This window comes from Bidens hawaiensis, unplaced genomic scaffold (genome assembly GCF_021521415.1).
Source record: "Bidens hawaiensis isolate Kalapana, Puna unplaced genomic scaffold, B.hawaiensis_p1.1 tig00001511_1, whole genome shotgun sequence".
Taxonomy (NCBI): domain Eukaryota; kingdom Viridiplantae; phylum Streptophyta; class Magnoliopsida; order Asterales; family Asteraceae; genus Bidens; species Bidens hawaiensis.
Window position 1 is genome coordinate 817,987 of NW_027491085.1, and position 288,358 is coordinate 1,106,344.

At 38.7% G+C, this 288,358-nt stretch overlaps 16 protein-coding genes and 3 pseudogenes across 22 annotated transcripts; 9 read left to right on the plus strand and 10 right to left on the minus strand.

Annotated features, from left to right (window-relative positions):
* Positions 1-7,549: 7,549 nt before the first annotated feature.
* LOC143582469 (uncharacterized) lies at positions 7,550-9,998 on the plus strand. The gene has a single exon (XM_077065026.1). The coding sequence runs from the start codon at positions 7,557-7,559 to the stop codon at positions 9,885-9,887; it is 2,331 nt and encodes a 776-aa protein (XP_076921141.1). The 5' UTR covers positions 7,550-7,556; the 3' UTR covers positions 9,888-9,998.
* A 2,414-nt stretch (positions 9,999-12,412) lies between these two features.
* On the plus strand, positions 12,413-13,704 carry LOC143580602 (uncharacterized). The gene is made up of 3 exons (XM_077063581.1): positions 12,413-12,698; positions 12,817-12,858; positions 13,136-13,704. The coding sequence occupies exons 1-3, from the start codon at positions 12,594-12,596 to the stop codon at positions 13,523-13,525; spliced, it is 537 nt and encodes a 178-aa protein (XP_076919696.1). The 5' UTR covers positions 12,413-12,593; the 3' UTR covers positions 13,526-13,704.
* Positions 13,705-15,335: 1,631 nt separating this feature from the next.
* Positions 15,336-15,851, minus strand: LOC143580613 (17.1 kDa class II heat shock protein-like; annotated as a pseudogene).
* Positions 15,852-17,372: 1,521 nt separating this feature from the next.
* On the plus strand, positions 17,373-18,003 carry LOC143580623 (17.1 kDa class II heat shock protein-like). The gene has a single exon (XM_077063596.1). The coding sequence runs from the start codon at positions 17,382-17,384 to the stop codon at positions 17,862-17,864; it is 483 nt and encodes a 160-aa protein (XP_076919711.1). The 5' UTR covers positions 17,373-17,381; the 3' UTR covers positions 17,865-18,003.
* A 20,398-nt stretch (positions 18,004-38,401) lies between these two features.
* Positions 38,402-40,516, plus strand: LOC143582479 (elongation factor 1-alpha-like). The gene is made up of 2 exons (XM_077065033.1): positions 38,402-38,863; positions 39,495-40,516. Exons 1-2 carry the CDS (start codon positions 38,402-38,404, stop codon positions 40,380-40,382), a joined length of 1,350 nt encoding a protein of 449 aa, XP_076921148.1. The 3' UTR covers positions 40,383-40,516.
* A 1,355-nt stretch (positions 40,517-41,871) lies between these two features.
* On the minus strand, positions 41,872-44,756 carry LOC143582486 (uncharacterized). The gene is made up of 2 exons (XM_077065036.1): positions 44,646-44,756; positions 41,872-42,732 (listed from the first exon to the last, which is right to left on the minus strand). The coding sequence occupies exons 1-2, from the start codon at positions 44,719-44,721 to the stop codon at positions 42,074-42,076; spliced, it is 735 nt and encodes a 244-aa protein (XP_076921151.1). The 5' UTR covers positions 44,722-44,756; the 3' UTR covers positions 41,872-42,073.
* A 21,428-nt stretch (positions 44,757-66,184) lies between these two features.
* On the plus strand, positions 66,185-69,766 carry LOC143582496 (uncharacterized). The gene is made up of 4 exons (XM_077065044.1): positions 66,185-66,398; positions 67,809-67,962; positions 68,066-68,350; positions 68,981-69,766. The coding sequence occupies exons 2-4, from the start codon at positions 67,828-67,830 to the stop codon at positions 69,611-69,613; spliced, it is 1,053 nt and encodes a 350-aa protein (XP_076921159.1). The 5' UTR covers positions 66,185-66,398; positions 67,809-67,827; the 3' UTR covers positions 69,614-69,766.
* Positions 69,767-71,817: 2,051 nt separating this feature from the next.
* LOC143580633 (uncharacterized) lies at positions 71,818-78,362 on the plus strand. Of its 4 annotated transcripts, none has more exons than XR_013143694.1 (8): positions 71,818-71,977; positions 72,374-72,577; positions 72,691-72,759; positions 73,035-73,110; positions 73,188-73,252; positions 73,343-73,430; positions 77,373-77,647; positions 77,678-78,362. XR_013143694.1 is itself a non-coding variant. In XM_077063606.1 (7 exons), the coding sequence occupies exons 2-6, from the start codon at positions 72,407-72,409 to the stop codon at positions 73,421-73,423; spliced, it is 462 nt and encodes a 153-aa protein (XP_076919721.1). In that variant the 5' UTR covers positions 71,824-71,997; positions 72,374-72,406; the 3' UTR covers positions 73,424-73,430; positions 77,373-77,660. The 4 variants fall into 4 exon arrangements, 1 of the variants encoding a protein (XP_076919721.1); XR_013143692.1 differs by having other exon boundaries at positions 71,824-71,997; XR_013143693.1 differs by having other exon boundaries at positions 71,824-71,997; positions 77,376-77,647.
* A 31,466-nt stretch (positions 78,363-109,828) lies between these two features.
* Positions 109,829-114,609, plus strand: LOC143582505 (MLO-like protein 12). The gene is made up of 15 exons (XM_077065053.1): positions 109,829-110,293; positions 110,459-110,516; positions 110,627-110,778; positions 110,911-111,027; positions 111,125-111,185; positions 111,289-111,377; positions 112,092-112,166; positions 112,262-112,356; positions 112,447-112,496; positions 112,623-112,663; positions 112,752-112,925; positions 113,008-113,043; positions 113,139-113,206; positions 113,860-113,920; positions 114,017-114,609. Exons 1-15 carry the CDS (start codon positions 110,159-110,161, stop codon positions 114,464-114,466), a joined length of 1,662 nt encoding a protein of 553 aa, XP_076921168.1. The 5' UTR covers positions 109,829-110,158; the 3' UTR covers positions 114,467-114,609.
* A 1,974-nt stretch (positions 114,610-116,583) lies between these two features.
* LOC143580651 (rhomboid-like protein 19) lies at positions 116,584-120,769 on the minus strand. Its single transcript, XM_077063621.1, has 8 exons — positions 120,598-120,769; positions 120,399-120,523; positions 118,824-118,884; positions 118,560-118,726; positions 118,363-118,468; positions 117,193-117,395; positions 116,973-117,110; positions 116,584-116,901 (listed from the first exon to the last, which is right to left on the minus strand). The coding sequence occupies exons 1-8, from the start codon at positions 120,610-120,612 to the stop codon at positions 116,790-116,792; spliced, it is 927 nt and encodes a 308-aa protein (XP_076919736.1). The 5' UTR covers positions 120,613-120,769; the 3' UTR covers positions 116,584-116,789.
* Positions 120,770-126,700: 5,931 nt separating this feature from the next.
* LOC143580661 (F-box/kelch-repeat protein At3g06240-like) lies at positions 126,701-127,950 on the plus strand. Its single transcript, XM_077063629.1, has one exon. The coding sequence runs from the start codon at positions 126,770-126,772 to the stop codon at positions 127,856-127,858; it is 1,089 nt and encodes a 362-aa protein (XP_076919744.1). The 5' UTR covers positions 126,701-126,769; the 3' UTR covers positions 127,859-127,950.
* Positions 127,951-129,916: 1,966 nt separating this feature from the next.
* Positions 129,917-138,547, minus strand: LOC143582515 (uncharacterized). Its single transcript, XM_077065057.1, has 16 exons — positions 138,136-138,547; positions 137,083-137,258; positions 136,753-136,918; positions 136,552-136,604; positions 136,260-136,403; positions 135,248-135,352; positions 135,029-135,154; positions 133,717-133,917; positions 133,531-133,637; positions 133,111-133,273; positions 132,010-132,075; positions 131,777-131,870; positions 131,579-131,691; positions 131,411-131,481; positions 130,573-130,711; positions 129,917-130,472 (listed from the first exon to the last, which is right to left on the minus strand). Exons 1-16 carry the CDS (start codon positions 138,458-138,460, stop codon positions 130,071-130,073), a joined length of 2,451 nt encoding a protein of 816 aa, XP_076921172.1. The 5' UTR covers positions 138,461-138,547; the 3' UTR covers positions 129,917-130,070.
* A 1,868-nt stretch (positions 138,548-140,415) lies between these two features.
* Positions 140,416-155,274, minus strand: LOC143581541 (uncharacterized; annotated as a pseudogene). The gene is made up of 16 exons (XR_013143849.1): positions 153,978-155,274; positions 153,672-153,818; positions 153,153-153,295; positions 152,322-152,532; positions 151,929-152,166; positions 151,489-151,639; positions 151,013-151,315; positions 146,844-148,137; positions 146,367-146,486; positions 145,868-146,016; positions 145,566-145,638; positions 144,641-144,799; positions 144,125-144,140; positions 141,448-141,672; positions 141,141-141,291; positions 140,416-140,694 (listed from the first exon to the last, which is right to left on the minus strand). The product of XR_013143849.1 is annotated as an uncharacterized LOC143581541 (transcript).
* A 924-nt stretch (positions 155,275-156,198) lies between these two features.
* Positions 156,199-162,318, minus strand: LOC143580674 (G-type lectin S-receptor-like serine/threonine-protein kinase At4g27290; annotated as a pseudogene). Its single transcript, XR_013143698.1, has 7 exons — positions 161,040-162,318; positions 158,857-159,002; positions 158,320-158,462; positions 157,965-158,175; positions 157,206-157,443; positions 156,790-156,940; positions 156,199-156,674 (listed from the first exon to the last, which is right to left on the minus strand). The product of XR_013143698.1 is annotated as a G-type lectin S-receptor-like serine/threonine-protein kinase At4g27290 (transcript).
* Positions 162,319-165,142: 2,824 nt separating this feature from the next.
* Positions 165,143-166,009, minus strand: LOC143581548 (uncharacterized). Its single transcript, XM_077064314.1, has one exon. It carries the CDS (start codon positions 166,007-166,009, stop codon positions 165,143-165,145), a length of 867 nt encoding a protein of 288 aa, XP_076920429.1.
* Positions 166,010-168,710: 2,701 nt separating this feature from the next.
* LOC143581577 (G-type lectin S-receptor-like serine/threonine-protein kinase At4g27290) lies at positions 168,711-172,723 on the minus strand. Its single transcript, XM_077064339.1, has 6 exons — positions 171,442-172,723; positions 170,550-170,611; positions 170,207-170,417; positions 169,421-169,658; positions 168,974-169,168; positions 168,711-168,933 (listed from the first exon to the last, which is right to left on the minus strand). Exons 1-6 carry the CDS (start codon positions 172,721-172,723, stop codon positions 168,711-168,713), a joined length of 2,211 nt encoding a protein of 736 aa, XP_076920454.1.
* Positions 172,724-247,374: 74,651 nt separating this feature from the next.
* LOC143582524 (chorismate synthase 1, chloroplastic-like) lies at positions 247,375-251,812 on the plus strand. The gene is made up of 12 exons (XM_077065065.1): positions 247,375-247,702; positions 248,379-248,529; positions 248,629-248,705; positions 248,824-248,882; positions 248,971-249,054; positions 249,139-249,231; positions 249,387-249,599; positions 249,696-249,798; positions 250,447-250,541; positions 250,652-250,717; positions 250,874-250,958; positions 251,411-251,812. The coding sequence occupies exons 1-12, from the start codon at positions 247,558-247,560 to the stop codon at positions 251,557-251,559; spliced, it is 1,320 nt and encodes a 439-aa protein (XP_076921180.1). The 5' UTR covers positions 247,375-247,557; the 3' UTR covers positions 251,560-251,812.
* An 11,706-nt stretch (positions 251,813-263,518) lies between these two features.
* On the minus strand, positions 263,519-267,348 carry LOC143582534 (patatin-like protein 6). Its single transcript, XM_077065072.1, has 3 exons — positions 266,776-267,348; positions 265,358-266,563; positions 263,519-264,288 (listed from the first exon to the last, which is right to left on the minus strand). Exons 2-3 carry the CDS (start codon positions 266,453-266,455, stop codon positions 264,022-264,024), a joined length of 1,365 nt encoding a protein of 454 aa, XP_076921187.1. The 5' UTR covers positions 266,456-266,563; positions 266,776-267,348; the 3' UTR covers positions 263,519-264,021.
* A 4,627-nt stretch (positions 267,349-271,975) lies between these two features.
* Positions 271,976-274,572, minus strand: LOC143582543 (V-type proton ATPase subunit G 1-like). 2 transcript variants are annotated; one of them, XM_077065077.1, is made up of 4 exons: positions 274,459-274,572; positions 273,406-273,495; positions 273,155-273,255; positions 271,976-272,255 (listed from the first exon to the last, which is right to left on the minus strand). In XM_077065077.1, exons 2-4 carry the CDS (start codon positions 273,491-273,493, stop codon positions 272,112-272,114), a joined length of 333 nt encoding a protein of 110 aa, XP_076921192.1. In that variant the 5' UTR covers positions 273,494-273,495; positions 274,459-274,572; the 3' UTR covers positions 271,976-272,111. The 2 variants fall into 2 exon arrangements, with proteins under 2 accessions (XP_076921192.1, XP_076921198.1); XM_077065083.1 differs by having other exon boundaries at positions 274,455-274,478.
* Between the last annotated feature and the right edge of the window lie 13,786 nt (positions 274,573-288,358).

Below are 288,358 nucleotides of genomic sequence, written 5' to 3' on the forward strand. Positions count from 1 at the left end.
GATGACTAGAGGACTGCTGATAGACGGGCCTCCTCTGATTCTTGGAAAAATTACTTGTTGCTCGCACCAATCCCCTTGGATTTGCGCGCTTCTCTTCCTCGATCCTTGCCCTTGCCTTCTTCCTTCAGCTACATAGATTCTTTTGAATTTTTTACTGGCTGAGGCTCCGTCTGGTTGTTCGTTCTCTGGTCTTGGATTTTTTACCAGGTGAGCCAACTTGCCTGATTTCACATCTTTTTCGATCGCATCCTTCAAATGATGGCATGCATCGGTGTTGTGCCCTGTGGATTTGTGAAACTCACAATATTTGCCACTGTTCGGTGGTCCCTTATGGAGTAATGGCCTGGGATTTTTAAACTGGACATTCTCTGTGCTTAACACTTGCGAAGGCGTTTTGGTGAGGGGAGTCCATATTCTTGGTAGAGGTCTGTTAGGCTCTCTGCCGCCTTCCTTCTTGTCACCTTCTCCGCGATTAAGAATGTCTTTTTGGGGTTGGGGTGAACTTTGTTGCGCTTGCTTTTCTGCAGGAGAATAATTGGTTTGTTGCAACGTGGACCATACGGAGTTTTGTTTGCCCCTCCTTTCCTTGTTGCGTGGTGCTTCTGTTTGATGCCCTTTTATCTCTTGCTCTGTCTTGGGCAATTTGTTTTTCATTTCGCGCGAAGACTCGCGATGCTTCCATAAGCTTAGCCCAAGTGGTTGGCATGCCTTCTCTGCTCACGAGAGCTCTGCGGAGTTGATCACTGCGCGCACCTTGTATAAAGGCCACGCGCGAGAGTTGTTCAGTGATGCCTCCAATTGCAAGAGATTCCTGATTGAAACGAGTTATGTAGTCTTCAATGGTTTCATCATTCCTGCGTACGCAGTGCATGATGTCATCGGGTCGCGCGTGTGTCTGCGCTGCTGTACAAAGTGAGCCTGGAACTTTTCCAATAGCTCTTCGAACCCATCGATTTGTCCTGTCGGCAAGCTTTCGAACCAGACACGCGCTGCACCCGTGAGGCAGCGAGCAAACATGTGACACCATGTTGGCATCGTCCAGCTTTCTAAGTTTCCAGTGTTATAAAAACCTTGTAAGAAATCATCTGGATCTATTGTACCATCGTACTTGCCTAAACCACTTGGCATCTTGGTTTTGTGTTGAATGGGAGCCTTCGCAATGCGCTCAGCGAATTTTGAATGTTTTACCAAGATGGCTGGCCTATATGGTGTGGTTACGTCCACTTGCCCTTTCGCTTGTGGGTTGTATGGTGTGTATAAATCCATATCAGCTTTGGCTCCAGGTGCTATGTGCATGTGTGCGCGAAGCTGTGAACCTCCTGCATGAGTATCTCGCGTCTTCTTCATGCTGTGCACCTCTTCCTCATCACTAATATCAGCTTGTTCGGTGTGAACAGAATGACCGTCTTCCAGCGCGCGCGTCTTTTTTGTTGTTCCCTGAATGGTTTGTTTATCAAATGCGAGCCTTTGTGTTAAATTGGCTAACTTTTTGTGTTTTACCAACTCATTGTAATTGTCCATTAAACGCCGTTGTTCGTTTATGAGCCATTCTTTATGGTCATTGGTTTCAACTTCCGGGCCCATTGGTCCTTTTTGTTTTGTACCAGTCAGATTTTGGAACGTGAGATCGTGTGGGGGAGTTTCAGTTTGACTATGAGGTGTTGTGTTGAAGGGTTGGTTACTGGTGGTGCGCGCAGTGTCACGCGGCGCCCTCAGAACCTGATGTCCCTCATTAACATCCTCAAGCTCATTATCCTCCAGAACCTGATCGTTGTTTCGAACACCGGAAACCATGGTGAAGATTTTCAGAGAGAAAATTGATGAAATAGTGGTTTTGTTGCCGTTGTAACAGGTGATGGCGCCAATGAAGAAGCGTGTATCGACTTACTTGTATACGATCAACGTTCCTCGGGTACGAGTGTGCTATATCACCGATGGTTTTCCGAGACACGAGTTCTTCCACCTACAAAACGAACAGCACCGTGAGCTTACCCCTCAGAAAGGGACAGAGGGGTCCTCTTTGGGGTAACCCTCCTGTGTGAGAATCAGATATTGTAGGAGAGGATAATCAGGATGTGAAAATGAGTAAAGGACTTAGAATATATTTTCTTGCCTGCCTCCAACTGTGGAGGTGGTGTGGTATTTATAGTATTAGGGTTTCCAATGATTTGGCTCAGACCCAATTAGGGCCTTTTTGGCCTCCTCGTATTGCTTCGCGCCACGTGTACTTAAGACACCTGGTGCTTTTTCATTGATTATTCTCTGACCAAGGTATTTCACCTGACCCATGTGCCATCACGCGGTGGCACATGGGCTTTGCTGAGTTGTCCACCCTTCATTGGTAGCTATCAACATCAGCACATTTTTTATTCCTTAAAAGATACCTTCTGGAAGGTTGTCTGATGAGTACAATCATGGTTGTCCTTATCCTGATTTGGATTAGACTATTGTCTCATTTGTTGTGTGTCGCTTACGCGCGGCCTTTATGCGCCTATCCCGGGGATGCGCAAGGTCTTCTCTTTATTCTCACACTAAATGTGTGTGTTGTGTGCATATGTGATATGCGCCACGCGCAGATGTTTCATGCGCTTGCGCATAGGTTTTGGCTTTGTGTCTTCATGACATCCTGATTTCAAGCCTCTTGTCTATATCTTGTGGGTTGACCCTCCCCGCTCGATGACAAGGCGGGTGCATACCCCTTCAGGCATCAAATACACATCTAGTCAAACAGGTTAAAAGACAGTTATGTTTTGTTTCTAACTGATCAAACAGGCTGAAAGACGGTCAAAGTGTCTTTTACTGCATCAAATACAAATCTAATCAAACGGGCTAAAAGGTACTGTATTTATGCTTAATTTAAAATCAGCAAACGGGCTAAAAAGGCTCAATGTGTCTTTTAATGCATCAAACACACATCTAGTCAAACTAGTTGAAAAATAGTTATGTTTTGTTTCAAATTGGTCAAACGAGCTGAAAGATGGTTAAAGTATCTTTAAACGCATACCTGTATAAGTGTGTGGTCGGTTATCCACGTTTTTGTCTTGCCATTTGTTCCTTGTAGATTCAGGCTCTGGCCCTTTAAACCTCTCACTGATCTCACCTACATTTTAATAAACATGATTCAATTTTTAACTTTATAACAAAAAGACTGAAACACCAAGAAGTAAACAATGTCACACCTTATTTTGAGAGCAGATATTCATCATTTTCTTGCATGCTGAAAAAAAGCAAGCACACTTTTAATCTAAGTTTTATTAACAATATGTTTATTAAAACCATAAATGTAGGCTACTTACAAAATGCAGTTGATTGACTGCATGCTGTACCACCATTGTTGGTTGCAGCTTTTGAACTTTTACCATCTTTTTGTGGTGTAACTAATGACTCATTTGATTCAACTTTCCTGAAGCCTCTATTTATCAAAAACAGCTCTTCATGATTCAACACACCTACATATGTAACAATAAACATCTATTATAATCTATCACAATTCTCATAAACAACAATTTGTTGAAAACAAACACTGATAATCACCTGCACTGGTGAAGAAAGCATTATCCCAAGCTAAGCTTTTACGCAAGAAACTTTGTCTTCTTGGCTCGGACTGAACCTGATTAGTCCGCTCATTTACATTATCAAATGATACTGCAAAACAATTTGCATCATAAACATAAATAATCATTACACTTAAGATAATTACTTCTGATAAATATTATATTAGCCTGATGGTTTATCATTTTTAATTCCAAATTCAATCAATCCTACAAAGTATAGTGATTTGATGAATAAAGTAAAAACTTGATAAATTGAAATAAAACTTTTTGTCGCATCTTTTTACCTGAATCTTTAGCCAAAACAGTACTATGATTTATCAAAGCATAAAATACATAATGAACCGTTCAATCCATAACCGGTTTTAAGCAGAATTATGATTTATTAATGATTAATCACCAAAAAGTTAATCCACTAAAACTTGTGGCCATATCTTTAATTCAAACAAAATTATGATTTACTTATGCAAACACTGAAAAACACATATAAAACCGTTCAATACAGAACCAGTTTTAAATAAAGAACTACGAAAACCGCATAAACACATGTACCTACTGCTTTATATACAGTACTTTAAGCAGTTACATAACAGAATAACATCTCTTCATCATGTAACTGATTGAAACAATATAATAACAGAAAGAGCTAATAACCGATTCCGAGAACACGAAGGCACCTGAAAGGCGAAGATTTTCGAGAGAATCGCGAAAGGGAAAGGCGATCAAGTAATCGTCTTCTTCTTTAAAATCTATGAGTTGCAGCAGATTATTATCTCCTTCGAAACTCTTGGTTTCTAACGTCATTGCTGCCGTAATTCAGTGAAATTTGATTCGATGTGCAGATTATTATCTTGATGAAATTCAAATTTGATTGTGTTTAAGAGGCGATTATAATAGAATCTTTAATGATTTTGATCGAATCGGAATTGATTTGAATTTATGACCAAAAATACAATTTATTGACGCGGATTTGGACAAATTTGATAGCTATGGGTTTGGATGAGACGCTCCTGATAAAAATAAAAAAAATAATTATTATATAAAGATGACGCCTTTGTAACAGGCGGGAAAAGTTTAATTACTTTTTCATATTTAGAAATATATTTAATTTGGTATTATTGAAGTTATTTTTTTCCTTTTTAAATGACCAACGAATAAAGTACAGCTATCCCGGGTAACTCAATGGTAAAATGCAACTTCATATGTTTGTGAATAGTGATCACAGTCATCTTGGGCAGCCTAAGATCACTTATCTCATGTTCTGGAAAAAACCAGCTGTCCGAAGACCTACTGTGGTAGTGATAATTGGTAAAACCGATTTTAATATGATTCGAATTTGAGACATTTTTTGGCTTTCAACGTAAATTTTTTATTTCCTCTCTAATGCCAAGTTGAGCTAAATCTCAATGACCATTTAAGTTAATTTATTCGTCAATATTACCTGGAATAAAAAATCTATACCAAAAATAGTAATTATATTATTATTAATTAGTTATTATTAGAAAAACATTAAATATGATATCATGGTTGATTGACCATAAATTATCATATTCAAAATTTAATATTTACAACTGTATAAAATTACCAATTTGCTTATTAATTCATTGACTTTGAATAATTAAAATTTACAAGACATTCATTAACTTATTTAGCTTTAAAGACCAAAACACGTCGGTTTTTTTTTAACGGTAAATTTTACCAACAAGAGACTATCAAGTAGCTAGTCGTCGAGGAACACCAAAAGATCACCCTATGCTATAATACATCTGAACATTGTATTTTACGATACATTTATTAAACTTTTTTATTTAATATGTAGTGTTGTTTTTAACGTATTATCAAAGTTAGTTTTCTACATAAATAGACAACTATTTTGGTTTTTTGGTTTCCCGGTTCTTTGTTATGTTATTAATGAATTCATTAAATCAAAAAAATAACTCGAAATCAACGATAATCATTTAAACAATGATAAAACAATCAAATGTTTGTCTCACTTATAAGGGGTTCTTGCCTTGGAGGTTTCAAGTTCGTTTCCCGACTCATGTGTAAAGCTCTGAAATATGGGAGCACCATTGTAAGAGGGGATTCGCTTGAGTAAAATGAGTAGTATGCAGGTGTTAAACCTTTCGAAGCCTTCCGGTAGCCAAACTTGGCCGTCAAAAAAAGAGGTTTTGATTTCATTGTTATACACACATGATTTAATGAAGCGTTATATTCTAAAAGTACAGGATTAAGGTATCAGCTATCAACAGGTAGCTAAAGAAATCTTAAAAGTAGTAAGTTGATACATATTTTATTTATAGTCAACACACACATTTGACATGCTTTCATAGTTCCATTACAATACCATTTTATTTATACTTGTTTTGGTCAGTGATAAAATATAATTCGAATTTACTCATTAAAGACTGACTATGTATGGTTGTTATGTTGAGACAAAAATTAAGCTCTATTACGGGATGTAATGTTTTTCATGTGATGTGTGATCTCGACTTTACAACAAATGTTGTAGTGACTAGATCAATTTATGAATCAATAAGACTTGTAGTCTAGCAATATTAAGGTGTGTAGTAAATATGTTTCTCTAGAACGTTGTGTTCCAGAGTTCACTTAACGTAGGTAAGGAAAGGATAACATTTCCATTCCTTTCCTTTTCTTTCGTTCATTGTCCTTTCATCTAATTCCTTCCAAAATAGAAAGAAAGAATTTGCACTACAAAACACCCACTTTTCTTTCATTTCTTTCCTTAAATGAAACTCGAGAACACACTTTTTATCCATTCATTTCATTTCCTTTCTTTAATGAAACTCGGGAACACAAGCTTCATCTTCTTTCTCTCTCTTTCCTTTTCTAAATAGAAGTTAGGAGCAGAGCGTAAATGTTTAGTGATTCAAGTTTCATGTAAGAGTAAGTCGCTCTAAAAAATATTAATTTAAAAGAAAATAAATCATTTTCAAGTTGGGAAAACAAGCCAACTAAGCTTATAACTATAAGATATAGTTTAAATTATGTTAACAATGCTATTTATAACATCTTTACTATATTATAAATACATGTTTTCTTATGACACATGTCATTCTCCTACGCATTCTTATTCATTTTTCCAGCCTCTCTCTCCTATTAATTATACATACTTTTTAAAGTTCTTTTTATATATTTTTTGTTTAATGATTTCTTTAATTGCTTTTACAAAACGTATTTTATATTTTTAAAAAACAGGTTTATTTATAAAACATTTTTATAAACTGAACATTTTTATTATTCAACGGGTTCATTGTTAAAAACACGTGGATTTTTAATTGAACCCGACCCGCCTTCTTTTCACATGTAACCGTAACATCTTTCTTTTTATCCATATTTTGTCCTATCCATATTTTGTCGATCAAAACCTTATTGATTCTCCTTTACTGTACATTCTTCAACTAATCAAACGTTTTCTTCTATTGATGGTTGGTTCTTATTATTTCGAATGTACCATTTATGTTCTCATAATAATATTTTACTTTAGTTGCTACCATATTTTTAGTGTATTATCTAATGTTGTATCAAAAGAAGTATTTGGGGATTTATGATTTATTTTTAAATTTGTGAATAATAGTTATAATTTAACTTCATACTTAATGTATTACTCAACTTTATTTATAAAAAAATATCACTTACAAAATATAAGTTGTCCAACCTTTGTAAGAAACAGGTACATATTTTTAAGTTTGTGAATGGTAGTTGTAATTTAACTTCGTACTTACTTAATGTATTACCCAACTTAATTTATCAAAAGTTATTACTTACAAAATTTATGTTGTCTAACCCGTGTAAGATACGGGTACATAACCTAGTTTGATTATCAATGTAAGAAATTGATTTAGATCTTGAGAAATTGTGATACAATAATCAATAGTTATTTTAATTTATACTTTTGTGGTGAAATTATTAACTTTAAAACTTCAAAAACCACAAAGTTTTAATTATACCATCTAAACCCTGCAACAAATAAACACAATAACAATGAACACCACTTCATCATCATCTCTCCCAACACCACCACCTGCAACTCCTAATTCCCAAATCACTGAAACCCTAACCCTAATCCTCTCCAAAACACCCAATTCCACCTCCATTTCATCATCAATCTCTCAATTCCTCCCACACTTAACCCCCACAATCATATTCTCAATCATATCCTCCAAACCCCTAAAATCAAACCCACAAACCCTAATCAATTTCTTCAAATTCACCCAAACCCACTTACCCAATTTCAAAACCGGGTCACCCACCACACTCCCATCATTCTTTTCCATACTCCAAACCCTTTTCGCCCACAACAAATGGTCCCATGCGAAAACACTACTCGTCGAATTCATTTCGTCCGATACCCGCCACTGCCTTATCCGCAGCATCCTCCGCCCCGCCCGCGATACGCCCCGTTTGTCGAAAGCGCTTTACGATACTGCCATCGGGGCGTATGTCCAAACGGGTAACCCGCATTTTGCCATGATTGTGTTTAGACGAATGAAAAGACTCCGAATTCGCCCGAAATTGATCACGTGTAACACGCTGCTGAATTCGCTGGTAAAGCATTCGTCTTTGAATTCGATTGTTTATTCTCGTGAAGTGGTTAATGATGCTGTTAAGTTAGGAGTTGTGCCTAATGTGAATATGTTTAATATTATGATTAATGGTTATTGTTTAGAGAATAAGTTTAGTGAAGCTCGGGCTTTGATGAATGAAATGAGGGAGTTTAATTGTTTACCGGATAATGTAACGTATAACACGTTGTTGAATGCTTTGTGTAAGAAGGGTAGGTTGAGTGAAGTTAGGGAGATGTTGTTGGATATGAAGAGTCACGGGTTGTTTCCGAATCGGAACACGTATAACACTTTGATTCACGGATATTGTTTACGAAAAGGTTGTTTGGCGGAAGCTACACAGGTTCTTGACTTAATGACGCAAAATGATTTATTGCCCGATGTGTGGACTTACAACACTTTGATTAGCGGGCTTTGTGACGAGGGGAATATTGAAGAAGCGGTTAATGTTGTTAGTAAGATGGAGAAGTTGAAGTTGTTGCCTGATGTGGTGACTTACAATACGTTGATAGACGGTTGTTTTAAGGCGAAGAACAGTAGTGAGGCGGTTAAGTTTCTTGATTTGATGAGTGAAAGAGGGGTTAATAGAAATGAGGTTACTTATAATATATTGATTAAGTGGTATTGTAAAGAGGGTGATATGGATAAAGCTAGTGAAACGCTCGAGCATATGGAAACGAACGGGTTCATTCCCAATAGTGTAACGTATAATACTTTGATAAACGGTTATTCAAAAGCGGGTAATTTAAAAGACGCGTTAAAGATTATGGAAGAAATGATTGGAAAACGTTTAAAGATGGATACTTTTACGGTTAATACCGTTCTACACACGTTATGTGTACAGAAGAAGCTAGAAGAAGCATATAAGTTAATTCAAGACTGTAAAAACCGAGGTTATATCATTGATGAAGTAAGCTATGGAACGTTAATGGTCGCGAATTTTAAGAACGATGACGCTGATGTGGCGTTAAAGCTTTGGGATGAAATGAAAGATAAAGGAATTGTTCCGAGTATTATTACGTATAACTCGATTATTGGCGGGCTATGTAAAGCAGGAAAAACTGAACAAGCGATTATGAAGTTAAACGAGCTTCTTGAAAACGGGTTATCACCCGATGAAACGACATACAATACGGTTATTCTCGGGTATTGTTGGGAGGGGGATGTTGAAAAAGCGTTTCAGTTTCATAATGACATGGTTAAGAATGGTTTTAAACCCGATGTTTACACATGTAATATACTTCTTCACGGCCTTTGTAGTAAAGGGTTGGTGGAGAAAGCGTTTACTTTGTTTAACACGTGGGTTTCAAACGGGAAAACCGTTGATGCGGTTACATACAACACGTTAGTCTCGTGTTTGTGTAAAGTTGGGAGATTTGAAGATGCAATGGATCTTGTTACCGAAATGAAGAATAATAATCTGGGGCCTGATAAATATACGTATAATGCAGTTCTTGATACGCTTACGGATGGTGGGAAGCATCAAGAGGCAGAGGACTTGATGGCAAAGATGATTGAATGGGGGGATGTGTTTGATGATGAAAGCGCAGGGGTTAAAGAGGAGTTAGATGAAAGTTCGAAGGCTTATTCGGAAAATATCGATAAGCTTTGTAGTGAAGGTAAGTACAGAGATGCAATGAGGGTTTTTGGTGAGGTGTTGGAGATGGGTATGAGTGTGAAGAAGTCTACTTGTATCAGTTTGATGTGTGCACTTGTTAAGAGAGAAATAAGGATGTCGAATGCGGTTTGACTGCAAAAAGTCAACGGGTGTACTATCATAAAAAGAAAACATTTTTGGTTCATAAGATTCATGTTTTTTATTAGTTGAGCAGTTATAGGTATACTGTGTTTGATTTATAGGTTGTTAAGCTTAACATTTCACTCGTTATACTGTGTCGGATTGTGTTTATTATTTTCATTTTCATTTTTTTTTTCTTTATGCGGTTTTTTGTCGATGGCTTTTTAATAAGTGAAATTGAGTTTATCTTCAGTTCTATTTTTTACAAAGGTGGCACTGATTTTGTAGTCATTAGACAAAATTTCGGATTCAGAATTTGTTCCTTGTTGGATTTCGAATTCGGAAAGAAACTTTGACCTCATAAGTCAAAATGAACTTGATTTGTGTTTTGTTTTCAAATTTTGGAAAGAGTTGCTTTTCTACAATTGATCAAATAAACAATTTTTATATTGACCGTTTCCCAACCCAAAGTAACCATTTTTAGTACTCGTCATCTGCAATCTTTGATTATAATTTTTCAGCAAGTTCCATAGAAAAATTCATGCTCAAAACCCCCCTCACGATGACCACGGCCCTTATAATGACCCGACCTTGCCCCCTTCAGTCAAAAGCTTAAACCGTGAAACCAAACCGTTGTTGGTAACGGTCCGGTTTGGGTCGGTTTTATATATCAACGGTTTGGTTTGGGTTTCTAATTATTAAAATGTTTACTTTTTATAAATGTCTATCTGGGAAATCTTAAGCCTTAAACAAAAAAAGGGGGAAAACAATTCTCTTTCTTTGTGTATTTACTGAATTTTTACGTTATGTGATTATATAGAAATACAATTTATAATTATGCATATTTTTCTTTATTATATGAGCCCAAAGGCTACTAGAGATAGATTATCGGTCACAGTTGAGGCATTAGCTAGGCGCACTTGAGACACCGATCTTTAGAACATACAACTCTATCTAAAATAAGTTTTGGGTTAAAATGAGGTGATGTCGAAATGAGTCGTTTTACATAAGGTGGTATGACAAATTCGAAATGATATGATGCATCATACAAGATTAAAAATACAAAAAAACACTATCGATACTGATACGGTCTGGGAATGATATGATGCCACAAACATTTTATTTATCTCAAAAGATAAAGGTTGACATAAGATAACAACTAGTTTCTCAAAACGGCTTCTTCGACCGGTTTATGGTAAGCTGGTTTCAATGTCTATAATCTCAAACCAGCATAAGCAGGTGGTTTGGATCGAATTCGAGACCGATTCATATCAATCTTTAAACCGGTTTCGGGTCCCATACTGGTTTTATAGTACACCTCTAATAATATTATATTAAAACGCTTTGGAGGTGAATTCACTCTCCACTACTACTACTGCTGCTGCTGAGGTATCTCTTCTTACTGCTGCTGCTGCATCCAATTGTCACGTAATCGATACATATACTAGCTTACATATTATTCCTTCGTGTTTGATTATCAATTTCAATTAACTGCACTGCTCTGCTCCGATTAAACTAGTTGTTTTAGGTCTCCTGTGCCCTAACTTAATTGTTTTCAATTTCAGTTTCATAGATTCTGTTGTGTTCAACGAATACGTCTGCTGTATACGTTTCAGATCTATAATTAAATACACAACTATTTCTGCCTCAATTACATCATATCATATGATTCCACCGTTTTAAGCCTCTAGTGTATTGTGATCGTTTATAATAATAATAATAATAATAATAGTATAATTACTCACATATGATATCTATCTTCTGTGATATGTACGTACGTGAATATAAATGTCATGTTCAAGGTCTGCCAGCCTCTTCTATTGCTGGATCTTAAAGTGATTTAATTAAGGCAGAAATACTTGTGTATTTAATTATTTATTTATAGATCTGAAACGTGAGAAGTGTACAAATAACTAGAGAAATTATTATTACATTATAACTTTTGAACTAGAGTAATTATTATTACACTATATTATTTTTTATAACATAATTACTCTAGTTCAAAGTTGTAATTACTCTAGTTATTTGTATGTTTAGTATGTTAATTTTATTTGTACCGGATCCCACCCCTATATATATATATATAAAACCTTTTGATGTTTTCTGAACTGAAACAAGCAATACATTAAGAATGACAGAGTTCATTCAGTTCACTCAACCGTTTTCATCAATATTATATTATGATTTTGAAAGTTTCCTCACATTTAAATCTAATCTAATATCTTCTGTTACATGTATTAACATGGATTTGATGTTAAAAATTGGCTTCTTCTTTGATGACGGTCATTTGTGTATATATATATATATAAATCAGTGGTTCTTATATGATGCTATAATCTTTGTTATTATTAGTAAAGAACAGATTTTATAGTTTGTAACTGACAATTTATTATTAAGCATCAAAGAGATCAAGTGTTAGCTTCTCAACAGTCAACAACAACCTGATTGTGAACTTTGACTACTTAAAACAAATTTTACAGTTTACAGCACTTTGCTTTCAGGACCCTCTATTAGTTCTGTGTTTTAACATATATTCGTTTTTATTACAAATAGAACCTTACTTTCAACATGTTGTATGTTATTTATCGACAATTAAATATTATTGAAATTGGAAGACTAATAGATACTATGAGAGTATGAAACAGCAAATCGTATGTGGTCTTAAAACTTAAATCAGTAGCGACCTATTTAAGTGATTTTGTACAATTAACAGTAATTATGCCACAAGGAGCATCGGGAAGACCATTGATGGGAAAGTTGACACTTGAAAATTACCTCAATTTGGAGCATATGGACACCATCTCTCCTCCTATTCTTCGAAAGGTGAGGGTCTTAATCATTGTTTATAAACCTTGAATATTTCCAGATAGTTTTAATACATTTAGTTTATTGATGATTTGTATTTTATCAAAATTATGAACACCTTTTGATTACTTTACAGATACTTATGATACATGGAATCAAAAGCTGCAATGTTCCAAAGGTTATGTGATCTTAAGTGGCCGTTTTTACCATTTACTTAGAAATAACAGGTCAAAGCAACGAAACGGGCCAAAAGTGATTCGGGTATTTTTAAATGTTTGCAACCTCAATCTTAAAAAGTAATTTATTTAATCATATGCTTAATTGTTTATAAAATAATTTATGTCAGGTCAACGCAACACAATCAGACCCGTTTTACCTTGTCTTTACTCAACTTCTAGTAATTTGTATTATTCGGTATCACTGAATCAAAATAAATAATAAATGTGTATTTTCAGGGTGATTTGTTAGGTGCAGTGAGGTCAATTAAGCTGATGGATGCGCACCGCTCGACTCTGCAAGCTGATGTCTCTTCAAACGTGTTCCTGAGTGTAAATGATGTAATCAGAGACATCTCACTTCTGCATTGGCAAGAATGCTGCATCACTGATATTGAAACCATCAATTCAGTCACTGATTTTGGAGAAGAGTCGCCACCTAAACGCTTCAAACCCGACTGCAGCACTGTTGTGAATGGGCCTGGGCCTCTAGCATTGGGCTCACAAAAGCAGATTATGGACCAGAACAGTAAAATGGGCAACACGGAAACTAAGAGGAGTGATCTGGTCAAGAAAGCTCCAATCAAATGGAAGGATTTTGTGATTGAAGCCAAGTCAGCACCTCACTAACGGTTTTGGCAGAAACGCATGTTATAGGAAAGGAAAGTGAGTGTGAAGATTATGCTTATTGTTAGAATATTGGTGTACCTAATTCAAAACAGGAAAAACTAAGTACAAGGTGTCATAAATGTGAATTACAGCAATTGACTAAACAAAATATTTCTGAAATATTATATCGAAAATTAGGATGTTACAGTGTTTCTCCTGTGTTTTTATATTATTATGTGTTCATAAATGACTGGATTAAATAACTTTTATGAGCCAAAAGTAAAAGTCTGGTGAAAATGGGTCTTGTAAAAACAATTATACTTAATAAATGATATTGTAAAACTATTAATACTTGCAATGAATTTGGCAACATTTTTTGATTAAACTCAAATGTGTATAGATGATAAACATGAGTGGTTAAACTCTTGCGTCTTATCTTAAATGTTAAAATGAAATTTTATTTTAAGTATTTATGTGTTGGCATACAACTTGTTATGTTTATAGTGTTCATTTACAATATCTTGCCTTGTTACTTTTCTTAATTAAAAAACCATAAGATATGTCGGGCGCCTTGTTCAAAGTTGTTTTTTAAGCCACATTATTGCTTAATGTTTGCGGTTATTCTCGCCCTCTTTCTCTCGTGTTACGTTGAAATTTGCTATACTTATTATTTTTTCAATACATACACAAATGAATGATGATTTAACATTTCTTGTTATTGTAGTATTAGAAGCAAGATTGGGAAACTCGGCAAACAAAGTAGTCACCGATGTTGAAAATGTGGCTAGATCCGTACACTTTGTCCAAGATTCAGTGACACATGCTTGTAAGAATACGTCTGACTGTGCTGATTACTGTTGCACCAATTCGTTTCTTAAATTGTGTGATGGGATTTTGCTCATGCAATTAGATGAAGAAGACATTAATCATAAGATTTATAACTTCAGTGTTTGAATGCATTTTTGTTTTAGTTATTATGTGTTTGCAACATATGAAGAACAAATTATGATCATAACATTGCAATATAATTGATTGAAAGCATTTTTTTTATAATTATTATATGATTGTATCCAACAGTATTTCTACCAACCAAACCATTACTAGAAAGTAGAAACTCAAAACCTTTATACTTGATTATATGACACGTAAGTGACATCACAAACTTTTCTCAAACAACTCATTTACTTTCATATTTGTTTTTAACATATATTATTATATTAATATCTAATTTAGTTTTTAAGATCATATCGATAATAGGGATATAACTAAGAATAAAAACTATGTTTAATATACAAATAGGTGCTCTAAACCTTCACGTTACAGTTGTAACTCGGTTGTTTAGTTCGATTTGCTAAGTAACAAACGATGTGTATAACTTGTAACACCCAGACTATTTCAAGCCTAATCCATTAATTTATATGTCATTAATTATAAAATACTATGTATACTAAAATAATGCTATTATAGTTAAAAAAAAACTTAAAATACTTTTATTGTGTTAAAAGATGTAAGTTTTGTCACAAAACAAACACCGCGCGAAACGAGTTGCGACGACCTGGGTAAAGGGAAAGTCCAAAAATATACAACTAGGTGCTCTAAACCTTTTTTAAAATAAACATGTTTATAAAATGTCAGAAACTTGTATTTAGAAGTTCCGTTTTTTAAACCATTATCTGTAGCTAGAAAACAGGGGGAATTGCAAGTTGGAAACTAGAACATGAAAGATGAAGAAATTAGTCAACACATTCAACAAGGATTACATTGATTATTACAATTACAAAACATAAGATCAACTTAAACCACATTACTCATAACATTACCTTATTATAAAAGAACCATAATATTACCACATGCTCATTTCATTTGATTCAAGCAACCTGAACCTGGATAGTTTTCGGCTTCTTGGGTTCTGGCGGAGGCAGTTTCTCGACGGTGACCGTAAGCACCCCATCCTGAGAAACCGCATTATCTTATCCGTATTCGCGTTCTCGGGCAAGACAAACTTCCTCATAAACTTACCATTTCTCCTCTCCATCCTCACATACTTGACTCCTTCTTTCTCTTTCTCTTCTTCTTCTTCTTCTCTTTTTCTCTCTCCGCTTATCACTAACACGTTGTTGTCTTCCACCTGCACCTTTATCTCTCCGGATTTCAAACCCGGCATGTCGATGATAAAGACGTAGGAGTTGGGGTACTCCTTCACGTCAGCCGGTGTTGCAGCCATTGCTCTGGCGTCACGAACGTAAGCGTTGGTGGTTGACTTGTTTCTGGTGGTGGGCTCGTCGTTTAGGATGTGGTGGAGGTCACGGAAGAATGGAGAGTCAAAACCCATTAAGCTGATGTCCATTTTCAGAGTAATTGTGTTACGAACCTCTCTGGCCCAACAGCAGCTGCTCAAGCCCAAGACGAACCAGATGGATACAATCGGCCCAAGCGTCACACAAGGAAGCCTAACAAATTTGTGGATTGAAGTGCAAGCTAAATGATCACATGATTCCCTGATTTTTCTCATTATTTACTAAGTCCTAGGAACATTGGTAGAGTTAGTTGTGCATGTTTCCCTTAGAATAAGGAACGTGGGAGATGATCCCTGTTTCGTTGCATGTTTAAATTCCAGTTTTGCATTATGAAAAATATCATAAAATTGCTCCAATTGTTGTTTCCTTTGGGAGTGTAGCCTACTAAAACAAGGCCTACCAAATTGCAGAATACGATTAAGAACTGAGACCTGTTTTGAGTTACAGCTTGGTGATGATGATGATTTGAATGGTGGATTTATATTATAGAGTTGAAGCATGAACTGGTAGTTTCTGGAAGGATCAGAATATGAGAGAAAGGAGTTTCTGGAATATACATGAAACTTCTTACTTCTTATTATTCCAAAATCAAAATACCCAACGCCTTTTTGTAAATATTGTCACGTGTAAGCCTTAGAATAGGGAAATGACAAAAATCATAGCATTTTTTTCTTAGTTTTAATTTTATATTTTTATTATTCAAACTTTAATGTTTGAACCCGTACTCCGCGTAGGCAATGTTTCACCTATGGTAGGAAGGTTGAACATCGAATGGTTGAAAATAATTGTGTCAAAACATAATGACGGATTCTGAAAATTTTATTTACGAAAGGTGGAAAATTCTAGAAGTCTTTTGTCTATTGTCATATGATAATTTTTCGGTTCAATTTGTGTTGGATCAGGTCAGGTAATATAAAAAAAAAGATTATCAAAGTAACAAATTTTATTTAGTCTATTTTATTGTTTTTGACTTTTTTTTTCTTCTAATTCTCATGAAAGCAAAGATACAAGATGCTCATTAGCGAACTAACGTAACTGAAATTTTTTAACCTAGATGTCGTGATATAACAACTTTTACATTTGGATCATGGTTGTATAATTATATATTTTCATTTTCAAAAAGAAATTGAAGTATTAAAGAAATTAGTATATCTTTAATTAAAGTATCAACAGGTGATACACTACTTTTCGCCTTCTTTTTTATTTTAATTTTAATTTAAAAAGTTTAGTTTTGTTATAAAAATCTAGTTGTTAATTGTTTACATTACATGTACGTGATTTTCATTTTCTACGGAAATCATAAGAAAGAAATACCTAGGAGAAAAGAAAAAAGCAAAATAAAATTAAACATCAAGAAGAATATTATTGACCATCTGTAACATCATTAAAAGTAACCTTCCAGAAACTACTCTCCCCTCCCTCATTCATCCATGTTCTTTCCAGAAACTTCTCCTTCCTATAAATCCATCATTTAACTTCCCATTCTGAATGTATCACAACAAATTATCAATATCTAATTTCTATTATTATTATTATTATTATTCAAATTCAGCTATTTCACTCCGATTTCAAAACAAAACATGGACATCAGTTTCATGGGTTTCGACTCTCCCTTATTCCGCGACCTCCACCACATCCTAAACGACGAACCCACCACCGGAAACAAGTCAACCACCAACGCTTACGTCCGCGACGCCAGAGCAATGGCTGCCACACCAGCTGACGTGAAGGAGTACCCCAACTCCTACGTCTTTATCATCGACATGCCGGGTTTGAAATCCGGAGAGATAAAGGTGCAGGTGGAAGACAACAACGTGTTAGTGATAAGCGGAGAGAGAAAAAGAGAAGAAGAAGAAGAAGAAGAGAAAGAGAAAGAAGGAGTCAAGTATGTGAGGATGGAGAGGAGAAATGGTAAGTTTATGAGGAAGTTTGTCTTGCCCGAGAACGCGAATACGGATAAGATAAATGCGGTTTCTCAGGATGGGGTGCTTACGGTCACCGTCGAGAAACTGCCACCACCCGAACCCAAGAAGCCGAAAACGATCCAGGTTCAGGTTGCTTGAATCAAATGAAATGAGCATGTGGTATTATTATGTTTTGAATAATGGGTAGGATGGTTGTTGAATGTGATGAGTTATAATGTGGAGTGTTGAGTGAGAAATCGATCTTATGTTTGCAAATAATGGATTGTATTGACTAAAATGTGTAATGTGATTTTCATTTTCTTGGTTTCCCATTTATGATTCTCCTGTTTTTTAAATCTTAAAAACTTAGGGCGTAACCAAATACGAATTTTACATCATGCTCGACCCAATCCGAGCTTATGTTGCTAATTTGAGAAAAGAACTTAAACCAGTCAAAGTTTAGCTTGAATTTGTGTGTAGTACCTTAAACGAGCAAAAACTTGTCTTAAGCTTAGTTGAATAATAACTACGAGAGTTACATATAGAAGTTGCTACTCTCTCCGTCCCATTTTAAATGTTCATTTTTTCATTTTTAGTTGTCCCAATTTAAATATCATTTTTATAAATATAAATTCAATTTCCAATTGTGCCCTTACTATTACATATATTAGATGTTTCATTTCCAATTTAGCCATAATAACTTAAAGGACATTATTGTTATTTTACAGCTAATAAAATAAAATGATCAAACCCATGACATTTAAAATGGAATGGAGAGAGTATAACTTAAAAATACATCAGACTTACTTTTTTATACAAGGCTAGAGCTCAATCTCAACAACTAAATGAACTTTAATTGAGGCTAGGGCTGTTCACGAGCCGAGCCGAGCGAAGGGTTGCTCGTTGCTTGGCTCGTTTACAACCGAACCGAACCGAACGGCTGAAATTCGAACTGAGCGAAAACCGAAACGAGCCAAAATCGAATCGAGCATTTTTCGATCGAACATCGAGCGATTTCGAGCATTATTTATTTATTTTTCAATTTAAAATTTTCAATAAGAAACAAATTTGAAGGTTGTAAATAATATATTTTATAAATAAATTAGTAGTTTTTAGACAAACATGTAATATATTGTAAATTTCTATTAAAAGTAAGTTTATAGTGAGACATAATGATCATGTAAACAAACTTTTAAGTATTCTAAAAACTTGAATCGAATAAATAAAATTATAAAATTGACGGAATATGAAAAATTTTAAGGGGTAAAAATAATTGTAAGTTTCTATTTATGTGTTTTGTCTATATATTTATATATTTGTTCATATATAATTATATATAAAATAAATTAAAAATATTCGAGCCGAACCGAACCGAGCAGACCCTTGCTCGTTGCTTGGATCGTTTACAAACCGAACCGAGCAGAGCGGCTCATTTTCAATCGAGCGAAAAAACGAGCGAGCATTTTTCGAGCAATTTTCGAGCGAGTTTGAGCGACGAGCGGTTTGGACGGCCCTAATTGAGGCATTGACTCGATAATGTTTGGCTTGGGCTTTTTTATTCTCAATCGAATGGCTTGTCTTGCTTGCACCCTTAAGAGTAAGACATAAATGTGGGGTTAAAATGGTCAATTTTTTATTCACATGGCACTTATATTTTAGTTCTAAACCAATTTTGTTAGAACTAATTAAAATCAAAATTCTCTTATATTTTAAATTGTGTTTTGATTTTGCACCACGCTATCTTCATGTTATAAATGTTATAAAATAGAAATGAAAGTATTAATGCGAAAATAATAAGGGTAAAAACAGGAGACTATTCAAAGTTGTTGAATTTGTAATGTAAATATGTTGTAATGTAATAGTAAACAGTCAAAACCAGTATTCAGTCCTAATGCATCTCCTCGCCAAAGACGTAGTCACGTGCGATTTTCCCGTCTGTAACACGTGCGCAACGATTCTTCTCATAATTTAAATTTTCTACCCTTCCAGTATTAGTAACATATCTTAGTGATCCCTTGACTCCTTGACCCTACCATTATACACTCTATATGATATAATCCATGGGAGGAATTAGAGATGGTTCGTGTCCGACTGTCCGTTAACATCGCCGTGTTCTTTTAATCTGAACTCTCTTAATTATCATTGATTAAGTAGTCGAACGGAATTTAAAAGAAATTATTTTCTACCGGTACTGATAGATACCATTGTACTCCCTTTTCTTTGAACGCCGAACAGTTGTACGATTCTTTTGAAACTCAAAATACCATATTAAGAAAGAAATTTTCACCAACAAAAAAAGCACAATGATCTAGTTAACTTCTACAAGTAAAAGGGGTTGTGTTAACTTCTATAAGAGTCCAAAAGAGAAAGCTAGCAAAAGTAAAAGGGCTCAAGTGCCTTAAACCTCATAGTTTAGGGGGGTAAATTGCGATTTCCAAATGATCTTGGCTTAGTTAACTCTACACTACCATTATATAAACTCACTTCTTCTACTCATTGTAACGAATTGCTCTCACTGCAACTAACGTCGACTCAACAAAAGGTTAGATTTTGTAGGTTCCCAGCCGGATCTACACGAGATATCGCGTTCTACGTAGGTGCGGAATCCCTACGTAAGACGTTACGAGTATAGAAAACGATACGAGCTAACACACGATACGATAATCAAACACACGTTGTATTTCAACCGTAAACACGTGATACTATGATCACTGAATACAAACTCTCTGACTCGAATACACGAATAACAAAAACTGAATTTCTTCTCAGCCGTAACCTAGCTGAATATATAGGCGACAACTTCGCCTGGTAAGTTCAGGCGAAGTTGTTCCTAACTTCGCTTGTTCCACAAGTTCGCCTATAACTAGCGAACTTGTGATAACTTCGCTTACATACAAAACTCAAATCTAACTAACACGATTACAGACACTCGACACTGAACTACTGACATCATGCACCAACAGACTCCCCCTTGGCAGTAGCTTCATCTCTTTAGCTTCAAACACGTGTCTTGTAATATTCAACAATCCTGCATCTTCATCTTTAAGCATGAACTCCTTCGCGTACACAAACTGATACAATTCTTTGATATTTCTTCGCTTCGTCTTTCCAAGCAGGAATATAAAATATTTTCTTCTCATGCAACACCTGCAAATCAGCTTGTGACAAGTTCACTAGATGCATCGGATCGTACACTCTTAGCAGCTCTTGTTCATCTTCGTCTTCCATCACTGCTTCAGCTGTTTCACAATCAACATACCACCACTTTAGATCTTTGAGCACATCCTTGGGCATCTGTTTCATCAAGGCACCGGATCGGCTTATACTTCATAATCATCCAAGGTTTTCCATCTGCTCTCAAACCTCTATCCTTGTCTTCAACAAGTTTTCCCTTTTGTGGTTTCAACAGCTCAAATTTCTTCTCTTTTATACTCTCTTTCCACACAATTTTCCCAATAACTCTAGCCATATTATCATCACTTCGGTTAATCAACCCCAATCTGGCTAAGTCTTTCACTTCACATTCTGGCAGTGTATTCAACGATCTTAACAGTCTTTTAAAATACTGAACACCGTCATATCTCTTAATCACGAAGAGCCTCAACTGCTCATCATATATCCAGCAAATAATCCCTTTCTTCGCTTCAGCATAACCTTTAATGTTGTAACTCTTCTTAAACATTGTAGGAACCGCTGGTTTCTTCGTTTTGACGAACCACTGAGCATAGCCTTCTTTCCATCTAGGCTGCTCTTCCCATTCAGATTCATCACTTGCCATCTCTTTACTCATATCTGCTTTCTCAACATCTGGAATGTCATGCTCAATATTTTCCTCAACTATCTCTCCCTCTTCTATCTCTGTATCAATCACAATCTCTTCACCAATTTTCTCTATCTCTTCACTCGGTAATACATCATCATCACCAACCAACTCATCATCCATCTCCTCAACTTCCACTACCACCACATCATCACCACCAGCTGCAGTTGTCGACTCCCCCTGAGTTGTGGAAGTTCCAAGAGCTTGATCAGTTCTTGGCAACTCACCACCTGCACCTTTTGATGCATTGGGATCATCGTCTCTATCATTTCGTCTCTTGGTCCTCAATTCATCGCCTTTACAGCTCGTCTCCCCCTGCGATGCCAAGAACGCCTTGAAAGCATCTATGATTTTTCCATGTCCTACCAGCAGGGACGACTGCATCTGATTCTCTGCAACTAGGCGTTGAATAGCCTGGGTCTGGATAAGATTAATCCTTGACTGCTCTGCCACGACCCGTTCAAGTGCTGCTATTCGTTCAGAGTTTGATAGGGTTGCATAGAAATCGAACCTCATATGTGATATATCTTGAGTGTACTGAGGAGGGATTTCCGATGTCACCAGGACCTCAGAAGTAGAAATAGACGTAACCGCAGGTGGTATCATCACCGATAACCCTGCAGTGGCCACAACAGTCGACTCGATAAATTGTGCCACGACCTCCGTTGGAATAACAGTCGGAGGCGGCAACGAAACGATCTCAGGAGCCGAAAGTTGGAAAGTAGTGGGTGGGAGGCCAAATGATGAGGAGGTAGCCACCACGGGAACATCCGTAGCGCTTGGCCTCGTAACCTGTAATGATGAGGGAACCATTGTCATACCGGATAGTGCTGGTGGAGTGAAACGTACCACCCTAGAGCTCTCACCGGCTCCCGATCCTGCACCTATCGGTTCCCTTCTTGACCTCCGGATCAACTGTTGTACCTCTTCCTCATAGTCTGACTCGCTGTCATCATCAGTTCTCTTTCTTTTCCCATGAGTCCGTTCATGTGTAACCAAAATCCTTCTTGCCTCATCAGAACCAGCCACCGTAGCAGCTGTCCTAGTAACATTCACAGTCGAAGCACGTTCAACCGGGACCTGTACATTCTCCTCTGGATCAACCCTTTCCATGTCAAAAAATCCCTGACCGCCAAACGCTGCGTCAAGGTCAACGTTCTCCTCAGATGACACAACAGGAGCAGCAGGTATAGCTTGAGGTGCTCCTGCCTGTTGTGGTGCCGGGTCCCTAAACTCGTCCCCACGAGCAGGCACATACCCCGGGTTGATCAAGTACCCAAAAAGTGGAGTATGCCGAGGACGGAGCTCAGGTTTGCTCCTCGCACTCGAAGATCTGCATTGGGCGAAGATTCTTTTGTTCACACTCTCTACATATCTGATTGGACGGCGCTGAGGTAGCGTAGGAGCAACATGATTCAAGATCATTTGTAGGAATCTTGGATACATGATGAATCTCTCACGCGCCATCGCCCTTCTCTGACGATCTATCTCATAGAAGACCATCTGACTAAAGCTGTATCGCTTGTTGTAAGTCAGAGCAGTCATCGCCGACTGCATGGTCGCACCCATGCCATCAGTGCCCGCCTTTCTCCCTGACATGCATACAATCATGACATGCATGAGAAAGCGCCACTGGTCAAGCAAAAACCCTTTCCTTCTCTGCGTATCCCCCAAGGGACCAGAGTATCCCATCCTCAAAAACGCTCCATCACGGAAAGGAGCTACAAACTCTGTCGGGTCATCCCTTGTCTCATTTCCAAACCGTAAAGCCGCCCGGATTTGTTCAGAAGAGAACTGAACAATCTGATTGTTGACTGTTGCGCGCATCACCGGGGGTTCGACTCTACAGTCATATTCCACGGTCTGCCAAAAATCCTCAATGTTGGGCAAGGATATCGGCAGAGTTGTTGTAATCGCGTGGAATATCCGCGAGCGTAAAAGAAATGTGATGATTTCGCGGAAATCATCAACTCCGCTCGCCTCCGGGTCTAATGTTATGTACATGTTATGACCCGGGAAGAACTGTCTCTGGTTATCACCTCCGTCATCACCGCCTGCACCACCTGCTCCAGCAACAGCAGCCATATCTGCAACAAACAGGTTAAGTTAGATAAACGTCAAAGCAAGTCACAAGTTCGCCTGTTACCATGAGCGAAGTTGTGATCTATTCTGTATAGGCGAAGTTAAAGGTGGGGCGAAGTTGGGAACAACTTCGCCTCAACTTGAACTTCGTCTGATAACTGTTAAGTAAAAAGGTCCAGGCGAAGTTAATGATAACTTCGCCTAACCACAACATCACCTCATAAACTGTTTCAAAAACTATTATCAGGCGAAGTTAAACCTCAGGCGAAGTTACGGATAACTTCGCCTAAACTGTAACTTCGCCGAATTCGAATCGGCAACAGTTAGGTTTATCGAACGACGTGTAGATGATGAAATTGGAGATCGAGAACTCCGTAACACATGATTTTATGAAGTTTTAGACGTTCAAGTAAATTACTATCACATAAATACAAGTTTGAAATCGGGTGTTTAAGGTTCGAAAGAACGAGGTCGAGAATCGAGTCGAAACAACCGATGATTAACCTCAAAAGACATTGATTATACGATGAAAGAACCCTACACACCTTGAAATCGGATCACTGCAGTGTCTTGACACGTTATCTTCACGGGAATCAGAACACTCACGGGCTCGTGTATGACTGGGTAATCGCTTTTCTGCCTATCATTCGGAAAGATATGTATGAAGACATGCACAACTCTTAAGGAGTTTTCACATAAAATCGAGTAGATTTAGTTAGTATCACTTCTACTTTTACGCACCATAAAAAGCTACCATGACATACAATGACTGTTCTAAAGTCTTTTAGGCCTAATAACTTCACTAGTTAAGCACACAGAATCAGTATATCTATCACTTTCCAAGGTTGGATCAATTTTCTGTTAACATAGTAAAGAAACTTCTTACGAAGTAGTAGACTTGAAAAATAATTTCATCTCCCTTAAAGAAAAAAAATTTAACTTCAATCGCCCCGACCAAATCAAAGTTTTCAGGTAAACGGCTATCCCGAAGATCCAATGGATCAGCTGGACCGACCACATACTAGTATGTGTCCTTCTAACTAAGTATGATCGACTAATTTTCAGCGAAAGAATGAAAACACATCATAAACAGCCCCGGTCAGTTTCAGTCATCTGGTTAATGGCTATCCTCATATTCTACAAGTAGAAATGAGGACCAAACATATCCGAAGACATGTCCTTCAAACTGAGGCAACCGACATAATTCTAAGCGATAGTGACGTTTTTTTTTTTTTTTTAATTCAAACACAAACACACGACATGGTTACTCGGGATTGATCATCCCATTCAGCTCAACAAGGTTTTGAAATCTAGTTTTGTCAAACGCTTTCGTGAACAAGTCAGCGAAATTATCTAACGTGTCAACCTTTTCGAGCACAATCAGTTTCTTCTCAGCACAATCTCGTATAAAATGATGACGAATGTCAATATGTTTAGTATTACTGTGCTTTACGGGATTGTTAGTTACTGAGATAGCAGCAGTGTTATCAATGCAAATAGGAGTAAGTGAGAAATTCAGACCATAATCGCGCAACTGTTGTTGAATCCAAAGAACCTGGGAGCAGCAGTTGGATGCTGCCATGTATTCTGCTTCACAGGTTGAAATGGCGACTGAGGTCTGCTTCTTGCATTGCCATGACACTAATCTGCCACCAAGAAACTGACATCCACCTGTCGTTGACTTCCGACTCTGATTGCACCCTCCATAATCAGAATCTGTGTACGCGACTAGCTCCAATCTCCTCCTCTCGAGTACCACAACCCCAGCTTCGGCTTGCCTTTGAGATACCGCAGTATCCTCTTCGCACCCTTCAAATGAGATTCTTTTGGGTTTGCCTGAAAGCGTGCACAAAGACAAACAGCGAACATTATATCAGGCCTAGAAGCAGTTAAGTACATTAAAGAACCTATAATTGCCCGATATTGGGTTGGGTCCACGTCTGCATCGTTGTCTGAATCAGCACCCAATTTGTGATTGACGCAGACTGGAGTATCATATGGAGTGCTGTCCTCCATCTTGAAACGTTTGAGAACATCATGGACATACTTCGTCTGATGAATGAACATCCCATCTTTCTTCTGATCAACCTGCAATCCTAAAAAGAAGGTTAGTTCACCCATAGCACTCATTTCAAATCTCTTCTTCATGACGGCCTCAAACTCCTGACACATGGCGACCTTTGATGCAGCAAAGATAATGTCGTCCACGTAGACTTGCACCAGTAGAAAGTCGCTCCCTTTTCTCTTGAAGAACAATGTGCTATCAATCTTACCTCTTTCAAACTCATTCTCAAGCAAGTAATCGGATAACGTTGAGTACCAGGCACGAGGTGCCTGATGTAGTCCATACAGCGCTTTACTTAGCTTGTACACGTGATCGGGAAAGTCAGGGTCAAGAAAACCCGGAGGTTGCTCAACGTACACAACCTCATCGACTTTACCATTTAGGAACGCACTCTTCACATCCAACTGAAAGACCTTCATCTCCTTTTGAGCAGCAAATGCCAAAAACAGCCGAATGGCTTCCAATCTTGCCACAGGAGCAAACACCTCATTGTAATCAATCCCCTCTTGCTGATTAAAGCCTTTAACAACCAGCCTCGCCTTGTTCCTGATAACAATCCCTTTCTCATCTCTCTTACATTTGAAGACCCATTTCGTGCCTATCGCATGCACATTCTTCGGTTTTTCAACCAAATTCCATACTTCCATTTTCTTAAACTGAGCTAACTCTTCTTGCATGGCTTTGACCCACGAGCTGTCCTTAAGAGCCATTTGATAGTTCTTTGGTTCAATCTGGCTGATGAAGCAGGTGTACAAGCATTCGTTGATAATGCCCGTGTCTTTAATGCATGTGTAAAACACAGGTGTGCTCATTCAAGCTTTTTCTTGTTTGTACACCGGCGGACAGATCACCTATCACGTTCTCCAAAGGATGATCTTTGTGAATTCTCGTAGTCGGAACCGAACTGACATTCAGATTATCTTCCAAGTTCGAAGATAGCTCATCAATGGGTGATTGATGTTGAGAGTGAAACGGATTGATGAATTCCTCTTTAGTAGAGGCAGCAGGGGTATTGACAGCATTTGACGAGGAAGGCTGACATTCATCAAACTGTGGTCGTTGCACCAAAGTGTCTTCCTCATCGCATATCATCTTCGTTGTAATTCTTTCCTCAACTTCTGCAAAATCCAAATAAGGCATGTTAAAAGATTTAAAAAGTCTATCATAGTCGAAAACCCCAGCGGGTCCCGTGCTTGGTTTTGGTGATTTGTAACTTGTGATATCAGTGTTACACACCACCTCAACCTTGCTGGTCGATGTATTAAAGACCCGTCTGTTGGGTGTCCCAACAACGTATCCGACTAAGATTCCTTCGTCGGCTACTTCACCAAATTTAGAATTGGTCTTTAATATCGAACACGGGGACCCGAATGGTTCAAGACCACTCAAGTTGGGCTTTCTCCCATGCATAAGTTCATAACAGGTTTTATTTAATCTTTTAACAGTTAACACTCTATTAAGGATATAACAGGCTGTTGCAACAGCTTCAGCCCAAAACACCACAGGAAGTTTCGAATCAGCCAGCATGGTTCTGGCTCCTTCAATTAAAGTTCTGTTCTTCCTCTCAGCCACTCCATTTTGTTGCGGTGTATACGGTGCGCTGTATTGGTGTTCTATCCCCTTCTGTAAGCAGAAGATCTCCATCTCATAGTTCTTGAACTCAGTTCCATTGTCACTCCTGATGAATTTAACCCATTTCCCCATGATATTCTCAACCTTGGTAATCAAATTCTTTACCATCTGCACTGTTTCATCCTTTGACTTCAGGAAATATACCCAGGAATATCGAGAGAAATCATCAGTGATCACCAAGCAGTAAGATGTTCCTCCTAGACTTTTTACATTCACGGGACCGAAGAGATCCATGTGAAGTAATTCTAGGGTACTGACAATTGAATTGACCTTCTAGGTGTGATGGGATTTCTTGTGTTGCTTTCCCTTTTTGCATGATAAGCATTTGTCTTCAAAGTTGAAATTCTTCAAGGGAACACCCAGCACAAGCCCATTTTTGACAAGGTAGTTCATTTTCCGAAGATGAATATGCCCTATTCTCCTATGCCACAACTCGGACTCCGATTCAGTTGCTTTTGACAGAAGACACGATTCTTCTGTGGCCATCTCAGTCGACCTCATATCCATGATATACGTATTCTTCACTCTTGGAGCCTTCATAACAATCCAATTCTCTGGTATCTTGAAACCAGGATATAGCACGATCGCCTCATTCTTTGTAAAATGTACGGTGTACTCTTTGTCACAGATCTGCGAAACACTCAGCAGATTGTGCTTCAGTTCTTCAACAAAATTTACTTTCTCCAAAGTCATCTTTCCATTCGACACCGTCCCTATTCCTGTAATCCTTCCACCGCTCTCTCCTGCGAAACTCACTCTTCCTCCTTGAACAGGTTTCCAGTCGCGTAACAATTTCTTGTTACCTGTCATGTGCCGGGAACAGCCGCTATCCACAACCCATTGATTGTTGGCAGCCCTGTTCAACTGTTCCTGCACGATTAAAGCAGATGATTAAAATCTGGGGACCCAAGACCGATTGGTCTTGGGTCGATACATCTCGTACCTTGGCTGTCCAAAGTTAGTATCATAATAATTTCTGTGAGTCCTAACAGGATACCTTCTTGTGGATTGTCTATGAGGCCATTCAAACCTTCGTGAATTAAAAGAATTATTACTTATGTTTTGGTTGTTAGCAGTGAAAAACTGAGATCTTTTTCTTTGAAAACCTGAATTAGACCAATTTCTGAATTTTGATGGGTTTTCAGTTTTAACATTTTCGTTAGTTCTATTCTCAGTTCTCGAAGGCCTCACATCTCTGAATCTCTGCTTCAGAGGGCAATCAGCAACTAGGTGTCCTAATTGATTACATCTGAAACAACTCCTGTGTTCAACTTTCTTATCAAAAGTTGTCTTAGATGTTGAGGCTGTATTACTGCCCGTTTGTCTCACATATGGTGGGACATACGGGTTTAGTGGAGACTTCTTTTCAGGTGTTTTATTTTTCTCTCCACTTTTTGGTAACACTTCCTCCTGTTTTGTCTCACTCGACTCAGATGACTTGTCCGAGTTTGATGAGACAGGACTCGGAGCAGAAATCTTAACACTAGTAACAGGCTTACTTGTTTCGCCTTTACTAACTTCTGGTTCTTTAATCGTTACTTTAACCGGAACTGTCTGACCATAGTCAACATCGACAGATTTCTGATTACTAGGGTCATAAGTGTAATTATGATTGAAAGGTGGTGGAACTTCATGATAACCAATTCCTCCCCTTTTTGGGGAACCTTGATCACTAACTAGGTGATCAAGTATAGCGGAGGAATTTCTGAATTGCTCAAGTTTCCTGTTAAGTTCCACCACTTTCACCTGGTGATCAGCTATCTGTTTATCCCTTTCAGCTATTAATTTGGTTTTCTCTTCTAGTACTTCATAGCTAAGATCAATCACTTGAATTTTTTCAGCAAGCTTTGCTTTAAGACTTTTAATATCTTTCTCACTAGCTTTAATTTTTACTTTGTAACTATTTTCTCTAGCTTTAGTGAAATGATGATCTTCTTTTAATGTTTTAAATTGCGCATCCAAACTAACAAACTGATCAGTTATAGTTGTCAGTTGTTCAGACAGATGTTCACACTTAGTACAAGGGAGTTCGGTACTTACCTCGGAGAGCTGGTCTGCCACATCTGCCATGTAAGCTTCATTTTCGCCAGTTCCCTTCTCACTATCTGCAGTTTCGATGTTTGCCAAATTGGCCTGTTCAAATACTTCTTCAACATGCAGATTCCAGTTGTACTCCTCGTTCTGTCTGGAAATCATGGCTCTATAGTCATTACCACTACCACTCTACTGTGTAGATCTGTTTTGACTGCGTTCTACACGTTCATTTTTGCACTCTTTTGCAAAGTGGCCATTCTGCTGACAGTTGTAACAGCGAACCTTCGACTTATCAAACCCTGGCCTCTCACCGACAAATTTCCTGCCAGTCTTCTTCATGAACCTCTTAACCCTTCTCACAATCATAGCCATCTGCCACTGCAGATCCATCTCCTCCAGATCATCAGCATCGATCTGATCATAGTCTTCATCCAAAATTGCAGGATCAACAATCTTACCCTGAATGTAATTCTCATACGAAGCAATAAAAGATGCATAGAGAGCAAACTGCTGTTCAGCAGATTTAACACTCATGGGCATCTTCGAGTAGTTATTGTTTGAAACACTTGGGGAAAAACTACTCTTGGTCGCTTGAGGTTGAGAAGCATTTGATCCTCCATCTACAAAGCACACATCACCGTTCATGTTGAGAGATACATGTCCTTCATGTGTTGAGCTAGCGCCTGACTCTCCCTTAGAGTAATAAGCAGATGATTCAGTTTTCGAACTTGATCCTGAGTTAACCTTTGCACCATACATACCCGGATCTTGAACCTGATCGGTAGGTGTCTCCTTTCGTACCATGTTCAGTTCAAACGTTCTTAGCTTGTTAACTGCTGTCTCCAGGTCATAGTCAGCAAAGTCTTTGTCTTCTCTCATCAACACAGTATACATCTCCCATTTCGGTGGGAGAGTATCAAGAAGCTTTTCAACAATCTCATCTTCTTTGTAAACAATTGAATAGTTGCTGAGTTCAGTCATCAGATGATAATATCTAGTGATGATATCATCAAGTGATTCATTCTTCAGATACTTGAAGACCGAGAATTGGGTTTTTAGAAGTTTAATCTTCGATGCACGAATTCCCACATTGCCCTCAAACCGGTTTTCAAGCGCTTCCCAAAGCTCTCTGGCAGTTTTATACTTTCTGAAAGTGTGCAGAATCTCTTGTGGAAGAGCCATTGTAATTGCTGCATGAGCTTTGCTTTCTGCCTCATACATTTTCTTCTCTTCTTCTTCCATCTCTTTGTATTTCTTGATCTGATCACGACCCTCATACTCAGCAGTAGGTGGAATGTAACCATCTTGTATGCACACCCACATCTTAGCATCTTGGTACTTGACATATTGTTCAAAACGATCTTTCCACGCTACATAATCGGTTTTCTTAAGCATCTTCGGTGCCTTTGTAGCCGAACCCGCTTCCACCTCCATCTTAACTAGTTCCGTAATGTTTATTGAATACATCTTTCACGAAACCCAAAGAAACTCGAAAAATAAAAATTTTTATTTTAAACAGTACTGTAGGCGAAGTTGTGGATAACTTCGCTTAAGTCTGAACTTCGCTGATTCTGAACTTCGCTTCCTTTTTAAATTCGCCTGGTTCGGCGAAGTTGTGAATAACTTCGCTTGAGGTAAGCGAACTTGAGAGGTATGCGAAGTTATGGGTAACTTCGCTTGAGATAAGCGAACTTGATAAGGTAGGCGAAGTTGTGGATAACTTCGCTTAACCATATATCTTCGCTGAAACCCTACGAACAGTGACGGCAACTTCGCCTGATGAACACGATGAATATGCAGGTATGATTTCTGGATTTTACGAGGTTTGTGAAGGTGTTATGGGTTGTTTATGATTGTAGGAGATGAGTATGACACAAAAACTCAGAAAACTCGTCCCGCGAATAGTCGAACGGAACGATTTCTACACCCGCGTGATAATCCCGAACCACACAATCGAGCAAAAGCTCTGATACCAATTGTAGGTTCCCAGCCGGATCTACACGAGATATCGCGTTCTACGTAGGTGCGGAATCCCTACGTAAGACGTTACGAGTATAGAAAACGATACGAGCTAACACACGATACGATAATCAAACACACGTTGTATTTCAACCGTAAACACGTGATACTATGATCACTGAATACAAACTCTCTGACTCGAATACACGAATAACAAAAACTGAATTTCTTCTCAGCCGTAACCTAGCTGAATATATAGGCGACAACTTCGCCTGGTAAGTTCAGGCGAAGTTGTTCCTAACTTCGCTTGTTCCACAAGTTCGCCTATAACTAGCGAACTTGTGATAACTTCGCTTACATACAAAACTCAAATCTAACTAACACGATTACAGACACTCGACACTGAACTACTGACATCATGCACCACCAGATTTATTATATGCAGTAACTAATCATATGCATTCATGTGTAGTTTTCTAATTCTCTGATCTTAAATATGTGTTATTATTTGTTTTGATTCATATCATTTCATGCTTAAATGATCAAATCATGTAATTTATTTGATCTATATTTTCGTAATCATATGGCGTTCTTAATCATGTTCTAATTTGTACTTTTATGATATTGGGCGAAGTATAGTTAGGACCAGGGGCCTTTTTTTCCCTAAGGTGAAATTTTTTGCGTTTTCGTCTAAAAATATAGTATTGTAAATTTACCCGTTTACGTCTGAAAATTTTGAGGTCAACCCCGGTTTTTTTTTTCAATTGTGAATATACGCATATTCGTCTAAAAGTTTTAAACGCGGTTTTTATACATAGTGTAAATTATTTTACCCGTTTTCATCTGAAAAATTTGAGGCCGGCCTCCGTTTATGAAAACTTTTATACGCACCGAGTCCTGAAATTACATGATCAATTTGTTTGCACTCTACGTGCAGTTTTAAATTGTGTAATTCTGCTGTTAGTTTCATACACTATTCGGTTGAATTTCGAGAACTTTTAACTAATTTGTTTGCACTCTAAATGCAGTTTTAACATTTCATCATGGGTGAAGAAACATGAAATGAATCCGACCTGATCCAAGACGATGTTCCTCGGTGTTCGAGATAAACGAACCACGACTTCATCTTCTTCTCCGGTAGTTCGAGATCTGCCATAGAAATATGGGGGGTGTGGAGGTGACTGCTAAGAAATCTCGAGGATCTCTTGTTTACAGACACAAAAATGGTTATGGTGGTGGCTCTTATTGAGAACAACAACCCTTAATAAGGAGGTGGAGACCTCCTTATATAGGGTGCCTCATGGCCACCATCATGGTACCCTAATGGGCCTAGCCCAGTTAGGGTTACCTCCACAAAACCCCCTCAGCCCAATAATATTGTATTAGTCCATATAATAAAATAAGCCAGACATAATAAATTAAGGTCGTAAGCCGGGTTTAGTACCATACCCCTACAAGCCCCTCAAGTCCAGTGTTGCTCCTAGGCGTGCAAGAGTTTAGGTGGAGCGCTGGACTTCATAAGGTGTGTTAGGATATGAGGCGGTTTTTCCCCTTTCTTCGGCCTTGTCTTTATTGTCTTTGAGTTTTGAGAGGTTTTCTCCATGATGGTGACATGTTGTGATCCATATGATAATAATGGTGCACTGGCATGAATAAGTTATAGCACGCATCATAACAATAGTGGCGCGGGGCCTGATAAAAGATAGAGTGCGCATCTCGATAATAATGTAATGCAACTTGCGCGCGAGGCAGCTTACGAGCTATAAAAATAATGAAGCTTGCGCGCGAGGCAGCTTACGAGCTATAAAAATAATGAAGCTTGCACGCGAGGCGACTTACGAGCTATAAAATAATGAAGCATGCGCGAGTTGCGGCTTATGAGCTATAATATGATGATAATGACTGGCCCGCAAGGGCCTCTTCTACGCAGGATGACTATCCCGGCTTGTCTTCAAAATAATAATGGAGGCACAAACGGCCAGATGATAATAATAATGTCATAGGTGCTTGTGCGACTCGTAGCCGAATCTGCAAAAACATATCAACTAAAAGTGGATGTATTACAAGGTTCCCATCCTCGGGCAAATTATGAGGTGTGCCCAACCTACGTTGGCGCGTGGCCGTTTAGGATATTATTAGGCTCCCAACCTTTATGTTTGGCGCGTGGCCATGTGGGATATTATTAGGCTCCCGACCTTTATGTTTGGCGCGTGGCCATATGGGTTTATAAGGATTCCCAACCTTTAAGTGTGGCGCGTAGCCGTTTGGGATATTATTAGGCTCCCGACCTTTATGTTTGGCGTGTGGCCGCAGATGCTGGAGCTTTCATGAGGTTGCAGAGGCGACTTACGTTGTTTTGATCCACTGACTTGCATTAGTGACCTGCGAATGTTCATAGGTGACCCGCGGCGTTCATAATGATCCGCGGTGATCGGTGTTCGTCTAACGGAGTGTTGATCTGAGGTGCGCGCATGCATGGAGGCGGAGTGGTGATCCAAGGTCGCGTATGCATGGCGGCGGAGTGGTGATCCGCGGGCGCGCATGCATAGCGGCTGAAAGTTGAGCGCGCATGCATGGCGGAGAGTTGAGCGCGCATGCATGGCGAAGGGTTGCGTGCGCATGCATGGCGTTGGAATCTTTCATAGGTGGTGGAATGTGATACGCGACTGCGCGCAAGCATCATGGCGGTGCGCATGTAGAGTGGCGGAAGGGTTGATCTGCGACTGCGGTGGCAGAATGTTGATCCGCGGTGGCGGGTGTTAATCCGCTGTGCCTGTTTTTGTCCCCCTACGCGCATGAGAAAGCGGTTGACACGCCGTGAACGGAATACAAATAACAAGCATGGTGGTCTTCGTGATGGCGGCCTTCATGTCTTCCCGCTTGAACAGTGATGCGGATGCAAGAGACCAAATTTTTGGAGGCGCCCATCCATAATGACGCGGTGTTGTTCCGCGACGGCGCCCACGCATGTGGCGCAGTGTTCTTTTGTGACGTGATTGCGTAGTGTTGATCCGCAAGTATGATGGCGGTGTGTTGTTTAGCGATGCGCATGCACGGTGACGAGGTGTTGGATCGCGGTGGTGCGGTGCTCGGCGCCAGCGCGCATGCGTGATGGCGCGCTGCTGCTTCATAGCGGTGGAACTCATGCATGGTGGCATGCACCATGGCGGCCAGATGGTTATCCGCGGTGGCGTGTACGCGTGGTGGCGCAATGACATTACCCGGTGGCGAGGTTCACTTGTCGTGGTGCGCATGAATGTTAGCATTGTATTGAACCACGGCGAGCGCATGCGCGGTGGCGGAGAGTTGTGCCACGGTGATCATCACAACTTGCGGCTTGCTTGCCGGAGCAGGAGGCGGCGTGGACTCTAATTGCCCGCCATGTTTTTGTTTTTTCCGGTGATAGGTTTTTCAATGAAATTCTTGGATGATGATAAGAAAATTGGAAACTGGACCCACCGGGTATTTAGGATCCTACCTCCACTAGTCCCCCTAGTCCAGTGCTGCTCCTGGGCGTGCAAGCGGTTAGTTGGAGTTCTGGACTTATTAGGAGTGCTTGTACGGTTTTTTGGACCCGGTGCTTCCCAAATGTACCTTTTCGCATGTATACTTTGCTTCGGGTTATAAGAGGTTTAATCATGATGGCGTGTTGAGCGGAGCGGAGCCGCGTTCGGTCTTGTATTCGGCGCGAAGCCGTATGGGTTTATGAGGATTCGCAACCTTTAAGTTTGGCGCGCGGCCGATGGCCGTATGGGTTTATGAGGATTCCCAACCTTTAAATTTGGCGTGTAGCCGTATGGGTTTATGAGGATTCCCAACCTTTAAGTTTGGCGCGTATGTTACCCGCGGTGATCGTGTCAGAGCTTTAACTTGGCCTGCGGGAGCCGTACCTGACCGGCCATTTCTTTGCTCAGAGCGTACATGTGATCCGCAAAAGCCGGGCTTGACCCGCGGAAGCTTTCTTGTGACCCGCAGAGGTTGTACTTAAGCTGCTAGAGTTTCTCGCCATGACCCGCGAAGGTCAGATTTGATCCGCGGTTGCGCGTTAGCGACCCGAGGTATGAGGTTGGTCCCTTCCAACATTTAAGTTGCCCGCTAGAGTTATTCATTGATCCGCGGGAGTTCACAATGTGATCCGCCAATTATTATTTAGCGCGTGCGGCATGCTATGGCGGAGTTGAATCGCCGGAGCACGCATGCGGCTTGTTTGTTTCGCAAACGGCGTGTAGGTTGATGTTGATTGCGGAAGCTAAAGTTGACCCTTGAGGCTTTGATTGTGCCTTTGTTTCGCGGGAACTTTGCTTGCGGAAGCAGAAGTTGATTGCGGAAGCTAAAGTTGACCCTTAAGGCTTTGATAACGCCACGCGGGAACTTTGCTTGCGGAAGCAGAAGTTGACCCTTGAGGCTTTGATAACGCCACGCGGGAACTTTGCTTGCGGAAGCAGAAGTTGACCCTTGAGGCTTTGATTGTGCCTTGCGGGAACTTTGCTTGCGGAAGTAGAAGTTGATTGCGGAAGCTAAAGTTGACCCTTAGCGTTCATAAAGCTTCATTCGCAACGTGGAAGCAAAAAATGACCCGCATGAGATTATAGTTGATCCGCGGGGAGCGATTTTGATCCGCGGTTGATTGAAGTTGACATGCGGGGGCTATGGCGGAGAGTAATCGCCGGGAGCGCGCATGCAACCCGCTGTGGCGGAGAGTAATCACCGGAAGCGCGCATGCAACCCGCTATGGCGGAGAGTAATCGCCGGGAGCGCGCATGCAACCCGCTGTGGCGGAGAGTAATCGCCGGGAGCGCGCATGCAACCCGCTGTGGCGGAGAGTAATCGCCGGGAGCGCGCATGCAACCCGCTGTGGCGGAGAGTAATCGCCGGGAGCGCGCATGCAACCCGCTATGGCGGGGAGTTGAGCGCGCATGCATGGCGGGAGTTGAGCGCGCGTGCATGGCGAAGAGTTGAGCGCGCATGCATGGCGAAGAGTTGAGCGCGCATTCATGGCGAATGGTTGAGCGCGCATGTGCTTTGCCTTAGTTGTGCTTAGGTATTTTTATGGTCCAGCTACGCAATACGTAGGATGGATGCTATGAGTAATTTGAGCTAAGGCTCATATTATTGGGCTAAGGCCCTAACGTTTTAGAGTTAAAACTCGTTAACGCGTCTGAGCTTGAAGCTCGCGCATGTATGTTTTACTTCGTTTTATTTTTAGTTTGATGTCAATTCAATGTTGTCATATTGCTCAAAATTAATAAAAGGAAGTGTGAAACATGTATGCAAAAGGTAATAGAACGCATGTTAAGAAAAAATAGAGCGTATCATTATTCATAATGGCTTAAAAAGCCTTGATTACGAACTTGACAACTTTTACATGAGACATTTTCTAAGTTGTGCTGTGTTCCATGTGCGCGGGATCTTCCATAGGTGGTGGAATGCTGATCCGTGGCTGTGCGCATGCATAGCGGCGGAGTGGTGACTCGCGGGCGCGCATGCATCGCGGCGAAGTGGTGACTCGCGGCAGTGTGCATGCATGGAAGCAAAGACTTGATCCTTGGCAGTGCACATGCATGGCGGCGGAGTCGTGACTCGCGAGCGCGCATGCATGGCTGCAAAGTCTTGATCTTCTGCACTGCGCATGCATGGAAGCGGAGACTTGATCTCCGGTGGCACGCATGCATGGTAAAAGAATCTTGATCCTCCGCAGTGCCCTTGCATGGCTGCGGAGTGGTGACTCGCGGGCGCGCATGCATGGCGGCGAAGTCTTCTGCGCAAAGCCAAAGGCACGACCCACATGGCGGTTTCCGCGGGCGCTCATGCATGGCGGCAGAGTCTTCTACACAAAACCAAAGGCATGGAGTCGTCCTCCAACCCACATGTTGTCTTCTGGAAGGTTGTCTGATGAGTACAATCATGGTTGTCCTTATCCTGATTTGGATTAGACTATTGTCTCATTTGTTGTGTCGCTTACGCGCGGCCTTTATGCGCCTATCCCGGGGATGCGCAAGGTCTTCTCTTTATTCTCACACTAAATGTGTGTTGTGTGCATATGTGGTATGCGCCACGCGCAGATGTTTCATGCGCTTGCGCATAGGTTTTGGCTTTGTGTCTTCATGACATCCTGATTTCAAGCCTCTTGTCTATATCTTGTGGGTTGACCCGCCCCGCTCGATGTTAAGGCGGGTGCATACCCCTTCAAGCCCCCCCAGTCTAATGTGTGTCTTGTCTCGCGCGAGCGAGGTAAGATAGATATTAGACTTAATAGTTTGCTTTTTTTTTCTTGTTTATAAAGCAGACAAATCTGAAAGATTTTTGGATCTACAAATTGAAAGTTAGATCTGTAATTTTCAGTTTTTGGATCGTGTAAAAATTCCTCCTCGAAAATAGATCTGAAGCTCGGAGTGGAGAGAATTTAAAACCATCACAGATCCGGAGGCTTGACCGTCCGAATCAGGTAGTTTCTTTTTTGGATCTACAAATCTTTTTCAGCTTCATTTTTGCACAGATCTGGAAGCATCTTTTAGATCTATGGATCTTTTTGAGCTTTAATAGAACAAATCTTGAAGCATCTTTCTGTAAACTTCCAGATCTGGATTTTTCTTAGGAGAAAAAAGAATCACAGATCTGAAATAATGGATGAACAGATCTGAGAACCGAGACGAAAATCGAAGGGTAGCTCGTTGTCGCTCCCACGGATGGCGCCAATGAAGAAACATGAAATGAATCCGACCTGATCCAAGACGATGTTCCTCGGTGTTCGAGATAAACGAACCACGACTTCATCTTCTTCTCCGGTAGTTCGAGATCTGCCAAAGAAATATGGGGGGTGTGGAGGTGACTGCTAAGAAATCTCGAGGATCTCTTGTTTACAGACACAAAAATGGTTATGGTGGTGGCTCTTATTGAGAACAACAACCCTTAATAAGGAGGTGGAGACCTCCTTATATATGGAGCCTCATGGCCACCATCATGGTACCCTAATGGGCCTAGCCCAGTTAGGGTTACCTCCACAAAACCCCCTCAGCCCAATAATGTTGTATTAGTCCATATAATAAAATAAGCCAGACATAATAAATTAAGGGCGTAAGCCGGGTTTAGTACCATACCCCTACAATGGGAAAGGAAAAAATCCACGTCAACATTGTGGTGATCGGCCACGTGGACTCCGGCAAATCAACCACCACCGGGCATCTAATATACAAGCTCGGAGGAATAGACAAAAGAGTGATAGAAAAGTTCGAAAAAGAAGCTGCTGAGATGAACAAGCGTTCATTCAAATATGCGTGGGTGCTAGACAAGCTCAAGGCCGAGCGTGAGCGTGGTATCACAATCGACATTGCGTTGTGGAAGTTTGAGACTTCCAAGTATTATTGCACTGTCATTGATGCCCCTGGTCACCGTGATTTTATTAAGAATATGATTACGGGCACTTCACAGGCTGACTGTGCTGTGTTGATTATTGATTCAACTACTGGAGGGTTTGAAGCGGGTATTTCTAAAGATGGGCAGACGCGTGAGCATGCGCTTCTTGCTTTTACACTTGGAGTTAAACAAATGATCTGCTGCTGCAATAAGGTAAGTTCTTGGAATCATATGACTCTGTAAATTAACCGGATGTTCTGTAGACCGTTCGACTTTGTTTATGTTCGGTCATTTAATAAATGATAAATGAACCAAAAATTATGTTTGATTAATTAAATGAACGAATATGAACATGGTTTACGTTTCAATTGTGTGAGTACGTTCGGAATTTGTTCGATAGTTCATGTTCGTTAATATTCGTTATTCATTGTTGTTTGTTTATGTTTGGTCAATGTCATTAAAGGTTTTTCACATTTTATATTTTTCAACTTTTAGTTTGTTATCTCAAGTGTTCTCATATGATTATGTCAAGTAATCAACTGCATATATATTTTGGGTGATTATCTCTAATGATTGAGCTTAAGAATGTTAACTTTTATTTTTCAAATTAATGTATGCTCATTTCTGTTCGATCTGTGTTTGTTTATGAAGTAAATGAACACGAACGAGTCTTGTTTAGTTATGCGTTACTGTTTGTCCAATATATGCTTAACGAACGAACATGACAAAGTCTAGTTTGGACCGGTTACGTTCATTTACAACCCTATACATGAGTCATATTACTATTTTACTAGTTTAATTTTGAAGATTATGTTTTAATTGTTCTTTCTCTCATTTGTTCTAGATGGATGCCACAACTCCTAAGTACTCCAAGAACAGATATGATGAAATCATTAAGGAAGTGTCATCTTATCTAAAGAAAGTTGGGTACAATCCCGACAAGATCCCGTTTGTCCCGATATCGGGTTTCGAAGGCGATAACATGATCGAACGGTCCACAAATCTCGACTGGTACAAGGGCCCGACTCTTCTTGAGGCTCTTGATGCAATCAACGAGCCTAAACGACCCTCGGACAAGCCCCTCCGCCTTCCCCTCCAGGATGTGTACAAGATTGGAGGAATCGGAACCGTCCCAGTAGGTCGGGTTGAAACCGGAGTCATCAAACCGGGCATGGTCGTAACCTTCGGTCCATCTGGTTTGACAACTGAAGTCAAGTCAGTTGAAATGCACCATGAGGCGTTACAAGAAGCAGTCCCAGGAGATAATGTCGGGTTCAACGTTAAAAACGTTGCTGTTAAAGATTTGAAACGTGGGTACGTCGCGTCTAACTCGAAAGATGATCCGGCTAAGGGTGCAGCTAGCTTTACCTCACAGGTTATTATTATGAATCACCCGGGCCAGATTGGTAACGGGTATGCTCCGGTTCTAGATTGTCATACCTCACACATTGCAGTTAAGTTTGCTGAGCTGTTGACCAAGATTGATCGGCGGTCAGGTAAAGAGCTTGAAAAGGAACCCAAGTTTTTGAAGAACGGTGATGCAGGTATGATTAAGATGATTCCAACTAAACCGATGGTGGTGGAGACGTTTGCTGAGTATCCGCCATTGGGTCGGTTTGCTGTTCGGGACATGAGGCAGACGGTGGCAGTGGGTGTGATCAAGAGTGTGGATAAGAAGGAGGCGACTGGAGCCAAGATAACTAATGCAGCGGTTAAGAAGACTGGGAAATGAACCGTGCGGGTTTGGTTGGTTGGGGTTTGTGTTTGGTGGTTGAATGGTTTTTATTTGTTTTGTTTGGTTTTGTTGTCGTTGGTTAATACTTGGTCGGAGAACTGGGTGTTGGATAGGCGGTGGCGAGCCTAAATGTGTGCTGCATTAAGGTAGTTTGGGTCCAATAAGCAGCTAGATGTTTTGAGTTTTTTGGTATAATGAATTTTAGTATTTAGGGGTTTAACATGCTGTGTTGCTGTTGGTTATCAAAATTGTTCTTTGTATTGATTGTGATGGTTCAGTCGCACAAAACTGGGTTTTGGACCCAAACCGGTTTGGCTTTAGTCAAAGAAAGTCAAAATCGATTTTTGCCCAAACCGGTTTTTTAGTAGGAAATGGATTGACTCGGTTTGAAACTCGAATTCAATGGAGGAATACACAAACCAATCACAAACCGTCTTCTTTCATAAACTAAAAAAAGAACGACTTATAACGGAAAATGCTTACAAAATCGAAAACCGAAAAACCAAGTTAGAAAGTTATAAAAACATGAACTACGTAGGAGAAAGGTTTCAAACTGTCTTCTCCAAAGGTAGTTTTGCTAACTTGATGATGTTAAGGGCGATTATGTACGTACACCACCATCTGTAAAGGGGTACCCGACTACCCGCTGCATTACACCCCTCCATTGTCACATCAGCCGTTTAATACTTTTTAGCGGGCGCTTAGATTTTGACAGGGGCATGTAAATTGGTGTTTAGCCTGGGTGATTACTTCCGAATGGGCATTCATAGTAAAACGGGCATTTAGTGTGTAAAAACATATGCACACGCCCGTATAAGCGTCATGAAAGTCACATCAGTAGGGGGTTGGTAATCATAGGCATCAGTTTAATTATCTTTCAGTCAATTCCTTAATTTGCTCACTAGCCAAACACATAAATCTAGCTCGATCAAACATTTGACATGTCCATAAGTCCATTGTTGTGGCAGCAATGGTCTTGCTGCGGTGCTTCTCGTTTGAAAGAAATACCTTCTGGCCTAAATAAATAAAAAGATCGCATCATTGACCTATCAGCTAGAGACGAATGCACCAGATGAGCCTGCAAATCTCGTTCCTTTGACACGTGACAATAACCTTGACCTATTAGTTATATTTCAACTATATAACTGTTTTACAACCTGTGAAATGTGATTATAATCTTAACCTATTAGTTGATCATTTCACTATTTTACAACCTGTGAAATGTGACTATAAGCTTATCCTATCAGTTGATAATTCCCCTACATTACAACCTCATCCAAAACATATTCTAGTAATGGTAATTAAGGATTATCCAAAACTAGAATGATTCAAACTTGAAACCGATCTTAAGTACAAAAGGTCGTAATACATTTGAACTTGGTCTATATTTTGTAATGCATCGTACTTTCTTGTGTTAATAATCCTAACCCTTATTATCAAATTACACCAGTTCGAAATCAGAAAATGCAATCAATGAAAATACACATATCCAAAATTTGACTTTATAACATAACAATGTAAACAACAAAAGAAACAAAACCAGGCTTCCAAAAAGTCAAATTCTCAACACAATATTGCATCATTTGTATCCAAATTTATTTCTAAAGGTTCAATATATGAAAAGCATCATATCAATTTCACTCTAAAAAGGTCCCAAAATGAAATTAAACCATACCAGGACCATGACATCACAAATTCTTGAGAGCCGAATCTGGTGTCGCCTTTGTTGTCGGTGTTAATCTTGCTAAAAGCGCCTTATTATGACAATGATCCGCGTCAACAAAATAAAACTCGCCATTAGCCTTAAACGTCACAAACGGTCGATTTGTTTCCGGTAACCTAATATCAGAAAACTTAATAGTTTTAGTCACAAATGTTGCTAGCCACGTCATCATATCCGCCTCAAACGAATCTGAACCGGGCTGCCACCTCAGCTTATGGATGTAAGGGCTCACAAACCAATGAAGAGCCAAAGTAGTTGAAGCACTCAAGAATATAACCGATGATGCAACCGCACCTTTCAAGATCACATTCATGTCGGGTGCGGTCATAAAGGTGATAACGGGTCCTAATGATACTGAAAGACAGCAGGTGGAGAGTGAAAGAAGTTTGACTTTTTTTATGGTGTTTGATATCGGCCCGTGATAAACGACTCCTGAATCTTTATCGTCTTTTTCTGAATCTAGACCTCTTGGAGGTCCAATGGTGATCTTGTTATCTTCATTAAGGGCAGATTGAGATGCATAAGTTCTCTGCATAACTGAAAGATATTTTGCAGGGTTGAAGTTGTGAGTGGTGGTTTGACTTTTCTGAGTCAAACATCTTCCGGGCGCGCGTGGATAGAAACCTGAAGAAATTGATAAGATTATCAATGAAAGATGAACAAACCTATATTTCAGATTACAAAATCCAAATAATTCGTCAAAGACTCAAATCTAGCAAGGCTTTGATTAGCTAGGCTGTAAATGAACCGAACAAACACGCCGACGTATGCTCATGTTCGTTTGCATAACTTTAACCAAACAAACGAACAAATATGGACAATTTAACGAACGATTTTTTCTCGTTCGTGTTGGTTAAAAAAATGAGCGTGTTTGTGTTCACAGATAGAAGGTTAAACATGTGTTCGTGTTCGTTAAAAATGTTCATTCATTAACAGTATAAACGAATGGTTCACGGACTTACATGAATGAACATAATTGAATACAGATGAACGAGAATAACTTAGTGAAAACCAACCAAACGTATACGCGAACAACAATCTATCTAAAATGTTGATAAAACTTAGAGGTGGCAAATGGGTTGGGTTGGGTCGAACGAGTTATGGGTTGAAATGAGTCATGGGTCAAAACGAGTATGAGTTAAAATGAGTTTGGGTCAAAACGAGTCAATTAAAAAAAGGGTTGTTTTGGTTTGGGTCAAAATAGGTTAGGGTCAAACCGGGTTTTGAGGCTTTTTTTGTGTGTGTGTGTGTGTGTGTGAACGAGAATAACGGCGGAAACATTTTAGTTTTTTTTAGATTTTTCGTTTTATACTTATATTTTAAGTTATGATTTTTTTAATTATTTTTTTTTGAATTTTTTTTTGAGGGGTTTTCTATTAAGATCAAAAACCTTCAAAAAAATATTCAAAAATAATAATAAAAAAAAAATATAACTCAAAATATAAATCATAAACAAAAAGGTAAAAACACTAAAATGTTTCATACGTTGTCCTCGTTCCATTAAACAAAAAAACCATCTAGAATCGAACCGAAACCGAAAGAATCGACGAAAATGAAACAAAGAAACAAAAAGCCAAAACTGGACCACATCAATCGAAATCGAAAAAATCAATCAAAACGAAACTAAAAGAATTCAAACCGAACAAAAACAAAACTGAAAAAACGAACAAAAAAGTCCAGAATCGACCAGAAAGAAACAAAAGAAACCAAAATCTAACACGTCACGGGTGAAAACTCGTGTTGACTTGAAACCTGAACCGAACCCGTTCCGATCTGAAACCCATTTCGTGCCGAAACCTGTCTTGTACGAAAACCCGTTCCGATCCGAAACTGTCACATTTCCTTAGGACACTAACCCACATCGGCCCATTTCTTTGAACTTGTCGACCCATTTTGACCCGAAAATAAAAGGATGGAATTTCAAATGACTCATTTTGACCCATTTATTTAAAAGCTTTTACCCAAACCAACTCATTTAACTTTTAAAACAACTCAAATTGACTCATTTGAAAGGGTTTAGGTCAAGATTGCCACCCCTAATAAAACTAGACTAAATTGTCATAGGTGATATTTTAACTTCACAAAACTATACTAACTTGTAATGGATCTAAAAATTTCGAATAAATACAAATGAAAGTAAACAAACAAGAAAACGTAAACATATGAACATAAAAAAACGTAACCGAACGAACGATCACGAACACATGTGTTCATGTTCGTTCGTTTACTAAATTAACAAACAAAAACGAACTTGTTGACGAATGGTTCACGACCAGTTCACTAAACATTTACAGGCCAGTTCGATCGCATTAAACAGCCTGAATTTGACCAATAATCCTTCCCTTATATTTTCTGTCTAAACCTTTGAACACATTTAGAGTCTACCAGAAGTTACATAATTCTACAAAGCCGATTACTTATTATGCCATATATGAATATGAATATGAAAACAACAAGTTGCAACTAAAATGAACTATAATATAACTAATTATACATATCAAGAATTGAAAATGAAATTGGAAAGAGTTGAAATGAACCTGTAAGGAACATAGACGAGGTCCGATGGTAGGTAGTTTGTGATCGAACCAGCTGAAGAAGAATCGATCTCGCCATTATTATTATTATTATTTTGATAAATTGTGAATCAATCAATCAATCAATCAATCAATCTCACCGTTGAACACACACAGCGAGAGAGATCTTGCTTCCTGAACGAATAAACGCTTATCTAGGGTTTTGTGGAAGGGTTTTCAGCTAGCTAAACAATTTTAGTTTCTATTCTTGAAAATGATTATAGTCATCAAGTTGGGCATTTGGTCTGGTGGTATGATTCTCGCTTAGGGTGCGAGAGGTTCCGAGTTCAATTCTCGGAAAGCCCCTGTTTACGTTTTTTATGCTACATTATGTGTCATTTCATGAAATTGACTTTTTTTTTCATATATTTTGTTGGTATTGCATTTCAAATAAATTAAAAAAAAAAAACCTTCATAAGAAAGGGAGATGAGAAAAAAAAATTATGAGAGGAGTTAAAAAAATCACGTTACACAATCATTCTTAATTATATAGTATTAAATAAAATAAATGGTCGTTAATAATAATATATTAAAAAATAAATGTTCACTATACGTTTGTAGTAAAAGCATTAAATAAATATTAATTAAATAAATATTAATGAAAATCCATTATTTTTAAAACAAGATAACTCTTGACCTACTATAAATTCTTTGTAGGTGAGTATCGTGATTTCACAACACAAACCATCTTAAGCAAACAATTAGAAGATATGTCAGGCGTCTTGTTCAAAGTTGTTTTCTTATCAACATTATTGCTCAATGTTTGCGGTTATTTCTCACTCTCTTCTCTATCGTGTTACATTGAGATTTGCTATACTTATTTTTTTCAATACATATAAAATACGAAAGATGTTTTAGCTTTTCTTGTTATTGTAGTATTAGAAGCGAGATTGGGAAACTCAGCAAGCAAAGTAGTCACCGATGTTGAAAATTGTAACATCCTACCTTTGGTTATAATAATAAAATAAATTTCGTTTATTTATAGTTGGTCGTTATCGGTTTAGATAACTATAATATGAGTTGGGCTAGTGTTGGGTTAAATGGATATGGGTTATGGACTTGGGTATGAAAGAAAGATGGAAAGACCATGGGCTAAGCCCATAATCCATAAATATATAAACCATAATCACCATTAATTCCCTCATTTTACACATATTCCATACACCACCAAAACACACACTTAAGCTCTCTCTCTCTCTCTAGTCTCTCTCTAGCCGAAATATAAAAGAAGAAACGGATCCTGACCCAAGGTATGATAGTATTTTGTTGTATGAGTTTAAATCCATTAGTTATGGTCATGAAACGACGAGCCGACACCGTTAAACCATTTAAGTAACGAGATCCGGGTGGAATCGGGTATAAACCGAACCTATGATGAGCTTAGGGGTCACCCTAGCTCAGATCTGGATCGAACGGGACGAAAAACAGTGAAAAACGAGTTAAAACTCATTTTTCCGACGTATTCGTGGTTTTCCGGCGGCTTTCCGGCAAAGGCGGCGCCGGAATAGTAGTACGAGGATAAGGAATGTCAGGGAATGTTCTGACATTCCCTGACCTAACCCTAGTTCGCTATGGGGACTTAACGAACTGAAGGTGATTCGTTAGGTGATTCGCATAAGGGGGAACAACGAATTAGCTCTAGTTCGCCTATGATTTGTCTCTGATTAGTTAAGGGAAAAGGGTAACGAATTACCCTTGATTCGTTATGATTAGTTCGTTAAAAGAAAATAATGAATTAGAAGGTCTGATTCGCTAATTGGACTGGTTCGCTATATGGATTGATTCGTTAAGGGTTCAATTCGTTATAGGAACCAGTTCGCTAGGATAATCCAATTCGCTATGAACCCTGGACTTAGAAAAGAATGATTTAATTACAAATAAGTCCTTGAACTTTTAAGTAGCAAATTATTCTATGATTCAAAATGCTAATGGAAAATGTGTTAAGACAGTTAATGAAAATAAAATTTTTCCAATCTGACCTGGCAGCTTAACCCCAGCCATGGGCTCTGCCCCTTGGACCCCGCTAGGAGCTGCCGCCCCTAGAACCCCGCTGCCAGGGGCGCTGCCCCCGGACCCCCGTTCGTTGTGGGTTATATAAAGATAGATGTACGATATGAGTAGCAATAGTTAAATGATGCATGCAAATTATTATACAGTTAGCCGTGCCCAACTAAAGAAAGGAATAACTATTAACGGTGAATGTAACCGACTTCAGGTGAGTTTCTAGCCCCACTTCCTTGTTATGTTTTCGGGGCCGTATGCATACTCAATGTGATAGTTAATACACTTACCTTTAAGTGGTAAGTGTATGCCTTGTATGATTTATATATGATGATTGCCTGACGGTGCGTGAACGATCTTCGGATATTGCATGTACCGTCAGGTGGTAGCTAAAGATGTGATTGCCATGTACGATGTAATATAAGATGCATGTATGAATATATATGATGTATGCATAATGTACGTACGATATGTTAATGGTACGTGAACGCTCTTCGGAGATTGCACATATTGTCAGGAAAAGTATTTGTCACACCCCCAATCTAGGCCTAGGAGTATGAACCATAGTTGGTACCATATTTGTAAATAAATCAGAGTTATGGTTATTAGCGGAAGACTTTAAAATATAAGGATCGATATTATAAATATTTACAATACAAAAGACGAGACAAAAGTCTCGTTTGGTTTTACTTGTTTATATGTTTTACAAAACCACCAAGTTTTAATATTTACATAAAACTATCCGAGCCATTGGATACTTGAGCTTCTTCGTTCTCTCAAGCTCTAATCTTGATTACCTGCACAATGTTAAAAAAAATACGTCAGCAACGCATACTGGTGAATATGCTGACGCAAAAATATTTTCTTTACTTAATTACCCCTCGAGATCACGTAAGCCTCGGCCCATCTTGGCTTAGGAATAATCAAGTTAAAACAACAATCATTATAAGCTCGAGTCTCTGCACTAGGTCACCTCAGCGAAACACCGCAGCGTTTATGACATAACTTAGGTACCATAAATATACACATGCCCGTTCCCCACTCGGACGTAACTTAGGTCCGGCCCATCGTGGCTGAAGGTCGTGACCAAGCGTGGTGCGATGTGCCCACCGCGTTTCACATATGAAAGGATCCAGACAAACGTATACCATAGCCTGAGGGCTGGCTTATACTCTTATTTACAATGTTTTTAGAGACACGTAGCCTCATGTAAAGTTTTACACATACCACATTTGTTTGTTTGAAATCAAGTTTGTAAAAGAAGGGCGTATTCACCTTTCAATGGGATCAACTTCCAACACCGTCCGTTAGTTCTTCCTTCGCTATCTCGCACCTATAGTAAGAGTATAACATTCATTAGTCGGATACACGATCCGGCTTAAGACCTTTAGTCTTATCATCTCGATGAACCTTTAGTTCATTCTTTTATTTACTTTAAAACCTTTAGTTTTAATAGTAATTTATAAACCTTTAGTTTATATTGAAAACCCGACATTTCTTCTTCTTTAAGAAACGTATTTCTTTTATTATTTAAGTATATTCATAATACTTAAATAATATATTTCTATAACAAAGAATAATCTTATCTTTATATATATTCATATATATATATATATTATCTTTCTTTTCTTTATTTTCTTTGTTAAATATTTCTTTCGTTTATCGAGAATAATATTGACTTAAGGTATTAAACCCTTTCAATATTTTATTATTATTTTGGTCGGGCATTATGCCTACCTTGCTTGGCTTGGCAACACCCTAGACACTTGGGCAGCACTTCGACGCCGCTTGTTTATCAACTTTTACTTGATCAGCACCTTCTTACACTTGGCACGCCTTTCGAGACGTCAACACCTTTGGCACGTACTTCGAGAAACCGGGTCGTCGGGCAGTACTTCCTTCTTGTTCGGGATGTCGGGGAGTGGCACGTATATCGAGGTAACGGGCACGGAAAACGAGGCTCGGGGCACGTTTATCGAGACAGATCAAGGGCACGCTATACGAGGTAGTGTGAGAGTCTAGAGAATATGTGTGATTTTTGAGGTGAGAATGGCATGAACCCGTAACCCCAATTTATAGGGCTGATCTTGGACCCCATTTCGGTACGCGATGGGTCTCTGGGCTGGCCCGTCGTGTACCGCGACGTAGGCCTGGCGATTCAGACCCCTAGACCTGCCACGTGTCAACACGTGGTGACACTTGGCAGCAGATGGTGCCACCGTGTGCCACGTGGCACACGTGTCAATCCGTGTCAGACACCCCATCGCGGTACGCGATGGGTGTCTTTCTTGACCCTGTCGCGTAGCGCGATGGGTTCAGAAAACAGAATTTACTTTTTAGTCCCTGAAGTTTGGAAATTGACAGAATTGGTCCATTGACTTTGAAAACTTGACATTTTTGGCCCGAAATTTACGTGATGTTACACACAATATTTTCAAAAATATGATCCCCTAAGTTCAAATTTTTAAAGTAAGTGTCTTGAAAGACAAAGTTAAATGACACATTTTTCTATGAGTTTAAAATATATAGGGTCGAGATAAGAAACTTATATAACTCGTCTGGCAAGACAACTTTTAATATAAAGATTTTGTGAAGAATATGAATGGGTACCACAATATTTTTAAAAATATGATCCCTTTCGTTCAAATTTTACAAGTAAGTGTCTTGAAAGACAAAGTTGAATGACACATTTTTCTATGAGTTTAAAATATACAGGGTTGAGGTAAGAAACTTATATAACCCGTCTGGCCAGAACGCTTTTGAATATAAGTTCAAAAATATGGAGGGATCCCTCAATATTTATAAATTTATGATCTTATTGGTACAAATTCACCCTAAATGCGTCTTGAAAGACTAAATTTAACGGCACATTTTCCTATGTTTGTGGAAGTTGTGGGGACACGTTAGGAAACATTAAAAGATCGTCTGGCAAGACTATTTAATTTCAAGAACTTTTAATAGGAAATATGGATTTGTCCCCCAATATTTTTAAAAATCTTGTCGGATTTTGACACCTGTCTTAATTTTATTGGCCGGAGGATTTTTTCAGATCTTGTCTACTCAGCCCAAATTAGATGGGCTATTTTGGGAATATCTTGAAATTTAGGGCTATTTTACACTTTCTCTCTAAGAAAAGGCTATTTTGAGAATTTTCCCTTTTTTTAATCCTTGTCATTTATGAAACTTGAATCTAAAATTCACTTTTTTAAACCCGGGGTTTAAAGGCTTTGCCTTGTTTAATAGACAACCAACCCATTGTTTTAGGACTAATTGTCACACATTGTCTTTTTTGCCTTTCTGGTTTTTTTAATTTAATTTATTTTTTAACTCATTGTTGCACTTAATGATTTATGTTTCACTGTTTATCTCCATGTTTAAACATCATTTCCTAACGTGTCAAGTGCTTAAACCTTAATAATAAAAATACATACTTGTCTTCACTTGATCTTTCAAGTCACAATCCATACCTCATTTAGTGAAGAAATAGTATATGAAGATAATATGGTTTTATACTTTTACGCGAGAGGTTGGTGTGATTAATCATTGTAAGCATCTATTAAAAGCCTGGTATATGTAAGTAGTGCATAATATATATATATATATATATATATATATATAATACACGGGGGATGAATATTTTGAGAACTTAATGAGTTGTAAGAACTTTAAGAACTCAATTTTAGACCACACATTTAATTAAATGAGTTAGAATATGTAGCTAAAGATTAAATTTGATTAAAAAATGAATCATGAGAGAGAATAAAGATTTTTGTTAATTACACAAGTTTAAACTTTAGTTACACATATGTAAAAAGTCGATTCGGTGTGTAAAAAATTACGGTAATTTTTTTGTACATTAATTACACTTATGTGTTACACACGTGTAAAATTTTTTTTTTTTAAAAAAGTTGTTACGTTGAGTTCTTTCGAGTTCTTAAAACTCAAAGCGGTTCTCAAAAGAAATCAATCATATATATATATATATATATATATATATATATATATATATATATATATGTGGGAGGGTTATTTGAGAACCATGATGAGGTGTAAGAACTTTAAGAACTCAATATAAACTACACATATAATTAAATGAGTATGGAATATATGGTTGAGAATAAATCTGATTAAAAAATGAATCAGAAGAGAGAATAAGTATTTTTGATTATTACACAAGTTTAACCGTTAGTTACACATTTGTAATAAGTCGATTCGGTGTATAAAAAAGTACTGTAATTTTTTTTACGTTAGTTACACTTACGTATTACATGTGTGTAAAAAAAATTCGAAAAAAAAATTTGTTACGTTGAGTTCTTTCGAGTTCTTAAAACTCAAAGTGGTTCTCAAAAGAAATCATATATATATATATATATATGTATGTATGTATGTATGTATGTATGTATGTATTAGATCATTTCATAAGTTTTTTTACAGCGAGAAATGCGAGAAGTGAAGGTGTAACTCCATTAATCCCTAATTTCACTCCCTTTCTTATGTGTAGGTGCGTTGTGTAGGTGCGTTGTGTAGGTGCATATGTATGTGTGTAGATACATATGTTTGTATATGTGTAGGTACATAAGTTTGAATGTGACTCAGTCCATTTATATGTTTGTAGGTTGGTTTGAATGTGTAATTAATGCATAAATACAACCAACCTACATATATGTATGTAACATCATATTAAAGAGAGTGAAATTATGAATTAATGAAGTTATACATTCACTTCTCGCTGTAATATCACTTCTCGCAACATTCATCCCCTATATATATATATATTGTTAACATTAGCCACCTCCCCCAGCCATTTGTGTTCTCTATGAAGTTTTCAAATTCATGTAGACTTGTCTACTAACCAATATAACGTAGTTTTAAAATTATTAAAAGGGCGATAAAACTCGACCCCTTGCAACGAGTAACCAACTAGGCCATACAAAAAAGAGAGGTGTACTTAATAAGATAGGGAAGAAAATTGATGAAAGGAGATAAGACAATCACATTACATAAATCATTCTCAATTATATAGTATTAAAAAAAACAAATGGTCGTTAATAAAAAATATTTAAAAAGTAAATGTTCACTTTACATTTGTAATAAAAGCATTAAATAAATATTAAGTGAAAATCCATTTTTTATAACAAGATAACTCTTGACCTACTATAAATTTTTTGTAGGTGAGTATCGTGATTTCACAACACAAACCATCTTAAGCAAACAACTAGAAGATATGTCAGGCGTCTTGTTCAAAGTTATTATTTTAGCCACATTATTGCTCAATGTTTGCGGTTATTTTCGCCCTCTTTTCTCTCGTGTTACGTTGAGATTTGTTGTACTTGTTATTTTTTTTCAATACATGTTAAATATGAATGATGATTTAACTTTCTCTTGTTATTGTAGTATTAGAAGCAAAAATGGGAAACTACGCAAACAAAGTAGTCACCGATGTTGAAAATGTGGCTAAATCCATACCACTTGTCCAAGATTCTGTGACACATGCTTGTAAAAACACGTCTGACTGTGCTGATTACTTTTGCGCCGAAGGGTTTCTTAAATTATGTGTGATGGGATTTTGCTCATGCAATTAGATGAAGAAGACATTATAATCATAAGATTTACAACTTCAATGTTAGAATGCATTTTTATTTAAATTATTATGTGTTATAGTTACATGAGGAACAAATTATAATCATAACATTACAATCCTATTTTATTGTGTTAAAAAATGTAAGTTTTGTCGTGTATCGAACATCGCGTGAAACAAACGCTAGCAAACGACCCAAGTAAAGTTAAAAGTCCAAAATTGTTTCTAAACATCAGGAATTACCCAAAATAATATGTTGTTAATGAAAACATTAATAAAATATCGTAAACTTATTTTCAGGAATGACCCCTATGGTGAGCATTTTTTTGCAATTGGGTCTATTGTTAACTAATGTCATTTAAAAACTGTCACAATTACCTTTTTACCCATGTTCGTCAATCAACCCAAACCCTCAAAACCCTACATCTGTAAATGCTCTACATTTAAATAACACCAAAATTATCCTTTCCGATCGTACCATGAAAACACCTAAAAATCATCAAGAAAAATCGAAGAACTAGCAACTACTTTATCGTGATTGTTAGATTTGTGCTCCGGACGTCCCTAAATACTTTATCATTCATAATCCCCAAAGAATTAAAAACTTAAAATCTGAATTTGATCCACGAATTTGCCTCCCATGACGTTAGAAAACCCGGGTTGGTTCGGGATTCGAACTAAAGCATTAACGGACGATTAATTTTTTGTTTTTTTAACAACCAGATTTTCGGTTTCGATTCAGTTATCCACTTTTAAAAAACCAAAAAAAAAAACCAAACCAAACTGATTGATAGTGATTAAGATTATGATGATGATGAAGATTGAGACTTGAAGAAACGTGGATCTACTCGCTGGTAGTAGATCTACTTTCCTCGGGTTTGATTGTACTATTTCACCGATGGTTCTTCTGAATCCGTGTTCTTCCACCTACAAAATGAACAACGCCGTTAACTTACCCCTCAGAAAGGGACAGAGGGGTCCTCTTTGGGGTAACCCTCCGGCGTGAGAATAAGTATATGGTGGAGAAGATAATAATGTGTGAGTAAGGGAATCTCAAGAGTATTGCTTAATAGCTGAATACTGTATGATTGTGTGACTGTGTGTTTGTATGTAACTGACTGTGAGTGAATGTAATTCAATATGATTGAATGTGATATCACTGCCTGTAACTGTCAATGATTGAGTATGAATGTGTCCATCAAAGTGGAGTTGATGCTGTATTTATAGTGCTAGGGTTTCCACTGGTTGGGCTCAACCTCGTTGGCCTCCTCCAATCGCACTGCGCCACGTGTCCTCTGGGACACCTGGCGCTTTCTCGTTGGTTGTAATCATGTGGTAACACATGTGTCATGCTGAGTTGTCGACCTTTCATTTGGCAGCTGTCAACATCAGCATATTCTTACTCCTTAAAAAGATGCCTTCTGGAAGGTTGTCTGACGTGCACAATCAAGGTTGCCCTAATCCTGATTTGGATGAGGACGAGGTCGATTATGTGCATGTGTGATATGCGCCAATCCTGAGGATGCGCGAGGTCTTCTCTTTATTCTCACGCGCAGATATTTCATGCGCAGATGTGATATGCACGAGCATGTGATATGCGCCGCGCGCTGATGCGTCGCGCGCATATGTGATGCGCGAGCATATGTGTGCCTGGGCAGATGTGATATGCACGAGCATGTGATATGCGCCGCGCGCTGATGCGCCGCGCGCATATGTGATGCGCGAGCATATGTATGCCTGGGCATATGATGCCTGAGCATGTTTTGTATGCGCCATGCGCATAGGTTTTGGCTTTGTGCCTTCATAATGTCTTTATCTTGTGGGTTGACCCGCCTTGCTCGGTGTTGAGGCGGGTACATACCTCTTCAAGCCCCCCCAGTCTAATGTGTATCTTATCTCGCGCTAGCGCGGTAAGATAGATATTAGACTTACTGATTTGGTCTTTTTAATGTGGTGTTGTCGTTTTCTTTGTTGTTTCCATCGTTGCGCGAAGTTCTATTCATTTGGTTGAAATGAAGGGTCCAAACACGTGGTTGGTTGGTGGTGACGTGCGCCGTAAACGTGTCAGGCGTTTCGTGTGCTCGAGGTGCTACAGTTGCCTTTCATGTCCCCTCGCACAGCTGTCTGGAACACGTGTCGCTCTCGCATTGGTTTGCACCTACTAGTGGGGGCGCGTCTCTGCTCCGTGGCAGGTCGGTTACATTTTTATGTCCCCTCAACAGTGTTAGGGACACGTGCCGCGCCCTCGTTGGCTTGCACCTGCGAGTGGGGGCGCGTGAAATCCGATCAGTTGCCACATTTCTCTCTCCTGGGCCTATAAAAGTAGGCCCTTAGGAAATTTTTTATCTTCATCTTCATTGTTGCTAATTTTCGAATTTCTGCCTTTCATATTCTGATTTGAGTGTATTCATCGTTTCGAATCTTCGATTATCTGCTGCTGCAGTTGTATGTCTGATAGTTCAGACTCCTCTAACCCCTCAATCACCTCTATTGCTTCTCGAAGACGCCGTGTGAAATCTGTGGTGATGTCGACATTGAAGCAAAAGGGCAAGGGGAAGAGGGTTGTTGAGACCACATCGGAGGAAGTAGGGAGGACCAAGGCCACGAAAAGGTGGAATGAAATCCCCTGCAAATTGAGGCAGGTCGATCTCGACAGCCTCATCTCGTCACAGGGTTTCCCCCCTGTGTTTGGCTGCATGTTGCCTGTGGCCGGGCAAACGGCGGCGGACCCGCCTCCCGGCTATATTTCACTGTACACCCATTTTTTCACCCACTGCAACCTTCGTCTTCCGATGACAAGGTTTGTAGGCGCGGTGTTACGGTTTTTCGGGATTCATATATCCCAAGTCCATCCGTTTGGACTTGTGCGCATGACTCATTTCGAGTTCATGTGCAAATCACAGCGCGATGAGCCCACCCCTCGGCGCTTTCAATTTTTTTACAAGCCCAAGATCCAAGATTCTTGGATCTCCTTTATTCCTCGCAGTCAGAAGGTTAAATGCAGCACCGTATCATTCAAGAGCCTTCATGACTGGTCTGAGAGGTTCTTCTACATCAGGGCTGGTGTAATCCCCATCCGCATGACGATGCGCGCGATCGATTCTGCGCCCGCGGATGCGGATGTTATTAAGAACCCAACCGGCGCCTGGGTTAAGAAACTGACCGCCGAACCATCCCCCGCCAAGAAAATTCGCGAGGAGGCGCTGGTGGGGGTCGGCATGAGTAGGCTGTGGGCCGACAGCGCGCTTGAGCCCGTTATCCAAGTCGACGGGTTGTGTAAGTTTATTTCATTGCTTTATTTCTTTTTCTGCGCGAACATAATTCTTTTGCTGATATCACTTGACTTGTTTTTGCGCAGTCACCAAGGATTATATCCACGCCGCTTATGATGATCAAGTGGAGGGTGGCTCCGTCGCGCTTGGCGCTGGAGAGGTTGGTTTCCCAGATCGCTTCGATGACATGTTCATCCCAGTGGATCTGGAATTTGACTTCGATAGTGACGCGCCTGGTAAGCCTTCGCACTTATGCTTATTCCTTTAGAATACCAAAGTTTATTAACAGTTCTGTTGCTTGTATTTGCAGATGCGCTCGAAAACTACGAGCTGGAGCTCGCGGAAGAGGAGGAGGAGGAAGAGGAGGCGCCCCTACTAAAGCGCAAAGCTAAGGGGAAATCTGGCGCAGGGGGCAGTAAGAAACAGAAGAAAGATGACACCCCTGTCGCTCATCCCCATGCTCAAACGAAGGGACCTAAGGAAACCCAAGTGTTTACCACCAAGGTTTCTTTAGCTTCCCTGCCTGTGAAAGTGGGCAGACCTCCTGTCCACTTGAGGTATGGTGGCGTCACCTCCTCCGTTCGCGCGGCTGAAGAGAGAAGCAGTGCCGCGCCTGCGATAGGTATACTTTGCTTATCTTCATCTGATTGAATTATTATTAAACCTTTGCTCCTTTGAATGTTTGCAGGACCGGCGACGGTCGCAGATCAGCCGCAGGCGCCACAAGGTGCTGAGGCTGCGCCGGGGGCTGCTTCGAAGTCCCCTGTTCTACCCTCTGAAAAGGGTAGAATGAACTTTATGGCGATGTTCGCCGCGCGAACAGAATTGCGCCAAGGTATGTTTTGCACATTTGTCTTCTGACTTTTTTCTTTTGGATCCAGTCATAAACCAATTTTCCTTGTTGATTTGTTCATAGGAGTTGTAGCTGGCGTACAAGTTGCTGGTGACACTCCTGGCGCCGTTGCCGGCGCCGCTGGTTCTGCTCCTGCTCCTGCTAGTGCTGAGTCTCCCCTTATTGGGATTACAAAGGAGCAGGAAGCCGTATTGCGCGCCGAAATGGCGACGCCAAGACCTCCCTCGCCTCCTCCTACACGCAGCCCTCCCCGCGAAACTGGTTTGGAGCCCTCCAGGTCGCAGGAGAAAAGGCCTATTGAAGAAGATGAGGAGGATGAGGGGGCTCAAGCTGAGGACTCCTTGGGAGACCGCGCCAGCCCTGCGATGCCACAAGACTTCGCAGCGCAGACTTCAGGTGGGGCTGGCGCTGACTTTTCTGCTTCATCCCCGCAGGTATGTTTTAATTTGTTGCTCCGCTGCGCATACCTCCATATAAGTATGTTTTATGACTTAGAACATTTCTTGTGTTTTGCAGGGAGGTGACCACGTTTACCGCCCGAGATGGAATATTAATGAAGACAGTTCCTTCCAATCCATGGGCGTATGCGAGGACTTCTGGGCTCATGCCGTGCCTCCTACTGAAAGGAGGTATCAGGAGGAGCGCACCCGCGCGGACTTGCTGAATGACCATATTTTCGCTGGGTCGACTTTCTTTGCTGCCTCCCAGGAGCTTCGTCGTGATTATATTAAAGTACGCGATGCTCTTGTGGAAGCCCAGCGAGAGGCTAAGGTGGCCGCCTGGAACCTTTCTGATGCTCGCGCACGAGCTGAGAAACTCCAGGCGGAGCTCAGCGAAAACCGAGCAAGTGCCAACACCGCCTTTATTAAGCGCGGGCATGAGCTCCAAGCTGCGCGGGAGAAGCAGCAGGTGGCGGAGGCCGAAGTTGCCAAGTACGCGCGGAGAGTGCGTGTCTTGGAACAGCAGGCGGAGGCGCGTGACCAAACTATCGTCCAGAGTATCACTGAGAAATCATCACTGGAGAGCGAGGTTGCGCGCCTGAAGAATGAGTTGGCAGCCGCGCAGGCCGATAGAGATGAGGCCTTGGCGACGGCAGCGTCCAGCCAGGAAGCACTTGATGCTGCGCAGGCGGAGAAAGAAAAAATTTTGGCGGCAGCAGCGTCTGATAAAGAGGAGCTAAAAAAGACCAAGGAAACTGTTGAGTTATTAAACTCCCAGGTTCCTGCCCTCGAGACGTCTGTTGCTGGCCTCGCGCAGGATCGCCAATGGCTGGTGTCACAGGGCATGACTCGTTGCGCTTTGGCGATGAAATATTCCGCCGAGTTTCAGGCCCTTGTGATGGACTGCAATGCTGCCGCGGGCTTGGTGGGTCGAGCTGAAGGGTTTACGGATGGGTATGAATATGGCATGTTGAAGAAGAACCCATCCGAGTACCCTTACAAGAGCGACGCGGCCTGCGCGGACATGGCCGCGGTGGGGGAGAAGTATATGAATACTCCCATCCCCATCCTTATGCAGGTACCTCGACCTTAATGAGTTTTTCTTGATTAATTTTCCAAATGTTTTGTACTCAATACTTTTCTAATGATTTGCAGATAGCTGCGCTTGCTGACCAGCCCGACCTCGGCGCGCTAAAGAAGTTGCTCGATGAATGCGAGAGGGCTGGTGGCGATGATGGTGGCGCGGGGGATGTTGCCCTTGCCAGCGGCTCTGGCGCGGCGAAAGAATCTGCTCCTGACACCGTCGTGATAGAAGACTCCATTGAGGAGGATGAACTTGACTATGGTCAGTTCGGAGATGAGGAGCGGGCCGCGCCAGATGCTGAGGGAGATGATGAGGGTGATGAAGCGGCTGACGTCGACGTGAAGACTTGAGAAGCCCTTCATCAAATTTTATATATTTTTTTTTATACTTGTAATTTGTAACTCATCATACTTGTAAATTTCAATTGTATGGAATGAAACTTGTTTTCTCTTTTTCACATCTTGCGCATTTCCATTCATCTCTTCATGTTTGCTTGTATAGATATAAGATATGCTTGCACGTTAAAATAAGAACAAGGTTGTAAGGAAATTATTCACTTAACCATAGTCCTATTTTGTAAGTGGTTTCGCAGTATCTTGTTTATGCTGACATGCGCGATATCTTTTCTCAATTCCTTTTTTGCGCGTCGTTGTCGCTCGGTTTTTATATGGAAGTATGAGTTTTAGCCATTACATGTCAGCATGTGTTACTCAGATATCCACTATGATTCCGCGCGCGACCTCGACCTGAGACCTTAACAACTATGATATGGCATGTACTTTGCCTTAGTTGTGTTTAAGGATTTTTATGATCAGGCTGCGCGGGATGTAAGATGGATGTTTGTGAGTGTTTCTAGCTAAGGCTCTTTGTTTTGGGCTAAGGCCCTGACGTTTTTAGAGTTAAAACTCATTAACGTGTTTGAGCTAAGGCTCGTAGGTTTGGGCTAAGGCCCTGACGTTTTAGAGTTAAGACTCGTTAACGCGTTTGAGCTAAGGCTCGCGCATGTATGTTTTACTTCGTTTTATTTTGTTTTGAAGTCAATATAGTGTTGTCATATTGCTCCAAATTAATAAAGGAAGTGTGAAACATGTATGCAAAGGTAATAGAACAAATATTGAAAGATAGCGCGCATCATCATTCATGATGACTTAAAAGCCTTGATTACATATTTGAACTTTTACATGAAGCATTTTCTAAGCTGTGCCGCGTTCCACGCGCGCGGTATCTTTTATCCATTCAAATCTTTTAAAGTGTACGCGCCTTTCCCCAAATCTTCTGAAATTTGATAAGGTCCCTCCCAATTGGGGGACATTTTTCCTGGGGGTATCACGCGGCTAGCTTCATTGTTTCGAAGGACAAAATCATTTTTCTTGAAGTGGCATTCTTTAACGCGCTGATTATAATATTTTTCCAGCTTTTTCTTGTATTTGGCTTCATTGATGATAGCCGCTTCTCTGCGTCCTTCAAGCAAGTTGAGGTCCAATCTTCTTTCGCGCTCGTTATCAGTCTTGCTCATCATGAGTACCCTATGGGATGGGCATCCAATTTCTGCTGGGATCATAGCCTCTGTCCCATAGGTTAGGCTGAACGGGGATTCGCCATTGCTAGTTTTGCTTAATGTCCTGTGCGCCCACAGGACATTAGGTAACTCTTCGACCCAAGAATGGGATTCTCCCTCCAACCTTTTCTTCAGCCCATTTAACAAACTTTGATTCGAGCGCTCCACTTGGCCATTCCCTTGAGGGTGGTAGACCGAAGTGAAGATTTGGTTGATGTGCAATTCTTTGAGCCAGCTGGATATCTTCCTGTCAGTGAATTGTTTGCCATTGTCGCTCACAATTTCCATAGGAATGCCAAAACGGCAAATGATGTGGCTCCAGATAAATTGCTTCATCGCCTCAGCTGTGATTTTTGCTAGTGGCTTGGCCTCAACCCATTTTGTGAAATAGTCTATCGCCACTACCAAAAATTTCACTCGCCCTTGCGCTTGCGGCAGGGGCCCCACAATATCAATGGCCCATTTGTGGAAAGGCCATGCAGAGGTCACCGGAATCAAGTTGTTCTTTGGCCGCATGGTGTTTGGCGCGTAGCTCTGACATGCCTTGCATTTTTGGATTTCTTTTAGCGCATCCAAGTACATGCCTGGCCAATAGTAGCCTGAACTCATTGCCTTGGCAACCACCATGCGCGGGCCAGCGTGTATTCCGCAGATTCCTTCGTGAATCTCCCTAATCACATAGCTTGCTTCTTCAGCATCCAGGCATTTCATGAGCGGTCCAAGGTAAGAGCGTCGATATAATGTACCATCAAGTAGTTCATAGTTCTGCGCCTTGTGTCTTATCTTTCTCGCCTGTGCGCGATCGTCCGGTAACTTCCCCTCCTTCAGGAATTCCATTATTGGAGTTATCCAGGATGAAGGGGTTGTATGAATTACAAGGACAGATTGCGTTTGCACTGACGTGTTGCTCATCACTTCCACCCTGACATCTTTGCCAAAGTGATCAAAATTAGTTGAAGCCATCTTACTCAACGCGTCAGCAGACTTATTTTCGCTGCGCGAGATGTGTATGATTCTGAAGAAGTCAAACTGCTCAACGAGCTTTTTTGCCTGCTCTAGATATAGAGGCATTGTGTTCTCCTTGGCGTCATAAAGGCCGTTGACTTGAGCAGCTACCAAGTAAGAATCAACATGGGCCTCTAGCCTTTTAACTCCAAACTTGCGCGCAATGCGCAGACCAGCCAGCAGGGCTTCATACTCAGCCCATTGTTGGTACTCTTGAAGTCCAATCTAATAGCATAAGTATATTCATGATTATCAGGGTCCACCAGTTTGAGGCCTGCGCCGGACCCTTCGCTGTTGGAGGCTCCATCAGTGAATAGCCTCCAAACATCTTCTTCATTATTTGCTCGCGGAGGGTCTACCTCGCGCTGAGCTTCTTCAATCTTTCCCTCTGGGATTTCCGTGATGAAATCCGCTAAAACTTGACCCTTTATTGCTGGACGGGGCTTATAGGTGATCGTGTGTTCACCTAATTCCAGCGCCCACTTTGTCAGCCTTCCGGAGAGCGCGGGGCGTCGCAAGACTTGCTGGATGTTGTAACCAGTCAGAACTTCAATAGGATGACCATTGAAGTATCTATGGAGCTTGCGCGACGCGTGTGTTAGTGACAAAACTAAATTTTCCATGATGGAATAGCGCGTCTCAGGGTCTGTCAGCACCCGACTCACATAGTATATTGGCGTTTGGATCCCCTTGCGATCCACCAATAATACTGCGCCGATGGCGCGGTCTCCAGCTGACAGGTACAATGTAAGGGTTTCGCCAGGAAGTGGAGCTGTTAGCGCGGGCAGCTTTATGAGACATTCTTTTATCTCACTGAAAGCTTGTTCAGCCTCAGGCGTCCACTTGAATTGGCTCTTCTTCAAGCAGTTCCTCAAAGTGTTAACGAATGGAGTAGATTTGCTGGCGTGGTTCGCTAGGAACCTGTTGATTGACACCAATCTACCATTCAGCTTCTGAACCTCTTTCATGGTGGATGGTGAAGGCATGTCAAGGATGGCTTCCACCTTTTCAGGGTTCACCTTGAAACCATCCTTAGTGACCATTACACCAAGAAATTTCCCTTCTTCCGCGCCGAAAGTACATTTGCTCGGGTTGAGCTTCATGTTAACTTCCGTTAGGCGCTGAAGAGTTTTCTCGATGTCTTTGAGCATTTGTCTCTCCTCCCTGTTCTTGATCACCAAATCATCAACGTAGACTTCTAGATTTCTTCCGATTTGTTCACTGAAAACCGAATCCATAAGTCTCTGATAGGTGGCGCCCGCATTCTTTAAACCAAAGGGCATTTTTGTGTAACAAAAAACACCCTTGTCGGTTCTGAAGGCAGTCTTGTCTTCGTCCTGTGGTGCCATTTGAATCTGGTGATAGCCTTTGTAGGCATCCAGGAAACATTTGAGCTTGAATGGCGCCACGGAGTCCACCTTTGCGTCGATGTTTGGGAGGGGGTAACAGTCTTTCGGACATGCTTTGTTGAGGTCCTTGAAGTCAATACACATCCTCCATGACCCGTTGCTTTTCTTTACCATCACAGGATTGGCTACCCACGTCTGGTATCGGATCGGGCGGATGATGTTTGCGCGCAACAGGTCCTCCACTTGCTCATTCATGGCCTTCGCCTTTTCATCCCCCATGATTCTCTTTTTCTGAGCAATTGGCTCCACCGACTTGAACGTGTTAAGAGAATGTTGCGCCAAGTCTCGCGGGACCCCCGTCATATCGGAGTGTTGCCACGCGAAAACCGACGTGTATTTTGTGAGCAACCTTTTCATTCTCAATCTCGTTTCGTCTGAAATGGTAGCGCCAATTGTGACCGTTTGCTCTGGGAATTTTGGATTTAAAATCCACTTCTCTGGCGCATTGTCCGCCATTGGAAGTTTCATTCTCCCTTCCCGCGGCGTACTTGTCACTGTGCACAAATGATCGCGGTAAACAAATGTTACGCCTGTTGGTGTAGGGAACCCCAATGCGCCGTGCGCTGGCGACGGTACAGCATTAAATTGGGCAATCGTTCCCCTACCCAGGATCATATTGTGGCATGACGTGGTGGGCAAGACCAAGAAGTTGACAACTTCGGCTCGCTTGTGCTCATCATCCCCCATAGTTAGTTCAAACTGAATCTGGCCTAGGGGATGGATGATTTCATTTGAAACACCACAGATTGGTGCGTTCACAATTTCGAGCCGCGCTTGGTCTGCCGGGTCTAACTTTCTGAAACATTGCTCATACATAATGTCAGATTCGCTTCCAGTGTCCACCAGGACCTTTGACACTTCGTAATGAGCAATGTGTGTGGTGATGACGAGAGGACTGCTTATTGAAGGGCCTCCCCTGATTCTTGGGAAGATGACTTGCTGCTCGCGCCAATCTCCGTGGATTTGCGCGCTTCTCTTTTTTGACGTCTGCCCTTGTCGTCCCCCCTCAGCCACACAGATTCTTTTGTATTTCTTGCTGGCAGAGGCTCCTTCCGGTTGCTCATCTTCTATTCTTTGGTTTTTCACCAAGTGAGCCAGCCTGCCTGATTTTACATCCTTCTCGATCGCATCCTTTAAATGATGGCATGCGTCGGTGTTGTGGCCCGGGGACCTGTGAAATTCACAATATTTGCCACTGTTTTGCGGTCCCTTGTAGTGTAGTTGCTTGGGGGGCTTGAATTGAACATTCTCAGTACTTAACACCTGTGAAGGTGTTTTAGTGAGGGGAGTCCATATTCTTGGCAGAGGTCTGCTGGGATCTCTGCCGCCCTCCCTCTTGTCACCCTCCCCGCGATTACGAACATCTTTTTGGGGCTGGGGTGAGCTTGGTTGCGCTTGCTTTTCTGCGGAAGAAAAACTTGTTGGCTGCAACCTGGACCATACAGAGTTCTGTTTGGCCCTCTTCTCTTTGCTGCGCGGTGATTCAGCCTGATGCGCTCTTTCTCTTGCCCTATCTTGGGCAATCTGTTTTTCATTTCTCGCGAAAACTCGCGATGCCTCCATTAACTTGGCCCACGTGGTGGGCATGCCATCTTTGCTTACGAGAGCTCGTCGTAATTGATCACTGCGCGCGCCTTGTATAAAGGCCACGCGCAGGAGTTGCTCGGTTATACCTCCGATTGCCAGAGACTCCTGATTGAACCGAGTGATGTAATCTTCAATCGTTTCATCATTCTTGCGTACGCAGTGCATGATGTCATCAGGATCGCGCGTGTGCCTGCGCTGCTGTACGAAGTGGGCTTGGAACTTTTCTAATAGTTCCTCGAACCCATCAATTTGCCCAGTCGGCAAGCTCTCGAACCATACCCGCGCCGCGCCCGTTAGGCAGCGAGCAAACATATGACACCATGTTGGCATCGTCCAGCTCTCTAGGTTTCCCGTGTTGTAAAAACCTTGCAAGAAATCGTCTGGATCTGTCGTGCCGTCATACTTACCCAAACCACTTGGCATCTTGGTCTTGTGCTGGATGGGAGCCTGCGCGATGCGCGCAGTGAACTTTGAGTGTTTCACCAAGATGGCTGGTCTGTAGGGTGTGGTTACGTCCACTTGCCCTCTGACTGGTGGGCTGTACGGCATGTGCAGATCCAGATCGGCTCTGGCTCCAGGCGCCATGTTCACAGGCGCGCGGAGCTGTGAGCCTCCTGCATGAGTATCCCGCGCCTTCCTCATGCTATGCACTTCTTCATCACTGAACTCAGTGTGTGCAGTGTGAACCGAATGTCCTTCTTCCGGCGCGCGCGGCCTTTTTGTAGTCTGCTTATCAAACGCTTGCCTTTGTGTTTGGTCGGCTAGCTTCTTCTGTTTGACCATTTCATTGTACTTTTCCATCAGACGCCGCTGCTCGTTTATGAGCCATTCATTCGGATCATTTGTTTCTTCTTCTGGACCCATTGGTCCTTTCAGTTTCGCGCCGGCCATATTTTGTAACGTGAGATCGTTTGGAGGAGTTTCAGTCTGGCCGTGAGGGGTTGTGACGAAGGGACGGTTGCTGGTGGTACGCGTAGAATCACGCGGAACCCTCAGAACCTGCTGTCCGTCGTTAACACCCTCACGTTCAATATCCTCCAGAGCTTGATCAACGTTGCGAACGCCAGAAACCATGGTGATTGATTTTTTTTTTATGTAGATCTGATGAGATCTGATTGCCGATGTAACAGTGGATGGCGCCAATGAAGAAACGTGGATCTCATCGCTGGTAGCAGATCTACTTTCCTCGGGTTTGATTGTTCTATTTCACCGATGGTTCTTCTGAATCCGTGTTCTTCCACCTACAAAATGAACAACGCCGTTAACTTACCCCTCAGAAAGGGACAGAGGGGTCCTCTTTGGGGTAACCCTCCGGCGTGAGAATAAGTATATGGTGGAGAAGATAATAATGTGTGAGTAAGGGAATCTCAAGAGTATTGCTTAATAGCTGAATACTGTATGATTGTGTGACTGTGTGTTTGTATGTAACTGACTGTGAGTGAATGTAATTCAATATGATTGAATGTGATATCACTGCCTGTAACTGTCAATGATTGAGTATGAATGTGTCCATCAAAGTGGAGTTGATGCTGTATTTATAGTGCTAGGGTTTCCACTGGTTGGGCTCAACCTCGTTGGCCTCCTCCAATCGCACTGCGCCACGTGTCCTCTGGGACACCTGGCGCTTTCTCGTTGGTTGTAATCATGTGGTAACACATGTGTCATGCTGAGTTGTCGACCTTTCATTTGGCAGCTGTCAACATCAGCATATTCTTACTCCTTAAAAAGATGCCTTCTGGAAGGTTGTCTGACGTGCACAATCAAGGTTGCCCTAATCCTGATTTGGATGAGGACGAGGTCGATTATGTGCATGTGTGATATGCGCCAATCCTGAGGATGCGCGAGGTCTTCTCTTTATTCTCACGCGCAGATATTTCATGCGCAGATGTGATATGCACGAGCATGTGATATGCGCCGCGCGCTGATGCGCCGCGCGCATATGTGATGCGCGAGCATATGTGTGCCTGGGCAGATGTGATATGCACGAGCATGTGATATGCGCCGCGCGCTGATGCGCCGCGCGCATATGTGATGCCCGAGCATATGTGTGCCTGGGCATATGATGCCTGAGCATGTTTTGTATGCGCCATGCGCATAGGTTTTGGCTTTGTGCCTTCATAATGTCTTTATCTTGTGGGTTGACCCGCCTTGCTCGGTGTTGAGGCGGGTACATACCTCTTCAAGACTAAACTTTGAAGATGAATAAGATGATGAATGAAGACCGAGAGTATACTTTTAGTGATTTTGATTAAGAACTTTATTGAATTTAAACTCTAGAGTTTACTAGCAACTTTGTATTCGTTTGGTTCAACATAACACATGTCTAATTTTGTTTTTTTAAATTCAATATATTTGTGGTGCTTTAATACGTTCTTACAAGCCTAAAATCATCACTTTCATTATTCTTCTTTGCAATATCTACTCAGAATTGAAAAAAAGCCCGACTATGACCGAGCTGAAACTCAAAAATCAAAAACCGATAGGTTTGTAAATTGAAAAAAACAGATGACTTTAGTTTTTTTTCCACCTAATAACCGAACCGAACTATGCTTCTCTTAACCATAATCTACAAAAATAACCAAAATAGAGATCGAAGAACTTAGTTCTCTCCACTATATAAACCAAGTTTGCTAAATTATTTATTCTAGAAAGTAAGATTTTTATGTCCACAAATATTTGACATTAATGAATCGTGGCAGCCACCCACTCCCAACCAATTAATCAGGACAAAGTCACAATTGTCAAACAAGGCTTGTGGCCAACACGACGTCGTTTCACTCATTTCTCATTAATTAGGAGTGTGGAAAGCATATTCCCTCTTTGTTTGTTGTTTCATTTCACCTACTCTTCAATTCAATTCTCTGTTATCATCATCATCATCTAATAATAATCAATTAGATCTCAAATTCTTCCTACCCACGTGTTGTAAGGTATATGATTCGATCCGTTCATGTGATTAATTTGGTGGGTTTTTTTGTTTGATCAAATTGGGAACTGGGTTTGGTAAACGAGGCTTTGTTGATGAAATTGGTTATGTGGGTGATGATATTTGATGAGTAATTTGGTTTTTGGAGGTGGGTTTTGTGTGAATTGGTGATTTTGATTGAATTTAGGAATATGTTGTGTTGGATGCTATGGTTTATGAAGAGTTGATTCAATTAAAATTAGATTTTTAGGGTTTTTTTATAGAATTTGTGAAGGGTTATATCTTTTTTGTGTGAATTTGTGATTTTGATGGCGTTGACTTTGACTTTTGTATAAGATTGTTGATGAGTTTTGATGGAGTTGAGATTTGGATTTGATTAGATGAGGTTTTGTTGCTGAAATTGATTATATTATATATAGTTATATACAATGATATTCGGTAATTATTGTTTATTTTGACATGCATGTTTGCTGAATTTGATGCTTGATTTAGTGAAAGTCATACTTCATATATATGATGATATTCGACGATTAATGTTCATATCAGCATGCAATTTTGTGTGAATAGGTGATTTTGATTAAATTTATGGCTAAAATCGTGTTGGATGAGGATTTGATGGTAAAGTTCATGATGACTTGATTCAGTAAAAGATAACTTTTAGGTTTTTTTCATAGTTTATGAAGGAATCTTATATTTTTGTGCGTGTGTGAATTTGGAACTTGATGGCGTTGAGTCGTTGACTTTGACTTTTGGATGAGATTGTTAATGAGTTTTGACTTTTGATTTGGAGATTATTATTACTTCTGTTTGTTAAGTTTTTGCTAGATATATGATAGAATTGAACTATGGACTTTGTATATGTGAATTTGGAACTAGCTGGTGTTTTAACAGTTAACCTAGAGTTTTGGATTGGACTTTGTTATTGTTCGTCAAGTTTGATGAAATTGAAAACTAGATCGATTATATGATATATAATGCTAAAGTTCATGATTTTGATTTTTGATTTAGGAAAGAGGCTTTTTACTCATGCAATAATTGATAATCTGTCAATGTTGACTTTGAGTTTTATATTAAGTCACAGTCTGGATTTGAGGAGATGGAGTATTGTTATGATCTTATGACTTCCTGATGCTAGATTTAGAAGATTTGATTTTTTAATGTTTGTAAGACGGTCTGCTTGTTTTTCTCAACTGACAGCCGTTTAGATATCAATCTGTAGATTTTCTGTTATCATATAACGTAGATGCAATTTGTGTTTGCGTAAATTAATATTCAACAGGTGTGTTTGTGTCTTATATGTAATACATAAAAGTACATAAATCATATAGTTCAAAAAGTTAGATTCTTAGATTACAATTGAAGTAAAACTACTTTGTAATTATATTGACTAATTTACATTTTCTTATATGTGCAGGCCATCCTGCTGCCACAAAATGAATTTTTTCTGTAGGAACATGGCTGACGAATCATCACCGTCGCAACACGATATCGTTCGATGCCCATTTTTGCGCAACATTAATGAACCGACTAACTTCTCGTTTTCTTCATCCATGGCTTTCCCAATGCCCGTAAGTTCCTTATTCCCCTTATCAATTCCACTTTTGGTACGGGTCCAAACATGTGGGTTGGTTTGGAGTGTCACAGGCTCAACTTCATCATTGTTCTTTGCAGGCTCGTGGAACCAAAGGTCCAATATTCGAGGACGGGCCCAATTTTGATATGGCATTTAGGCTTTTTCATGGGCAAAATGGGGTGGTCCCACTTTCCGAGGGGAGAGTGCAATTGCCCCAAAAAATGAAGCCCGAACAAGTGTCGCAGCAGTTTAACCCGTTGGCAGCAAAGGCTGCTACCATTAGTCTTTCGGGTTTTGGTGGGTCGTTTGGGTTTGATGCGTTTAATGACATGTTTAAGAATCAACACAAGAAGAACAAGTCTTCCAAGAATAACTCTTCTCAGGTATGGCAGGATCATGACAGAACTCTGGTATTTGCTAGGGGTGTAACCAAGTCGAGCCGAGCTAGGTTCGTTTCGAGCTATGTGTCTAAAGCTTGAGTTCGACTAGAAGTGGTTTTTTAAACTTAAGCCCGGCTCGGCTCGGCTAAATTATAAATATTTTTGTATACATTTTGAAATATCATTTATATATACTATGGTGTATATTATTTAGTTAATTTTGTCATAATTTTATATATAATTATATTAACTATTATGTAAATATATTCTTAATATATTAATAAAAATTGTATAAATAATAGGCTCGTTATTCGTGAGCCTACTCGAGCTCAATAAGTGAAGCTCAAGTTTATTGTCGTTAAGTAAACGAGGTTATTTTTTTAGCTCAAGCTTGGCTCGGCGCAGCTCGTTTATTATTTATTAATTGTTTTATTATAACTTATAAACTTGGCTCGGTTCGAGCTTTTAGCGAGCCGATCTCAAATAGCTAACGAGTGGCGTGGCTTGTTTACAATCCTAGTAGTTGCTGATTGATATTCATTATTTAATCACGTGATCACTATCAAATACCACGAGTCTACAAAACTTACCGAATGTGGATCTTTGTTTAACTTTAAAAAGTTGTTTTTACAGAAAGGAGACCCGAAACACGAGGCAATGGGTGAGGAGTGGCTACAAAGCGGGAACTGTCCGATTGCCAAGTCATACAGGGCAGTGAGCAACGTTCTCCCGCTAGTAGCCAATGCATTCAAACCGCCATCAGGCATCAAATACCAGTGCCCGCCAGCAATCGTGGCGGCCCGGGCGGCAATTGCCCGAACCGCCTTTGCAAAGAATCTCAGACCGCAACCCCTGCCCGAAAAGATACTCGCAATTGGGGCACTGGGCATGGCGGTTAATGTCCCGTTAGGTGTATGGCGGGAACACACTGTGAAATTTTCACCATCTTGGTTCATAGCGGTTCATGCTGCGGTCCCGTTTATAGGCATGCTTAGAAAGTCGGTTTTGATGCCGAAACATGCGATGGCGTTTACAATTGCAGCTTCTATTTTAGGGCAGGTTATTGGGTCTAGAGCTGAGCGGTACCGCTTAAAGGCTGTCGCCGCCAGGCCTCCGGTTTTGATGGAAACTTTTGTTGGAGACGTTGACCCGGAAGTGGTCAATGTAGGTGGGTCCGGGTCCCGTGCGGGAGTTATGGGCAAGCATTGTGGTGAGGCGGTTGAGTGGAAGTCTTCCCATCTGCAGGTTGCAGGGCCGTCTGCTTAATATGTGTATTGTTGTTTGGTTGGGTTAATTGTTGGCCCTTTGTCGAGTATGAGTTGGGAATAATAAACGATACCGGATTTTATTATTATAAAGCGTTGTCGAGCGAATGTAAGGACTCGAAGTGTAATATAATATCAGTAATATCGTGTGTTATCTATCCGGTGATGGTGGTGGTGTTTTGTTGCTAAAATGCTTTAAGATGTGTAATTTGGTATTGGGTGGTGTTTGTCTTGTGTCAATGTTGGTTAGTCATGCCATTGGTTAAAATGCTTAAGATGTGTAATAAGTGGTGATCCATGTTTCTTCTATCAACAATATACAAAAACAACACTCTTCCACACTCTTGAATCAAGGTATGAACTCGCACTTCCTCGGCTTTTATTTGAGACGAAAATCACAAGAAGCGGATTACATGAAAATCACCTAAGCCGCCATTCCGAATAGCGAATTACACAAGATATATATATATATATATATATATATATACACACACACCTAAGCCACTATTTTGAATAGCGGATTACACTTGCACAATTTTTTTTTATTACCTAAGCCGCTATTGTTAATGACGGCTTAGGAACAAATTTCTTTTATTAATTGTCATCGTCTTCTTCATCATGTGATGTTGAACCAGTTGATTGAATCACACAGACCACAAAATACCAACCATTAACCCTCTCAAATTCATTGATTCGAACAAATATGCAGGATTGATATGATTGATCATGCAGAAGAAATAAAAGCCTACCATGTGATAATAATCAAAGCATGCACACATGCAAAAAATAGAAGCCTACCATGTGATAATAAACAAAGTCTGTACACATGCAGCATTGGTTTGGCACCATGTATAAATACAAAGTAAAAGGGGAATCCGGTTAATTGTTGCAATAAGGTATCTATATACAGATATGAGCCTAAGGCGAAATAAGATCGCTACAATATTTTTTCTTTTCGTAACATCAATTACGAATTAACGCGAAATATGTGACACATCATCTCTCAACGTTATGAGGGGACATTTACATGAGATTCCATGTCTCTCATTTTTTGTTTTCGTATCAATTATAAGCTAGACTAAGACGTGGAGACCATAACCATCAAATAAGGTGAATCAATGAGATAAGAAGTGGTGATCCATGTTTCTTTTATTAACAATATATACAAAAAGTACACACCCACACTCATGTTGTATTATGAACTCGCAATCATAAAATACACGCGGTTTAACTATGAGTTACCACATTTTATTTTGAGCTTCTATAAGATGTATTTATCTTTATGTATGTGTAATGGTTTGCAAGTAATAACAAGTATAGATATGTAATTTAGGGGGTAAACACGTGCCAATTCGGATCATGCAAGGCTTGGACAAAAGGCTAAGGAGTAGAGGATAGAGTGACATGAAGATTATACTTGATAGAAACAGATTATTTGGATCTAGACTTTTGTAGTTTTTCCATACCTTATTTTGTAAAACCCAACTTATCCACAAATTCTAAAAACTTTGTATCAAACCTAACAATTCACCAATAGTCAGTGTTGTAAAAATCGCTAGCCACACGGTAGAGTGAGGAATAACGATAATCGAGATTAATCGGAATTAACCAAAAGTAATCTATAATTATTGGGATTAACCAATGATTAATCGTCGTCTAATCGGAATTTTTAAAACATTACCGATAGCGATAGAGGGGCAAATATCGGTTAACTTTTTATGGGCTTTCGGTTTCGGTAATTAACCAAATTACCAAACCGATTTTTGGTCAAAGTAATGTTTTAAAAACCGGTATTTTACTTATACCGGATTTGGCTAAAAAATTGTACAACCGGTTCAACCGGGTTATACCAGAAGGTTCAACTGGTTGAATAAATTACCTTATAATTTCCTATAAATATAACTTCAATAAAAAAATAACCCAAAAGTAAATGATTTCAAAATAAAAAATAATCCAAAAGTTAATTCGTATTAAAAAAATAATGGAAAAGCGTTTGAATGTTAATTGTTGGGTCAAAAGTAATTTTGAAAAAAATGGGCCGCAATTTCTCAAGCAGAAAACCGGGTTTGCTAGTAAAAACCGGTATTTTAGGCAAAAACCGCCGGTACGATGTTCTAGCAAACCGGTCAAAATTACTGGACTCAAAATACCGGTCGCCTGTGCGAAATCCGGTTCAACCGGCCGGTTTGAACCAGTTTTTAAAACACTATTCGTACAAACACTCGGATCTTGAGATCCGGGTAAGTCGACCCGGACCTTCGTTTTCTCAAACTTGTCTCTGAAGCTTGCCTCATACCACCGAACTCCGTTTAAAGGAAATCTGGTGACCTCGCCGCCGGAACAAATCACCACCTCTTACGACTCCGTTTGACTTCAAATACAACGGTAACGACTTCTCAATTTTGATTCTGCTTCCTGAAAATATTGATTAATGTCTCATTTAGTTAGTTATTTGATGCTAACCTGAATATGTACTTGACTGATTCGTTCAATTGATCTCTAATTTTCACTAATCTGAATGCCTTTTGCTTCGAATTTAGTTTTATCTTATTTTACAGCTTTACATCGCAGAATTTAGGTTTACACACTCTAATATAGAATATTATTAGTTAATTTATTTGTATAAAGTATCTGTTTAATCTCTTGTTAATATTAGACATGTTTATGCTTGATTATTTTAGTCGCTTGTGATAATCGTCTAATTTTTAATCTAGATGAGTTTATTTGTAACAAAATGTTTTTTCTCTGTTGAATTTTATAGATACAAAACCCTAGCTATACTAAAATCTCAACTATGGATGTTGACTCGCATACTTCGACCATAAAATCAAGTTCCGCTGATAATATTGTTCATGAAGTCGAGAATTTGGGGATTAAAGAAGAAGATAGTATTAAGATTACATGTTTCTCTGACAGCTTTAACGACATTCCAGTCCATTTTCAAATTATCTGTTTCTCCAAACAGGTTTGTTTTCAGTAATGTTACTGGTTTTTGTATGTAAATTGATTAAGGCAGCTTGTTGCCTTTTATAATACAGTGTTCTTGAGGAGTTCTGCTAATACTAATTTTGATTGTAGATATATGCGTGGATCGGTTGTCAAACTGCTAGATTTGGATCTCTATATGCTGCTGCATCCACAAGACCAGTGAGTTTTACCCTTGAGTTTTTATGTTTTATCTTTTGCTGTTCAAGTAAGGTTGTATAAATGTTAACACCGTCCATGTGACGGATGTACGTACTTTACTTGAAATCTGAAAGATGGCTGCTATTTTGAACAATAATGACGTAAAACTATGAACAAATATCCAAATATTGTTTCCAAGCTGTCACAAAGATCTTTTGTATTTATATTTTTTTAATGATTATTTTTTTAGTTCCGCCCAGATAAAAAAGGTATTTGACTTGGTTGGTTATTTTCAGAATAACATTGTGAGCGTGACTTCCTTGCTTGGTGGAACCTCTGATAATACAGGATCTGGTATTGCTCGTCGAATAGGTACACTTTATATTCTAATAAAGTTATATTACATTTTGTGCTCATTGTTTACGTGCTAACATGGACACTTTTTGTAGTTTTGAAGACCGGTGTCCTTGTAACGTTAGCATGTAATATTCCAAAAGATAGCCCCATGCTCGAGGTCTCTCTATCTCTTTCATTTGGATCTTTTTATGCTTTAATGTATTTTTAGTTTGTTTAATTAACCTAGACGTCTTGTTTGGCATTTTAGGCACATGCTGAAAAGAAGCTGATACAAAAGCTAATCTCTCTTGGGTACACAAAGTCAAAACCTCAAGCAGTAACTTCATAGGGAAGAGGTTAGATACATTCACTATCAAGTTCATATATGTAGTCATTGCTCTATGATATAACTTCTGAAACATGGTACCTAATTAGTTTTTCAAATACTATTAATTTTGCCTTTTATAATTCATGCAACTCTCTTTCAACATCTTTTAAATACCATTTTAATGTCATTTCTATTTTCAATTACACGTGATGCTATTTCTAGTCTATTCAAGTATACACTTCGTTTTTCTTTTCCATAGTGTTGATGTTGTAGCGAGTTCACTTGGTCACTCTTTTGGCTTAATATTTTGAGACAGATTGTATAGATTAAGGTTTTTGTAAATATTCCATTTATTTCCATGTCACGGATTGAAGTCCTTTGGTACCTTTGAGTTTGTTCTTGGCCATTTTTTTGACATTCATCTGCTCGTTTTTGCTTCATGCTCTTAGCTTCCATCTTCAACATGGCAATATTATAAGCATTTTCTACTTTCTTCAAGTTCTTGATCAAATCTTTCATTCGTATTTTGTAAACAAGATATTGTAGCAAATGCGTTCGTGTGGTGTAGCCCGTAATCAATCTTGTACACAAATCAATGACTCAACGATTTTCTAAGTAAAAAAGCTTTTATATTTATTGCTCACCCTGGTACTAAACACGGACTTGTATGCAACAACTAAGATTGAAATTCCCAAAGCTTTTTTTTAGTCTTCTCCAACCTAAGACATCAAATACATTATCCCTTTTTTTAATTGTTTTTTTTAGCTCCCATCACACAATTTATCAACCAAGTCTATTATCAAACATTTGTCATCAATCAAATTAGTGTTTGAAGTATACACTATACTCTTCTTCTTCTTCTCGTTTTTTTTTGGCTTTATCTATTCTCATAATAATCAAACCACTCCATGCTTCATTTCACTTGATCCTTGATTTACTTAGTTTTTCCTTTTTGAAAATTTTACCTTAGATCATGGCTTACACAATAACTGAAGTAATACAATTAGATACTAAAAATGGCATTACTGCCACATACAACTTGAAATTTCGTTATAGTTGCATTGTGCAAAGCTCACTGCACAGCAAATTTGAGGTCACGTGCATACATACTTAAATACTGAGATATTCTTAGTCGCATAAAAAAACCAACAATACTTCCTAAATAATCTATTTAAACAAACGAATAAAATAAAACATATAGTTATTAAACTCAAAATATAAATCTAGAATAAAGTAAAAGACCACACATTCTCCTAATCCGCTTCACATGTGTCCATAACTCTAATCATTCTTTTTGTTTCTTGTACCGCCCTGGTCATGCTCAAATTTACTATGAAAGTAGGATTTATGATTGGAATTCACAACAAGAAGTCTATAAATGATAAAACATATGATCATGAAACAAAACATTGCATACTAGAAAAATACCTATCATGAAAACTTAAACGTCTTTTCTAACATTAAGAACACTAAATTCCATTTGGATTTGACAACAAGATCTGGTTTCTCAATTCCTTTTGAAATTTATATGCTCTTCCTTAATACCATTTTTTTTAATTTTTGGAAATCTTTTGGAATCAACTTTTTTTTTAAACCATCTTTAACAATATGATTTATAATATGAGCATTACATCTTAAATGAAAATACTTACGATCCAAAACAAAATATGAATCTTTAAGCATTTTCTTAAAATGTCATTGATGAAGAAATATCTACATTTGTTGTGGGAACTCTAGTAATACCTCATTAATAAACTAACTTTCATTATTATTCGTTGTTATGATTTAAAATTTGGCGAAAGTTTACAATTTTTTTTTCTCAAAACCAATCATCGGTCAACAGGATTTGTTGTAAGACATATAATTAAAATTTTGAATAGACAACCATGTGTTGGTAGTAGGTGTACATTATGATCTTTTAAAAGATTTTATTAATTTTTTTCCTCTTCGTATATTGACCAACAATCCCTTGCAATTGTTTGATCTAGACAATATTAAACACTGGATATAACTCCCATATGAATTCTCTAAGTCCCTCATCTTTAACTACACTAAATGGTCAACTGTCTTTTATGCACATCAAAGCAAGGAGATTTCACTTCTCTTGGCTAAATGTGTGAGTAGCCAAACTACCTTAACCGTCCTTCGAACTTCTAGGCTTAAAACTTAATATAAATACGTATATCAAGTTTTATGCCTAAAAGTCTGAAGCTCGGTTGTGGTGGCTTGGTTTCTCAAAAGTTTAGCCTAGAAAAGTGTAGAAATTTTCTTTGTCTAGACACGCACAAAAGATAATCAACCTTTCGTGTGTTTGAAAATCAGGGGCTTAGAGAATTCCATGAAGAAGAGAAAAAACAATTAATGAAATATTTTCAAAAGATCATGATGTATCTCTTAGATGAACACATGAATGTCTGTTCGGAATTATATTATATATATGTGTCTTCTAGTAAATTGAACTTTTATAAAACTTTAAATCATAATAGCGATATGATAAACAAAATTAGTTTATCGATGCTTACAAGGATGTGGCATTAATAGAATTTTTACAATAATCGTAGATGACGCTTCATCAATTTACGGAGCAATTCATTTCAAACAAATTCTTAAGGGTTCCATTTTGTCTCTAGTGCTCATATTATAGATCTTGTTGCCAACGATGGTTTTGAAGAACAAGTTGAGTCCAGTAGTAGAATTTGAAACATTGTAACGTATTACAGACCATCTTCTGGGCCTCAAAAAGTATTGAGAAAAAAGATATACTTTGCAAATTGAAACCATATCTTGATATCCACCCCATGATTCGATGAATGTTACTCAGTTACTCTTGATGTTGGAAAGATTGTTTTAAAGGTATTCTTTGTTTTAAGTATGCTATGTTTTGTTTCATATATGTACTTTTGATATAAAGCTAATATCATAACATGTTATTTGTTTTTCTTATTGATGTACTTTTCTGATGTGGCCTTCAGTTACAGATCCTACTTTCATAGTGAAATAGTGTTGAGTATGACAATAAAGTTGATTATGAGAACACATTAGTGTTTTTTAGTTTTTTTGTTTCATCATCATCATCATCATCGTACTCAGTATATCCCACCAATAGCAATGCTATGGTAGGGTCTGAGGAGGGTAAGATGTAGACAGTCTTACCTCTATCCCATAGGGATAGAGAGGCTGCTTCCGGTGAGACCCCCGGCTCGATAGTAGTTTTGCATCAAGCCTTGGACATAAGGCACATAGCACTCAATCATCAGGGACACCGGCTGATTGGTGCATGTGCCCTTGTCTTTCGGCTATCAACGCCACCACATGATGCCTGATTAACCTTCCGCCACTTTTAACGTTATTTTCACGAGATTAGTAAAATAACGTCAAAATTAGTGCACTTTTACTTTTGCCCACCCGAGGGTTCACACATATATACATTATATGCGCGCACCGCAAGCAGGGCGTTTTTAGTTTTTTTTTTTTTTTTTTTTTTAGTTTTTTTTGTTTAATAACGATATTCTTTTATTATTATTACGGTGGATATTTTTATCGTGACTAAGAAAACTTCAGGGTTTAAGTATGTGGTCTCTAATTTGATGTTTAGTGAACAAAATTTGTTATTTAGTAAGATCTGCACAATACATGGCCACTATAACAAAAATGTTAGATGAGCCAGAGAATAAGTAGGTGAGTCTATGCAAACAGTATTTGATGAATGTTGAAATAGTTTAACCAATAAGTATGCCCTTTTTTATGTGGCGTTAATTTTAGATCATCAAAATAAAGTACTTTAGATAATTATGGAAATCAAAGATTGAGTGAAAATTCTGGAGTTTTTAATCTTTACAAGATAGAAATAAATAAAGCAAATGCAAGTGTGTATATTGATTTCTTCTGAAGTTTGGGTAACTCAATATCAACTGTTGAACTGTTCGTGTTTACTTTGAAGACAAGACAATAAAGTTATTAATTTATGCAGTAGACTTGCAAGAATATCGTTAATGGTTTTCAACTAGAAGATTTGGTTAAGAGGTTGAAGAAAATAAAGGTGGTAATGATATTCTCAGTTTCGACTATTATATGGTTAGTTTCATAGAGTTTTTATTATCGAAAAGAAAACACTTAAGACTATTCCCATTGAGGACGGAGATTGAGATTAAACATGAATATTGCAGAGATCTGTTTTGTTGGATTTACTCATTTTGAACATATCATTTTCAATATTTTATATTTTTGGTTAAATATCTGTATTCAGTCAACTTTTGTTTAAATGTTCGGAGGGAGTAACTACTTTGTTTGAATGTTTGATATTCAATTACATCGCATTATAGCCTTATGCCATTAGCAATGGCCTATTTTTGACCTCCGGCCTACCTGTAGCCATGTACTACTAAAGAAAAAGGGGGCCATGGAGGGCAGTTTTTCATTTGGAGCTCATTTTTGAGCATTTGTTTTTGCGGAATAATAAGAAAAAACCGAGTTTGGTAGCCCCGCTAGTACTTTTAATAATTACAATGACGGTGATGATTTGACGATGTTTATTTGGTGTTTTTAGGTTTTTCTTATTAGGTGAGTTTTTGGTCTATAATGAGCGTTTTGATGTGCCAACTGACTAGACATGTTTTTAGATATTTTTGGGCCTCATAATTGTTGGTCTTAGGCTTGTATTACAGTATTACCATGAATCATTCTCTAGGTAAATATCCGTCTTAGGAAGAGTAGACTAGCCCCATATATGGTTATCACTATGAGATCAAACCTGTTTTTAATAACATCTTTTAAATAGTTATGCCCGCCAAACAAGTATTTTACTAGCTCGTGCATTTTATAATGTCGAACATGTTCTTTAAGATGCTTTCTGTTTTCTCACTTTGTCAAAAGTTCCATCATCCATGAAACCCTACAAACAAGACTTGATTGTGTGTAGTAGTGGTATTCGAAATGATTTAAATTTGCATGCATTTATGGTGGCGATGTATATTTCTAACAAATTTCATTTTTCATTGACAATTTAGCATGTCTTTTGACATTTTAACGATTAAATGCCAGATATTATTTTTCTTTCGAACGGCTTATATTTGATGAAACATGTTGCATCTTTCATATTGTGTGATTTGAATGGAATAATAAGTTCCTGAAATAACCATAATATCAGCAAACCTACATTAAATTGATGGTAATCCTTACTAGATGGAAAATTTTATATTATCGCGTCATTTATATTAAAGAATATAAATGAGATTTTATTTTCATAATTATGAACAAGTTTCGCTGACAGGTAATTAACGTGTTGAACGTATCAGTTCACAGGTTGTGAACCTAAAGGTATCCATGACAGAATGTGCATTAAGGTGTTTTTAGTAGAATTTATTGATAGAAACATGTTACAATTGCGTTAGAACTATCGTACATGATACCTATTCCTCTTGTTTAACTTATGAGAATAACTAAACAGCCAATTCAAAGGCACTAATGTAATCTGCAATTCATAAAAGTTAACAGACCAACCATAAACCAACCAAGCTTGACTCCAACTCATTTACCTAAATGTTTATATGGGTTTGACAAAATTTGGCATAAATCTGTTTATGCTTGGTAAAAACCTTTTAAGTTATTTTATACCACATAGACATAGAGTAAACTTTGACTTTGATTTGGTGTGAATTGTTAATAAAACAAAAAAAGATCCATAATTGCATTGGCCTCAAATTTATCTGTATAATAAGTTTATTTTCTTTTTAGAAATCAAAGGTTGTGTCATGTGTGTATGTTTCATATATATGGATCTCAATTATGTTCTTTGAAAGTTCACCAAATCTTTATTTAATGGCGAGTGTGGAGTGTGTACTAAAATTAGAGAACCTCAAGCAAGTAGGTAGAGGCCAAGATTAACAACAAAACCGAAAACAGGAGCTACAAAGGGAAGTTTACAAACTAAATCTATACCATGTATATATATTATTGTCCCAATCAAGTTAATATCATGTATATTTATCTATCTATTTTTGTCATATATAGAGTTTTTTTTTTTGAACGGCCAACTAAGTAACGCCGGGTACCCCGTACGCGGCCCCCATTGGCTAAAGGTAGCCCGAGCCGGCCACTAGTCCGGACGGACGGAGCCCCTAGCGGTCCACATGTTGAGGGATTCACCGGATAAAACCCGACCCCCACGCCCGCCAAACGGCACGACAGCGAGGAGCCAGTAAAACCGGGTGAGATCAGGACTCGTTAGGATCACGGATTAAATATTAGTATCGTATATTCTACTCTTTGTTTATACGATTTATTTCTTTTGTACTGGTTATGAATATTCTTGGTGCATGCACTATTATTTAAAAAAGTGATAGGCTTGTCGTTCTCTTTTTAATTTTCCTGATAACTAGGTTGTTTTTTCTGCCGTCTTATTAAGTTACCAAATTAAGACCGTCGTTAAAGTCTTAACGTGATTATAACGTAAAAGACATTTGCATTATTCTAACAATGAAAATGTTTATTAATTTCTCCTTCTTAGACTAACCAGTGGTATACATCATTGAGCCTCGCGGGGTGGCATACGTGGAGATAGTAAGCCTATTTGAGATGGTTAATCTCCCAATAGATAGACTATACGAGCCGGTTAGACTCCAAGAAAAATAAAATTTTGCTAATTTTCTTCTTAATTTATAATTCTAAACTTGCAATACCTTTTGTAGGCTTACATTCGAAGGTAACTAACCGGAAACAACGTAACCACTGATCTAAAGACTTAGTAAATAATTAATAACAAACTATGAAAGGTTATTGTTACTTCGTGCCCCTCCACCTTGTCACGCGTGACAGGGTGCAAATGAGGGGGTTTACGCGAATCATTGACCCCTTCTTACAATTAGATTTTTCGTTTTCCTTTTCTTTTTATTACTTTTTGTTATTAAATAGTGGAGAATGGTGTATAATATTGGTCAAATGACGAGATTGAATGATAAAGGAAAAGCTAAGATTGCACTGACGTGATGAATAATGAAAAATTGGGAGAATGTTGTATAACACATAGCCTTAGTGTTACTTCTAATCAATGTTACTCGTGGTTTATATGTAGCGTAACAATTTATAATCTTTAATCCAAACCTACAAAGTTTTATCAATTTTCATTATCACATTAATCCTCCAAATTTAAACCAATTAAACCCTAAAATCACTAATTACTATTTTTTTAATTATTATTATTATTCGACCGGCTAAATGTTGAACTCCACATAGATTGAAACCTTGACCTCCTATTATATACCCCTAACCGCTTTACCACCCCACCAAAATAAACTAAAATAACTAAAAAATTAAACTTATTTAGACACTATTATACAACATTTGTCATTTAGCAATGTATGATAAGTTTAATGTTTTTTATATTTGGTTTAATTATTAAATATTATTTTTTTATCAATTATTTGTATAATACACGTGTCTTAAGCTAGTATTAAATATATGAGGTTAATTAGTAGATATATATTTATTGGTTATTGCATATATAAAAGAGAAAATTATGTAGTTTTACTTTTGAAAAAACAAATATTTATGATATTAAATAATAATGATATTTGTCAAAATAGTTTTAAAAACTCAATCTGTTGAATAAACTTTATAATTTTATTATTTACTTAATTGAAAATTGTCGAAATTGAAAAAATAAATGCCATTTATTAATCTCCTATCAAGTATTTCTTTTTGAACAACAAATAATTTACTGTTAAATTCACATGGCATGTCTACCACATGAACAAATGAACACTCAACCACCAAAGGAGGAAGTATCTATCATACAACCATATATCATTGAGCCAAATGTCCGTCGGTAATCTCTATCAATTATAAAGCTCTAAAAATAGTACTAGTAGAACAAATAGTATGAAAACCTTAAGGATCAAACATTTTCATATGTATGTATCTGAAGAAACACTAATCGGACCCCGGGCAGATTACGGGTAACCTGGGGGTTGAATAGATGTTTCCCACGAGGGGTTAGACCCGGCAAAGATGGTTCTTCTGATAACCTGCAAAACAGACACCGTGAGCTCGTCACTGAGAAGGGGGGGGGGGGGGGGTTCCTCCTTGTGACCACCCTCCGGCGTGAGAATCAGACTAGATTGCTCTTGAATATAAATGTATATTAAGAGATTGCTAGAGCAGATATCAGGTATAATATGTAATACGAGATAGTATATGATGATAAGATGATAAGATCATACCATTTGGGGTATTTATAGCCGAAGGTAGGTTTCCAAGAAGGTGTAGCCGGCTGAATAGTATTCCTGTTCTACCAACTGTGGCCTACGCACGTGCCATGCTGGTAGTTGGTGGGTAGGCAGCGGCTGACAGTGACCAGGCCTGCTGTGTACTATTCCTTTTCCACCAACTGCCGGCTATGCACGTGGTATGACAGGAGTTGGTGAGTAGGCAGCGGCTAATAGTGACATACAGTACAAGAGCATGCTGCTCGCCATACTGCTGTCAATAAGCTGTCGTATCTTTAGTCAGATCTTTTGCCCATACCTCGTCAGGTACAGTACCGAAGATCTTCCCGTATCGTACGGACTGGCTTATTTGGGCGGGAGTATTCCCCCTCCCGCCTTTGTGCGGGATTGTTCCCGGCTTTGCTCATTCCTTCAGGTGACAACTGAATTATTGAGAGCTAAGTGCCTTGTGCGTGTAGCCTTGCTGTGCGGGTGGCCTTCCCTGATGGCTTGTATCCGCAGCTGCGGGAACAGGCAGAGTACTTCACCATTGGGAGGCATTTCCTGCGGGAACAGCTTGCGTACTGCGCGTAAGGACGTCACGTCTCTGAGCATGGTGGGTCCTGCGGATCCAGTTGGTTTCTGCGCAGACGTCTCTCTTCAAGGTGAGTCTTGCGGGTCCAACTGGGCTCTGCTGGGACCTACCTCTTCAAGTCCCCCCAGTCCAATGTTCTTCTCATGAATGTTTAATAAAGTGAGGTGAACTTTTGGACTTAAGCAAAGGGTTTTGAAAAGGGTTTAGTTTTAAGGTTTTCCATGGGGATTCTTCCCGCGGAAGTCCTTATGTCACTTGCAGAAATTCCCGACTTTCCTGCTTGATCTTTGGGTATGATGCGGGTAGGTCTGTAACCTCCTCGCAAGTCAGGAGCGTTGAGTCCCACTTGTGTGGATTCTCCATGAGGTTTTGGTAGTTTTGAACATAGTGATCAATTATGTTAAAACCACCAATTCCATCCTGGAGCTTCAAACAATGTAGTTCTCGACGTTCCCGCTATGCGGGGATGTTATTTCCGTTTCCGCAAGCATTGCCCAGAAGATCCTTCTTGGTTTCAATTCCCTGCGGAGCGCTAGGTATGTGAAGGGTTTTGCCTTGACACTGTACCCGCGCTCGTCTTACGGTTACTTTACTTCCAAGGTATTCCTGGCGTCAATTCCCTGCGGGTGCTAGGTATGTGAAGGGTTTTGCCTTCACACTGTACCCGCACCCGTCTTATGGTTACTTGGTTGCCAAGGTATTCCTGGCGTCAATTCCCTGCGGGTGCTAGGTATGTGAAGGGTTTTGCCTTAACACTGTACCCGCACCCGTCTTATAGTTACTTGGTTGCCGAGGTATTTGTTGGTACATGTTTGTCAGTAGTTCATAGTCTAGTATTTGTTATCGAGTCTGTAATATAGTTAATGGTTTGTTTATGGTTTGTTTTGTAAACTAGCGAAGTTATCAGCAAGTTCGCTATGGCGAACTTGCTGATCTAGCGAGGTTACTGACAACTTCGCCAGTGGCGAAGTTGTCGTGTTTAAATAGAACGTTTCAGCAGAGAACGTGAGTTAGGGTTTTGGTGTTACGTTTTGTTTCGTTTTGTTCTCTGTAACAGTGACCTACTGTCACGGGTTTGGTTATTCAATATAACGTGTTTACCTTATAGCTCGTGTTCATTGTTCGTGTATTCAATCTATACAATATCTACGCTCGTATCTATATACGCAGGGATTCCGCACCTGCGTTGTTAGAGATTTCCCGTATACGATCCACGGCCAGGAACCTACAATTGGTATCAGAGCCATCGGCTCGATTGTGAGGTTCGGGATTTCACGCGGGTGTAGATTTCGTCTCATTTCGGGTGTTACCGGGACGAGTTTTTGGTGTGTTTAATCATTCAAGCTACCTACCAGTGTGTTTAAGCCTTTAAACCTTCAAAATTCTCGTTAAAATCCGAGTTTCAGATCTGAACTGTTCTTCGTGTTCATCGGGCGAAGTTACCGTTCATCGGGCGAAGTTGCTGAATTCAGGCGAAGTTGCCGTCACTGGAGATTAGGGTTTCGGCGAAGATATAAGGATTAGCGAAGTTAACCACAACTTCGCTTACCTCATAAGTTCGCCTTAGCGAAGTTACGAACAGGCGAAGTTGACTTTGGGCGAAGTTGACTTCTCGGCGAAGTTATAAAAAAAAAAAAAAAAAAAAAAAAAAAAAAAAAAAGAGTCTGGAACGCCCGCTTACACGAAAATTTGCCCAAGCCATTTTTATCAGTCGGGAAGTCCTCAGAAAAAGTTTGGCAAAAATAAATTTTTTTTTCGACAAAATTTCCCGGAAATTTAAAAAAAAAAAAAAAAAAAAAAAAAAAAAAAAAAAAAAAAAAAAAATAGTCTTCAAGAAGGATGTCATCAATCAACATCTCAGACTTAGTCAAAATGGAAGTCGAAGCGGGATCTGCTACTAAGGCCCCAAGATTGCTGAAAGTAACCGATTTTGTGGCGTGGAAGGATAGGTTCATTCAGTATATTAAATACCAGGATGCAAAGATGTGGGTGTGCATCCAGGATGGATATATTCCACCGTCAATGGAACACGAAGGTCGGGATGTGGTAAAGAAGTACAGCCAGATGGAGGAACAAGAGAAAAAAATGTATGAGGCCGAGAGCAAGGCCCATGCTGCGATTACTATGGCTCTTCCTCAAGAGATTCTCCATACATTCAGGAAGTACACTTCTGCACGAGAGCTTTGGGATGCTCTTGAGAATAGATTCGAAGGGAACGCGGGTATTCGTGCCTCGAAGATTAAGCTGTTAAAGACCCAGTTCTCTGTCTTCAAGCATTTGAAGAACGAATCGCTCGATGATATTATCACCCGATACTATCATCTAATGACAGAGCTGAACAATTATTCGATTGCTTACCGAGAAGAAGAGATCGTTGAAAAGCTTCTCGATGCTCTCCCACCGAAGTGGGAAATGTACACCGTTCTTATGAGGGAAGACAGAGACTTTCCTAATTATGATTTGGAAACGGCAGTAAACAAGCTCAGAACTTATGAGCTTAATATGGTTCGAAAAGAGACACCAACGGATCAGGTTCAAGACCCTGGTATGTATGGTGCCAAAGTTAACTCAGGCTCAAGTTCGAAGTCTGAATCTGCTGCTTACTACTCCAAAGGAGAGTCAGGAAATGTGTCAGTAAACATGAACGGTGATGTTTGCTTTGTTGCTGGAGGATCAAGTACTTCAAAGCCTCAAGCATCCACGAGTGGTTTCTCTGAAAATTCCTCAAGCAATAATTATTCCAAGATGCCTATGAGTGTCAAATCTGCTGAAGAGCAGTTTGCAGTCTATGCATCATTTATTGCTTCCTATGAAAACTACATCCAAGGGAAGATTATGGACCCTGCTGTTCTGGATGAGGATTATGACCAGATCGATGCTGATGATCTGGAGGAGATGGATTTGCAATGGCAAATGGCAATGATTGTGAGGCGAATTAAACGTTTTATGAAGAAAACTGGGAGAAAGTTTGTTGGTGGTAGGCCTGGATTCGACAAATCCAAGGTAAGGTGCTATAATTGTCAACAGTACGGGCACTTTGCCAAGGAATGCAGAAATGAGAGGGTTGAACGAGGACAAGGTCGGCCTACTCAACACTCTGGAATTAAAAGAGAGATTAACGCCATGTTGACCAGAGAAGCAGGTGAGTACAACTGGAACCTGCATTCAAATGAATCTGGTGAGCAAGCAAACATGGCTGAGGCTGAGGTTGAAGAAGGTCAGAAGGTTGGAGAATGTAAGAAGGTTGATAGAAATGAGAAAGCCACTGAAGAAGAAACAGCTTTCATGGCAGATGACAAGGATAATCGCTCCGAGGTAAGTTCTAAATCTTTCTGTACTAAATGTGAGAACTTGTCAGAACAACTTGCTACAATTACTGATCAGTATGTTAAGTTGGATGCCGAATTTAAAACCTTGAAAGAAGATCATCACTTCACAAAGACAAGAGAAAATAATTATAGAATAAAAATTAAAGCTTGTGAAAAAGACGTTCAAAGTTTAAAAACAAAATTAGCTGAAAAAATTGTTGTGATCGATCTAAGCTACGAGGTTTTAGAAGAGAAAACCAAGTTAATCGCTGAGAAAGAAAAACAGATTGCTGATCACCAGGTAAAAGTGGTGGCACTAAATAGGAAACTGGAGCAATTCCGGAACTCCACTGCCATCCTTGATCACCTTGTGAGTGATCAAGGTACCTCTGCAAAGAGGGGAGGAATTGGTTATAACGAGGTGCCACCACCGTATAATCACAACTACACTTTCAATCCTAGTGTTCATGAATCTGTTAATTTCGTAGCTGATCAGACAAGTACTGCTAAGGAAACTGGTAAAGTACCGGAAGTTAGTAAAGGCGAAACAAGTTCGCCTGTCTCAAAAATTAAAATTTCAAGTCCTGTCTCATCTGATTCGGATAAGTCATCCGAGTCGGGTAAGACAAAAGAGAAGGAAGTATTACCCACAAGTGGAGAAAATGCTAAATCAACTAATAAGAGTACTCCACTCAACCCATATGTCCCACCTTATGTGAGACGTATGGTTAGTAATACTGCCTCCACATCTAAAACAACTGCTGACAGGAAAGCTGATTATAGATGTTGTTTTAGATGTAATCAAACAGGGCACCTTGTTGCTGATTGCCCTCTGAAGCAGCGTTTCAGAGAGGTGAGGCCCTCGAAAACTGAGACCAAGGTTTTTAGTAATCGTTTACATGTTAAAAAAGAAAACCATTCAAATTTGAGATATAATACCGGTTTTCAAAGAAACACATCTCGTTTTCACACTACTAATAACCAAACCAACTGCTATAATTCTTTTAATTCTCTTAATGTTCGTCGGTTTGGTAGGCCTCACTATCAGTCTCCAAGGAGGTATCCTGTTAGGACTCGTGGAAATTTTTATAATGCTAACTTTGGTCAGCCAAGGTGTGTGAGTTCGGTTGAGAAGGTTAATCGACCCAAGACCAAGAGGTCTTGGGTCCCCAAATTTTAATCATCTCTTTTATTTGTGCAGGAACAGTTGAACAGGGCTTCCAATAATCTTTGGGTTGTGGATAGCGGCTGTTCCCGGCACGTGACTGGTAACAAAAATTTGTTACAAGATTTAAAACCTGTTCAAGGAGCGAGAGTCAGTTTTGCCGGTGAGAGTGGAGGCAAAATATCAGGAAAGGATACGGTAACTAACGGGAAGATGACGTTAGAAAATGTGAACTTTATTGAGCTAAACGGGATGATCAATCCCGAGTAACCATGTTTTTCTTCTGAGTAAAAAAAAAAAAAAAAAAAAAAAAAAAAAAAAAAAAAAAAAAAATCGTCACTAATCGCTTAAAATTATGTCGGTTATCTCAGTTGGAAGGACATGTCTTAGGATATGTTTTGGTCCTCATTTTCTACTTGTAGATTTTGAGGATAGCCATTAACCTGATGACTGAAAGTGACCGGGGCGATTTATGATGTGTTTTCTTTCTATCGCTGAAAATTAGTCGTTCATACTTAGTTAGAAGGACACATACTTGTATGTGGTCGGTCCAGTTGATCCATTGGATCTTCAGGATTGCCGTTTACCTGAAAAACTTTGACGTGATCGGGGCGAATTGAAGTCAAAATTTTTTTGGGAAATGAAATTACTTTTCAAGTCTATTACTTCGTTTTGAAGTAAATGTGCTATGTTTAACAGAAAATTGATCCAACCTTGGAAAATGATATATATACTGATTGTGTGTGCTTAACTAGTGAAGTTATTAGGCTTAAAAGGCTTTAGAACAGTCATTGTATGTCATGGTAATTTTAATGGTGCGTAAAAGTGTATGTGATACTAACTTAAATTTACTCGAATTTATGTGGAAACTCCTTAAGAGTTTTGTATGTCTTCATACATATCTTTTCGAAGGATAGGCAGAAAAGCGACTACCCAGTCATACACGAGCCCGTGAGTGTTCTGATTCCCGTGAAGAAAGCATTTCAAGACACTGCAGTGATCCAGATTCGGGACTTGCAGTGGTTTCATACTCCGAAGTCGATAAAAATGTTTATAAAAAAAAAAAAAAAAAAAAAAAAAAAAAAAAAAAAAAAAAAAAAAAAAAACGTGTATATTTTTAAGTACTTTCGAGACATAGTAACAATCAAGACTTCTCAAGTCTGGAGTTAGAAGAAAACGGGAAGCAGACATCGTGTATCTACAAGATAATCAGACACTATGGGTCGAAGTCAATTCGGGGTGACTTGGGTATAGCCAAATACGCTTTGAGAATAGATAGAAGACATCATTATCTCTGAGATGTTGCCATCTTAAATTTTTGAGCTTAACTGAACCTTAATCCGTATCACAGAAACGATGAAAACCATTTAAGTTATTTACATGCTTACAACCTGTCTCTTTATGTCATAATACAGCTAAACACGGATCCAAGTGACAGTCACATAATTAGTATGATTCCTGTTAGGATCTTTTCTAAAAACGTAGTGGTCCCTGACTAGACTGAAATTTGATCCCTTATACTTTAAATGTTTTAAGTTTTTGTACTTAGATAGTTTTATGTTTTTCTAAACTGGTTACTTGGACTTGATCGTTTCATTTAAATTCTTAAAGGGAAGTTTTATAACTTAATTGAAAAATATTCAAGCCTAGTGGAAGCAATTCAACTACATGCAACCCTCCTGGTTGAGCATAGGAACGTAATAGATACCTTGAAGGAGTTCTTGGCATCTCAGGGGGAGATAAGCTATAGAGGCGATGAACTGAGGACTAAAAGAAGAAATGATCAAGACGATGATCCCAATGCACCGGAAGGTGCAGGTGGTGAGTTGCCAAGAACTACTATAGCTCTTGGGACTTCCACAGCTGAGGGGGAGTCTGCAGCTGGTGATGATGTGGTTGCTGTTGGTGATGATGTGGATGTGTTTGAAAATGTTGAGAGTGTTGATGATGTGATAGATCCACTGAAAGAGATAGACGATGTGCTGTTTGATTAAGATGTGCTGCCAAATGATATTATTGAAAGGAACTCGACGTGATTGATATGTGTTTGATCAAGATGTATTGAAGAGTCTGAAATGGTGGTATGTAGACTGCCAGACTGCTGAAGCTGTGCTGGAAGACGAAGACGAACAAGAAAGTGCTGAGGGTTTGTGATCCGATGCATCTTGTTAACTTATCGAAAGCTGATCTGAAAGTACTCAACGAGAAGAAGATCTTCTACATTCCTGCTTGGAAGGATCAAGCTAGGAAATATCAACGGGTAGTGTCGGTTTGTGTGAGAGAAGGGGCGCACGCGTGAAAGTGCAAGATTACAAGACTCAGAGATCAAGATATGAAGCTACTGCCAAGGGGGAGTCTGTTGGTACATGTTTGTCAGTAGTTCATAGTCTAGTATTTGTTATCGAGTCTGTAATATAGTTAATGGTTTGTTTATGGTTTGTTTTGTAAACTAGCGAAGTTATCAGCAAGTTCGCTATGGCGAACTTGCTGATCTAGCGAGGTTACTGACAACTTCGCCAGTGGCGAAGTTGTCGTGTTTAAATAGAACGTTTCAGCAGAGAACGTGAGTTAGGGTTTTGGTTTTACGTTTTGTTTCGTTTTGTTCTCTGTAACAGTGACCTACTGTCACGTGTGTGGTTATTCAATATAACGTGTTTACCTTATAGCTCGTGTTCATTGTTCGTGTATTCAATCTATACAATATCTACGCTCGTATCTATATACGCAGGGATTCCGCACCTGCGTTGTTAGAGATTTCCCGTATACGATCCACGTCCAGGAACCTACAGTATTCTTGGCTTCAATTCCCTGCAGGTGCTAAGTATGTGAAGGGTTTTGCCTTAACACTGTACCCGCACACGTCTTATGGTTACTTGGTTGCCAAGGTAAGGGGTATTTTCCCGCTTACTTTTGAATCTTTTTGAAATTTTTTGAAATTCGAAGAGTTGGTGAAAGGATAAGAACAGTCCAAACCTCAGAAACGTCGTGCGACGGTTTCTTCTGACTGTGTCAGGACGTGCAGGAAGTTATGGTGACGTGACAGTACCTGGTCATTCCAGACGCTTTTTCAGGCGCGTGGGCGCGATTTTTCGGGCGCGTGGCCGCGAAATTAATGGCACGCGTCCTTTCAACAGCTGTTGCCAGCTTGCTTTTTGCCACGTGTCATAGTTTCATTGCACCTTCGATTTCTCTCTCTTCCGCATTAAATTCATCGCATTAATTGCGATTAGTATATAAAGGGGGAGAGGGTTCTTTGTAATCCACACATTCACTTTTCTCTTCATCTTCAAAACGATTTCCGGCGAATACTCAACTTTTCAGTCGAGCATTCTCTCGAAATCGTTTTCTTCTTTCATCTGCAAGATGTCTTCTGCTTACGATCTTGAGGGTACAGCCCAGGAGGCTGGGGTGCACGCCGATGACAAGAGTACTGCTGGCGAGTGCCAGTGTGCTCTGCCTGTCGATCTATATCAGTACATCGTCAGGAAGTTCATGCTCGAGTCTCTCGAGCCTGAGTTTCCTGAACCCCATCAGACGGTGTATGATGCCCCCAGAGGCAAGATCGGGGTATATGCTGCATTCTTTGTCTATGGGAATCTTAGGTTCCCGTTGACAAAGTTTGTGTACCGTGTCCTCGAGAGGCACGGTGTACACCTGACCGAGGTGCACCCGATGGCGATCGCGAAGATTCGCCACTTCGAGTGGGTGTGCCGGATTCTGGGCATTGAGCCCTATGTCGACCGCCTGATGACCTTCTACTCTTGGAGGTGCATCCAGGGGTGGTATACGCTGATAACCCGGGTCAAGGGTTTGAAGATTTGCGCAACCGAGCGCAATCTTCGTTCGTGGAAGCGGGAGTTCTTCTACATCTCCGCTCGGGCCATCCCCCTTGCCATGAAATTCAAGAATGGGCAAGCACTTCCCAGCCTTCACGCCTCCAACTACCAGGAGGCGGAATGGTTCTCGAAGATATCCCGAGTCCAATCTCCGGTTTACCGGTTTGCGGAGTCCGGGATGGTGATGCTCGGGATAAGCCGGGTGTGGAAGGATGCGGATGCGCAAAAGATCCCAATCGTCCTTGAATACGGTTCGAACTCTGTTCCTTACGGTATGCTCTGTTTCTTTTTGTTGATTTAGAATCTCTTCTAACTTCTTTCCTGTTTATTTCAGAAGGGAACGACTTGCAGTCGCTCCTGTATCCGCGGGAGGCTGACAGTCCCGCTCGGATGGGTACTCGTGCTCTAGATGAGAACGAGTTGCCCATCCTAGAACAAACGGCGGATCGGTTCGTGGAGGTCTACCCGCTAGGCCACGAGATCCTGAGCGCCAGGCGGCCAGGTAAGGCGCTATTCAACCCTCGACCCCTCAATGTTGAAACCTCTGCTGGAATTCCTCTAATCTTATGTTCTGATGAGGAATCCGCAGATGGTCCTCCGTTGGTGCGGAAGAAGAAGGCTGCCGGCGGGAAGGGGAAGGAGAAGGTGGCCTCCACTGCCGATCCGGTGCCTCGGTCTGACTCAGAGGCCGAGAGCGAGGAGATGGCGGGGAACCCCGGTGGTGATAAGACCACCGCTCCGGAGGCTGCGACGACTGTCACCTCCGGAGAGCCCAGGATGACAATGGTGAGCGGCGTGAAGAGGCCGGCTCCATCGGGTTCATCCCCGCCTGTCCGCACTTTTAGGCTCAAGAAAACCCGTAAGTACAAACTTTATTTTTAACTTCATAGTTTTCCATCATTAATACTTATCTTCTTTGTGCAGGCGTGGATGTTGACGCATTCCAGGGTGGAGCTGGGAGGAGTACCTCCCCGCCCATGACGGTAGGCTTGGTCAGCCTACCTGAGGCGACGACCCAGGCGGCTGCGCCTGCTTCCGCTGGTTCAGTTGCTCATTCCATTGAGCCAACTGTTCCAGCTGTGAAGACATCACCGCCGGCTGTCAGTGCCATTTTTAGCGCATCTTTCACTGAGCCGGCGGTTACTTTTGCTGCGGATTCCGCAGCGGCGACCGCGGCGGCCGCGGCGGCCTTCACCATGCCTCCTCCGTCATCGACAACGACGGCCGATCCTTCAGGTATGCATGGGGCTTCTCGCCAACCTCTGCCTCCTTCCTATGTACCTGACCTCTTGGACGGATTTCCCTTGGGTTCAGGTGATGGGTTTGGCGGCTATCGGCCTGTTATTGACCCTACAGGTGCGTAGGGTTCTTTTGGCCTATATATATATATATATATATATATATATATATATATATATATATTTTTATCATCTTTTCCTAACTGCTTTTTGTTTCTTGCAGTGTCGGATTCCAATGAAGTGTATGTTCCACGATGGAACATCCGCCGAGGAACAACCCTTCGCACACCTGTGGAGTGCGTGGAGTGGGCTCGTCACGCAGCTCCCAGTGGTGCGTTGGAGGAAGCCATGGCTAGCTACCAGGAGGGTAGGCTAACCAATGAGCTTTGGGTTCTCCTGGCCCGGATGCAGCCGCTCGTCGAGCTGCTTTGTCGTGAAAACGACAAGTTAAAAGCAGCTCGCATTCAAGAAGTAGCTCAGGCGCGGGCTGTCCGGGAGGAGAATAGGAGGCTCTCCGCCGCGGCTGCGGAGAAGGAGAAGGCGTTCAAGGCCCTTGAAGTTGAGGTTCAGGCCCGTCTCGAGGCCCGTTCCAAGGCTGCCCAAGCTGTTAATGAACAGCTTCGGCTAGCTAAGAAAACTGCTAGGAACGCAACTGAAAGGGCCACCAAGGCTGAAGCTGTTGCTGAGCCTCTACGCGTGGAGAATGAAGAGCTTAAAGCCAAATTAGAGGCTCTCCAGCAGGCTCATGATGCCTTGGCGATGGAAGATGCCAAAAAGCTCCAAGAGATCTTGGACCAGAGGGGGGTGCTTGACCACACTGAGCGGAAGCTAAAGGGCGTCGAAGAGGCTGCGGCTAAAGAAGTGTTGCTTGCCAACCTCAACAAAAGTGAAGCCGAACGCGCCCGTAACGAAGCTCAAGCTGCCCTCCAGGAGGCTCTGGTTGCCAAGGAATGGCTTCTTCGAGAAGCGTTGTCTCAGGTATGTTTAGCTTCATGTCTTCACGCTTTTCTTTGTAAATAGAAAAGGTTTTGATACTTGTAGAAGTAATGAGCAACCCGTCGGTGGGGGCGAAGTCTGTCCTTGTAACTCATACAACCCCTTCATCATGGATAACTCCAATAATGGAATTCTTGAAGGAGGGAAGAGTACCAGACGATCGCGCACAGGCGAGAAGATAAGACACAAGTCGCAAAACTATGAACTGCTTGATGGTACACTTTATCGACGCTCTTATCTTGGGCTGCTCATGAAATGCCTAGATGCTGAGGAAGCAAGCTATGTGATCAGAGAGATACACGAAGGAATCTGTGGAATACATGCTAGCCCGCGCATGGTGGTTGCCAAGGCAATGAACGCAGGTTACTATTGGCCAGGCATGTACTTGGACGCTCTAAAGGAGATCCAAAAATGCAAAGCATGTCAGAGCTATGCGCCAAACACCATGCGGCCAAAGAACAACTTGATTCCAGTAACCTCAGCATGGCCTTTCCACAAATGGGCAATCGACATTGTGGGTCCCCTACTGCAAGCGCCTGGGCGAGTAAAATTTTTGGTAGTGGCAGTAGATTATTTTACAAAATGGGTTGAAGCCAAGCCACTAGCAAAAATAACAGCCGAAGCGATGAAGCAGTTTATCTGGAGCCACATCATATGCCGTTTTGGCTTGCCCATGGAAATTGTGAGCGATAATGGCAAGCAATTCACTGACAAGAAGATATCCAGCTGGCTCAAGGAATTGCGCATCAGCCAAATTTTCACTTCAGTTTATCACCCTCAGGGGAATGGACAAGTGGAACGCGCGAACCAAAGCTTGTTAAATGGGCTGAAGAAAAGGTTGGAGGGAGAATCCCATTCTTGGGTCGAAGAGCTACCTAATGTCCTGTGGGCACACAGGACATTAAGCAAAACCAGCAATGGCGAATCCCCGTTCAGCCTAACCTATGGAACAGAGGCAATGATTCCAGCAGAAGTTGGATGCCCATCCCATAGAGTGCTCATGATGAGCAAGATTGATAACGAGCGCGAAAGAAGGTTGTATCTCAACTTACTTGAAGGGCGCAGAGAGGCGGCTATCATCAGTGAAGCCAAATACAAGAAAAAACTGGAAAAATATTACAACCAGCGCGTGAAAGAATGCCACTTCAAGAAAAATGATTTTGTCCTTCGAAACAATGAAGCAAGCCGCGCGATACCCCCGGGAAAAATGTCCCCCAATTGGGAGGGACCTTATCAAGTCTCGGAAGAATTGGGAAAATGCGCATACGCCTTAAAAGATTTGAATGGAAAGAAGATCCCGCGCGCATGGAACGCGGCACAGCTCAGAAAATGTTTCATGTAAAAATTGTCAAGTTTGTAATCAAGGCTTTTTAAGCCATTATGAATAATGATACGCGCTATCTTCTCTTAATGTGGATTCTATTACCTTTGGCATACATGTTTCACACTTCCCTTTATTAATTTTGAGCAATATGACAACATTGTATTGACATCAAAACGAAATAAAAACGAAGTAAAACATACATGCGCGAGCTTCAAGCTCAAACGCGTTAACGAGTCTTAACTCTAAAACGTAAGGGCCTTAGCCCAATTCTATTACCTTTTGCATACATGTTTCACACTTCCCTTTATTAATTTTGAGCAATATGATAACATTGTATTGACATCAAAACGAAATAAAACGAAGTAAAACATACATGCGCGAGCTTCAAGCTCAAACGCGTTAATGAGTCTTAACTCTAAAACGTCAGGGCCTTAGCCCAATAATATGAGCCTTAGCTCAGGGCCTTAGCCCAATAATGTGAGCCTTAGCTCAAATCACTCACAACATCCATCCTACATGCTGCGCAGACTGACCATAAAAATACCTAAGCACAACTAAGGCAAAGCGAATGCCAAAACATAGTTGTTAAGGTCTCAGGTCGAGGTCGCGCATGAAATTGTAATGGATATCTGAGTAACACATATTGACACGTAAAGGCTAAAAAACTCATAATTCCATGCGCGATAACGTCGCGCAAAAGAGGAATAATGAAAACGCCAACACACGTGTCAACATAATCAAGATATGGCAAAATCACTTACAATATGACAAGGGTTAAGTATAATAAATTCCTTACAACCTTGTTCTTATTCCAACGTGCAAGCATATCTTACATTCAACAAGCAAACATGCGATTTAAAGAGATGAATGGGAATGCGCAAGATGCGAAGAAGGGAAAAACAAAATTTCATTCCAAAGCATTGAAATTTACAAGTTTATAAGATGAGATACAAACTACAAATAAAAATAAAAAACATGAAGGGCTTCTCAAGTCTCCACGTTGACATCAGCCTCTTCATCATCCTCATCATCGCCCTCAGCATCTGGCGCAGCCTGCTCCTCATCATCTCCAAACTGACCATAGTCAAGTTGTTCATCTTGAATGGAGTCTTCTAGCACAACAGTGTCAGGAGCGGATCCTTTGGCCACGCCAGAGCCGCTAGCAGGAGCAGTATTCCCCGCGCCATCATCGCCGCCGCCAGCCCCTTCGCACTCGTCAAGTAAATTATTTAGCGCGCCAAGATCGGGCTGGTCAGCAAGCGCGGATATCTGCAAATCATAAGGAAAAATATGAGAAAAAATACTTGGAAAATAAATCAAAGTAATCTCATTAAAGTTAAAATACCTGCCCAAGGATGGGAATGGGAGTATTCAAATACTTCTCCCCCATCGCGGCCATGTCCGCGCAGGCAACGTCGCTCTGATAAGGGTATTCGGATGGGTTCTTCTTCAGCATCCCATATTCATAGCCATCCTTAAACCCTTCAGCTCGACCCACCAAGCGCGCGGCAGCGTTGCAATCCATCACAAGGGCCTGAAACTCGTCTGAATATTTCATCGCATAAGCGCAACGAGTCATGCCCTGTGAGACTAGCCATTGGCGATCCTGCGCGAGAGAAGAAACAGTCGTCTCGAGGGCAGGAACCTGAGAGTTTAACAACTCAACAGTTTCCTTAGTCTTTTTTAGCTCCTCTTTGTCGGACGCTGCTGCCGCCAAGGCTTCTTCCTTTTCCGCCCGCGCAGAATCAAGTGCTTCCTGGCTAGACGCTGCCATCGCTAGGGCTTCATCCTTCTCGGCCTGCTCGGACGCCAGTTCCTTCTTCAGGCGCGCAACCTCACTCTCCAGTGATGATTTTTCAGTGATAGACTGGACAAGAGCTTGGTCACGCGCCTCCGCCTCCAGCTCCAAGTCGCGCGCTCTGCGCGCGTACTTGGCCGCGTCCGCGTCCGCCGCCTGCAGCTTCTCCCGCGCAGCCTGAAGCTCATGACCGCGCTTCACGAAGGCGCTGTTGGCACTTGCTCTGTTCTCACTGAGCTCTGCTTCGAGCTTCTCAGCTCTCTCGCGAGCATCAGAAAGATGCCAAGCAGACACCTTAGCCTCTTGCTTGGCTTCCGCAAGAGCATCACGTACTTTTACGTAATCATAGCGAAGCTCTTGGGAGGCAGCAAAGAAGGCCGACCCAGCAAACATATGATCGTTGAGCAAGTCGTCGCGAGCGCGGTCCTCCTGGAACCTCCTTTCAGATGGAGGCACAGCATGAGCCCAGAATTCCGCACACACACCCATGGACTGAAATGTGCTGTCTTCAGTAATATTCCATCTCGGGAGTTAAATGTGATCGGCTTCCTGCAAAAACAAAGTAATTATCTAAGTCATCAAAACATTAGGATGGAAGTCCGCGTAGCGGAGCAAAAAATAACATATACCTGCGGGGATGAAGCAGAAAAGTCAGCGCCAGCCCCACGAGAAGGCTCAGCCGCGAAGCCTCGTGGCGCTGCAGGACTGGCGCGACCGCGGTCGGAGTCTTCAACTTCAAACTCCTCTTCCTCCTCGGAAACAGGCCTTTTCTCCTGCGACCTAGAGCCAAAATCGGTCTCGCGAGGAGGGCTGTGCGCAGGAGGAGGTGAGGGAGGTCTCGACGCCGCCAGGTCGGCGCGCAAAACAGCCTCCTGCTCCTTAGTAATCCCAATGAGGGGAGATTCATCGCTTGCAGGAGCAGGAGCAGAGCCAACGGCGCTGGCACCGGCGCCAGGAGTGCCGCCAGCAGCTTGTACGCCAGCTACGGCTTCTATGAAAAAATCAACAACAAGAAATGGTTCATGACTTGATCTAAAAGAAAGTCAGAAAAAAAAGAGCGCAATACGTACCTTGGCGCAACTCCGTTCGCGAAGCAAACATCGCCATGAAGTCCATTCTACCCTTCTTTGAGGGTAAAACAGGGGACTTCGAAGCGACCTCCGGCGCAGCCTCGGCATCTTGTTGCGCTGTCGCCGGCTCTACAAACATTTGAGTGAGCAAAGATTCATTAGTAATTCTATCAGAATCGCGCTCATAGAACCATAAAAGATAAGCAAAGGATAAGCAAAGTATACCTGTCGAAGGCGCAACACCGCTTCCCTTTTCCGCCGGGCGAAGGGAGGAGGTAGTGGCACCATACCTCAGGTGGACAGGAGGTCTGCCCACTTTTTGAGGCAGGGAAGACAAGGAAACCTTGGTGGTAAACTCCTGGGTTTTCCCAAATCCCCCCGCCTGAGTAGGAGGATCCTGAACAACAGGGGCAACATCTTTCTTCTGTTTCTTACTGGCCCCCGCGCCAGTTTTCCCCTTAGCTTTACGCTTTAGTTGGGGCGCCTCCTCCTCCTCCTCCTCCTCTTCCGCGAGCTCCAGCTCGTAGTTTTCGAGCGCATCTACAATACACGCAACAGAAGTGTTAGCAAAATTTGGTATTATAAAGGAAAATGCATAAGTACAAAGGCTTACCAGGCGCATCGCTGTCGAAGACAAATCCCAGATCAACAGGGATGAACATGTCATCGAAGCGATCGGGGAAACCAACCTCCCCAGCGCCGAGCGCGACGGAGCCACCCTCCATATGCTCATCATATGCGGCGTGGATATACTCCTTGGTGATTGCACAAAACAAGTCAAATGATATCAGCAAAAAGAATTATATTCGCGCAGAAGTAAAGCAATGAGATAAACTTACACAAGCCGTCGACTTGGATAACGGGCTCAGTCGCGCTGTCCGCCCACCTCCTGCTCATACCAACCCCCACCAGCGCCTCCTCACAAATGTTCTTGGCGGGGGATGGTTCAGCGGTCAACTTATTAACCTAGGCGCCGGTTGGGTTCTTGAGGACACCCACATCCGCAGGCGCAGAAGATATCGCGCGCATGGTCATACGGATGGGGATCACACCAACCCTGATGTAAAAAAACCTCTCAGACCAGTCATGAAGGCTCTTGAATGAAACAGATGAGCACTTGACCTTCTGACTGCGAGGAATAAAGGAGAACCAAGAATCTTGGATCTTGGGCTTATAAAAAAACTGAAAGCGCCGAGGGGTGGGCTCCTCGCGCTGGGATTTGCACATGAACTCAAAGTGAGTCATGCGCACAAGTCCAAACGGATGGACTTGGGATATATGAATCCCATAAAACTTGAGCAGTGCACCCACAAACCTTGTCATCGGGAGACGAAGGTTGCAGTGGGTGAAAAAATGGCTATAAAGGGATATATAGCCGGTGGGCGGGTCCGCCGCCGTTTGCCCGGCCCCAGGCAACATGCAGCCAAACACAGGGAGAAAACCCTGAGAGGCGATAAGGCTGTCAAGATCAGCCTGCCTCAGTTTGCAGGGGATTTCATTCCACCTCTTCACGGCCTTGGTCCTCCCTACCTCCTCCGATGAGCCCTCAGCAGCCTTCTTCCCCTTGCCGGTCTTCTTCAATGTAGACATTACTAACGATTTTCTACGGCAATGGATGGGGGAGATTGTGTTGTCTGAGCTATCAGACATACAACTGTGACAACGAACAAAGGATGATCTGAAGAACAGAGACCTGGAAGCAGAACAAAGGTAATCAGAAGACAAGGAAAGAAAGAAAAGAGCTCTGAATAATAAACAAGAAGATGAAGGATAAAAAACTCAAAGGGCTGGCTTTTATAGGCCCAGGAGAGAGAAGAATTGGTGCTGATCGGACTTCACGCGCCCCCACTCGCAGGTGTAAGCCAACGGGAGCGCGACACGTGTACATGACACTGTGTGAGGGGACACGAAAAGAAACTGTACAGCTGCTGCCAGAGTTCACGCGCCACCACTCGCACCAAAAGACCAACGCGAGCGCGACACGTGTCCCTGACACTATTTGAGGGGACACGAAAGGCAACTGTAGCACCTCGAGCTCACGAAAGGTCTGACACGTCTCCATCACTGACGCATGTCAGCAACAACCAACCACGTACAGGGACGATTCGTTTTCAACTAAAAGGATAGAATTTCGCGCAACGATGAATAATAAGAAGAAAAAGACAAAACCCCTACTAAAAGAGCAAACTATTTAGTCTAACATCTATCTTACCTCGCTCGCGCGAGACAAGACACACATTAGACTGGGGGGGGCTTGAAGAGGTATGTACCCGCCTCAACACCGAGCGAGGCGGGTCAACCCACAAGATATAGACAAGAGGCTTGAAATCAAGACTTTATGAAGGCACAAAGCCAAAACCTATGCGCATGGCGCATGCATCACATGCTCAGGCATCACATATGCTCACGCATCACATATGCTCACGCATACCACATCTGCGCGTGGCGCATCCGCGCGTGGCGCATATCACATGCTTGTGCATATCACATCTGCGCATGAAACATCTGCGCGTGAGAATAAAGAGAAGACCTCGCGCATCCTCAGGATAGGCGCATATCATACATGCACATAATCAACCTCGCCCTTATCCAAATCAGGATTAGGGCAACCTTGATTGTGCACGTCAGACAACCTTCCAGAAGGTATCTTTTTAAGGAATAAGAATATGCTGATGTTGACAGTTGCCAAATGAAAGGTGGACAACTCAGCATAACCCATGTGCTACCACGTGATTATAACCAATGAGAAAGCACCAGGTGTCCCAGAGGACACGTGGCGCAGAGCAATTGGAGGAGGCCAACAAGGCTGAGCCCAATCAGTGTAAACCCTAGCACTATAAATACAGCATCAACTCCACAAGGAGAGACATTCAATCATATTCAATTACATTCAATCAGACAGTTACATCCAGTAACACAATCACACAGAGTATTCAGCTATTAAGCAATACTCCCCAGATTTCCTTACTCTGATATTATTATCTTCTCCCACAAATACTTATTCTCACACCGGAGGGTTACCCCAAAGAGGACCCCTCTGTCCCTTTCTGAGGGGTAAGTTGACGGTGCTGTTCATTTTGTAGGTGGAAGAACCCAGATCCAACAAAACCATCGGTGAAATAGTATAATCACACCCGAGGAAAGTAGATCGTCTACCAGTGAGTCGATCCACGTTTCTTCAAGTTGGTCCTTGCGCAGACGTCCCTCTTCAAGGTGAGTCTTGCGGGTCCAACTGGGCTCTGCTGGGACCTACCTCTTCAATATTGTTGGTTGAGAAAGACGTGACACATTCCAAATTGCTCCCCCAATCATCACCTTTAACAGTTTTGTCCTTGGAATCTCTACGAAGTGTGGATGTGACTGGATTAAGTCTCCCACTCAACATTTAGTTTAATTTTTGCATGTTTCTCAGACATTCACTCCCCACAACTTTGTTGAAGACCAGTCAAATTTGCAACCCTCATATGCAACTTATAGCATATGTAATGGGTTCATGTCCCGTTCCACCTCAGCACATCGATCATGACCGCAACACCAAAATCTGAGGCGTTTTGAACGAGTTTTTGGCCATGACATGGAGAGTGAAACGGGTGGGGCGAAGGAATGTGATCAAAATAACCGTTGCACATTAAGAATTTTTTTTTTAAGTCCAACACATAATCAGTGATGGATTCATGAATTTTTTTTAGGTTATGCACTACTTTTAGATGTTTCAATTTCATAGAGTTGAGTATAAAAATTTCCGGGTCGGTTTGAGGTTCGGGTTGGTTTGGGCAAAGTTCATTACATAATAAAAATATGATTAAATAATAATAGAGACACCGTCATTAGAAATTAAAAAACACATAATATAAATACAATAGTCTTTACGAATTAAAAAAATACTTATATTTGTTCCCTACGAGTCTTCATCTTTTGAAATCGTTGCATTACTTCTTCTACCGAAACTTGAAGGAATTCCCTTTCAAAATATAACTGATAGGCTGAGTTAGTAAAAAAAATCGTTCAAAAAAGTTAATTTGAGTTAGTAAAAAAAGAAGTTCAAAATATACGGTTGGAACCCGGAGTCAAACCTGTGGCCTTCGGGTTACAAAACCACCAAATTACAAGCTAAACCAACGCTTGTAAATTTGTAATGCGCAAGAACCAAAACACATCCGATTTCATTCTCGAAACTCAACTGAACAATTAACTGTTCCTGAATGAAACTCAACAAGAAAAAAAAGAAAAAGAAAAAAAAAGTCCCAGTATCGAACCGAATATTTCGATACCGGTACCAAGAATTTGTGATTTTCTGGATCAGTATTTTCGGTATCGGTACCGGTACTTTACCGAGCTCATTCCTATACCATTGAGACATGGTTATTCTTATTTATGAGCCGCTCAAAACTTTACTCAAACCCGAGCCATGTCAAATTAATATCGAAATGTTCAATAAAATTCGACTCCACATGATTTTCAATAAAGTTTATGCCTCGTGTAGATAAAAAAATATGTTTCAACGATCTATTCGAAATTATATAAAACTTTATGTATTAAAAGTTATAAAAGAAAAACAAAATATAAGTAAAATTAGTTATAATAATATTTAAAAAAACAAACAAGAGGTTAAACACGTTTTTGACAACATGTTTTAAACACGTCGTCAAAGTCGTGCTAGACTTCCTAATACATAGTCAAAAATGTGTTTGAAGGGGACATTTTTGAAATCCTAAAGTTTAAAGTACAAAAATATAATTTTTTTTATAAAATAGGTCCATTTTAACAATTTTTCCTATTTTATATTAGTTAGTATCGGTAATACTTATTTGAATTCTTATTTACCTTTTTTACATGTTATAGGGAATAATCAAACATGGTAACTATTTTGAAATCGGGCTCGTGAAAATAAATTGCTACAAATTAATGGGCCGGGGTGAATATTGTAACCCTGACATGATATCGGTCAAACGGAGGGACATGTATGTCTTAAAGTTGGAAAGTTTAACATACACATTCAACCATATAATAACCGATGTGGCGGTTTAAGTAACCATGATACACATTAAATTTATAAAGTGGCAATGGGTGTGGCAATCGGTCCCCCGGGGGTGTGGGAATATCTCATAAAACAGTAACCAACTTTCAAAAGTGTTTCAATTAGGTCACTCATGCATATTTTTCTCAAATCGGGTCACTAAATCTTCAAATCGAGTCTCACTGATTTTTTTGGGTGTTAAGAAAGAAATGGAGGATAAGATGTGGGGGTCGGAATTTGCAATATATGTAGTTATATTTTAAAAAAATTAAAAAACGTTAATTATATTAAAATTCAAAAATAAAATCCATGTCGCCACTCAACGTCTACATCAAAAAAAAGATACAAATATCTCCTATGTGAAACAAAAAAGAAAAACGTTAAAAAACATGTTAAAACCTTTAATTTAATAAAATATGAAAGTTGAGTGACCTAATTGGAACACTTTTTAAAGTTGAGTGACCTAATTGGAACAATTTTAAAACTTGGTTACTATTCTATGAAATTGCCCCGGTAAAAAACCATCGAACATTATTTAGGAAAAGTATGAGATGAGTCAATGACGATTGGGACTTCGTCTAAATGGATGCGTGTTATGATTATAGTTCATCTCAAGCTAGCTAGCTACTTCTGATGTGTGTTCCCACATTAAATTAAACAACACGAATGACGAGTATTAAACCCCGGAGGAATCGGTTTGCCCGGTCCAGATGAACATGTCCTTGGTAATAAATAAAAGTAAACAAGTGACATCTTCAAGCGATGTTGATTACCTAAATAAAAGGCATGGAAATGTTAGTTCACCATTGAGAGTATGGTTTTTCACTCAAAACATGTAATTGTTAGCCTTGTCATAGTAGGGCTTATTTGTAAGTAGACTTTAGCGTGAGATTAAGTATTGGTAAGTAGAGAGCATTGAACACTATTGAGAATGAGTAATTGAAGAAATTGACTCCCCCCCTATCTACTCGAGTTAATTATAAACCCTTTAAAAAGTTGAACTTAGTGCGTTTAATTCTCTCTAGCATGGAGTTTCTTAGCCTTCGGAACAAACTTTGCTCTACTGCTTGGCGAGATCCACACAAGCAAGGTAATCGATCGTCCATATCCAACCATAATGCTTGAAGTCGTGGCATCCTATGATCTTTGGATTTGGATTGTGTTCTTTGGTGTTTCCAAGTTCAACAGTGATATTACCTATTTTCAATGACATCATAGATATCGTTGCACACGGGCAAACTCTTTATGTCGGTGATGAATACTAAAAGTGTGTGTATCATCATTTCAATAGTGTTTATCTAGAGTACGCCCTTATCGTGAAATTGTTTAATTCCCTTTTGAGCATAAAAGTATATCATTAAAAAAAATGCAAGAAACGACAAGAAAATATATTCAACAAGAATCAGGAGTACTTTTGAAACAAAAAGTGGTATTATCGCCGATCCAACACTAATGTGGTCGGAAAAAAAAAAGATAACGAATGTACCCTGTTTGATCTTACATGTTATGATCTTTGAGGACAAAGGGAAAACGATTTGTCAAAACTATAAAGGTGACGTCTAACTAGCTTATGTCGTGATCCGCATTAAAGAAAACACGTTAATCATTATGCAAGACACAATATCGAAGCACATAACAATCTTCGTGTGGATTTGGTTTATCGTATTTGGAGGCATTGCTCACGTAACTATACTTTTAGTAATTATTTAAGAGAGATTGGTTTTTAATACTCCCAACTTTACCTTATTGGCAGATAACACTCCCAACTTTTGATTTGTCACCCACCACTCCCAACTTTCACCATATTTTCTTGTACCACTCCCCGTCTAAATGAATAATAACCTCGTTAATGTTTTGGACTAAAAATGTCATTTAAATTATTTGAAGGGGTAAAACATAAATTTTATTTTTAACACACAACCTCCATTTCCGGTGACCTCATTTTTCCGGCGACCTCATTTTTTCCGGAGAATTTGAGTTTTCCGGCTATCTCGTCTTTCAGATGACCATATCCATCATTTCACCGAGCTTCACATATGAATTTGAGTTTTCCGGCGAGTTGCAGGTTTCCGGCGAACACCATATCCATCATTTCACCGCCCACGGCCCCAAAACCGCAACCCCCGCCCCCCGCCACCACCAGTGTCTCACCCAACACCTTCCGGGAACGCCTGCGTGCCGGAAAATCGAGTTGCAGGTTTCCGGCGAGCACCATCTTCATCATATCTACACCGGTGCACAATCTTCATGATCTCCATCACCTTTTTACACCTCTGAACCATCTCCATTTTCTGAAAGACGAGATAGTCGGAAAACTCAAATTCACTGAAAAAAAGAGGTCGCCGGAAAAACGAGGTCACCGGAAATGGAGGTTGTGTGTTAAAAATAAAATTTCTGATTTACCCCCTCGACTAATTTGAATGAAATTTTTAGTCCAAAACATTAACGAGATTAGTGTTCATTTAGACGCGGAGTGGTAAAGGAAAATATGGTGAAAGTTGGGAGTGGTGGATGGCAAATCGAAAATTAGGAGTGTTATCTATTAATGAGGGAAAGTTGGGAGTATTAAAAACCAATATCCCATTATTTAAGTTTCTAGTAATTTTTTAATGTATTATATTTTTTTGTTACATTTTTAATATTATATATATATAGTATATAACTACAAATTAAAATATTAAATAAACATAATATAATTAATGACGTTAATTGTCTAGTGAATAAAATCGCTCACATTTAACATCTTTCATAACATATATATCTCATAACTCATACCTACTGGTGTAAAATGTAAAAGTGTCACTGTTTACGTGATAACACTTTTTAATATAACTTATTAATATAACGGTGTTTTTTTCTACATTACACGCCTCCACAAGCCTAATATCATCAAAGATCTTGTTGGTAAACACTAATTTTTGTTCTCAAAGTCATCTTAAAAGTAAAAACCGTTAGGATTAATCATCAAAGTTGACTTAATCGTTGTATCAAAATAGAGAGAGAAAGAGAAAGCCTAGCTAGTTCCTAAGAATTATTCAACTTTATGACCAAGTCATATGATAATGACAGGCTTATGCAACTAGCTTTGCTAATGGTTGTTTGTATAACTTATATTCTTTCATGTATTGCTAAAGCGAAGTCAAGTCAATGAAATTTGTCATGAACACCAACTTGTGGATAAGCAAGTTTATGCAACTAGCTTTGCTAATGGTTGTTTGTATACCTTATATTCTTTCATGTATTGCTAAAGCGAAGTCAAGTCAATGAAATTTGTCATGAACACTGAAGAAACACTAAGTGAACCCACAGGCAGATTATAGATAATCTGGGGGTTAAGTAATGTTTCCCACGAATGAGGTCCAGTAGAGAAGGTTGTTCTTCAGGGGACCTGCAAAACAGACACCGTAAGCTCGTCACTGAGAAGGGGGGGGGGTTCCTCCTTGTGACCACCCTCCGGCGTGAGAATCAGACTAGATTGCTCTGAATATAAGTGTATATTAAGAGATTGCTAGATAAGATTGAGATAACAGATGATGTCCTTACCATTCAAGGTGTTGGAGTATTTATAGCCGAAGGTAGGTTTCCAAGCAGGTACAGCCGGCTGAATAGTATTCCTGTTCTACCAACAGTGGATTACGCACAGGCCATGTTGGTTGGTGGATAGGTTACGGCCAATAGTAATAAGGTCGGCTGTATACTGTTCCTTTTACTGCCGGCTACGCACTGTTCCACCAACTGTAGGCTGCGTACGTCCCATCGTAAGGGTTGGTGAGTAGGCAGCGGCTAATAGTGACAAACAGTACTAGAGGGTGCTCCTCCTCGTATTGTTGTCGGTGAGCTGTCACCCTGTGATTAGTTCATGGGCTGCTCTGGTCAAACTGTCTGTTCCGCCCATACCTTAATAGGTATAGTACGAAAGACCTTCCAGAAGCATACGGACTGGCTCATTTAGGCGGGAGTGTTCCCGCCTTGCTCATTCCTTCATGTGACTACTGAAGTAACGAATGCCTTGTGCGTGTAACCTTGCTGTTAGTGCGGGTAGCCTTCCCTGATGGCTTGTATCCGCAGCTGCGGGAACAGGCGAGGTACTTAACCATTGGGAGGCTTTCCCTGCGGGTACAGCTGGCGTACTGCGCGTAAGGTTCTTTGAGCATGGTGTGTCCTGCTGGAGCAGTTGGTCATTGCGCAGACGTCCCTGTTCAAGGTGAGTCTTGCGGGTCCAACTGGGCTCTGCTGGGACCTACCTCTTCAAGTCCCCCCAGTCCAATGTTCTTCTCATGAATGTTTAATAAAGTGAGGTGAACTTTTGGACTTAGCAAGGGGTTTTGAAAAGGGTATAGTTTTTCGGTTTTCCGTGGTGATTCATCCCGCGGTTTTCCTGAAGTCACGCAGAAATTCCCGACTTTTCTGCTTGATCTTTGGGTGTGAAGCGGGTAGGTTTGTAACCTCCTCGCGCGTCAGGAGCGTTGAGTCCCAATTGTGTGGATTCTCCATGGGGTTTTGGTGGTTTTCGACATAGTGATCATTTATGCTGAAACCACCAATTCCATCTTGGAGTTTCAAACAATATAGTTCTCGACGTTCCCGTCGTGCGGGAATGTTATTCACGTTTCCGCAAGCATGGCCCAGAAGATCCTTCTTGGTTTGAATTCCCTACAGAGTGCTAAGTACGTGAAGGGTTTTGCCTTGACACTGTACCCGCACTCGTCTTACGGTTACTTTACTTCCAATGTATTCTTGGCTTCAATTCCCTGCGGGTGCTCGGTATGTGAAGGGTTTTGCCTTGACACTGTACCCGCATCCGTCTGACGGTTACTTGGTTGCCAAGTTATTCTTAGCTTCAATTCCCTGCGGGTGCTAGGTATGTGAAGGGTTTTGCCTTAACACTGTACCCGCGTCCGTCTTACGGTTACTTGGTTGCCAAGGTAAGGGGTATTTTCCCGCTCACTTGAATCTTTTTGAATTTTGAATTTTGAAATTCGAAGAGTTGGTGGAAAGATAGGAACAGTCCAAACATCTGAAACGTCGTGCGACGGTTTCTTCTGACTGTGTCAGGACGTGCAGGAAGTTATGGTGTCGTGACAGTACATGGTCATTCCAGACGCTTTTTCAGGCGCGTGGGCGCGATTTTTCGGGCGCGTGGCCGCGAAATTAATGGTATGCGTCCTGTCAACAGCTGTTGCCAGCTTGCTTTTTGCCACGTGTCGTGGTTTCATTGCACCTTCGTTTTCTCTCTCTTCCGCATTAATTTCATCGCATTAATTGCGATTAGTATATAAAGGGGGAGAGGGTTATTTGTAATCCACACTTTCACTCTTTTCTTCATCTTCTTTGCGATTTCCGGCGAATACTTATCCTTTTCAGGCAAGCATTCTCCCGAAATCGTTTTCTTCTTTTACAAGATGTCTCGTGATATCGATTCTACAGCTGACGACAGGAGTACTGCTGGCGAGTGCCAGTGTGCTCTGCCTGGCGATCTGTACCGGTATGTTGTCAGGAAGTTCATGCTCGAGTCTCTCGAGCCTGAGTTTCCTGAACCCCATCAGACCGTGTACGATGCCCCCCGAGGCAAGATCGGGGTTTATGCAGCATTCTTTGTCTATGGGAATCTTAGGTTCCCATTGACAAAGTTTGTTTACCGTGTCCTTGAGAGGCATGGTGTTCATTTGACCGAGTTGCACCCCATGGCGATCGCCAAGATTCGCCATTTTGAGTGGGTGTGCCGGATACTGGGCGTTGATCCCTATGTTGACCGCCTGATGACCTTCTACACTTGGAGGTGCATCCAGGGGTGGTACACGTTGACAACCCGGATTAAGGGTTTAAAGATCTGTGCGACCGAGCGCAGTCTTCGCGCGTGGAAGAGCGAGTTATTCTTCATATCCGCCCGCGCCATCCCCATTGCCATGAAATTCAAGAACGGGCAGGCACTTCCCAGCCTTCACGCCTCCAGCTACCAGGAGGCGGAATGGTTTGCCAAGATATCTCGGGTCCAATCTCCGGTTTACCGGTTTGCGGAGTCCGGGATGGTGATGCTGGGGATGAGCCGGGTGTGGAAGGAGGCTGATGCGCGCAAGATTCCGATCGTCCTCGAATACGGTTCGAACTCTGTTCCTTACGGTATGCCTCTTTCCCTTTTGTTGATTTTGAATTTCGTCTAACTTTTTCTTGTTTATTTCAGAGGGGAACGACTTGCAGTCGCTCCTGAACCCGCGGGAGGCTGATGGTCCCGCACGGATGGGTACTCGCGCTCTAGATGAGAACGAGTTGCCCATCCTAGATCAAACGGCGGATCGGTTCGTGGAGGTCTATCCGCTAGGCCATGAGATCCTTAGCGCCCGTCGGCCAGGTAAGGCGCTCTTCGCCCCTCGACCCCTCAATGCTGAAACCTCTGCTGGAATTCCTCTAATCGTATGTTCTGATGAGGAATCCGCAGATGGTCCTCCGTTGGTGCGGAAGAAGAAGGCTGCCGGAGGGAAGGGGAAGGAGAAGGCCTCCACTGCCGATCCAGCGCCTCGGTCTGAGTCGGAGACCGAGAGCGAAGAGGTGGCGGGGAATCCCGGTGGTGGTAAGACCACAGCTCCGGAGGTTGCGACTGTCACCTCCGGAGAGCCAAAGAAGACGACGGTGACCGGAGCAAAGAGGCCGGCTCCATCGGGTCCGTCCCCGCCTCTCCGTACCTTTAGGCTCAAGAAAACCCGTAAGTACAACTTTCCTTTAGCTTTTATCTTCATAGCTTAATCCTTAGTCTTTTAACACTTTTCTTCTTTACGCAGGCGTGGATGTTGGCGCATTCCAGGGTGAAGGGCCGAGTAGTACCTCTCCGCCAATGACGGTAGGCTTGGTCAGCCTACCTGAGGCGTCGACCCAGGCGCCTGCGCCTGCTTCCGCTGGATCAGTTGCTCACTCCTTTGAGCCGACTGTTCCAGCCGAGATGACGTCACCGCCGGCTGTGAGTGCGATTTTTACAGCATCATTCACCGAGCCGGCGGTTACCATTGCTGCGGATTCCGCGGCAGCGACCACGGCGGCTGCTACCATGCCCCCGCCATCGGCAACGACGGCCGGTCCCTCAGGTACGCATGGGGCTTTCCGCCAATCTTTGCCACCTTCCCATCTGCCTGACCTCTTGGATGGATTTCCTTTGGGTTCAGGTGATGGGTTCGGCGGCTATCGGCCTGTTATTGACCCTACAGGTGCGTAGGGTTCTTCTGGCCCATTTTATACATATATATTTTATCATCTTTTCCTAACTGCTTTGTGTTTTTTGCAGTGTCGGATTCCAATGAAGTGTATGTTCCACGATGGAACATTCGCCGAGGAACAACCCTTCGCACCCCTGTGGAGTGCGTGGAATGGGCTCGTCACGCTGCTCCCAGTGGTGCGTTGGGGGAAGCCATGGCTAGCTACCAGGAGGGTAGACTAACCAATGAGCTTCGGGTTCTCCTGGCCCGGATGCAGCCGCGCGTCGAGCTGCTTTGTCGTGAAAACGACAAGTTAAAAGCAGCTCGCCTCAAGGAAGTAGCTCAGGCGCGGGCTGTCCGGGAGGAGAACCAAAAACTTGCCGCAGTGGCTGCGGAGAAGGAGAAGGCCTTCAAGGCCCTCGAGGTTGAAGTTCAGGCTCGACTCGAGGCCCGTTCCAAGGCTGCCCAAGCTGTTAATGAACAGCTTCGGGTGGCTAAGGAAACTGCGAGGAACGCAACCGAGAGGGCCACCAACTTGTGGATAAGCAAGTTTATGCAACTAGCTTTGCTAATGGTTGTTTGTATACCTTATATTCTTTCATGTATTGCTAAAGCGAAGTCAAGTCAATGAAATTTGTCATGAACACCAACTTGTGGATAAGCAAGTTTATGCAACTAGCTTTGCTAATGGTTGTTTGTATAACTTATATTCTTTCATGTATTGCTAAAGCGAAGTCAAGTCAATGAAATTTGTCATGAACACCAACTTGTGGATAAGCAAGTTTATATGCAACCCCAACCTCTTTCCATTTCTTCACATCAAAGCATACACATCTACATATCTTTCCTTCAAGTGTTCTACCTTCTAACTCAAAACTCTTCTTACGAGTGAATTAAAAGAGAGAGATAGGACCGAGCGAGTGAGATATATAGACATTCGTGGAGAAATACGTAGTGTGCAAATACAAATAGATTGCAAACAAAGAGAGTTGGTGCATATAGATAGATATACAAGGAAAGAGAGATGGATAGTGGGGATTATGTAAGGAAAAAAGAGAGATCATTAGAGGTAACACCATCATGGGCAGTAGCAGTGGTGGTGTTTGTGATACTTGCCATTTCAATTGCTCTTGAATACATCCTTCATTACATTGGCCATGTATGTCTCCTGTCTTTGTCTCTTAATTTAATTCTCCTACAAAATGTTCTTAAAAAGGCATCCCCACAAAATCATTTTACAATTTTTATATCATTTAATTTGTTCATTCAAACAATTAAAAATTAAAAGTAATGTTTACTTTTTTTTTTCTTTTAAATTCCACAGTGGTTACAACACAAACACAAGAAATCACTCCATGAAGCCCTTGAAAAGATTAAAGCAGGTAAAATATTAATCTTTTAACTTGATAATAATAATATACCTTCTCTTTTTATAGTGTTGAAGTGGTTCAAATGTTTAAATCATGTTGTTTTCTTGACATCTACTTTTCAGAGTTGATGCTTTTGGGGTTCATTTCATTACTACTAACAGTGGGTCAAGGACCAATTTCTGATATATGTATTCCAAGTAGAGTTGCAAGAACATGGCACCCTTGTAACAAACCATATCCTGATGATAAATACTATGATCCTTGTCTTAAAAAGGTACGCCGTATGCTATCATTTCATCAATTTTTATCTATGTTCCGTTTACACGTAATGTATAACAAATGATATGATGGATGTGCATGAAAGCAATATACAGTCAATATTAACATTTTGTCTAAATTTGTTTAGGGAAAGGTGCAATTGGTGTCAAACTATGGGATACATCAACTCCATATATTTATCTTTGTGTTGGCTGTGGTTCATGTCATCTATTGTATTCTTACTTTGATCTTGGGTAGACTCAAGGTACATTCTTTAAAAGACTTTCTATGTAGACATATGTGTACGCGATTTTTTTAATCGTGTGATCTTAGAACTAACTGTATGATGATAATTTATATAGATGAGGAAGTGGAAGGCTTGGGAAGACGAAACAAAGACGGTTGAATACCAGTACCATCACGGTAAGTGTGTTATATTCAATTTTGAAGATTTTTGTTTATAAATTTGTTTCTAAGTCAATCAAGTTCATGGAAGTCAACTAACATAAATGCTTGTTTATTTCAGATCCAGAAAGATTTAGATTCGCAAGAGAGACAACATTTGGACGTCGGCATATGAGATTTTGGAGCGACTCGCCAATTCTCCTATGGATCGTAAGCAGTCATTAAGCAATTTTATAAAAACCAAATCCTTACCCGAACTCAGTATAAAGAAAACAATATTATTGTTATCATTTACATTATTGGCTTTAAAGATAATATTTATTAAATTCCCAAATTAATTAAATATATAGTTTTTTATTAAATTTCAAGCATATAAGCAAAACATATTGATAAATCAAGAAAATCTCCAACATGTGTACAACTGTACCAGTTAACATTTTTATTATTATAGCATACCGTCGGATGTGGCCATTCTGAGACTCAAACACCCCCACAAACAAGGGCCACTTGCATTTCTTATTAAATATTAATTTGACTACATTAAATAAAAAGTTGACAAAAAAATTATATTGAAATTGTATAAAAAAATATAGGTATATGTGTGTATATATATCATATATGTACACGTTTCTAGTATGGTTTTATTTATTATTTGGTATATGTCACTTATAATTATATATGTGATTAATATTAACTTTGACTGTTTCGTTATATTTAATTTTTGTAAGAAATTAGTTTTTTCATCCCAAAAAGTATTATGTTTGACTAGTTAAACTATTTATAAAGAATTTTATAAATAGTTAATAATAAACTATCTATAACATAAATAAATAAACAAAGTATAAAAGGTGTTTGATTAAATACATTTTTGTTTTATGAAAAATCTTTATACTAACTAATTTATTATTTGAAAAAAAAATGTAGGGATGTTTTTTCAGACAGTTCTGGACATCAGTAGCAAAGGTTGATTACCTTACCCTTAGACATGGGTTCATCAATGTAAGTACCTAAAAAATACCTTCCAATTAAGATTAAAATCTCTAAAATGTTTATGAAATTCTTAACCGTTTTGAATCAACTTTGTGTATTCACAGACACATTTAACCCCGGAAAGTCAAAATCAGTTTGACTTCCACAAATATATCAGTAGATCACTTGAAGAAGATTTCAAAGTTGTGGTTGGAATAAGGTAAAAGGTTTTTTTGTTTCAAGAATTATTTATTTTACTTTAAAGTAATTTATATTAAAATTTTAATTTATTGTATGTTTGTATATGCAGTCCTGTTGTTTGGTTCTTTGCTGTTTTGCTTCTTCTCACCAACACCAATGGTAAGCAAATAAGCAATAACAAACCTTTTAAATTATAAATTTAAAAGTAATAAATAAACTTATGCTTGTAATTTACCTAAATACAAAAAAACTTTATATAAATTTTATTTGTTTTTATCTTGACAGATTGGAATTCATACCTATGGTTACCCTTCATCCCACTAGTTGTAAGTCCTAGTTATTATTGTTAACATTTAATAAAACACTTGCATTAAAATATGTAATGATAACCAATGATATATGTTAACAATGCAGATAATACTATTGGTTGGAGCCAAGTTACAAGTGATCATTACAAAAATGGGTAGAAGGACTCATGAAATGGCAGATGTTGTGAAGGGCACACCCATGGTTCAACCCGGAGATGATCTCTTCTGGTTTGGTCGACCTCGGCTCGTCCTCCTCTTGATCAACTTTGTCCTCTTTCAGGTTCACAAATTTACAAATTATTATTCAATTTCCCTCATGGGTTTGCCATTTGTGTTCTAATATTTCATTGTTGATTTTACAGAACGCGTTTCAACTTGCATTCTTCTTGTGGAGTTGGGTAAGTACTTTTCACCTCGAATAGGGATGAAGTTTGCGGTTAATTTCTTGAATGAATATGACGTTAATGTGTGTTTTAATTGATCTTTCTTGCAGTTGACGTTTGGGTTCAAGTCTTGTTTCTACCATCGTAACGAAGATATTATTATAAGGATCACAATGGCGTAAGTAACCATTATTTTAGTTTTTCCTATGATGTTAAACATGAAAAAACGAGTGGTTTGGGTAACGTACAGGTCAAAACTGACACGTTTTAAAAATTATCAATTTGATCTAGTTTAAGTTAATAGGTTTGATAATAGTGACTTATTTGACCGTTAATATAACTAAAGTAGATCAAACGAAGCCATAAGTAAATATTTTTTTACGCAAATAATCTTATTTTCTTAAAAAATAAAAAAGTGTCATGATTGATAGACATATAAAGTGTTAATCAGGGTAAGTTATAGTTTTCATCCTTTTTATACGAGGTAATTTGTCAGTGTCCTTAAACCTCAATAAGTAGAAAAAATATCCTTGAAGTTCATATGTTGTCAGTAGTAATATTTTTCGTCTTTGACTCTTTACCACTAACTTGTGTCGAACTTTGCTTGTTACTTTTCTTTTAAAAATGACTTTTTTGTCAATACAACTGAAGGACAAAAAATGTGACAACATATGAACTTCAGTGACATTTTTTGTACTTACTGAAATTTAAAGACACAATATGCGAAGACGAGAACTTTGATATACCCTAATGTTTAAGTGTTTAACAACTTCTGTGCCATCGGACTATTTTGTAACATAAATATAACATTAGCTTATTGCATATTTTCAGGGTCTTGATACAGTTTATATGCAGTTACGTGACACTACCATTATACGCGCTAGTAACACAGGTAAAGTATCCACCTTCTAACTCAAAACAACAATGCACGACAAGCAAAACCACGATCGGGTTTTTAACTTTTTCGGTAGTGTTTGATTTTCAACAGATGGGTTCAAGGATGAGAACAACAATATTCAGTGAGAATGTAGCAAAAGGCTTAAAAACATGGCACCACACAGCCAAAAAAAACATCAAACATGGTACCCATTCAAGCCCAAACTCACCATTCTCAAGCAGACCAGGGACCCCACTTCATGAAAGCACATCACCAATGCATCTTTTGCATAGATACACTGATAATAGTCTTGACAGCCTTTCAAACTCGCCAAGACGGTCGGGTTTCGAGCATGAAGGTTGGGCTAACGAGTCGACTTCAAACTCTCATTACAAGTATCGGGAACCTGATAACTTTATCAGAGACGATGGGCCTGATCTTGAAGAAGGGGAGATTCAAGAACCGAGCTCGGGTGCAAACCGGCTGCAGTTAGAACCGAGACCGGTTAGGACTCAACATGAGGTTGATGTGACCGATTTTTCATTCGGGCAGGGTAAATAATGTGTTTCGTGTAATACTTTTGAAAGTAGTTTTATTTGATGAATTTACCAATTTCTACATGCCTTAATGTATACTTTATTGTTTTTGATTTAATGAAGATGTAATTTTGTACTCAATCAATGGTGAATGAGTGAAAGAATTTATTTTAACATAGAATTCGTTCAAGTGAGTGTAATGCAGTGTCTGATTTGGTTGGTTTTGACAACCTTTGGGCCTAATTGCTAATAGAGGTGCACAAATTGGTTTTTGAGCCCAGCCCGGTTCAGTTTCGGTTAAAGAAAGTCAAAATCGTTTTCTCCAACCGGTTCGATTTGAAACCACGTTAAAAGGGGAAAAATGGTTTTGTTTGTAACTGGTTCTTATCCGGTTTGGTTCGGGTCTAACTGATTTCAATTAATGAATTCTCAAACCAAATTATAATCTTGTGGTTTATTTGGAAACTCTCAAAACAGGTTTCCGGTGCAGCTTGGTTTAGGTTCATGAACCGGTATTTTTCCACCTTTAGCCACAACCAACGGGTTGTGAAAACAACAAACCAAACTGGCGGGTTTAGAAGTTTTAACAGTTCCGTTTTTAGCAATTTGATGACTTAAAACAGAACCAAAAGTTAAAATATAAAGGCAGAACCAAGTTCCAAACCTTCAGCAACACCACAAAACAGTATTAATCAAACCTTGGACCGAGCCGCTTAATTCCTAATCCAGTAGACTTGCTTCGATTTTGTCAAATGCAACGGTTTATAACCCCCCCCCCCCAGTTCCATGTATTGACACACATTTTCTTGTTACTCATTCAGCCGATCACCCCAATATATAATTAAAAACAGTGACAGGACACCTAAGCATAGATTAGACCATGCAAGCGATCTTTAAACATAAAAAAATAATATTCATAAAAGTATGCAAGCTGGAGGTGGACAACAAAACCGGTTCGTTGAACCGAACATAAAAAAATAATATTCATAAAAGTATGCAAGCTAGAGGTGGACAACAAAACCGGTTCGTGGAACCGGTTCGGTGGAACCGAACCGGAACCGAACCGGTTCCTACCCGTTTTTCGTAGGAACCGGTTCGGTTCCGTTTCAACCCGACGATCCGGGACCGGTTTGACATTTTTGGAGGTGGACCGGGTAGGAACCGGAACCGAACCGGAACCGGTTCAACCGGAACCGGTTCGGAACCGGTTCTAGCCGTTGGAGTAGTTCTAGCCGTTGGGAAACGGTTTTATGGCCGTTTTTTGACCGTTGGGGTCAAAAATGGCCGTTTTTTGGCTCCCCAAACACCCCACTACTAGTATAAATAGGTATTTGGTGTAATGGGTTCATCACAACACTCAAAACGCAAACCCGAACGCAAAAAAATACAAAAAAACGCTATTACAACGTTCTGAGTTCTCTAATCTCTTGTTTTCTCTTCTTCTATATTCATATTTGTTGTTATGGCTGCCTCACAATCATCGGTTGGTCAAGGTTCCACCGCCTGACCAAGTTTCGTTCGTATTGTACCTCATAATCGTAATCAAGAGATTTGGCGCAATTGGGATTTGGTTGAATTGAGTGACCATTCATTGAAGGCTCGGTGCAAGTTTTGTGGGATTTATTTAAACCCACTTTCGAATTCACATTTGAAGAAACACATCGAAAGACCGTATTGCAGGGCGTTGAAACAGAACGTTGAGTCGCAACAAATGTAACACGATACAGATTTAAGTTCACCATTACACGATACACGATACAGACTAATCAATTCAAACACGCTGACACTCATAGCATTAAGTTCAATATGTTGTTTACCATTGCTCTATGGGTGAACAACAAAAGTAGCATGAGCCTCTTCAGAAATCAGAAGAACACAAATCATCACCTACACAAGCAGCGGAAACGAAAAACGAAAAAAAAAATAATATTTTACACTGTAACCGGTTGGAGTGTAAGAACCGGTTTAGGAACCGGTCAGAACCGGTTCCACCGGTTCCGGGTCCGAGGGTTGGGGAACCGGTTCGGTTCCCTAACCGGTTCGACCATGGAACCGGTTTAAACAGTGATGTTGACTAATGGAACCGGTTCTGAACCGGTTCCGGTTCCTTTGACCAACCCGATTTGATCACCTATAATGCAAGCGATCACGGTCGGGAATTACTAAAGCCTATAAGTCACTAGATTGCAAACCATCCAAATAAGAAGATTAAGAATTTCTCTTGCTATACGGGCCCATACCCAAAGTTCGCAAACTAAAAATATAACTGTTGTGATCCAAAAAGGTCTAAAGCCGAAAGAAACAGATTGATAGTTACACATACACAAGTCCCGGGTTTCAAAACATAACTAAACATTGTCAGTCTCATCTCTTTCAGGTTCATCGGTCTTACTCTTTCCTACAGCACCAGTCAACCTCTCGGTTGCCAATCTTTCCTCTAACGCACGGGCCCCCCTTTCCCTGCAGGTTTTATTAACATTGGTATTATCAGCCCATCTTAGTAAGAGTATCATTATTATTATTACTATTACCTTCTCCTAGTTGCCTCAATGGGATCAGAACCAGGCAATGGAGCACTGCCAACTGTGTAGCCCCGAGCATCATTGAATGATTCAGATCTTCCACAAAGCATTCGGTCAAAGATTGAAGCCACTGGATCAATCACGGGTCTACAACCAGCAATTTAATATAATTTTTAGCTCAAATGGAAACGAACCAAATGAGTCACATTGGTGAAAGTTCTAAACTTACCTTATGAACTCTGGGAAGAAAGTAGAGAATGCAAATTCATCACTAGGGTCACCTTTAAATCCGGTTTCTTGTTTTCTTTGAAAGTATCTGAGGTAAATCCAACCAATGTATGTGCCAAATATCAAGATCGGAAGGTATGCTGCAGGCTCAAGTGTGAAGAAGCTTGCAATAATAGCTAATAATAACATGATCGATGGCAACCACTGCACAACACAAAAACAATTTATGATCTCAGACAGTCAAACGCTGCATTCTGTCTATTTTTTATTAGTATGTTATAAGTACAGAAATTATATTATTTCAATAACAATCTACTTTTTTTGAATAAAGTGAGTTAGATATCTTTATGAACTAAAAGTACACTTTGGGTGACTTTCAATTACTAGGGCTCGTTAAAGATAAAACATAAGCTGAATTGGCTCGTTCACAAGGAAATGAGGTGAAACTATCACCTACATTTCATATACTTTGGATTGCCTGTAAACAAACCGGATGAACACGAACGGAGTATGTTTAATGATCGAACACGAACAATTGAATGAACCATTCGTTAAGAAAAAAAAAATGTGTCGTCGTCCATGTTCATTGGTTAACAGTTTAAGCAAACGAATTCGCTAACATAAACGAAGGACAATATCTGAACAGAGATAAACTGACATAGATGAGCGAAAACCAACTAGAGGTAAATGTCAACAATAATGTGTTGGGCCTAAAAGGCGATTAAAACTAGACTAAGGGGGTGTCTGGGATTGCTTATTTTCACCAACTTATAACTTATAAACTTTTTGAAAAGTAATAAGGTGTTTGGGATTGCTTATATTGTGAGAGGAAAAGTTTCATAAGTTACAATGTTGTAACTTATTAACTTAATGAAAAGTTATAAGGAGGTAAAATAAGGAATCCCAAACACCCCCTAAATTGTAAATGGCCTAAAAAACTTAAAATGAATATATTAAGAAACTTATACCAATAAACATAAACTAACGAATATAAATGGTCGTAAACGAACGAACATAAATGAACGTAAACAAACGATGAGACGTGTTCATATTCGTTCGTTTAACTAAATGAACAAAATTTCTTGTTCATGTTCGTTCGTTTATTAAATAAACGAACATAAATGAACGGTTCACTGAAAGTTTAATTCATTTACAGGCCTAACTTTGGTACCTTTGCTTTAATTTTTAATGGAGAAATTTCTTGATCGGGAATGATTTGCTTAACACCAACTAACAGCCCCGAAAGTACCCCACTGAATCCAGAAAGAGGCATATAACTACCAAAAAAGAACAAATAATCATCAAAACTGTGTTGACCAAATGGGTTGACTTCTAAAAAGAATAAAAAAAGAACACAAATGAACTTACAGATAGTTTTCCTGCATTGTTACATAGTACAATGAGATGGCTGTAATGAACACGCACACAGAAGTCAAGAAATTGACTATGAAAATGAACTTCAAGAATTCCCTAGAACCCCAGATGGGTTCTAGAAGCTTCCCAATGAAAAGGAGACCAATGGTGCTGCTAAGAACCTGTTTAACAAATGTCATGGAGCACACAAAAGTCAAGAAATTTCCCTACTGTGTTATTATACTGTTTTAAAAATAAAAATGGTTCATAGTTTCATACCCCAAGTACTGTTTGTTCTATATAACCAGCTGTTATGAGATTCCAGCCAAAAGGAATTGTCCTGTGTTTTATAAAAAAAAAGTAGGAAATGGGAAATAAGTGATAGAACTTAGGATGTAAATGGAAATTAATGAGCTTAAGACTATCATGTTTGTGCAAGTTATGACAAACAAGTATGATACAGTTGAAAGTGTGTTCAAACTTCAAAGTGTTCTATATAACATTATGTTTCATATATGCATGCGAATTTATTAGTAAGACTGTTGAACTATGGAAATGATTATGAATTAAAAATTACAGAGTCCATTACCAAGTCATGTATGCATTATGCAAGTTGCACCCAAAGAAAAAAGAGATTCATGGACCTTGAAAGAAAATCCTCAAGGCCTAGGTAGGAGACCAAAAATTCAAACCTAGATGCACGAGTCGTAAAACACTAAAAGTCAAACACACCCTGAAGGCTAGTAGTAGTTAGTAGTTACCCTTGTAGGCTTCACATTGTCACAGACACGTATACAGAATTTGTTTATACTCTATAATATAGACCTTAAATATTATCCAACTTCACAAATATGAATATATCCAATTATATCCAAAAGAAAGGCTATGCTGATCTGGATATCACTCCGAAACCTAAATGCATTCATGTTCATACTGTTACATAATCAAAAGACAGAACCAAACAATTTTGAGCAATATCAATCCCAGAAAGAAGACCTGATCCTTGGTGCCATCATATCTAGATAAATTACTAGATCTGATATCCTCATTGCAACCTTATCATCTAAACCATAGTTATAAAAGAAAACCCTCGCTTCTTGCGCCTAAGCTCATTTTCCAGGTGAGGCCCAATATATGTGCTACTAGTTCCTAGGCCCTTGCTTCTTGAAGTTGAGGACACCTTTGTTGGTATTGATGACGGGTCAAGAACAATGATCATATGAACCTTTACTAGTTATACGTTTTGAACTTTTGGTTTTCATGTTTTGAATATTTTTGTACCTTACTTTGAACATTTGTTATTCAAGTTTTGGAATTACATTTGAATCTTGACTCTTTTAGAACTTTTGGTACTATTAGATGATACTAATTGTTATACAATAGCTTTTGTTTATTGTTCATGAAGAAAAGTATTATTTTCCTAGGACATAATATAATATAACTTTTATCTTTTATTTAAGTGCGCCTTTTTTTCTTATGCCCTCATTTTTTATTATTTTTTTGTGCCTAGCACCTCTGATAACTATGATCCAAAAGAAAGGCAGGCTATGGCGATGTGGATATCACTCAAAAACCTAAATGCATCCATGTCCATATTGTTATGTATATGCAACTATGCAAGGGAGAACCAAACAATTTGAGCTATGATGCTATCGTAGCTAGATAAATTACTAGATCTAATTTCATCTTTGCATCTTCATCATATAAATATTCAAAACAGTCAAAAAACTATATCATACATATCCTTATGTATCACTTTCTCAACACCTAATATTAACTATCTATCTAATCAATAGCTAACCTAATTTCAAATTAATCAATCAAATCAAACAATAATAATAATAATAATAATACCTAGCAGGAATCAATGCCACGTAAGTAATGACAGAGGGAAAGATCTGCACAGCAATGTATCCAGTCAACAGCACCACCACTAATCCTTTACACAGCCTCGTGAATCCCGTAAACATATTCGCACTCTACAATTTACTTAAACAATTAGGTCAAATGCCATAACAAAACTGTACAAATCGATTAAATAATTTATACTTACTGCCGGAGAACTCATGGTCACCGGAGGGTGTAGTAGTTACTGTAATTAGGTTTTGACGTGATCCGATTACGAAGTTATTGAGACAGATCGGCGAGTTTCCGGTGACCGGTGAATTGTGTAGATCTTAGAGTAATGAAATGTCACGTTGAATGTTAATGAGGGGTTTTAGTTTTAGAAATAGAAAGGTAAATAATAATATGATGCTTCAAGGTTAAGTTAATGAAATTTTTACATGTCTATAAGTGGATAATAATTTGTTGTAACAAGTTGTATTATTGGAAATTAATATTTTGGTTTTTTGTTATGTTTGTGATGAATAATTATAAAGTGTAGAATGTGTATTTTTAGGAATTAAGTTTTGAATTATTATTTTCTTTAACAATGATAGCAATTCGTGTTCAACAGTCCATCGTGAATTTGACACTTGAGGATGGCGCCAGTCTGTTGCAGAACAAAACTTACAACTCGTAAACCCCTCTGACTTGTCTATGCCTGGAAGCTATTCGGGTCATTATTAATGACAACAACATTTTTTATGTTGAAAGTGAGATTCGAACTTGTGATCATAAGGATCATAGAGTTTTATCAACCTTAGCTGATGCAAGTGAACAATTGGTAACCGGCCTTTGATTATTTATTTGATATTAGTTATTTTAGGTTTTATTGTTTTAGCCATTTTGTTTCTTGTTTTTTTCAAGATACAAAATTCCTACAAATTATATGTAAAATGTGTTTTGAGTAGGAATTTTTTTCATAATCGACACTTTGATTCTCTACACGAACTTTTCTGCTATAGGTTTCGTTAAGTGGCTACACAAGGAGTATTTCAACGAGCATCAAAGAATTGATTTATTGTACTCACAACAACTAAGATATATCTTTTTTATATATAAAATATTTGACAACAGATTATAAATATGAAACAATTGAACTTTAATGATGGGTTTAAAAAGAAAAATATAAGCTTGAAGCTGAAGTTAAGTGGTTGGGTACTTGGGGTTGGGTTGAGTTGCTTATAAACTTTTAAGATGCCTAAATGTAGATAATATGCTACAAGTATAACTAATTCATATATTGGGAAGAATGTTTTGAATTTTTTCCTTATATTGTAACAGGTAATTATAAACTTTTAAACCGCCGTTCAAAAGAAAAAAAATAAACATTAATAATTAAACTTTAAACTATGTACTACACTAGTTATTGTAACATTTAATAAAAAGAAAAATGAGTTTCATTGGCATTAATTTCTTATCAAACAATTTCAACCACATTTACAACCACCCCCCCCCCCCCTTCTCATGTTGATATTTATTTTGAATATATGACGGTAACGATGATACCAACATAGAGTTTTTTTGTTTTTCATGTTTTTTTAAGGTATACTTATCATACTTTACACTTCTTCAAACTAATATACCTTATGTCTATGTAAGGCCCCGTTACTGGTAACCCTACTTTAGTGTTGGATTTACTCATAAACGCAGTTCTAAATATCAGAGTTTATTAAAACTTTACGCAGAATATAAAACTTCAACCATAATATCTTACATAACCTTCAAATCTTGTCTTATAAAACATTCAAAGTCATTTAAAACAAAACATAGTCTTTTAAAACATCACAACATTTCTTCGAGATGCCAGTATCTTCGATTCCATGCCATGTGTCTTCCATCACGCGAGCTGCCTCAACCTATTTGCCTGCGTGCATACTAAAAGTCAGCTACGCTGAGTGAGCTCTAGTTAATCACATGACTTACTTTACATACACATATACGTGCTCGATGGTACGCATTTCATACTTAACATGTCCATCAGTCCTTCATATACATTCATAACTAACCGCACATTATAAAGAGCATTAGCTCTACATACCTCGGATATTATTAGGGTCCGGTACCCTCCATCCTCGGATATTATTATGGTCCGGTCACCCTTTATCCTCGGATATTATTAGGGTCCGGTACCCTCCATCCTCGGATATTCTTAGGGTCCGGTCACCCTCCATTTCGTACTACTATAACATACCGGTCCTTTACGTACTTTCCATGACAATACGTGCAATATCCGAAGAGCGTTCACGTACCAGCAACATATCATACTTACATCATACTTAATCATTGATACATCATTTATACATCATATATATTCATACATCATATATATCAATCATATCGTTAACTACTACCTGACGGTCCATGCAATATCCGAAGATCGTTCATGCACCGTCGAGCAATCATCATACATATTTCGTATAGGGCATACGCCTACCACTTAAGGTATGTGTATTAACTATCACTTTGAGTATGCGCACAGCCCCGAAAACATAACAAGGAAATGGGGCTAGAAACTCACCTGAAGTCGGTTACGTTCACCGTTAATAGTTATTCCTTTCTTCAGTTGGGCACGGCTAACTGTATAATAATTACATGCATCAATTAACTATCACTACTCATAATGTGTTTCTAGGTTGATTATTGCCCTCAACGAACGGGGGTCCGGGGGCAGCGCCTCTGGCAGCGGGGTTCTAGGGGCGGTAGCCCCTAGCGGGGTCCAAGGGGCAGAGCCCCTGGCTAGGGTTAAGCTGACAGGTCAGCTTGAAAAAAATTTATTTTCATTAACTGCCTTAACACATTTTCCATTAACATTTTGAATTATTTTATAAGTTGGGCTTGTTATTTATCTTAAGATATTGGGCTTGTTTGTTTCAAACAGAACATGGGCTTAAGTTGCGGACTGAGCTAAGTCAGGCTCAACTGCCCATTACAGCATCTGGGTTCAGCTGGGTTCAGGCCCAAACTGGGTGGCCGAGAACCCAAGACAGAGAACCTTTAAGTTGACCGAGAACTCGCATATTTGGCCGAGATCCATACTTAACCGAGAACCCGTGTTTTTGTCGAGAACTTGACCGAGAACACGTGTTCAAAGAGAACACTGACCGAGAACTCTTGGTGACTGAATGTTTGACCGAGAACCACATGGTTTGACCAAGGATTCTCAAAATTGGTCGAGAACATCCAGTTCAGCTCATTGTTCCATTTCCAGGTTTCTGCCTTGCCCAGTTTGCTCGTTCTAAGGTTCAAATCATGAACTCTTGATCCTTTATCATCATCATTCATACCCGTTTCCCCCCATTCCTATCACGACTTCAAGATCTATCCCGTTTTAGGCATAAAGCTGAGACCTTTATTGGTTTAAAACGTTCTAGGCTAGATCTAGGGTTCATCTTTTAGCCGTATACCATCATAAGGCCATTTGGTTCATTTTAATTATCAAGTTTGTATTTTTATGAGACATCTAGGTCCAATCTACTCTAGGGTTAAGTTTCATGGCAAATGGTTCATAAAAATATAACCTTTAATCATAGGAAACATACCTTTTGATGTTTCTAGGTTACGGTTTAGCTCGATGTTCAATGATGATCTTGTATCTAGCTTGAGAAATCACTATCTAGCAATAATCGGCTTGGTCTTGGCCTTGGATCTTCCTTTTCCTCTCACGGCCGCAAATGAAAAGTTTGTGTGTGTTTTATGGAGGTGTAGGGAATATTATGGATAAGATGGATGGAAATGGAAAGATTTAGGGTTTAAGGGGGGTATTTATACTCCCTTAAGCCCATGAACCTAAGACCCATCTTTCCTTTTTTAGTCCATGATTAATCCATCTAATTAGCCTACTTCTCTTTCCATCTTTTATTATTTTATTTATTAATCCAAGTAAACTTTTCCATTACGAATAATATATAAAATATTATTATTTGAGATTCGGGATGTTACGGTCTAGATTTGAATCGAGATCTCCTATCTAAAAGACAATTGTCAAGTCAAGTGTGAAATCATGTTAACAGAGTTCTTGTTTTTTACATAATCAATTGTTGAATCAGGTGTAATGTGTACATCATTTTCATCGTCACATATGAGCTATGTTCAAAAAGTTGTTTATAACATGCAAATTGCATTTTTTTACAATCCATACTTGGGTTTTACACTTGATCTTGTCTCCAGTTTTTGTTTCTTGCTTTTCAAAGTTAAACTACCTCCAACCAAGAAGAAAAATCTTGATGCTTGCACATTACTAAAAAGATAGCTATGGTAGAACAACATTGAATCTGTATATGCTTTTTATCCATGTCAAATTATTAACCTCTCTATTCAACCTAAACAAATTCCAGAATAATAACACAAAGAACAATACGAATCCGAAACAAAAAGAGTCAGATGCTAACAATCTACTGACAAAAAAAACCTCAAACTAGACTAGACGTGCACCAATGTGACGGATCTAATACACACTCACATACTCAATTTAGAATGACATATACTCTATGGATTCAATGAAGAACAAACCCTAGGGGACTAATCGAGATAAACACACTCAAAGTGTAAAAGACCGTAATCTCCGTTTTAAAAAACCGACCATCTTTATCACTAAGTTTCGTTTAATCTCGCAAATCGCATTCGTCATCTTCATCTGCATCTCTATCTACTTCTTTTCATCTTTTCTTTCATACTTGAGCTATAAAGAGGTTTTTGGGATTGCTTATTTAGGGCTCCTTATTACTTATTAACTTTTTGAAATAGTTAATAAGTTAATAAGGTATTTGGTAAACCTATAACTCCTTTTGTTTTCAACTCATCAAGAAGCGTAAATAAGGAGTTTTTTATAAGTCAAGGAGTTGTAACTTATTAACTTTTGTGTTTGGTAATTACAGTTACACCTCTCAAACTCTCAAAACTCAACTACTTCTTAAAAACTAATGTCTTTTTTGGTAAATGCCTATTTCCCAACAACATAAGCTAATCTAAACACTTTTTTAAAAACTAATTTCAGAAAACTCGTAAGTTAACAAGTCATTTTTACAAAATGTTCTTTTAAACTTAAATAAGCAATCCCAAACACACCCTAACCCGAAATGCTTGAGATATACAATTTTAAATAAAAAGATGTGAATAGTAAATCTTTATTTAAATGACATAATCTTTATAAATTTAAGATATAGACAGAGACGGAGATTTCGATAAAATACAAAAATAAAAAAAAAACTCTAGAATTTGAAGACAGATAAAGCGATAAGTCTACAGATACACATTTAATTTGCCTGCACCGCACAAAACAAACTGGTCGGCACCAATTTAATATATGAGGTTTTGGGATCGGTACGTATTAAGCATTTTTGAAACCAATACCCGCACCGCACAAACTGGTTGGCATCAATTTAATATATGAGGTATTGGACCAACACTTATTAAGTATTTTCGAAACCAATACCCGCACCGCACAAACCAGTTACCAATTTAATGCATGAGGTTTGGGATCAGCACGTTTCGATATCAATACCTATCTTTAAAGATTTTCAATACCGGTACTGTGCTTATCCATAAATGTTTTATCTATTTCAATCGTTTAACGCTCATTGATCGAAACGAGTCTTGCATGATTCCATTACCAATTCTGTTTCAGTCATTCCTGGTATGCTTTCTATTATCATTTCGTTACTTCTCATCCTCTATATAAACCCAAATTTATTAACTCAAATTCATTATACTTCTTAATAATTCGTTCTTTAACTCAAATTTATTAAATAATTATGCACACGGATCCCATTTCTGCCCTTATTAATCAATCTATGTTAATTTTAGGAAACCCTTTTCATGGATTTTGTTAATGTTAGGTTTTATTGTTTAAACATCATTGTTTTATACTTTTATGCATATTTGTATTTATTGGTTGTAAATTTGTAATTATGAATAGATGTGGGCAAATAAACCGGTTAACTCGAAAATTGAACCGAAACTGAACTGGTTTGAAACCAATTACGTAGAAACTGGTTTGGAACCGATTGAAACCGTAAGTTTGGAACCGGTTTTTAATCTTCTCCACCGAAACCGGTTAACCGAACCGAAACCAGCCAAAATCGGGCATAAACCGGTCAAAACCCGAACCGAAATCGATTGTAACTTGGTCAAGAAACCGGCTTCAACCCGAAACGAAACCGATCATAATGGTTTTGACTTTTGTTGACCAAACCGAACCGGTTTTGAGTTTTAAACCAGTTTGTGCACCTCTAATTTTGAGTATACTATGTGAATAAAAAAAGGTAAAGTAAATTACTTTTCAAATTAAACGGGTTGTGTTTCGGGTTGATGTGTCGGTTTGGACGCAATAACCTGCAAACATGACCCATTTAGCACCGCTAAATTTAATTATAACGAACCTTTTTGCAGGGTCTTCCAAAATGTCGGAATGTAACATACAAAATGATGATCTTCCGGATGAGATTGTAAGGGACATTCTTTCCCGACTCCCGGTTAAATCCTTGTTACGGTTCATGCTTGTATCAAAGCAGTTTAAACGTATAATATCCGACAACCATTTCATCAAATCACACCTTAAGAAAAGTGAATCGTTATCAGCATGTTATCGAATCCTTATTCCGACTTTCCCCCTTCTTTCATTAAACTATAACTCACCACCAAAAGACACCAATGCGTTGATAGAGCTCGACTGCCCGTTTCAAAACCCGAGAAATCTGATCAAGATTTTGGGTTCGTGCAACGGGTTGGTATGTTTAATTGACCGGTCAAACGATTTGACCATATACAACCCGTCAACTAGAAGATATTTCAAGCCAGTTCAATCATCACAACATATTGAATACGTGTACGGGTTCGGTTACGGGTCAAACCCGAGTGATCTAAGAGTGGTTAGATTTCCAATGTTTGCTCGTGACAATACTAGATTTGGTACGTATGATTTCATTGATACGGCATGTGTGTTTTTAAACGGGTCAGTTCACTGGTTGGCGCGTTATAGCAACATTGAGGGTCAAAAACGAGTGATAGCTTCGTTTGATGTGTTAAAAGAGACGTTTAAAGACATTTCTTTGCCACCTCAAAAACCGTACGTACCGTATTACATGTTGGGTGTGTTGAAAGGATGTCTTTATGTGCTTTGTGATGATGTGCATGATATAGAAGTTGAGGTGTGGGTGATGAAGGAATATGGGGTGGTCAACTCTTGGTCAATGTTTGTTAAGATGCCGCTTGATGTGTGGACTGGTGACCTTTCGTATTTGAGGCCTTTGCGGTTGCTAAATGATGATGAAATTGTTGTGGAGATTGAGTTGCAGTGGTTTGCGGTTTATAATATTAAGAAGAAGACGTTTAGGCACGTTAAAGGGGTGGGTGATTTGAAGTGGTTCGGGGAGGCTACAGTTTATGTTGAAAGCTTGGTTTCACCTGAAGTTTCATGTCTGTTGTACTGATGTTAATTTCATGAATTAGGTCACTTGTTTTAGTTGTGTGTGTGTGTGTGTGTTTTTTTCTTTTTCTGTTGAACTCATGTTGGTTGAGTTGCATATTTTATCAGTAATAAGTGTTATACTACCAACATCCAAACATGGTTGCTGCATTTACATGTTGTGGTTGAGGTTGCCTGATTGGACCACATTTGCTTCTTTAGCTGGAATCAGATTTTGGTTGCGTATTTATGTAACGGCTTAGCTAGAGAAACATCACTGACATACTATTTAGACGCCATTGTAGTGTCATACGAACAGTATGATGTCATGTGGGTATGTGGCAGGTGAGAAATGGTCATATCGGCCATGGGGGCTTGTTTTGGGTGGTGATCGTCAAATCATACGGCTTGCATTGTGTGTGTGGCTGGCATAAAAAATGATTGATGTGATATGCAAAGTCATAAGACCCGTACGGCCATTTTACACCATATTGAACGACCCATATCATAATATGCCCATATGGCTCTTATGATGCGACGCTGATGTAGGCATTTGAGTCGCCCTAATGTAATATGCAAGCCATATGGGTAGCATATGATGATATGAGTGATGTTAAAGACACCACTCCCTAATCTCTACGTCAGTTTGTGTCACATCATACGAGCCATATGGGCATATGATGATATGGATTGTTCAATATGGTGGAAAATGGTCGTACGGGTCTTATAACTTTGCATGTCACATTCATGTAGAATTGTCTCGTTTATGGAGTTCATTATTTGTGAGAGACATAGATAAGTCTCCAATTGTATGAAAGTTGTTTAACAACTCTTCGTTTATTAATTTTGTCTTTGTGAAAGACATGGATAGGTCTTCAATTGTATGAAAGTTGTTCAACAACTCTTTGTTTATTAATTTTTTGTAAGACATGTGTATATGTCTTCAAATTTAAAAAGTTGTCCAACCATTTCATGTAAGACATATGTATATGTCTCTAAATTGCTTAACGGCATAAAAGACAATTATAAATTGCTTAAATTGCTTATAACTTTGCATGTCGCATTAGTTGTTTTTTATGTCAGTCAAACACACAATGCAAGTTGTAATAATAATTATAATAGATAAATGAATTGATTTTAAAAAAAATGGATAAACTTTTAAGCATAGATTTATGATTTAGGGGGTGTTCGGCCTAGCTTTTTTAACAAAACTTATAACTTTTTTTAGCTTTTTTTTACAAAATAAGCTTAGTTTAGTGTTTGGTTTAACTTTTTAAGCTTATGCTTATGAGCTTATATAAGCTCATTTAGAGAAGCTTATTTTTTAAATGGATTTTTAGTTTATTTGAATAAACTTTTTTGTTTAAGGTTGTATGTTACTCATTGTTCCTCAAATGGTGATGGATTAGTAATTATTGAAGCAACTAATTACACTAACAAATTAAAGAATGGTGGATTTAACAACCTATTAAGACACATAGTTAACTTGTAGAATAGCTAATCCAAACACTTAAAAATAGCTTATCAAATAATAGAAAATAAGCTATAAGCTACTTTAAAATATAAGCATAAGCCAAAATAAAAAAGCTAGGCCAAACACCCCCTTAATAATCAAAAAAATTACTTTGTAAAATGAAAACATGTTTGAGTTTTGTTTTTCTTTATAATTTTTAACAAAATACATAATAAAATATTTAATGATAACATTTGAAATTATATATATATTTTTTTCAATATTTAACAAACATGGTTTGTTTTTAATTTTTAGATGTCACCAAATATTTTGGAATATATAGTAGAATAACATGTTAATATTTATTTTTATAAAAATGTATAAATATTATATAAATAAAATGTGAAAGTAAAGTGACTATGAACATGTATTAGGGTCAATTAAAATCTTAGCTTTTGGAGGGAAAAAAGTGGTGAGGTTTAATCATAAACTAACACGTGTCACAATTATTTTATTTTATTAGAATAATGTAAATATATTTTACTTATTTATTTATTTATAAATAACCTACGAGTTAAATATCATCACAAAAATAATTTTTTTTGAAAGAAAATTATACCTGCGATATAATTAATTAAAGATGCTTTTCATATATTAATTGCAGAATTATTCATTCTTTACAACTATACGTTAATCTCAAAGGTAAGATTCTCCAGCCAGAAGACAATGCAACAAGCCATCTTCATCCTTCATGTATTCATATACTAGAAGAATAATATTCAACTTAGCTATTACTCACTGCAAGTTTCTTAGAACCAAATGAAAACCGACCCAAATAAGCCTCCGATAAAGAAACAACCAAGCGGTGACAAGCAATGGCTGATGCTGCAACAAGGGTCACAAAGCTAACCCAACATAACCGAGCCATCAAAACTGGGTTTTTTCTTCCAGATTCCAAGACTTTGAGGAGAATGACTTTGAGTCTCCGGTTTTTCACTAGGGACTCGTAGTTAATGGCGGGTGTTGAAGATGATGTGTAAATAGCACCATATTTGGCCACTACGAAGGTTTTGCCTAAGGCTGTACATATAGATTGGTATATCATATCGGCAATGATTTTGCTGACTTGAAGACGGAAAGATCTCGCTTCTTTGGAAACAATGCCTCGGATTAGTGATGTCCCATCCTGTTTAGCAACAAAATAAGTATGCGTGTGTATGTGTGCGTGTGTGCATGCGTGTATGCATATATACATATACATATTTATATGTATGTAGGTTACTCACAGCAGTCATCACAAGCCGTCTCACAACCGCACCGTCTTTTGAGAGCAGAAGTTTAAGGGCTAAGTTTACTGTATCTGATACCCTATTGGAGGGCTCCTCGGAAGATGTTCCACTTTTTGATGTCAGTTGCAATCCTTTGCTGAAAGAAGTCACAGTAAAAATGAACCAAACGTTCAGTGAACCGTCTTAAACCGTTTGGCGGGAAGTTCGTTTATGTTTGTTTATTGAGTAAGCAAATGAACAAAAACATTTTTTTTTATTTAGTTAGACGAATGAGCATGAACAAATGTCTTATTCATTTATTTATGTTCATGAACGTTTGTTCAGGTTCATTTATGTTTGTTAAATTTACGTTTATTTAAGTTCGTTTCTTTATATGTTCATTAGAAGTTTTTAGGTTCATTACAATTCAGTCTAGTTTTATTAAATTTCCTAGGCACAGCAGATTGATGTTCACGTTTACTCTGAATAGGTGTACCCTTGGTTATGTCCGTTTATGTTCAATAATCTATGTTCAGTTATGTATATTTGTGCTCATTCATCTATGTTCAGTTATGGTCGTTCGTTTATGTTCATTTACATTTATGAATCGTTCGTTTATACCGTTAATGAACTAACATAAATGGACACAAACAAGAAAATCCCGTTTGTTTAATTGTTTGCGTGTGATCTTTGTTCAGTTGAAGTTAAACGAATGAATACGAACATGCTCTGTTCGTGTTCGTTTACAGGCCTAGACACCATAAGAAATCTCAAGTATCTAAACAGAATCCAGGTAAACAAAAAGAATCATACAGGTCGGTTTGGACCGAACTAAACGACACCACAAGTGACATACCTCGTTGCCCCAACTCTCAAGAAAAAAGCGACCTTCTTCCATTGAAGTTCTTTTCTTTTGTTTAGAACAACCTAAAGAAAAAAAGTATGAAATCAAATACATTCAGATAATAAGTGTCAAACATTAAAGTTAATGAAAAATAGTAGCAAAAACAGTTGAGCTGAGTACCGCGTGCAGAATCTTCCTTGTATCAAGTGAGTTATCAGTGAGAAGCTTACGAACGACATATGGGTATGAATCTTCAAACGTATTAAAATTGGGATCTCCAGCCATTGCCAACCCTATAAGTTACAAACAATTAAAGTTGAATACAAGTGTATACATGATTGGATAATGAGAAAATAACTAGGTGAATGACAAATGTACCCTCAAAGGAAGCGAGAGATCGTAGCAGAAGAGTATAATATGGTGGCATACGAAAATGATACTTAAGGGCTATCGAAAACACTTTACCCAGCACCTACATAATAAGATTGAAAAAGTTAAGTAATTTTTAAAAATTCTGACACAGTTGCAATTAAAATGATCATATATTACTAATTATTAATCTTGGAGAGAAAAATAACAATTAAAAGGTAAGTATATTTACAGTTTCTCACCTTGCTGAATCTGACATCAGGGATTCCATCATTGAATTCCACCTCATCCATGGCATTCTCTAGTTCCTAAACCATCAATTTCATAAGACCGTTACAAAGGTGGACCTTATGAAAATTATGGTCCATTTAGAAATGGGTTGATTTGGGTTAATTTAATATCTATCAAAGCCAGATGAACAAAAAGGAGCTAACAGCATACGGCCCAAACTATTTTATTCAACATACATGATTATTATTGAAACAACTATTTATTTACAAAAGGCTTGGGCCAAAAGTATTTCACGTCAACCCAAAAACTGACCATTTTGACCAGATTATCAATCCGACCATTTTACCTAGCCGTGTGCATATAAAAAACGAACTTAAACAAAAAATCAACGGTTTGGTTCTATGTTTTCGTAAATACCGGACTTTCGGTATAGTTTCGGTTTTGCATGTTTTTAAAACCGAAAGAACTGAAGCAAACCGAATTTATGAATTTTCATTTTTAATTTTGAATCTTAAGTGATCAGGAAGAACTTAATAAATAGTTTTACTCAAATAGTTTAGCCCAAGTGTATAATATCAATTAATTAATAGAAAGATTTAGGCAAATTTATTATTTTGAGTCAACAAACTTTCGGCCCAAAAATTTCAAGCCCAATTGTAAAGCTAAAAAAACCAGAAACAGAAATCCAAAAAAATAAAAAAATAAAAACCGAAAAAACTGAAACTGAACGCTTTTGAAAATCTCAAAAACTGAATTTTTGGTTTTTGGTTAGGTGTGAGCCCGAAACTGACCTGCGCACCCTAATTAATTAATAGAAAGATTTAGGCAAATTTATTATTTTGAGTCAACAAACTTTCGGCCCAAAAATTTCAATCCCAATTGTAAAGCTAAAAAAACCAGAAACAGAAATCCAAAAAAATAAAAAATAAAAACCGAAAAAACTGAAACTGAACGCTTTTGAAAATCTCAAAAACTGAATTTTTGGTTTTTGGTTAGGTGTGAGCCCGAAACTGACCTGCGCACCCTAATTTTGTTATCTTTAAAATAATAATAATCAAGAAAGGAAAAACTGTTTTATCATAATAAAAATTAATCAATAAAGGAAGTGTTACCATGGTAACTCGTGAGAGATTAGTTCCAGGCCTGACAACATCCATTTCAACAAGGGAACCGACAAGGGATTTCCAGTCACCATTTACTATGTGAATAATAGATCCCAGCATGGCAAACTTATGTTTCTTTTCCATCCGACAAATTAATCCAAAATCAAGAAATCTAACACGAAATCACCAAGAAAGTTAAAATATAACTGTTAATTACAATTAGCACTGATTAATTATTAAAATTTAGTTGCCATTAGCCCAAGGGTGCATTATAGGTTTGTCTAGGGTTTCTTTCCTATATATTGAGGGTTCCCCCTCCATTGCAATTACAGTATTCAGATATATCACTATAGTCACTTTTACAATAACTATAGATTTTAACAACCTAAAGTAACAAATAGTCAAATATGATGATAAGAAATTAAATACCCTATTTGTCCAGATGGCAAATAGAGCATATTTCCAGGATGTGGATCTGCATGCAATAAGCCAGTTTCAATAAGCTGAACTAGACATGCCTCAACTCCTTTGTTAACCTACATCATCCAAAGAGTGATTATACCGAATAATTATATTATTTGGATCTAAAATATTTTAGAAGTGTTAAATACAAACCAGATCAAGAAGATGCCTTTTGGCCTCGGTTCTCTGCTTCTCTGAATATTGAGATTCATTTTCAAGATTGTTGCTATTGCATATGAAGAGCAACTCTTTCGGATTCTCACCAGTCATCCACTCCATTGTTAGGACTCGCTTTTGAGTCAAGTTTAGGAATACTTTTGGAACACGGATAGAAGGAAAGGCGGAATGAGCTTCCTGCAAAAATTGACCAATTTGCATTGAAAATCCACTCTATAATTAAATTACCGGTTATCACACTAGAAGCAACAAAAATGAGCTTTTTCTGTAATGATAGATCAAGGTTAATTTAACATTATTATTATGCCATGCCATGCCATGCCATGTAACACTAGGCTTGTAAACAAACCGAACGAACACGAACGGGGCATGTTTGTGTTTGTTCATTTAACTGTAACCAAATATGATCATGGTCTTCTTGTTTGTGTTCGTTTGAAAAGAAAATGAGCGTTCAGACGTTCATTCGTTAATGGTATAAATGAACGGTTTACGAACATAGACGAGTGACTATAAACGAGCATAACTAAGCAACCACAAAATAAAAGTAAAAAATCAATTTGTTAAGCTTAAAAAATTAACAAACTTGACTAAATTGTAATGTATGATACTTTAATTTCATCAAACTAAACTAATATGTAATGAGCCTAAAAACATAAATGAAAATATACATGAACGAACTTAAACGTAAAATAACGAACATAAATAACGTAAATGAATAAACATAAAAGGACTAAATGAATGGACTTAAACGAACGTTAGGAACATAAATGAATGAAAGAAACGTGTGCTGTTCGTCCGTTTAACTAAATGAACAAAAAGATTTGTTCAAGTTCGTTCGTTTATTAAATAAACGGACATAAACGAACGTAAATGAATGAACATGAACGGATGTAAACGAACTAACATTAACGAACTAAAATGAACGAACGTAAACAAACGTTCACAAACATAAATAAACGAACAAAACACATGTTCATATTCATTTGTTTAACTAAATGAACAAAAGGACTTCCTCATGTTCACTCGTTTATTATATAAACGAACTTGCCACTGAACGATTTACTGAGCGTTCGGTTCGTTTATAGGCCCATATGTAACACTGCTTTTAATAAGTTAGATATTTAGTCTATAAAATGCATTCTCCTACTTTCTAGAGATCTGAAAGCATATGCATGAAGTACAACAAAAAATGGTGCAACATCAAGATCATATCTTTTTACCATTTCCTGCAATAAGAAAGTTAACATACAGTTAAGAGTAAAATTGTAAACTGCGAATAATAACATACCATAAATTCTACAGCATTTGCAGCCTCCAAAGTATAATCCAACTCCCCCACCAACCCTTTTCCGAGTTCATCAGCATAGAGGCGTAGATCATTTTTCCTTTTAAGCACTTGTTGCAAAATGTCCAGCTGTACGTGTTCATGGATTATAAGTTTTTTGGATTAAAGATTAAAGATTTAAATAAATGTACTGAGTTGAACAGAGTAAACAATTTTACAGACCCCAAGTCGCATGATATAAATATCCCGAAACACAACGTGTCGCAGATTAGGCCGTTGAACTTTCACAGCAACATCTTGACCGTCTACTGTTTTTGCCTTGTAGACCTATGCACAATAAATATAATTATGAAGAAAGATCGATAAAGGCATACTTGTTACATGTAATAATTCTGACCCATTTACATACATAAGGATTATGTTTATCTTTAAAGGGTCAAATGGATTAATCATAATTTCAGCTAAAAGGAAAGTCGCACAAACTGTGCTTCAGTGTATAAAACCTTCTAAATGGTTCGATTTAAAAAGTTAGATTATTATCGTAGTAGTATATCTTTTGTAATATTATCACAAAAGAGAGCCGGTACTTGCTACTAAACAGATCACACTAGGCATGTATATGAACCAAACGAACGTGAACGGGGCGAGCATGTTCATTTAACTTTAAGCAAACAAATGATCGAACACAAACATTTAAACGGACATGGTTTTCTTGTTCGTGCTCGTTCATTAAGAAAATAAGTGTGTTTGTGTTCGTCTATGTCCATTCATCAATAATATAAACGAACGGATACGAACGATTATAATTGAACGCAGATGAACAAACACAAGCAAACATAAATGGACAAACACCAATAAAAATGAACATGAACATAAATCTGTTGGGCCTAAAAGTTTATTAAAACTTGACTAATTGTAATGGGTTATTTTAATCATAAAACTAGACCAACATGTAACGGGCATAGAAAACTTGAACGCATATGTAAATGAACGAACTTAAACAAACGTAACCTAGCGAACATAAACGAACTCAAATGAATAATAATAAATGAACGAACATAAACAACAGTTCATGAACAAGACATGTGTTCATGTTCGTTCATTTAACTAAATGACCAGAAAAATCCATTCAGGTTCGTTCGTTTATAAATCAATTAACATAAACAAACTTCTAGCCGAACGGTTCACAAACAGTTCATTCAACATTTGGTTTGTTCACAGGCCTAGATCGCACCTGACCAAATGATGCTGCAGCTACTGCTTCCTCAGAAATGTAGCTGTAGAACGTTTCCACAGGGGAATCTAACTCTTCCTCTATGATTTTCATGGCTAAAGTCCTTGGAAAAGGGGGAATTTGATCATGAAGCTCACTTAAAGCCTGCAATCAAAAGCAGTTAAGAAGTATACATAATGTCTGAACATTAGGGGGGTGTAATCCAATTTTATCAATTAATTTTCACTTTCTTATAGGAAAATAACAGAGTTATGATAACTGACACAGACAAATAATTTCACTTCCTTCTAACCTTAGATATTTGAAAACCAATAATATCTGGCCTTGTAGAAAGTGACTGGCCAACTGCATCAGCAACCAAAAGCATGTCACAATGAATATTGAAGACCTAACAAGAGCATAAAGAAATCCAAAAGTCTAACAAACAGGATACTAGAAATAAGCTACAAATATAATAATCATGATTAAATCCATCTGCAGCTGACAGCTGTACCTTTGATAAATGTAGGACCCAGGTTTAACATTGTTTCTTTTAACACCATCCCAAATTGATACTGGGAATTATAGTCATCAACCTCTGAATTTCCACTTAAGTTTTTTGACCTTTTTATCCCTGCTATTCTGATTCTGATGGCAGCTGCAGCAAACGATCCCAAAACCTTCCCAGACACAACATTGTCGAATTAAAAAAAATAGGAAATGTAAAAGATTACTTTCTAAACAATCCAAATAATGGATTTATATGTGCCTACTAGAAAGGAATCAAACTGTGTACTATATCTGTGTAGATCACAATTATGTGAAATCAAGGGTAATAATCTACCTCAATGAGTCGAAGGGCCACTATATGAGGCCGGCATTTGAAGTAAATATCAGCTTCTTGTGCATTGTAAACTTCTGGAAGTGGCTTAGTCCACATTTTCGACAAACAATAGTAATAGAGTATATATGCCTCCAAGGCTTTAAGATCAGCCATAATCAGATCTGTGCCAGAGAGCTCTGTAAAAAGAAGATAATATAATGTCAACAGAATCAACATAAATCCTGAACAATAATGCACTTGTATGTCCTAGTTTTCACATAACATTTTGCATCAATTAAATGAGAAGACAACCAAACTTATCTTGCATGGTTTGATTCAAAATAAAACAGTTACAATTTAGAACACACGAACTGGTAATTGCTCTTTACACATCAGCATTCTCACATACCCAAGACACTAATTTAAACTTGATAACAAAGAAGAAATATGTGAATTAAACTTCAAACATAAACCTTATGTTACCAATATAGTTACACTTAGACATTAAGAAGAAAACCAAATGGTTAACCTTGCAAGTTATAAATGATAAATTGGTAACAAGTTCCATATTAGATTATTAGTTGGTGTACTTGATTTGTAGGTTTTTCATTGAAAAGCCAAATGCATCGCTTTCAAGACAAGTGAGTGACATTTTATACATTGTTGCAAAAAATCGCGATTACGCGCCGATTAATCAAAAATCATAGGTCTACCAATTCGATATCACCTAATTGGCCCCTAAAATCTGTCAAAATCTTTGAAGTATTTGAAAAAAAAATTATATATAAATTCCAATCTGATAAATCCTTAGTCGGTACCCCACGCCAAACTAACACCTAGCGAGTTCTACAACACTGATTTTAAATTGAGCCAATAGAAACAAGCCCTAACAACATTATCTAAATCACACTCTCCTCTAGCATCTATCAATCAACATATTAATTAATAGCTTCACTTCACAAAACAGTTTAGTAATATATAAACCTGTTGTCAATTTTAAAACACCTAATTCCTATACTAATAGCTACCATAGCACAATTATGTAAAACTATCAAAACCACAAGCAAGTAAAACCTGGATAATACGGCTCCGGCCACACCGGAGGCCGATACTCATCAACATACTCCGGATCCTCAACGTTCCGTAACCACACAACTTCATCTACCTTCTTCGCAATCTCGGGAAAACCGATAGCCTTACTCGTCCAATTCACACCTGCAGTAATATTCCTCTTAATAAAATCCACATCCTTCTTCACAACCTGAACAAAATGCCCTAGGTTTCCAGCTACAGCACGGCAATTACTTCGCGAGGGTTTAATTGAGCTCGATTGAGTTCGTGAGCGGATTGCGGAAGCCGGAATGGATGCTACCGCGCCGGTGGCAGCGGCGGCGAGCATTGGTTGGAATAATAATATCGTATCTCCGGTGAATTTGGTTTCAGTTGGAATGAAGGGTGGAGAAAGGTGTAGCGTATCTGCTTTGTGTTATCGGTATGTCACTAGAAACGGCTTTCCTTTTGGCGCGACTAACTGCGTCATTTTATTATTACTTAATTATTAGTTAACTGATAATCTAAATAATTAAATTACAAGAAATATATCTACCTATTTACTTATACTAATAAAAGAAAATAATTCTAAACACATGCATTCTAAGATTAATTCTCACTATCAAATTCCCGTCAAAATCAATAATCTTATATTGATGGAAAAGAAAAAAAAATCTTTCAATCTATAGTATTTATTATAAATTCAACATACCATATTAATTTGTTAATCTCCATTGATTGAATTATTAATGTCATAAATTATATTGTAAATACTTAAAACAAAAAAATAATATAATAATTACGTGTCATGAAAGACGTTTTATTTAAAATTAAAATGTATATAAAAGAGTTTATTTTTAAAGGGTACAATAACATTCAATTTTTGAGGCATTTAAGAAAACAATAATAATTTTTATTATTATTTTTTTATAAATATTCAATGTTTAATAAGTCTTAAAAATTAATATAAAAAGACTTAATTATCTTTTTTTATTTGTATTAAGCTATTCATTGTAATTTATGCATTAACTAATCCCGCATAATACACGGGTTTTTAAAGCTAGAAATGTATATAGAAAAAATGTATTACATCTAATTTTGTATCATTATACATAAATTGATTTTATTTATATCACAAAATGATTTTTTTTCAAAAAGAAAAATGAACTTAATAAAAAAATAATGCAAGTACAAAAACATACCCAAGAACACTCCATCTATATAAAATTTATAAAGTGTCTAGTTTAGGTTATGTTTTTACAGACCGCTTTTAGCACATCAATTCACAATTCACTCATCCATCTCATAAACTTTTACAGTTTTGTCCTTAAGTATGTCTACCCGTCGCCAACCCTGTCGTCCCTTCGGTAATTATGACCGTCGTTTGGTTGCCCATCACCAAAGAAATGCCCTTTGTGATCCAGAACCTTCTCACCCAAATCTAAGCCATTAATGCCAACAACTCATCATACTCAATTGTTAACCCCAACCACTTGTAACTACAAACAATTCACCACTACTAACCCACCCAAGTACCTAGGAGAAGATAATGTTATTAAACTCCTCTGATGGTTTGAGAGCATGGAGAATGTTTTCATCCATTGCAAGTGTCCCGACCACAAAAAGACTACCTTTGCTTCAAGCATCTTTGACCTAAGATCCCTAACCTGGTGGAATACCATCAAGAATACCCAATGAGCCGAAATCACTATGGCCTAGCCATGGGATAATCTAATGACCCTCACGAGAAAGGAGTTTTGTCCCAAACATGAACTTTAAAGACTTGAAACCGAGTTTTGGAATCTCAAACAAGACAACGGTTACAACTCCAGTTATGCAAACCGTTTCCATGAGTAGAGTTTGTTGACTCCCCACCTTGTTACACCACTTGATAGAGCCATTTCGGACTTACCATAACAATTCAAAGTGTCGTGCTTAGTGGTAACCCGTCCACCATTAAGAAACGCAATAACTATGCCTTAACCAACTCAATTCCCACACCAGCTCATGACCCTCAAACCCAAACCCAAAAGAAGTCCTACATCGGACCTCACTCTTTGTGTAGCACATGCAAGTTTTATGTCGCACCCCCACCATAGGGCCTAGGGGTATGACCACAAGTTGGTACATGTTTTGTAAATATATCAAAGTATATGTGGCAAAAGCGGAAGTCTTTTCATTAAATATTATATTCAAGAACTCAGAATTTGAAGACCCGATTTGTATTACAAAAGTGTTTTAAGCATAAATCAATTTAGGTGTAAATATCATATAAAACAACATAGGCATGAAAGACTAGATATTCTATCGAGCATCTAAGTGCGTTATTGTGACATCATTAATTGATTTATGTGTAGACACACTCTCTTCAGTGAAAAACACTGGTTGTTTTGGCGGAGGCAATGCAATTTTGTGATTCAACATCACAACTATAAGTGACATAGTTGGTCTATCTTCTGCATGATGTTGCACACATAACAAACCGATATGTATTGATCGTAGTATTTCAGAGTCAGCGCAAGCACTCCTTAATTCAGAACTAGCAAGCTCAAGGGACCTGTCTTTCTTATGAAGTCTCCATGCCTAAACAACGTCATCATTTGAGTACAATACAACAATCATAAATGCAAGCAATTCTTTCACTGTGAAACTTATGCTCAATGTTAAAGTCACAGTTTTATCTTCTTTTAGGGGCAAAGAAGAATATACATCTTTTTTACAATGAGAAAACCTGGCTTATAAAAGAAAAAATAAAAAAAAAATCAAAACGCAAGTTACATCATCAAATTAAATGGACTTTATTAGCCATTTTTACGTTCCGGTTCAAACTAATGAAATCCCACTCATTGGTTTAATTAGTTTCGTTGTCATTTTTCAAAGATATTCAAACGAGATTGAAATATTTCAAGAAATTAAAAAGGTTTCATTTGCTTGAACATGATGACTAGCTATATATTTTCTTTTATTGTACTTTTAGTCATATAATAAATTTTGTTTTACAATATTGGAAACAAGCTGATTAAACTTACATGTCCAAGAAGGTTATCATTGTGTTCTTCTTGAGAGAAGTCTCGGTTTTTCTTCCCACTCACTATTTCCAATAGCAAAACTCCAAAGCTGAATACATCTGATTTAGTTGAGAAAAGCCCATGCATTGTATATTCTGGAGCGATGTAACCACTGCAAAATTTTGTTATTTGATCAATTCAAATAAATGTACACATTATCAACATTTTACTTAGCATATAGTTCTAAAAAGCCCTTGTATGGAAGCAACAATTAGTCAAACTTCCCAAAATGAATATGGTTATCATATTTGGTTTTATTAGTTCTTACTAAGTTCCAACAACTTTGTTGGTATTGGCTTCAGTCTCATAGCCGATAAATCTTCTAGCAAGACCAAAGTCTGATATTTTAGGGTTTATGTCACCATCCAATAAAACATTTGAAACTTTTAAATCTCTATGAATAACCCGAAGCCGAGAATCTTGATGCAGATAAAGAAGCCCTCGAGCAACCCCATGGATAATATGGAACCTTTGGGGCCAATCAAGCGTTGACCTCGAACTTATGTAACGTCCTAAAATTTATAATGTTAAATAAAGAAAGTTACGTTTAGTGATTTCGCGTTATTAATTAATTAATGTCGAGTAAAGAACGGATCATGGACTTAGATTAATTAAGATGGGTTAAATGAGAATGGGCCTTAGGTCCATGGGCTTTAAGGGATATAAATATCCCCTAAACCAACCTAAAACCCTAAACCCTCATTTCATTTCCATCATAATCTCTACACACTCCAAACACACACACACACACCATAAACGAGCAAGATCCGAGAGAGAGTAAACGTTAGTTGGTATTAGATCTTATTACACGAGATCGATCTTATTACACGAGATCTAGAATGCATAAACAAGCTAACCAAGATCGAACGAGCGCTAAAGGTATGTTCTTGACCTTTAAAGTTTACGTAGTATTGAACGTTTTTACTCAAAGATCCAAGCTTTATAGTATATACGGGATATATATACGACCGAAAACGGTTAGGGAACGTAGTGGGTGATGTCGAACCATAACAAGGGTATTAAAATCGCCAAAATGCTTGATAAAAACCAAACCCGTAGCTGAACTGGGCAACTTCGCCTGCAAAAGCTTAACTTCGCCTTCAAAGCTTAACTTCGCCTACGGCCAAGTTCGCCTAATTGATAACTTCGCCTACGGCCAAGTTCGCCTAATTGATAACTTCGCCTAAGGCCAAGTTCGCCTAATTGATAACTTCGCCTACGGCCAAGTTCGCCTAATTAATAACTTCGCCTACGGCCAAGTTCGCCTAACTGATAACTTCGCCTAAAGCTAAGTTCGCTTAAGGTTTAACTTCGCCTAATGCTAAGTTCGCCTAAGGTTTAACTTCGCCTAAAGCTAAGTTCGCCTAAGGTTTAACTTCGCCTAAAGCTAAGTTCGCCTAAGGTTTAACTTCGCCTAAAGCTAAGTTCGCCTAAGGTTTAACTTCGCCTAAAGTCAAGTTCGATTAGAAAATAAATTAAAAACCTAATGAAAAATGTGTTAAGACAGTTAATGTAAATAAAATTTTTCCAAGCTGACCTGGCAGCTCGACCCCAGCCAGGGGCTCTGCCCCTTGGACCCTGCCAGGGGCGCTGCCCCCGGACCCCGTTCGTTGTGGGTCATATAAAGATAGAAATACAACATGAGTAGTAGTAGTTAATTGATACGTGTAAATATTATACAGTTAGCCGTGCACAGCTCAAGAAGGGAATAACTATTAACGGAGAGCGTAACAGGATTCAGGTGAGTTTCTAGCCCCATTTATGTGTTATGTTTTCGGGGCTGTGTGCATACTCAATATGTTTGTTAATACGCTTATCCTAAGAGATAAGTGTATGCCTTATGTGAATAATGTGAAATGTATGAATGATTGTTTGATGGTACGTGAACGATCTTCGGATATTGCACGTACTGTCAGGTTGTAACGCTATATATAAGGTAAGTAAGATATGTATGCTTATGTGTATGATCGTGATAAGTTAATAAAAGAAGGAAATGATGGTTGTATGGTTGTATGGTTACGAAAAGGGTACCGAGCCCTAATAATACTCGAGGTATGATGTATGGTTGTATGGTAACGAAGAGGGAATCGAACCCTACTAATATTCGAGAACTAGGGAACCGAACCCTACTAATATTCGAGAAAAGAAGGTACCGAGCCCTAATAATACTCGAGGAAAGAGGGTACCGAGCCCTAATAATACTCGAGGAAGGAGGGTACCGAGCCCTAATAATACTCGAGGAAGGAGGGTACCGAGCCTTAATAATACTCAAGGAATGTAGGGCGTAATGCTCTTTATAACGTAAGATATGAAAGTAAGTTAATACAAAAGAAAGTATGAAAGTATGAAAGTATGAATGAAAGAATATAAGTTTATGTGTATTGTATAGTGTATGATTAACCAGAACTCACTCAGCGTAGCTGACTTTTAGTATGCACGCAGGTGAGTAGGATGAGGCAGCTCGCTTGAGGAGACACGTGGCACTGAATAAGAGGCTGGCATCGAAAGACTCAAGACGTTTAAGTTTAATGTTTCGTTTATTTTGAAAGACAAAATGATGTTTTAAGACAAGACGTGTTTTGTTATGAAATGTTTTATGAAAGCTTTTATATTCCGCAAATGTTTTAATTAACTCTGATATTTAGAACTGCGTTTATGAGTAAATCCAACACGAAAGTAGGGCTACCGGTAACGGGGCCTTACAACTTACGTCTACAAAATTAACTATATGATTATTTTCTGCATAGTAATATATTATATGTTTGTGAAGAAACTAAAAGCATTACTAGATAAACTAATCAGCATCACAAACCATTAATGTAATTAGATATTTCAAATCTAAACGACAACACAGTTCTAGCAAAGCAAAAGAAAATAAATTATCAAAATATAGAAACATATATTGGCATTTGGAGAGTTGGAGTGTTGCACTTACTATCTAAAACTGCCTGCACATTTTATCTCAGCATTCTCATAGGATTATACGAATGCCGGTCATCAAAAGAATCGTTGATCAGAATGTTACTCCTTCATGCATTAAAATGAATACTAGATATGGAATTTTCGACCTACCCGTTTATCTATGAATATTGACAAATAAAAGAGTTACACAAGATCCACCGTTGTATAATTTCAATGCATAAAACCTAGTAAAATATTTTATGTTCAAAACCTCTGATTATTGTTGAAAGTATATAATGTTTGTATCATATATGGGACACTAATCATTCAGTAAAATTTAATAGTCTAGGATAAATAAACAAATTTTGCGCTATCCAACTGCACCCAGACAACCAATACCATTAATTTGGGCCTCTTTTGCTACCACTATAGAATACTAAAATGAGCAACTAACAGATGGTTTTCAAAAAATTCAAACACCATGGTTCACATGAAATGCACCAACTTTAGTACATCTAATGATATAGCATAGCTAATTTCATGGGAAGAGAGAGTCGAACCAAATATAGTTAAATCCAAACTTTTGTTTGCCATGTATTCATAAATCAGCATTGTTTCGTCTCCTTGAATGCAGTATCCTAAAAGCTTCACAAGATTTCGATGCTGAAGTTTGGCGATACATCTAACTTCGTTCTTGAACTCATCAAGCATGGGCGGATCTATGTATATAAGTACGGGCTCACGGGAACCCACTGAGTTTCGGATTTCACATAGAAAGCCTACATAAAATATGAAAGTGAACCCACATATAAATGATAAGTGAACCTATAAACAAATTGAAACTTTGGTTCAGTGGGAAACACCCTGGTTTCTTATTGTGAAAATCCGGGTTCGAGTCCCACTCTTTGCCTTTTTTATGATTTTTGTCTATCATTTTATTTTATTATATTCTTCCGCCTGTCTTTTAAGTTAGAATGTTAGTTAATCAAGGGTGTGACTGTAACATAGAAAGCAAGGGGTAACATTGTCATAATAATAAGTTGGTTGTATCCATACAGTTCTTCCATAATTTTGTGGATGGTATTAGAAAAATATTTATTTGAATAGGATTTAATTGTTTGTTAAATAGTATATGTTGCCATATCAAGTGGTGACTGTATTTTGTTTGTTATCTTTATTAGTTGCTATATCGAGTAACGAGACCGTAATGATATCGTAAGTTGTAAGAGACGAAAACTTCATTTCCGCTGTAACACGAGGTTTAACTTTGCTAGTTTGTTTTAAGTAGGCGTTTAACATTGTTTAAATTTGAAAAAACCATTGTATTTTTATTATGTATTTTGTAATAGTTTAAGGGTGATGATTGTTCTTTTAAATGTGTTGTATTTTTATTACGTGACAACTGACAAATCTTGTCGAACCGACCCGAACTATCAAACCAAACCGAACAGTAAACCCATCGAAAAAAAATCCTGGATCCGCCACTGTTATCAAACCCTTGTCTTGAAGATTTTGACAATCGTTTCACAGCGATTTCTTGACCATCCTACAACACACCCTGAATTATTCCAAACAATTATTATTATTTTATTCAAATATTGCTAAAGACTTCTCTCTATTCACTAATTCCAATTATGATATGTGCCCCACTTAATTAGTTGTTGAGCTAGAGTTATATAAGTGGAAAAATATATATCGGGACAAATCATAATTAATAAGTGTTTGTCAAAAATCAATCAAGTCTTTGAAATGTTTATCACTAATTTCTAAATATATATTTTATATACCTTGTAGACTGGACCAAAGCCACCTTCTCCAAGCTTATTAGTAACTGAAAAGTTACTAGTAGACTTAGCGATCCTGGATAGGCTAAAAGATGGTAAATCGACATCTTCGTTTAGACCATCACCAACAGAATCTTCATTAAGGTCATGCACTGAGTCACATATGAAGTGAGTTTTGAAATTATTAATAAAGAAAAAAGAAAATCATATAATAAATCTGGATTGACATTTGGAAACCTGTCTTATTCATTGTACTTCAAGACATACAATTTTGAAGCACAATTTAGAAATTGAACATGTTAATCGTATATATGAGTTCATATGAAATTCGTTAATTAAAAGTGTTATATTGTTGGTTTTGGTGCGGTTCTACACAAATACTTTGTCTGAATTTATTGTAAAATAAAATTATGTCATTTTAATGAAATATTAATGATGAGGTTTTATGCATATAAATACAGGTAATTCTAATGACTATTTAGCTAGTCCTTTCATATAAGACCTTTCTTCATCTTTCTTGTGTACACCGCAAGCATTAGACCTATGAGAACCAAACATATTGAGCTTGGCACTATAATCATTTTCTTCTTCTTGTTGGAAGCAGAACCATGAGCTGCAAAATCTTAGACACAAAGAAAAATATATATAATATAAACTTAATTACACGAATAAGCATGGAACTAATGAAAGGAATAAAAACATACAGATATAAAAGTATAACCTTTAGTTTGTGTGTTATAGTTTTGATGTATTCTAAACTACATTTATTTTTTGAAAAAAGAAAAGTCATAACAGCATATCACAACATATAGTATTCGATAAGAACTTTAACTTGTTCCCTTGACCGCATTTCATATGTCCCGCAAGAATTAATTTCAAGTTTTAGTATTGTTCGATAAGAACTGCCAATCTTTCTCGAAATTTTGGAGGTGACAACAAAAAGAAATCATTTGAAAGAAAGTGACTCATTCATGCTTACTTGCTAATTCAGTAAGGGCCATTTTAATGTAAAGATCTTGGGTCTCGTCCCATTCTCGAATGTCCATTATACCGTCAAACCATAGTAAACATCCACTTCCTGAAATATCTGACTTCGCATAAGCGGTACAGGAACAGTTCCTCCTGCACTCCATCTCACATTCCTCTAGATTCAAATTTGAATCATACTGTGAACTTCGGGTGTCCGGGAGTTTCACACCTGAAACTCTTTTAAACCCAATCGCTTTCCCATTCCCACATTCTATAGGAGTTATCGGTACACATCCACTTGACCAGTCAGCCGCATTCCAATCATCAGGCTGTTTGGGCACAAAACCTTCTATACAACTACAAATAGGGAAGTTTCTGTTGTTACAGGTTCCATATGGACCGCATAGTCCATATGGTGAACAAGTATCAGTGGGTGCTATAGCCAGAATCGAAAGCCAGCTTTGGATGCGGTCAACCCAAATCATGCGTGTGACAACACCGTCAGGGTTCAAATACATCCGCAAAACAACTGAACTATCAACTTCTTCAATTCCATAATATATCTCCTGCTCATTAAACACAAACTTAATTGCTGATGGATTTTCTCTCAAACTTGGCATGCCATTAAACCTAACCCCATTCCATGGTCCAAACCTCGTGCGGAAATTAGAACCCTGTTTCTGAAATATCTGTGGAAAGCCATTTGTATCCATCAATATTACATACTGACCTGGAGAAGGATCATCAAGGCTCTTCCATGATGTAAATTGCCTGTCTATACCTGTAATCAAGTCCTTACCGATTTTCATACCCGGGAGATAAGTGTCTCCAGGGTAATCAAAACTTTGCCACAAAATCCTACTTTCTTCCCGTATAACAAGATTTCCATTATCTAAAAGCTGTGCTATAGGATTACTAATATCACTTAAATATTTAGAAGAAGATGACCAGATAGTGGAATTCGCATTACCAAAAGAAACAAGTTGCAGGATCCCATTGCTACTGAGTTTGAGGATGCTTGAAGCAGTGTTTACTGGTTTCTCTCTATTTGCAACCCATACAACGGTGCCATTAGAAACCTTTTTGTACCAAATTCCCAAATATCGGTTCTTGCCGAGGCTGAAAAATCCCAGTTCAAACATTCCACCAGATGAAACAATGGTGTCACCATCCCTAATGTGTTCGCTTTGGGATAACGTGTCTACTGCATTAGAACTTAATAGCATAGAACATGAAGCACAAAAGATAAACAAAAGTATGGCAAGACCCTCCATTAAGGTGTTCTTCCCTCTTTCAAAGATCATCTAGTTATTCAGCTTTCAAAAATTTATTCATTTGCCTTGCAAGACGGTGCATCTGCCATTTGTTTTCAACACTGGACTGTTTCAAAAGTCATCTAGAGGTCTTTTGTTTCACATGGATCCGTTGAATTGTCATCACTTATTCTTTCCTATTTTCTTCTTTGTCTGTTGTTAGTTTTTATATGTTAGGAAAATCGGATTCTATTAATCCCATATTTTTTTAATTTAGTCGATAATATACCTCAGAAATTGTTGTCAATTGTCTCACCTTTCATACTAGTTTTTCCTGTTCGGTCATCATACGTGCGTCCTTAAAGCATCCACAATGGTAAAATGTTGTATTTGTTTCAAACCGACATCTCAGCATGCCAAATCAGATTTTAAATTAACCAACCTCCAAAATATTTATCTCTCCTCTGGTAGATAATAAATAGTTCTTGTTTCAAACCACCACCTCCTCATCCGCCTACTATCTATTTTTCCATTAATGTTATCAATATATTCATTTATATCTTTATAAAAATACATAAAATTAATAAAAAGTTGATTGAATTTATATATAACTTTCCTGTATTCATTTAGTTAAAAAAAATTCAATTAATTTCTATCCTGTCTAATTATTGTAACAAAATGTGATTATTATATAATTGAAAATTAAAATTTATATATATTTATTTCCTTTGTTCTTTGATTCTTTATATTTATAATAAATCCAAAGCAATAATCTTAACCCTCAATTTCTTATCACCCACCCACCTACCTCCATCATTCTGTCTTCTTTCTTTTATTTCTTATCACCCATTCATCTTGTTCTATCTTCTTCTTTCTTTCACCCACTCACCCCCCTTCTTAGGTAACATGAAAACATATGCATTTGATGTTGAATTCAACATATTAATGAACCATGTTGGGGATTTGGATGATGGAAATTAATTTGAGTGGGTGTGTTTGGTTGTTAAAGTGGGCCACGCCGTACACCTCCGAAGTGTTCCGAATTCACGGCAATAGTGGTAGGGGGATCGCTGACCCTGTGAAATGTTTTTTTAGTGGTATATATATATATGTTAAAATTCTGATCGACCTCTGTGAAATTTTGACATCGACCCTGTGGATTTGAGAATGACCACTAACTGAGAGAACTTGAGATGAAAACATTAGAGTAAACCAACCATATTTTCCGATAGCCGGCGCGTATAAGTATTCTCGTGTTGCAGTTAAAGAAGAAAAGAAATAAGAGACCTAATTTAACATTTTAATGACATGATGAGCCTTTATTAACTCTCTTTCACAACCCATTGTTTTACCAAAATTTAATAGGACATTTGAAAATAAAGATAAAGTTAGCAAAACATTTATTTGTGCACATTATTTATTTCTTAGTTAGCAAACCTAATATATAATAAAAATTAGTACGTTTTTTTCCCAAAATTTCTTGCCCGTGTATTTCGTATATGATTAATTAACTTTCAATAAGCTCTTGTTTTGTTTTTATATTTTATTAATATATGAATATCAAACACGATGATATTATGACTAGATACCAAAAATTAAGAACCGTAAAAAACAACTATAAATATTTGTATTTTAATTATGCATAAGACGTATCATGTATTTTTTTTATTTTTTTGATTATATGGTAATATGATATTTTGGTTGATTTTTTTTTAATATGATCCCGTCCCATTTGACCCGACTTAAACGACCAAACCGGATCAAAAAATTATTTAGATACCAATTTGACTTGACCCGTACAACCGAACTGGACCGCAGAAAAATTTATATAGCGATAAGCAACTAAGTACCGACCCGAAAGTTTTCCGACCCCTACAAGAAAATTTTCTGGATCCGCAACTGATTCACGGACGGTTTCTCTTCTCTCTTTTTCATCTGGTCATCTCCATGGGTTTCGTTTCCGAATTCAAACACTAGCCACATAAGCACCATTGAATGCTCTTAACTATGAAATGTTTTTTTGTGTGTATGTCATTTTCGTCGTAGATAAGCAAGGATGTTTAGGCTACAAGATTTTTTCTTATTTCATATTTAACGTGCATTTAGTTATTCACTGCATGTATGTTTGACACGAGTAAAGAAAATTGAGTTTTCAATAGACGTGTTAGACTTATTCTAGGGGACGACCAGGGTCAATGAAGATGATTGACAAGAACCCATTAATTATTGGTATAGGAAAAGAGATGGAACATTATAAGAACCTAGAATTTAGCTTCAAGCATGCAGAACTTAGAACACATATTTGTTTTTTATGTCTTTATAACGACAAATTTATTTTAATTCTTGTCATTTGTGGGACCTAAATTCAAGACCTCACAAATGTATTTGTTAAAAAATAGAAAATTATTATTGCAACCTTAGTTAAATAATTTTAATGAGAATTAAAATAGAAATTACTGCACAAAACACACATTGCATAGAAAAAAAAGAAGAAGGCACGATAGAAAAGAAAATACTATATGAAAATTAAATGAATAGTGATGTAACTTTATTAGGCTCGTATTATTCAAATAATCTTTAGCAAAACTTAAGGTTTTGATTTCCAATTGCTGTGAAGGATAACTGGTTTGATTTCCAATTGCTGAGGAAAAAAAAGAAGAAGAAGAGTGATACTTGATGGCTAGAATAGTCTAAGCTAAAGATCAAATCAATGCTATTTTCTTAACACCAAAGTTTCGTTGAAATGAGAACCAGAAAGATGATGGGAAACTTGTTTTTTGGTTGAATAGTTTTTCATAATCTCATTAAACCAATATTTTCTAAATATATAAGGATAAATACAAAGACGGGCATCACAATAATACTTGATTACATAAATACAATGGGACAACCATATGAATACATAAGCTATAGAGTAGGTGCTCTATTGAGCCTCTAAGACCGTTATTGTGACATTATTATTTGAATTATCGGCCGGGGTTGTTGAAAGAGCGTTTGTTTCAGTCAAACTCACCTTAGTGAAAAACGCAGGTTGTTTTGGTGGAGGCAATGTACTCTCATTATCCAACATAACGACTACAGATGACATAGTTGGTCTATCTTCTGCGTGATGTTGCACACATAACAAACCAATATGTATTGATCAGATTATTTCAGAGTCGGCGCATGTTTCCCTTAACTGGGAACTAGCATGCTCAATGGATCGGTCTTCTTTATAAAGTCTCCATGCCTATTCAATATCACTATTAGCGTACAATACATGCATAAATATAAAGAATTCTTTCAAAAACAAGTTAAACTTGGTTCATGTTGAAAGATCACTTTTGCCCAGCCATTTAACTTTAGGGACAAAGACCGGGGGTATTTTTTTTTAAATCAAGTGAATAAGTGGATTAGGCTTACATGTCCAAGAAGGCTATCACCGTGTTGTTCGTGAGAGAACCCTCTGTTTTTCTGCCCACTCACTATTTCCAACACCAAAACTCCAAAGCTGAATACATCCGATTGAGTTGAGAAAAGCCCATGAACTGCATATTCTGGAGCGATGTAACCACTGCAAATTAATTAACAAGTTAAAGGATGGTTACAAATATACACCGTGTCACCACTGTGCAAATATAACAACATGTTACTCTGAGCCACATAGTTCTAGAGAAGTGTTTAACTATTTATTAAATAAATAAGAACTCCTTTTATGGACCCAAATTGGCATAATTATGGATGTGACATTAGGAAAACAGATAATAGATATTTGAAAACTTCCCAAAATAAAAATGATTACAGTTATGGGACAGAGGATATAACAAAATGGCATTAAAATATGTGGTTTTATTAGTTCTTACTAAGTTCCAACCACTTTGTTGGTATTGACTTCAGTCTCATAGCCTTTAAATCTTCTAGCAAGACCAAAGTCTGATATTTTGGAATTCATGTCATCATCCAACAAAATATTTGCGGCTTTCAAATCTCTATGAATGACCCGAAGCCGAGAATCTTGATGCAGATAAAGAAGCCCATGAGCAGTCCCAAGGATAATGTGAAACCGTTTGGGCCAATCAAGCATTGAACTTCGACTTATGTCTACAAAAGTCAACTATTTGGTTAGCTCTGCATAGTAACTCAATGCGTCTAACAGGTAAAATTAAAAAAGATAAACATAAAATATTATGGTTCACACAAAAACACATCAATTTTTGTGAGATTATATAGTAAATATCATGGAAAGAGAATCGGACCGAATATAGTTAAATCCAAACTTTTGTTGGCCATGTATTCATAAATCAGCATTGTTTCGTCTCCTTGAATGCAGTATCCTAAAAGCTTCACGAGATTTCGATGCTGAAGTTTAGCGATACATCTAACTTCGTTCTTGAACTCATCAAGACCTTGTCTTGAAGATTTTGACAATCGCTTCACTGCTATTTCCCGACCATCCCCCAACACACCCTGGAGTTTTCCAAAGATTTTGCATTATTTAATTTTTCCAGAATATATTATTAACTTTTTCAGTCTATTAGTTTGGTTACCATGTCAAATATTGTTTTTGAGCAACAATTCCCAAATCTCTATGCTACAATGTGCACTCTTATTTGGAAATTAATGAGAAGTTTATATGACTAGTTGGCACTCTTATTTGGAGCAATTAGAAAAGAGGAAACATTGCAGAAAGTCACAAACTTCAAAAAATGAGTTATGGTCGGAGTTACATAAAAGCTCATAACTAACAGACGGAAATCTCTAAACGAGTTTGACCCAACCGTCATACCTGAATTCCTTAATATACAGACCCTATTTCGTCAATCATGATTTGTCTCCATTTCGTCAATATTTAATTAGCAGAATTCACTTGTCTAGTTATGGTTTCAATATCAAGTTTTAGCTAAATTTGAAAAATCTCAATAAAAGGGCGCCTCCTATTACAGTTAATTCGTTCAGTTTTTATCCGTGTTTATTGAGAATTTATCTATGCGTTTATTTTTTCTTTCAGTATGTATCAGAAAAGTAAATATTGGATTAATCCTAAATACTCTATACAAAGTTAATCACCAATTCAGAAGGATTGTTACCTTGTAGACTGAACCAAAGCCTCCTTGTCCAAGCTTATTGGTGATGGTAAAGTTGCTTGTAGACTTAGCAATTGTAGACAAGCTAAAAGATGGTAAATCAATATCTTCTTTCGGACCATCATAAACTGAATCTTCATTGAGGTCTGGTACCGAGTCACATAAAAAGATAAATATGAAATTGTTATAACCAGAGACAAACATTTGAAACAATCAAGCACTAAGTTTGGAAAGCAGACTATAGATTGTACATCAAGACATACAGTTTTGAAGCACAATATAGACAACTGATCGATTAACAAATCTTGTTTTAACCTATAGAAAAAGAAAAGGGAGAGAACAAAATTTCCAGTTTGGATAATGAGTAAAAAGTGTCTACAAACATTAAGCTATTTCAATATTAATGCCTTTTCTAATGATATTAATAAGGAGGTGTTATGCATTTAAAACATTTTCAGGCTAATTTTTTCAATATGACCAATACCTTGGCACCACTAGCAAAAAAACACACATTTGCCATACCTTGCCTTTTCATGTATGTCCTTTTCTTCTTGATTCTTAGGTACACCACAAGAGTTAGACCTACCACAAGCATACATATTGCGGTTGACACGCCCGCTATAATTATGGTTTCCTTTTTGTTGGAAGACGAGTCACGGGTTGCAAGACCTTGAATACACAAAGAAGAGTAAAAAATTACATAACTAAATAGTATTATTAATTGTTAATACATGTTTGCCCTCATTGATTGCCTAATGTGAATAATACCAAGCAAAAAATGAAAAAAGAAAGTTGTTAAAAGAGACCAAATGAATAAAGGTTACTTACTAGTTAATTCAGATCTGGCCATTCTAATGTAAAGATCTTGAGTCTCATTGTATTCTCTAACATCCACAAGCTCATTAAACCAAAGCAAGCATCCACTTCCACCATTTCTAATATCCAAATTTGCATATGCGGTACAAGAGCAATTTCTCCTGCATTCGTTCTCACAATCCTCAAGATTCATACTAAAATTGTACCACGAGCTTCGGGTATCTGGGAATTTCACACCTGAAACTCTTCTAAACCCATTCTCACTCTCATTCCCACAATCGAAAGGAGTTCTCGGAACACACCATTCCTCTGGGCGTTTGGGCTCAAAACCTCCCAAACAACTACAAATAGGGAAGTTTTGAGTGTTACACGTTCCATATGGACCGCATAGCCTATATTGCGAACAACTATCTGTTGGTGCTACAACCAAAAATGTAAACCAATTTTGGGTGAGGTCAACCCAATTCATTCGTGTCATACCACCTTCAGGGTTGATATATATCCTTGAAACAACCGCACTATCAACTTCGATCTTATAATATATCTCCTTCTCGTTGATAACAAATTCGTTTACTGCTGTGGGGTTTTGTATCAAACTAGGCATGCCATTGAACCTGACCCCGTTCCATGGTCCAAACCGCGTGTGGAAAACAGAACCCCGTTTCTGAAATATCTGTGGAAAGCCATTTGTATCCATCGATATTACATACTGACCCGGAGAAGGATCATCAAGGCTCTTCCATGATGTAAACTGCCTGTCTATGCCTGTAATCAAGTCTTTACCGATTTTCATACCCGGGAGATACGTGTCTCCAGGATAATCAAAACTTTGCCATAAAGTCCTATTTTCTTCCCTTATAACAAGATTTCCATTATCTAAAAGTTGTGCCATAGGATTGCTAATATTGTTTGCATATATAAAAGAAGATGACCAGATAGTGGTATTTGTATTACCAAGAGATGTTCGAGGATCCCATTGCTACTGACTTTGAGGACGCCTGAAGTAGAGTTGAGAGGTGTATCTCTATTTGCAACCCAGACAACGGTGCCATTCGAGACGTTTTTGTACCATATTCCCAAATATCGGTTGTTGGAGTTACCGGGGCTGAAAAATCCCAGTTCAAACATTCCTCCAGTTGAAACAATGGTGTCACCATCCCTGATCAGTTCATTTGGGGACAAAGAGTCTGTTGAAATAGCGGTTGTTAATATATAGCTTAAAGCAACAGAGAATAACAAAAGTATGGTAAGACCCTTCATTAACGTATTCTTCACCAGAAAACTAGTTGTTAAGCTTTCAAAAACTTATTCATTTGGCATTGAACCAGGAAATATCTGCCATTTGATATTCAACATGGGACCATTTTAAAAGTCTAGTAATTGACTAATTTGGCAAGTAACAACGGAATATTCTACTAAAGGACAATTGTTTCACATGAGGCGTTGAATATTAATCACTTATTGTTTTCTACGTTACTGTGTTTGTGATTTGATATTCATCGTTGAAAATTTATCAATTTATAAAACTTTTGTCAGTTGCTATTAACATTTAGTTGGACGTTCTGATAACTCTTGGATGATCTTGATTTGAACATGGTTCCGCAATGAACCAACATGGCTCTCATACCAACTAGGCCCAAGAGATCATTGAATCAATCATCATAACAAGAATATTAAACGAATAACAAAGAAAATAGATTAAGTATAAAAACACAAACTTGAATTGATCAATTGACAATCAGTGAAAGTTTAGTTGGTGATCATCAGTTTTTATATTGCCAATGAACAGATCGACGTGTCGATTCGCCAATCAACACTATCATAATCTAAAGGGATACTGGTTTTTAATACTCTCAACTTTCACCTATTGGTTAATATTTCGATTTGTTACCCACCACTCCCAACTTTCACTCTATTTGTTTCTGGCGCTCCCGAACTTAACGGACCCTAACTCCGTTAGTTTTTTTGCTGACGTGGCCAGAAACAAATAGAGTGAAAGTTGAGAGTGGTGGGTAACAAATCGAAAGTTGGGAGTGATATTAACCAACGGGTGAAAGTTAAGAGTATTAAAAACCAACATCCCTAATCTAAACGATGCCTTTTAAACGATGTAGTATAATCAGTTTCTAGCTTATCAGTACATATTAGATACTAGCCCTGTGACACTTTACAAATACATAAATGGCACAACCTAAATTTTACACTAATTACATAACTGACTCTAAAGTTGTATCGAACAATTAAGGACAACACACCTTAATTCAAGCCTGCAAATACAAGTTGAAATACACTTCAGCTATATTACCAAAATCTACATGAAATTCTAAACATTAACTTATTCAAAAGTATATGGCACAACAAACCATATGGACATAGACATGAAAGACTAGGTATTCTATCGACCATTTAAAGTTGTTATGGTGACATTATTAACCGAGTTATGTGTCGGGGTCATTGAAAGTTCAACATTTTCACACGAACTCACTTCGGTGTAAAATGCAGGTTGCTTTGGTGGAGGTAATATACTCTCGTGATCTCGTGATCCAGCATCACAACCACAGATGACGTAGTCGGTCTATCTTCCGCATGATGTTGCACACATAACAAACCGATATGTATTGATCGGATTATTTCAGAGTCAGTATGCACATCCCTTAACTGAGAACTAGCAAGCTCAAGGGATCTGTTATCTTTAAAAAGTCTCCATGCCTAAACAATTGCACAATTAAAGAGTAAATTGAGGAAATTACTTCCAAAAGAAGTTATGATTGGTCACTTTTCGTCAAATTATTTTACAATAGTGGAATAAGTAGGCTAAACTTACGTGTCCAAGAAGGTTATCCCTTTGTTCTTTATGAGAGAACCCTCGGTTTTTCTTCCCACTTACTATTTCCAATACCAAAACTCCAAAGCTGAATACATCCGATTTAACTGAGAAAAGCCCATGCACTGCATATTCTGGAGCGATGTAACCGCTACAAATTATGAAGTTATTTCATCAATACTAATAATAATGAACATCTGTAATTAGTAGTATACCCTACTGTCCCAAAATACTGACATGTTGTACATATAATTCAAAGGAAGTGTTTATCTATTTATTATAAATATGAAAGTACCTTATATGGACCCACATTAGATATATGAAATTCGAAAACTACCTATAATATTGTGGTTAATTACAATTTATTGGGGACAGAGACAGAGGATATAGCAAATATTTGGTTAACTAGTTCTTACTAAGTTCCAACCACTTTGTTGGTATTGGCTTCAGTCTCATAGCCTTTAAATCTTCTAGCAAGACCGAAGTTAGAAATTTTAGGGTTCATGTCATTATCCAACAAAACATTTGCAGCTTTTAAATCTCTGTGGATAACCCTAAGCCGAGAATCTTGATGAAGATAAAGAAGCCCTCGAGCAATACCATGGATGATATGAAACCGTTGGGGCCAATCAATCATTGAACTCCTGCTTACGTCTACAAAAACAAAGTATATGCTTAGTTTTTGCATAGTAATTCCATGTTCCTGAAGAAATTGAAAGCATCACTTGGTAAACCTATTATTTTGCATCTTAATCGAATGTTATTCGACATTTCAAATCTAAACAACCAATAAACTTGTATATATATGCAAAAAGAGCAATGCAGTTGGCATGATAAATTGTGGAGTGTTATGTTTGCTATCTTATATATGCTTCTTAATTCTTATTGGCATTTTCGTAAGATTAATTGTTGGTTGTCAACCAACCGGTTTAGTGGAATACTAATCTTTCTTGCATAACGAAACCTCATATGTGAAAAATTCCCAAAATCATACTTGACAAAAAAGTTTGTAAATGGAAAAAGAAAAATAATTTCATTTGGTAGTTGTTTGTCCACAAATTCTGATTTTAATTTTTGCTGGTTCACCCGAAAATATGATGGTTCACCAGAAAATATACCAACGTTTATGCAACTACTGAAATTGTATCGTGAGTTTCATGGAAAGAGAATCGAACCAAATATAATTAAATCCAAACTTTTGTTTGCCATGTATTCATATATCAGCATTGTTTCATCTCCTTGAATGCAGTATCCTAAAAGCTTCACAAGATTTCGATGCTGGAGTTTGGCAATACATTTAACTTCGTTCTTGAATTCATCAAGCCCTTGCCTTGAAGTTTTTGACAGTCGCTTCACCGCTATTTCTCTACCATCCTCCAGCACACCCTAATATTTTCCAAGTGTATGCTTGATTATTTTTCAATGGATATTTGCATGCTCACGAGCCCCATTTTGATACATGCATGAGGCTCACTAAATTTTAAAAACTTTAAAGTCAATGACTAAAATTCCTGAATATTAATTTGTTACCTTGTAGACAGGACCAAAGCCACCTTGTCCAAGCTTATTGGTGATGGAAAAGTTACATGTAGACTTAGCAATCATAGACAAGCTAAAATATGGTAAATCAATATCTTTGTTTGGACCGTCACTTATAGAGTCTTCATTGAGGTCTGACATTGAGTCACATATACAAAGTGATATATAAAACAATTATAACGCACAAAACGCATGCTTAAAAGTAGACTTTAGATTCTACTTCAAGGCGTCCAGTTTTGAATCCTAATCCAAGCAATTGCACGATGAATACATCAAGCATATAGGATTAACTGGAGAAGATAAAATGAATCGGTTCGGTTGATTAACTGATCAAACCGGGTAATTCTTGAATAATTAGTATCAACTATGCTTACGAACATTGAACTATTTCAGTACTAGTGTAATTTTTTAATAAAACTAATGAGTATTATACTATAGGTAAAACTTCTATATCTACACCCTTTCTAACTTCTTCTTTTTTTCAATTTGGCCCTTAAGAGATAAATTAGCATATATATAACAGCTTACCTTGTCTATTTATGTAAGACCTTTTCTTCTTATTTCTTGCATACATTGCAAGAGTTACACCAAGCAGGAGCAAAAATATTGAGGTTGACACAACCACTATAATTATGGTTTTCGTTTGTTGGAATCAGAGCCGGTGGTTGCAGGACCTGAGCCAGGGGTTGCTATACCTTGAATACACAGATAAAAGTATAACATTAAACAACCTAATAGTCCAACTAAATGTGACTATGCATACGGCATACCCTCATATTGTTAGCCAATTGTAGGTTCATGGAATGGATCTAAAGGTTTGTATTTCGGATCAATCCGTATTCAAGGATCGCGGAATACAACTTGAAGACTCAGATCTCGTATTGTGAGTTGGAACGAGCTAGAAAGTCAAGTGAATGGAAAGACTGTAATCGAAACTAGGGTCTTGTAAATGCATTTGTGGAGGATAAGTTATTTATGTTAAGCGAATGTAAAGACTATAATCGAAACTAGGGTCTTGTAAAATTTGATTTTCGATTTGGTTATAACCAAATTCTGGACTCTATTTACGATTTGATTTTCGTTTATGTTTTTTTCTTGTAAACGATTAGTATGATTTATTCGATTAACCGAATTAATCAATTAAAATATGAAGTATATTAATTATTTCTGGATATGGCCAAATAGTTTTTAAGTTCATGTCTAATATGTAATCTAATAATCCGTATCCATATTTCGATATTTATTTTTTGGATGCTTTAGGATGGTTATTTTATAGTTAACTAGTTGTATTTTAAAACTATTTATTGTTTTGTATGTTTGGATGTTTTATTATGGTCTTTAACTTTTGATTTTAGGATGTATATGTTGGGGTTGTTTGAATATTTTGATGTGGTACAGAATCCAAACATTTGTCCGAATCTGGAACACAAACAAAATAAATTGTTGTTTTGGATGATTTCGATTAATACGGTTTAAATCGATTTGTTCAGTTTTAACCGAAACCGAACCAAATTGAATTCGGATCAATTACGGTTTGATTAGCCCCTTTCCGAATATGGTTAGGTTCGATTTTCGATTAGGGGTACAAAAATCCAATAACCGAAGAAATCAAACCGAACAAATAGAATAAATCGACAACTGAACCGATGAACACCCCTAGTAGAGATAGAGAAGAAAGTTTGTCCCAACACCAATAGTTAAAAGACAACAAGGAAGAGAAGGACAAATAATTTATTATAAAATATTTGTTATAAAATATTTATTATAAAAACCAACATAATTTCTGTTTTTTTCGTGTTAAAGTCACTATCAAAATTTATTATAAAATATTTTGTTTCTCATAAAAGTTCTTTAACAATATTTTGCAAATAAAAAACTAGCATATTTTCTATTTCTAATCATGAAAGTATGTAAATTTAAATAAATGCTCATAATTATGATTGAATGACATTTTAAAACATATAATTATATTATAATAGTGATAAATTATTTGTTTATAATGTTTAGCGATTTTAATTATATACAAACCATTGTATATGTTTATAGTATTTGTATTATTTTGTGTCACGTCATCCACATATATTATATTGTTTATCAAAGATTATATATTATTATCTTGAATTAAAAACTGAAAAAGAAAATATGATCGGATTTTGTTGATACATGTCCGATTAAAAACATTAGGTTAGCTCAATTCGTCTTTTATAATTTTTGTTTAGATTAACATGTTGAAGGGGATTTTAAAGCGTAATCTTGTTAAGATTATTATGAGAAAAGAAAAATATACATATATAAGGTTTTTCTTATATGTAAAAACTTGTTAAGGGTCTTTATCGGCATATACAGAAAGTGTATTGGTTTTTTATAGTATGGATGGGCAAATGGCACCGGGTAGTGGTATTTGAAAGGGTACCGTCAGTATCGATTCGGTACCAACTATTTTAGGTTTTGGCAACGGTACGGTACTAGTACTGTTATTTACCGAATTTTTGTTTACAGGACTTGTACCGAACCGAGCATTTTCGATACCGGAACCAAGTTTTGAAAAATTTGAAACCTGTACCGATCGCATCAAAATAGTGTTTTCCGAAAGAAATAAAACTTTTTCGGTCGTTAATTATTTTTTCACTCCAAATGAGTGATTTGGACAAAAGAAAGCAGCAAATTTGATTGGTTTGCAATGAAAAATGATCAACTCAAACAGTGCTTACTTGGGAATTCAGAGAGGGCCATTTTAATGTAAAGATCTTGAATTTCATCAGTTTTTGTTGCATCCATTAGATCACCAAACCATAGAAAGCATCCACTTCCCCCATTTCTAACATCCGAATTTGCATACGCAGTACACGAACAATTCCTCCTGCACTTCATCTCGCATTCACTTAGATTCATACTCAAATTATACCATGAAGTACGCGTGTCCGGGAGTTTCACACCTGAATGTTTTTTAAACCCATAACCAGTCTCATTCCCACAATCCAAAGGTGTTCTCAGTACACACCCACCTGACCAGTCTCCCGCATTCCATTCCTCGTGTCATTTGGGCACAAAGCCTTCTATACAACTACAAAAAGGGGAGTTTCTATTGTTACAGATTCCAAATGGACCGCATCGTCCATATTGTGCACAATTAAAATTGGGCACCGTAGCTATAATGATCTGCCAGTTTTTCGTGCTCTCAACCCAATTCAGAACTTGGATATCACCTTGAGGGTTCAAATACATCTTTAAAAGAACCGACGTACCAACTTCGACCTTAAAATATATCTCCTTATTATTCATGATAAACTCATATACTGGTGTGCGGTTTCCTGTTAAACCAGGCAGACCGCTAAAGGTGATCCCATTCCATGGCCCAAACCTTATGTGCAAACTCGAACCTCGTTTCTCAAATATCTGTGGAAAGCCATTTGTATCCATCCATATTACATACTGACCTGGAGAAGGATCATCAAGGCTCTTCCATGATGTAAATTGCCTGTCTATGCCTGTAATTAAGTCCTTACCGATTTTCATACCCGGGAGATAGGTGTCTCCAGGGTAATCAAAACTTTGCCACAAAATACCACTTTCTTCCCTTATAACAAGATTTCCATTATCTAGAAGCTGTGCCAAAGGATTAATAATAACTTTCGTTGGCGATACAATAGAAGATGACCAGATAGTTGTATTAGTATTACCAACAGAAACAATTTGCAGGATCCCATTGCTGCTGCCTTTGAGGATGCCTGAAGTGGTACTAAGTGGTGTTTCTCTATTTGCAACCCAGGCAACCGCGCCATTTGAGACGTTTTTGTACCATATTCCCAAATATCGGTTCTTGGGATTACCAGGACTGAAAAATCCCAGTTCAAACATTCCACCAGATGAAATGATTGTATCACCATCTCTGATGAGTTGAGTTGGGGACAAAGTGTCTATTCCCATTGAACTTGTTAACATAGAACATATTGCCCCATAGATTAACATAAGTATGGTAAGACCCTCCATAAACGTATTCTTCCCTCTAATACATCAACTAGCTATTCAGTGTTTCAAATATATTCATTTGGGAGTCCAAGAGGGTAATGTGTACACATAGCATTTGATATTCAACTTACTATTAAATCTGATAAGAACGTTTTACTTAAGACTATTTTTTAATAATTATAAGAGCTTTTGTATAGTTATCACTTAGTCTTCTCAATTTCAGGAGTAAACTATGGTTTTCGTCTCTGTGGTTTGTGCAAATTTGCTATTTCAGTCTAAAATTTTTAAATCTAAGTTTTAGCTAATGTCAAGATTTTTTTTCCCAAACTTAATGATTTCGCTAATTATTATAGCCTATAATCCGAGATTTATTTGTAATGATGATAAGAACTTGAAAGTATCTTTGTTACTATATATTGTTAATTGTCTACTGTTAGTACTAACCGTGTTACTCTACAAATAGCAATTTCTATTGATAGCAAAGGTTGTTAAGGATGCTCAATTGCTAGTAATTAATTAGTAAAACCAAGCAACCATGTCAGGAGCAATTTCGACTAGGAGTTTTGTAAAGAACCAAGACCTCCGCTTAGGAGTTTTGTCCTTCGGACTGTGTCCGGCCCCTCCTCTGGAACCCGTGGTGTTGAGGTATTCGCCTTCTTAAACCACCTACTTCATCGCTCTAGAAAATCATTATATTCTTGAATAAACCTGCACTTCAAACCTCCTAACATGTATCAATATTTATTTAGACTTATATGTTTAGTCTTGAGTGCATTCAACTAACTAAAATTATTTGATAAAACTTAAATCGTCAACATGAGCCGACCTATCAAAAATCACTTTTAATTGACACAAAAACTAAACTATTATGACCCAATATAGAAAGCACATCAACATGTACAGAGACACACGTATTAGTATAATTTTTATATGATTGATTAGTCACGAGGGCAACTGGTTTAGTTTTAACAATCTCTAAGAAAAGGACTAATACAATGGCTATTGGTGATGTATATATTCTGGTCAAGAAAGGAGACTCTGGGAAGTTAAATATCAAATCAAGGGTAATGATCATTTCTTTTTATATTATTTCATACTAATTCAACCATATTATAAAATGAGTTAATTGAAACGTATAAAGTAAATATATATAATGGTTACTTAGGTCATGAAGTATACTCTAACTCATCTTAACTCCATATAAGCATAACAACACTCATTTCTCTCCTTTTAACCCTGTCTCATCCAAAGGAAATGGTTTAGTCCTTTTAATTCCATCTCGCGCCGATTAATTGTTAACTTAATATATTGTTCTTTGTCTTTTAACCCGTTAGAAGCATAACCCAAGGCCCATTTTTAACAAATTTAACACAAGTTGAGTGGCTTAATCCATCTTTAAAGTGACATGTCATTTTAACCTATGTTGGGGTTAGAATATACCACATTACCTTATAAATTTAGATGGGCGAGAACAAACATTAAAATAAATGAATGATTTGCCAAAAATAAAAAAATGGATGGCAAATTTAAATCCTCGCCACTTGAAAAGACAAAGTTAAATCTGACATTCACTAAAATGTTAGATTTTGGTGAATGTCAGATTTAACTCTTGTATTAAATTTTAATCTTTTATACAAATATAAATATAGGGTAGAGATACTATACGCAAATGCCTTAACATACGAGAGCTACGCGAGACGCTCAAAGGTAAAAAACAAAGGCAAAAACTTAAAAGGCTCAGAAAACGCTCACAAAAACTTAAACGCTCAGCCAAAAACCTAAAACGCTCAGAAAACGGTCTTCGTGAAAAAAGTAAAAAATTGATCAATTAACGATCCAAAACTGTTTTTTTCGGTTAACCAATGATTAATTGGATATGTATTTACGATTCCGAGATGTTGGGATGTGATTTCATGGATCGATTCGTGAAAAACGGGATTCGCGTACGTTAATGTACGTTAAGGATTAGTGTATTAGATCTTTTCACTATAAGTATATATGTTTTCATAACACTTTTACGACAAATTGGAATTTAGTAATTTCAAGTTAATGTAGTTAACCGATAATAATCCCAACTTAGAAATAGCTGTCACCGGTCCCAACTTTCACACTTTTGTTTTCATAGGACCTTCGTTAAAAAAAACTTAACGACATTAAGTTTTTTCCAAATTTCAAATTGATGTTTGAGGGATTTTAATCAGAATGAGAATATGAATCGATTGATGTAAAACTTAACTCGAAATGGTGGTCCAAACGACTAAAGGATGCTTCATTTCCGGTGTTTAAACTTTTAATTAATAAAAATCAAGCTATTTAGAGCACCGTTTCGAGCTAAGTTTTACATCAATCGATTCCTATTCTCATTCCAATCAAAAGCCCTAAAATATCAATTTAAAATTTGGGTAACGCTTAATGTCGTTAACTTTTTTATAACGAAGGTCCAATGAAAACAAATAGTTTGAAAGTTGAGACTGGTAGTAACTATTTTCTAAGTTGAGATTATTATCGGCCACTACATTAACTTGAAATTAATAAAATCCAATTTGCCTATTTTTATTTATGACAATTAATTATCTATTGTTTTTATGTATAACGATTTTCCATAATATACATAGAGAATGAATCATAATTAGAAAACCAACTAGAAAATCGTGTAAAAATAACTTAACGATATGAAAAAATAAATAAAAACATATGTTTTTTTTTTTTTGAAAAGGCAAACGAAGAGATCCATTAATAAAAAAATAGTTACATAAACAAACCACCGGGCCTAGCAAGAAACTAGACTCAAACACCCACGAAACAGACCTTAACACCCGATTACAATTATACTCGCCCAATCCGGTTACACTTTGAACATACACCAATCCTCCCACAATAATGAAGTTTCACCCGATCTATGTTTTATCCAAAGGTAACCAAGCGTCTTGATTTCACCCACTATGCTTTCCACCATAATCGGTTTGCCATTAAAAACCAAATCATTTATTGCCTTCCAAATACACCAAATCGACCCTAAACAAATAGCATGAAAAATCTTTGCTTTACGTTTTGGAAAATTAGTAAGTTTATACAAATCCAAAAGATCATGAATGTCGAGAGCAAAGATGCTTGTAATCTTACACCATGACGAAACCGCCTGCCACACCAGCCGCGCCACCCCGCTAGACACGAAAAGGTGTTCAACCGACTCATCCATATCACCACACATTGGACAAGAAACCGAACCCACATCAATGTTTCTGTTGGCCAACAAAGTCATTACCGGTATCTTCTCCAACTCAATTCTCCAAGCCAACATTTCTACCTTTCTCGGGACCCAATTATTCCATACAAACCTGTAGTTTGGAGTCGAATGTGTTAACTCTTGGATCTTCTGTTTCAACCCGGCCACAGAGAAATCACTTGAATCATTTATGGACCAACAGGTCGTATCTATACCATCCCCAAGCTGCACATTTTGACAAACCTGGAGCAACAAAAACAATTCATTTAACTCTTGTATAGACCCTGGTCTTCGCCTCCAATCCCAAACACCGCAGAACTCCCCATTCACCATCACAAGTCTCTCTGCCACACAACAATCCTTATATTGTTCCAACCTAAACAGTAAAGGAAATGTGTTGCATAACATCTCCTCACCAATCCACAAATCAAGCCAAAATAGAGACTTTTTCCCATCTTTAATAACCATTTTCATCATATAATCCATCTTAATTATTTTACCATTTTCCACGGGGCCGGTAAAGATAACTTAGTAGGAATAGGCTGCCAAGCCCTCGACGTGTGATGGATTGACCAAATTACCCTTCTCCATAACCCCTCGCGTTCCCCCTTAAACCGCCATCACCACCTAGCAAGAAGTGCCGAGTTTATATCCCGAAGTGAACCAAAGCCTAACCCGCCATATTCTTTTGGAGCCATTACCCGTTCCCATGCGACCCAATTTATCTTCGTTTTGTCCTCTGTCCCGCCCCAAAAGAACACCCTTCTCAATCTCTCAAGTTTATTAATAACTCCATCCGGAGCCCGGAAGATTGAGAAATAGTAGGTGGGCAGCGAGTTCAGGACCGATTTCAAAGCAACCGCCCGACCAGCAAACGATAATGTTTTCGCCCTCCACGTCGACAACCTTTTCTGGAACAACTCCACCAGAGGGTCCCAAGATTTAATTAGATTCATGTTCCCACCTATTTGGAGACCAATGTACTTAAACGGAAAACTACCAACACGACATCGGAACAAATCGGCCATTGCTTGCTTTTCCACCTGGTTCACACACGTTCCAAACACCTCGCATTTAGCAAGATTAATTTTCAGACCCGACACTAAATAAAAACATCTAAGAAGGCAACATATATTACACACATTTTCCCCAACCCATTCTCCAACGAAGACAACATCATCAGCATAAACCAAGTGAGATAACCTCGGCCCATTCCAACCACATTGTAAACCCTGGAAAATACCCTCATCAGTCGCCCTTTTCATGACCCTAGATAAAGCCTCCATAGCTATAATAAAAAGAAATGGCGATAACGGATTACCTTGTCTTAGACCCCGGGAACAGGAGAATTCCGGTGTAGGAGATCCATTGACCAGAACAGATGACCGACCCGCCGATAGGATTGCCGAAACCCACTTCCTCCACAAAACAGGGAAATTCAATTCATTTGACTCAAAATCGAATCAAGAAATCCCCAATTTAAGGAATCGTACGCCTTCTCTATGTCTTCTTTGAAAATCATTCCCCGTTTTTCAGACGTACACAACCAAGCCACCAACTCATTTAGCATCAATGGTCCGTCCAATATACTCCTTTTTGAAAGAAATGTTGTTTGTTTATCGGAAATCAATTTCCCGATAACCGTTTTTAGACGCCTTACCAACACTTTCGATATGACTTTATTAATACACCCGATAAGGCTAATCAGTCTAAAATTTCCCAAACTTGTCAGATCTTTTACTTTTGGTATAAGTGCAATAAAAGATGACAAACACCCATTACTAACCGAACCGGTATTAAAGAAATATGTAAATAGTTTTACAAAATCATCCTCAAAACATCTCCAAAATCTTTTCAAAAATTTAAAATTAAACCCATCAGGTCCCGGTGCTCGGTCTCCATCACACTCCCAAACCGCGTACTTTATTTCCAGTCTAGTAAACGGTTTTACCATCGCCTCTGCCTCTCCCGTATCTAACACTGCAAGCCCCGAACAACAAAGGGAAGGTCTCGAGTATAGAGGTTCCTTGAACTTTTCAGCAAAAAAGTTGAACGCCAAATCCTTCAAAACTGTTGGGTTATCCATCCAAACACCATCAATATACAATCCATGTAACCTATTATTAATTATATTAGCGTTTAGAATACCATGGAAATAACTTGAGTTTTCATCCTCTTCCATCACCCATCGAACCCTTGATTTTTGTTGAATATCTTTAATTTACAAATGCAACACAAGGTAAAATTTTAGATGTTTAAAAAATTGTGTAAAAATAAATAAAATAAAAACATTTGATTTGAATAATTAAGTGTAAAAAAGTAATAGGTGATTTTATATTTAGGGCAATTTCATTTATACCCTTACAAATGTTGAAATATCATAAATACCCATGCAAAATTAAAAATATCATATATGCTCTTACAAAGTTATTAATATATCACTTATCCTTAATTAATTAAAAAAAATTAAAAATATGATCATATTACTCTAGTTTGATTAGCTGCGATTAGGTTTACAATGTAGATTATTCGATGCGACAAACCTTCAAATGGTTTGTAATTTTGAAGAAGTGACTAGAGACGATTTGGTTATCGTCAAATGTGAGAAACGTTGATTAAAATTAAAATAATAACATATGGTATAAACACATTATATAATGGAAATGAGTAGAATGGTCTATTCGTTAAAAATTGGGCATATATGAAAGTTCAATTTTTTTAAAACTAACCGTAAAATGGTTATTTATTAAATTATTATTAATGAATATGGGTATATATGATACTCCAATTGTTTTATAAAAGCATATATGATATTTTAGTTACTTTGTAAGGACATATATGATATTTTAAGTTTTGTTTGAGTATATATGATATTTATAATGTAGTATAAACGATGTAGTATAATGAGTCTCTAGCTTATCAATATATATTAGATACTAATCCTGTGACACTTTAGATTTACATAAATGACAACCTAAATTTTACACTAATTACATAACCGACTCTAAATTATGATTGAACAACTAAGGCCAACACACCGTAATTCAAGCCTGCAAATACAAGTTGAAATACACTTCAGCTGTATTACCTAAATCTACATGCAATTCTAAATATAAACTTATTCAAAAGTATAGTATTTGGCACAACAAACCATATGGACATAGACATGAAAGACTAGGTATATATTCTATCGACCATTTAAAGTTGTTATGGTGACATTATTAACCGAGTTATGTGTCGGGGTCATTGAAAGTTCAACATTTTCACACGAACTCACTTCAGTGTAAAATGCAGGTTGCTTTGGTGGAGGTAATATACTCTCGTGATCCAGCATCACAACCACAGATGACATAGTCGGTCTATCTTCCGCATGATGGTCACTTTTCGGGAAATTGAAGCGTAATTTCGGGAAATTCCTTCAAAAAGAAGTTATGATTGGTCACTTTTCGCCAAATTATTTTTACAATAGTGGAATAAGCATAGGCTAAACTTACGTGTCCAAGAAGGTTATCCCTTTGTTCTTTATGAGAGAACCCCCGGTTTTTCTTCCCACTTACTATTTCCAATACCAAAACTCCAAAGCTGAATACATCCGATTTAACTGAGAAAAGCCCATGCACTGCATATTCTGGAGCGATGTAGCCACTGCAAATTATGAAGTTTTCATCAATACTAATAGAAATGAACGTATGTAATTAGTGCCCTACTGTCCAAAAATACTGACGTATATTTGTTTGTATATTTAGTTCAAGGGAAGTGTTTAGTTGTTTATTGAAAATATGAAAGTCCCTTATACCCAAAATAGATAAATGAAATTCGAAAACTACCAATAATATTGTGGTTACAATTTATTTGGGACAGAGGATATAGCAAATATTTGGTTTTACTAGTTCTTACTAAGTTCCAACCACTTTGTTGGTATTGGCTTCAGTCTCATAGCCTTTAAATCTTCTTGCAAGACCAAAGTCAGAAATTTTAGGGTTCATGTCATTATCCAACAAAACATTTGCAGCTTTCAAATCTCGGTGTATAACCCTAAGCCGAGAATCTTGATGCAGATAAAGAAGCCCTCGAGCAATACCATGGATAATATGAAACCGTTGGGGCCAATCAAGCATCAAACTCCTGCTTACATCTAAAAAAATTAACTCGCTTAGTTTTGGCATAGTAATTCCATGTTTTTTGAAGAAACTGAAAGCATCACTAGATAAAGTTACTATTATGCATCTTAATCCAATGTAATTAGACATTTCAAACATAGGCAACCATGCAACCATGATACTTCTAGAAATGCAAAAAAATCAATATAGATGGGTGGATAAATAGTGGAGGGTTGTATATGCTATCTTATGCTCCTAGATTTGTTTTTTAAATTTTCCTGAGATTGTTGGTTGTCAAACCAATCGGTTGAGTAGAATTCTAATCTTTACTAGAAATGAAAGTTTCTACTCATAAATATGATCGGGGCGATCCAACATAACAAAACATCGTGTGTGCTAATTGCCCAAAAATCGTACTTGGCAAAAAAGTGATGATGGAAAAATGAAAAATACTTTCATGTGGTAGTTGTTTGTCCATAACTGCTTATTCTAGTTTTTTTTTTCCTTCCGTTTTTGCTTATTCTAATTTGCAGAAAAACACAAATACCAAATATAGTTAAGTCTCATGGAAAGAGAGTCAAACCAAATATAGTTAAGTCCAAACTTTTGTTTGCCATGTATTCATATATCAGCATTGTTTCATCTCCTTGAATGCAGTATCCTAAAAGCTTCACAAGATTTCGATGCTGGAGTTTGGCAATACATCTAACTTCGTTCTTGAACTCATCAATCCCTTGCCGTGAGGATTTTGACAATCGCTTCACTGCTATTTCTCGACCATCCTCCAGCACTCCCTAAATTAAGTTTTCCAAACATATTCTTAATGATTGCTTAACAGATATTTTCAAGTTCATGCCACCCATTTTGATACATGAGGCTTACTAAAAGTTGAAATTCAATCACTAAAATTTCTAAAGATTTGTTACCTTATAGACAGAACCAAAGCCACCTTGTCCAAGTGGTTTACCTAAAGATTTGTTCCTTTCGACTATCACTTATAGAGTCTTCATTAAGGTCTAGCGTTGAGTCACATACAATGATACAAAGTGATATGTAGAATTATTTTAACAGGAAAAAACATATAATAAACCATGTAAAAACATTATAAAAGTGACTTAGATGGTTCTTCAAGACATCTAGTTTCGAATCATAATCCAGGCAATTAAGTGTTTTACATTTATTAAGCATATTGGGTTAACTAGAGATGATAAAATGAAACGGTTAAGATACTAATAAAATCAGGCGGTTGGCCTTACCTTGTCTAGTCGTGTAAGACCTTTTCTTCTTTTTTCTTGCATACATTGAAAGAGTTGCACCAACCAGGACCAAACATATCAAGGTTGGCACAACCACTACAATTATGGTTTTCTTTTTGTTGGAAGCAGGGTTAGGGGTTGAAGAACTTGTGCCATTGAATACACAAACAAAAAATAAAAATACGAAAACCTCAAGATTAAACAATGGAATAGTCTTACTAAGACTAAGCTTTGTGGGTTGGCGCCCCAAGCCACCTCACCATCAAATCTCCCCCAACCCATAACCAGAAAGGTGCCAGGGGCATTGAGCCCCCTTGGGCGTTGTGTTGCTACCATGTTAACGAGCGCAAAAATGTGTGGGGCCACAAATTTTGCCAACCAGTCAAATTCATTATTTCAGATTTGAGAGAAAAAATAAAGATTAAAAATAATTATGTTTTTAGTTAAACCATTAGGCGTGTTTGAGTGAAAAGTTAGTGAGAGACGGAGACCCATGTTTTTAGTAAAACGAAATTGGCTGATTGGTTTGCAATGAAAAATCTTCAACTCAAACAGTGCTTACTTGTGAATTTGGAAAGGGCTATTTTAAAGTAAAGATCTTCAGTCCCATCCGATTCTCTAACATCCATTAGATCACCAAACCATAGCAAGCATCCATTACCACCACTTGTAATATTTGAAATCGCATACGCCGTACAAGAACAATTCCTACTGCACTCCATCTTACATTCCCCTAGATTAATACTCAAATTATACCATGAGCTTCGGGTATCTGGGAGTTTCACACCTGAAATCACTTTAAACACATTCCCATCCCCGCAACCCAAAGGGGTTCTCGGTACACACCCACTTGACCAGTTTCTTGCATTCCATTCCTCGGCACGCTTGGGCTCAAAACCTTCCATACAACTACAAACAGGAACATTCCCACCGTTACAGGTTCCATATGGACCGCATAGTCCATATTGTGCACAAGTATCATTAGGTTTTGTAGCTAAAATGGTTTGCCAAGTTTGGGTGCTATCAACCCAGCTCATAACCTTGATATTCCCATCAGGGTCCAAATACGTTTTCGAAATAGCCGACCCATCAACTGAAATCGTAAAATATATCTCCTTCTCATTCATAACAAAATCGTTCATAACAGGCATCACGTTTCCTATGACACTAGACAGACCAATAACGCTAAGCCCATTCCATGGTGCAAACCTCGTGTGCAAAACCGAACCCTGTCTCTCAAGTAACTGTGGGAATCCATTTGTATCCATCCATATTACATACTCACCTGGAGAAGGATCATTAGGACTCTTCCACGATACCATCCACCTGTCTATGCCTGTAATCAAGTCCTTACCGATTTTCATACCCGTGAGATAGGTGTCTCCAGGGTAATCAAAACTTTGCCATATAGTCCTACTTTTTTCCCTTATAACAAGATTTCCATTATCTAAAAGTTGTGCCACAGGATTAATAATAACTTTCTTTGAAGATACATTAGAAGATGACCAGATAGTTGTATTAGTATTACCAACAGAAACAATTTCCAGGATCCCATTGCTGCTGACTTTGAGGATGCCTGAAGTGGTATTAAGTGGTGTATCTCTATTTGCAACCCAGACGATCGCGCCATTTGAGACGTTTTTGTACCATATTCCCAAATATCGGTTCTTGGGGTTACCCGGACTGAAAAATCCCAGTTCAAACATTCCACCAGATGAAATGATTGTATCACCGTCTTTGATGAGCTGAGTTGGGGACAAAGTGTCTACTCCCATTGAACTTGTTAAAATAGAACATATTACACCATAGATTAACATGAGTATGGTAATACTAATACCTTCCATTAACGTGTTCTTCCCTCTAATGCATCAACTAGCTATTCAGCTTTTCAAATATATTCATCTGGGAGTGTAAGAGGATAATGTGTACATATAGCATTTATTCAACTTACTATTAAATCTGATAAGAACGTTTTACTTAAGACTATTTTTTTATAAGAGCTTATGTATAGTTATCACTCAGTCTTCTCAATTTCAGGAGTAAACTATGGTTTTCGTCTCTATGGTTTGTGCAAATTTGCTATTTCAGTCTAAAATTTTAATTGGCACAAAAAACTAAACTATTATGACCCAATAAAAAAAGCACATCAACATGTACCACACGTATTAGCATAATTTTTATACGATTGATTAGTCGCGAGGGCAACTGGTTTAGCTTTAACAATCTCTAAGAAAACGACTAATACAATGGCTATTGGTGATGTATTCTGGTCAAGAAAGGGGACTCTGGGAAGTTAAATATCAAATCAAGGGTAATGATCATTTCTTTTTATATAATGTCATACTAATTCAACCATATTATAAAATGAGATGATTGAAACGTATAAAGTAAATATATAAATGGTTAACTTAAAATTTTAGATGGACGGGAACAAACATAATAATAAAAGGGTGATTTGGAAAAGAAAATTGGATAGCAAATTTAAATTTTTTTTTTTGAATCCTCGTCATTTGAAAAAACAAAATCTTATCGAACATCTTGAATTCACTTGGCCAATGAACGTTTTGGCGAATGCCAGCTTTAACTCTAGTATTAAATTAAAAACTTTTGTACAAATATAAATATATATGTTTTCATAACATATTTATTTATAACAATTATTATCTACTATCTTTATTTAAGATAATTTCACGTAATATACATAGAGAATGAATCATAAGAAAACTAACTAGAAAATCGAAAAAAACGACTACTAACCAATCAAACTTTTCTTAATTAAAATTTCATTTCCTTTTATTATAGGGTTAACAATATGAAAAAATAAATATAAGCATATGTAACTTTACAAATGCAACACAAGGTAAAATTTTATGTGTAAAAAAATAAATAAAATAAAAACATTTGATTCGAATAGTTAAGTGTAAAAAAAGTAATAGGTGATTTTATATTTAATCTCAAAAACAAATAACTCCATATTTTAAACAAGATATAATAGGTAAGATTGTTGTTTTGTGATCTTGAGATCATGCTTCAAGCCTTGAGAACTGAGAAGCAGTCTATTGTCAAGCAATGGATACTTTCTTTTTTTCTTACTTAATACTACAACTTTTTAGTTACAAAATAATAATGTATATAACAAAATCCTCTTCGCCTTCTCCTTCTCCTTCTATCTTGAAACAAGAAACAATGGGCCTTGTAGTATTGGGCCTTCATGGGCTCTTTCAAAAGATTTGTCACTAAATTTTAATTTTCTTTGGTATTTAACTAGAAGCTTAGTATGTAGTTATCCAAAACACTGGAATCCAAATCAATATAACTAGTATTTTCAAAAAATCACTCAAATGGAATGGTATCAACTTAATCAGAATACTATATAGTACTACTTTGGTATTTTTAAAGGTATGCGTATGAGTTATGCATACCGTTTTGTCACAATAGTTACTAAAATATCTAGAGATAACGATGGACGCCACAGAAATCACGACCTGTGGATGCCCGTTTGTCGTAGATGAGAATGTTTATTTGTTGGGAGTGTGTATTACAGGACTATGGGACTGAGAACCCACAAAACCAACACAATGATCCCTCAAAGATTAGTGACAAGTTTGGTTCTTTAACCGACCCTTTTAGTGTCGCTAATGACACTTTTCTTGTTGTCATGGGTTTTGTAGTGGCAGATTTCTTTTAAAATATAAATTAAAGATATTTTCTAGCTTATTAATTTTTTTAGGAGATGGATTGCTAGTAAAAAAAAGGTATGTTTATCATAGGTTTGAACTTTGATGTATAGATTTCGCTTTATGGCTCAAAATAGATTGAGCCACCATGAGGGTATAAAGAAACAATTTGGATTGTGAAGTCAGTCAAATGACACCTCCATCAATGGACCATTAATCAAGCAGTTTATAGCTGCGAATTTGGTTGACCACATCACATGGCAGCTAGGGTGCATGCCTCCAAATCTCCAATGCAAATTGATGGAGATTCATTGCATGTTGGTCTGGTGAATGGGTCAAAAGTTGTGACTGGTCTAAATATCAAGAAAGGGGTCAAAACGATGGCCCACCAAAATTGAAAAATCTTTTCTTTATATCTGGGCCTTAACTAATAATGAGTGTGGATCGGGTTATGCTGCAGGTTTGTAGCCTTGTAGGGTGGTGGGTGGGCCCCGCGGTTGGTGGGCTCTAAGCAAATCTGGAAAGGCAACTTTCTTTGGCCCGTCACAAGTCACAACTAGTGAAACCGGTAATATATCCACAAATCTTAACTGTTTTTTTTAAGACTATAAACGGGTGAAGCGTATATGGTGGCCCGCACCCCCCCCCCTTCTGCTTAATAGCGTAAACTTTTATTTTTTTTCGTTCGAAATTTTTTATACATAGTGTAAATTTATCAATTTCCGTTTGAAAATTTTGAACACCCCCACCCTCCTGTCACGTTCTCGTCCAAGCTTAATGTGGTCTCACGGAGAATGGTGAAACTGGTATAATTATTAATCCATCACATAAGATTCAAGGGAAATGGTTGTTGAATATAATCAGGCATATACTTCTGAATTTATAATTATATATAGGTATTTATTTAGCCTTGAGCTCCCTATAAACAGTGTTTGACAAAATATTAGACGAATATGGCACAAGCTTACCATTATGGATTTTAAAAGATTAAATCTATTTTTATTCTCTAAACAAATGTTCCACAAAGAATGTTTGATGTATATACACTACTAAAAGAATGAGTATTGGTGACGACATACAACAGTAGACAAAACCCCGCTAGTAATTATCGATAGACTACTAAAGGAAAAGATCTCAAATAATATTTAAAAACATTTTCTTAATATCGTCTCATTTCAGAAGTTCGCCAATTTGGTGGTGATATAGGATTGGAAATTAAAAAAAAATAAACATTCCCTCTAATTTTTTCGGACGAGGTTTGTTTTCCGTTAAGATTTCAACGCATGCGTTGCTTGTGATTGTTGAGATGTGCCACCACCTACAAATTATTAACGGGGTTATGTCAAATTTTCTATGGAGTTATCAAATAGTAATTTTCTCTTGAAATCATCTCCCTTAGCGTTTGCATTCTTTACCACGAGCGTGAGGGCAATCACGCCACCCTTACTCACGACCACACCACAAACCAGCGGCGTGATGTAACGTGGTCGTTGGTCGGCATAGACAACCATCCGATAGCAGACTCCATTAAATATGGTCTAAGCGTGTGGATTGATGTCGATGGGCAGTTGGGCACATATATAGAAAAAGAAGAGCATGCTTTGGTAGAATGTCTTTTTTTGATGATTAAAATGCCATACATATCCCAATAAACACCAACACACATGCCTAAAAGGCTAAAACATGCCGTGTATTAAATTAGAAATGTAGGTTTTGGCTCAAGGTTTTTATTTATTTATAGTATAAAACAAAATACTACAAGCCATTGCCCATTGGTGATAGTGATTTTGGTAACTCAAACAAATACCATTAGGTGTGATTTAGGATTTACCCAATGTTTTAAAAACCCGTATTTTACTTGTACTCCATTAGGCTAAAAAATGGTACAACCGGTTGAACCGGGTTATACCGGGAGGTTCAACCAGTTGAATAGTTTACCTTATAATTTCCTATAAATTCAACTTCAACTCCATAAACAATTTAAAAGTAAATGATTCCATAGCAAAAAATAATCTAAAGGTTAATCTATATTAAAAAAATAATACAAAAACACTCAATTTAAAAAAAATAATCCTAAAGTTTACACGTTTGAATGTTAATTGTTGAGTTAAAAGTAATTTTGGAAAAATATAGGTCGCAAATATAAAAAATTTCTCTTACTTAAAACCGGTTTGCCGGTAAAATCGGTATTTTATTAAAAACCCGCCGGTACGATGTTCTAGCAAACCGGCCAAAAATACCGGTGTGCTATGCGAAATCCAGTTTAACTGGTTTTTAAAACACTGGATTTACCATCAACAAATCAAAACAGTGAAACACATAATTAGATTAATAATCTTTGTATTCTTAATAAAATATATAGTTCAATGGGTTAAATGCATATACACTAAATTACGGAGCAATAAGACGTTTTTAACTATTCTACTAAGTACTAATTATGATAGTTTGTAGGATAAAGTAACAAGAATGCATCAAATACTAAATAGTTGTACGTTAATAAATTACCTTTATTTTAAATTTGATCTTTTAATTACAAGCTGTGTGCAAAGTTATCAAACATGGATGATTAAAAATCAAGCTATTAAGGTGGATAGAAAAACTTGAATCTGAATGGAAAATGAAAAACACGAAACATTTCGGGGATAATAGGATGTATATATCATGTATGGGTATGGAAAAATTACTGATTAAAAATTTTGACAATCATGTGACTGTTATGATATAGGGTGATGTCTGTTTGATTACTTGAAACTGATCTTACGTATATTTATATACATCAAAACTAAATATATTACTGTACCATAATTAAATATATAATAAGTTGTATAATAAGAAGTTCATAATTAAAATTTTTAAAAAGTCACTGAAAGTATAGTTAATTATTTGATATTTTAAATTAGTACTTTGCTGAGCTTAAGATAGGTTTAGGATAATGTGAACCAAATGGGTAACTAACTTGTAATCACATAACATAAGATTATAAGTGGCTATACTTAACAAGTGCCTAATCGGATTTTTTTAGCATTAATGATATACTTTTAAATCCATCTAACTTGTTTAACGCAGGTTTTAAGTCATCGACTTTTAAAAGGAAGGACACGTATTACACCACCAACTAATATTGGACTAAATACCCTTTCAGTAGTATCTAACCTAGCTATATATATGATCCTCCGATTAACAAAAACCCTAACTTTGGTAATTCGGTAGTTCCTATATCCAAAATACTTTATATATTTTAATAAAAAAGAAACTAAAATAAAAGGAATATTGAAATGGTATAAACGAGTGTCTAGTGTATAAAAGAGACCGAGAGAGAATATTTCGAGAAACGGGTGAAAGGAAGCACAGCACGCTCACGCTTGTTTTCTCCAAATCAACACCATCATATTTTCCACTAATTAGGAATATTAACCATGCATGCATGCCCCTACCCTACTCCTGCTCCTTCTAACTCTTACACCTACCAACAACATATTATTCTCTCTTTTCATCATCTCCATACTTCAATAACAAAAAAAAGTAACTTTTCTATTGTTATTTTCTTTTTTTCGAACAACAAATTTCATTAAACACCTTCAACACGTTAGGACCAAACAACCAACAACCATATTATAACTAGAACTTACACCGATCTAATCATAAGATATTTTAAAAAGTTCACAAGGAGAGTGACTTTTTAATCAATGGTAACCCAAAGATTTTAAGACTTACATAGTTTTTGAAAGAATAGCATATGTTTTTGATAAGATGACACCATTTTCAATTGTTTTTATACAATTTTTCTTAACAACAGAGTATTTTAAAAATAAAAATTCAGCGGGGTGCTGAAAAATGTTTAACAAATAAAAAGTAGAACGCTAAACAATAACGTATACCTAGTTATTGTACTGCCTAACAAGATTCACAAAATTGTCTCCCGACTCCTAGAAGCATCCAAGTGGATTATTAGTACATATTTACCAAGCAACTGATTTCCATTTTGATCTATGTTTTACCTAATTGAAAGTAAACATCCTGACATCTTTGAAAATTAATTCTATGTTTAAGGAATGTGAATACCGTTTCTTTCATTTCTAGTCTTTCATCAACAAGTTGTAATGTTTTTTTAAGAAAACTGTTACTATTTACTTGTCAGCTATTTTGAATTCAAGAAAATGCAATAATTATTTGCAAATTAAAATATATTCTATTTGTGGCATATGTTTCTTTTCAAGCATGGGTTTTTACTAAAAAATATATATAAATTTATAACATTCGAATTTGAGAAAAACTAAGATACAAGCTACAAATGTTAAAATTTAAAAATGCATGTAAAATGTCGTGTAGTGGTTTGATGGTATTAGGCCTATTGGGCCATATGAGAATGGTTAATGTAATGCGTGGAGAATTTTGACTTTTCTTTTGGTCTTATATAGACAACAACGATCTCACCATATGACATTCCCTCTCATTGCTCAACTTTTCAACCAATCATAAAAATCTCTCTCATTGGCTTAATAATAAAGTGGGAATACAAAACAGCACATGCTAATACGTGCTTTACATATATATAGTTCTCTCCAAATTTCCAATATTTGTTCAACTCTTATTTTTTTTTTTTTTTTTTTTTTTATTTAATGTACTTTTATATATAACACAAACCAAACTACATCTGGATAATGGGTAAGCGAGCAACAAGTTGCGCCGCTATCTCCTTTTGAATCGCAAAGCTTATTCTACTAAATATAAATCCTTGGTTCCTCGGGCTCTGCGAGTCACTGTGGACCACCTTCTGCACCCGCTCCAAGAAGCGAACCGCCTCAGGAGCTAGGGATCCAAAAGTGTCGAAGGCAAATGGAATGAACACGTGCTGATTCTCCAAACACAATGTCTCATGCTTAGCAACCTTCCTAGACTCCGCTCTCAAAACCGCCTGTCCCGGTACGAAGCCACTGTCTCTCAGCCCCACCAACAGGGACACCCCAGTGAGGTCAACACACGCATGCTTACCCCCTGCCCAGCCAAACACAAGAACATCCGCAGGACGCAGGGTAGATCTTCCCTCACGCGGATCAGTTAAAAAGTTAACAGGTGCCTCTTTATTGGCTGAGATCCCGGCACGTCTAAGCACATCCCATAACACATCTCTAACCCAGTCATGACGATACTTGAATCCCGGCAATTCCTTACAGTGGAGGGCATGCTCACCGAATCTATCCAAACAAGCTTTTTTACAAATGGGGCATAATTCATCTGGAGGGAAAAGGGGAATCATAAGCCGGTATTTAAGGATGGCTCTGTATTCAACTGCCGACATCCGTTGCCCAAGACCTTCAATGGGCACAACAGTCAAAAAATACTGGGCATGAGCCCCTTGAGACAAGCTAAAACTGCCTTTTGTCTCGGGGTCATATCGAATCGCTCCTCCAAATCATGTACGTGTTTACCATAAAGAGCACTCGCCAAGGTTTGTTGAGGTTTCTTGGGGGCGGTCTCCTTATCAGTAAAACCGCCTATATCAAGGTTCGAGAGAGTTGTTCCAATATTACCAAGTGCAAAAGAATAGTCAGGATCTACCCCCGTAACACCTGCGTTTCGCAGGACGTGGTCTTGCAATTCCACAACTGAGACCTGGAAGCCACAAATGCATAAGCGAAGACATCCTCAGCCGAGAAAATTCCTAAGCCTCCGCAACGCATAGGGAAGGAAGCCAACCTCCACTGGAGGTCCCCAAAATGCGGTCCTCCGCACACAATATCTTCAATTGCCCCCCGCAGGCCCGCATCAAAGATGGACACAGCCTCTTTGACATGTTCAGGTTGACAGGTCCGGAGCCCAAACACTAACTTAGAAACCCCCATGCACGAGCGTAACAAAAGGAGCACACTTTGGGGGTCCCTCAGGTCCGGCAGGTGTTTCATAAGTTCAACCGCCCTCAAAGCTCTTTTAGTTGCCAAAGACCGAATAAACCCTGCATCCCGACTAACCGCTCCCCCCAAGAGTTTAACTCCCATCGCAGGCCTGCTAATCTCTCCAGGGAATAAACCCGACACTTTCTTCGAATCATCACATGACGGCCAAAAAACCTCTGTTTTTCGAATATTAAGCCTAAGCCCTAGAGACGCCCCCTCTGAGCGAATAATGCCCAACGCTCTAGCGACCTCCTCAGCCTTACCAATAATAGTGCCATCGTCTAAATACCAAGCATGGAAGGGCAAGGGACAGGTCCCCTGCACCCTAAGGATGAGCGGATGAAGGACCAACGCAAAAAAGAAGAGGGCCAAGGGGGTCTCTTTGCTGCACCCCACTAAAAGCCCCGATATGAGTATCCCCCACATATAAACGGGCGGGGCGGGCATATAAAAACTGGACCCATGGGAAGATGGATGGACATATGCAGCTAACTTCCCTAAGAAGGGTCGTCCGATCCACCTCGTTGAAGGCGTTAGAAAAATCAACAGTGAGCATAGCCAGGGACCCGTCAGAATGAAACGCGCTCAAAAATCTGTTAGCACTATGCAATACCGCTTCTTCCCCATTAGGGATCCCAACCCCGAATTGAAAATCCCCTAGATAAGCAGCAACCTTTTTCCCTATTTTACTCATAGCGACTTTCGACACCAATCTTCTTCAAATGGCCCCCGCTGCGATGGGTCTAATTCCATTGTCAGGCTTCAACAGGGGGGTCAACGGTGCCGAAGCAATGAACTCCGCTAGAACTTTTGGACAAAGCCCCCCAAGCCACAAGTTGACAACATCAGTGATGGCCTTTAAGAGCCTAGAGGCGGTCGGAGACCCCTGGCCACAGAAAGCGTCTAAAATATGTTGGGCCCGCAAACCATCCCTCCCACAAGATGTACCTTTCGGGAAGGTTTTAATACATTCCAACACACAATCACCGTCCACTTGCAAGGCTGGTTCCGATGGCACGACGGAGGGCATGGTCGGTGGGTCCACCACAGGATGTTTATCAATCAATGCTCTCAAAGTATCCCCCCCGGCAGGCGCGACCCCGGATGAACGCAGGACTTTGATCGCCGCTGTGTAATGGTCGTCCGCTACCTTCCGAAGGCACTGCTTGATATTGCCCCTCCCTCTTCTTTATGCTGGCAATCCCACATCACTGGAAGTTCAAGGAGCGGTAGCACCAACTCTTCTAAACCTGCCCCATCTTTCCAAACAGCCAAAGCCCGCATAATGGAGCTACATTGAAGCGATTTCCTGTTACCGGACCTTCGTTCTTGCCTAGTAGCCGGTTTGACAACACGTAACGTGCAACGAGGCAACAACAAAAGTTTAACCCAAGCCTCAATAGACCTCAGGGCATCCACCACTTTACGGAGCCCCCCTGACAAAGCCTGGGCAAAAGCCATGCGACACGCGGGCGGGATATTATTAACCGAGTGTTAGAGCGGACCGCGTAATGCATTAGATCTTCGGATGCTTAGAAAGTTAAACATAGCAAATTCTCAGACACATACGCGGCGACAAATTTGTTTGTGTACATTTGCAACATATTTGACGTATTACCAACAAAATCCAAATTGCGTTTAATAATCTTATTTGTATGGTTTAACACACACACATATATATAATCACCCTAAAAAAAATTAACACCGCTTTAAAGAGTGTTTATTTTTCGGTACTAGTGACACTTTTTTAGTTTATAGTAGAAAATGATTATTTTTTATAATTGGTTACTTTTATTATAATAATATGAAGTATATTGCATCAAAATCATAAGATCCATTTTTTTATTTTTGTAAATAGCACAACGTATTAAAATTTATAAGAGAAACGACAAGAGTGCTATTATAAACTACACATTGATCTAATAAAAAGATTAACTTAATTTATAGAATTTAAAATACAAACACAAGAAGAGAAAAAAATAAATAGATAAGCTACGTAAACTTACAAAATAAACAAATAATTCATGATCTAGTAGTCTAAAGGCATTGTATTTGACATAAAAAAATAATACGATGGGTTCACATCCTTACATCTGCAAGTTTTTGAGGATTTTAGGTGAAAAATTTTGTTGTAAAAAATACTAAAAAAACAGCCTAAAACTTAATTTGCAAAATGCATCACTTATTTTCGAGTGGGTACAACCTTAAAATTAGTACATGGATGCTAGATTTGATTGCATGGTCCCATGTTTGTTTGCACATCATTCTAAAGATAATTTGTGTTAAATCGTAGGGTATAATTTTGACCAGCTGTTGTTTGTTAGGTTAAGTTATGGTCCTTCCATAATATTTTAATTTCAAAACTTTGACCAACTTTACTTACACACAACTCTAAACTCTTAACCTCCAAATTGCAAACTTAAACTTAAAGTTTCTAAATTCTAATTATTACTTATCGGTAATCCTTTTTAACTTTTTATTTAATTGTGTGCTTGTCTCATGTTCAAAAGAATATATGTAATTTTTAAAAGTATAAACATGAAAAATAAAATCCTAAGAGGCATCAAAATTGCAACAAGAGATCTATAGTAAATGAGGAATTAATGTCAACTTTTTAAAATTTGAAGGGAATTATAAATTCTAAAATTTTTACATGTATGTTAGTTTCTCGTGGTGACGAGTCTAATGCACAAACTACGTAAATTCAACTTAATTGGATTACCATTCAGATCGTGTACGTTAGACCAAACCATGTAAAATGAGTTGCTCAACGTTAATGTGGAATTTAATAGTTTGTTTAACAAAACACTCAAATTAGGAGTCATAACAACTGTCATATACTAGTAAAATTATTAAATGATATAGAAATTGTTTAAAATTAGTAATCAAATATCGAAATAATAAATTAAATTCTGGTAAAAAAAATTAGTGGCGAAACTCCTAACCACTCCCAAAACTCCTATACATACACATTCATTGCTTGGGTTAGAACCATGACCGGAACAAGAGGCAAGAAGCTCGACCTAGTGAGCAGTGAGCTAGCCCCACATTGACTAAATTCTAGTAAATTATACTAACGTCGACTTGACTAGGTAACCAACTAAACAGTTTAACATCTATGCATCTAGAATAATTGATTCATATCAACAAACAAACATCAGGTTTTTATGATACAATCCATATCAACAAACAAGCATCATGATTAAGTCATTTGAGATCGCAAGTTATCATGAGCAACTAAACATGATAGCATATCCTTAGTGATGGAGCCAAGATGTTTAGAGCCAGCAAGGTAGAGGATAATGAAACACGGTGGTAGGGACAAAGTCGTTGTGATGTTTTTTTGTTGCATGTTGCTCCTTTGATGGATGAACAATTGAACATATATAGAGTAATTTAGCCTGTTAGTTGTAATTATTAGGTTAGCATTGGGGAGAAGTGAGATCTTGGATAATAATATGGTTGATCACCTTTTTAATTAGTTACGATGGATAGTCTAATTTATGGCTTTTGTAAATTTAAAAATATTAGCAATTAATTAAGCTCTTGTCCAACAATTCATGTGAATGTAAATTTGTAACTTGTATACATTTAGGGTTGAATATATGATATTAAAGTTTGACGCAATTGATTGATCTTCCAGCATTGTGTGTGAGCTCCCTTTCTCAATCCTTTTTGTCTTACTTCTTGCCCGGTTGGCCACATCTATTTCTATTTGGTTTTATCACCATTTCAAACAGCCCGATCTGGCCGCGCTCCACCTTGCTTTCTTTACATGTGTCTATTATAAACAAATTCAAGAAAAGTAGAAAAGTTGTTTCAAATGTATGCTTGAAACCTAGTGATCCATCCAGAAATATGTTTTTTTTTTAACGCCAAATTTCATTAGCACAACTAGCAAGAAGCTAGAAACCGAACAAAAGAAAACAAGATTACAACATAAAATTACACCAATGGTTTCCAATCACATAGTTATTGATACTCCCAATAAGAAAGTCTTTGTGTACTCGGTACACCAACTAAGTATTATCCTATCATATCTTGCAAATATTTTTTCAATTTATGTGTCATGTATAGTTATGTTATGACTCAAATATTAGCTAATGTAGATTTTAAAATATTAGGTTTTGCAATTTATAAAATGGGGTAGCGACGCAGCTTGTTGTCCGCTTGTCTTATGTTTCGATGTAATAACCACTTTTCAGATTATAATTATCTCTTAATTAACCAAAAATTTACACGTTAATGATTGGTTCAAGGGGTTTAATTGTTATAAATTTGACCTAAAGGTTCTTTGAGTTGGTTTTCTATCTCCACAACCATTTTACTAGGCAATATTAGCATATTTAAGACTTCTAGCTAGATTCCTTTTAACACAAATGTGCAGGTAGCATTTTACATACGGAGCATTTACATATTTCTCCTTCATATTACACTACACTCTCACTCGGTCGTAATAATTAAAAAAAATGCAAGTTGGACCATTAAGTACTGTTTTGTAATATAACAAATCCAACTAGTTGGGTTGGGCCCTATCAAAATGGTTAAAACAAGTTTTCGATTATCTAGTTTTAAATTTTGGAGTTTTTAATCTACACACTATATATAATTATCTTCAATGTTTTTCCTGATTAAGATATGGTCAAAACTCTAAAGTTACTTTGATGATCACCCAGCAATTCCAAGACATAATAATGATCTTTTATAACGACCTATGTCTTATAATGCAAGTATGGTACTAAGTTGCACTCACATCACACAACAACTTGCATCATATAACATGATTTGCTTTTCAATATTCATGGTGACTTTTCGAAAAGCTAAAGGCAAAAGCAGATAGTAACTTCATATTGTTTTAGTTAGCATATATTAACAAAATTAGAAATAATTACAAATCTATCCCGGACCAACATTTTTCATCCTTTTGATATCTTTTTAAGGTAAATACCGGAGAAAAGTATAGGAAAGAAACTGATTTATTTTTAGATTTTTTTGGGTTCGTATCTTAAACTCATAAAACAATGTATATACTATACCATTTTTCATATTTGAAATGAAGTTTTTTTTTTCTTTTCCTAACACGAACATAAAAGAATCTCACTGACTGACTGTTGCCTGATTTTTTTTTTCTTCTCTTTAGTTTTGTTGTACGTCTTTTAAGATATCAAAAGATATAAATCAAATGAAGAAAATAATTATCAAATATATATATTTGAATGTTTATTCAGACTTCAACTCAAATCCATTACACATATTCTGCCGGATAGAGTTATGAACTTATGATAAGAATATAGTATTTTAAAAAGCCTATGAATAGACTTGGGTCTTTGAATCAAATTAGTTTATGGTTTAGATATATAGTGTGCTAAAAAACGAATAACGTCCTATTTACATTGTATGTTATATTTTAGCTATTGTGTGTCTTATTTGGAGGCTTCATACACTTCCAGCAAAACTATTAATTCTTATTTAAACCTTTCTTTATAGCTAGCATCGGGATATATATCACACAAAACGTACGAAGTGAACTAGAAACACATGTTGTAAAGCCCCGTTCCCGGTGCCTCACTTTAACGACGGATTTACTCATAAACACAGTTCTACAAATCAGAGTTTATTAACTTTCGCGGAATATAAAACTTTAACCGTTTATTACAAAACATTTAATCTTTTCTTTAAAACCATAACATAAATCATCATAATAAAACATCATTTCTTCCATCTTCTAATGTCATCCATTCGATCCATGCCATGTGCCAACCTCATGATAGCTCTTTTAATCATATTCACCCGCGTGCATACTAAAAGTCAGCTGTAACACCCTTGACACACACAACATCGTCCCACTCTTAGGCTATCCCACATCGGCCGTGGACAAGAGAGATCATTGGTTCATAAGTAAATGTCTTGGCTCTTCAATCACCAACGCGTTTTGGGCAACCAAAAACAAATCCGTGAGCTCTTCGTGGGCAGAGCGGACAATATTGGTGGTGCGAGGGGTCGAATGTTACATCAGCTACGCTGAGTGAGTTCTAGTTAATCAGGTGACATACAATACTTACACATATCTTACATACATACATATCTTAACCTTGTATAAATATCCATAAGAGGAACGTCACATAATATCTATTAAAAGAACTATTACTATTACATCTACTATTTATATTCTCTATAGAGGGACACCCTATATATATATTCTCCATAGAAGGAACATCCTATATACTTCCATAGAAGGAACACTATGTTTTCCATCAAAGGGACACTGGGCTTTCTATTAAAGGAACCCTATGATTTTCATCAAAGGGACACTGGCTTTCCATTAAAGAAACACTATGCTTTCCATCAAAGGAACACTAGACTTTCCATTAAAGGAACACTATGCTTTCCATTTAAGGAACACTCTATTATTATCCGTAGAGGGAACTCTATACATAGTTTATTATTTAATATCCATATAAGGAGACAATCACTATTCTTGGCAATACGTGCAATATCCGAAGATCGTTCACGTATCGACAAGCAATCACCCTTACATTACATACAATATTCATTTCTTTATTTATAATTTGACAGTACGTGCAATATCCGAAAATCGTTCACGTACCGACAAGCAATCAATCGTATCTATCACATATATCATACATGGCATACACTTACCATTTAAGGTAAGTGTATTAACTGTCACATCGAGTATGCACACAGCCCCGAAACATAACAAGGAATGGGGCTAGAAACTCACCTGAACTCGGTTTCGTTCACTGTTAATAGTTACTCCTTTCTTGAGATGTGCATGGTTAACTGTATAACAATTACATGTAACGATTAACTATCACTACACATAACACGTTTTCAGTTTAATTATAACCCACAACGAACGGGGGTCCGGGGGCAGCGCCACAGACAGCGGGATCTAGGGGCGGCAGTGTAATATCACGGAAATTTTGGGCCAAAAATGTCAACTTTCCAAAGTTAAAGGACTAATTCTACCAAATCCAAACTCCAAGGTTAAAAATGAAAAATCTATTTTCTGTCCTATCGCGCTACGCGATGGGGACAAAGGAAAAGCCATCGCGTATCGCGAAGGGGCTTGGTCAAACCTTCTGGAAGGGTCAACAGCGATACGTGACCGCTGGTTGAACCTACGTCATCGCGATACACCTCTGGCACAAAGCTGCCACGCGTCCACACGTGGCACACCTCTGTTGGTACATGTTTGTCAGTAGTTCATAGTCTAGCATTTGTAATCGAGTCTGTAATGTAATTATGTTTTGATTATGTTTAGTTTGTAACACGCGAAGTTGTCAACAAGTTCGCTATGGCGAACTTGTTGAATCAGCGAAGTTATAGACAACTTCGCCAATGGCGAAGTTGTCGTGTATATAAACTGTTTCAGCGAAACAGTTTGGAGTAGATTTGTTTTAGGTTTCGTTTCAGTGTTTCACTAAGAGTGTTACGTGATATTCTCTGTAATAGTGACCTCGTGTCACGTGTTTGCTATAAATATAACGTGGTTGGTTTATTGCTCGTGTGTTCGATCTCTACACTCTCTACACTCGTATCTACCTGCGCAGGGATTCCGCACCTGCGTTGTTAGCGACATCCCGTGTACGATCCGTCCAGGAACCTACAATTGGTATCAGAGCAATCGGCTCGATTGTGAGGTTCGGGATTTCACGCGGGTGTAGAAATCGTCTCGTTTGACCTATTCGCGGGACGTGTTTTTGTTGGGATTGAGTTTTGCTAGTGCTTGACAGTCATTTTCAAGCCATTGCATAGATCGGAAGCTGCTGGATTGACGAAATCAGATCTGAACAAACTTCCCTGTTCATCGGGCGAAGTTACCGTTCTTCGGGCGAAGTTACCATTCTTCAGGCGAAGTTGCCGTCGCTGGAATTAGGGTTTTGGCGAAGATATAAGGATTAGCGAAGTTAACCACAACTTCGCTTACCTCATAAGTTCGCCTTAGCGAAGTTATCCGCAACTTCGCTTTTCACCCAAGTTCGCTTATCTCATAAGTTCGCCAGACCTAAGCGAAGTTATTTTTTTTTAACTTCGCCAATTCAAGCGAATTTAAGAATCAGCGAAGTTCTCTTTTCAGCGAAGTTAATTTTCAAGCGAAGTTATTCTTAACTTCGCCTACTGAGCTGTTTTAATATTTTTTTAAGTGTTTCAGGTTTTTCAGGTTTTAGCGAGGATGTCGTCAATCAACATCTCCGATTTGGTCAAGATGGAAGTAGAGGCGGGGTCAGCCACTAAGGCCCCGAGGTTGATGAAAGGAACAGACTTCGTGGCATGGAAGGACAGATTCATCCAATACATTAAATATCAGGATGCCAAAATGTGGGTGTGCATCCAGGATGGATATATCCCTCCAACCATGCAATACGAAGGCCGTGACGTGGTTAAGAAGTACAGTAAGATGGAGGACGAAGAAAAGAAAATGTATGAGGCCGAGAGCAAGGCCCATGCAGCTATAACAATGGCACTTCCTCAAGAGGTTCTCCATACGTTCCGAAAGTACACTTCCGCGAGAGAGCTTTGGGATGCTCTTGAAAACAGATTCGAAGGGAACGTGGGTATCCGTGCCTCAAAGATTAAACTCTTAAAGACCCAGTTCTCCGTCTTCAAATTTTTGAAGAACGAATCTCTGGATGATATCATCACCAGATACTATCATCTAATGACAGAGCTTAGCAATTATTCGATTGCCTACCGAGAAGAAGAGATTGTTGAAAAGCTTCTCGATGCTCTCCCACCGAAGTGGGAAATGTACACCGTTCTTATGAGGGAAGACAGAGACTTTCCAAACTATGATTTGGAAACAGCAGTAAACAAGCTCAGAACTTATGAGCTTAATATGGTTCGAAAGGAAACACCAACAGATCAGATACAAGACCCTGGTATGTATGGTGCAAAGGTTAACTCAGGCTCAAGTTCGAGGCCTGAATCTGCTGCTTATTACTCAAAAGGGGAGTCAGGTCCTGACTCTCCTCATGAAGGAAACGTTTCTGTGAACATGAATGGTGATGTATGTTTCGTAGCTGGAGGATCAAGTACTTCAAAGCCTCAAGCATCCTCAAGTGGTTTTTCTGCAAATGCATCAAGCAATAATTATTCCAAGATGCCTATGAGTGTAAAATCTGCTGAAGAGCAGTTTGCAGTCTATGCATCATTTATTGCTTCCTACGAAAACTACATCCAGGGGAAGATTGTGTACCCTGCTGTACTGGATGAGGACTACGACCAGATCGATGCTGATGATCTGGAGGAGATGGATTTGCAATGGCAAATGGCAATGATTGTGAGGCGTGTGAAACGGTTTATGAACAAAACTGGGAGAAAGTTTGTTGGTGGTAGGCCCGGGTTCGACAAATCCAAGGTAAGGTGCTATAATTGTCAACAGTACGGGCACTTTGCCAAGGAATGCAGAAATGAGAGGGTTGAACGAGGACAAGGTCGGCCTACACAACACTCTGGAGTTAACAGAGAGATTAACGCCATGTTGACCAGAGAAGCAGGTGAGTATAACTGGAACCTGCATTCAAGTGGTTCTGGTGAGCAAGCGAACATGGCTGAGGCTGAAGTTAAAGAATGTGAGAAGGTCAATGAAAATGAGAAAGCTACTGAAGAAGAAACAGCTTTCATGGCAGATGACAAGGATAATCGCTCCGAGGTAAGTACTAAGAATATTTGTACTAGTTGTGAGAATTTGTCTGAACAACTTAAAACGATAACTGATCAGTATGTCCATTTAGATGCTGACTTTAAAACTATTAAAGAAGATCACCATTTTACGAAAGCAAGAGAAACAAGCTATAAAATTAAAATAAAAGCATGTGAAAAAGATATTCAAAGCTTAAAAATTAAACTTGCTGAGAAAATTGAAATAATTGATCTCAGTTATGAAGTTTTAGAGGAAAAAACAAAATTGATTGCTGATCGAGATAAACAGATTGCTGACCACCAGGTGAAGGTGGTGGAACTGAACCGCAAACTTGAGCAGTTCAGGAATTCCTCAGCCATCCTTGATCACCTCGTGAGTGATCCAGGTACCTCTGCAAAGAGGGGAGGAATCGGATATCACGAAGTTCCACCACCCTTTAACCACAACTATACTTTTAATCCGAGTGTTCAGAAATCTGTTGATTTCGAAGTTCCTCAGACAACTCCAATCAAGATTACAAGGGTTGAACCAAGTGTTAGCTGTGGCGAAACTAGTTCGCCTGTTTCTAGCGTGAATATTTCTGTTTCGAGTCCAGTCTCATCGGATTCGGATAAGTTGTCTGAATCTGGTCAGACAAAAGATAAGGTAGGGTTAACCACCGATGGAGATAAAAATAAAGTTTCTAAAAAGAGTTCTCCACTCAATCCGTACGTCCCACCTTATGTGAGACGAACGGCTGGTAACACTGCCTCTACATCCAAACCAACATTTGACAAGAAAATGGAGAGTCGATGTTGCTTTAGATGTAACAAGTTAGGACATCTAGTTGCAGATTGCCCTCTGGAGCCGAGATTCAGAGGTGTGAAGCCAAATAAAACTGAGTATAAGCGTCATTTTGTTACTGCTAAAAATGAAAACTTTAAAAAATGACAAAATGTAACGAATTCAAGTTTTCATAAAAACAAACCTCAGTTTTACAACCAAACCACAAGATATAACACTTTCAATTCTCAAAGGTTTGGAAGGCATTACACTCAATCTGCAGGGAGATTCTCTAACAGGACTTACAGAAATTATCCTGATGCTAACTTGAGAAAGCCAGGATACGGGACGTATCTATCCAAGACCAATTGGTCTTGGGTCCCAAGATTCTAACTCTTTGTTTTATTGTGCAGGAACAGTTGAACAGGGCTGCCAACAATCTTTGGATTGTAGATAGCGGCTGTTCCCGGCACATGACGGGCAACAAACACTTGTTGCAAGATTTAAAACCTGTTCAGGGAGCAAGAGTTAGTTTTGCTGGTGAGAGCGGTGGAAGGATTACCGGTAGAGGAACTGTGTCGAATGGGAGAATGACACTTGAGAATGTAAACTTTGTGGAGGAATTAAAGCACAATCTGCTGAGTGTGTCGCAGATTTGTGATAAAGATTACACTGTCCATTTCACGAAGAATGAAGCGATAGTATTGAAGCCTGGTTTTCAAATACCAGTCGAATGGATAGTGATGAAAGCTCCACGTGAAACGAATACATACGTGATGGATATGAGGTCTACTGAAATGGCCACTGGAGAATCTTGTTTAATGACAAAAACAAGCGAATCAGAATCAGAATTGTGGCACAGGAGAATGGGACATATTCATCTTCGGAAGATGAACTTCATTGTCAAGAATGGGCTTGTGATGGGCGTTCCCTTAAAGAGTTTTAACTTTGAAGATAAATGTATAGCATGCAAGAAGGGAAAACAACACAAGAAAAGCCATCTCACCAAGAAGATCAATTCAATTGCCGGTACTCTAGAACTACTTCATATGGATCTCTTCGGTCCAGTGAATGTACAAAGTCTAGGAGGTACTTCTTACTGCTTGGTGATAACTGATGACTACTCGCGATACTCGTGGGTATATTTTCTGAAAACAAAAGACGAGACAACTCAGATGGTGAAGAATCTAATTACAAAAGTTGAGAACGTCATGAGTAAATCAGTTAAATACATCAGAAGCGACAATGGGACAGAGTTCAAGAACTTTGAAATGGAAATCTTCTGTCTTCAGAAGGGAATTGAACATCAATACAGCGCTCCATATACTCCACAACAGAATGGAGTGGCTGAAAGGAAGAACCGAACGTTAATTGAAGGAGCCAGAACTATGCTGGCAGACTCGAAGCTTCCTGTGATGTTCTGGGCTGAAGCAGTTGCTACAGCCTGCTATGTTCTGAATAGGGTGTTAACCGTTAAGAGACTTGGAAAAACTTGTTATGAGCTTATGCACGGAAGGAAGCCCAACTTGTGCGGTCTTGAACCATTTGGGTCTCCTTGTTCGATTTTGAAGACTAATTCGAAATTTGGTGAAGTAGCCGATGAGGGAATCCTAGTCGGTTATGTTGTTGGGACTCCCAACAGACGGGTCTTCAATACGACAACTTGCAAGGTGGAGGTGGTTTGTAACACCGACATTACTAGTTACCAACCGCCAAAACCAAGCAATGGACCTGCTGAGCTTTTCGACTATGTCAAACTTTTTAAGTCGTTTAACGTACCTGATTTGGAAATTTCTGAAGAAGACGAAAGAGCAGTGACGAAGATGATACTTGATGAGGAAGAGAATCTAGTGCAACATCAAATGATTGAGAAATCTCAACCTTCCACATCAAACCCTATCGATACCCCTGCGGCCTCAACGGAAGAAGAATTTATTAATCCGTTTCACTCTCAGCCAGAAACAACCATAGATGAGATCTCTTCAAATTTGGAAGATAATTTGCATGTCGGTGCTGTTCCGACCACGAGAATTCACAAAGATCACCCATTGGAGAATATTATAGGTGATGTGTCCTCTGGTGTACAAACCAGAAGTAGCTTGAATGAGCACACCTGTGTTTATACAAGCATTAAGGAAACGGGTATACTGAACGAATGTTTGTACTCCTGCTTTATAAGCCAAATTGAACCAAAGAATTATCAAATGGCTTTAAAGGACAGCTCGTGGGTCGAGGCCATGCAAGAAGAGTTGGCTCAGTTCGAGAAAATGGAAGTTTGGACCTTGGTTGAAAAACCAAGGAATGTGCATGCTATAGGCACAAAATGGGTGTTCAAGTGTAAGAGAGATGATAAGGGAATTATTGTAAGAAATAAGGCGAGGCTGGTTGTTAAAGGTTTTAATCAGCAAGAGGGTATTGACTACAATGAGGTTTTCGCTCCTGTTGCCCGGTTAGAAGCGATTCGATTGTTTTTGGCGTTTGCTGCATTTAAAAAGATGAAGGTATTTCAGTTGGATGTGAAGAGCGCGTTTCTAAACGGGAAAGTTGATGAGGTTGTGTATGTTGATCAACCTCCGGGTTTTCCTGACCCAGACTTTCCTGATCACGTATACAGGTTGAGCAAGGCGTTATATGGGTTACATCAGGCACCTCGTGCCTGGTATTCAACGTTATCGGACTACTTGCTGGAAAATGGTTTTGAAAGGGGATTGATTGACAGTACGTTGTTTGTGATGAGAGAAGGATGTGACTTCCTACTGGTTCAAGTCTACGTGGATGATATCATTTTTGCTGCATCAAAAGTATCCATGTGTCAAGATTTTGAGGCTGTCATGAAGAAACGATTCGAGATGAGTGCTATGGGTGAACTAACCTTCTTTCTAGGATTGCAGGTTGATCAGAAGAAGGATGGGATGTTCATTCATCAAACGAAGTACGTTCATGATGTGCTAAAGAGATTCAAGATGGAGGACAGTTCTCCATATGACACTCCAATCTGCGTCAATCACAAATTGGGCGCTGAATCAGATGGTGATGCAGATGTGGACCCTACTCTGTATCGGGCGATAATAGGTTCATTAATGTATTTAACTGCTTCTAGGCCTGATATAATGTTTGCTGTTTGTCTTTGTGCTCGTTTTCAGGCAAACCCAAAGGAATCTCACATGAAAGGTGTGAAGAGGATTTTGCGGTATCTCAAGGGCAAGCCGAAACTAGGGTTGTGGTACCCAAAGGGAGGAGACGTTGAACTGGTGGCATATACAGATTCTGATTATGGAGGTTGTAATCAGAGTCGGAAGTCTACAACAGGAGGCTGTCAGTTTCTTGGAGGAAGATTAGTTTCCTAGCAGTGCAAGAAACAGACATCAGTTGCAATTTCAACTTGCGAAGCTGAATACATGGCAGCATCCAACTGCTGCTCTCAGGTTTTGTGGATTCAGCAACAATTGCGCGACTATGGTCTGAATTTCTTACTCACTCCTATTTTAATTGATAACACTGCCGCCATCTCAGTAATTAACAATCCCGTGAAGCACAGTAAAACTAAGCATATTGACATTCGTCATCACTTCATACGGGATTGTGCTGAGAAGAAACTTATCAAGATCGAAAAAGTTGATACACTTGAAAATTTTGCTGACTTGTTTACAAAAGCGTTTGATAAATCCAGATTTCATAACCTAATTGAGCTAAACGGGATGATCAATCCCGAGTAACCATGTCTTTGCTTTGTTTTAAAAAAAAAAAAAAAATGTCATTATTGCTTAAAATTAGTCGGTTACCTCAGTTTGATGGACATATCCTCGGATATGTTTTGGTCCTCGTTTTCGACTTAGAAAATGAGGATAGCCATTAACCGGAAGACTGAAAGTGACTGGGGCAGTTATGACGTGTATTCTTTCAGTTGCTGAAAATTAGTCGGTCATTCTTAGTAAGAAGGACACATACTTGTATGTGGTCGGTCCAGTTGATCCATTGGATCTTCAGGATAGCCGTTTACCTGACGACTTTGACGTGATTGGGGCGATTGAAATCAAATTTTTTTTTGGGAAATGAAATTACTTTTCAAGTCTATTACTTCGTAAGAAGTTCTTTGCTGTGTTTAACAGAAAATTGATCCAACCATGGAAAATAATATATATACTGATTGTGTGTGCTTAACTAGTGAAGTTATTAGGCTTAAAAGGCTTTAGAACAGTCATTGTATGTCATGGTAATTTTTATGGTGCGTAAAAGTGTATGTGATACTAACTTAAACTACTCGAATTTACGTGGAAACTTCTTAAGAGTTTTGAATGTCTTCACACATATCTTTTCGGATGATAGGCAGAAAAGCGACTACCCAGTCATACACGAGCCCGTGAGTGTTCTGATTCCCGTGAAGAAAGCATTTCAAGACACTGCAGTGATCCAGATTCGGGACTTGCAGTAGTTTAGTACTCCGAAGTCAATAAGAATGTTTGGTTTATAAAAAAAAAAAAAAATGTATATTTTTAGTACTTATGAGATAAAGAAACAATCAAGACTTCTCAAGTCTGGAGTAAGAAGAGAACGGGAAGCAGACAACGAGTATCTACAAGTTAATCAGACACTATGGGTCGAAGTTAACTCGGGGTGACTTGGGTATAGCCAAATACGCTTTGAGAATAGATAGAAGACATCATTATCTCTGAGTTGTTGCCAACTTAAATTTTTGAGCTTAACTGAACCTTAATCCGTATCACAGAAACGATGAAAACCATTTAAGTTATTTACATGCTTACAACCTGTTTCTCTATGTCATAATACAGCTAAACACGGATCCAAGTGCCAGTCACATAGTTAGTATGATTCCTGTTAGGATCTTTTCTAAAACGTAGTGGTCCCTGACTAGACTGAAATTTGATCCCTTATTTCGTTAAAATTTTATAAGTTTTTTCTATTTTTGTAGTAATATTATTTTATTGTTGGTTACTGGGTCTTGATCATTTTTGTTTAACTCTTTTTGGAAACTTAATAATCTTAAGTACAAGATTTTTCAAACTTAAAGGGCTGATTTTGAAATTACGGGCGAAGTTGTTGAATTCGGCGAAGTTGTGATTAACTTCGCCTAGGCGAAGTTAAGCGTAACTTCGCCTGAACCAACTCTGCCCTATATAAGGCTAATGATACGGTAACAGTATCATTATTTTCGAAATACCGGCAAACATATAATCAAACCAAAGTATTCCGGCGATCTTGTTATTATCATTCGATTTCAATCTTGTGTTTCTAGTTTCTACTATACTCGTGGTATGTGTTGTCAATTTCATCCAATCTTACTCGCTCGTTATAGGTTTACCCGGTTCGAGACCTCGGGTCGTCGAACCTTCGAAACCAAGTTTTTCAACCTTACGTTACGTGTTCATGGACGAGTTTTTCGTCTTAACACCATTACAATATGTTGTTCTTCATTGCTATATCGTCAAATCGGTCCGAAAACATCGGATCTAAACCAATGAATCTGAACAGTCGGCGTTTCAGATTCAGGCGAAGTTAAGGTTTAGGCGAAGTTATCCACAACTTCGCCAGGAGATTAATTTCGCCTGTGGCGAAGTTATCCATAACTTCGCCTTGAAGCTTAATTTCGCCTGTGGCGAAGTTATCCGTAACTTCGCCTTGAACTCAAGTTCGCCTGTGGCGATGTTGTGATTTGGCGAAGTTATCATCAACTTCGCCTATACCATTTTACTTAACAGTTTTTAGACGAAATTACAGTTGAAGCGAAGTTGTTCCCAACTTCGCCTCACTGTTAAGTTCGCCTGTATAGTTTTAATCACAACTTCGCTTATGGTACTTAGCGAACTTGTGAGTTGCTTACACACTGTCTAACTTGTTTTGTTTTGTGCAGATATGGTTGCTGTTGGAGGTGCTGGTGGTGATGATGGTGATGAGCAACGACAATTCTTTCCAGCCCATAACCAGTACATCACGTTAGATCCAGACGCACGAGGCGTAGAAGACTACAGGGAGATTATCACGTTTCTCCTGCGATCAAGAGTCTTTCACGCACTCACTAATACACTGCCCATTTCTCTGCCTAACATTGAAGACTTTTGGCAGACAGTGTACTATGATTGCAGGCTTGAGCCTCCGGTGATGCGAGCAACCGTAAATGGTCATAACATACAGTTTTCCTCGGAAGACATACGGTTGGCTCTGCAGTTCGGTGAAGAAACAAGAGATGACCCAACGGAGTTCGTGGCTCCTTTCCGGGATGGAGCTTATTTGAGGATGGGTTATTCGGGTCCGCTGGGGGACTCGCAGAGGAGGAAAGGGTTTCTGCTGGATCAATGGCGCTTCCTGATGCATGTGTTGATTGTATGCATGTCCGGCAGGAAGGCAGGAACAGACGGGATGGGCGCGACGATGCAATCGGCCATGATTGCGCTGACTTACAACCGCAGATATTCTTTTAGTCAGCTAATATTCTACGAGATCGATCGTCAGAGACGGGCTGTGGCGCGCGAGCGATTCACTATGTATCCTCGTTTCTTGCAGATGATTTTGAATCATGTCGCTCCGTCGCTACCACAGAGACGCCCAATCAGATACGTCGAATGCGTGACGAAACGTATCTTTGCGCAGTGCCGCACTTCGAGCACTCGTAGCAAGCCTGAGCTGCGTCCCAGGCATACTCCATTATTCAGGTATCTCATCAACCCGGAGTATGTTCCTGCAGGAGGGGACGAGTTCAGAGATCCGCAACCACATCAGGCGGCAGCACCTCATGCTGTATCAGCTGCGCCTGTTGTATCTACTGTTGTCTCTGCTGCTGTGCCAGCTACTATATCTCATGTTGTGTCTACTGCTGAAGATGTTGATCTAGATGCTGCTTTTGGTGGACATGGTTTGTTTGATATGGATGTCTCGGGTCCTCAGTCTATGGATGCTACTAGAGCAGCTACTTCGGTAGCTGACTCCGATCTGGACGAAACGTTTGCTGAGGCGAGACGACTTATGGTGTCTCGGGAAAGGACTACGGGTAAGAGGCCGAGAACTGTGGACGAGGATGAGGAAGAAGTTGATGAAGAGGAGGCAGTGCAGATTGTGCTTAGACGTTCAAGAAGAGAAACGAGAGGTATGGGTTCGGGAGCTGGAGAATCTTCAAGGCTGGTACGTTTTGCTCCACCTGCCTTGTCTGGTATGTCTCTTATTCCTTCCACAGCACAGGTTACTGCTGTCGAGACGTCGGCACCAGCAGTTGTGTCTCTACCACCCCAACCGCTTAATCCACCGGTGGTAGTTGCACGATTCGTTGAGTCGACCATTACTACAACTGCAGGGTTACCAAGTGTACCACCTGCGGTCACTTCTGCTACTGATGTCCAGCCAACTCCATTGCCTACATCAGATTCTGAGAGGATTACTTCGCTAGAGCGGATTGTTGCTGAATAGTCAAAGACCATTCAAAGCCTAGTGGAATCCAATCGACTACAAGCAGCTCTCCTAGTTGAACACGGAAGAGTGATAGATGCCATCAAGGCATTCTTGGCATCTCAGGGGGAGAAGACTTGTAGGGGTGATGAGTTGAGGACGAAAAGGAGAGAAGATCATGACGATGATCCCAATGCACCTTCCGGTGCAGGTGGTGAGCTGCCAAGAACCTCTCAGGCTCTTGGGGCTTCCACAACTGAGGGGGAGTCTACAAATGCAGCTGGTGACGACGTTGTAGCGGTTGATGATGATGCTGATGTTGAAGATGTGATCGACGCATTGAAAGAGTTGGATGAGGAGGATGATGAGTTTATGATTGAAGATGATGTGTTGCCAGTTGATGAGATCGAGAGGATTGGAGAGCAGATTACGGTTGAAAACGTGTTGGAAGAAGGTGAGATTGTTGATGACTCCGTGGAACATGAGATTCCGGAGGTTGAGAGACCAGGTTTGGGTGATGAGAACGTGGAGGAAGAGGCTGAGTGGGAGGAACAACCGAAATGGAAGGAGGGTTGTGCCCACTGGTTCGTGAAAACGAAGAAGCCGGCAGTCCCTAAGATGTTCAGAAAAAGTTACAATATTAAGGGATACGCGGAAGCCAAGAAAGGTATTATCTGCTGGTTATACGACGAGCAGCTGCGGCTCTTTGTGATCAAGAGATACGATGGCGTTCAGTACTTCCAGAGAAAGTTGAGATCTCTAAACACACTACCAGAATGTGAAGTAAAAGATTTAGCCAGATTGGGATTGGTAAATAGAAGTGAAGACAACATGGCTAGAATCATCGCGAAGATCGTGTGGAAAGAGTGCGTTAAAGAGAAAAAGTTTGAGCTACTGAAACCACAAAAAGGGAAACTTGTCGAAGACAAGGATAGAGGTCTGAGAGTTGATGGAAAACCTTGGATGGTCATGAAGTACAAACCGATCCGGTGCCTTAAAGAAGTACCGATGAAGCTCATGCCCAAGGACGTGCTCAAAGATCTAAAATGGTGGTACGTGGATTGTGAGACAGCTGAGGCGGTAATGGAAGATGAGGATGAACAAGAAGTACTTCGGGTTTACGACCCGATGCATCTTGTTAATCTGTCGCAGGCTGATTTGAAAGTGCTTAACGAGAAGAAGATCTTCTACATTCCTGCTTGGAAGGATCAAGCTAGGAAATATCAACGGGTAGTGTCGGTATGTGTAAGAGAAGGGGCGCACGCGTAGAGGTGCAGATTACAAGACTCAAGATTTGAAGATCAAGATATGAAGCTACTGCCAAGGGGGAGTCTGTTGGTACATGTTTGTCAGTAGTTCATAGTCTAGCATTTGTAATCGAGTCTGTAATGTAATTATGTTTTGATTATGTTTAGTTTGTAACACGCGAAGTTGTCAACAAGTTCGCTATGGCGAACTTGTTGAATCAGCGAAGTTATTGACAACTTCGCCAATGGCGAAGTTGTCGTGTATATAAACTGTTTCAGCGAAACAGTTTGGAGTAGATTTGTTTTAGGTTTCGTTTCAGTGTTTCACTAAGAGTGTTACGTGATATTCTTTGTAATAGTGACCTCGTGTCACGTGTTTGCTATCAATATAACGTGGTTGGTTTATTGCTCGTGTGTTCGATCTCTACACTCTCTACACTCGTATCTACCTGCGCAGGGATTCCGCACCTGCGTTGTTAGCGACATCCCGTGTACGATCCGTCCAGGAACCTACAACCTCTCGCCACGTGTCCCGACACGTGGCACATCGTCCGCCACGTGTTAACACGTGGCACACCGGTTGCTACGTGGCAGACCTACGTTGTGACTGTGCGAAGCTACATCGCGCTACGTGATGGGTTACAAGAAGTCTATCGCGTATCGCGATAGGATCCAAAATTTTGCCTATAAATAGCAGGTCCGGGGTCTTCATAAACCACACCAAAATCAGTTTGCTACTCTCTCTTTATGCCTCGAAATTTGTGCCAACGATCCACCTCGAAAACCGTGCCCCGATTCCTCGATAAACGTGCCATACCTCGATATTCGTACCACTCCCCGACGACGTTCCGATCAAGAAGGTGATCCCGTACCGACGTCCCGACGATCATCTCGAAGTGCGTGCCTTGAAAAGTTGGTGTCTCGAGAAGCGTGTCGAAGTGAAGTGGCGATCAAAGCGAGTGTTGAAAAGACTAAGCGGCGTAGAAGTGCTGCTCGAGTATCTAGGAAATTTTAAGCCGAGGAAAGGTAAGGCTTACTACCCGACTAAAATAATAATAAAATATTATAAAGGCTTAATGCCCTAAGTTGGAATTATACTCGATGTTTATGAAAAGAAATTATACAACAAAGAAAAGAAAAGAAGGAAATATAAAAGTGTAGGTATATATATATATGTGTGTGATTATATATATATATATAATTCTTTGTTGTGAATATTATTTAAATAATAAGGGTATTCTTAAATAATAAAAGAAAAAGAATACGTTTCTTAGAAAAGAAGAAACGCCGGGTTTTATATTAAACTAAAGGTTTATAAATATTGCTTATAAAACTAAAGGTTTTAAAGTAAAAGAAATGAACTAAAGGTTCATCGAGGTAATAAGAATAAAGGTCTTAAGCCGGATTGTATATCCGACTAATAAAAGTTATACTCGTACTATAAGAGTAAAAGCCTAGCCCTCAGGCTGTAGTATACGTTTGTCTGGATCCTTACATATGTGGTAAAATGCGGTGGGCACATCGCACCACGCCTGGTCACGACCTCCAGCCACGATGGGCCGAACCAAAGTATGTTCGAGTGAGAATGACCTTGTGTATATTTATGGTACCTAAGTACGTCGGGACGCTGCGGTGTCTTGCTGGGGGGGGGACCTAGGTAGAGACTCAAGTTATAATGATATTGTTTTAACTTTGTTATTCCTAAGCCAAGATGGGCCGAGGCAAGCGTAACCCTTGAGGGGTAACAAAGTAAAAGAAAATATTTTCGCGTCAGCATATTCACCAGCATTCGTTGCTGACGTATTTTTATAACATTTTGCAGGTAACCAAGATTAGAGCTAAAGGACTAAGGCTCAAGAATCCGATGGCTCGGATAAATTTTGTTTAAATCTTTAATATGATGCTTTTGTAAAAACATATAAACAAGTAAGCCCAATCGAGACTTTTTGTCTCGACTTTTGAAATGTAAATATTTTACAACTTTAATCCTTATATTTTATAAAGTCTTCCGCTAACAAATCGTAACTCTGATTTATTTACAAATGTGGTACCAACTATCGAGTCACACTCCTAGGCCCAAGATTGGGGGTGTGACAGGTTGGTATTAGAGCCATCGATCTTAGCGAATTGGGTATCATAAAAAATACCCAAGCTTCGATCCAAGCATAGGAAAATATTTTACTTGTTTATTTGAATAGGGATAAGATTGGCTGGTAACCCTTTCTTTCCTCTCTACATTCTAAACCACCCACCAAAGATGTCTTATGAGAAATTAATGGAGTATTATGATAATGAAGCAAGAAGAGCAAGGAAATACTACAAGTTCCCAAAAGACATCATGGATGAAGATTACTTTGAGGCCTTCTTTAGCCGCGACCAATATATTGAACGACCCAAACCGATATACTTCCCCGGGACTGAGCAATGCCCAATTAAACTACCCGATAGTCCACCACCACAAAGAATCGAACCCTCAAGACACTCGAGCTATCATCCACCGACAATGCCTATGTATCAACCCACGAAAATACCAGCATACCATCCGTCAGAAATTCCCACCTACCAACCACCACAGGTACCACAATACTACCCAACCGGATATTTTCCAAATGCACACCCATCCTATACCTTCCTTTCAAACCTACCCATAAAGGAAGAACCAAAATCCCCATCCTCCGATTGGATGCAGTGCCACTCCGACCAACGAAGCTGGCATACTGGAAGCTCTACCGCTCAAGAAGTCAACTCACAACCCAACAATGGCGAAGGATCATCCCGCAAACTAAGAATGAGGGTGACGATGCCTTACGAGAGTTTCAGATACCCGCGATGATCAATGAAACCACTCAGTATATGGAAGAGGAGGAAGAGCCTATGGAGGAAGAAGAGGAGGATCCCGAAGAGGAGGATCCTATGGAAGAAACCGAACCGGAAGAAGAGCATCCCGACAACCCTAATGAGATATCAACATCCATTGATGGATCACTCACTTCCAACAACCCAAGCTACGGTTCTGTCGATCCGTATGTTCAGTATCTTGAGCAGCTAAGGAACCAAGCTTCATCAAGCTTCCCGCCATTTCAAGGAAGGATCCCTTCAATCCAAGAACAAGCTGATGAGATTCGCAAGCAAAATCAAGCCGCCAAGACATACCTCTACCTTGCAGCTGATCAGACTTACGTCCCGTATCCTGAATCGAGAAACCATTTCGAGATGGTGACGCTGGGTTACCGTGACCCACCGCCACAATATGGATACCCTGACGTCATTCCGCAGTCATACGAGGAACACCTTGATCGCGCATTGCACGAGACTGATGACTGGAGAAAGAAGGTGGCTGAAGAAGGGAAAAAGAAGAAGAAGATAGGAGAGAAACTTCTTCACAAATGCAACAAACTGACAAGGGCTGTTAAGAAGTTTCTGAAGGACTGAGATGATGATGGTAATGGGGTGTTTCAAGAGAAGAAGCGTGTGCGTGCTCAAATATATGTGTGTAATGTAGTTTGTTTGTAATGTGTTGTATGGATAAGAAAATATATATACATCGGATATGAATGTATATATATAAGTGTGTGTTGTAATAATCCTTGTATATACTGTGTATGGTATATACAAATGTTTCAATAAATGTGTGTTTAATAAAAGAAATTCGATAAATTTCAGATATAAAAGAATAGAAAGAAAAATATAAATGTCTCAACAAAGTAATAACGTTGAGGTTTCCCGAAAGGGACCCGAAAAAGAACAAGAAGATCCAATTCCCGAAAAGTTTATGGATCGAATTCAAAAGATGATAAAAGATGCCGTTAGGGAAGAATCAATGGCTAGGTCCCAATCTCGACAAACAAAACATTTTCACTCTGTAAATCCGTCCCAAAAACCTGTTTCCAAACCCCACTCTAGACCCTCGCACGTAGATGAGAATGTACACGAGTCAAACGCTGATGGAGGCATTCGCCAAGAATTCAAAAAGCTTAAGATTGGTGGATGTACGTTCAAGGACTTCAAGTACTATGGGCCGAAGGAATTCCACGGGGATAAGAGAGCCATCGCGACTGTAAGGTGGCTTGAAGAGTTGGAGACGATTGTAATTACGAGCAAGTGTTCGAAAGAGGAGAAGATTCAATACTCCGCCCTGATGTTCAAAGGGGAAGTGCTAGAGTGGTGGAACACACTAATCATGAGTAGAGGAAGGGAGGTAATGTATGGGTTGTCATGGAGCGAATTTAAGGAACTGTTAATGTTGAAATTCTACCCGATGCATGAAACGGACCAAATTCAAACCAAGTTCCTATCTCACAATGTTGTCGGAACAAACCTCCGTGAGTATAATACCAAATTTCACGAGTACTGCCGCTTGGTGCCCCAGCTGGTTACCCCGGAATCCAGCAAATTTACACGCTATTTATGGGGGCTACCGCGGGAAATTCATGACATGGTGAGGTCGCACTTGCCTCAAACCGCCGACTCCGCGATGGAATTGGCAGGATACTTAATGGGCATAATGATCCGCAACAAAGAAGAAGATAAGAGGGTCGTGTCGACGCAAGATACGAAGAAGGAGGGAAATGCCCGTTTCAAGGGTAAAGGAGTCGACCAACGAAGGTCTGGCTTCGGCTCTGGCATCCCACAATGCAAAACTTGCAAGAAATACCATAGGGGTCGATGCCATCTAACTCCCCATCTTTGTGAGTCATGTCACAAATTCGGTCACGCCACGACCGATTGCTGGAAAAAGAAGATGACTTACTACAATTGCAAGGAGATGGGACATCTTAGCTTTGAATGCCCCAAGAATAAACCCACGGCTGGTGGTGCGGGTGGTAGCGGTCAGAAAAGTGAGCCCAAGAAGGGCAATGCAAGAGTGTTCATCCTTGATACGAAGAAAGCGGCCGATACACCGGAAACCATTACCGGTACTTTTCTTGTTAACAATACCTATGCTAGAGTCTTGTTTAATTCAGGAGCCAATTTAAGTTTTATAGATTATAAGTTTTGTAGTCTATTAAACGAACCCTTAATCAAACTTAATAAAACTCTAAGTGTCGAGACCGCTAGTGGTGAAATTGTTAAAATCTCCGAAGCTTTAGAAAACGGAAAAATCTTATTAGCCGGTTACGTTTTACTTGTTCAATTGCTACCTATGACTCTAGCTGGTTTTGATGTTGTGTTGGTTATGGATTGGTTATCCGACAACCATGCCCGTATCCTTTGCAATAGCAAGACTGTTGAACTTCAAGCCCCTGACAAACGTACGATACGAATCGAAGGGGATAAGGAAGCGGGCCAAGTTAGCCTAATCTCCATGATAAGGGCTAACAAATGTTTAAATCAAGGATGCTTAGCATTCATGGCCTACGTCACCGAAGAATCTAAACCCAAAGAAATCAAAGACGTTCCCGTTGTTTCCGATTATGCCGATGTCTTTCCCGATGAACTTCCCGGCATTCCTCCCGATCGTGAAGTAGAATTTAGATTCGATCTCATTCCCGGCACTGCTCCGATCGCCAAAGCTCCATATCGTCTCGCACCAACCGAAATGAAAGAACTGAAGAAACAACTTGACGAGCTTCTCGAGAAAGGAGTTATACGACCAAGTTCATCACCATGGGGAGCGCCGATACTTTTTGTCAAGAAGAAGGATGGATCCATGCGAATGTGCATAGATTACCGAGCCCTCAACAAAGTTACAATCAAAAACCGATACCCACTTCCCCGAATTGACGATTTGTTTGATCAACTCCAAGGTGCTAGCTTCTTTTCCAAGATCGATCTCCGCTCCGGCTATCACCAACTTAAGGTTCAATCCGAAGACATTCCAAAGTCCGCGTTCCGAACAAGGTACGGCCATTACGAGTTCACCGTTATGCCATTTGGACTTACTAATGCGCCGGCTGCGTTCATGGATATGATGAATCGTATCTGTAAGCCTTATTTAGATAAATTTGTGATCGTATTTATCGACGACATACTAGTTTACTCTAAGACTAAGGCCGATCATGAAAATCACCTTCGAACGTTACTTGAAATTCTTAGAACCGAGAAATTGTACGCCAAGTTCTCGAAATGTGAGTTCTAGTTGCACGAGGAGCAATTTCTTGGTCACATCATCAACGTTAACGGAATTCAAGTAGACCCCGCTAAGATTGAAGTTATCTCAAAGTGGGAGATCCCAAAGTCGCCAACCTAGATCCGAAGCTTCTTGGGATTGGCCGTCTATTATCGAAGGTTCATTGAGAACTTTTCATGAATCGCTGTTCCGCTAACCTATTTGACTCAAAAGAACGTCAAATATGAATGGGGAACAAGGCAACAAGAGGCGTTCGATATACTCAAACAAAGGCTTACCCAAGCTCCCATACTGGCCTTGCCAGAAGGTATTGAAGACTTCGTCGTCTTTTGCGATGCGTCCCATTCCGGCTTGGGATGCGTATTGATGCAACGAAAGAAAGTAATCGCTTACGCCTCTCGTCAACTCAAGGTGCACGAGAAGAATTATACGACTCACGATCTAGAGTTAGGCGCCATAATCTTCGCACTTAAGATATGGAGGTACTATCTCTATGGAGTAAGATTTACCGTGTACACTGATCATAAGAGCTTAAAGCACATCTTTGATCAAAAGGAGCTCAACATGCGCCAACAACGCTGGACGGAGACTCTCAACGACTATGACTGCGAAATAGTTTATCATGAAGGTAAGGCCAACGTTATGGCTGACGCCTTAAGTCGTAAAGAGCACGAAAAGCCGAAAAGAGTCCGAGCGTTAAAGCTAGAACTTCAAATCGATCTTGTTGACCAAATCAAGTCCGCTCAAATTCAAGCGATCAACGAGAATCAAATCTCTGATGAAAAACGTAATGGCACCATTAACTCGTTAGTCAAAGATGATGATGGCATTCTTAGAATGGGAAACCGAATTTGGGTACCAATTGTTGGAGGATTGCGTGAGAAGATATTAAACGAAGCCCTTAAGTCTAAATATACGATGCATCCCGGGAGCGACAAAATGTATCATAACCTTAAAGAGAACTATCGGTGGAATGGAATGAAGAGAAATGTCGCTTCGCATGTGGCGAAATGTTTGACGTGTTTAAAAGTCAAGGCTGAGCACCAAAAGCCTTCGGGATTGATTCAGCAACCCGAACTTCCCGTATGGAAGTGGGAGTTGATTACCATGGATTTCATTACAAAACTCCCTAAAACGACTCGACAACATAATGCAATCTGGGTAATTGTGGATCGATTAACAAAGTCTGCACACTTCATACCCATCAATGAGTCTTACTCAATGGACAAATTAGCTCGTATATATGTTAACAATATTGTGGCCCTACATTGGGTACTGTTGTCCATTATTTCTGATCGAGACAGTCGTTTCACGTCTCACTTCTGGAAAAGCTTCCAACAAGCGCTAGGTACGAAGTTAAACCTTAGCACTGCTTATCATCCGCAAACCGATGGGCAAAGCGAAAGAACAATTCAAACGTTGAAAGACATGCTCCGGGCTTGCGTGATAGACTTGGGTGGAAGATGGGATGACCACTTACCCCTAATGGAATTTTCATATAACAATAGTTATCATGCAAGTATTCAAGCCGCACCGTTCGAGGCGTTGTATGGTCGAAAATGTAGAACGCCTGTGTGTTGGTCTGAAACTGGAGATAATCAATTATTTGGACCCGAGATAGTCCAAGAAACCACCGACAAAGTTATTCAAATCCGAGAACGACTTAAGACGGCACGTGATCGCCAAAAGAGTTACGCCGATGTCCGTCGTAAGCCGTTAGAGTTCAATATCGGTAACAAAGTACTTTTAAAGGTTTCGCCATGGAAAGGCGTAGTCCGCTTTAGCAAGAAAGGAAAGTTAAATCCTCGGTTCGTTGGACCCTTCGAGGTACTTGAATGAATTGGTACCGTCGCATATCGATTGCGACTACCCGAGGAAATGCAAGGGATACACGATGTATTCCATATCTCGAATCTGCGTAAATGTTTAGCCGATGAATCTCTTACGATGCCGTTAAAAGATGTTGATATTAACGAGAACTTAAAATTTGTTGAACGCCCAATTCAAATCGAGGATTCAAAACTTAAGAAGCTCAAAAGATGAACTTTGAAAATAGTGAAAGTAAAATGGATTCCCGACGAGGACCCGAGTATACTTGGGAACTCGAATATGAAATGAGAAAGAAATACCCCCACTTATTCTCGTGAAGCAATCTCGAGGACGAGATTTATTTCAAGGTGGGGAGGATGTAACATCACGGAAATTTCGGGCCAAAAATGTCAACTTTCCAAAGTTAAGGGACTAATTCTATCAAATCCAAACTCCAAGGTTAAAAATGAAAAATCTATTTTCTGTCCTATCGCGCTACGCGATGGGGACAAAGGACACGCCATCGTGTATTGCGAAGGGGCTTGGTCAAACCTTCTGGAAGGGTCAACAACGATACGTGATCGCTGGTTGAACCTACGTCATCGTGTATCGCGATGACGTGTCCTGACACCTCTGGCATAAGACTGCCACGCGTCCACACGTGGCACACATCTCGCCACGTGTCCCGACACGTGGCAACATGTGGCACATCGTCCGCCACGTTTTAACACGTGGCACATCGTCTGCCACGTAGCAACACGTGGCAGACCTACGTTGTGACTGTGCGAAGCTACATCGCGCTACGCGATGGGTTATAAGAAGCCTATCGCGTATCGCGATAGGATCCAAAATTTTGCCTATAAATAGCAGGTCCGGGGTCTTCATAAACCACACCAAAATCAGTTTGCTACTCTCTCTTTAAGCCTCGAAATTTGTGCCAACGATCCACCTCGAAAACCGTGCCCCGATTCCTCGATAAACGTTCCGATCAAGAAGGTGATCCCGTACCGACGATCATCTCGAAGTGCGTGCCGTGAAAAGTTGGTGTCTCGAGAAGCGTGTCAAAGTGAAGTGGCGATCAAAGCGAGTGTTGAAAAGACTAAGCGGCGTAGAAGTGCTGCTCGAGTATCTAGGAAATTTTAAGCCGAGGAAAGGTAAGGCTTACTACCCGACTAAAATAATAATAAAATATTATAAAGGCTTAATGCCCTAAGTTGGAATTATACTCGATGTTTATGAAAAGAAATTATACAACAAAGAAAAGAAAAGAAGGAAATATAAAAGTGTAGGTATATATATATATGTGTGTGATTATATATATATATATATATATATATATATATATATATAATTCTTTGTTGTGAATATTATTTAAGTAATAAAGGTATTCTTAAATAATAAAAGAAAAAGAATACGTTTCTTAGAAAAGAAGAAACGCCGGGTTTTATATTAAACTAAAGGTTTATAAATATTGCTTATAAAACTAAAGGTTTTAAAGTAAATAAAATGAACTAAAGGTTCATCGAGGTAATAAGAATAAAGGTCTTAAGCCGGATTGTATATCCGACTAATAAAAGTTATACTCGTACTATAGGTGCGAGATAGCAAGAAAGATTACGCAAGGACGGTGTTGGAAACCGATCCCGATCAAAGGTGAATACGCCCCACTTTTACAAATTTGTTTTCAAATAAATAAACGTGTTATGTGTAAAACTTTACATGAGACTAAGTGTCTCTAAAAACATTATGAGTAAGAGTAAAAGCCTAGCCCTCAGGCTTTAGTATACGTTTGTCTGGATCCTTACATATGTGGTAAAATACGGTGGGCACATCGCACCACGCCTGGTCACGACCTCCAGCCACGATGGGCCGAACCAAAGTATGTTCGAGTGAGAATGACCTTGTGTATATTTATGGTACCTAAGTACGTCGGGACGCTGCGGTGTCTTGCTGGGGGGGGGGGGACATAGGTAGAGACTCAAGTTATAATGATATTGTTTTAACTTTGTTATTCCTAAGCCAAGATGGGCCGAGGCACGCGTAACCCTCGAGGGGTAACAAAGTAAAAGAAAATATTTTCGCGTCAGCATATTCACCAGCATTCGTTGCTGACGTATTTTTATAAAATTTTGCAGGTAACCAAGATTAGATCTAAAGGACGAAGGCTCAAGAATCCGATGGCTCGGATAAATTTTGTTTAAATCTTTAATATGATGCTTTTGTAAAAACATATAAACAAGCAAACCCAATCGAGACTTTTTGTCTCGACTTTTGAAATGTAAATATTTTACAACTTTAATCCTTATATTTTATAAAGTCTTCCGCTAACAAATCGTAACTCTGATTTATTTACATATGTGGTACCAACTATCGAGTCACACGCCTAGACCCAAGATTGGGGGTGTGACAGGCAACCCCTAGCAGGGTCCAAGGGGCAGAGCCCCTGGCTGGGGTCGAGTTGTCAGATCAGCTTGGAAAAATTTTATTTACATTAACTGTCTTAACACATTTTCCATTAGGATTTAAATTATTATCTAATTCGCCATCCCATTCGCTATAACGACTTAAGCCTAATTCGTTATTAGAACACAGCCTAATTCGTTATCCACACATGATCTGATTCGTTAACTGGTTCGTTAAATTAATTCGTCTGATTCGTTAAATTAGTTCGTTATCTTAGTTCGTTAGCTAATTCGTTGTCTTGGCTTGACTTGATTCGTTATCATAACGTAACGAATTGGGTGAGTAACGAATCGCTTAATTCGTTATCTGATCATAACGAACTGGGGAACTGATTCGTTACCTTGCCATGACGAATTGGTCAACTAATTCGTTATCTCCACATGGGTGAACTAATTCGTTATCTGAAGATAACGAATGGCATCAGTCTTATCCAACTTTGACTCACGGGTCAAAGTCAAAATCGCCAAGAACACCCACAGTCAACATGTCTTAGATCTTCAATTAAACCTTCGTTTCTTAACGAAACATCATGATTTAGGTATCAATGAACTCGGAATCCAAGCGCCTACAAACCCTAACCATCAAATCAGCCAAATATTCATGTTTAATGGGTGTGATCTATACATTCATATTACGGGTTCTTTTAGGCTATCAATTAACCTATCAAACGTTAACGGATTTCAGTAGGATTTGTTGTGTTGGATTCGTTGTTAACCTACTAATACAGATCTATGATTTACCATACAAAACCGAACCTAAACGAACTATTTCTAATTATAAACGTACCTTAAACGAGTAGGTTTACGAACGCGGTCTAGTCTTGATGTTGCTTTGGTTCTTCACGACGATCTAGCACCAACGGGTTCAGGTTTCAACCTTCGAATCTTGGCTCGAGTTATAGGATGGTGTTTGTGTGTGTTTTTCAAGGTGTAGGCTATGGTGTAGATTTGGATAAAAAAGGAAAGGATTAAGGTTTAAGGGGTATTTATACTCTCTTAATCCCATGGACCTGAGGCCCATCTTTCCCTTTTGGTTCATAATTAATTCCATCTAAAAGCCTACTTATCCTATCATATTTTGTTGTTATTATTATTATTATTATTATTATTATTATTATTATTATTATTATTATTATTATTATTAACCGAAAGGAAAATTGGGATGTTACACATGTGGTGCCATTTTCGTAATAACGTTGTTTTCATAATTGCTATATAACTCAAAAAACAACTGGCTTAATAACTAGGTGCATTGGTTTTATTAATCTCAGCTATCATATTTTGGCCATTATTGATACCAACTAACGAATTATTGGCCAATAACGATCCCAAATTTTATCACATTTGCTCACAACGGTCTGCGACTAACAAAATTCTAACGGTATTGGCCGGAAAATTCACATTTTTTTCGAAAAACTCAACATTTTCGTCCCAGACATCTCTATAACCTTAGATCAAACCTTTAGGAACCATTTTTTCAGTAAAAGCACCCGATTATTGTGATCGCTGGAACCCTAAAGCTATCGTCGGAATCGGCCGGTGGCGTTGAAGTAGTGGTATTTGGTTAGCGGTGAGTCAGTTGGTGGTGGCGGTGGTGTTCTGGTTGAGATTTTCAGCAAAATTGTGACTTTTCCGGCCAAAAGCGTTTTTCTGACGACATACAATTAACGAAATTAGGGTTCTGTTAGTCGTGAACCACTTAGAACAAATACGTTAAAAGATATGACAATTAGCAACCAACTCGTTAGTTGGGACTAACAATGACTAAAAGATAATAGTTGAGATTAATAAAAACCAATAAACCATATAATTATTATGTTGCTTGTAAAATTGTAGTGCAGTAACTATTACACTATCTGTAAAACTATAGCGTACGTAATTATTGTTATGCTAGATGAAAGTACGTCGTTGTGTAAACAAAAGTTGTATTTGATCCTACCAAATCACAAGTAAGTTGTTTCTTTACTTGCTTTCTTTTCTTGAATTTACTAGCTATTTCAGTTATCTAATTAAATTGGATGAATTTTTTGTATACAAAGTTTCTGTAGGATTTTTCATTAAACTAGTTAAATTACATTGAAAATAAAAGGCAAACGGACAAAAAGTTACGATGCTAGCCTCTTTTGAATTGTAATATTACTAGAAAATATTTTACGTGTAACTAAAGAGCATTAAGAATATATATATATATATATATATATATATATTGAAAAGATCCAATACACTAATCCTTAACGTATATTAACGTACGCGAATCCCGTTTTTCACGAATCGATCCAAGAAATCACATCCCAACATCTCGGAATCGTCAACACATATCCAATTAATCATTGGTTAACCGAAAAAAACAGTTTTGGATCGTTAATCGATCAATATTTTACTTTTTTCACGAAGACCGTTTTTTGAGCGTTTTAGGTTTTTGGCTGAGCATTTAAGTTTTTGCCTTTGTTTTTTGCCTTTGAACGTCTCGCGTACCTCTCGTACGTTAAAACATTAGCGTACAGTATCTTTACCCTATATATAACTGAAGAGGTATGTACCCGCCTCAACACCGAGCAAGGCGGGTCAACCCACAAAGATACAGACAAGTGACTTGAAATCAAGACATCATGAAGGCACAAAGCCAAAACCTATGCGCATGGCGCATATCACACATGCTCAGGCATCATATGCCCAGGCACCACACATGCTCAGGCATCATATGCCCAGGCACCACAGATGCTCAGGCATCACATATGCTCACGCACATCACATCTGCGCGTGGCGCATCCGCGCGTGGCGCATATCACATGCTTGTGCATATCACATCTGCGCATGAAACATCTGCGCGTGAGAATAAAGAGAAGACCTCGCGCATCCTCAGGATAGGCGCATATCACACATGCACATAATCAACCTCGTCCTTATCCAAATCAGGATTAGGGCAACCTTGATTGTGCACGTCAGACAACCTTCCAGAAGGTATCTTTTTAAGGAATAAGAATATGCTGATGTTGACAGCTGCCAAATGAAGGGCGGACAACTCAGCATAACCCATGTGCTACCACGTGATTACAACCAATGAGAAAGCACCAGGTGTCCCAGAGGACACGTGGCGCAGAGCAATTGGAGGAGGCCAACAAGGCTGAGCCCAATCAGTGGAAACCCTAGCACTATAAATACAGCATCAACTCCACAAGGAAAACATCATCCAACAATTCACAGTTACAGCCAGTAACATATTCATACACATTGATTCACATTCAATCATATTCAATCACATCCAACAACACACAGTTACAGCCAGTAACTCACACAATCACAGCAAATCACAGAGTATTCAGCTTTTAAGCAATACTCTCTAGATTTCCTTACTCTGATATTATTATCTTCTCCCACAAATACTTATTCTCACACCGGAGGGTTACCCCAAAGAGGACCCCTCTGTCCCTTTCTGAGGGGTAAGTTGACGGTAATCACACCCGAGGAAAGTAGATCGTCTACCAGTGAGTCGATCCACGTTTCTTCATTGGCGCCATCCGTGGGACCCGAACCCACGACCACGTGGTTCAACGGCAATCAGATCTCATCAGATCTATATATAAAAAAAAATCACCATGGTTTCTGGCGTTCATAACGTTGATCAAGTTCTGGAGGATATTGAACGTGAGGATGTTAATGAGGGACAGCAGTTTCTGAGGGGACCGCGTGATTCTACGCGCACCACCAGTAACCGTCCCTTCATCACAACTCCTCACGGCCAGACTGAAACTCCTCCAGACGATCTAACGTTACAAAATCTTGCCGGCGCGAAACAAAAAGGACCAATGGGTCCAGAAGATGAAACAAATGATCCTAAAGAATGGCTCATAAACGAGCAGCGGCGTCTAATGGACAAGTACAATGAGATGAACAGAAAAAGCTAGCCGAGTTAACACAAAGGCAAGCGTTTGATAAGCAAACTGTTCATGGAACAAAAAGGCCGCGCGCGCCGGAAGAAGGACATTCTGTTCACACTGCACACACTGAGTTCAGTGATGAAGAAGTGCACAGCATGAGGAAGACGCGAGATACTCATGCAGGAGGCTCACAGCTCCGCTCGCCTGTGAACATGGCGCCTGGAGCCAGAGCCGATCTGGATCTGCACATACCGTACAGCCCACCAGTTAGAGGGCAAGTGGACGTAACCACACCGTACAGATCAGCCATCTTGGTGAAACATTCAAAGTTCACTGAGCGGATCGCTAAGGCGCCCATCCAGCACAAAACCAAGATGCCAAGTGGTTTGGGCAAATATGACGGCACAACAGATCCAGACGATTTCTTGCAAGGTTTTTACAACACGGGAAACCTAGAGAGCTGGACGATGCCAACATGGTGTCACATGTTTGCTCGCTGCCTCACGGGCGCGACGCGTGTCTGGTTCGAGAGCTTGCCGACTGGGCAAATTGATGGGTTCGAGGAACTATTGGAGAAGTTCCAAGCTCACTTCGTACAGCAGCGCAGACACACGCGCGACCCTGATGACATCATGCACTGCGTGCGCTGGAATGATGAAACGATTGAAGACTATATCACTCGTTTCAATCAAGAGTCTCGGGCAATCGGAGGTATAACGGAGCAACTCCTGCGCGTGGCCTTTATACAAGGCGCGCGCAGTGATCAACTCCGCCGAGCTCTCGTAAGCAGAGATGGCATGCCCACCACTTGGGCAAAACTAATGGAAGCATCGCGAGTCTTCGCGAGAAATGAGAAACAAATTGCCCAAGATAGGGCAAGAGAAAGAGCGCATCAAGCTGAGTCACCGCGCAGCAAAGAAAAGAGGGGCAAACAGAACTCTGTATGGTCCATGTTGCAACCAACCAGTTTTTCTTCCGCAGAAAAGCAGGCGCAACCAAGCTCACCCCAGCCCCAAAAAGATGTTCGTAATCGCGGGGAAGGTGACAAGAGGGAGGGCGGCAGAGATCCTAACAGACCTCTGCCAAGAATATGGACTCCCCACACTAAAACGCCTTCACAGGTGTTAAGCACTGAGAATGTCCAATTCAAAAGCCCCAAGCCACTACACTACAAGGGACCATCAGACAGTGGCAAGTACTGTGAGTTTCACAAATCCACAGGACACAACACTGATGCATGCCACCACTTGAAGGATGCAATTGAGAAGGATGTGAAATCAGGCAAGCTGGCTCACCTGGTAAAAAACTCAAGACCAGAAGATGAACAATCAGGAGCCTCAGCCAGCAAAAAGTACAAAAGAATCTGTGTAGCCGAGGGAGGAAGGCAAGGGCAAATGTCAAGAAAGAGAAGCGCGCAAATCCAAGGAGATTGGCGCGAGCAACAAGTCATCTTCCCAAGAATCAGGGGAGGCCCTTCCATCAGCAGTCCTCTTGTTATCACTACACACATTGCTCATTACGAAGTGTCAAAAGTCCTGGTGGACACTGGCAGTGAATCAGACATAATGTATGAGCAATGTTTCAGGAAACTCGATCCGGCAGACCAAGCAAGGCTTGAGATTGTGAATGCACCAATCTCTGGTGTTTCAAATGAAATCATTCATCCCCTAGGTCAAATACAATTTGAACTAACCATGGGGGATGAGAAACACAAGCGAGCCGAAGTTGTCAACTTCTTGGTCTTGCCCACCACTTCTTGCCACAATATGATCTTGGGTAGGGGAACGATTGCCCAATTTAACGCCATACCGTCGCCAGCGCACGGCGCGTTGGGGTTCCCAACACCAACAGGTGTAACTTTTGTATACCGGGATCATTTGTGCGCAGTGACAAGTACTCCGCGGGAGGGGAGAATGAAAATTCCAATGGCAGAAAATGCGCCAGAGGAATGGATTCTCAACCCGAAATTCCCGGAGCAAAAAATCACAATTGGCGCTACGATATCAGACGACACGAGGGTGAGAATGAAAAGATTGCTCACGGCATATATGTCGGTCTTCGCGTGGCAACACTCTGATATGACTGGGGTTCCGCGAGACCTGGCGCAGCATTCTCTCAACACCTTCAAGTCTGTAGAGCCAATTGCTCAAAAAAAGAGAGTCATGGGGGATGAAAAGTCGAGGGCCATGAATGAGCAGGTTGAGGATCTACTGCGCGCAAACATCATCCGCCCGATACGATACCAGACGTGGGTAGCCAATCCTGTGACGGTAAAGAAAAGTAACGGGTCGTGGAGGATGTGCATTGACTTCAAGGACCTCAACAAAGCGTGCCCAAAGGATTGTTACCCCCTACCAAACATCGATGCAAAGGTGGACTCCGTGGCGCCATTCAAGCTAAAATGTTTTCTGGATGCCTACAAAGGCTATCACCAGATTCAAATGGCACCACAAGATGAGGACAAGACCGTATTTAGAACCGACAAGGGTGTTTTTTGCTACACAAAAATGCCCTTTGGTTTGAAGAATGCGGGCGCCACCTACCAAAGACTTATGGATGCCGTTTTCAGCGAGCAAATCGGAAGAAACCTAGAAGTCTATGTGGATGATTTGGTGATCAAGAGCAAGGAGGAAAAGCAAATGCTCAAAGACATCGAAGAAACCCTTGGGCGCCTAAAGGAAGTTAACATGAAGCTCAATCCGGGCAAATGTACTTTCGGCGTACTAGAGGGAAAATTTCTAGGTGTAATGGTCACCAAGGATGGTTTCAAGGTGAACCCTGAGAAGGTAGAGGCCATCCTTGACATGCCCTCGCCATCCACCATGAAAGAAGTTCAGAAGCTGAATGGTAGATTGGTATCAATCAGCAGGTTCCTAGCGAACCATGCAACCAAATCTACCCCATTTGTCAATACATTGAGAAACTGCTTAAAGAAAAGTCAGTTCAAATGGACTCCTGAGGCCGAGCAAGCTTTCAGTGAGATTAAGGAATGTTTGATAAATCGGCCCGCGCTCACAGCTCCTCTTCCTGGTGAAACTTTGACATTATACCTATCAGCAGGAGAGCGCGCCATCGGCGCAGTATTATTGGTGGATCGCAAGGGAATCCAAACGCCAATATACTATGTGAGTCGGGTGCTGACAGATCCTGAGACGCGCTACTCCTTCATGGAAAAGTTAGTTTTATCACTAACACACGCGTCGCGCAAGCTTCATAGATATTTCAATGGTCATCCCATTGAAGTTCTGACTGGTTACAACATCCAGCAAGTCTTGCGGCGCCCCGCGCTCTCAGGAAGGTTGACAAAGTGGGCGCTGGAATTAGGAGAGCACACGATCTCCTATAAGCCCCGTCCAGCAATAAAGGGACAAGTCTTGGCTGATTTCATTGCAGAAGTCCCCGAAGGAAAAATTGAAGAGGCTCAGCGCGAGGTAGACCCTCCGCGAGCCAATGATGAAGAAAATGTTTGGAGATTGTTCACTGACGGAGCTTCAAACAATGAAGGGTCCGGCGCAGGCCTCAAACTGGTGGATCCAGAGAATCATGAATATACTTACGCCATCAGGTTGGACTTCAAGAGCACCAACAATGAGGCTGAGTATGAAGCCTTGCTGGCTGGCCTGCGCATTGCGTAAAAATTCGGAGTTAAAAAGCTAGAGGCCCATGTTGATTCATACTTGGTAGCAGCACAGGTCAATGGCCTTTATGATGCCAAGGAGAACACCATGCCTCTATATCTAGAGCAGGCGAAAAAGCTCATCGAGCAATTTGACTGCTTCGGAATCATTCATATTCCGCGCAGTGAAAACAAATCTGCAGACGCGCTGAGTAAGATGGCATCAACCAGTTTTGATCCCTTTGGCAAAGATGTTAGGGTAGAAGTAATGAGCAACCCGTCGGTGGTAGCGAAATCTGTCCTGGTAACTCATACAACCCCTTCATCATGGATAACTCCAATAATGGAATTTTTGAAGGAGGGAAAGGTACCAGATGATCGCGCACAAGCGAGGAAGATAAGACACAAGGCGCAGAACTATGAACTGCTTGATGGTATATTATATCGACGCTCTTATCTTGGGCCGCTCATGAAATGCCTAGATGCTGAGGAAGCAAGCTATGTGATCAGAGAGATACATGAAGGAATCTGTGGAATTCATGCTGGCCCGCGCATGGTGGTTGCCAAGGCAATGAGCGCAGGCTACTATTGGCCAGGCATGTACTTGGACGCTTTAAAAGAGATCCAAAAATGCAAAGCATGTCAGAGCTATGCGCCAAACACCATGCGGCCAAAGAACAACTTGATTCCGGTGACCTCCGCATGGCCTTTCCATAAATGGGCAATCGATATTGTGGGTCCCCTACCGCAAGCGCCTGGGCGAGTAAAATTTTTGGTAGTGGCAGTAGACTATTTCACAAAATGGGTTGAAGCCAAGCCACTAGCAAAAATCACAGCCGAAGTTATGAAGCAGTTTATCTGGAGCCACATCATATGCCGTTTTGGATTGCCCATGGAAATTGTGAGCGATAATGGCAAGCAATTCACTGACAAGAAGATATCCAGCTGGCTCAAGGAATTGCGCATCAACCAAATTTTCACTTCAGTTTATCACCCTCAGGGGAATGGACAAGTGGAACGCGCGAACCAAAGTTTGTTAAATGGGCTGAAGAAAAGGTTGGAGGGAGAATCTCATTCTTGGGTCGAAGAGCTACCTAATGTCCTGTGGGCACACAGGACATTAAGCAAAACCAGCAATGGCGAATCCCCGTTCAGCCTAACCTATGGAACAGAGGCAATGATTCCAGCAGAAATTGGATGCCCATCCCATAGAGTGCTCATGATGAACAAAATTGATAACGAGCGCGAAAGGAGGTTGGATCTCAACTTACTTGAAGGGCGCAGAGAGGCGGCTATCATCAGTGAAGCCAAGTACAAGAAAAAGCTGGAAAAATATTACAACCAGCGCGTGAAAGTATGCCACTTCAAGAAAAATGATTTTGTCCTTCGAAACAATGAAGCTAGCCGCGCGATACCCCCGGGAAAATTGTCCCCCAATTGGGAGGGACCATATCAAGTCTTGGAAGAATTGGGAAAAGGCGCATACGCCTTAAAAGATTTGAATGGAAAGAAGATCCCGCGCGCATGGAACGCGGCACAGCTTAGAAAATGTTTCATGTAAAAATTGTCAAGTTTGTAATCAAGGCTTGATAAGCCATTATGAATAATGATACGTGCTATCTTCTCTTAATGTGGATTCTATTACCTTTTGCATACATGTTTCACACTTCCCTTTGTTAGTTTTGAGCAATATGACAACATTGTATTGACATCAAAACGAAATAAAAACGAAGTAAAACATACATGCGCGAGCTGAAAGCTCAAACGCGTTAACGAGTCTCAACTCTAAAACGTCAGGGCCTTAGCCCAATTCTATTACCTTTTGCATACATGTTTCACACTTCTCTTTATTAATTTTGAGCAATATGACAACATAGTATTGACATCAAAACGAAATAAAACGAAGTAAAACATACATGTGCGAGCTTCAAGCTCAAACGCGTTAATGAGTCTTAACTCTAAAACGCCAGGGCCTTAGCCCAATAATATGAGCCTTAGCTCAAATCACTCGCAACATCCATCTTACATGTTGCGCAGCCTGACCATAAAACACCTAAACACAACTAAGGCAAAGCAAATGCCAAAACATAGTTGTTAAGGTCTCAGGTTGGGGTCGCGAATGAAATTGTAGTGGATATATGAGTAACACATTGACGCGTAAAGGCTAAAACACTCATAATTCCATAAACGCGCGATAACGTCGCGCAAAACAGGAATAATGAAAGCGCCAAGACACGTGTCAACATAATCAAGATATGGCAAAAACACTTACAATATGGCAAGGGTTAAGTATAATAAATTCCTTACAACCTTGTTCTTATTCCAACGTGCAAGCATATCTTATATTCAACAAGCAAACATGCGATATAAAGAGATGAATGGGAATGCGCAAGATGCGAAGAAGGGAAAAACAAAATTTCATTCCAAAGCATTGAAATTTACAAGTTTACAAGATGAGATACAAACTACAAATAAAAAAAAAACATGAAGGGCTTCTCAAGTCTCCACGTTGACATCAGCCTCTTCATCATCCTCATCAACGCCCTCGGCATCTGGCGCAGCCTGCTCCTCGTCATCTCCAAACTGACCATAGTCAAGTTCTTCATCTTGAATGGAGTCTTCTATCACAACAGTGTCAGGAGCGGATCCTTTGGCCACGCCAGAGCCGCTAGCAGCGCCAGCATTCGCCGCGCCATCATCGCCGCCGTCAGCCCCCTCGCACTCGTTAAGTAATTTCTTTAGCGCGACGAGATCGGGCTGGTCAGCAAGCGCGGATATCTGCAAATCATAAGCAAAAATATGAGTACAAAAAGGCTTAGAAAATAAGTCAAGGTAATCTCATTAAGGTTAAAATACCTGCGCAAGGATGGGAATGGGAGTATTCATATACTTCTCCCCCATCGCAGCCATCTCCGCGCAGGCAGCGGAGCTCTGATAAGGGTACTCGGATGGGTTCTTCTTCAGCATGCCATATTCATAGCCATCCGTAAACCCTTCAGCTCGCCCTACCAAGCGCGCAGCAGCGTTGCAGTCCATCACATGGGCCTGAAACTCGTCTGAGTATTTCATCGCGAAAGCGCAACGAGTCATGCCCTGTGAGATGAGCCAGTGGCGATCCTGCGCGAGGCCAGCAACAGACGTCTCGAGGGCAGGAACCTGAGAGTTTAATAACTCAACAGTTTCCTTAGTCTTTTTCAGCTCCTCTTTGTCGGACGCTGCCGCCGCCAAGATTTCTTCTTTTTCCGCCCGCGCAGCATCAAGTGCTTCCTGGCTAGACGCTGCCGTCGCCAGGGCTTCATCTTTATCGGCCTGCGCGGCCGCCAGCTCACTCTTCAGGCGCGCAACCTCACTCTCCAGTGATGATTTTTCAGTGATAGACTGGACAAGAGCTTGGTCACGCGCCTCCGCCTCCAGCTCCAAGTCGCGCGCTCGGCGCGCGTACTTGGCCGCGTCCGCCTCCGCCGCCTGCAGCTTCTCCCGCGCCGCCTGAAGCTCATGCCCGCGCTTCACGAAGGCGCTGTTGGCACTGGCTCTGTTCTCACTGAGCTCTGCTTGGAGCTTCTCAGCTCTCTCGCGAGCATCAGAAAGATGCCAAGCAGACACCTTAGCCTCTTGCTTGGCTTCCGCAAGAGCATCACGTACTTTTACGTAATCAGAGCGAAGCTCTTGGGAGGCAGCAATGAAGGCCGACCCAGCAAACATATGATCGTTGAGCAGGTCGTCGCGAGCGCGGTCCTCCTGGAACCTCCTTTCAGATGGAGGCACAGCATGAGCCCAGAATTCCGCACACACACCCATGGACTGAAATGTGCTGTCTTCAGTAATATTCCATCTCGGGCGGTAAGTGTGATGGGCTTCCTGCAAAAATAAAGAAATTATCTAAGTCATCAAAACATTAAGATGGAAGTCAGCGCAGCGAAGCAAAAAAGAACCTATACCTGCGGGGATGAAGCAGAAAAGTCAGCGCCAGCCCCACGAGAGGGCTCCGCCGCGAAACCTCGTGGCGCTGCAGGGCTGGCGCGGGCGCCGTCGGAATCTTCAGCATGAACCTCCTCATCCTCCTCTGAAATAGGCCTTTTCTCCTGCGACCTAGAATCAAAATCAGTCTCGCGAGGAGGGCTGTGCGCAGGAGGAGGTGAGGGAGGTCTCGACGCCGCCAGGTCGGCGCGCAAAACGGCCTCCTGCTCCTTAGTAATCCCAATGAGGGGAGATTCATCGCTTGCAGGAGCAGGAGCAGAGCCAGCGGCGCTGGCGCCGGCGCCAGGAGTGCCGCCAGAAGCTTGTACGCCAGCTACAGCTTCTATGAAAAAATCAACAACAAGAAATGGTTCATGACTTGATCTAAAAGAAAGTCAGGAAAAAAGAGCGCAATACGTACCTTGGCGCAACTCCGTTCGAGAAGCAAACATCGCCATAAAGTCCATTCTACCCTTCTTTGAGGGTAAAACGGGGGACTTCGAAGCGACCTCCGGCGCAGCCTCGGCATCTTGTTGCGCTGTCGCCGGCTCTACAAAAATTTGAGTGAGTAAAGATTCATTAGTAATTCTATCAGAATCGCGCTCATAGAACCAAAAAAGATAAGCAAAGGATAAGCAAAGTATACCTGTCGAGGGCGCAACACCGCTTCCCTTTTCCGCCGCGCGAAGGGAGGAGGTAGCGCCACCATACCTCAAGTGGACAGGAGGTCTGCCGACTTTTTGAGGCAGGGAAGCCAAGGAAACCCTGGTGGTAAACTCCTGGGTTTTCCCAAATCCCCCCGCCTTAGTAGGAGGATCCTGAACAACAGGGGCATCATCCTTCTTCTGCTTCTTACTGGCCCCTGCGCCAGTTTTCCCCTTAGCTTTACGCTTTAGTTGGGGCGGCTCCTCCTCCTCCTCCTCTTCCGCGAGCTCCAGCTCGTAGTTTTCGAGCGCATCTACAATACACACAACAGAAGTGTTAGCAAAATTTGGTATTATAAGAGAAAATGCATAACTACAAAGGCTTACCAGGCGCATCGCTATCGAAGACAAATCCCAGATCAACAGGGATGAACATGTCATCAAAGCGATCAGGGAAACCAACCTCCCCAGCGCCAAGCGCGACGGATCCACCCTCCATGTGCTCATCATAGGCGGCATGGATATATTCCTTGGTGACTGCACAAAACAAGTCAAATGATATCAGCAAAAAGAATTATATTCGCGCAGAAAAAAAATAAATAAAAAAAGCAATGAGATAAACTTACACAACCCGTCGACTTGGATAACGGGCTCAAGCGCGCTGTCCGCCCACCTCTTGCTCATACCAACCCCCACCAGCGCCTCCTCACAAATGTTCTTGGCGGGGGATGGTTCAGCGGACAACTTATTAACCCAGGCGCCAGTTGGGTTCTTGAGGACACCCACATCCGCAGGCGCAGAAGAAATCGAGCGCATGGTCATGCGGATGGGGATCACACCAGCCCTTATGTAAAAGAACCTCTCAGACCAGTCATGAAGGCTCTTGAATGAAACAGTGGAGCACTTCACCTTCTGACTGCGAGGAACAAATGAGAACCAAGAATCTTGGATCTTGGGCTTGTAAAAATACTGAAAGCGCCGAGGGGTGGGCTCCTCGCGCTGGGATTTGCACATGAACTCAAAGTGAGTCATGCGCACAAGTCCAAACGGATGGACTTGGGATATATGAATCCCATAGAACTTAAGCAGTGCACCCACAAACTTTGTCATCGGGAGACGAAGGTTGCAGTGGGTGAAAAAATGGCTATATAAGGATATATAGCCGGCAGGCGGGTCCGCCGCCGTTTGCCCGGCCGCAGGCAACATGCAGCCAAACACAGGGAGGAAACCCTGAGAGGCGATAAGGCTGTCAAGATCAGCCTGCCTCAATTTGCAGGGGATTTCATTCCACCTCTTCACGGCCTTGGTGCTCCCTACCTCCTCCGATGAGACCTCAGCAGCCTTCTTCCCCTTGCCGGTCTTCTTCAATGTAGACATTACTAACGATTTTCTACGGCAATGGATGGGGGAGATTGTGTTGTCTGAGCTATCAGACATACAACTGTGACAACGAACAAGGGTTGCTTTTGAATAACAGATATTTGGGAAGCAGAACAAAGGGAATATAATGAAAGAAAGAAAAGCTCAGAATAATAAACAAAAAGATGGAGGATAAAAAACTCTAAGGGCTGGCTTTTATAGGCCCAGGAGAGAGAAAAATGGGTGCTGATCGGACTTCACGCGCCCCCACTCGCAGGTGTAAGCCAACGCGAGCGCGACACGTGTCCCTGACAACTGTGTGAGGGGACACGAAAAGAAATAATACAGCTGTTACCAGAGTTCACGCGCCACCACTCGCAGGAACGGACCAATGCGAGCGCGACACGTGTTCCTGACACTCTGTGAGGGGACACGAAAGGCAACTGTAGCACCTCGAGCACACGAAAGGTCTGACACGTCTCCATCACTGACCCATGTCAGCAACAACCAACCACGTACAGGGACGGTTCGTTTTCAACTAAAAGGATAGAATTTCGCGCAACGATGAATAATAAGAAGAAAAAGACAAAACCCCTACTAAAAGAGCAAACTGTTAAGTCTAACATCTATCTTGCCTCGCTCGCGCGAGACAAGACACACATTAGACTGGGGGGCTTGAAGAGGTATGTACCCGCCTCAACACCGAGCAAGGCGGGTCAACCCACAAAGATACAGACAAGTGACTTGAAATCAAGACATTATGAAGGCACAAAGCCAAAACCTATGCGCATGGCGCATATCACATATGCTCAGGCATCATATGCCCAGGCACCACACATGCTCAGACATCATATGCCCAGGCACCACACATGCTCAGGCATCATATGCCCAGGCACCACAGATGCTCAGGCATCACATATGCTCACGCATCACATATGCTCACGCACATCACATCTGCGCGTGGCGCATCCGCGCGTGGCGCATATCACATGCTTGTGCATATCACATCTGCGCATGAAACATCTGCGCGTGAGAATAAAGAGAAGACCTCGCGCATCCTCAGGATAGGCGCATATCACACATGCACATAATCAACCTCGTCCTTATCCAAATCAGGATTAGGGCAACCTTGATTGTGCACGTCAGACAACCTTCCAGAAGGTATCTTTTTAAGGAATAAGAATATGCTGATGTTGACAGCTGCCAAATGAAGGGCGGACAACTCAGCATAACCCATGTGCTACCACGTGATTACAACCAATGAGAAAGCACCAGGTGTCCCAGAGGACACGTGGCGCAGAGCAATTGGAGGAGGCCAACAAGGCTGAGCCCAATCAGTGGAAACCCTAGCACTATAAATACAGCATCAACTCCACAAGGAAAACATCATCCAACAATTCACAGTTACAGCCAGTAACATATTCATACACATTGATTCACATTCAATCATATTCAATCACATCCAACAACACACAGTTACAGCCAGTAACTCACACAATCACAGCAAATCACAGAGTATTCAGCTTTTAAGCAATACTCTCTAGATTTCCTTACTCTGATATTATTATCTTCTCCCACAAATACTTATTCTCACACCGGAGGGTTACCCCAAAGAGGACCCCTCTGTCCCTTTCTGAGGGGTAAGTTGACGGTGCTGTTCATTTTGTAGGTGGAAGAGCACAGATCCAAGAAAACCATCGGTGAAATAGTGTAATCACACCCGAGGAAAGTAGATCGTCTACCAGTGAGTCGATCCACGTTTCTTCAATAACGATTTTTTAAGAGATTAAAAAATGAGAAATTTTGAACCATGATCATTGAGTTGACGTGTAATAATGGAATGTTTTGTTGTCTCCTTCACGGCTTCACTCAGCCATTTCTTTATTTGCTTCGAATCATCATTGCAATGCCTTTGAAGATGAAGCTTTCTTGCAAAAATCAACTCTCCTGATGTTGATGCTTAAAAGCTTCCCGATCAATATGTCCATTACAATTTCATATTATTACTTTTTTAGTTAGTTAACCTATATACTAAATTTACCAGAAAATATGTAACCAAATAATCAAATTTGAATTGGAACGAATATTATGTATTTTCTTACCAGTCATATTAGATACTATTATTGTCAGCAAAACAACATTATAACCACCATCGAACGAACCTCTGCCGTTGTCGTCACCTCTACCTCTATCATCGGCATCGGCACAAGCTGCTGTCTATGTCCTCAACCTTCACATAAAAAACAGTTGACTATTTCGTAAACCTAGAGCTTCTTTACCTCGAATCGTCGAGTCGTGTTGATCGTCTTCAGCCGGAGCAGACACCGCCTCCACCAATGACATAGGTGATTAAAAGAAGTTTATGTTATTATTTTCGTTACATTGGTAAATGTATTGGATATGTCAAAAGGATCCTAACACGCTTAATAGACTAAAACACTATTGTGTTATATTAATTAGTGTATTATAGTGTTGTATATTAAGTTTTTATATGTTTACTTACAACATATACATCTTATTTTGTAGGCCCAAATTGCTAGTTTATTTCAAGATCCAAATTTTCTACATCACCTAGACGAATATCACAATCGCCAAAAAGAAACAAGCAAAGACAACGAGGATGACATTGATGAAGGCAACTCTATCGGTTTAAATGTTGTTTAATTAGTACTAGTACGTTGACATTTATGTACTTTTATAAGTTGATATGTATATATATGAATCGTTGTGACAAATGTTTGTATAAAACTAGCGTAAAAATCTGGAAATAGCCGGAAATACGAAAAATATTTTTTTTTAATTTCAGAGGCTTTTAGGGGCGCCCTTTTAGAGACGACGGGTCGCCCCTAATACTTCACCGAAGTGTTGCCGGAGTTTAATCAGAAACGTTTTATCGGCAACACCTTTTAGGGGCGACGTGTACTATTAGGGACGACAAAAGGCATATTAGTGACGAGGTATTAGGGCCCCCCAAAACTTTTAGGGGCGCTAAATAATGCATTTAGTTGCGACGGGCAACACCCTTTTCTTGTAGTGATTATGAAGAAATTGTGTGAGAATACACTACGTATGTGTATGAATATTATATTAGAAAATATAATTTGAGCTTAAAACCATTTAACTTGATCAAATATAGATTTTCTTTAATTTAATCATTTAAATTTTATAAATTAATTGTATTTTAAGTACATCACACGGGTTCTGAAGCTAGTATATTTATAATTATATATATATATATATATATATATATATATAATATAAACGAAGATATAAAAAACCTAGGTGTCGCGATGTGGTCGCTCCCCCCCCCCCCCCTTTTTGGTGTCACCAGATTTCCTTGATTTTTAAATGGAGGCTTCTCATGCATTTGACCCGAATTCATGGATATGGGTCTTACCAAACCCAGATATTCCTTAAACGGATTATAACATCTCATTATTAAAAATTATTTTCACCAAATTTTTGATGTAAAAATCCTATAAAATAGGATATACTAAAACTTAATATCTTATTTATTTTATAAAAGATATATATATTATTTAAATTAAAAAACAATTTGATAGTTAAAAATAAACGGGTCTTAGATCTCATCAAACCATAAGTATATTATAAACTTTCATAAATATTATTTATAATTAAAAAATCAATTTTATAGTAAAAGAAATAAACGGGTCTTGGGTCTCATTAAACCATATAACATTTAAATCGGGTTATAACATCTCATTTATTTGTCAAACAATTTATCAGCAAACCATAAGTATATTATTAACTTCCATACAATAAAAAAATATAAATGCAAAAAATAAATAAGTATTACAACAAATAATATAAAACATCCCCGTAACACGGGGGATAAAAACTAGTATATATATAGGGGAGGGGTATTTTGAGAACCATGTTGAGTTTTAAGAACTTAAGAACTCAATTCTAGGCCACAAATTTAATTAAATGGACTGAAATATGTTGTTGAGATTAAATCTGTCAAAAAATTCAAAGTATGAGAGAGAATAAATATGTAAGTGGTTACACTAACTTTTATGTACGTTACACATGTGTAAAAAGTCGACTCGGTGCGTAAAAAATTCTGTAATTTTTTTACGTGTATGTAACTTACACATATTACGCATGTATAAAAAAATTCGAAAAAAAATCGTTTCACTGAATTCTTTCGAGTTCTTAAAACTCAAAGGGGTTCTTAATTGAAATCTCCCCTATATATATATATATATTTCTAAAAGAATATAAGCGTGCACACTTTTCTTGTTATTATGGAAAAAAACCTAAACGTGTATTTTTCCATGTACATTTTATAAATTCTATGCAAATCATACATATTTTAAATAGATTTAGATACGTGTTTTAAATTATTGGAAGTTGCATAAATGAAACTGGTTATTGTGGGCGTGAAGGAGGGGAGCGGCATGGTGAAGGGAGGGGGGGGGGGGGGTATGAATGGGGCTGCAAGAGGGGAACCAGTAAAATTTACCGGGGTGTGAAGAGGGAGGTGTGAGGTCATATGTTTTTCACTCTTTCTCTTTCTCATACACACACACATGGAGGTTTTAAAACTACAATAAAACTTTAAGGTAAAGTGATTGTATAGACGTAATTTAAAGGCCGCTACAATACATAGTTTTTTAATTGCTTTTATATGCCAAATAAATTCAAATCAATATACCCTAACAAAATTTATATGCAAGCATTTATGTACAAGGATTAATATTTAAATATGAAGGCATAGACATACTATTTTCTTCATCTGATATTTACAACTATTAATTTGGAAAGTCTGACTTTGGATGGGATTTTGTGTTGTCTATAAGTTTGTTTGGTATCAACCACTATAGTCCAATCAGTCTGATCACCATTTGTTGGTTCATCTATAATTTTCATAATCACTTTCTGTTTAGACACAATTTACTTTTTTGTCTTTCTATATATATAAACAAGGACACGTCCTTTTCGAAACAATATTTTTTTTTATGAAAAACAGCAAGAAACATATATAGCATTTGTACTTAGTGCATCAATAAATGTATAACGAGATAGTGGATATATGGTTGTTTTACTGCTTTCTACACTACATCTAAAGCAAAATGTACAATTTTAATATGTGGTTCTTGCCATTTTTCACAACTTTCGTTATGATTTGAATGTCTTCTTTTTATATATTTTAATACTAATATATTAAAATATTTGTATACATGTGTCTGTTTTCTAGCATATCTTTGCTTCCCATTTCCCGCCAAAGCTTATGACTCATGCCGTCGTCTTAGGCTCCCTGTTTCTTGTTGTGTAAACCATACATGTTTACTACTATTTATGTGTAGGTTATATACTTATATTACATATGTATGTTTATATTAAATAAATAAATGAACAATGAAAATAATATTTTGGTTTTGTTTTTTTATTTTAAGAAGTGATAAGTAAGAAACAATAAATATAAAAATTTATACAACTTATATTATTTTTTGAAGTAAAACTAATGGTTTATTTTCTTCTACATGTTTTATATGAATTGAATTTTGCTAAGATCCATCTACTTCTGTCATTGTCCTAGATATATACACTTTATATAGAAAGAACAAGAACTAAGTGGATTAGGTAAGGAACATACATATACTTATATTACATATGTATGTTTATATTAAATAAATAAATGAACAATGAAAATAATATTTTGGTTTTGTTTTTTTATTTTAAGAAGTGATAAGTAAGAAACAATAAATATAAAAATTTATACAACTTATATTATTTTTTGAAGTAAAACTAATGGTTTATTTTCTTCTACATGTTTTATATGAATTGAATTTTGCTAAGATCCATCTACTTCTGTCATTGTCCTAGATATATACACTTTATATAGAAAGAACAAGAACTAAGTGGATTAGGTAAGGAACTACAGTATATAGAAAGAACAAGAACTACTTTATATAGAAAGAAAGAACAAGAACTCTGCCTGTTCCCGCAGGAAATGCCTCCTAATGGTGAAGTACTCTGCCTGTTCCCGCAGCTGCGGATACAAGCCATCAGGGAAGGCCACCCGCGCAGCAAGGCTACACGCACAAGACACTTAGCTCTCAATCACTCAGTTGTCACCTGAAGGACTGAGCAAAGCCGGGAACAATCCCGCACAGAGGCGGGGAGAATACTCCCGCCCAACTAAGCCAGTCCGTACGATACGGGAAGATCTTATGTACTGTACCTGACGAGGTATGGGCAAAAGATCTGACTAAAGATACGACAGCTTATTGACAATAGTATGGCGAGCAGCATGCTCTTGTACTGTATGTCACTATTAGCCGCTGCCTACTCACCAACTCCTGTCATACCACGTGCATAGCCGGCAGTTGGTGGAAAAGGAATAGTACACAGCAGGCCTGGTCACTGTCAGCCGCTGCCTACCCACCAACTACCAGCAGGGCACGTGCGTAGGCCACAGTTGGTAGAACAGGAATACTATTCAGCCGGCCACACCTCCTTGGAAACCTACCTTCGGCTATAAATACCCCAAATGGTATGATCATCTCATCTTATCATATTATCATCATATACTATCTCGTATTACATATTATACCTGATATCTGCTCTAGCAATCTCTTAATATACATTTATATTTAAAGAGCAATATAGTCTGATTCTCACGCCGGAGGGTGGTCACAAGGAGGAACCCCCCCATTCTCAGCGACAAGCTCACGGTCTGTTTTGCAGGTCATCAGAAGAACCATCTTTGCCGGATCTAACCCCTCGTGGGAAACATCTATCTAACCCCCAGGTTACCCGTAATCTGCCCGGGGTCCGATTAGTGTTTCTTCATTGGCGCCATACGTGCATAAAAGCTAGAACTTCATTTCTTTTCAGTTTTTTCAAACTTCTGGAAAGATGGTTAAAGAAACTCCGGTAACCACAACCCCAGCTACTGGGGGGAATACCGGCTACACAGTCTTTACAAACACTACCCCGGTTACCCAAGCCGGGGCAAGTGAAGTAAATTTTACGAACACTACCCCAGTTACCCAAGCTGGGGCAAGTGCAGTAAATAATCGCTCACTGGGATTCACCGATACCCAGTTAGAGAAACGAACAAGGTTCCCCCACCAAACACTCGATGAAGTTAAGGCATGGGCGGAGGCACGTCAGAAGGAATTCCAAGCTGAGTTGGACGAACGCTTGCGTTCCGTCCAACAGGCTGACGAATTCGAAGAATACTTGGACGATGATTCGGAGGAATCCGATAGAGACGCAAACCCTCGTCATAAGGCGAAAGGGAACCGTAAAGAAACGGACTCCCAACCGAAAAGGCGTTTTGGGGAAGCCTTCAAACCAAAAAACCCAGGTGGAAGCCCACGTGACTTCTCCAAAACATTTAGACCAACTGTTGCAAATGCGGGAACGTCCAAATTTGCAAGGGACATTGCGGAAGCAATTGCCCCAAAAAGTGCCAAACAAATGTCCAACATAGGCACATATGATGGTATATCTGACCCAGACGATCATTTGAACAGATTCATAGCGAGGGCAACCGTCAGCAATTGGACGGAACCTACGTGGTGTTACATGTTCCAAATGACGCTTGTTGGGCCAGCTAGAGCGTGGTTCGATCGTCTACCGGTCAACCACATCTACGACTGGGCAGACTTCCAACAGAAGTTTAGCCAACACTTCAGCCAACAACGAAAGTATACCGAAGAGCAATGGACAATCCTCAAATGCATTCGAGAGGAAGATGAATCTTTGCCAGACTTCATCACTCGCTTCAACTCAAAGAAGCTGTCTGGGTAACATTAGCGAAGATCTTGTTCGCGCTGCTTTTATTCAGGGCGCGAACGACCCAGAGCTCATCCGCACCTTAACTGGTAAAGATGGCATGCCATCCACATGGGATGCCATCATGACAGCAGCTAAACTCTTTGCGGAAACGGAGAGGCAACTGGGCAGAGATCTCCCCCAGAGCACAAACCTCTACACCCAGAAAACAAGAGAAGACAACGTCCTTACCGCCCGACTAAACAAAAAGCGGAAGCTAGGCATTTGGCAGTCAAGGGTAAACTTTGACACCTCATCCGGCTTGCAACATCGGTTAGGCGGAAGGGATAACGTACACTCAAACAAGAACTCCAGATGGACGCCACTCACCAAAAGCGTCACTGAGATATTCGCCACTGAGGAGCTCCCATGGCCAAAGGCTCCAATAATCCGACATCATCACAATGCTGATCGGAGCAAATACTGTGATTTTCACAGGACAAAAGGCCACAACACTGAAGAATGCATAGACGTAAAGGACATGGTCGAAGCATTTGTCAGAGATGGGACGCTCGCGCACCTCGTGGCGCAATGAACGCTGAGCAGGCTGATGCGTGTAGAACCCCAGTTGGGGAAAACACGAATAAAATTGCAGCTTCAATGTTGGAGACTACATACTGCGCAAACAACGAGATCCCGAACCAGGTGCATATCGGCTCGATGGCACTCCCATCCCAACAACATGGAAGGGAGCTCAATTACACAGTTTGCATGTAGATCAATTCCAAATTTGTAAAGAAAAGGCCCAGAGCCACTTCTAATGGAAATGATTCTCCTTAGAACATCGACGCTGATGATTTTACATTTATACTTTTATGAACTTTCAACACGGATATGACGGTTTTCACCGCATAATTACGTGGAAGGTCGTTGCGTGGGGAAGGCGGCAAAACCCGCATAAACCCAAAAAACGGCAAACCTTCACGCAGGTCAGTTGAAGGGTAAAGTTCAGTCATCCCACTAAATGAAAGTGCCGGTCTATCCGCATGAATCATGATAGAGGAAACTGAACACTAACCTATTAACAACCGCGCGTCGAACGGTTAATTTATTCAACACTGATATGCCGGTTTTCACCGCATAATTACGTGAAAAGTCGTTGCGTGGGGAAGGCGGCAAAACCCGCATAAACCCAAAAAACGGCAAACCTTCACGCAGGTCAGTCATAGGTAAACTTTGGTCAACTGAATGAAAATGCCGGTCTTAACCGCACAAATCATGAGAGGAAACCGAACCTATTGACAACCGCGCGTCGAACGGATAAGTTATTCAAAACAGAGAATTTCTAAAGGATGAGGAAAACCTACACGCAGGTCAGATGTAGGTAAAGTTTAGCCATCCTACTAAGTGCAAGTGACGGTCTTACCCGCACAATCACGAAAGAGGAAGCAAAACTTCAACCTATTATCTACCACGTTCAAAGGTTAACTTATCCTAAACACTTAGAAATTTCTAAAAAGATGAGGAAAACCTCCACGCAGGTCAGATGTAGGTAAAGTTTAGCCATCCTACTAAGTGCAAGTGACGGTCCTACCCGCACAATCACGAAAGAGGAAGCAAAACTTCAACCTATTATCTACCACGTCCAAAGGTTAACTTATTCTAAACATCTGGAAAATTGCTAATTTAAACTAAAGTATGCAAGTCATATAACGTTTATAAAGCAAGGAATCCAGTAACAGTAGCGGTCTTACTCGCACAAAGATTTATATTTCATAATATTCATTACAAGAATGGCCGGGTAACTACCCGCCTACAAGAATATAAATCTATACAAGCTAAACCTATCCTAACAGTGGGAAGGGATCTTCAGGATCAGGCTTCAGGGCCATTTCCACTTGGACCCGCACCATCAGTAGAACGCGGCGGTTCAAGGAAAGCTTTAAGGATAGCTAGCCCATCATCAGCAGCGGCAACTTGGTTCACCTTCTCCACCACCGGATGCGGGAAGGCGGCATACTGATTCACTGCTTGGTCGTAAACAACTTCAGTATCAACATTATACAAAGGGAAGTTGGAAGGCGGGATGCCTTTCTCAACGAACCCTAGACCAAGCAGGAAACCGGCCTATTCCCCATCCTCATGAGAAGCGTTGAGGGCTGCGCTCATAGCATCGTCATAAGACGTCTCCGTGAAGACTCGATGCACAACCTACAAAAAAGAAAATATACAAGTATCAGAATCGTTTCTATTTACAAAGAAAAGCGTGAAGACATGAAGCTAAACATACCTGAGACAACGCTTCTCGAAGAAGCCATTCCTTGGCAACCAGAGCCTCCTAGAGGGCAGCTTGACTTCGTTACGGGCGCGTTCGGCTTCACTTTTGTTGAGATTGGCAAGCAACACTTCTTTAGCCGCAGCCTCTTCGACGCCCTTTAGCTTCCGTTCAGTGTGGTCAAGCACCCCCCTCTGGTCCAAGATCTCTTGGAGCTTTTTGGCGTCTTCCATCGCCAAGGCATCATGAGCCTGATGGAGAGCCTCTAATTTGGCTTTAAGCTCTTCATTCTCCACGCGTAGAGGCTCAGCAACAGCTTCAGCCTTGGTGGCCCTTTCAGTTGCGTTCCTAGCAGTTTCCTTAGCCAGCCGAAGCTGTTCATTAACAGCTTGGGCAGCCTTGGAACGGGCCTCAAGACGGGCCTGAACCTCAACTTCAAGGGCCTTGAACGCCTTCTCCTTTTCCGCAGCCACTGCGGTAAGCCTTTGGTTCTCCTCCCGGACAGCCCGCGCCTGAGCTACTTCTTGGATGCGAGCTGCTTTTAACTTGTCGTTTTCACGACAAAGCAGCTCGACGCGCGGCTGCATCCGGGCCAGGAGAACCCGAAGCTCATTGGTTAGCCTACCCTCCTGGTAGCTAGCCATGGCTTCCCCCAACGCACCACTGGGGGCTGCGTGACGAGCCCAGTCCACGCACTCCACAGGCGTGCGAAAGGTTGTTCCTCGGCGAATGTTCCATCTTGGAACATACACTTCATTGGAATCCGACACTGCAAAAAAAAAAAAAAAAAGCAATTAGGAAAAGATGATATATATATAAAAATAAAAGGCCAAAAGAACCCTACGCACCTGTAGGGTCAATAACAGGCCGATAGCCGCCAAACCCATCACCTGAACCCAAGGGAAATCCATCCAAGAGGTCAGATAGATGGGAAGGAGGCAGAGGTTGGCGAGAAGCCCCATGCATACCTGAAGGATCGGCCGTCGTTGCCGATGACGGAGGAGGCATGGTAAAAGCCGCCGCGGTCGCCGCTGCGGAATCCGCAGCAAAAGTAACCGCCGGCTCAGTGAAAGATGCGGTAAAAATGGCACTGACAGCCGGCGGTGATGTCATCACAGCTGGAACAGTCGGCTCAACGGAGTGAGCAACTGAACCAGCGGAAGCAGGCGCAGGCGCAGCCGCCTGGGTCGTCGCCTCAGGTAGGCTGACCAAGCCTACCGTCATGGGCGGAGGGGAACTCCTCTGCGCTCCACCCTGGAATGCGTCAACATCCACGCCTGCACAAAGAAGATAAGTGTTAATGATAAAGCTATGAAGTTAAAAATAAAGTTTGTACTTACGGGTTTTCTTGAGCCTGAAAGTGCGGACAGGCGGGGACGAACCCGATGGAGCCGGCCTTTTTGCGCCGCTCACCGTCGTTATCCGGGGCTCTCCGGAGGTGACAGTCGCAGCCTCCGGAGCAGTGGTCCTATCACCACCCGGGTTCCCCGCCACCTCCTCGCTCTCGGCCTCTGAATCAGACCGAGGCACCGGATCGGCAGTGGAGGCCACCTTCTCCTTTCCCTTCCCGCCGGCAGCCTTATTCTTCCGCACCAACGGAGGACCATCTGCGGATTCCTCATCAGAACATAAGATTAGAGGAATTCCAGCAGAGGTTTCAACATTGAGGGGTCGAGGGTTGAATAGCGCCTTACCTGGCCGCCTGGCGCTCAGGATCTCGTGGCCTAGCGGGTAGACCTCCACGAACCGATCCGCCGTTTGTTCTAGGATGGGCAACTCGTTCTCATCTAGAGCACGAGTACCCATCCGAGCGGGACTGTCAGCCTCCCGCGGATACAGGAGCGACTGCAAGTCGTTCCTCTCTGAAATAAACAGGAAAGAAGTTAGAAGAAATTCTAAATCAACAAAAAGAAACAGAGCATACCGTAAGGAACAGAGTTCAAACCGTATTCAAGGACGATTGAGATTTTTTGCGCATCCGCATCCTTCCACACCCGGCTCATCCCGAGCATCACCATCCCGGACTCCGCAAACCGGTAAACCGGAGAAAGGACTCGGGATATCTTCGAGAACCATTCCGCCTCCTGGTAGTTGGAGGCGTGAAGGCTGGGAAGTGCTTGCCCATTCTTGAATTTCATGGCAAGGGGGATGGCGCGAGCGGAGATGTAGAAGAACTCCCGCTTCCACGAACGAAGACTGCGCTCGGTTGCGCAAATCTTCAAACCCTTGATCCGGGTTATCAGCGTATACCACCCCTGGATGCACCTCCAAGAGTAGAAGGTCATCAGGCGGTCGACATAGGGCTCAATGCCCAGAATCCGGCACACCCACTCGAAGTGGCGAATCTTCGCGATCGCCATCGGGTGCACCTCGGTCAGGTGTACACCGTGCCTCTCTAGGACACGGTACACAAACTTTGTCAACGGGAACCTAAGATTCCCATAGACAAAGAATGCAGCATATACCCCGATCTTGCCTCTGGGGGCATCATACACCGTCTGATGGGGTTCAAGAAACTCAGGCTCGAGAGACTCGAGCATGAACTTCCTGACGATGTACTGATACAGATCGACAGGCAGAGCACACTGGCACTCGCCAGCAGTACTCTTGTCATCGGCGAACACCCCAGCCTCCTGGGCTGTAGCTTCGAGATCGTGAGAAGACATCTTGCAGATCAAAGAAGAAAACGATTTCAAGAGAATGCTCGACTGAAAAGGAGAGTATTCGCCGGAAATCGTTTTAAAGATGAAGAGAAAAGTGAAAGTGTGGATTACAAAGAACCCTCTCCCCCTTTATATACTAATCGCAATTAATGCGATGAATTTAATGCGGAAGAGAGAGAAATCGAAGGTGCAATGAAACTATGACACGTGGCAAAAAGCAAGCTGGCAACAGCTGTTGAAAGGACGCGTACCATTAATTTCGCGGCCACGCGCCCGAAAAATCGCACCCATGGGCCTGAAAAAGCGTCTGGAATGACCATGTACTGTCACGTCACCATAACTTCCTGCACGTCCTGACACAGTCAGAAGAAACCGTCGCACGACGTTTCAGAGGTTCGGACTGTTCTTATCCTTTCACCAACCCTTCGAATTTCAAAAATTCAAAAAGATTCAAAAGTAAGCGGGAAAATACCCCTTACCTTGGCAACCAAGTAACCATAAGACGGGTGCGGGTACAGTGTTAAGGCAAAACCCTTCACATACTTCACCTGCAGGGAATTGAAGCCAAGAATACCTTGGCAACCAAGTAACCATAAGACGGGTGCGGGTACAGTGTTAAGGCAAAACCCTTCACATACTTAGCACCTGCAGGGAATTGAAGCCAAGAATACCTTGGCAACCAAGTAACCATAAGACGGGTGCGGGTACAGTGTTAAGGCAAAACCCTTCACATACCTAGCACCCGCAGGGAATTGACGCCAGGAATACCTTGGAAGTAAAGTAACCGTAAGACGAGCGTGGGTACAGTGTCAAGGCAAAACCCTTCACATACCTAGCGCTCCGCAGGGAATTGAAACCAAGAAGGATCTTCTGGGCAATGCTTGCGGAAACGGAAATAACATCCCCGCATAGCGGGAACGTCGAGAACTACATTGTTTGAAGCTCCAGGATGGAATTGGTGGTTTTAACATAATTGATCACTATGTTCAAAACTACCAAAACCTCATGGAGAATCCACACAAGTGGGACTCAACGCTCCTGACTTGCGAGGAGGTTACAGACCTACCCGCATCATACCCAAAGATCAAGCAGGAAAGTCGGGAATTTCTGCAAGTGACAAGGACTTCCGCGGGAAGAATCCCCATGGAAAACCTTAAAACTAAACCCTTTTCTAAACCCTTTGCTTAAGTCCAAAAGTTCACCTCACTTTATTAAACATTCATGAGAAGAACATTGGACTGGGGGGACTTGAAGAGGTAGGTCCCAGCAGAGCCCAGTTGGACCCGCAAGACTCACCTTGAAGAGGGACGTCTGCGCAGAAACCAACTGGATCCGCAGGACCCACCATGCTCAGAGACGTGACGTCCTTACGCGCAGTACGCAAGCTGTTCCCGCAGGAAATGCCTCCCAATGGTGAAGTGCTCTGCCTGTTCCCGCAGCTGCGGATACAAGCCATCAGGGAAGGCCACCCGCGCAGCAAGGCTACACGCACAAGGCACTTAGCTCTCAATCACTCAGTTGTCACCTGAAGGACTAAGCAAAGCCGGGAACAATCCCGCACAGAGGCGGGAGGGGGAATACTCCCGCCCAACTAAGCCAGTCCGTGCGATACGGGAAGATCTTATGTACTGTACCTGACGAGGTATGGGCAAAAGATCTGAGTAAAGATACGACAGCTTATTGACAACAGTATGGCGAGCAGCATGCTCTTGTACTGTATGTCACTATTAGCCGCTGCCTACTCACCAACTCCTGTCATACCACGTGCATAGCCGGCAGTTGGTGGAAAAGGAATAGTACACAGCAGGCCTGGTCACTGTCAGCCGCTGCCTACCCACCAACTACCAGCAGGGCACGTGCGTAGGCCACAGTTGGTAGAACAGGAATACTATTCAGCCGGCCACACCTCCTTGGAAACCTACCTTCGGCTATAAATACCCCAAATGGTATGATCATCTCATCTTATCATATTATCATCATATACTATCTCGTATTACATATTATACCTGATATCTGCTCTAGCAATCTCTTAATATACATTTATATTTAAAGAGCAATCTAGTCTGATTCTCACGCCGGAGGGTGGTCACAAGGAGGAACCCCCCCCCCCTTCTCAGCGACGAGCTCACGGTCTGTTTTGCAGGTCATCAGAAGAACCATCTTTGCCGGATCTAACCCCTCGTGGGAAACATCTATCTAACCCCCAGGTTACCCGTAATCTGCCCGGGGTCCGATTAGTGTTTCTTCATATACTTATATTACATATGTATGTTTATATTAAATAAATAAATGAACAATGAAAATAATATTTTGGTTTTGTTTTTTTATTTTAAGAAGTGATAAGTAAGAAACAATAAATATAAAAATTTATACAACTTATATTATTTTTTGAAGTAAAACTAATGGTTTATTTTCTTCTACATGTTTTATATGAATTGAATTTTGCTAAGATCCATCTACTTCTGTCATTGTCCTAGATATATACACTTTATATAGAAAGAACAAGAACTAAGTGGATTAGGTAAGGAACTACAGTATTATAATTTAAACAACAAAATGGTAAATGTTTTGTCTATGATAGTTCTTTTATCATATAAATTTATGAATAGGACGTGTTTGACGTCATAAATATATTTGAGCAAATTACCAAAATAGCACATTTCATCAGAGAGAAAATACAAAATGGTACGTGAGATTTCATTTTCTCAAAATAGCCCTCGAAATCCAACTTCCACGTGAGATTAGGATATTCCCAGTGAGTTTTCGTGGACCAATCAAAATCTGCCATGTGCCAAGCATCCCTACCTACAATGCAAGTTTTCATCACAAATCCGTCTTGAACGTTACTTTTCGCATCAAATCTAACCTTATGAAAACCAACTTTAACGTGATGTTTCAAACTGTTTTCGTCTCCAACGTGAGTTTTCAAATTATGTTTTTTTAAGTTTTTTTGAAATTCATCTCCGAAGATGAAATGTAAATGAATTTAGTCTTTTTAAAAAAAATCATATTCTTCGTCATTTTCTTCTTCATCATCTTCATCCTACCGGACACCACCACCACCACAACCACCCACCACCACCATGAAATTTGAGCCGAACCATGTTCCACCGCCACCACCGCCGCTATCACCGCCGGTGATTATTCAGTTCACCGTCACCGCCACCACAGACATCCACGATATTGTTGTTAATGGCGGCGGTGGTGGCGGTGATAGTGGCGGTGATGGGTGGTTGTGGTGGTGGTGGTGTCCGGTAGGATGAAGATGATGAAGAAGATGAGATGATGAAGAAGATGAAGAATATAATTATTTTAAAAAAGACGAAATTCAAATGAAATTCATTTTCGGAGATGAATTTTAAAAAACTCAAAAATCATCTTTTTTGAAAACTCACGTTGGAGACGAAAACAGCTTGAAACATCACGTTAAAGTTGGTTTTCATAAAGTTAGATTTGATGCGAAAAATAACGTTTAAGACGGATTTGTGATGAAAACTTGCGTGGTAGGTAGGGATGCTTGACACATGGCAGATTTTGATTGGTCCACGAAAACTCACGGGGAATATCCTAATCTCACGTGGAAGTTGGATTTCGAGGGCTATTTTGAGAAAATGAAATCTCACGTGCTATTTTGTATTTTCTCTCTCATGAAATGAGCTATTTTGGTAATTTTCTCAATATATATTGGTTCGAGTTCGAGAGTTCGAGTACGGTATATATTGGTTCAATATTATAAGAGAGATATTAGAAAAAAAAAGGGTAATTATAGATGAGTAATTAAGTGATTAGAAGGGCGGTACGGATGCTGAATGTTCATAGTGATGTCGTTCAAAAGGCTTTTGTACCAAGTTGATATGTTGCCTTGAGATAGTATTTTGAAGTCTTAGGTTCCATTGATAGTTAACGTCTTTGGTTGGCGGACTCTTAAACAGGCTCCCGATGACTAATAATCTTAAAAAGAGGAACATTATAGTTAGACAAAAAATTGCAGTTTTTTTTTAATTCGAGGGAGTCCACTGACCACGTATTAACTTTTTGTTCAGTTGCTTCGGTCTTGTGGGAAAGGATCGGTATGTGGTGTAAAATACCTTTGGTGTATACCTTTTCCATTAAAGATATTTTTGACATTCACAAACATCTTACTGATAGAGAACATAAGAGGAAGGTCTGAAGATGGTTTGGTCTATGGTTATGGTGGCTTGTTGGTGTCTGTAGAAAGTCGGCCGTAATGACTATATTCATTCAAACAAGATGATCAAGGTGGAGAGCATTTTAGGAGACATTAAAATTTTTAGTTTTTTGTGAATTAAAAATAAAACGAATTCTTTGGATTTAGACTAGATGGAATTTGACAATCCTGTAATAGTGTTGTAGTGTTTTGCTATATGCGTCTCCTGTTTGCTTGTTTTTTGAATGAAGATTTGCAGTTAAGATAAAATAAGTGTTTAGAAGTATTAATCATTTATTTAAAATACTTTACGTAAAGAATTAACATTTAATGTTGCACTAATTATGAGATATCTCAAATAAGTATCAACTGTGTGTACCGGGTGCCTTCTTGGCTCTCAAACCTCATAGCACCAGGCACAACACACTACCCCTCGGGGTGCTATGCAGGCGTTTTGGGAACAAATTTGACTTGGACGCTATGTGTAAAACACCCATAATTTTACAAAAATAAATAAACAAATAAATAAAAATTCTTCCAGTCAATTTAGTGAAAAGTGAGGGCGCTATGTTCTTTCACCACTATACATGGTGTTAGACTATACGCTATGAGGCTTGGTTGGCTGAGGTGGCATTGGCAAGGGGCGATGGGCGGGGAACACCGTTGTGGGGCGCGGTTGTTCCTTGGGCGTCGTGGATTCCATCGTTCAAACGGCCAGCGCGCTTGGTGGTTTTGGTGGGTCCCCCCAACGTTCATATTGAACGGATAGTTTTTTTTTTTTAAAAAAAAGAAAAAACTAATTATTTTATTTATAAATACTAACTCATTTTATCATTCTATACACAAACAAATACCAAATACTATCAAATTTCAAAACAAAAAACTCTCAACTCTCTACCATGAATCCTTTCTCAAATTTTACCGGCTTGAGCTCAAACCCGAACCCAAACCAGAACATGAGCTCGAGCTCAAACCCTAACCAAAACCCGAACCCAAACCCAAACCCAAACCCGTGGGATCCGTCTCAAAGGTGGTGGGCTAGTTTACTCGCAAACAACCCAAACCCGTGGGATTCGTCTCAAAGATGGTGGGCTAGTTTACTCGCAAACAATGTACCCGCAATGCCTCCAAACGATATGTTTTATCGAATGCCAACGTTGTTTATGCCTCCACCACCACAAACCCAAACACCCGAAACCCAAGTTTTGGAAACCCAAATTCCCGAAACCCAAGTCGACGAACCCCAAGTTCGTCGCAAGCGAAGCCATTGAGGGGCATCTTTGGGGTGGGGCTGTGAAGCCCCAAGTGCACACGTGGCGCTGACGTGACACTGGGTAGGGGCTTCGAAGCCCCTCACCATAGTGACCAGTCTTATGAATCAAATTTCAAATAATTTATTTACTATATACTTTTCATATTTCTTTATTCTCTTAAATGCAAAAGATATTGTTATTATATTACATTTTAATTCCAGATCCATCAGATATCATTTCATTTGTAACACAATTAAGTGCATCAATCCTTTAAGCTTTATTCATTATATATTCATATATATATTTGTGTGGATAGAGAGATAGAGAGGGGGGGGGGGGGGGTCGTGGAATCAATTTTGTTCCAAACACTCACAGACAAAGGAGCTTCAGTCTTCAGAACACCCAAAAAAAGAAAGCAATTTTTGCTTTACCACCCCATTAACAAAAGCTATCAGATTTCAAACCATCTTAAGTTCTTAACATCATAGAGATCAAGATCCATATCTCTCTCTCTCTCTCTCACACACACACACACACATATATATACACATATATATTATATTTTTATATATATTTGTGTAGTATAAATATGCTTGTATTATGGCCAAATATAGCGTGGATCTTAGTTTAATAAAACTTTACACCCCATATGTTCTTTCTCTGTTCCTGTGTTCTAGCATAGATCGAAAATTACTCATCTTGTAGCCAAACCCACGCTTTTTGCCATTTTTCTTGGAAATATGTATCATTTTTAAGATGCGCCTTTTGATTTTTTCTTACCTTTTCCTTTAAATAGATCATGTAGACACATATATACACACACTTGTGTAGGTGTATGTATGTACCCCACATATGTATGTATATACAATATACATACATGTTGTGAATATGTCATCAACATTGGAGATTTCGAGGGCTTGGTTTTATATTTCATTTAATTTGTTTGTAGATGATAGTGTGAACATATGCCTGGCTCCCTGTATGCCATCCGCCGATCTCATTGACGTAACGATGGCTTTTGTGGATGGCGTATGAGGAGCCAAGCATATATAGATTGATATCTTGTACACACTATCGTCGTCTACGCGTGCTCTCATTTGCCCGTTTGCCCTTATATTTCGATGTAAACAAATGTTTATATGTTATAACGGAATTTAACCTCAAGGTATTGAATTTCTTTATTTGCAAATTATTGATATTTTGTATTTCATGAGAGTTAATTTTTTTATGTACACACACACACAATGTCACAGTGTGTGTATGTGTGTGTATAGATGCAAGTTGAAGGAAGGCGAAAATAGCAAATATGGTATATGTGAATGTCAAATCTTTTGGTCTATGGGAATGTAGGCAGCTCAGGTATATGGTTCTTATCATATTTTTTTAATTATTTTATTTAACATAATATTAATTATTTAATAATTAAATAAGCATGAAGCTATTTAAAAAACATTCTATTGTTGTTAATTAAGCATGATCAGCTGATAAATTAATATGCTGTTAGAAGCTTTTATTGTACGTGTGTTATGAGTACAATAACTTAACTTTATCATGTTATCAATAGAAATTTATTAGGGCATCCGCAGTGATCACACAATACGCCTTCATGTCACTGATGTATTGTTAGCGGGGTTTTTTTTCTAATTTTATACGTAATGGTCTCACTCCACCACATTATATTATTTAACATAATTTTAAATTATATAATCAAGTATTAAAATTAAAGTGGAATAAGGTGTGTATGATTTTACTTTAAACCATCATAAATTCATACTGTAAGTAATTAATAGATATTTATTTTGAATGGCATAATTAATAGTTATTATTTGTCATTAATAAGTAGCTAGCTTCTATGTATCTGTACATATGCATTTCAAATAGTGTAATGTTTTAATTACCCTTTATTGGTTGTTAATATAATAACTTTTCTGGCAAATATTGTTATACCAATACTAAATGCAAAAATTAGTAATTACTTATACTTTTTAAGATGTGACACACACACATGACACATGTATACACTGTAAATATTTCATTTAATAGTAATCAAGGTTTGTTTTAATTTTTTATTAATATCATTTTATTATTTTTTTTCTTCTACCTATAAAAAACCACTAAATTTTACTAAGTTAGGCTGTTGTGAGCTTTCATAAATGTTAACAATATTAAATTGATTACTACTCCCTTATCATTAAATTCTAGTACACTTTGTAATAAAACATAACAATATTGAAACTTGATCAGTATTTTAAAGAAATTAAAAATATAATTTTATATTGAAGAAAAACTAAAATTTGATTACTATTCCCTTGACATTAAATTCTAGCACACTTTTGAATAAAACTTTCCTTCGCTTATTACATGTTATGTTAAAGAAATATGAGTTAGTCAAAAGACATTTAAAGGTTACAATAAAGTGAAAAGAAATTATGAGTTAGTCAAGCCACATTTAAAGGTTATAATAAAGAGACTTATAATGTGAAATAATATATTATGTGTATAGTGTGTACACATGCAGGTTTCCCTGTGTTTTAATGAATTGGTCCATTTGGCTTTTCAAAGTAAAAAACCATATAGGTAGGTTGCTCCATATGCTGGCCGGTTTTTGGAATAAAAGAAAATGAAGAAACAAATACGAGTGTGTTACGTGTATATTTTTGGTTCAAGGGTTTCTACGGTCAAGTGGTATTTTCTCTATATTTATTTAAAGTTCATAACCTTTTAAACTAACTATTATTCTTAAAACTATATAGGAGCGCACATATGTTAGTGGAGCCGCCTACATGTATGTGATGAAAAAAGCGTTAAAAGCCAAACGAAGTTTAAGATGCCTTTCCCCCCACCTTGCTTCATAGGAGATTGTAAGGATCCATGATAAATGGGACCTCATCCCAACGACGGCCGGGAGGAGAATCTGGTAGTTCCGGAACCAAAAGAAAATCATCAGATTCCGCCAACTACACCCGAAATATAATTGAACATTATTCAATTTCCCTTGATCCTGACCTTTAATGAAGACATAACACTAACACAAAAAGGAAAATAACGGTCGAGTCGTCAAGTACAAATGGTGTACAACACTCTTTCTACCTACGCGGCGAGAAAGAAAAATGATGAAAAGATATGGGTGTGTTGGATGCGCATCAGGAGGTTATTGATTAGGACCATATAAACATAGATATGCAACTGTTTATAAGTTATCAAGAAAAATTAACGGGGTTAGTGTCAAATGATGTAACGTAATAGAGGTGCGAAACATAAAGTATGTTTTCTGTCATCTAGTTTGCGAAAAGGACAACCATTGAAAAAACATGAAAACATAAAAGACTAATTTTGCTATTTTGTCTTTCTTTTTATTAGAATAGATAGATATAACCTTAGTTATGTATTAAGAATGAATTACACGTTACTTATGCATGTGGTTTGAAATAACTTTTTTAGATCAAGGTTTTAAATCTATAAAAATTAAGTATTTCACATAAAAGGAACAACGATAAAGTTTGTACTAAAGCTCGGTGAAGAAAAGAAAATGATGGGGCACACTTGATGTTTATATTTGGAAAGCAAAACTTTTTTATTTCTCTATGAAACGCTATTGTAGATTAAAAATTTATATGTTCTTCGAAGTCAAAAGAATATTATTTGGTGGAGGTTGGTACTTGGTAACGTAAAAGTGTAAAACAACGAAGAGAATGAATCTTAAGTTTGTTATATTTGGGTTATTGGGTATCCAAATTATTTGGGCCGACAACTCACAAACTAATGGGCTGAGGACAAATTGAAGATTATATATGCTACATGTGGCCATGTGGGTTGAGAAGATTAACAAATAACAGCTATAATTAACCCATTAACCAGTATAGTTATTAGTTGCGCAATAATCCTTTTAGAGAGGTTTCTCAACCGTTGCATTATTACCCTGGAAAACTAATTTGACAGGGGTAACTTATTTACGGCGGTTTGTGAACCGCTACAATTCAATCAAATCTTGTTGCATCCTAATTCTTTTAAAGCGGTTTAGAAATCGAAAAATTTTAAACATCGACTAACAGTACCGTGTTAGTGTTGAAGTTGTGACTAGATCTATTACATTTTACATTTTGGTTCGGGTGAGGACAGGTTTGGGACGGAATATAATAACATTACAAGCCATTCAAACTACTCTAATTTCAAGCCAACGTGATAGTAGGTAAATTACCACTCTAAGCAGGGAAACCTTTAATGGTTTATGTCATCATAACATGCAAACTTGTAATGTGCCAAAATGAATTGGTGCAAATTCATAACAATGCGAAAAAGATACAACCGTGCGAACTTTGACAGCAAATTAGAAGTTAAAAAAATCCTTCTAGATAAAAGTTGAAGTTCAATAACCCTTCTATTTTGATAGCAACTTCAGTTTTCTAAAACATCATGAAAACAACCATAATTTTATCAAGAGAACCACATGGCATTCGTAACCACAAACAACACCAAGTGTGTATAATGGTTGAAAATGAAGGATAGACCCTCAAATATGGTGTTTACAATTCTGTATGAAACTGGGGATAGAGAAATAGAATGAGGAACACTGATGTAGGAGTAAACATAAAAAATTGATGATTTTTAACGAATTTTGGGGATGAGGATTGGTATGATAAACCAAATGTTAGTGCCCCTGGAGCATTCGTATTGAAATCCCCTAATTTTATCTATATTTTTTATTCCAACCGAAAACAACTTTATCCATAAAATTTGTTGTTTTTAACATATTTTGAGGTAGGGTTATTCAAAAAGCTCGCAACTCGGAATTCGCTTTGAAAAAGCTCGCTCGATATGGCTCAGTTTGAAACCGAGGCAAGCTAGCTCGACTTGGTTAGAAAACAAGCTTAATTAGCTCGGCTCTGACTCGAACTATCTTACTTTTAATAAATTTTAGCTTTATATATGTATGATATATTATTGGAAATGCTTAGAATAGGTGGAAAATATGCCTCCCAAATCCTATTTCCCGGATCACGCTCGTTTTTCAATTTCCCGAAAATCTATTTCTTAATTCATTTAAACCCCTATTCCTTTGCTACTTGTTTTTTTTCCCGTCGCCCTGCTCCTCAGTTCATTCTTGAAATCACCCTGCCTGCACTCGTAGATTATGTCCAAATCGGGTAAGCAACTTCGTCTTGTTAGTAATTTTGTCTCGTTCTAAGTTAAATGCCTCTCATACTCGTCTCACGGATTTTGTCTATAGTTGATTATGTATGTAAAGGTGCGACATATTTATTGTCTCGCGGATCTTGTTTGTAAAGGTACAAGGCGCTTAACAAAACTCTCACAACCTGGATTCATTTGAACTCGTTATATGTTTCAGCCAATTATATTTGTTTATGTTTACTTTAACTTAATGTATTCGACTAATCTTTACGTATTTTATATCAACTGAACTCGTTATAAACTTATTTTATATTTAGTTAAAATCTATTAACATTATTTAAACTGAGCCAAATCAAACTGAGCCGCCGTGCTTGCCCTCATGAACAACCCCCCTGCTTTGAGGCTATCAGTAAAAACAGGGCCGACCATAAGGTGTGGCTGGGTAGTCAACAACCACAGACCGACACCCAGCTAGGGCCGATTTTTTTTTTAAAAGAAATATATGTATTTTTATTAAAACAATATGTATATTTAGTGTTTAAACTTCATTTCATAACCACCAGTATGATCTAATAGCAAATGGTATTACTTGCAACCCAAAAGTTATAGGTTCCACTCTCATTTGAGGCATGCTTAATCATATTTTTATACGTAATCCAATTATAAACAAATAAGCACATATAAAAGTTATAATTTTAAACCCAACAAAAGAGGGAAATTTTTTATTTTTTTGTCTTCTCGAAGCCCAAAAATAAAAACAAAAAAGAAAAAAATGATTTAACGACAAGAAAACCGAACGAGTTAACTCATCCAACTGAGTCTTCGTGGTGGAGGTAGATTTGGGTAGGTGGATGGCTGTTTCCCTCACCAACCCCAACCCAGACATACTCTTACCTACCTACCGCATACACACACTAATATAATATAATAATCACACACACATATACATACATACATACATTTAAACCTAACAAATCCATCGCACCAAACGCATTCCGGTCATATGGCGTCTTCTCTCTCAGTTAAACCGTTCATCGGAGCTTTATCTTCCGACGAACCATCACGATTCGGTTCTATTCGTCATTCCGATCTCCGTTCTGCTGTTGTCAGGATCTCCACTGGTCACCAATCACGCTCTCGAACACTCGGTATGGATCCGATTTTGTGATCTGTTATTCATTCGTTGATTGTTATGTTTTGATTTTGAATTTGATATTGACGCTGTCATTCATTAGTTTGAGATTCATGAAATTTGAGTTTGTTAACCTGTGGTTCAGTTAAATTTAGAATTCAGATTGATTTTGGCAACTGGATGTGTTATTCAGTTAAATTTAAGACTAGTGTTTTAATCGTGTACTTGAATTGTTATCTGGCAACTGGATGTGTTATCAGTTTTGATATGACTTGTTCTGTATAAACTCTGTGCTATCAACATTATGCAAATGGATATCTGATGCAGTGGCATTTACAAATGCATATTATAGAAATGCTATTGCACTTGCACTTAAGATCAGATGTTGATTGTCAACCTAATAGTTGTGTGCTTTGCTAGGAGTAACATATACAACTAGTTATAGATAATTTCAGCAACCTTTGGTGTTTCGTCATCTAAACTTAATAATTTGATATACCTGTTAGTTTTCTGCAGTTGCAACTGTAACATGTTATTTATTTAAATTCAGTTCCACAATGTCACGCACATATTCAATTCACAAAATTTGATAGCTGATAAAACATTTGATAACATTGTCTTTCTCATATAGACACATAAACATTAGTGGTTTCTTCTTTTAGAATAAACTTTATCGCCTTGCATTTGAACAGTGATAAAAGCAGCTGGAAGTACATATGGAAACTACTTCCGTGTTACAACTTTTGGTGAATCTCATGGTGGTGGAGTTGGTTGTGTGATTGATGGATGCCCACCTCGTATCCCTCTTACAGAGGCTGATCTGCAAGTAGATCTTGACAGAAGGTATTAATCATCCTACTCACCACATAAAGCTGGTTTACGTGATAAAGACTTCCTTTTATCTAAAGTTCTTTAATTTGAACCAAACTTTTTCTTATATAGGAGGCCAGGTCAGAGCCGAATTACTACACCTAGAAAAGAGACCGACACAGCCCACATATATTCAGGCGTTGCTGAAGGTTAGTTTGTAATTAACACCTCATCACATAGTTATCAGAGTTTGCTCTGTGATTATCTTTATTTAAAAAGCTATTTTTAAGATATTTCTCAAGACTCACGCATGGTACTTCGATGCAGGATTTACTACTGGATCTCCAATCATGATTAAAGTTCCCAATACAGACCAAAGGGGAAAAGTGAGTACTATTATAATATTGAATATGAAAAGATTATAATCAATTAGCATGCAATGTAGCCTAATTTATTAATTATTGTACTTATCAGGATTACAGTGAAATGTCAATGGCTTATAGACCTTCTCATGCTGATGCAACTTATGACTTTAAGTATGGTACAAGATCAGTAGAGGTAAACCTGTTTTCTACAAATATATATAAGAACATTTCAAGCTCATGGAAACTTGAATGTTCACATTTGGTTGATGAATTGTAGGGTGGTGGTCGGTCATCAGCTAGAGAGACAATTGGGAGAGTTGCTGCTGGTGCTGTTGCTAAGAAAATTCTCAAGGCATATTCAGGAACCGAGGTTTGTTGACTCCTGTTTATCTATTAGACTGATTATATGATTCTACTTATTCAATATCATATAAATAGTTTCAAAACACGTTCAAAGACCGCAAACAGGATTCGGTTTACACACAATGGTTTATTAGAACTAATTATGTGTTTGCTGTTCACCAGATTCTTGCATATGTCTCTCAAGCTCACAAGGTTGTACTTCCGGAAGACCTTGTGGATCATGAAACCTTGACACTGGAGCAGGTTGAAAGCAACATCGCCAGGTGTCCACATCCTGAGTATGCAGAGAAGATGATTGCGGCTATTGATGCAGTCCGAGTGAAAGGCGATTCTGTTGGTGGGGTTGTTACATGTATTGTGAGAAACCTCCCACGTGTAAGCACTAGCACTAGCTCTGTTTTATCATATATTTCTATGTATGGTTGTACGCACTTTCTCAAAGTGATTAATTCTTGGATATCCACATGGCAGGGGCTTGGTTCACCAGTGTTTGACAAACTTGAAGCTGAGTTGGCTAAGGCAGCTTTGTCTTTACCTGCAACCAAGGGATTTGAATTTGGCAGTGGATTTGCAGGTATGTCGTTTGGGCAAGGGTTTCAAACTAGGCCTGTAAATGAACCAAACGTTCAGTGAACTGTCCATGAACCCCTTTAGTGGGAAGTTCATTTATGTTCGTTTATTTAGTAAACAAACAACATGAACAAAATTTTTTGTTCATTTAGTAACGAATGGACATGAAAACAAGTCATGTTTGTGAACGTTCGTTTACGCTTGTTCATTTATGTTCGTTGGTTTACGTTCATTTAAGTTCATTCGTTAAGTTAATATATTCATTAAAATTTTTAGGCCCATTACAATTTAGTCTAGTTTTGAGAACTTTTGTAGTCCCAATACATTGCCGTTCACATTTACTTTTGGTTGGTTTTAGCTTAGTTATATTCGTTATGCTATTTTCAACTATGTTCATTTGTTTACATTCGTGAACCGTTAGTTTATACAGTTGACGAACAAACATAAGACATGAACATATTCATTTTCTTTACAAATGGATAGGAACAAGAAAACCCTGTTTGTTTAGTTGTTCATGTTAGATCATTTGTTTGGTTAAAGTTAAAACAAATAAGCACAAATGTTCTTCATTCGTGTTCGGTTAAATTTTGAATTTAATTGTACTTTAATGTTTATGAATTTTTTATCATTTTTGTAAATGATAAAACCGTAGGTACATTTTTGACGGGTAGTGAGCATAATGATGAGTTTTATATGGATGAACAAGGCCGGGTAAGGACAAGAACAAACCGGTCAGGGGGGATACAGGTATATTGATTTTCCTACCTCTAAATCAGTTGGTTGTACTAGTCAGATACTCAGATTGCAAGTAGAACATCTATAGAGTACCCTTTATTGATGCTTATCTTATCTTTCAGGGTGGTATATCCAATGGAGAGATCATAAACATGCGGATAGCCTTCAAACCAACATCGACAATCAGCGTAAGACAATAATGCATAAAACCTCATAAGTCACTTTACTTAAATAATCATATTATTACTGAGATAATATCGTTTTCTTATCACATTAGAGACCCTAATTATTTATAATAATGTTAATGTTTTCTTTTCTTAAATTTATGTTGTAATTTGATGCAGAGGAAGCAAAACACTGTGACAAGAGATAAAAAGGAAACAGAACTCATAGCTCGTGGTCGCCATGATCCATGTGTTGTCCCAAGAGGTTTGTTCATGCTTGTTTTTCATTACTCGGGCTTTTGGCCATTTTATATGTATATGCATATGACTATATTTGTTTATATGTACATGACTATAGACTATATGCGTATTTATTTCTATATATGCCCTATGTATATGACTAGGGTTTGGATATCTTCAGAACTCCACAGAATTTTAGAACTTCAAGAACATTTTAACAACCAATCATTTTATTGTTTAATATTTTATATATTTAGTATTTTATGAGGGTGGTTTTGTCATATATTATAATTCTGTGTTTACACATAGAATTACATATAATAAATAACAAAACTTCCCTAAAAACAATATTAAATGTATAAAATTAATACATAAAAATGATGCGTTAAGAGTTCTTAAACTATTTCAAGTTCTAAAATGATCCTGTTATGTATGTATATCTATATGTATATGTATTGAGTTTGTTGGATGGTGCAGCGGTGCCGATGGTGGAAGCATCAGTGGCGTTGGTGCTGATCGATCAACTACTCGCACAATACGCTCAGTGTCAATTGTTCCCCATCAACCCCGATTTCCAGGAGCCATTACAGCTCCCTAAACTTGAGCAGAGTGGCATCTCCCTTTAAACCTTGAGCGAACTACAGGCATGCATTTTATGAAACCATTCTTGACCTGTAACATTATATAGATGTTATGTTTATACCCTTCACTGGCTGATGTTACAACCATGCATCATCCAGTCGGGTCAGAAATTACATGTAGTTGTATTATTTTGATTTGTTTCGTTTGGAATGGCGTTACTTTTTGGCTTTGTACTATCAAACCCATGTAGATTTTAGAGTGTTCTTCAATCAAATAAAATTTGAAATCTTTTTTTAATTTGTAATTTTGAATTGGATTTGTTGTGATTACAATTGAAATTTTGTAGTCTAGTAGTTCTAAGAAGCCCAAGTTTTTAACAAGGATCTTAAATCTCACACAAACAAGAAGTAATTAAACAACAAAGAATTTGCCATTACCACTTTAGTTGGATGGTAAGATAGTTATGGTGTATAATAGGAAGTCAAAGGTTCAAAGTATAACATTTAGTCGTTAAAAAAAAACAAATATTATATTCATAGCAATAACATTGGACCTAAGCCCGTGAATCCGTGATTATCTATTAAATGCATTGGGCCAACCTTTGGGTGGTTAGCTAGTAGCTAGTAGTTGTTTGTTCACTTGTTGTATAGTTCTAGCCTTCAAGGTTGTGGAAATTGTAGTGTCAGTCAAAGGGATGGGTTAAATTAGGCTCCGGTTATTCACACATCCTTTGTCTTATTCACACACCCTTGAATTCCTATGATCGTATGGCTCTTATTCGATCATACACTACTGCAGAATTTGTCAAATCTTCGCACTCTGTCTGCTGTTCAGGAACATTCCATACGATAGTATGACAACTATACGATCATATGAGGTTTTTTTTAACTAGCAACTTTGAAGACCGTATGAACTTTAGGTTTGTGAGTTTTATATATATTAAAACCGGTAAAATATTATATCACGTCCGGAACATTGTGTCGTGTCAAATAATACACTGAATATTATATCAAGTCTGGGATATTGTATCGTGTCGTTACGTAAAACGAGGGTAAGTATGTATCGAATATTATTTCATATTTCATATAACTATATCCGTATACTATCACATTTTTTAACACACACGGCTCAACTCAATGAATTTTGTTTTTGGTTTTTTTCTTCCATACAATCGTATTACTATCACGTCTGTTGTACTTTTATCACGTGAGATTCCATACGATCGTATTTAGGGTATGTGAGTTTTTAAAGATAATGTACCAATATCATGACCCTTAAATTATATGAAGTGAAGTATTATATATATATATATATATATATATATATATATATATATATATATATATATTGATTAGTGTTATGATCAAAGCTCTTTTGTCTAGTTGTATCACTATCAGGTATTGGATAATGTTTTGTCCTTTTAAAGGGTTGTGGTTCAATGATATATTTAAAAGATGTTATGAATAATGGTTATTTCACCTTTATCACCCTTTGTATTATTATTATTATTATTATTATTATTATTATTATTATTATTATTATTATTATTATCTTATAAATGACTTATTTGATATGGTTGTATTCTTATGAATTTAGCTCTCCTCTATTCTTTTCCCTTGGTAACATAATATCTAAATTAAAAATTTGCTACTGGGTAGTTTTATAACACGTTTCAAAAAAGAAAAAAAAAAAAAAAACTCCTCTAAGCACAAAGATGAAAGATCAACCTATTTATTTCCATAAAGTTGTGATGATCAAGTTCTTACAAATGATTTATCATTGCTACTATTTAGTTTATGGTCTCATACCTTGGGCGTGAAATGATCACGTCACCGGCCTAAAGCTTGTTAAAACCATGTTAGCCAAATCAAGAGGGTGCCACCCCAAACTCCTCCTTCCCGTTATTGTGTTAGGCTATGTGTAGGGAAGAGGCTACAAAATGAGGCGATTTGCAACATGTGGCGCCAGTCAGCAAAGAGTGGATGCTTTAAGGGTGTAATGGGGTTGTAGCCCAATATTATATATTACACACATTTTATAATAATAATAATAATAATAATAATAATAATAATAATAATAAACCAACAAACAAATCCGGCGACAAAAACTAGCCCCCCCCCCAATCCAAATCGCTCCAATATTAGATGTGGGTGGGGGTGGGGGGGGGGGTGTTCCACGTTTTTGTCGCCCGCCCCTCAATTGTCGTCCACTACGAATAGCCTTAGTGCCCAAGCCCCAAAGGGCTCAAAAGGTGGGGTCCACCCTCACTAACAACCAATCACGTCTTTTTGCTTTTTTTTTCTTTTATTTAATACATAGTTAAACCTAATTAACCTACAACGTGCAAGTTAAAGGGTGGGCTGGTTAATTCCCCGCTACATAAGTGGTAGTGATGTGGGTTTAACTAGACACTAATTGCTAGTTAAACGATAACACATAGCCTTGTATTTATTTATCCTTTAGTTCGTTAGTAACCTAGCATGTACATATACTCTGATTGATATGTTATGTATAGTTATAAACTTTTATTATGATTTAAATAAAAAATTACTTGTAGACGTTTGATTGAACATACTTCGATGACACGATGATAAGTCATCTTTATTCTTTCTTTTAAATCAGTAATGGTTAAGAGACTATTAGTCAGTCAGTGCTGAGTACTTCGATTTGGTGGTGATTGGTAGTGGGTCGAGGAGGTGGTGTGTGAGCGGAAACCCGAGGTATTAGAAAGCATGTGAATGGACTAATTCAGCGTCATTTTAAAGCTTAACGGGTAAAAATATTTGCTGGAGTCAACCAAACACACTTAATGCACACCATTGATTCAGAGTTAACCTATTAATGAAATCATTAAGATTTCTCTCTAGTAATTTTTGTCTTAGTTTATACTGTTATGGCCTCGTTCTTGAACTAAAGTGTCGTCTGTTTTCAACACACCAAACAAGTAAATTGATGAACAATTTGTCGGAAATGAGTTGTCTACTGCCATGCAGACTGCTACATGTTTCAATCAGTTTACAATTATTTTTACTAAATTATCTTTTCTTTCCTTCATATTATCACTTACTTCCTTTATTTTCAACTAAGATTTAAAAACATTTTTCAATTTTGATGAATGAATCTATATCTATACTCTCTAATAAAAATCTACATTCCTACAATGTTTCGTTATATATCACTTTCACATCAATTCTCACAAATTAAGAGTTAGGAACAACTAAATCCTTAAAGTCATTCATTATCATTTATTTGTTAATTTACAGCTATCAAATGCTACATTAAAAGATGAACATAGCTATTTTTTTTTTGAACAGCTTGAACATAGCTAGTTAATTACTTAAATTATTTTAAACACTATTTTACAACGGCTATTTCTTAATAATGTATGATAAGTTTATTCTTTTTTGTTTTATTATTAAATAGGCAAATTGGATTTTAAAAATCCCAACTAAATGCTATAGGTCGATAATAATTTCAACTTAGTTTATTGCCACTGAGTTGAGGAGGTGTTTTTTGCATGACGTGAGAAATGGGATGAAGACATGGTTTTGGTTAGATAATTGGCTTGGTCCGGTTCCACTTTGTATCCGGTTCCCTAAGCTCCTTTCCTTAGAAAAGCATAAGAAATGTGTTGTGGCAAATAGGTTGTTTATGATTGAGGGTTGGATTTGTGGGCAGTGGTGTTGGTCACGGAAAATAAATGGTATGGAAGAAATTGAGGAAATGCGTGGTTTGTTGCAAATATGCCAAGGGGTTTTAATTAAATCAGGGGAAGATAGGGTAGTTTGGAGGTGCCATGTGGAGGGTGTTTTTCGGTTTGAAGTGTAAAAGAGAAGCTACTTAAGTGTGAATATACCGCCCCTGATTTTATTTATAACTGGAACCGGTTAGTTCCTAAGAAGGTCAGTTTAGTAGCGTGGCGGGCACAACTGGGTCGCTTGCCAACTTTTGACGAGCTAAGGAAAAGGAATATTCCGGTTAGATCGAATTTGTGTTTGATATGCGGTGAAGTTGATGAGTCGGTGGAACATGTTTTTATTTCATGTGGTCTAGCTCAAACCATGTGGAGTGTGATTTCTCAATGATGTAAGGTGCCTACTTTCTTTTTGTTTAGCTTTCGCGACTTGTTGAAGCTCTATAAATTTTCCACGTTTCCAAGAAAGAAAGCAAAAATCTTCCAAGCGGTTTTCTTGGTAGCGGTTTGGTGCGTGTGGAAAAAAAGAAACAAACTTGTTCATAGTGGGGCACCGGTTTAGCTTGATTGAGGAAATAAAGGTGTTCGGGTTCTTATGGGTTAAGAATAGGGGAAATATGAAGGAGCTTACTTGGGATGATTGGCGGATGTTTAAAGTGTAATTTTGTGTTCTTGCTTTGTGTTTGTATTGGTGTTTAGCTTCTTGCTAGTTTTAATGAAATTTCTTTTTGTTGGTCGTTCAAAAAAAAGTTTATTGCCACTAGTGGTCATAAATTTAAAAATATTTGGCTCTCAATCCCCCCCCCCCCCCGGGTTAAAAAAAAACTTAATAGCGTTAAGTTTTTTCCGAATTTCAAACTGATTTTTAGGCTATTGATCGGAAGGAGGATAGAAGTCGATTTATGTAAAACTTAGCTTGAAACGATACTCCAAATGACTTGATTATCGCCACAAATTGGATGTTTAAACTTCGAATTAACAAAATAATAAGTTGTTTGGAGCATCATTTCGAGCCAAATTTTACATCAATTGACTCGTATCCTTCTTTCGATCAAAAGCCTTAAGAAATCAGTTTGAAATTCAATACAAACTTAATAGTGTTAAGTTTTTTTTTAACTGGAGACCATTGAGAGCCAATGTTTTAAAAATTTTGACCACCAGTGACAATAAACTAAGTTAAGATTATTATCGGCCAATGACAGTTAGTTAAGATTAATAAAATCTAATTTAGCTATTAAATATTATTTTTTAATCAATTACCAGTGTGATATACGGGCTCAAACTAGCATTAAACAAAGAGCATATATATGATTCATGTTAGTTTTGGTATTTGGATTTTTTTTATTCCTACTTCGATCAAAAGCCTTAAGAAATCAGTTTGAAATTCAATACAAACTTAATAGTGTTAAGTTTTTTTTTAACTGGAGACCATTGAGAGCCAATGTTTTAAAATTTTTGACCACCAGTGACAATAAACTAAGTTAAGATTATTATCGGCCAATGACAGTTAGTTATGATTAATAAAATCTAATTTAGCTATTAAATATTATTCTTTTAATCAATTACCAGTGTGATATACGGGCTCAAACTAGCGTTAAATAAAGAACATATATATGATTCATGTTAGTTTGGTATTTGGATTTTTTTTATTCCTATTCACAATAACTATCATTTAAATTATATATTTTTGTTTGTAAATAATAAAGAAGGATTAACCTTAAGTGGACTAAAATTAAAAATTAAATATTTATATAAGTGTTTGGATATATAAAATGGTTGAAAGCAAAAGACAAGGTGAAAAAAGAGTGGCAGTGGTTTTGGAGACATAAAGTGGATGCTACAAAAATAGAGTTTAGTACATTTATGATTACCACCACTACCAACTTCTTTTGGGTAACCATGACATCACAAATAGTGTATGGCTTTAATCTTCTCCTTCTCCTCTCTTTTTAGCTATGTTAATATGGAAAACCATTTGATTTATGGAAGAACCGAAGAACCTTAACTTAAAGGCAAACTAATCTTACTAATTATATAAAATGGTACACTACATATATAAGTTCCATCAGACCATTCATATCATAATAGACGACGGGCTCGCTTCCCTCCCCATGCCAAAAGCATCGCAGGTGAAACAGATTTCTCATCTTCTTTCTTCTTTTCACGTACTTCATGTTTTTCTCTCTTTCGCATCACTCTAAAGACTTTCATAGCTAGACTACCTACTAGATAATGCTCTTGTAGAAAGTAAAATGTAGGTCAATAACTAATGATAATACAAGAAGGATATTACTACTGGAAAACTTCTAATTTTAAAGTTAACAATAAGATTTAATGACCCATAACAAACTGACACGTGACTCTCAAATCTCATGTCATGATAGATTTGAGAGCCACGTGTTAGTTTGTTATTCGTCGTTTAATCTCATCATGAAGATGAAATTTAGACGAACCATTTTTAGAGTTTTTCAAAAGGATATGTCATTTTTTAAACGTTCTCCTTATTTGAGTCATTTTAGGCATTTTCCCTATTACTACCCCTTCCCCCTTGTCAAGATCAAGTCACTTCTTGTTTATGACACACTTTGGATTCAATACTCTCGGGATGCCGATTTTTCAGGGATGTGTTACCACAAAGGGTCCACTCAAAATAATGTACACATTTCTTATATCCATAAGGATTAAAACTTGGTTAACATTTTGAATATGAATATGACATTTCTTGACATTCTTGTATCATCAAGTGCAATGTAACATTTTTTTAATTTCTCTTTTTTTAAGGGTGCAATGCAAAATTTGGTTAAATTTTTTCCCCCGTCATTATGATGGGATCTTAACACGAATAACCCCTTTACGACATGTTAAGATCAATCTCTTCTCTCAAGTATTAAGTTATTGAAGAACAAAGTTCTGCATTAACATGGTTGGGAGGATGTATATAGGAAACCACTCATTGATATCAATCTCACTTCTAGATATGCTGTTAACTTGCATGATATTAACAAAAACAAATCCAAAAATAATTATTGTCAAGAGAGATGAGGAAAAAGTTAAAAGAAATGTGCTATGTTCGTTTGCTTATGCTTGTGCATGTATGGGCATACACTTAGGATTCCTTAAAAAACTATATATACATGTAAAAAAAACAAAAGAACCTTATAATTTGGTCTTGCTAACACATATAAATACAAAAAATTAAAATAAATTTCGAGTTATAAAATGTGGTTTCTATCAGAAGTTTTAAAATCCGTTCAAAAATTGAAACTATGAATCGAAATTATGATTTTAGTAACAGTGAATCAATAGTTTTTACTAGGGGTGGTAATCTTGACCCAAACCCTTTCAAATAAGTCAATTTGAGTTGTTTTAAAAGTTAAATGAGTTGGTTTGGGTAAAAGGTTTTAAATAAATGGGTCAAAATGAGTCATTTGAAATTCCATCCTTTTATTTTCGAGTCAAAATTGGTCGACAAGTTCAAAGAAATGGGTCGATGTAGGTTAGTGTCCTAAGAAAATGTGACAGGTTTCGGATCGGAATGGGTTTTCGTACAAGACAGGTTTCGGCACGAAACGGGTTTCCGATCGGAAAGGGTTCGGTTCAGGTTTCAAGACAACACGAGTTTTCACCTGTGACGTGTTGGGTTTTGGTTTCTTTCTGGTCGATTCCGGACTCGTTTTTGTTCGTTTTTTCAGTTTTGTTTTTGTTCGGTTTGAATTCTTTTAGTTTCGTTTTGATTGATTTTTTCGATTTCGATTGATGTGGTCCGGTTTTAGATTTTTGTTTCTTTGTTTCATTTTCGTCGATTCTTTCGGTTTCGGTTCGATTCTAGATGGGTTTTTTTTCTTTTTTTTTTTGGAACGAGGACAACGTATGAAACATTTTAGTGTTTTTACTTTTTTTGTTTATGATTTATATTTTGAGTTATAATTTTTTTATTATTATTTTTGAATATTTTTTTGAGGGTTTTTCATCTTAATAAAAAACCCCTCAAAAAAAAATTCAAAAAAAATAATTAAAAAAATCATAACTTAAAATATAAGTAAAAAACGAAAAATCTAAAAAAACTAAAATGTTTTTGCCGTTATTCTCGTTCACAAAAAAAAACCCTCAAAACCCGGTTTGACCCTAACCTATTTTGACCCAAACCAAAACAACATTTTTTTAATTGACTCGTTTTGACCCAAACTCATTTTGACTCATACTCGTTTTGACCCATGACTCATTTCAACCCATGACTCGTTCGACCCAACCCAACCCAACCCATTTGCCACCTCTAGTTTTTACGGTAAAAAACCTTTGCTAATATTAAAATAGTAGTAACTTTGATACCCTTGTACTTAGAACTTGTAAGCAGTTTGCGATTGTTTTTTATTACTTAGATCATGCGTAATAGTTAATGTCTTTTAAGAGACATTTTCCGTCACATTATAACATCATTATCACATTTTTTAGTAAAAAATATATGTAATGCATAATGTTCCTTAATAGTACTTCAATCATTATCACTTCGAGACTGTATAGTCTTCATTATATAGCGGTCATACTCTTATAACTTCCCTATAAAGCCTTATTACACATGGACTTACGGAGAGATAATAAGTATACATATACGTGCACACAATCAAAGGCAAGGCAATGATACAAAGCCAATGCAGTTATGATAAGAATCTTGAAAACGGACTCAAAAGCTAGCTGTTTAAAACAAATGAAACAAACCAACCACAACAAACATGACAAAAAATAGCAATGAACATTGAACAGCATAACCTCTAAATCTAGTAAAATCTTATTGTGACCTTACAATGCCCCACACCTACGCATATTGTTGTCTATCATACCCACCGGTCTATATCACTAATTAATATCAACTACCGTAGGGACTTAAATTATACCTTACCTGTATAAAAAATCATTTATGGTGTTTTTTTTAATGAAGAACACAAATTCACTAAAATCTACTCTTAAAATCCACTTGATGCTCCTTTTGTGACTTATGAGACTCGAAGCCGTAATGAAAGATAACCACCTGATGCCAGTATGCCAACATAGCATCAACTTTTTTTGTGTCCATCTTAGAGAAGCATCACGCACAGTGGCGGAGCCACACTATAGACGCCAAATTCGGCCGAACCCGGTGTTTTATCGGTTTTATATATCGCCTGTAGTATTGAATTAACGAGCAAGTACATTCTTTTTCAGGGAGCAAACCCAGTAAAAAGTATTCGAACCCATTGGTTATGAAAAATTCAGTTCAAATTTTTTTAGTAATTAAGTTTTTTTATAAACTATAAAAGGCTTTAAAAAACTATAAAAATAACTAAACAAAACATTATAAATGGACCAGTAAAATAATAACTCATATATAGATTACATATAATTAAAGCCCAATAAACCTAACCCAATTAACTACGTATACACAACATATATAAAAATAAATAAATAAATGACAAAGAAACCGATGACCAACAAATTACCTCATCGCCGATTGGACTTCAACAACGATCAACCCACAACAAACGCTTCAATCTAGTGGCTTTGAGTGAAGACATATTTGCGTAATCAGATGGATGATGATTGTATGAATGATGCTTGCATTTGTTATATTGAAAACTGAGTTCTTTCTTTAGTAGTGATTGAAGATGTTATGAATTGTTTTCAAAACATGAAAACGCATAAGAAACAATCAAAATATGTAATAGTTTTTTGTTTAAAATGACTTTGTATTTTATTGAGTGTTGATAATGTATTTTTGTTATGATAGTAAAATTGCATTTCATTTATCCGACTCATCATGACTCGTCCGGGCCCGAAAACATTGTTGCTGAAAAAAATTCACGCACCAAAAATTCCTGAACCCATAGAAAAAATTTCTGACTCCGCCATTGATCACGCAATAAAGATCCACGAATCCACGAACTTGTATCATGCACCCTTTCTATTTTTGCGTACTTAATTGAATGTTGTTGTTGTTGTTGTTATTATTATTATTATTGTTGTTATTATTATGTATGAAATAACCAGTGCCTAGCAAATAGATTATTAACTACATATATACATTCTTTGAGGCAATTATGGATCTTGAACAGCCAGTTCATTTCATTCATGAGAAGAACAACAATTACTATTTATAATTACTATTTAGAGTCTATGATGCCATGCCAACGACTATCAGGAGTGCATATACAACAAGATGACATAGGAGCCACATGGTAATTTGTAGGCCGTAAGTATTTTAAACATGTTTCAAAAAATTGTTAAGCCTAAATAAGTTCAATATTTCTTAACGTTTTGACAACATGGTGATATCAATTCTTCTTTTTATAATTTTTTTTACTGAAAACCTGAAGTTAAATTATCATCAAAACTAAGACCTAACGATCCCACTATATTCGTTAACTACTTGATATTTATCCACTGCTCTGAAACTCACCATACAACCTTTCTCGGGGTGTAAATAGAAAACATTACCATTTGTTTACCTGGGATCCCCGTGGGGATAACTTGGCGCTTTCAAAGGGTTGGATCCCATCGTACACTTCCGTCCTTGGTTTGGCTAGGGTTATTATTTATCTTGACTCTTTTCGAAGAGTTGGAGCCGATCTTACCATTTTTTTCAATTGGAATCCAAGTATTGTTGCACCTTTCGATATTATCCATTGCGACTTAGACCTCACCTATTTCAAGCAATAATGGATATAAATATGATATGGTCCTAATTGACGATTACACCTAATACGTTTGGGTTTACCCTTTAAAATACAAATCTGAAACCTTTTCCAACTTGCTAAATTTCATAGACTTATCGAAACACAATTCGTACAAAGATAAAATTCTTCCAATGCGAACCGGGGAAAAGGGGGGGTGGGTTAATAATGAGTTTCATAACTTCACAAGTAATTATGGCCTCGTTTTTAATTTTCTTGCCAACAAAATTCCCATAAAAAAGGTAATTAAAGCCAAAAGAATGACATCATTCATCCTCTTCTCATTCAAGTCAACCTTCACACCAACACATTGCGTGGAAGCTCTTCATACCGTCACTTATCTTTACAACATCCTCCCCACCAAACAATTAAATTTACTAGGTAATCAGTTAGTAGATACGAAGTTAGGCTCTCCACAATGGGACAGCCTACATGTGCCCTATGGGACGCTTCCACAAGGGCTCCGAAGGAGCTAAGATATGGGTAAGACTTAAGAGAATGCAAGAGAAATACAAGAATTTGTAAAGATATTTATTAGCTTGTGAAGAAAATAAGTGTCTTTGAAAGATTAATAAAACCCTTATTTAGCAACCAACCGAACGCGTTTGTAACTGATCTTACTTTCGCAATGTGGATAGTCTTAAAAGAGAAAAATAATTAGAGGTTTAAAAGTCTAAATAAGCACAACAAATGTGTTTACACACTTTATTTGTTTTTTTCTTTCTAATTTTTTCCTTTGTTATTTTCTCTGGGTAAAGGACAAAGCAACATAAGGTAGACACCAGGATGGTTGTACTCTAGCAGGCAAAACAAATCCCCCAAGATCACCCCAACACTTTAGCTTGTTTTTACATTTGAGTTGAGTGTCATTTTCAGTCAATTTACCTATAACCTATTCTCTCTTTCAATGTAAAGCTGGGGAGTATGCACTAATGGTACATTGGTACTTTACTTTTTATTTTTTTCCTTTGTTGACTACCATGCCCTTCATTCAAAGGGGATTTACACCACCATTTCTAAACTAGTTTTATTAGGGCTTATGATACCCTAAACTCTAACGTAATCAAGTTTGATTTATTCACATTCTAATGATGAGACTTTTTATGTGTAATTTTATATTTTTTATATATAAATTGTAATTTTATATTAACTTTTAATATACAATAATGATTATAAATACAAACAAATTCTTGAAATGTGCTTTGGTTTATTCTAAAATTTTAATATGAAAAACAAATTAAAAGTTAAAGAAACATAATAAATTATTTAGTAATATCAATAGGTGTGATTACTAATCCCATTTATACCAATCATAGCATAACAAAAGAAAAACTAGCCATGAAAATGTAAATTATGTCCTTAAAGCATATAACATATTGAAGGCTTATCAAAAGTTTATTGTTACAAACCAAACCAATCAAATCATATATTTATAAATTCTGGTTCAACGCCGACAAAAACTAACAACGACCGATGCTACATGACATCAAACAACACTTGTGTTCGTAAAGTGTCAAGTACTCGTTTTTCATATGTTATTTACTTATACCAGAATTTATGTAGAAGGTGACATGGTATAATAAATCACTATATACTAGACAAAAGAAAACAAACAAGCATTTTTTTTTTCATATGATACATATTAAAAATTACACAAATACCCTCCGCCTAGTACAATTAAAAGGAAATTTGACGGCGGAAGTCAAAAGGCAAAATAGAAAACCCAAGGTCAAAAAGGAGAATTGTTGTTCACAACCCGGCTTAAAGAAAAGCCATTGTTCCCCACACCAAGATTCACCAAAATCCTACCACATATTCCCACTTAAACCTTTTCAGAAATGTCATCGTTGTAGTATAGTGTCGGTTGAGGATACCTGAAATAGGAGGTGGGTAGGGTAGGGGGTGGGGGTGGTATCTTCTCATTGCACCGGTGAAAAAGACATAAATTAACTCCCTACAAATATATAAACTATCCTAATTACTTGAGTCAAAAAAGTATGTTTTTACCATTCTTAACAAACTAGAAAAAAGTTTTGATTTTTTTAGAAAGGGCAAACTCGTAATTTCAAAGCATTTACTGAAACAGTTCATAATTTAGGGTTGAGGATTCAGGTTTTAAGATTTTGTTGCTTAAAAGCAACAGTGGGAGCTATCCTACAACTCCTCCTCTGATGCTCCAGCACAAGCTCGCCCGCAAACCAATCGAGTTTCTCAAAATTGGTCTGCTCTGCGATCTTCTTACCACCAAAAAGCACCGACTCTACGTTTTTCTGTTTCAACATCTCATCGGCTATCCCCATGAGCAGCTTAACGTTTCCGGGGCTCCCATCACAGTCAGCATTGACCACACAACGACCCATATTGGATCCGTTTGCCTAATATAGAAAAAACAAAAATTAAAAGCTGTAATTTCAACCCATTTACTTATAAATAAAGAGGATTGAGCAGGACAACACATAGTTATGTAACATGCATATTAATTCCCAAGGGCCTTATTAAGATATAGGAGACAAACAAAGACTCTTTACCAAAAAAAGATATGTGGCCATTTCCAATCAATAGGTCCCCTTTCTAAGCCCTTAAATCACCTGGCTGAAATTTGTCCATGCTATTTGGCTCTTTAATGTTTTAAAGACACATTCAAACAAGAAACAATAGTCTTTCCGATTACATGACCAATATTAATCACCGTTAAAGAAATATGTAAAGACGCTTATAATGTTATGACGGTTTATCCGTTTATATGTTAGTATCAAATACAAATAACTTTTTACATGCGAAATATGAAAAACAGTAAAATAATTATTATTACACAACAGTTTTGAAGTAGCGTAATAAATGAATTATTATTATTACACTACAGTCTTAGGTTCACACGTTAAAAGATGTTTGTATCATAAATATTTATCGTATATAATTATCATACATTCGTAATTATAAGTAATTATTATAACATGTTATACTAGGCATATACATTAACAGAAAAACCTGTCTGATAGGTAATAATTGTGTTACTTACGGTTAATAAAGAAAAAGTAAATAAACAAACATGACCCCACAAGACACTAGTCGCATGTTGACCTTCAAATGATCATGACATGAATTCAAATCTATGATCAGTGTTGGTCATAGCACCATATCTATGAACCAAATAGCACTGTATTTGAAACTTACTACATAATTATACTTTATAATTACATGTTATTAAAATAATATCTACTTTAAACTCATGGGAACTTAAATTCATTTGTTTTTATAAAGTTTTTGGGAATTTCGATTTGACTGGAAATTAAGGACCACGTTTTTCTTTTTTTAAATATTTTTTAATTTCTTTTACATTTGGATACTCAATTTGAAAACCGACTCATTAAAGTTGTGTTTAAAAGACTTTGTCTCTACCGCACCAAATTATGACAATTTTGGACTACATATGATATGGAATACCTGAATGCGGACGTAATTACTGCCCCGACTTTGACCAAACGCCATTGCGACAGCGTGGTCAACCATGTCAGCGGAGCTATCATTTGAGATTCTCGCCATCGGGCGAGCCCAGTCCTTCGCCGTCCACCTACTCACCTTATTATAATCATAACTCCCTTCCAAAACCTGACCGGTCCCCAGCGAAATTACCAAAATATCCTCCACTCCCCGCACGAAGGGAAACTCCTGTTTATTATGCAACACGTGCGTAATCGCAGCTGCTGTAGGGTTACTCATCGCCAAACCACCGTCAACCGCCAAACAACGAGTTTTCCCATCCACAGATCTCATCGATAACGGTTCAAACAAACCCGGTGACGCTGACGTGGCACGACATACCTCCCAGAGACGAAAGTCAAAGCTGTTGGTTTCCAACGCGTCAGCACGTGAGAATAAAAACGGAGCTGAGCTGGAGAGGTCATAGCACGGGATTAAAACCGGCTTTAATGTGTTCTTCAAAGTCAAACTTTTCCCGTTGACCGTGAAAGCCTGTTTCATAACCGTTTCAAATCCGGCAGTGACGTCACTCACGCCGGACTTTTTAAAAATCCGTTTAAACCCACCGGAGCTAGGTTTCCGGTAAATCCGGTTACCGTTCTCCGCTAGAAACTTCCACGTGTCCTCCGCTTTGAAGATCGGACGGTTATCGGAACTTGCTCCGAACAACATCGCCGTGAACACACCTCCAACTCCGGTACCGGCCGCCACGTCAAAATAATCAGCAATTCTCGCGTTCGAATTACCGGATTTAATTTTCAAAGCGTTTTCTAAATAAGCTAACGCTTTTCCGGCGAGAATACTCCGCATTCCGCCGCCGTCAATTGACAACACGCAGATTTTGCCTCGTTGATTCTTCATTGAGTTAACTCCGGTATCATGACTGTCATCTGAGACGGTTACTGTTACCGGTGTCGGTGTGACGGAGACATCTGGAGATATTTTAGGCTTCCAGAGCTTCGGATCGTCGTATCCGAATAAGAACTTGCTTTCGAGAATTGAAAATATCTCGTTGCTGAGCTTATCGGTGTCGATGCTTGGCTCTTGCATTACTTCTTCCATAGTTTCTTCCAAAATTCTTCAAACACGCTTAATTAGTATCACAATTCACAAACCCTAGCTAAATGAATATATCAATAGATATATTATATCTGCATTCAATTGCTGCACCTGCACAGAATTTATCCTTAGTTAAGAGACATGAACATTGCGTGTATTCTGATTCCTGACCAGAATTTACTCAACAAACACAAACACGCAGAACAATAAATTTCAAATTTATATTTTCTTTGGTTAAATAAAAAAAAGTTGTCTGAGTGTTTTGTTGACGGCCGTTTGATAGTGTGAAATCAGACACTATGTAAAAATATGAGAATTCTCACCTTGGTTTTCCCGCCAAAATTGGATTCAGGTATTCGTGACAGCAGCGATTACTCGACGAGTTATCGATAGTGTTCATGAAAACAAAAACAAAAGACTAGTAATTCGAGGTTAGAGAATAATAAGTTGTATTTAACTATTTATAATAAGGATGAAAATGAGAGAATGAATGAAGAAAAAGAAATAAGCAGGTGACTAGTATTAGTACTGGAGAGCATGTAAGTGGGGTCAACTAGCAAATCAACTAACATAATGAGTGGGTCTCCAGTTCTTCTACCGACGACGTCGTATTGGGCCCTTGAACGGGCTTGGACCCACACGTTTAAACGGAGGGCCCGCACGTACTGGTATATAGATTAAACATTTGCAATTTTAGCCGTTGATGACGGACAAAAGGCGAATCATTTCATGCCTAGAAAATATTCTTGGTGAATATTGGCCGTTGGATTAAGCCGTGAAATCAGGGTTGTCGTTGGTGAGAGTCTTCACGGGAGAGAGATTAATAGATTATGCATATTTTTTAAGGAATTTGGGAAAAGTTATTTTGGTTTTATGGATTGCTAAAAAACATTTTGTCACCCAAATTGTATATTTTAGTTCATTATTGTTAGGAGATATTAGGGGAGATATTAGGGGTGTTCACGGTCCGGTTTTGACGGTTTTTAGGTCAAATCGTGAACCAAACCGCTAGCAACGGTTTTTGTTATTGAAAACCGAAACCGAACCGTTGAAATTTGAAACCCAACCAAACCAAACCATTACTTGCGGTTTGGTTCCGGTTTGGTTTCACAGTTTGAGCTCGTAGAGTCTTAATAACTGATACAAGATGTTCAAAATTTAAAGAGTCATAAAAAATGCTTAAAACAAAGTTTCAACAAACTAACAGTATAGTAGAGAACTAGAGATGGGAGATCGTTAGAAACTTGAGGCTAGAACTTAATGTTAGATTGTGTTGTACGAAGAAGGAAAAAATTGGGGATTGACACAATATTGATAAGGTTTATTAGATGACATATATTGATAAAAGTCATATATAGTTGACAAAAACCCAACTTGATATTTAGGTAAATATAATTACAATTAGTTAACTAAGCATAATAAATAAAAAATTATAATAATTATCAAATCTTACGGTCCGGTCCGGTTTTATATGGCCGGTTTTTGGTATAAACCGTAAACCAAACCATTCACTACGGTTTTAAATTTTCAAAACCGACCGACCAAAAGTTAAGAAAAGAAACCGACCATGAAACCAAACCGGTGACCGGTTTGGACGGTTTCACGGTTTCGAACCGAACCGTGAACACCCATAGGAGATATTGTTTCTTATCACTCATTATTTCTTTGATTTTATAGTCAAACAAATTGTTTTTCTTTTTTTATATGGGATATTTGTGTGTTACCAATCAATTGGAAAAAAAAAACTAGATGTGTATGAACCGAGCTGTTAGAGCAATCGAAGTAGACTATACATTCGCATCATTCAAATCTAGCTAAATACGGAGTAATACTTTTTTATTTTGATTTTAATTTTTTCACTTACAACCACTTATAAATGAATATTCAAAATTAGTTATGGGGATGAAGTATTACTTAGGAGGTGTTTGGTATTGCTTATTTTTATCTATTTATAACTTATAATTTTTTTTTAAAGTAAAAAGGTGTTTGTGATTGCTTATGTTGTGAGAGGAAAAGTGTCATAAGTTACACTTTTGTAACTTATTAACTTAAAAAAAAGTTATAAGGAGGTAAAATAAGGAATCCCAAACACCCCCTTAGTTAGAGAATGAAGATGACAATGGGGGATCCGATGTAGTTATCAGATAATATTTTTTTTCTAATATTTTTTTATTTATTAATCCAATAAAATTTTGATATGAGGTTATATGGGAGGCTATTGTGAACGCTTTTACATTATAGTGTATTATAAAAAATATTTTAAGGTGTATATTAATTATTATATAAAAAATAATGAAATTATAAATTTTAATTAGAAATACTCATACATTTATATTCATATCCAAACAAGTCCAGGTGAATACCAGGCAATCATACACTGAAGAAGACAAAAAAATGTTGGGACAATAGTTGCATGGTGAATGCATGGTACATTAGGAAGATGTCTAGGCAAAATAGATTTTATATAAATCAACATCAAGCATTACCACTCTTAGATAGTAAACACACTCAACCTTATGGTAAAGTGTTTTGTCTTTGTAACTTCTGGTTATTTTTTTATAGACAGTGGCGGACCAATTATATAGGGTGAGTGATCAACCGACCCTATAACTTATTAGTTTATTTGTAACGTATGTAACGATTTTCTTACCAATCCCAAATAATTTTGGAGGCCGACCTTGTAGACTTTTTAACTTGTAAAACATCAATATATACATGTTATATTTCAAAAATAAATAAAGTAAAAAGGCAAAAAACAAAATGTGTATGAATTCAATTAAGAACCCCACTTATTATTTGTTTATTGTCATGATTATCACAAAACCTCATTTAAGCTCTTAGTTATACGATTATAAAGACATTTATTATTATTTACTTGACCTGACCTAAGGTGAGTCAAACCAAAAATTCGGACGTTGAGTTAAGAGACATTTGAAGATGTTTAAAATAAATAAGTTGGGATGATAGTCTCAAAGAAACTATCAAGGTGATGTATTAATTTTTTTGAATATAAGAAGAAATTATATGTTTTCAATTGATTGGATATTGAACTCTTTCAGTCTTCATCTAAATTTGTTGCATTGTCCACATTTGACAAGGGATCATGAACGTATATATGTTGTTGTCATCACTATGCCTACTTTTGGCACAAATCATGTGATTTTCTTTTGGTGTAAGAACAAAGCATATATATTTGATTGTATCTTTTAATTATATTACAAGAAAATCATATAAGAAGCTCAAATGATTTAAAATTGTATAAAGGAGGAGAATTTAAACAAAAAAAAACGTTGTTTTAAGAAGCTTTCAAGATACGTGAAATGCACACACATAAATTCTAGGGGGGAGGGGGGGGGGGGGGGGGACTTGCGTCAATTTAAATGTACACATTTTTTTGACAACAATATACGTAAAGTTGGGTATACCTTTGTGATGGGTTAAGGCTGTTATAATGGAGGAACTACATTTACGTAATCAAAACTCATTATAGAAGTAGACTAGACCTGGAAAGTTTGATATAATGTTTTAATTAACAGTCGATACAAAACTTATTAAATTTTAATTAACGTTGTTACGAGTTAGACGCATTGATCTAATCAACAGTGCATCGGTCCCTTTTATTATAGGTTTCTTAGTAATGTAGTAATATATACATTTTGTCTTTGATTATTTGTATATTACAACTTACAACTCTATTTTGGAAAAAAAAAATACATTAAGACGTAGATAAAAACATTCATGTCGCAACACCATACTCAGAATTTTTATAAGACTTAGTGTCTTAAAATTTATAAGAGAAAAACAATATATGCTAAAAATTAATTATAAAATAATAAATTAAGAGAAAAATAAAGTTTTTTAAAACATTATAGTACTACACGTATGCTACATAGTTAATATACGTTTATGTCTTAACTACCAAAATTGTATACGAAGCAAACCTGAATTAGGTGACTTGCCAACAACAAACTATCATATAATATTCCTATACATATATTAAAATTCAAAATAATTATTGTTCACGTTTTATAGATAATTAAATACTCTTTAACATTTAGGCTTATAAAAGAACGCAACTAACGAGAGATGCTTGTGTTCGTCCATTTAACTTTAACAAAAAAACAATAGAACACAAACAGCTAAACAAACAAGATTTTCTTCTCCAAGTGCGTTCTTTAAGCAAATGAGTGTGATTGTGTTAGTTTACTTTCATTTGTTAATAGTATAAACGAACGGCTTATAACTGAAAATAAACGAACAGACATAACTAACATACATTAACAAACATAATCCAACAAACATCGATTAAAATCAAACGTGAACCTTAATTTGTCGGGTCTAAAAAATAATAAAACCATACTAAATTGTGGCGTGTCTAAAAAAATTAGCTAAATATATAAATTAACAAATTTAGGCATACGTAAATTAAGGAACATAAATAAATGAATATAGACAAGCGTAAATGACAAACATAAACGAACATTAACAAACATAAATGAACGACGAAGACGTGTTCATTTTGTTCGTTTAACAAAACTGAACAAGTTAGTTTTTCATGTTTGTTCGTTTCTTAAACAAACATCCTACCAGATAGTTCACACTTCACACTGAAAGTTCGGTTAATTTATATGCAGCCTATTAACACTTGATTAGATATATATTTCAAAACAAACTTTTAGATTACTAATTAAATAATGCATTAGCTGTTTGATGTAAAGGCATTAAAGAAAAAAATGTTATGTTAACCCAAATGGATCAGGTTAGTTTTTAACGTTCGGTAGTTAATATTGGACGCTTAATACATCAATCAATTATAAATAAAGAATTGAGCGTATGTTGAATTTGGTGAGCTAGAAATTGTGATTTTGCTAACTTGCCAAAACCTAGTCAATCTATGTTTGGCCCCTTTCTTTGGCCACAAGTTTGAATATAAAACTTTGGTCTTGTTAGGAATATTGTTAAGTGTACAAATGTCTATTTGTGTTAGATATTGAAGATGTCTTTAAAATTGTAACACCTTAAAATTTGGGGACGATTAGTGACACTTTTCCTTTTAAAAATATACATAACTTCTGGGTTATCGGTTATTTCACATTCTCTACGAGTTCAAACTAGCGGTATATTCATCAGCTTTTCTTGAGTTTAATTTTATCCGATACATGTTTTTGACACATACTTTACAGTTTATAGCAAAAACTGATTTAATAAACTGTATTTGTACACATCGCCCTTTGACTCGCTTTATATTTACACTAGTCTTATGAATGCAAATCAACTTATATCTACCTATTTTGCAAGTAACCACTCGGCCCAAATGACTCAAAACACACTAATTCGGATCAACTGAAAGGTTATTTGGGCTTATTAAATATGGATTGGATAATCAATTTCTACTTTCAGACAGGCCTGATTCAAACAACACAGAAAACCAAAGCATTTAAACCAACAATCTTAAAAAAAACAAAAAAAGACTTGTTCATGATGCTTACCAATACAAATGCTTCAACTGTTTATAAATAATAATAATATCATGGAGTTTGGAATCACCAAATAAAAATGAACAGGAATGTAACAAACATTTTTTATTCAGAAACAAGAAACCGAAGACGATAAACATTCAAAACGCAAACGAACCCGAGATATGTAAATAAAACCTGATTTAATACTTTACAGTAGTGACATGCTTCAGAAGCATGTCAACAACATCACTTGAGATTCTTTCAGCCTCGGTTTTCAGGTGTTGAATCTTAGCATCGGTTTCTTTCTCAAGACGTTTCACGTTAGCACCGGAGTCTCCACTAGACTGTTTGCAATCAGAAAATAAAAACAATTATTACCAACATGATTAAAAAAAATCCCAAAACATTATTTTTCAATATTTTTTAAATAGAGAATTTGGCCCATTTACCTAGGCCTGCAAACAAATGGACCACGCGTTCAGTGAGAGTTCGTTGTTCGTTTATTTAATAATCGAACAGACATGAACAAAAAAATTTCTTCATTTAGTTAAATGAATGAACATGAACATATGCTTCGTTCTTTCATTTATGTTCATGAACGCCCGCTGGCGTTCATTTATGTCTTTTTTTAAAAGTTCGCTTGTGTACATTCATTAAAATTCTAAGCCTATTACAATTTAGGATAATTTAAATTAAGTTTTAAGCCGGACACATTGTTATCCACATTTAATTTTAATCATTTTACCTTACTTATGTTTGTTCGTTTACGCTCGTGAACCATTCATTTATACTGTTAACAAACAAATATAAGCAAGCATGAACACATTCAATTTCTTAACAAAAGTACATGAACCAGAAAATCCCATTCGTTTAATTGTTCGTGCTAGTGTTTGGGAATCAACCCAAAAACATAACCCAAAATTTGATATACATATATATATAAACTATAAATTACGTAGTTGAATACTTTATGTATACATATGTAACAATATTATTTTTTGTTTTTAACAACATTTGTAAAAAAAAATTTTAAAAAAGATTTAAAACTTCTAAAAATAAACGAGCTGTCGAGCTCAACATTTCAGCTTGTTAAGATAAACGAGCCAAGGCCTCTCGGCCCATTTATAGCCCTACCCCAGTTCTACTCTACGAATGGGATTTTTGCAGTGTACGTTTGTTTGTTAATAAAATTTGATCAAGCTAAATATTACTGCACTAAACTAAGTCGGTGTTTTGACTCTACCTCAGCAAGCTTTCTTTGAAAATCGGCTTCCATTTGTGCACGAAATTCAGCAACCTCCCTCTCAGCCTCTTCTTTGGCTTGTTTCAGTCTAGCCAATTTCGCTGGAAAAGAAAAAAAAAATTAAAAAACACCATCAATTATTTCATCAATTTTGACTGACTTTTATAGCAAACTAGGCATGCTTATAATTTGATATTGTTGTATATTTACATTCTAGAAATGGAAATAAGGTCTAAATAGTAAGTAGAGACCGTTTCGGGCAGCATTGACAATTTGTTGAGCTTCTTGCTCTGCAGCCAACAAGCTTTGAATTCCATTTTGGCCCCTGCTAGAATCCATGTCTGCTCATACACAACAACACTTATTTTAATAAGTTACAAGATCATAAAATTAAGAATAATAAGTGTGAGTGTGATCTCAACATAATTTTAAAATTTTGGTTATTTTGCCCACTTTGTTGCCTTTCTTTAGGCTTGAGGAACATATTAAGTTTATTAAGTTAAAAGAGTGCATAAACGAAATCTAGAGTGCCACTTTTGGAGGACAAAAATGTAAGAAACAATGAAATATAACTTTTACTGTTTACATGGATCACTAAAACCGATCTTGACTTGAAATATCAAACATTCAACTTCCACCCTAATAACTCTATACTTTTAACTATTTCAACTTTCTAATGACTTAATAATATTATTTACTATAGTTTCTTAAATGGTATATCATAAGTCGTGTATACCATCCCATTATAAAACAAAATCATGTCAGTGATAATATTTCATAGTCCGTAACGAATAAAACGCGCAAATATGAAAACTTATGATGCAGAATTGCCCCAAAATAGTGAGGAAGTTGCAACTATTTTCAAACTCCCAAATCGGAATCAATGAAATCAATTAGACACTAACTATGATCAAATCTAATAATTCTTTGATTTCTTTCTACTTTGATTTGTTTTTGTATCACAAATGAATCGCATACATCTCAAACTAATAACATCTATACAACACCACATAAAAACTCATCTCAAAATTGAAACTTTTTGACCTAAATCAACAACCACATGTTCAATATCCTCAATTCATAACAATCAAATTCAACTAAACCACAACAAATTAACAAGATTTAGAACCCAAATCAGCAAACAGAAGAACTATTAAGTAACCAGTCGTAGATTTAAGATCGAACCAAGATTCAAAACTTAAGATCAAGAACAAATGAGATCCAAAACCCAGATGAATAAAAGATCAAATCAATTATGCAGTTAATTTGGGTAAGATCCAATCAATTGAGCGAAAACAACGTACCTGAGAATCGAAGATCGGTCTGATGAGGGGAGCAATGACAAAACGAAGATGTTGATTTGATTATATAAATGATTCAAGATTTGATTGAAGTCCTTGTAGTTAAAGTGTATTAGATGTATTACCCCTAGATTATTTATGAGTTGTTAGTTCTAGTCCATGTACTTTTAAATTACTTCATCTATAGAAACTTTTATTGAGTTATCACTGATTACTGGATTTGAGATTTCGAGTTTGGCGTCCTTTGGATGAGTGCCGAGTGGCGACCCATGAAGAGTGGTGGCATAGAATCACCCTTTTTTTACTTCCAAATAGCCGATATTGTGGTGGTTAATAGCCATTGCGTGTGTTCCATTTACCTCGTTACATAAGTAAGTCCACATTATCAATAATTATGCCTTTGATTAAGGCTACAAATAAGGAATAAATCTTACATAATATTTAATAATATTTGGTTGCTAATATACCCCCTTAGTCTAAAGTGTAACACCCCGACCAAAGGCGGATTATACATCGGGGCGCCACATATTGTTCCATTACTCGTGACACTATTGGGTGTCAATATTTAATAAATATATTCATTCGCGCACGCGCAACGTAAACACAAGATAACATAAATCAACATAAATCAATATATTATAAGACAAAATATTCGAACAATAATAACTTGTCTTGATACATTTTAATCTAGGTCCAAAAGTAAAAACGTCCTACGTGACCACAAGCTCCAAGTGTAGCTACAGCAAACCTGAACATGTGTTAAAATAAAACGTCAAACACTTGCGTGTTGGTGAGAAATCAAGTTTAATACAATACATAGATAACAATAAATCTGCGCGCAACACGTGTATGTCTGGTGTTTAACAAGGGTGCAATCAGATTGTGATCAAGCCTAAATAGATCATAGTTCATAGTTCAATCCGTGCTCCCAAATGAGCACAAAAACAAGAAAACATCTGTGCAAGTGTAAACAAAGAAAACCGTAAACGATAGGTCTCCCGTGTTCATCTAATGGATCCATGAAAACTTCGGAATAGGCCGAACAAAGCGGTTAATGATACACACATACAAATAAACAGCCAAGTAAACGTCCTCAACACATGGGATACTGCGCGACTAAAGTTCATAAACAAGTTTAAGACTCTAAGTTTGTATGAACACATGAACATCCCAAAACATTAAAAATAAAAAGGGATTAGGTACGAGATTACTCACTTGATAAACGATGCGGTGAAAGATAAAGCAAAAACCAACTTTAAACAAGCACAAGTTAACCTATAATTAAAGATTATTGTTTTAACGATTGGTTTTAAGTCTTGATTATAAGTTAGTATAATTAATAAGTAACTTAAACAAATTATTATATATAATAGATTACCGGAAAACAGGGCAGAACAGGAGGGAAGACGAAGGCAGAGAGAGGAGGCGACAGAGGACAACGGCAGAGAGCAAAGGAAAAGAAAGATAATAAGTGTTTGTGTGTGCAGTGTTAAGAAAATAGCATTATTATTTATAGGGAAACCCTAGGGAACACAATCTCTAGAAAAGGGGAAAAGATCTCCAAAAAGTAAAAGATTCCAAAAGCAAAAGATATCAAAGGATATGGCAGCTGCAGGGGGCAAAGGAAAAGCTGACAGGTAACAGTAAACAGGCATGGGAGGGTCAGATAAAGGTACTGGTCAAGCATGGAAAAGCAGATCTCAAAAGATAATGTCAGTCACTTTTTCTGTCAACCAATGGGGTGGGTGCGCATGCTGCGCCAAAAGTGGCTTTACAGACATAAGATAGGTCAGGTCAACAGCACAGAATATAAGACAACACAAAAGCAAACGGCTAGATTAAACAGAAGAAAACTCAAAGGGTTTAGTGCGAGAAGGCTCGAGCGCACGCGCGAGGGCGAAGGCAGACAGAGAACAGTCCACAGCGCGCCGTGGGAAGAACTAAAATCCTTAGCGCGTCGCGGGAAGAACTACCATTCTTAGCGCGCTGCGAGAAGAACCACAATTCTTAGCGCGTCGCGGGAAGAACTTCCGTTCTTAGCGCGCTGCGAGAAGAACTACAATTCTTAGCGCGTGTCGGGAAGAACTACCGTTCTTAGCGCGCTGCGAGAAGAACTACAATTCTTAGCGCGCTGCGAGAACAGTTTGCCTCGCGTATCGTAGAACTGGTCTATGCGCAGGCTTCCTTGTAAGGAGTCTGGCGCGTGGAGCTGCGCAGACAACCTTAGGCGGGAAGGAACAAAGGACAAGCAAAGAGTTAAGAGAAAAAGGGGTTCAAGGCGTAAGGGCGGAACGACGACAAAAGAGAGAAAGAGGCGGGACGGCAACAAGAGGGAAAAGAAGGCGGAACGACGACAAGAGAGAGAAAAAGGAAGGCGGGAAGGAAAAGAGAGGAAGAGGCGGGAAGGAAAATATACTATTATTATTAAAAGTAAAGTATAAGTATAAATAAATATTAAATCATAAAAGAAAGAGATCGGATCGGAGAAACGGGTACCTGGGTCGGGTCGGATCGGGTCAGATGTCACAGTCTCCCCTACTTTAAGAAATTTCGTCCCGAAATTTATCTCGAAGTAGGTTGCGCAGAGAACAGGTGCGGGTACTTGATCTTCATTTGATCTTCCCTTTCCCATGTAAACTCGGCTCCGCGCTTGGACTCCCATCGAACTTTCACGATAGGGATGCGACTGCGCTTGGTTTGCTTTACCTCGCGATCCATAATCTCAACAGGCTTCTCAACGAAATGCATGGATTCGTCAACTTGAACTTCATCAAGTGGGATGTGAAGGTTCTCGTCGGCTAAACACTTCTTGAGATTGGATACATGGAACGTTGGATGCACATTACTGAGCGCGGGCGGCAGGTCAAGTCTGTAGGCAACTTTTCCCACACGCGCGAGAATCTTAAATGGTCCAACATATCGAGGAGCAAGCTTACCTTTCTTCCCAAAGCGGACAACACCTTTCCAAGGCGACACTTTGAGGAGAACAAGATCACCAACTTGAAATTCGAGAGGCTTTCGCCTGCGATCTGCGTAACTCTTCTGTCGGCTTCTGGCAGTCAGCAGATGATCACGGATCTTGGCGATTTTATCGGTTGTCTCTTGAACAAGTTCGGGTCCTGTGATTTGAGCTTCACCCACTTCGCTCCAACAAATCGGGGAGCGGCACTTACGACCGTAAAGTGCTTCAAATGGGGCCATACCAATACTGGAATGATAGCTGTTATTATAAGAGAACTCGATCAAAGGCAGGTGCGAATCCCAATTACCTCCAAAATCAAGAACACAAGATCGGAGCATATCCTCAAGAGTTTGAATAGTTCGCTCAGACTGACCGTCAGTCTGAGGATGATATGCCGTACTCATGTCCAAGCGAGTTCCTAGCGCAGATTGGAGAGATTTCCAAAAGCGAGATATGAAACGGCCATCGCGATCGGATATGATGCTCAAAGGAGTACCATGGTGGCAGACAATTTCCTTGACATAAAGTTGCGCGAGTTGCTCAACACGGTAGTTTTCACGAATGGGCAGAAAGTGAGCAGACTTAGTCAAACGATCCACTATTACCCAAATGCTATCATGTTTGCTTGCTGTCAAAGGTAACTTGGTAATAAAGTCCATCGCTATACCTTCCCATTTCCACGTAGGAATTTCTGGTTGTTCGAGCAAACCAGATGGGCGTTGGTGTTCAGCTTTTACCTTAGAACAAGTCAGGCATTTAGCTACGAACACAGCAATATCCTTTTTCATACCGGGCCACCAATAAGTAATGCGCAAATCTTTGTACATCTTATCAGCGCCGGGATGAATAGAATACCGAGATTTATGCGCTTCACTCAGGATATCAGCGCGAAGATTCTCATCAAAGGGAATCCAGATGCGATTGAGATAGCAGAGAATTCCACTCAGATTAGGGACAAAGTGCGCTTCCGCGCCACACGCTAACTCGGCGTGAAGGTTACAATTACTGATGGATGCGCGCTGCGCGTCACGAATGCGCGATTCAAGGTTGCTTTGGATCGGCGCGAAGTGAAGCTGCGTGCGCGGCAAGATACAGTTAAGCTGGCTGGGTTTTCGGCTGAGCGCATCAGCTACCACATTAGCCTTACCAGGATGATACCGGATCTCACAATCGTAATCGCTGATGAGTTCGTTCCATCGGCGTTGCCTCATGTTGAGTTCCTTTTGATCAAAGATATGCTGAAGGCTTTTATGGTCAGTGTAGAGGATACACTTAGTACCATAAAGGTAGTGTCTCCAGATCTTCAAGGCAAATACCACTGCGCCTAGTTCGAGGTCGTGAGTTGTATAATTCTTCTCGTGAACCTTGAGTTGCCTTGATGCGTAAGCGATAACCTTGCCTCGTTGCATAAGAACACAACCGAGACCTTGGTTGGATGCATCGCAATACACGACAAAATCTTCATTACCCTCAGGTAGCGCAAGAACAGGAGCTTCACACAACAAACGCTTGAGCGTCAGAAAGGCTTCTTCTTGCTTCGAGCCCCAAATATACGGTTTACCTTTGTGCGTTAGAGCTGTTAAAGGCAAAGCGATCTTCGAGAAGTTCGAAATGAAGCGCCGGTAATAACCAGCTAAGCCCAGAAAGGAACGGATCTCGGTAGGAGTGGATGGCGTAATCCAGTTCTTGATTGCTTCAATTTTGGATGGGTCGACATGAATACCCATCTTGTTAACAACATGGCCAAGAAACTGTACTTCATCCGACCAGAATTCACACTTGGAGAGCTTGGCAAAGAGCTGCTCGGCTCTAAGCTTTTGCAATACCAACCGAAGATGTTGCTCATGCTCGGCCTTGGTCTTAGAATAAATCAGAACGTCATCGATAAACACAATCACGAATTTATCCAAGAAAGGCCTACACACCCGATTCATTAGATCCATGAAAACGGCGGGTGCGTTGGTTAAACCGAAGGACATGACCAAGAATTCAAAATGGCCATAACGAGTTCGAAAAGCAGTCTTCGGAACATCTTCATCGCGGATGCGCAACTGGTGATAGCCAGAGCGGAGATCAATCTTGGAGAAACAAGAGGCACCTTGGAGTTGATCAAAGAGGTCGTCAATACGCGGTAAGGGATACCGGTTCTTAATGGTGAGTTTGTTCAACTCGCGGTAATCGATACACATGCGAAACGAACCATCTTTCTTTTTAACGAACAACACCGGAGCACCCCAGGGCGAAGAGCTAGGGCGAATGAATCCTTTAGCGGTCAACTCTTGAAGTTGACTTGCCAATTCTTGCATCTCAGCGGGCGCAAGACGGTAAGGAGATTTAGCTACGGGGGAAGCACCAGGGACAAGATCAATACGGAACTCGACTTCATGAGAGGGAGGGATACCAGGAAGATCATCTGGAAAAACTTCAGGGAAATCACGCACAACAGGGATATCGCGAAGCTTCTTCTTTCCTTCATCGGGTTTAACCACATGGGCTAAAAATGCAATACACTTCTTCCGCATGAGTCTTCGGGCTTCGGCGCAAGACATAAGCTTAAGACCACTGGAGGGTTTCTCGCCGTAGATATGAAGATCACCATTTTCTCGAGGAATGCGAATCAACTTCTTGGCGCAAATAACTTCGGCGCGATTCTTCGAGAGCCAGTCCATACCAATAATAACATCAAAGCTTCCAAGAGGCATGGGGATGAGGTCGATCAGAAAATCGTTTTCGTTAAGGTTAAGCGTGCAATTTTTAATCACGGAGTTAATTAAAACAGTTTCACCATTAGCCAATTCAACTGAAAAATTTTCTTTTAAATCGCTGCGCGGTCGCGCAAGCTTTGGCTCAAACTCGCGAGAAACAAAACTTCGATCGGCGCCAGTATCAAAAAGTACAGAAGCATAAAATCCGTTAAGCAAAAATGTACCATTAACTACGTCATTATTCGCTTGCGCTTGGTGCGCGGTTATGTTAAAAGCTCGGCCACGCGTCACTTGGTTCGAAATCTGGTTCACCGGATTCGCTTGCGTAATCTGAACTTGTAGTCTCGGGCACGCGTTCCGGAAATGACTGGGATCACCGCAGTTAAAGCACGATCTGGGTCGTGGGTTTTGGTAGGTTGGTTGTGGGTTCTGTGGGTAGACTGGTGGTATTGGCGCAATTGGATTGGCGGGAGGGACTCTACAGTATTCGGCTGAGTGGCCAACGCGGCCACATCGGTTACATTGTCGACACGGGGTTTGAGTTGGGTGGTGAAGTCTACAGGTTGGGCAAAAGGGTTGGTTTCCTATGTAAGGTTTCTTAGTTGGCGGGACAGGGAGTGCGGGATTGGTTAAGGCATAGTTGTGGACTATAGGAGGTGTTGGGTAGGTCGACAGTGGGTTAGGAGCGTGTACTGGAGGTTGGTAGGTGGGTTGCTGGACAATGGGCGGGTTGGTAAGCGCATAAGCTTTGCGCCTGCGCTTGAGGTTGTTACGGTTTGAGGGTTCTGGTTTGGTTTCTGTTGGTTCAGGGGCAGTCTTGGTGGGTTTGGTCTTCTCAGCTCCTCGCAGGAACAGGGTTCCTGCTCTGACATGGTTGTCGCTGAGCACAGCGGCCAACTCGATGGCGTCAGAGAGGGTTGCTGGGTTTCTGGCCCATACAGAATCTTGAATTTCCATGGGGAGACCCCCAAGGAATTTCTCGATGGCTCGGCGGGAAGGGGTAACAAGGTGAGGGACAAGCAGGCTTAGTTCATGGAAGCGCGTCGCGTACTCGCGCGCTTCACCGCTGTATTGCTTAAGATTCCAAAATTCCTCCTCCAGGCGCTTAACTTCGTTGGGAGGACAGAATTCTCGTGTCAGAATTTCCTTGAATTCCTCCCATGTCATGCTAGAAGCAGCTTCTGCGCCACGCGCATGAGCTACTCCATTCCACCATGTAAGCGCTCTAGATTCCAGGACACTGGAAGCATATAGGGTTCGTCTGTCTGAGGGGCATTGGGTGTGGAGGAAAGTGTTTTCAATCTTCTCGAGCCATTGGAGCATCACGGTGGCTCCTTCAAGACCTGTGAACTTCGGAGGGTTACCCGCATTAAAGGACTTAATGTTATAACTGGAGGTATTGTTTTGGCTCAAAGCTTGGGCTATTGCGGCGGCCATTTCCTGGGAACGTTGCTGCGAACGTCTGCGCGAGGCTTCTCTCCTCTGATGGCGGCGAGATAGCGGAGGCATTCTATAAAAGTTTTAATTTTTGTTAATATCTTGGTTTTAGCGCAAAGTTTAATCTTATAAAGCTTGGTTTCGCGGGGTTAGATACCATCAACAGTTAAAGTAAAACATGAATTTGAATGCAAACTTAATACAGATAACAAATTCGAATCGAGAATCGACAATTCATGTATCACCATGACTTTCCGAATTCTAAATTTAAAATGACGAGTAAACGAGTATTGGAGATTGACGATTCATGTATCACCATGACTTTTCAATCCTCAATATAAAATATACAAGAAAATGAGTATTGGGGGTTGACAATTCATGTATCACCATGACTTTTCAAGTCTCCAACCTCAGAACATAATCGTAAATGGAAATTGAAAATCAACTATTCATGTATCACCATGACTTTTCGGATTTTCAAATCCCAACAAACGAATATGTAAGAAAAATCAATAAAAATCGAAATTCAACAAAAATCGAAATATCGCGGAATAAAACATAAAACCATACGCTGCGTCTGCGCAAGCATATTTATAAATAACGAGTAATTAACAATAAGCGCGCAAACATGAGATTTCTCTCATGCGCGAGAAGGGACTCTTAGGTATTCTAGGCCGTTACGTCTAACCACCTATCCTAAAGTCAACGAGCTCTGATACCAATCTGTAACACCCCGACCAAAGGCGGATTATACATCGGGGCGCCACATATTGTTCCATTACTCGTGACACTATTGGGTGTCAATATTTAATAAATATATTCATTCGCGCACGCGCAACGTAAACACAAGATAACATAAATCAACATAAATCAATATATTATAAGACAAAATATTCGAACAATAATAACTTGTCTTGATACATTTTAATCTAGGTCCAAAAGTAAAAACGTCCTACGTGACCACAAGCTCCAAGTGTAGCTACAGCAAACCTGAACATGTGTTAAAATAAAACGTCAAACACTTGCGTGTTGGTGAGAAATCAAGTTTAATACAATACATAGATAACAATAAATCTGCGCGCAACACGTGTATGTCTGGTGTTTAACAAGGGTGCAATCAGATTGTGATCAAGCCTAAATAGATCATAGTTCATAGTTCAATCCGTGCTCCCAAATGAGCACAAAAACAAGAAAACATCTGTGCAAGTGTAAACAAAGAAAACCGTAAACGATAGGTCTCCCGTGTTCATCTAATGGATCCATGAAAACTTCGGAATAGGCCGAACAAAGCGGTTAATGATACACACATACAAATAAACAGCCAAGTAAACGTCCTCAACACATGGGATACTGCGCGACTAAAGTTCATAAACAAGTTTAAGACTCTAAGTTTGTATGAACACATGAACATCCCAAAACATTAAAAATAAAAAGGGATTAGGTACGAGATTACTCACTTGATAAACGATGCGGTGAAAGATAAAGCAAGAACCAACTTTAAACAAGCACAAGTTAACCTATAATTAAAGATTATTGTTTTAACGATTGGTTTTAAGTCTTGATTATAAGTTAGCATAATTAATAAGTAACTTAAACAAATTATTATATATAATAGATTACCGGAAAACAGGGCAGAACAGGAGGGAAGACGAAGGCAGAGAGAGGAGGCGACAGAGGACAACGGCAGAGAGCAAAGGAAAAGAAAGATAATAAGTGTTTGTGTGTGCAGTGTTAAGAAAATAGCATTATTATTTATAGGGAAACCCTAGGGAACACAATCCCTAGAAAAGGGGAAAAGATCTCCAAAAAGTAAAAGATTCCAAAAGCAAAAGATATCAAAGGATATGGCAGCTGCAGGGGGCAAAGGAAAAGCTGACAGGTAACAGTAAACAGGCATGGGAGGGTCAGATAAAGGTACTGGTCAAGCATGGAAAAGCAGATCTCAAAAGATAATGTCAGTCACTTTTTCTGTCAACCAATGGGGTGGGTGCGCATGCTGCGCCAAAAGTGGCTTTACAGACATAAGATAGGTCAGGTCAACAGCACAGAAGATAAGACAACACAAAAGCAAACGGCTAGATTAAACAGAAGAAAACTCAAAGGGTTTAGTGCGAGAAGGCTCGAGCGCACGCGCGAGGGCGAAGGCAGACAGAGAACAGTCCACAGCGCGCCGTGGGAAGAACTAAAATCCTTAGCGCGTCGCGGGAAGAACTACCATTCTTAGCGCGCTGCGAGAAGAACCACAATTCTTAGCGCGTCGCGGGAAGAACTTCCGTTCTTAGCGCGCTGCGAGAAGAACTACAATTCTTAGCGCGTCGCGGGAAGAACTACCGTTCTTAGCGCGCTGCGAGAAGAACTACAATTCTTAGCGCGCTGCGAGAACAGTTTGCCTCGCGTATCGTAGAACTGGTCTATGCGCAGGCTTCCTTGTAAGGAGTCTGGCGCGTGGAGCTGCGCAGACAACCTTAGGCGGGAAGGAACAAAGGACAAGCAAAGAGTTAAGAGAAAAAGGGGTTCAAGGCGTAAGGGCGGAACGACGACAAAAGAGAGAAAGAGGCGGGACGGCAACAAGAGGGAAAAGAAGGCGGAACGGCGACAAGAGAGAGAAAAAGGAAGGCGGGAAGGAAAAGAGAGGAAGAGGCGGGAAGGAAAATATACTATTATTATTAAAAGTAAAGTATAAGTATAAATAAATATTAAATCATAAAAGAAAGAGATCGGATCGGAGAAACGGGTACCTGGGTCGGGTCGGATCGGGTCAGATGTCACATAAAGTAGACTATCACGGATGCTTAGACTGGCGTGAAAGTATTCAAACATGGCTCGAAGTGATCCTTTTGTGAATGTATCAGATAATTTATATTGAGAGGGGGCATGTAAGACTCGAATCTAGTCGTGATGAATGTGCTCCCCAAAAAAATGTATGTCAATCTCGATGTGTTTGGTATGTTGGTGTCGGACGGGGTTTCCTGAAAGATAGATGACACTAATATTGTCACAATAGACCATCCGCATGATACGGTGTGTGACCAGTTCAAGTAAAAGGTTTCGAATCCAACATATTTATGAGACAACGTTTGCTACACCACGAACGGAAATGGATCAAGATATAGTAGATAAGCAATTAGAGGACCATGAAATTATAAGGTTGTCCACGGGGTAGACACAATAGCCCGAAGTGAATCGGCGGGTGTTGGGGCAGCCTGCCCAATCGGCGTTGGTGTAGGAGACTAATGTAGAGATCAGCCCACGTCACATGTATAATACTTTGGTCAATGTACCTTTAACATATCGCAAAATACGGCGAAGTGCATATTTCATATGATCCGTGTGTGGGGCATGCATGTGCATGCATATATGTTGTACTGCGTAAGAGATGTTCGGATGTGTGAATGTCAAGTACTGAAGAGCACCAGCAAGTTGACGATATAAGGTTGGATTGTTAATTGGGTGTCAGAATGACTGAATGAGTACTTAGCTTGCTGGTAGTGCCAACATGTTTGTGAAACGGGTTACAATGTGTCATGTTTGCACGTTGAAGAATAGCCAAGGCATAAATTGTTTGAAAAAGAAAAATATCGTTTGTGAATCGAGAACAATGTGAATAGTTGTCGGTTTCATGACCGGACTAAATGTCGCGTCACAATCAACTCCCACCTGTGAGACCTGCCATCACAAACTAATCAGGCCTTATAACGTTCAAGAGCCCCATCTGATTTTGTTTTATGTTTAAAAATCCACATACACCAAATGACATTCCTATTTAGTTGGCAGGGTACCAACTCCCATGTCTCATTTTCAGTAAGAGCCTTGAACTCTTCTGTCATGGAACGGGTCCAAATAGGATTGGTGAGGGCACCAGACGTGTTAAGGGGAATAGGTTCAAGTATGGTGTGGGTGTGTAGATTAAATGTCAGTTTGGGTTTGGAAATGCCGACCATGCTCCCAATGAGTAGCAGGGGCGGACCTATAGTGTGGAGAAAGGGGCAGCCGCCCACCTTAAAATTTTATCTTCTTTATGCATATATATGCAATTTTTTACAACCACCCCCCATAAATTTTTTACGCCGCTCACCATTGGTAGATCTACTTGAGGATTTGGGTGAAAAGAGAAGACCAACTTATAAATTTTAGAGTTTTTATTTGCTAATGCCTCCATCAAACCTCTGCAACTTATTTGAGAGATATAAATGAAGAAGAAATGTGAAAAATGAAGAAGATAAGCTCTGCATCCAGTAGATTATAAGATTTTAAAATATGATTCTCTAAGTTTTGATTTTTATTTATTTACAGTATATGTTAAGTTAATTTATTAACTTAAATTTGCTTTTGATTTTATTTATATCTACTTTATTTATTTGTCACTTTGTTTAATATTTATATTATTAGTTGCTATAAATTTTCGATTCATTTTCATTATTTCATATGTAAAAGTGTATGTCAAAAAAGAAATTAACATCATAATGACTCATCGAATTATTTTCCTTGATTAACATAAACACTTTAAAGATTTTATAAATGATGTTCAATATCATTTTTATATCCATATAAAAAGTATAAATATTTAATATGCGTGTGTGTTAGTGTAGGTGTTTATAGAATAGTTATATATTTGTATTTCTTATATCATAATGAATAGGTTTCAAAATACAACTTGTAGAGAGTAATACGGATATTGTACTTCTGTTATTGATATCTAATGACGATTGATATATATATTTTTATTTTGTATTTGTATATTTTTTTCAGTTTTATTATAAATTTATAATTATTATGTAATCCGACCCGACCGAAATTTGCTTATCATTAAATGATAAATGACCAACCCCTAAAAATTTCCATCCCCCGTAAAAAAAAATTCTGGGTCCGCCACTTATGAGTAGTGGCTTTCGGTTTGATAACGGTCAGCAAGAGATCGTTAGAAATGGTGTTGTATAACCATTGTGTATGCACATGATACAATACTAAGAAGGTTGATGGATCGAATTAGAAATATTTTAACTTAAAATCCCAGAGAAGCAAGATTTAATAGTCGTGAAGGGGTTGATGTAATGGTGGTGGTGTAACGTAGACTTGATTGAAAATTTTAATAAACACTTGATACAAAGAAAGGAATAAGATAGCTTGGTACCCGGGTGTTGATAATTTTAACAAAGCGTCAATTTCCTAACGGTTGTTCAGTCGAGGATTACTAGCTAGTTGTGAGGAGGTTGATTTAATGGTGGTGGTGTTATGCGATGGTGGTATCGTGTGATGAATTATGAGGTTGAGGATGATGTAAATATTTTCTTATAATAACCATTGATATTGTTTAATTATTTTCTTATTTGTGTTCAGGGGCGTAGAGGGCTTTAGACGTTCAGTTGTAGAATTTTTTTAGTGTTATATATTCGTGTATTTTGAGATCGAATTCGTAGAAAATTCAACATCGAACCTTTAGAAAACCCAAATTTAAGTGATAGGCAATCGGTCGTTCGTCCCTCGAAACTTTCCAAACCCATAGAAAAAAAATTCCTAGCTACGTCACTATTAATTGTGTTGTATTACTATTATTTATTTGAATTGTAAATATTGTTGCTAAGTTCTGAGGATTACAACTCTACCCATCTTAGAAATTGTTAAGTACAGATTACCAGGGAATTTAAAATAATAGGAAATCTAACTTTCAACATTTGAACTCATAATATGCGAAACTTTATGCGTACTAGAATATGATAACTATTCTGACTCTAAAATTGGATGATTGATAAACTGAAAACAATTATTAATACAAATATTTCACAAGTATTATAATGATCATGTACTTAGTTTGAACCGACAACAAATCATGTACTTAGTTTGAACCTCAATTGAGTTTCATGCACATATGCACAAACTGAAATTTAATCTAACCTATCCTTATGAACACTAGCATATAAAAAGCATTGGGTTTTTCATCGATCTCGAACAACGGAGATCAAAAGTAGGCCTTGAAAGGTCATATCATCTCCAGTAGGCCAAGGACTCCATATGCGCTCCATGAATAGCCCATCAATGAAAAGCATCGGCGGTGAGATCACATTCGAGGTTAATTGATGGGGCGATGGCAATGGAATCACACGATTGAAAATGACGGTACTGATATCACTATCCTTTTTCCCGAAGTGACAGACAATACACTATCAAAGGTTATTGAATACTGTAAGAAATATGCGGTGGCACCAGATACCAATGATCTTAAATCGTTTGATGCCGACTTTATGAAAGTGGATCAAAGCCTTCTTTTTGGTCTTATTGCGGCTGCTCACTATCTGAACATCCAATTTGGAGCTGTTTCAGTGTTTCACTGGCCGCCTTCTTCTTTGATAATTTGTAGGCAACTGTGAAGTATAACACAGTTAGACATGATAAAGTCATAATTAGATAATGGTTTTTTTTGGTTGTTGATTTTGTTTTAGCTTGTTAAATTTTTTTAATTTATTCGGCTAAACGCCTAAACATTAAATTTTGGTTTTCTTTCAATTTATTCGGTTTTGTTTTGTTTTTTTTTTAGTTTCGTTTTATGCAGTTTGTACATTGCATCGCAATATGTACAACATTATTTTATATTTTAAATAATGTGACATACACAAACAAATCGATCATAATTTTCCAGTATAAACAAAGAGGTTAATGAAGTACGCATAAAAAATACTTATAATACGCGTGGATGTTTATCGGACCCTATCTGAAATCCGTTTTGAATTAGATATATTCCCATCTTATCCGAATCCATCCGAATTCAAATCGAATCAGATTCGGATAATATTGATTAATCCAA

What these genes read in the sequence shown, in the direction of transcription:
- LOC143580661 (XM_077063629.1), top strand. Translation starts at nt 126,770, where the DNA reads ATGACCCATTTAGCACCGCTAAATTTAATTATAACGAACCTTTTTGCA.
- LOC143582496 (XM_077065044.1), top strand. Translation starts at nt 67,828, where the DNA reads ATGAATTTTTTCTGTAGGAACATGGCTGACGAATCATCACCGTCGCAA. An exon ending in CCATGGCTTTCCCAATGCCC is followed by an intron (nt 67,963 to 68,065) that starts GTAAGTTCCTTA and finishes TGTTCTTTGCAG; the next exon opens with GCTCGTGGAACCAAAGGTCC. An exon ending in CCAAGAATAACTCTTCTCAG is followed by an intron (nt 68,351 to 68,980) that starts GTATGGCAGGAT and finishes TTGTTTTTACAG; the next exon opens with AAAGGAGACCCGAAACACGA.
- LOC143582469 (XM_077065026.1), top strand. Translation starts at nt 7,557, where the DNA reads ATGAACACCACTTCATCATCATCTCTCCCAACACCACCACCTGCAACT.
- LOC143582524 (XM_077065065.1), top strand. Translation starts at nt 247,558, where the DNA reads ATGGCGTCTTCTCTCTCAGTTAAACCGTTCATCGGAGCTTTATCTTCC. An exon ending in ACCGGTCAGGGGGGATACAG is followed by an intron (nt 250,542 to 250,651) that starts GTATATTGATTT and finishes CTTATCTTTCAG; the next exon opens with GGTGGTATATCCAATGGAGA. An exon ending in TCCATGTGTTGTCCCAAGAG is followed by an intron (nt 250,959 to 251,410) that starts GTTTGTTCATGC and finishes TGGATGGTGCAG; the next exon opens with CGGTGCCGATGGTGGAAGCA.
- LOC143580602 (XM_077063581.1), top strand. Translation starts at nt 12,594, where the DNA reads ATGCCACAAGGAGCATCGGGAAGACCATTGATGGGAAAGTTGACACTT. An exon ending in CTCCTCCTATTCTTCGAAAG is followed by an intron (nt 12,699 to 12,816) that starts GTGAGGGTCTTA and finishes ATTACTTTACAG; the next exon opens with ATACTTATGATACATGGAAT. An exon ending in AAAGCTGCAATGTTCCAAAG is followed by an intron (nt 12,859 to 13,135) that starts GTTATGTGATCT and finishes GTGTATTTTCAG; the next exon opens with GGTGATTTGTTAGGTGCAGT.
- LOC143581577 (XM_077064339.1), bottom strand. Translation starts at nt 172,723, where the DNA reads ATGGAAGGTATTAGTATTACCATACTCATGTTAATCTATGGTGTAATA. An exon ending in GCTTTGGTTCTGTCTATAAG is followed by an intron (nt 170,418 to 170,549) that starts GTAACAAATCTT and finishes AACTTAATTTAG; the next exon opens with GGAGTGCTGGAGGATGGTCG. An exon ending in TTTGGACTTAACTATATTTG is followed by an intron (nt 169,659 to 170,206) that starts GTTTGACTCTCT and finishes TAATTTTTTTAG; the next exon opens with ATGTAAGCAGGAGTTTGATG.
- LOC143580633 (XM_077063606.1), top strand. Translation starts at nt 72,407, where the DNA reads ATGGATGTTGACTCGCATACTTCGACCATAAAATCAAGTTCCGCTGAT. An exon ending in CTGCTGCATCCACAAGACCA is followed by an intron (nt 72,760 to 73,034) that starts GTGAGTTTTACC and finishes GGTTATTTTCAG; the next exon opens with AATAACATTGTGAGCGTGAC. An exon ending in AAGATAGCCCCATGCTCGAG is followed by an intron (nt 73,253 to 73,342) that starts GTCTCTCTATCT and finishes TTGGCATTTTAG; the next exon opens with GCACATGCTGAAAAGAAGCT.
- LOC143580623 (XM_077063596.1), top strand. Translation starts at nt 17,382, where the DNA reads ATGGACATCAGTTTCATGGGTTTCGACTCTCCCTTATTCCGCGACCTC.
- LOC143582505 (XM_077065053.1), top strand. Translation starts at nt 110,159, where the DNA reads ATGGATAGTGGGGATTATGTAAGGAAAAAAGAGAGATCATTAGAGGTA. An exon ending in TGAATACCAGTACCATCACG is followed by an intron (nt 111,186 to 111,288) that starts GTAAGTGTGTTA and finishes TGTTTATTTCAG; the next exon opens with ATCCAGAAAGATTTAGATTC. An exon ending in CATTCTTCTTGTGGAGTTGG is followed by an intron (nt 113,044 to 113,138) that starts GTAAGTACTTTT and finishes TCTTTCTTGCAG; the next exon opens with TTGACGTTTGGGTTCAAGTC.
- LOC143582534 (XM_077065072.1), bottom strand. Translation starts at nt 266,455, where the DNA reads ATGGAAGAAGTAATGCAAGAGCCAAGCATCGACACCGATAAGCTCAGC. An exon ending in GTAATTACGTCCGCATTCAG is followed by an intron (nt 264,289 to 265,357) that starts GTATTCCATATC and finishes TTTCTATATTAG; the next exon opens with GCAAACGGATCCAATATGGG.
- LOC143582479 (XM_077065033.1), top strand. Translation starts at nt 38,402, where the DNA reads ATGGGAAAGGAAAAAATCCACGTCAACATTGTGGTGATCGGCCACGTG. An exon ending in TGATCTGCTGCTGCAATAAG is followed by an intron (nt 38,864 to 39,494) that starts GTAAGTTCTTGG and finishes CATTTGTTCTAG; the next exon opens with ATGGATGCCACAACTCCTAA.
- LOC143582486 (XM_077065036.1), bottom strand. Translation starts at nt 44,721, where the DNA reads ATGGCGAGATCGATTCTTCTTCAGCTGGTTCGATCACAAACTACCTAC. An exon ending in CTCGTCTATGTTCCTTACAG is followed by an intron (nt 42,733 to 44,645) that starts GTTCATTTCAAC and finishes CAATTTCTTCAG; the next exon opens with GTTTCTATCCACGCGCGCCC.
- LOC143580651 (XM_077063621.1), bottom strand. An exon ending in GTGGCATTGATTCCTGCTAG is followed by an intron (nt 118,885 to 120,398) that starts GTATTATTATTA and finishes TATAAAACACAG; the next exon opens with GACAATTCCTTTTGGCTGGA. An exon ending in TAGAACAAACAGTACTTGGG is followed by an intron (nt 118,727 to 118,823) that starts GTATGAAACTAT and finishes TTTGTTAAACAG; the next exon opens with GTTCTTAGCAGCACCATTGG.
- LOC143581548 (XM_077064314.1), bottom strand. Translation starts at nt 166,009, where the DNA reads ATGGATTATATGATGAAAATGGTTATTAAAGATGGGAAAAAGTCTCTA.
- LOC143582515 (XM_077065057.1), bottom strand. Translation starts at nt 138,460, where the DNA reads ATGCTCGCCGCCGCTGCCACCGGCGCGGTAGCATCCATTCCGGCTTCC. An exon ending in TTTATATCATGCGACTTGGG is followed by an intron (nt 135,155 to 135,247) that starts GTCTGTAAAATT and finishes GAACACGTACAG; the next exon opens with CTGGACATTTTGCAACAAGT. An exon ending in CAAATGCTGTAGAATTTATG is followed by an intron (nt 133,918 to 135,028) that starts GTATGTTATTAT and finishes CAATTTTTGCAG; the next exon opens with GAAGCTCATTCCGCCTTTCC.
- LOC143582543 (XM_077065077.1), bottom strand. Translation starts at nt 273,493, where the DNA reads ATGGATTCTAGCAGGGGCCAAAATGGAATTCAAAGCTTGTTGGCTGCA. An exon ending in TGTCAATGCTGCCCGAAACG is followed by an intron (nt 273,256 to 273,405) that starts GTCTCTACTTAC and finishes TTTCTTTTCCAG; the next exon opens with CGAAATTGGCTAGACTGAAA. An exon ending in TTCAAAGAAAGCTTGCTGAG is followed by an intron (nt 272,256 to 273,154) that starts GTAGAGTCAAAA and finishes GATTGCAAACAG; the next exon opens with TCTAGTGGAGACTCCGGTGC.